At 40.8% G+C, this 261,839-nt stretch overlaps 4 protein-coding genes across 7 annotated transcripts; 1 reads left to right on the top strand and 3 right to left on the bottom strand.

Annotated features, from left to right (window-relative positions):
* Window positions 1–13,678: 13,678 nt before the first annotated feature.
* Window positions 13,679–15,077, top strand: foxb1a (forkhead box B1a). The gene has a single exon (XM_031747302.2). It carries the CDS (start codon window positions 14,064–14,066, stop codon window positions 15,003–15,005), a length of 942 nt encoding a protein of 313 aa, XP_031603162.1. The 5' UTR covers window positions 13,679–14,063; the 3' UTR covers window positions 15,006–15,077.
* Window positions 15,078–45,681: 30,604 nt separating this feature from the next.
* Window positions 45,682–50,195, bottom strand: LOC116326217 (annexin A2-A-like). The gene is made up of 13 exons (XM_031747399.2): window positions 50,069–50,195; window positions 49,436–49,488; window positions 49,064–49,157; window positions 48,446–48,540; window positions 48,224–48,337; window positions 47,980–48,070; window positions 47,687–47,766; window positions 47,150–47,209; window positions 46,866–46,959; window positions 46,653–46,748; window positions 46,447–46,505; window positions 46,087–46,209; window positions 45,682–45,984 (listed from the first exon to the last, which is right to left on the bottom strand). Exons 2-13 carry the CDS (start codon window positions 49,481–49,483, stop codon window positions 45,925–45,927), a joined length of 1,014 nt encoding a protein of 337 aa, XP_031603259.1. The 5' UTR covers window positions 49,484–49,488; window positions 50,069–50,195; the 3' UTR covers window positions 45,682–45,924.
* A 174-nt stretch (window positions 50,196–50,369) lies between these two features.
* ice2 (interactor of little elongator complex ELL subunit 2) lies at window positions 50,370–59,733 on the bottom strand. 3 transcript variants are annotated; one of them, XM_031747288.2, is made up of 15 exons: window positions 59,583–59,733; window positions 58,221–58,322; window positions 57,761–58,112; window positions 57,534–57,653; window positions 57,297–57,431; window positions 56,962–57,078; window positions 56,470–56,629; window positions 55,716–55,897; window positions 54,838–55,618; window positions 54,572–54,741; window positions 54,361–54,490; window positions 53,273–53,357; window positions 53,025–53,075; window positions 51,249–51,492; window positions 50,370–50,691 (listed from the first exon to the last, which is right to left on the bottom strand). In XM_031747288.2, the coding sequence occupies exons 1-15, from the start codon at window positions 59,594–59,596 to the stop codon at window positions 50,596–50,598; spliced, it is 2,739 nt and encodes a 912-aa protein (XP_031603148.2). In that variant the 5' UTR covers window positions 59,597–59,733; the 3' UTR covers window positions 50,370–50,595. The 3 variants fall into 3 exon arrangements, with proteins under 3 accessions (XP_031603148.2, XP_031603149.2, XP_039471717.1); XM_031747289.2 differs by having other exon boundaries at window positions 57,761–58,038; XM_039615783.1 differs by lacking the exons at window positions 50,370–50,691; window positions 51,249–51,492 and adding an exon at window positions 51,518–51,979.
* Window positions 59,734–62,089: 2,356 nt separating this feature from the next.
* On the bottom strand, window positions 62,090–250,374 carry roraa (RAR-related orphan receptor A, paralog a). Of its 2 annotated transcripts, XM_031747290.2 has the most exons (11): window positions 250,079–250,374; window positions 122,743–122,772; window positions 77,113–77,198; window positions 75,312–75,453; window positions 72,971–73,366; window positions 72,208–72,329; window positions 71,970–72,102; window positions 70,882–70,989; window positions 69,776–69,886; window positions 69,465–69,577; window positions 62,090–69,065 (listed from the first exon to the last, which is right to left on the bottom strand). In XM_031747290.2, the coding sequence occupies exons 1-11, from the start codon at window positions 250,230–250,232 to the stop codon at window positions 68,901–68,903; spliced, it is 1,560 nt and encodes a 519-aa protein (XP_031603150.1). In that variant the 5' UTR covers window positions 250,233–250,374; the 3' UTR covers window positions 62,090–68,900. The 2 variants fall into 2 exon arrangements, with proteins under 2 accessions (XP_031603150.1, XP_039471718.1); XM_039615784.1 differs by lacking the exons at window positions 122,743–122,772; window positions 250,079–250,374 and adding an exon at window positions 109,221–109,356.
* Window positions 250,375–261,839: the final 11,465 nt, after the last annotated feature.

The following is a 261,839-nucleotide window of genomic DNA, read 5'->3' as shown; positions in this document are numbered from 1 at the left end:
ATATATTGTCATAAAGCTAATATGTAATGAAGAGCACTGGTGTAGCATTCCCCTCTGGAGTTTTTGAACTGTCGTACATCATAAGCAAATTGGTGCTAAAGAAATTTTCATTTTCTGTCTCAGCATGAATCTGTGGTCTAGGCTAATAAACACATACGAGTTGAATGAAATAGCACCCCACCCCCCCATCCCTTCCCAGCACCACCACCGAGGAGCCCCACTCCCCATTCTCCAACCCCAGGCCAAGGGTACACCTTGATGAGTAAAGAGGGAGGCTAATTCAGTCCTCAGGCTTAATTAATCCTATGTCTTATTTGATGAATGGCTCCCAAATTGTGCTGTAATAGTGGTATTTTTTTTGTGTGGAGGGGGCTACGGAGAGGTGTGTTGACACGAAGCTAGGAGAAAGTCAAAGTCGGGACTTCCGAGAGGCTTCACTTAAGGCTTTGTTTGCAAAGTTGCCGTCCTCTGTAGACAGATAAAGCCCTGTCCTCTGACGTCAGGCCAGCAAGAGAGAGTAATGGCGTGCTATAGGGAACATGTGTTTATGGATCTCTCCAAGCTAAGATCGCTATAGGAGTCCACCGGCTTTGCCGCACGCTGGGTTTGTCACTTTTTGCCAAACATGATTTGTTGTCTGTAAATACGCAGAGTGCCCTGTACTGTTCTTTCTTTTTTTTATTTGAATGTTTGCCTCAGGGGGATAACACATTACATTGACAAATCCCATGTTTGAATTTCTAATGGGAGGTGCCTAAACTATTCTAAACCAACAGTTTTTCTTTATGATGAATCTAAATGTGATGCTAAATTGTTTGGCCAAGGTTATAGTTGAAAGCACGAGATACCTGAAATAGTGTAATTCATAAATCTGTTGAGAAAATAAATATATAAGTTTACTGAATATATATATACAATTATTGTGTTATGTATCTAATTTTCTTTCTGTTGTAAATGTTCCTACAGACCATTTGATATTCAGGACTCCTGCTTTTGCCCCGTTTAATATGAATCCTTTTGTCACAAAGCCTTCTGTTTTAAGTATGTATTGTCCTAACAGAGGTAGCACTTAAAAACTAACGATGTCATAAATTTTTCTGGCTAATGTGGCAGGCGTAAAAGGAGCTTTGGCGGGTGGGGTGAGGGTCTGGTGATTTGAGAGGAACGATGATGAGATTCGGTGGCCCAGCCCAAGCAATGAACTTGATTAAACTAATCTCATCTCTATCAAAGCATCACTCGGATCCCCCCTTGTCCCATTATTCATGGCAATGGGATAATTACACTGAGATGCATGGGGCCAGACAGATAGTACTGTGGCGCGGGCCCTCAGACCCTGGGCTATGGCTCCACTTCTATGCAGCCTGTTCATTTTAAACACAGATTAATTATGGTCAATGGGATGGTTCGCATCTGTCACTCTTAGTAGAAAAAATGGAAATTATTGCCCTCAAGATGATAAAGGATGTATATTAAGTCATCTTCTAGTTGGAGGTTCAATAGGGATGAATACAATCAGCATTTTAATTCTGACATCAGCATTGTGTGCCAGAATAACCTGGAAAAACAGGAGCAGGAGACACATCAATGTCCTAAAACCAAAGTATACAGAGATAATGACAACTGACTCCAGTATTTATCGCCTATCTAAGCATATCTGCATGATATGTATGCATCTGTCAATGCAGTGTGTTGTCATAAGTTTATAGGTCAGTAAATGTCAATTGATAATGCCATCTATATTTATATATTTGCATATTTGGTTGAATTAATATGATAACGAGGAGATTTTAGGATTTACTTAACCTTGCTTGTCCTTGTGTCCAGAACTCACATGAGCTCAGCCACAGCAGCCTTGAAAACTTGAAAAGGTTAAATTAAATTATTATTTTGAGAAATATTGGAATTGCATACAGCTAGTATATATGTTATTTAAAAAAAAATAATTAGACTTTAACAAAGAAAATCTGACTCTTAGGTTAATGGGATGTCAAACTTTGTTTATGAGCATAGATAATTATTAAAAACCATGTTATGCTGTTCCTTTTCAAGTAAATGTGTGTGCAGTTTTTCCCAGTCTACTAAGTGTTTATTTGATGAAGGTAAAAGCCAGAGCAGATGTTTGTGATCTGTGTAATTTCTTTGGTTGTCTTTCTGTCTGTCAGCAAGATTACAAAAAAATATATGAAACAGAATTCTCTTAAATATGTAAACTCTGTAAACTTGCCTAAAGATAAAATGATGATGCATGGGCAAAGAAAAGCTCACTTCCAGATCACTTCCTATAAAACCACACATGCACTCACCAAGTGCCCTTTCTAGTTTATTTATTGAGCGGGAGAATAACAAGCTTTATCCATGATTTTAAAATAATAAATATAACCCTGGGCAGCTTAACTGTTGAGAGTGCATATTCATAGGTTTAGTGTCTTTTTTTACATTTTTTATTTGGATGACTGCGTCAAATGCAGCAAAACAGTAAGAGGCTTGTAGGGACCACCTAACACACACACACAGAGACACACACACACACACACACACACACACACACACACACACCCCAAGGGACTCCTGAGGGACAACAGAGAGTGATGAACAGACACAGGCAATAGACACCCAGCCAGTGTAATTATCTCCTCGAGTGGTGTATGTAGTCACTGAGCTCTGCCCTGCCACGGTCAGAGCTCTGCGACCCTCAGCGCTCATCTGCAGGTTATTTTTTTTTTTACCAACACAGTGATTGGGCTTCTTCCTTCGCAAGCCCTAAGGATGTTTTTCTGCAGTTCAGTCTTTCAACTCTGTCCCCGAGGACTAACATGTAGTCACTGACAACTGGCCATACCACTTGAAACTAACAAGATTATTTGGTTGCACATCGTATTAGCTCCCTCTTTCTTTCCTTTGTGAAGTAATATGTACCTGAGATGACACCGTTATTGTTGTTAGTTTATAAATCAACAGCTCTCAGTAAAATTTCAGTTTATTATAATAAACAGGGTGAGTCCGGATGTGTGCATACATGTTTATTTTTTGTCTTCGGGGGTTTATTTATTGAATTAAAATCACATATTAATTAACACCCCTCTTTTGCGCAGTAATTCTTTATATTTGGATATGGTCCAATGCAGTAAACATGCTCTCAGTTGCAAATGTTTATTGTGGTATTGTTTGTAATGGTCACCTTTCCCTGAACCAGCATTTTATATGCTCTGACTTAACAATCACAGATTGCAAATCAAGAATGTTTTTAAATGGAAATGCAAGTGATAAACCCTAAAAGTATAAAAGAGTTGGTTTTACCTTGTCCATTGTTTCAATTGTTTTACTTACCTGGCATCTACTACAAGTGATGAGTTTTAATTATTATTTTTTTGTAATCCATTGTTTTAAATTCTATTACGGGTTAAAGTTAGCTCTTTTAGGGCCTAGGTTTTTAACCTCAGCTAATTCAAGTCACTGACTGAACTAGACCTATTGACTCTTTGTGGAACCTTTTTAATATAGTTTTCTGTTGTCTGACAAATAATATGGCTTGCTTTGCAGTTAAACACAGGTCCTCCAGTTTTTATTTGTATATGACGTAGCACATTAGCCAAAAACCCATTCAGCCTTGCTAGCCCAGGTTGTTAGTGTTAGCTGATTACTTTGGAGCCATATATTACTTATAATATATGGCTCCAAAAAACAAGATGGTGATCTCTGTAATGCAGCAATTGAAGCTTCAAAACAAGTGTCATGCTGGTGAAGTCCATCTTTAACAGTCTTCTAATTTGACGATGATTTTTGCTTGAGAGGCAGAGATTTAGTTACAGTTCTGTTATGCTAATCTCATAAATGTTGGCTATAGTCCCTTGTCTTATTTATTGTTATCTTCAGTGTACACCATAATCAACCTGCACATACTGGGGGAAACAGCATCACGACTAACAGTCCATTTAGGCCAAAAAATATGAGTCAAAGGTGGCTTGTAAACAAATTCAGTCTTACGTCAGCTGTTCAAGGCAGGAATTTGAATGTGTAACTGGAAGGAAATTAACTTCTGCTCCCGTAGCTTCAAGGGTTCTATACTGATAAATTCTGAGAGTGATTTGCATTACAGAGATATTTCCAAGTTGGACCTGATTATGCATCAATATTTTGTCAGTACAGTTAAATGGAATAGCACTTAACAGTATTAGTGCAATCAAACAAACTGAAAAGCCATTTAGACAAATTGTTGCTGAATATACAACACACCAATATTAAGTTCAATGTCATTGTAATCTATGCGTTTTAATTCAATTCAGTTTTATTTATAAAGTGTCAAATCACAATAGCCTCAAGGTGCTTTATATTGTAAGGTAAAGACCCTACAATACTACAAAGAAAACAGAGAAAACAATCGTATATGACCCTTTCTGAGCAAGCACCTTGGCGACAGTGGTAAGGAAAATCTCCCTTTTAACAGGAAGAAACCTCCAGCAGAGCCAGGCTCAGAGTGGGGTGGTCATCTGCCACGACTGGTTGGGATGAGGGACAAAAGACAAGATGAAGTCACGCTGTGTATAAACACATGTGTGAAAAAGAAACAGCGCATCATGGGAAGCCCTCATCAACCTACACCTATTACAAAGTAAACGGTGGATTCAGAGTAACCTGATCCAGACTCATCTATAAACTTTATCAAAAAGGAAAGTTTAAACCTAATCTTAAAAGTAAAGAGGGTGTCTGTCTCCTGAATCCAAACTGGGAGATTGTAGGTGCATAATATTGCTTTATTCCCCTTAAAGTCCTATACAGATGTGTTTAAAATATGACAGTTTTTCAACCTCTAGAAATACTTGTTAATGGTGCTGTACCAATAATATTTTAACAGGTATATTTGCATATGTATCTTTTTAGTACATGAGTGTATCTTGTGTTCAGAGCTTCGAGCACAGTGAACTCAATGTCATGTTCAGGAAACCAGTTTAAGATAATGTAGGTTTTGTGGCATGGTGTGTTATTCAGATATGCAGATTATGGGTACACTGTGGAACTGACGTAGTCACCAACAATATTCAGGCAGGCTGTAACATTTAAATGATGCTTGTTTTAGCCTGTGTGAACTGTAGCCTCAGTTTACTGACAGGAGTTGCACTCAGTGCGGTCTTCTGCTGCTGTTGCTTATCTGCTTCATGGTTCAACGTGTTGTGCATTCAGAGATATTCACCTGCATACCTTGATTGTAACGAGTACTTGTTTGAGTTACTGTTGCAGCATTTCTGGCCACTCTCCTCTGACCTGTGGGATAAACAAGGCGTTTTTGCCTGGAGGACTGCCACTCACTGGACATTGTCTCTTATTCAGGACTTGAGAGAGCCCTCTCTCCTCAGTAGATCAGCTGTTTCTGAAATACTCAGACCAATCTGTCAGGAACCAATGTGACATTTTATCATTAATTCACGTCCTTCCCATTGTAATGCTTGGTTTCAACTTCAGCAGGTCAATGTTAATGAGTAATATGATAATAGAAGCTGTTGTAGATTAAAATGTAATGTCTTTATTACTTTATTTATTTCATTTTTTAAACTAGGAGTTACTTTGCAGATGGGATTGTAGGTGTAAAACACACGATCAGTGATAAAGTATTTCCTGTTGCTAAAACTGACACTTTGTAATTTTTTACAGCACTGTCCAAATTTGGCTGGTTGAATGCGCTTTACCTGCATCATGTCTTAAGTGAATCAATATGTCTTTCAAGCATGGCTATTAACAGCAGTGTCCTTTCATTCCCTTTTTCTCCATCAAACCACACTAATGCTGATTTACACAGTTTAAAACCTTGGCCATATCCCTTACCTTCCAAGGAGATAGGGTAATTAAATTGGTACTTTTTACAAGTCGTTCTCAATAAATCTGAATAAATTAACAAGGCATTACTAAGACTGCTACATTAAATTTGCATAGTGTGTTTAATGAATATGCAACTGCAAGTGAAAAGGTCTGCTACTGTGAACTCTTGAAATTAGCATAACTACTTCCAGCATGTTTCTTAAATAATGCTCTCATTTGCACATCACTGAGTTGGCTAATTCTAACTTCAGTCAGTGTAGCCTCATAATTAAGACTCTTGCTTTAATTTTTAATGAAGTTTACGTTACATCAATCCTGACAGTAATGAGAGGGACGTGGAAACAAAAAGGCTGCTAATAATTAAATTCAAAAACCAGTTTGAGGCATAGTAATTCCTGAGGAGAAATTACACGACTAATTATTAATTTGATATTCATACCATTCCATGGATAGACTCACATAACTGCTTGTCCTGGTGCCAGTTATGCTGAAATGCAAAATGCCTTTTTCACTGCCCCCATGACTAGGTCTCACATGGATTTTAGTGCACAATTAATCATGTTGACACTCACGATTAAATGCTTTTTATTGGTCCCAGTTTATTAGGCCATATTACCTGAGTTGGTTTAAGGGCCATTCAAGACTGTCAGTGAAATGTGGGCATAAACAAGGTAATGATTGAATGACAGTGCTTCGGTGATGTGGAGGCAGATCGGCCCTGGACCTCACTGATAATAAATGTCTCTCTCTCAGTCGAGGAGGTTTCGCTGTAAGGAATTCAGGACTGTGCTTATTTGTAGAAGAGTGTAAGAATTATAGAAAACAAGAAAAAGTGCAACAGTGCCAAAGTGATGAAACAGACTTTAGACATAAAAAATAAAAATATTAATGCTTTTTTTCCCAGATTTGAATTATTTATTTAAATTAATTTTGGGGGGAATTAAGCACCAGCTAATGACAATCATCTCAGTGACCATTATAAATAGGAACCCAACAGTTAAACATTTGCCTATGAGAAAGCAAATGGTGACAGCTCGGAGAATAGACTCCTTACTGTTAGGTATTAACCATGTTTGCATTTATTTTTAATTGACCATCAAAGGTTTGGATTAATGTGTACCTTGCCAGCTTGTGTCTGAAGATGTAGTTGCAAACAGAGCTTGGTATTTTCATCCAGTTTCCCCCCTTGGACATCTTCCTATCCTAGTTTTTGTGACAACTGGCTATTCTGCTGAAAGTTAATTATTTGGGATTGTAATAGCTTTGGTTTTGGCAGGGGAACTGAACATTTCCCTAGCGGATAAGCCTGTTAACACTCAGTCTGTGCCTACAGTGACCAATAAAGACTTTTCCTGATATGCAGCGGTACTTGACATTTTATAGGATTCTTCTTGTGCTTTTCCGTTAGTGCATTATAATAGCATAAAACTCGACTCCAGATTAAATTTGTTTGATAGAAATGTAATTGCATTCTTTTGTGTGCAGTGCAGCCTCTGTGCATTTCCCATGTATAATTCAGATGCCTTGTCACATCCGAAGCACTTGCTCCTGAATGGGTCAGAGTCAACAACATTATTTTCAAGTGTACACCCTTAAGATTCTAGTAATCAACACGGCAGTTCATCAGGTCCATTACTATCCTTCAAAAATAAATGTTCTCGTATATCGGCTACAGCGCCGCTTCAAGAACTCTTAATCAACAGTGTTTCGGAAACATAAATACATATTTCTCTCTAGACATTTGCCATGCTTTCCTAAAAGTCCTTGGCTGCCAGTTAGGGGCTGCGTCTTCAGCAGCCGGATGGAATAATGATGCAGAGTCTGCACTGTGTCATGTCTTGTGAGCATGCTTTTACAGAAACACATCAAGTCCCGCCTTAAATAACGTGACAAAATCCTTTTGCAGGATTGTTTCCTGTGGCCCTGTGATTAGCTGTGGATTAACAGGACCTTTATGTTTTCCTCATTGCACTCATGTCTTCAGCGTAGGTTAGCTGCCCTGTTACTAAACAAATGAATCAGTGCCTGGAACTGTGTCATGCATATTATCTTTCAGCAGGAGGCACATTGAGCTGGTCAACAATAAAGAGCAGTTCAAAGCACACCATGCAACATTTCTTGTTTCTCTTTAGGGCTCCTTGTGATTTACAGCGATGCTTGTTTATGCTTAGCAATGCAAATTCGAGTCTTACAGCGGCGTATATCACATACCACTTAAAACATATCAGTGGAAGTGGCACTTAATGATTGGTTATTTTGTTAGCCGCTCACTAGTAAATGACTGAATCTTCTGTGATGGCTGCAGAAAGACAGACAGGCAACTCTAAAATAAGAGCAGATTACAGATGTAGGTCAGAATGAGTGTGTTATCTCGTTTTCTTAGGTGTTCACAAACAGAATATGTTTGCAAACTTTTTTTAAATAAAAATTTCTGTGATATGTTTTTAGTCTTTTACCTTCCCCGTGGGTGTCCCGAAGATCAGCCATGTGTTTTTGTTTACGTGTGCTGTAAACACTCCTGTATTGTTATTGCGTATTGTGTTGTTCTGGTCTTTGGCTCTGTTAACCGTCCGTGGAGACCAAGCATTTTCCCTGATGTATAAGATGAAAGACAGAGCAAAATGCCCCTCATTTGGTCCCAGTTGGTTAAGTGTGTTCTGATCACTGCCAAGGTCTGGATGAACATGAGCCACACAAAGGACCGTGCCTTCCAACCACATAAGCTCACAATAAAAAAGGGATTTGCCTCCATTAGACGTCTTTCACATTAACCCCCAAAGGAGAGACATGTTGGTGGTGTTGCGGAGGACATGTCAACTTTCCTTACAACTGATCCCTGAGTTCAAAGCTGGTTTTTTTTTTTAATCCTGCAATTAATTTGTGACAAACAGGCAACGCTTAAAGGGCAGTAATTGTTTTGGACCAATTTTCCTGCAATGAAAAGATAATGGCAGAGCAAAAGACAAACATGAAGGTTAAAGGTTTTAGGTTAAACTTATAACGTTGACCTTAAGAGGTTGTAATTTCCCCTGCCGTGACCCAGTATATTGATCCATTTTCTGCCATTTAGTTTATATGTCACCTGCCATCTGGGTAGGTTGTGCTATTGTACATCAGTGTGTAATGACACTTAAGGGGAGTATGAACGTAAGATTTTAATCATGGTATACCTTCATTAATATTACCTCACCCTCTGATCTCGTCCTCATTGCGCTCTTGCGCTGTGTTTCACGTCAAAGCCTTCCATTTTTATCCCCTGCGTACGGGATTGACCTATGTTAATTCACACCTTTTTGTGCATAAAGGCTCTTTTATCTTGCTTCGTCACAATGAAAGTTCGCTCTTCTGTTGAGTTTGTTGTTAATATATCATGATCTCACACTGATAAATAGTGCAGTATTCTCTCATTTTCAACAGTATATACAGTGACTGAGAATTTCCATGATTATTGTTCAAATGAAACCAGTTCATTATGAGGTAATACATAGTGTATCAGTGAGGGCTTTTGCATTTTCTTCTCAATATTGATATGGATTCTGTCATATTGTTATTCTGTTTTCTCCTCTCATCTTTCACCCATTTCCATTTCTCTCTCATCTTCTTGCTCTTTGCTCCTTTCCCTTTTATATCTGTCAGCTGGCTAAGTATCATGTGTAGTTTAATGGTATGATTTGTTGTTACAGAGTCATCTGTCACTAAAGAAGCTAAATGAAATGGGAGTGAGAGTGGCACTGTCTTGTCTGTAATGAATTATGCGGGGGGTGGGGGGGTGGGGTGGAGGGGTCAGGTGGGGGGCCTCTGTTTTGGTTACACTCCACGGCACAAACAGGGACCTCAGGTAGTACACTCATCAGTCCTGCTGTTTCTCACCATATGGAGTCAATGAACTGGGACACCCTCCTACACACACTCACACTTACCATGCACACTCGTGTGCCTGAAGACAATCTCATAGTAATACAGTAGATAGATGGACAGACAGGTTTAAAAACAGTCCCATGTTGTCATAGTGATTCTTCAATATGACTGTAATTTTTTTTAAAACTCTCTGTGTACATGCACATAGAGAGAGTGATTACTATTTACGCTTGTAAAACTCTTCCTTTAACTATCAATTACACTGTCCCCATCTTATGGCCATTGAGTGAAACTGCTGCCTCTCGGTGTTCATACTGCTAAAGGGGGGAAAACGTTCAAAAACGAAATTAGATTAAAAAAAAATGTGCACGCTCAAATGTTACGACCAGAAAAAACCCTTGGTGTCCTGATTAAATAACCCGATATTTCTACTTTTTTTATGTCCTTGTGTGTTTAATTGGATGAAAATATTCATACACAAATTGAATTAGATTGTTTCCGCCTCTGTACAATTGAGATATCTGTTACACATGATGTGCTGTATAATGAATGCCTAATTTATGTAATTAGACCATTAAGCTTAATCCGAGCATATGTTGCGAATGCCCTGAGGTCTTCTTCCAGGTACTCCCTCTGATGTCACAAAGAAACAACTAGACTAGGACCATAATTTTAGTGTTCCAAAAAGAATATTAACAAATATATTTACTGTATTTGTTAACGTTGGGGTTTTACCTTTAGGCTGATTTTTCTCTGGTCAAAATCCACAGCCATCTCAAGGGGGGGCAGCATGTGAAGTTGGCCTCAAAGTGGTGTGAATATTGCGTTATATAGGCTAAATTTTCCGTTGAGGAGACTCTTGTGAGAGCACTCTGTCTGCTAATTAATTGTCATTCTGCTGAATATTCATACCTTATCATCAGCGCGTCCTTAATTGCACCGTAAAACATCTCTGGGGGGCTGAAATCACCACGGACTTAATTAAAAGCACAGGCCTATTGGACGGCTTGGAGAGCCGTAGTTTGCAGCAGACAACAAAACTATGCACGCTTTCCTTTACGCAGAGCGTGTGTTCAGAGGCCAGCGGATGACAAATCCATTTAAATCTACGGGCTACGCTGATGATAATCTGCGTGAAGAACACTGAGCCAACTCAAAGAGAAAACTGCGGTAATTCACTGGGATTATAAACGATTGTCTTAAAATGTTTCTGCAGCTCTAGCAGCAGTGTGTTTACTTATTGGTGGGTAATGGCCTAAATCATTGCCTGAAGTCTGACATGGAGCTTCTTAGCCGGCAACTGGAGTGCGCCACCTGGAAGTCAAAAAAACAAAAAAACTATTTGAGACACATAAAAAAAATAATAAGCAAGAATGACATTTGTTTATTGACATAATTCAAAATATTTGGACTTTTTTTTTTTTTTGGTCGAGCACCATGAGCCCCCCTCCCCCTAATTATTCCCTGAATAGCAGTTTCTTTCCTTCTCCGTAGGTCTGGGTGGCAGCATATCTCAACTCGATTCACTGTGACAATATTGTTTGGCTATCATTCGCTGCTTTAGGATGAATGGCATCGATCCTCTTTTAACAACATTTGTTTCCTATTGTGTTCGGGGGGCGCAGCAGAGGAGGGCAGACGTGTGAAAGTGGCTGTTTGATTCTCTTTTTCATCCCCATGACCTCAGCTTTTGTGTCTCGTCACCCTGGGAATGTCACGCCTCACTACTCTACTTTAAGATGTTTCAGAAAGTGCCCTTTGTTTTGCCCCCCTTCTTTTTTTTAAGCTCACACAAAATTGTTCTTGGTCTCCCCCTCCCGCTATAAAGGATACTTCAGACTGAGGCACGGTTCACAAGTGCAATGCAATTTGGCTTATCCCAACCTTTGTTCGGGTTTCTACAAATGACCAAACATAGTGCAGACTTGATCTACTGCTGCTTGAACTCGGGAGTTTTGGGAGCAGCTAAAAACCCCATTCAGATTCAGAGTCATGGTGGTATTTTCAGTGTGTGCATTGGACGGGGACAAAAGGCCTACCAATACCCCATAACCCTGAAGCTCAAAAAGCCACTCCGACTATATGAGTGAGAGGAGTCAAAAAGAAGGGGGAAAAATGCCTGTGTGGCACGGCTGGTTAACGCGAGCGTTGCGGGTTAACTTTCAATCCGCAAACCCGCAGCTGGTTTGCGGTGCCAAAAAATAAAAACTGTCAATGTTTATTCAAGTTGATAATGTAAAATAAGCCCGAATAGTGCGTGAAATGCAATCCATTTGCTGCACGCTCAAGCATTTGTAGTGCGATTTCTGCAGCTCGTAATAATCACATTTCACTCTTGTAATTTTTTTAATCAACTGCGAATTCAAACCGATTTATCTGATTTGTGGACAGACATATTAATCTGGGTGAGAACTAATAACATGGCCTAACTTTTCTTTTTCTTCTTCTTTTTCTTTTTTGGACTGAATGGCTGACTGAACAGGCTGGATGTCAGAAGATGTTTGGCATTTGGCAGTGTGTTGTCATTATCCGAGCCGCTGGAGATAGGTTGACAGGGCCACTTCCTTTTGGACAAAACCTTTTCAGCTGAACATTAATGTGAAATGACAGGTGTTAAAAGCCAGTTTGCAGGAAAATAATAATAATGAAAGAGAAAGGTGGGAGTTTTTCAAGGAAAAAAAAAAGAAAGAAAAAAAGAAAAAACCCGCTTATTTTTTCGTGTTTATTTTATCTTATTGCGTGCAACACATTAACAATAATGTTTCTTTTTTTCTCACTTTGTTTCTTTTTTCTGATCTTTAATCTTAATCAGCTAATTAACCGATTTACTTGTACTGACTAATCGATTGTCAAACAATCCTCATACAGCTGGGAGGATGCTCTTCTTCAGCCTGCTTCTGCTTTCTGGGTGAAAGTTGCTCGGTGTCCCCCGCAATGCGATTCTTTTCGTAATCCATCAGACTGGTGATGGGGTGCACTGTGGGTTTATGGGGGGGAAATTAGCATAAATTATGAGTAAATCTGCGTGTGCGTGTGTGTGGTCCCTGGCATTGCAAACCCTCCAAGCGGAAAGGTGGCCCTGGCCAAAAGCTTGAATAGCAATAGCTCAAAATAGGCTTCCCATTTGGTTTTCACATTCATATAATTGACTTATGGATATTTTATACAGTTTTCACCACACCGTCCTCAAGGGTTTATTTGCATTTCTGAAGTACTTTCGAATCTTCTTTACATAAACACAATAGACCTGATTGCCTCATGAAGTTTTAGTTTGAACAGCGCTGTTTGCATTGTGTTGATGTTTTCATATCGTCTACTTCCGTTGTTCAGCTCTGGGCGAAATTAGCTGAGAAAAACTAATAGTGGGCTCATCAACAAACTTGCTCATGGCAAATTATTTTCTATGGCGTGTGCATTTCGCAAACAATGTTAGAGTGTAATTAGGGGAGGAAAGCAAAATGCATTTTCTCAGCATTTTTGCCTATCTGTGAAATCAGCTTTTCATTCAAATCCACATAACAACAATAATAATAATAATGATAATAATAATAATAAGACTGGTCAGCATGCTAAAACACTTTATAGTCATCCTTAAAAAAATAGCTCCTTACGCACATCACTGCGCAAACAGGAATATTATCACGTTTTTAAATCACGCATCTATTTTAGGAAAAACATAAATATTTAAAAGCATTTTATAATGACATAAATTTGCCATGTAGTTCCCTCACATAGCCTACTTGTGAGGTGCAACTGTAAAGCCCGCTGAAGAAGTATTAGCGCATACCTTCACACACTGAGTGCCATCGCAGTTCAATTCCGGTTACCGAGCCTTCTCGCCCCTTTTTCTGTCTTCAAATGGAAATGATTTCCATTGGCCCAAGGTGTCCATGTAAATAGGTGTAAATGAAACCAGATTATGCCTTCCTCCCAGCCCCCTCCTCCCATGGCAATTGTCATGTGATAGCAAAGAGGTGGCACATTAATGGAGCGCCTCTACAGGGGTCTTTTCTGTTCATGTCACTACATAAAACTATCAGATGGTTAGAGGAAGGCCATGGAGGCATACGCTTAGCTAGTCTTATCAAGGACGCCAAATGAAGTCCATTCAGCTCTGCTAGAGGGACAAGCTGACTTACTTTGGAAGAAAGACTCGCAGCAGCCGTCACTCCATAAATGTGCACCGTCCTCGACCGTGTTCGCCTGCACACTGCAGAGGCGCTCAAAGTGGCTGCTTTGCGCACGACCCAACTCCGGCTCTGCCTGCACTGAAACTTTCTGCGGCGGTTGTTTTCATGAAGAGCAGCAGGCTTTCGCCAAGGAATTAAAGGAAGCTACTTTATTATTATTATTATTGTTATAATTGCGTTTGCTGAAAAAATACACCGAGGATGCCTCGTCCGGGGAGAAACACGTACAGCGATCAGAAGCCACCTTACTCCTACATCTCGCTCACTGCCATGGCGATCCAGAGCTGCCCGGAGAAGATGCTGCCACTCAGTGAAATTTACAAGTTCATCATGGATAGATTCCCTTATTACAGAGAAAATACCCAGCGATGGCAGAACTCTCTGCGTCACAACCTGTCATTTAACGACTGTTTCATCAAAATCCCCCGGCGCCCAGATCAACCAGGTAAGGGCAGTTTCTGGGCTCTGCACCCCAACTGCGGGGACATGTTTGAGAATGGAAGTTTTTTGAGGCGCCGCAAAAGGTTCAAAGTGTCGCCCGTGTCTGATCATTTGGCTCCCAGCAAGCAGTCGGATGCTGCCCATTACCTCCAACAGCAAGCCAAGCTGAGACTGAGCGCCCTGGCAGCCACCGGCACACACCTCCCTCAGATGTCAACTTACAACCTCGGAGTGTCTCAGTCATCAACTTTCAAACACCCCTTTGCAATTGAGAACATCATCGCCAGAGAATACAAGGTCCCGGGAAGTCTGGCGTTCTCCACCATGCAGTCCATGTCTGCCGGGTACCCGCTTCACAACCAGCTGACGACAGCCTGGCCCCACATGTACAACACTAGCGTGATTGACACGGCGGCCCCAATATCCATGGCAAGCAGCGACTACAGTGCCTATGGCGTGCCCATAAAATCCCTGTGTCACGGGGGACAGTCCTTACCGGCTATCCCGGTGCCAATCAAGCCCACCCCGACGTCCATGCCCGGTTTCTCGGCGCTACCTCCCCACATCCCCGCGTTTCTATCAAACTCTCCACAGTCTCTGAGCCCGACGTCCCCACAGACAGCGACGAGCCAAAGCAGCCCCGCAACCCCGAGTGAGACTCTGACGAGCCCCTCCACTCTACAGTCTGTGGCTGTGCACTGACCACCTGAACTTTTTCTAGTAAACGAACTGCTGGCTGGCTCCCGGGCCCCTTTACCAAACCCAAAGTTTATATTTTCTGCTGTTGGAATCAAGGCGAGTTGCAGTTTGCATATCGATTTATTTGTGTTCGTGTTGAATGTGTCGCTTTAAATTGTGTCAAGTCCAGCACAGAATCGTACAGCGAAGTATTGCTCTTGAAATCATAAATTATTTGATAGTTCTATTTTTCAGTTTATTTTAAAATGCGAGTGTTGAAAGTGGAGCCACTGAGGGGATCCAATTGGAGGGCTGTGGGGAGGTGGGGGGGAGTTTGTTTTGGCAGCATCAACTCTTATTTGAAGGTGGCTTCCAAATCCCCCCGTTGCAGTTTCTCAGTTCCATCAACTGGCAAAACTTTTGCACCGTTTCTGTGTGACCACTGTAATGTCAATGAAATTGCGAGGCAATGACTTTTTGTTTGCTTTTTTTTATAAAAAGAAAAAAAAATACTGGAATGATGGTTAAGGGTATACCAAATAGGAATAGGGTTTAGATTTCTTCTTACCATCCCTGTAAGAAAAACAAGAAAAAAGAAAGCAAACCGAGTTACGAAATTCTTTTCAATATTGAAAAGTAGAATTTTGAGAAGTCCTCAAAATGCAAGATGTGAATATTGAAAATAACTGATACTAAAAATGTTGTAAAATGCACTTTTTAGTTTTATGTTTTAGATATCTATTTTCCAGAAAATGTTCTGTGAAGCATTTAATTTAAAAGGCTGTGGTGACCATGTGTATCAAATGCTGTAAATTTGTACTTTTTTTTAGGTAAAGCATGCATTTTAAAATTTGTGTTGTTGCTGTTGTTGTTGTTGATGATGACGTGGTTATTGTTGTTGTTTTAATTGTTTTTTTTATTATTATTTTTTTTATTTTTACATTTTTTTTGCAAGCATGCGTGCTTTCGAAAAGTGTGCCAACAGTCTGCAATGAATTGGAAAAAAAATGGTCATCGAAATATTTTCTCATTAAAAGTGAAGTAAACAATCATAATGATTCTGAAGATTTTATCTAAGACGATACGAATTATTATTATTATTATTATTATTATTATTATTATTATTATTATTATTATTATTATTATTATTATTATTATTATTATCACAAATGGCAGCTTTTTTGATAGTGTAAATTTAACTTTTGGGATTTTTTAGATTTCCGCTTAATAATAATAATAATAATAATAATAATCTTTATGCAGAACTGTATGATTTCACGAATTTTATGAATGTGAGAGAGGCAGTGGAGGCTGTGGGCAGAGAAATGAATCGTGCAGCCGATTAGGATGCATGGAGCTGCGATGCCCTGGCCACAGCGCAGACAACCAGGCTCATTCATCAAGCTGAGCTAAACACAATTAGGCCCGACAATAAACATTTAGAAAAGCTGCAAACAGTGTCTAAATTAAGTGTTACATAATTTCGACTTCAGATGTCACAGAGGGTAATTAAATGAACGCCATGTTCATTTTTCCCCCCCTCGTTCCTATAAAAAGAGCATCTGAACGTTTCAACCTTGTGCTGTTTTTTCTATTTCGGGGGACATAATCCAACAGGTTGTGTAAATACAGACGGAGGGAGATACCTACGTAGGCTGCCAAATACGCTTTTTTTTTTTTTTACCTTTTGTGTGTGGGTTTTTTAAAATGTTGAAAAAATAACGTGACGTTTCTGCATCATCTATAGAAAAGCAACAGCCTATTTCGGGGCATTGAGCAAATACATTAGAATTCCGTCACTTTATACAATCCAGTAGATCAAATAAGGGGGCTCGGGCCACTTCATTCTCCCTCATTCACTTGTATTGAAAGTGCAAAGAATAGTAAACTTAGACTGGGCCACCAATGTAGATTTAGCCTTTTTTCAGCAAGACAAAAAGACTGATTTTTCACAAACACATTGCTGACTGGGGAACTAGGAAACGAGCTGCGAGACCCTTTTGGAATTTAAATCCACCCCTCCCCCACGGACTGTTTGTACAACAGTGTTAGCCCCCCACCCATCCACCCATCCACCCACCCACCCCAACTTTGTGCATCTGTGTGTGTGTAACCTTAATTCTGACTCTGGGTGATTAGATATATTTAAACTGGAAGGCCAGATTACAATTTAGAAGCAGATTAATCGGAAAATAATAATTAGGCTTGCATTAAAACCACATTAAGAAATGGAACTTGTTTTTTTTTTTATTAATCAAGTTAAATAAAAAGAAAAAACTCCTAAAACACCTGTTTTACACAAGTGGGGGGTAAAAACAGTACTGTTTTAAGTAGTGCAATATGTATTTATTATATATATATATATATTTATAAATGTTGATTTTTTTATTATTTGAATTTCAGTGTCATTTGTCTTATTTGTACTGCATTGCTAAAAGGTTTATGTAATATAATAATGCAGATAAATGGCTGTAAGGAACTTTTGTGAATAAGAAGTCATTTATTGTTAATACAACCCAAATGGGAAACGCAAACACAACCAGTGTACAAGCAGAAATGCAATATTTTAATGTGCATTTAAATCATGAAACTCTGCCATCCCACAGTTCTGTTTCAGATTCACTGGGTGGTTCAATTTAATTGTATTGGGGGGGTATATAGGTATTTGGTGGGCAGACAATCAGCTCAGTTACAAATATATGAACACTACAAGCTTGAAGAAATGTGCAAATTGATTTAACCTTTCCAAGAGCCAATGGGAGCGTCTAAATCTCCTTGCTTTAAAGTAACAGGTGGGAGGTAAAGAGACACGTCTGACATTTATGACGCTGTAAAAAAAAATCACATTTTTTCATAAACCCATACAAATAGATTATTTTTTCCTTTACTAGCAAACACAAACCCAGCGTTCCCTTCACAAAGCAAATAAATGCCAGTCTTGCTGTTTCGCTCCCTTCAGCAGCACCAGTATGAACTCAGCGGCATAAACCAAGTCTGCATTGTCCTTATTCTCTCAACTATGTTCCACTTATACAAAGAAGAAGGTCATCTTAGGCAGGGGATGAAATATAGACCACATGCAAAACCCCAATGTTGTAGTTTAATTAAAATAATTCATTAAAGTGGAGGCCCAAGGTAATTAGCATGTATAATTTATGATTTGCTTAATGCATGCAGGCAGTGGCCTCTGCAATGAACTCAACTTAACCTCAAGCAGGGAACTGATATGGACAGGGTGCTGTTATTTACTATGTGTTTACTGTTTAGATATTTGTCACGAGGAAGCAAGAAGAAAATCCTGGCTGCTTCCAATGCACACAAACAACTTGTTTCTTCGGTGCTTATCTTGTAGATTTATGCTCAGTCATAAGAGAGGATGTCATATTTGCTGAGGGGAAAATATATTGGGATTTGCTCTCACCTTTACCTGTTTTTTGGGGGGAATATATAATAGCATTTATTCAGCTGGTCACTACTGTTGAAAATAGTTTATGCTGCCTGTTTGAGCTGACAGAATGAGGACATATATGTACACCACAAGGTAACTCTTCCTCGCTCCCACTGCAGACTGCCAGAAGTGGCTTTTAGAAGAAGCAAAATAATCACCGATAGACAAAATTTGCATTAATTATACTCAGCAAAATGTCAGTGCTTGACAAGCGTTTGGCATTTTGTAGCATGGCTAGTGGCTTTATTTTATTATTCCTTGCAAGTATGTGCAATTTTTATTTAAAAAAAACAAACAGTAAAACAAATATTTTCAGATGGAGCTGTGGACCATGGTAAACAGGTTTATTTTAGTGGTAAGCAGGGCAACTTGAAGCTCTCCTGATGGGTAAAAGAGGAGCTGTGGAATAAAAAAAAATCCCTATTTTCAGACATTTTTGACTGAGTCTCTTTTAAACTTGAGAGCTTGAGGCCAGTTAGGGATTTATCCCAAGGTTTAATCCCTGGAAAATAAAGAAGATAAGCTCATATGTTTAGCTTATAATAAGTGCTGGAATTAGATTTTACAACTTTCAAGACGTACTCCCGACTTACACATTATCAACAGTATTTGGTCAAATCCTGAGTCATAATGTGTGTGACTCCCAGGCTAAATACATTACATGGCTGTGTCGCAGGGCAAAGGGCAGGTATAGCGGGCAGCTGGAGCGAGAGAGACGGGGGGAATGCAGCAACATTCAAGGCTGGCTCAGCCAAACACCCATGTGTGCATGAAATTAGAGTGTCAACATCTGATTCATGCTGCTGGGTGGTGACTGTGAAACAAATTATGTCAGCGGGTGGCAGCGGCGAAATTCCACTGAGCTGCAGCAGACGGTGGCTGTGCGGAAGTTATAGGCCATCGAGTCTGTTTTATAAACTGCGGTGAAACTTTTTTACGCCATAAAGTTTATGCGGTTCAGATCATATTCTCACTCACATCACAGCGATGGTGTTTCCAGCATAGAGGCAGATGTTGTAAAGGAGATTCAGTGGTTCTAGGAAATGAGGTGATAATTGATATTCAAGATAAGAAAGCTTATTGTGACAGGCTGTGAGGTGCAAATGGGTCCTTATTGTTACACTGTCAGCACAGTTTTTCTGAATTATATATGTATGTTCATATATATGTGTGTTTATAAGTAGAACCCCTTTTCTGTACAATATATTTTTCTGATTCTGTATAATTCCATATATTTCTTCTGATTCAAGCTAACTTGAATAATAAATTGAATAATATACATATGGATTAGCTGTTACAGTCTATCGTGTAGTCACAGTCACTGACAGATTTCCTATTTTCATTTTACAATATGTAATGTAACGCCATGACACCTCTATATGTAGTTGGATCACTTGTTTTTGCCTGAGTGTGTGCAACTGTTGGGCGGGTTGAGACAAGGTGAGAAACACAACCGACACAGAACTATTCATCAAATTTCAAGCTTCACACTGTCATCCTGAACTTTAAGCAACTGCGTGTGACTCACGACTTAGTTATGTTGCATTTTGGCGCATAAAGGGGTTCAGCAAGTAGCTGAACACATATCTAATCCTATTAAATGAATTACAGATTTTTAAATGCGTTTTTACTCCCCAGTTTTTGGTAATTGGCATGCCTGTGAAGGGCGTGTTTGGGGATTCAAAATATCTGCTCTGTCCCAGCTTGCCTTGTGTATCCTAATGAATCTGTTGGATCGGCGATATTTATCAAATTCTGCTTTCAAAAAAATGGCACTGTGAGAGATTTCACCAAATGCTTGTCATGCAGAGCTTCATTGTGGGAAGCCAGTAAACTCCCTGCAAACAATCTGCTTTAATGAAGTTGCTTAACGGATTTGGCGCTGCAATGTTTTGCTTCTCGAGTGCTTTAGCTGTTAGGTGTCAGAACTGTAACTGATTCTGTGGATTTTAGCAGGCTGCTATTTCCCCTTTTAAATGTGGGATGAAAAGCTAATTTATCACCTTTCCTTGGGATCTTATCGTACTCTCTCCAGCCGTAAACTAACACTTACAGAGGACTTCAAAGGTGCAATAGGTAGCAGAGGTGAGAAACGCACATACATGCACTCAGGGCTGATTTCTTCCACACAAAAAAGAGAAAAAAAAAAGATGGAGCTGATTAGCAGGAGTGCGCAACAAGCCCCGTGGGGCAGCAGCTGGAGGAGAACTCCCAGTGGGAGCAGGGAGAGGTGTAAGTTTTGACAGCTCCTGTCTCTCCCCTCTGGATAGTGCGGGGTCAGGGCACCCTCAGCGGGCCTGGGCTCAGTGCCTGGTAGGAAATCGTCAGTAATTGCCATTCAGCCAGGGGGACAGAAACCGAGACAACAATAACCAGTGAAGAACATACAGCCCATTTCCTCTTTGTCTTAATGTATTTGAGGAGAGGATGCTACCTCCTCTCAACCAGAACAAAGCTGCAATAAAGTTCTCACAATCAAATCCAGTCTTCCAGAAGTTGTTGAGGAAGACGGGAGCTCTGGCGTGGCCAGCTGATGCTGTGCACTTGTAGCCTTTCCTACCCCAGAGAAGGCCCAGATGGGCTGTTTGTTGTTGCATAACAAGACTGCATTGTTTTGTTAATGTAACTTCATCTGTCTTTGATCTAATCTCATGGTGTCATGGCCGGTGTGAAAATCCCCATTAAGTGCATGATCCAGCACTATGCTCTTTGTGATTGTGATAATCTTCTGCATTGAAATTCCACTTTGTTCCTTTGTTTCTTTGTTAGCGAACACAATGCGAGGTTAATTAGCAGCCACTGGTAACCTCTGCGTTCCTGGATACTTCATCACAGCTGAAGTGTACTCTTCACTGGGAAACGGGGGCCCGCTGGCACTAACAAGACCAAACACGAGGGCTTGAGCCAATTGAAAGTAAGCAGAATACAAACGCGGCAGTAAGTTAATCCCTTTCAGACTAACGCACGGGGCCCCAAAAGTATAAACTGTAATTGTCTCTCCTTCACATCATTAATTGCTCTCATCATTGTTTTCCTTTCCCGAAGTGAAAACACACAAAGGAAAAACTGACTAAACCGGCGCCGCATCACAATATATTTACAGACGAGGCTGCAGTGGTCGCATTTGTCAAACATTAAAAGATGTTAATTCGGTTATTATCCAATTCCAAGGTGTCATAGTGCAATTTTCATTCTTCCGTGGTGCAGAAGCTCTAAGCATGGTGCATTTATCTGCAATATTGCCCTTCCGCCACTTCAGATCTCCCCATTCCCTGGTGGTCTAATTTATGTTAAGTCACAAACCTCCCCTATGGCTGTTTTGAAATGTTCAGAATGGAGACTGTGTGCTCCAGGTTTATGCCAGTGCCACAATCCCCTGTGTAATTGTTCTCTATGGGAAAGCACATCTCAGTGAAACCATCTGCAAGTCCATGGGGCAGTTTCCTAAGAATGAGTGGACTTCTTAGGGGGTTCCACAGCAATCCAGTTTCTCTTGTGAAGCAAGTAATTAATTCAAATCTCAGGAAGTCAATAGCTGCCTGGATCAGAGGCATGTAGCACGCAGCTGCTGATACCTCCGAACACACCGCTTGTCCTCTCAGGAAGTCGCCGGACAAAAAGGTCACAATGGGCTCACACACCCATACAAGGCTCACATAACGCCACTTTTTCTTTAAAAAACACAATTTTTGTGTACTCTTATCATATGGTGCACTTCATTAGTCTAATTGTCATGACGATAAGAGTCACAAATACACTTGGGAACTGGGATTCTTTATGAATGATGTAATATCCTGTCAATAAATGAGCTTTCAAGGTTCATTTGATCCTCTAGCTATAATTATTTATCTGCTGCTGATCACTTTGTTCCTGACAATAAAAGAAAAAATAACCTGCCCTATAACTGGCTTGCCATCATTTAAAATACTGGATTGAATGTGACCTCCCAAATAGTCCGAATTGTTTTCGTCTAGAGTTGAGTTTCCAAAGAAGTTTTTGTGTGGCAGCTTTTGTGATGATGCATTCAAAAAGTGGTTGTTCTTCTCATTTTCTGCTTTTTTTTTGGCTCATTAAATTCATTAAGAAAAGTGCAGAATGATGAAATGTGATGAAAGAGCCAGGGAAGCACTTTAAGAACCAAAAATGAACATCGCTTGCTTGCTTGCCGCCTCCATCTTTCTTTTCTGCAAGCTGCAAAGTAGAGCAGACGAGAACAATGAGTTACTTAAAGTTATTTACGCCTGAAGTTGACCGGCTGTGCTTCACGTTACTGGATCGCTCTGGTGAGCAGAAACTGAAGGTGCTGGACTGTCCGCACCGCCTCACACATGAAATCAAAGTTTAGTCTCTTCCACTTGCGTGCATGATCTCCAAGCTGTCAAATCAGAAGTCAGTAGGAGGAGGAGGACGGTTAGGTGTGTGGGGAGTAAAAGCCTCTGATTCACAGGCAGTAAACTTCTCGCTTTCCTTTTTCTCAAGATGGGGCAGGGCCAGGATAAATGCCTTTCTGGGCTGCTCCCCTACAGCTCATTGTTATCCAGCCCATGGAGGAAGCCACTGCTGTGCTTCCAGCCTGTCTCTGACAACAAGTGTAAATAAGGCTCTAAATAACAAACAGAAGGCATGCAAGTCTGTGTGTGTCACAGTGAGCTTCTCAGGGCTCTGCTTTAGCCCCGCACTGGCTACCTTAATGACTCTGTCAAAGGGAGCGTGCAATGGTCTGCTAATTTCTTATCTTTGGCATCATTAGATGGAAGTGTAGTGGACTAATGAAATAAGAAGCCAGTATGTACGTGTGTGTATGTGTGTCACGGATTATCAACTGACTGTAAAAGAACTTGGCAAGACACAAATAAAAATATGATACATGTCATATGGTATTTAAAGGTGATTTGCACTGTAGACAGGGCTACTATGAAAATTACATTTCGCAACATGTCAGCCTTTGGAACAGCTTTCTTTTGCAACTCTAGCTTGTTCTTAGGTAGTTTGATGAGCAAATTGTGGGAAATAACTCAATGCAGAATGATTGGTGCTGTATATGGACCCTGCAGCAGTGAATGAATTATATGCCTTATTTATGATTCACTTTCTGGGCATGTCAAGTAATTATAAAGAGCTACGGTCACACCGGATTCCTAGCTTTGCCTTATGTTTCACTCTTTAAGTTCTTCTTTCCTTGCCAAAAGACTGCTGCCCTCAACACTTGTCAATACTTGTTAACATTTTTGTTTGCATATGATTTTCTAACTAAGTCCTCATGGTGTCACCCAAGTCTCCTTCCACTTGACCTTTGGCAGTCAGGAGCCCTGCTTCTTACTACGTGAAGTGTGTGTTGTGCTGCTTGATTGAGAGCCCTCGAGCATATCAGCAAGTTATCAGTTTGCCTCCTTCCGACGTCCTCCCTGGTTTTGGCGAGAGCATTGTGCAGAGCCCGGGTAAAGGGCTTGTCCTTCTGGCCACAAATCAGTGGAGAAAGCGAGCTCGCATCTTCAAAGGGTGGGCTTCTCACTGTGATTTACAGCCCCCACAGAGACAAAGTTAGGCACGGCCACTGTCTCTGCACCTGGGCCTTTATCAAGCGGCCAGGATGAGCTCTTTGCAGAAGACATTCAAATGTACAAGGAGCAGATTAGGCTGACTCAATCTTCTTTTGCCCGGGGAGAGAGGGAGAGAGAGGGAGAGAGAGGGAGGGAGAGCAGGAGAGAGAAAAGAAAGAGAAGTGACTGACTTCAAAAAGACCTCTTTCCCTCTGCTTCTTGAATGAGTGAAAGAGTTTGGGAGTGAAAACAGCCTTGTGTATTCGAAGTGCTAATTCACAACTTATTCCTCTAATACACTCATGAGCACTTTTAATTGTGTTAGTTCACATTCCAAAGACATGTTTGTAGCTTTTAATTGGAGGTCTCTTTGAAATCATTGAAATGTATGACTTGTGGGGCCAACTTAAACAGTTCTTATGTGCTTGGCTTTGGAGGCTGCATGGCTGCTTTTCATTCCCATGCCTGGGTGGCACCCAAATATTGGCTGTTAGAGTAAAAGTGGTCCTGAGACAACGTAAACATGGGTTTAAATAAGAAGAAATCTTTTGAACTTTTACAAGTTATTAAAACGTCTGGCACAGGTTTTGGTAACCTTTCTTTTTCTCTTTTGAAAGACTAACAAAGATTTTTTTCTAACTTGACATTTTTTTGTTGATTTTCAAGAGCAAATAGCAACACTACAACCTTTAGAGGAAGGTATTTAGGTATAAGTTTGGTATCATATAACTAGATGCAAGTGCAATGCATGCAGAAATTGGGAAAATTGAGAATTTCACTTTTTGTGTTGAAATCTTTTAAGCTAAATAAATGAAAGCGTAAAGATGGCGCTGATGTGTAAGTGTGTGTGTTTGTATGTGTGTATTTTTGCACAGACGGGGTGGGGTGCGGAGGGGCCGCAGCATATCTCTCTGTCAATCTTCACACATGTCCGCCGTGTTCAATGGAATCTGGCAACGTCTGCAAGTCTCAGTTACTTTCTTCCGATAAACTATGGACTCCTTTCTCCTTGAATGATTTTTTTCTTAAGCCATTCTGCCTTCCACTCCTGAATCATCCTTTAATCCAGAGAAAAGACCCGGAGAACTGGCTGTCATTTAATGCTGCCACTGCCAGGACTCTTAGCTTAAATAAAGTCAGTGTAGCATGAATCTAATTCTGTGGATGTATGGGCCTGGGACGGTGAATGTTGCGTCTGGAGAGCCAGTCCCCCCTCCTCAAAACCTCAGTGTGGATGCCTGGCGACTGCACAGTTACCCACAGTGAAAGGACCACCCACTTAGGATTGAGAGGGGATTTGAAGCTTCCCTGCCTGCTCATTCCTTTCCAGGCCTTTCGGATACTGTTTGAGCTCATCCAGTTGTGCCACTCTTACCATTATTGTATGGCTTTCTGCAGGCAAGTGTCAATCATTAATCTTAGGCTTATATCTGTGTGTGTCTTGAAGTACTTGATAACTTTAAGTGTACTTTATTAGGTCAGACTAGTCAAATATGTTGAGTGTAACAATACAACATGTTTCTGTTCAGATATTAGCGGCAGAAATATTTGACAGAAAGAGCTAAACAGAAATTTCCTTTCAAAAAAGCGCTTTCTGAAATTTCAGCGTTTGTTGTGAAGCAGTTTTCCCAAACGTTTGTCTCGTTTGAATTCCACTGTGCCAGACGCAGCGTCCCGGGAGCTTCCCTCTCTGCTTTTGCCAGATTTTCTTTGAGGTCTTGTATATTTGGATTTCCCGCTTCACTGCTCCACCCCAACGTGTTCATTTCCAACTGCCCATCTCCATTTACAACCTGTTTTTATCAACTTTTTTCACAAAGCGCAACAAAACAGAGGGAGGAGAGTCTCGCTGCTTGTAGGGGGGGCTAACACAGCCGGGAACATTGTCCATGAACTTCTCCTCATCTCCATCCCCCAGTGTTATAGACAAACAATCCTTTCCATATGCAGTGGAAGGGGTCATGGCGTTAACAGAAGGAGGAATGCTTTGGGGAGAAAATATTGTTCAGCAATGACACAGAAGTAATTTGGGTCTCACTGAGTGATTTCATCAGGACCCTTTGTTGCCTCAAAGTGTTTGACCCAGAGGTCCCTGTCAGCCCTGTTGTTAATGGGAGCCAATGCAGAGTGACAGCCCCAGAAAGTAAAACATTTTACTACTAATAGTGGGCCTCCAGAGGCTTAGGCATAAATATTTAAGCTCTTCTCTCTTGTCCCAAATACTGGGGGGTCTCCATGGTGTATTTATCTGTAATACAAGGAAAAAAGAGCAAATATATCTGCTTGATGCTTCTATACCAGCTTGTTGGTATTTTAGTTTTGTTTTAGAAAACACAGTATGTTAAGTGCAACTTTTTGTTTATCCAGAAATCGCAACCATGCAGTCATCCTGTTAACGTTCACTAAGCCTCTCACGGCTGCATAAGCGCAAATATAAGCTTTTTAAAAACACTAATCTAATCATTAATAAGGACTGAGGAGATTTCCCTAATATAGCCCCGCATGAAGAAAAGCTACTAGCTTTGGCCTTTTCCTCAAAGTAAACTTCATTAAAAAGGCTATGTGGTTTGTGAAGGTGGTCTGACGTGCCTTGAATGATGGTCTCCACAAACAAAGCTGCTACACAAGCCATCGAATTATCTCTGTCAAACTTTGGCGTAATCTGAGCTGATCCTCTTAAAAATATTTAAATGAAAACATTTGCACATCAATGGGCTCCATGGCAACCCTGTGTGTATTCTTCTTCGGGGTGCCTCTTTAACACCGAGCTTTAGAAAACCACATCTCCTCTGTTGTGTTGACAAACAACAAAACAAACAATATTAAATGGAGGAGCTGGAGTTTTTCACATCATTGATGGATAGAGGGGGTCTAAAAGAGGCTGAAGGAACCCACGCTGAATGAATGCTCAAGTTTGAGACACTGGTAATTATATGATTGGTGCTTTTGGGATGTGTCGTTATACATGGGCTATAAACCAGACCGAGGGCATTTTGAATAAGATGACCAAGGTTGTGAGAGTGAATCTAATTCAGGACTCTTCATAAGTATTCACTGAGCTGCCTCATCAGTACTTTATTGCTGGATATTATTGCTCTCCCTGGTGAGGCCTGCGAGGAGCACCTCTCCCCCTAGTGGCAGAAAATAAATCAGTCTCTTGGACCTAAAATCCATCTCCCTGCTCAGGTCTGTCTCCTCTACCCGAGCAGCTCTCGCTGGCTTCTGAATACATTACAAAACAGTGGGCGCCACTGCTGCAGCAAAATGTGATTATGTTTGTGAAAATAATAGCGCTTCTTCAGTACTTCCTCTGCACGCTGTGTAATGGGCGATGTATTAATATAGCTTGTGGCTTAATTGGGTTTTGGATGGTAGATTAATTAATTTGTGGCTAATAGGCACAAACACGAGAAAACAAACTTCTTTACTCTAAGCTCGGGCTCGCTCATGTATCTAAGTAAGTAATGTAAATTATGCAGATTGTGTTGATTATTCTGACAAAGAGGTTTTTGTAAGAAGTGCTTTAAAAGATTACAGTCTTCCTGGCATTTTATCAATTGTTCACTTCCATAAATAAGCTGCAGTTTTGAATTATTAGTCTGCTTTGCTCTAACAAATATTGGGCGCTGATTAATGACACAGGCTGTTTGTAAGTGAAATAATATCATCAGTTTTACAATACAATAGCATCCGGACTATAAAAAATACCACGAATACACTGCTGTACAACAGAGCACGATATAATACAAATACAGGTCTTTGTAGAGATACTAATACTGTCACTCTTTTGTAAGAATGACAGTATTAGTATCGCTTTTCATACAATGCAGGATTTATTCCAAACACTAATTATACTTTCTTGTCCTTTTAATCTGCACTTTTATCTGCAGCTTTCCCAGAAGAAACTGGATCCATGATGCAATTGGAAAATAAAAAAAGATATGAGGTTCAGCTCAGCCTTGTAACTCTGTTGCAATCCATGCCTGCGAACTGATAGCTTCCAGAAATAGAGCCCTCTGGTCTTCTGCATAAAATGTGCTTTAATCAGCAGAACATCAATTAACAGTTGGAAATAAAATGTCACCTTGGTGTTTCAGGGCGAGAAGGCTTCTCCTTTCAAGCTTTCATTTAGGAAACCTTAAAAATCTTTTTTTTTTTCTTTATGGTAATTTTGTGATTGTGCTGTGTGCTAATGCTCTTCTCATTTGCCGGGGCGTTAATTATGTTTGCAAAGTTTTAAAACTCAACACAGCAATTAAAGCCAAACAGATGTAACCGCAAAATGTCAGTATTCAAATATGTTTTTCCAGAGCTCTTGTTAATCTAAGTTTTGAATTAGGAAATGTCGACAAAGATGTTCTTTTAACACCGGCCGCGGACGGGCTAGGCAGATGATTTGAATGTTAATGCTGCTTTAAAATCAACGTGAATGTGATGCACAGACTTAAACAACTATAAAACATATTTGCAGTGGTAAACAGTTAATTGCCCTTCAAAGCAATTCAAGCAATTGGTTACACTTACAGCTAAATTAGATGACTGATTCTTGTTTTGCACTGTGAAATGAGAGCACACACATGCTAAGACATGACCATTTGTGGGATACCAGATTTTTATGTATCATATTTAAATCTCTTTTGTCAAATAAAGACATCTATGCAAATGTTTCAGTGTGAGGTCAGGCCTCTATCCATTTCCCCCGGACGATATGGCCCAAATAATGTCACTAGATCTTTTAACTTAAAATGCAGGATGTATATGACACTATGCTGAGGTAGGACTGTGCAGCATATATCAGCCAAATCCTGCCCATGTGATAATTCTCCGAAGTTAAACAGCCATAAAAGGCTTGAGAACTCTGACCTTCACAATCTAACTAAGCAAGAGAAGCCAATGATGTGGAACAGACCCATCGCAGCACTCACATGATGATAAACTATTCTCCAGCTTTGCTAAAAAATAACTGTATGTCTTCGATGACATATATAGCGCCAGCATTTCAATACGATCCCAATTTATTTTGCACTAAAATGGTTTATTGTCAGCTATAAAGCATATGCAGCAAGAGGCGGAAGGACGAGGCTGCTTCTGTGCAGTGAGAGTGTCTCAAAGGCACATTGTTCTCTGTGCAGCTCAAGAGCACATCTCAGTGATGTGCCTCAGCTCCACTCGCAGGCCGTAAAAACTATCAAAACTTATAAACCTTATCATTAGTCTGCCTCTTGTCACTCATTCCCGCTACTTTGCTCACAGTTGGCTGTTTTCGTTCGACGACTTTCCGCAAACTCAAGAAAAACTTCTGTCACGAATGGGAATTTTTGGCAAAACAAGAAGGAAAAAAGAGGAAAAAAAGAAATAATAATTTGATCTCATGTGAAGTGTTTTATAACAACCTACCAACACAAGCACAGCATGCAAATTCAATGAGTTTACAGACGTTTAGGCTCCCAAACAGCGTTTGTCACGTCGTGTCAAAAACTTATCACAGAAGAGTCAAATCTAAAAAAAATAAAAATGAATTAAAATTAAAAAAGGGAAGGAGGAGGAGGAGGAGGAGGAGGGGGCGCTTGTTGCGACACTCGTGTCATGATAGCGGGGTCATTTACAATCCTATAACATATTCAGACACTGAGCAGATAAGCGAGCGATGCATCTTTCACTATGCCTGCCCTTCACACTTGTCATAGCAGCACCATAAACAGCATCCATAACAACTGAGTCCACAGAGGGAAAACCTCCAATATGCAGAGGAGCCCGGAGCTAGGGCATTCTTTGCAAAGCGTGGCTTTTTTCAAGTTGTTGTGGAAATATGAAAAACATTGTTCTTTTTTGTCACGCAATATATTCTCAACAACAACTTTATTTTTTGCAGAAAACACACCTGCATTGACGAACGCGGCAGCGTTTAGTGAAAGCATTCTGCCGCTTATATTGTTATCATTGTTGTATTATTTGTACTTAGTAAAGGAAATCATTATGGCCATGCAATTAATCACAATTAAGAAGATTTTGACAAGAGCTTGGGGACAGAGCAGGCAAAGCCCCCTTTCTATATTCCCAAGGAGGGTGCTAGGAGATGATGGGAGAGGTATGCAGGCAGCTAATGAGATATGTTTCTAGTAGGTCTTGTTATGATCTTTGGTTTCTTCTGTGTTAAGGGAGCTCAGTGAGGGTTACAACCGCTGGCTGGAGAAAGGGGGACGCATACCTTCTTGTTTCTCTAAACCTCCTCTTTAGATCTATTACAGAGCATTTCACAAGGCTAAGTACCATTTAATTTAGTTGCCCTCACATATTTATCTTCTGCCTGTGATTTATGAGGTTAGAATCTACGCGCTGAAAATGTAGGGTATGTCTTTACTGTGCCGATCTGCAGAATTTTGCACAATGTTGCACTAACAGTTGATACTTTTGCAGAATAATTTTGAGGTAAAATAGCAGTGCTTATAATAATATTAATAATAATATGCAAATTCTCATTTTTGTATATTTTATGGGGTCTTAAAAATGATCACACACCATAAACAATGTGCAATATTAGAAAATGTGAAAGCTAGTTTTGCAAGGCCACCAGGCTAACACCTCTGACCTGCACAGCAGACCCTTGGCTTTGCCTAGAGCATCATCATCTGCAAATCCTGCCATGTACTTTACATGTTGCACTTTTAAAAAAAAAAAAAAAAAACTATATTTCTTAATTCTTTAACCTTAATCTATAAAGTTTATTACCAAGGTGGAGCTCAGTACATTGCATTTCATACAAGTCAAGCTCTTTCTTGCATTTGACCAAAATGTAACAAAAAAAACCATCTAGACATCTTCTATTGGACAAGTGAAGTGCATGTGTACACACATTTTTACCTTTGGTAACACTGATAAGACAAAGGTCAGTGACCTTAAGACTGAGGAAATTTCCTGGGTGATCACTGCTTGTCAGCACTGGCTATGTTAAAAGTGCAGAGAGACGGCTGTTTGATTAAAATCCTGAAACCCTTTAAAGTCCAAAGCATGTGAGAGATAAAGAGGCGCCTATGTGATGAATGGCCTCTTCCCTCGGTCCACCTCTCTAATTTTCCTTTTGAAAACAAAATGAACTTGTCTGTCTGTGTCTGCGCTGTTAGTTAATTGCTCTTCACAAGCAATGCTGAGAAAGTGGATGACAAAGTGAGCATACCATCTGCAGCAGCTGCTGACTGGAGGCTAATGTCCCGAGAGCTTGCATACTGTCTTGACACTGGCATTTCTCCCACTGCACTGTTCATCCAGTCATGAGAAACTAAAAGTTGAATAATTTAGCCATCGTCTTGTTATAATCCACAAAGACAGCCTGAGGAAATATAGCCTGAAGGTTGCATGGTTTACACATGTTTCACTTGGTTTGGGTGGGGTGGGGAGGCAGTGAAGGTACATGTGACATGGATAAAATGGGAGGTTTTTTTCAGTGCAGGTCAGAGATCAGCATATTGATTAATGCCTTTTCGATGATAACAAGAGTTTGACACTTGTAGTAATCGCCGGGATTGCATTATAAGATCACGAGCAGTAAAGAGTGGAGATTTGTTGAGTGATGTAGAGAGCTGTCCCACATGGCGGAGAGCTGAATTGTGTTTGATTTCATAAATAATTGCAGTCATCAGGGACACACATTGTTTTAGGCTTAACCGTGTTGTTTACCCATGCCACATGTCTGAGGGAGAGACACTGTTGTGGATACACATCGCCCTCAAGGAATCTTACCCAGGGCCCGTGGTTGGCAAGTGTATTAAAGGCTTTTCCAGGCTGTGCATGTGTGTGTGTGTGTGTGTGTTTGCATGTGTGAATAAGAGAGGGTGAGAACTTAAAAGGGGAAAGAAAAACAACATGCATCTAGTACTTGAGGTATTTAGGCGAAGCTGTAAGCAAACACATCCGTAGCTAATGAGGCCTGGCATCTGAAGTGATCGTTGGAATTCATCATAGCTCACAGTTGTTACACTGCAGGAGTGTTGTGCTCCATCACTTAGACAACCACTAAAGAAAAGCAGAAAAGCCTCTCTTTTTTTATATATATCCCCGTGTTAAGAAATTAACCAACACGTACGTGGGCAAAAAGGAAAGTTGAAAAGAAAGGTGATTGATTGTTCCCTTGTTGCCTTCCTGTCAGCTCCCTTTCTGTCAGCAGAGGATACATGAAAGATGGAAACTATCTTACGCCTCTGGCCCAAATCCCACTTTGCTCTCACAATTGTAGAAATTCTTCGAAAATAACAAAAAGCAAGAACTTTTTCCGTCCTCGTGACCCCCAAGAGTTTTCCGATTGAGAAGGGGGGGAAAAAAAGCAAAATTTCTCTCGGAAGAGGTGTGGCGCTTCACTTCTTCTTCTGCAGAAGTCTCTGTGGTGGACTGGGTGTGTGTATATTCCTGTGTGCAAATGTGTACACTCCGATTTGTGTGTGTGCCAAAGAGAGCTGAGAGGTGGAGGAAGTGGAGACGAAGCTGATTAGGAATCAGTGGCTCTGCTTCCTCTGACTGCGTTTTGGTGCAGGAGATGAAAAGGAGCGTAGGTGGAGGTGTGGGTGCAGGTGTTTGAATCTGTATCTGACTGTCTCCCTGCGCAGCGGAGGGACTGCTGCGTCCCTGTTATGGGTGACTGCGGAGAGCTCGATAGTCCCAGTTGCTCCTCAAAAACAGCAGTGCAGTAAGACTGGCGTGGTGCCAGTTAGAACGGAGCGAGCAAACATATGCCTCCCTCAAAAAAAAGAAAAGAAAGAAAGAAATCCTGATGAAAGTGCATATTGATGCCATAAATTAGAGGAGTACAATAGATTGTTGAGCGTTTGTGTGTAAATGTTTAATTAACCTGTTTGCCTACATCACTGCTGTGTTTTGCAGCTAAGGAATCAATCTACTTAGCAACCCATTTAACAATACAAGGCCTGCCTTGTATGACACATTCATTGGGGACAGCCGAGCAGTTGTTAATGTCTTCAAATTAACAAAGCCATTAACCCAAGTGATAATGGTCTGTTTTGTGTGTGTGTGCGCAGGTTGTCCAAGGACGATAACTCTGTATAAAACCCCGGTCTAATTTTCTTTATGGCTTCAGGTGAATTATCTGTATTTTAATGATCGCAGGCATATGTAAATCAGGATGCCGATGATCGAAGGTGTGCTCTTCCTGGCTGAGTTAAATCACGAATGAAAAAGGAAGCATCCAACACAAGTGATAGTGGTAATCAAAAGAGTTTAGTCATTCAGGAGGATGGCGTTAGCACATTCATTGTCCTTTCTCAGCTGCTTAGTATTCACCAGTTCAAATATTTATCCAACATTTGAGTTGTGAGTGAGATTGTTTTGGATGAGAAAAACTGCAGATGAGTCTTAATTTGAACAGTCATTAGGTTCCTTGTGTTTCCTTTAGTACATAATAGTGAACAGTGTGCACTAGCCCCCCCTTTTTGCAAAGATCAGAGAACACAGAGGGGGCCATGATGACCCCATCCCAGAGGAGCCTGCTGTTTTGCCTGCGAGGTAAGGAGCTGGGGTGCAGAGGAGTTTTTTTGATTTAATCACCGTGCTCCACAGTGCACAATGTGCACTAGGAGGAGATGGCAATTATAACGCCCGTGCTGGCCTGCTGTCCTGCCCGTGTGGTGATGTATTCCCCGGGGCGTCACAGGGAGATGGTGGCGGGGCACTCGAACCATGAAAGGGAGGAAAAATCCCCCCACAGACACGCCGGGCTCATCGCCCTGCGCTAAGAGCCAATGACGAGCCGGATCAGCGGGGCGTGCCGCACTTTGTTAGAGCATTCTTGTGAGCAGAATAAACACTTTAAAAGAAGGTGCAGGGTTTTTATTTTTTGCTGTTGTCTTCTATGTGTACTTTTCTGCCAATCCCAAAAATCCCAGCACCGCACTGACCCAGTTTACTTTCCTGCTTCAGATCGATTTGATTACACAGCTTTGTATTCAGTGGTTTCACATTTCCCTTAATCGTCATATTAATGCTATTCTCACAGTCCAGATTTAAAGTACCCCCTTTTGATTGTATTGTTTATACTAAGCGGAGAGGATACGCATTATGATACAATATTGATATTTCCATAAATAAGTACCAGTGCCACCTCTCACACATACTGCATTCGTCAGACTTTTTCACACCGAGAGGAACTAGCTCAACAACTTTTCATATTGGATCAATCCTACAAGGAATATTGTTGTTTATTGGCAAACATCCTGACACATCATCATACACAATGAAGCTGGCATGAATAATTAATACCCTCTCTCATACAAAATATTCACTCGCACTCCAGTGGTGTTTACTCCCCCTGCAGACATCCATACTGAGGATAACCTCTGCTGTTTAAAGCAGCTCTGCGTCTCACTTCTCTGCTGCTGAATGCTGAGAAGTTACAAGAGACACAGTAACAACATGAAAGAGGCAAGAAATAGATCAGTAAATACACAGCAGCACTGTTTAAAGAGTGGCTTGAAAATACTGTGATTGTGTTGTGTGGAACCAGGAAAAAACAGTGCAGCGCAGCCAAGAAGTGACTGCAGAAAGACTCGGTCTAAACCAGGTGGCGTGACAATGAGCCTAATCTGACTTTTTCTAATTAAATAGATACATTCAGGAACAGATGATGCATAGCTTTTTTTATATGTAAAAATGTAGGTTGCTTTTTGTTGTCTACAACATTTTTTGATCAAAATTATTACCATGTTCTGAATTCTTTTACAATCTCCGCCCTGTCTTTGTTTGGTGTTTGCTCCAGTTGTTCACATGTATTTGGACTGGTTGATTCTAGCGTCGCACATTTATGGCATTCATTCTTCAGATTGCAGTGATTCTTCGGTCACATGAATTACGCTCTAGACAAACTGCTGTTATTGTTAATACTATTTTACCGCACTTGTATTAAAGTTGGTACCTCTGGTTTCGACTAAAACCAACAGACTTACAAGTGAATTTTGTATACCTTAGTGAATGTAACCCAGTTGGGTCCTGTAGACAGTGTACAGTTGAATATTAAGCTGGTGACTGACTGACTGATGGAAGATGGTGGAGCCCTGGGGAGACGTCTTTGCGGGAGAAAGTGACACTCCCCTTGTAACTGTCTCGGAAGTCAATGCTATCACACTGTCAAACTCAGAACTTGCTTCCCTCATTTCTTTTATCCCCCACCCCACCCATATCTGCATTCAAAATCATTCCCACAGCCTACAGCTACGAGCGCAGACTTTTAGTGCACGTCCGCTCTAGACGGGAAGTGTGGGGGACGGGGAGCATCCTGGGCCACTCTCACCAGGGAAAGTGACAGCCCGGATAATTGGCACTAATCAAGCGACTGCCTGGATTGAGAGAATGTCGCTATCAGCGCAGAGAGAGACGAACAGGGATGACCCACAGAGGTAGTGCCCAAGGCCGTTGCTCGCCTACAATAGATTCTGTCAATCCTCAGCGTGTGACAATCATCATCTAGCAGCGCAAGTCCGTCTTTGGTCAATATGCAAAAAAACAAGAAAGTGGAAGACAGTAAGAAAGAGGCGGGGGTGGTGGGAGAGGAGAGGGAGCATAAGAGAGACATTTCCTATTTCACATGAAAACTAGGATGTTATGAAGAGCATACTACATTATTCTTTTTTATAATTTCTCTTACAGCTATTGCTTTGAATTACAGAGGATTTTTTTCCATCTTTTTTTTTTCTTTTTTTGTCAAGAGCGAGAAGGAGATGAATCAAAAATTCATCTAAAGAAGTTCTGCATAGGGTGAGGCGAATATACCTCTGGTGGAACCAACATTTGCAAAAGTTCTATCTCCTTAAGCAATTATTAGCGGTGATAGTTTGACATGTACAAGAGTTGTCAACAACTGACTTTAAACAAAGTACAAAGCAGAAGTAAACAGTGCCTTGGGCAAAATTAACTTGGGGGACTAGCCATCTCATGAATTATAAATGGCTATCTATTACTGCAGTGAGTGGTACTACCAGGAGGCTTCATTCACTGGAATAGACTAACCTATTTTCAACACATCTGAAAGTCAAGTGTGACAGTGAGGCGCTAAAGAATGCAGTTCAGGGAAAAACGAGCCCGTTATTTAGTAAACGAGTTGTGTAATTTCTAAATTGTACCAAACTAACCATGGAATACCCTCAGGGGTTTGTGTCATGCGCTGTACACATTTGCCTACTAACTGCCATTCAGTTGCAAATTAATTCCCTTCACAGAGCACATTTTAATCCATCTCATTAGCAAAGTGGCCCATACATAAAAGCCTATGTTTTATCTTTTTAATCCTCACCGCCCTGATGCCAGCTGGAAATAAATAAAATTGTGTCACCTTAGATAATATCGAGCTGGGATGATCTTGACAAATTGGACTTGGACTTTAATTTGTCTGTGGATTAATGCAGGTGGGTTTTTTTTTAAATCCACAAGCTCAGTGTATTTCCTCTTCACATAGCTTATTTCCCTTGTCATAATTCTCAGGGTGGAAATTTAGTACATCTACTGACCTGAGATGACAAAGAAGAGGGATTAGACAAGCTCCCAGATGCAGATGTGCAGGAGCCACGAGGAGTGTGGCTGGTCAACATTGATACAAGAAGCAGCTTGTCCTAACCAGGGACTTCTGCCTTCCCGTGCCTTCTGGGCTCTGTCTCGGATAGGTGGTGAGATGACTGGATTGGCACCTCTCTCGATGCGATAACCACTGGAGAACTGCGAAGCCTGAACCGCATTGACTCCCTGTAGAACAAGCCAGACACCACAGGCTTTTTTTTTTTTTTTTTTTTTTAGACATGCAGAGTAAACAGATGCTGAAAGTCGATTAGACCAGGCACTTTAGGTGTGATTATAGCGAATCCCAGCTGGTAAGATTTAGTCTCTTCCTCCGATTTATTTGCTTGCTAAAAGCTTCACCTTTTGGTTTCAGGTGACAGCGAGAATCTGTTCAAAGGAGCAGTGCTAAGTCAGTTTCCACTCTTGTCAGATAGGGAGACATGATAAAGCTGCAGTGGGAACACAATCACCAGATTTATGAAAGCGAATACTTTGCCAGCTCTGACTTTCAGTACACGCACGCCACACAGTTTGCTTTTCCAGCCCTGCATGTGCAGTTTTCTCCTGATTTTCTTCTTTTTGCAATTTGCAAGTCTTTGCGCAGCGTGTGCAGAAACGCCTCATCTTCAAAACGCCGGTAAATATAATCTTTTCACACCAGTGGAAATAAATACATAGCTGCATACAGTAGGAAAAACAAGACTGTGATCTAGCTCTACAAACATGGTGATTGGCAGGTGTAAGGCACAAAAGATCCAAGCACAGCTTCACACATTAATTGTAGCTGCCTTTAAAGGATGTTAACCAATATATATTCAATGCTCTCTTTTTAGACTCAGTTCTAAGGAGGCACTCTTCAAGCATGGCAGTGTTATGTGAGCAGCATCGCTGCTGCAGATTTCAGGAGACTTGAAATACCTTTTTCGTCAGAGCGTCACTGCAGAGGAACATTCCCTCCAGGTGTTTATTGGCAACAAAATAAACTTAAAATAACTTTAGTTTGTTTTGAATTGAAAGTCTTCCTAAATGAAAATAAACAGCGATGCAGCTATGTGCTGCTGAATATTCTTTTCCTCGCAAATGAAAATATATTTGCTTTGTACGCTGTGGCGCTTCAGAATGTCATTTTATCTTATTTGATCTGATCGTTTCGACAAGGTCCAGAATTATTTATCGCCCTATGGACACTTTGAAGCCATCATGCTTTGTTTTATTTTGTATTTTTTCTGATTAAGGGCCTCGGTTGCAAGTCTATGCTAATCTCAGGAATAAAGAATCTGGTGAAGAACTTTGCAAATGAAAGCAGCTGTGCTCTGATAAAAGGACGGTGAACACAAACACTGCATAACATTAGCAAGGTGCCGTTACTTCTACTGACTCATAATTGTCCAACATGCCTGGGAGATACAGGGATGAGTTCACGGGACTCAAAAAAAAAAAAAAAACCTCACCCCTTGTTTTGCATAATACTCAGCAGAAGCAGGGAGGGGCAGGTGTGAGTGATCTTCCCAGTGTCTCCAAGTCATTTTGTTTATCATTCAAATGCAAACCTTGTTCCATTATCCATGAGGGAGCAGGAGTAATGTGATAATGTCCCCTCATCTTTTGGTCCGAAGTGACAGCACTGTGCCCTGTCATAGATGATGAGAGAGAAAAGACAGGCAGAGGGCCGAGCACAAAAACAGGTAATTACCTCCATACCTACAGTTTTAGAGAGGTGGCTCCTTCAGCATTCACATTTCTGTGTATTCTAATTAGACTAACCGGGCCACAGTCTGAGGACGAGGACACATACACCCGAGGACTTTGATGAAATCTGAGGTGTCAAGTAGACATGAAGGGACCACATCACTTGTGCCCTTCACTTTTTCGGTCTTGCATTTATGCTGAATACTGCAAAAGAGCCTCCTCGTAGGGATCCTCTGCTTTTATGGTGCGTGCTATGTGATTGATTATTTAGAGGAAAGCTCCACAACTCAAATCAGTGTGGAGCCAGCAAATAAAGTCAAATAACGAGGGAGAGTGCAGGTCTGAGGGAGGGAAAGATCTCAAGATGTTTTTGAAGCAAGTCAGAGTAGCCAAAGGCGAGCAGATCTTCACGCTTTCATATCTCCCCCTTTTTAATATTTCTCCCCATTTTAATGATGTGCTTCCTGTCCTTGAGTAAAGTTCTTCATAGCCAGTCTTTTTTGCCAGAAAGGATTTTTTTCTCTTTGAAATAAAATGTAAGTATATATTTAGTCTCCTAGTTTAGAGGCTTACAGGCCGAGGCAGATATTCAAATTTGTGCTTTCATGACTACGCCATCGCCAAAATGTTAACAATATTTTAATAAACAGTGTAAGTTCTGTGCTTAAGCTCTGCTGGAGGAATGTGAACCTTCAGTTTGTAAATTAACAAAAATAATCACATTTGGGAAAAAAAGGATTTTAAGGACTTTTCCAGTCATCTGCACATTACAAAGAGATCCCACTTATAGCATGTGAAAATAAACAGACGGGACTCAGTGTGCGCATGCATAAGGTTGCATAAAGGAACGTGTAGGCTTTGCATGAAGACAAATCAAATATTGATGATGATAGTGGAGAAAAACAATGAAAAACCAAAGCAGCAGACGGCTGTCATTACAACAGCTCTAAGTGTTTGAGGCCGGGGTATCAAAGCCATTCCTTTGATATAAGCAGACTCACAAAGATCAGCTCTCCTTAAAAACCAGCTATAATGAAGGCATCTCATCACACTCTGTCCATGACAAGCCAGAGCCGCCTTGTACTTCCAGTCTCGAACCCTCAGGCCAGCTGAATATACCTGCATCTCTTTTTCTCCTCAACTAAAAAGGGGTAAAAGCTGGAATATGATTTCTTAGTCTGTATTAGGCAGTGGAGGTAACTAGGGCCCATAATGTGGAAATCATAAAATGTGCGAGACTGCACCTTTGAAATACAAAAGACCACGGGTTTAAAAAGGGCACATTATAATAACCTGAGTATACTGAAGGCGTCAACTGTAGAGAAAGGGCGAGGGGTAAAAAAGCCAGGCTTCATATTATTTACAAAAAACAATACAATAAACTAAAATAAATACAATCCAGAGAGGTGTTCATCTTTAGATTTTCTGTTACTAAATACTGCTCTTACACATGGATAGCCTATGCTCAAAACTGAATTTTAAAAAATATCTTTTTCTCTAGTCTTACTGCCAGCATCTTGTTTATGCTCGTTCCAGAAACAACTATATTTACAGTTGTAGTTTGCAGAGTTACAATAAAACGTTTAACAGTCACGTTCAGCCTATTGTTCTGCAACTTTTCCGGCAAAAACGTTAAAAGCAAAATATGTATAGAACAGCCCCCACCCCTCTTCCCCAGTCTTGAGGCAGAGATAGCCACTGAAAAAGTGCTGGTTCAGTCTCCTTCTGTCTCTGGGCATAGCTTTGATCAGTCCCACCTCAAGACTTATCCTGGAGGGAAGCGTGCACTTCTATTCTCCATGGCTAATCATACTTCCTGTCTTTGTCTTTATGTGCTTTAGACAAGCGTCAGATAGAAGCACAGGAACAGATTTGCCCCGAAAACCTGGAGAATAAAGCCTCTGGTTGTGCTGCAGCTCGTCTTTTCCAGCAGATTTCCTCATGAATATTTCCACTGTTTTTGGAGTGGTGGATTTCAACCCATTGCTGCTTTGAAAAAAGGGTTGCTTTTGAGAGACAAGGAAAAAAGTCTTTCAGAGTTAAAGACGCTAGAGTATATGTACTGTATGTCACCTGACTTTAGCGTATTTTTAGCTGTACCTACAGTTGGTTGACAGAAGACATCAAGGCCAGGGGGTTATATCCCGCTTGCTGTACAGTGCAGACACGATTTTCACAGAGCCTTGCCAAACGTAAGAGATGAGACCAAGGAGCGAAATAGTTAACAAAATAATTTCACATGCACAGCATATTCTTTGGGCTCGGGCGATATTGCTCTGCCTGCCACCAGTGGCACTTTTCACCAAGAAACCTGCTTTGTGTGTTTCGTGCAACTACAGAAAAGACCATTTATGCCAGGAGCCAAAAAAGAAGAAAAAGAAATAGACAAAAATCCCCTTTTCTTTTTTTCGGGGGGAAGCTGAAGGCTATGAAAACCATCCTGTGTTCTGTTTTTGAACTGATTTCCATTTGCATGGCCACCTGAGGGAGGTCAGGCTGGTCCAGCCAACTTCCTCACAGGGACAAGGACTAACGGTGACAGGGACACAAACCCAAAGACAAACCATGTTCCATCCGTTCCAACACCCACGCCACTCATTATTCTCACTGGCACCATCAGGACTTTCACATGGATATAGAAATTAATCGCCATGAAGAAACAGAAAACAACAAAAATTCCTTCTCCTTTTACTTCTTTCTTGGTGTTTTTCTTCTGCTTCAAAGCCTGTAACTCTCTGCTGTGCCCTAGGGTTAATTAACATGATCCAAACAGTGAATGATCAGAGAGAATGGGAAATCTCCAAAGGTTAAGTGTCACATGGGAAGCGTGTTGTCAGAAGACGAGGAGGTAGGCAGGTTCTTTTTTTTTTTTTCCTTCTTCTTCTTTTTTTTCCGCTCCACGTTCAAAATCAAATGAGAGAGCAGAGCTGCTGCAGAGGGAAGAAATTTGTAGACACCTTTCCAAAACTTTGCATTTCTCCTGTCAGAAGGGCAGAGCTTCACAGTCTGGCTTCAAACAATATCTGTAAATCCGTGACATTTTGATGAACAAAAGAACTCTGCAGGTTTCACCAACTTGTTCACCTTTCTGTATATCATTATCATTCGCTTTAGAGAAGTACACACAACACAGTTTCATAATGTGATAAGCAACAGATTTTTCTTTTGTGTGGGGGAGGGGGGGGCGCATCCATCACAGAGTTAATCACTCCTTTTTAAAGACCTACTCATTGAGATTGAGTCTCCTCTTAGTATCACCACAGGGGGAAAAAAGAGAAAATGACTTCATGATCCACAGATATCCTGGATAGCATGTCTTGCAGGTGAAACTGTATGATTTCTCTCTGTAATAATTAACATGGGCCCCTCTTCTCTCCCTGTGGCTTGTCGCTGACATTTGGTTCATGCTTGAGTGTCTGCCTAGCTGATTTCAATCTCTTGCATGAAGGTGAGCCTGTGTTTGTGTATGCGCGCATGTGTGTGTGTGTGTAAGTGTGCTTGGGGTCCAGCGGCCAGTCTGACAAGGACATTAAAGACAGGACTTGCCTTCAGCAGATGGGATTAAGCATCATGACAATATGGATTAGAGACCCCCTCGGTCAGTCTCAAACCTCTAGCAGGTTCGAAAGTTGAAAGCCAAACGCTGAAACACAAACGAGTCTCGTCAGTGTGTTTGTGCTCTCGCAAAGCCGCATTATGTAAAGGGTCGTATCTCACTCACCGCTGAATAGATATTTGACAATTCCGAAAATTTATCACACGGATCTTTATACATTTTGACTGCGGTGACACACCGTATTGATTTACGCCACGCTCGCGGGATGAAAACACCTCAGAATGGTCACCTCGCCCACCGCCGCAACAGGCCTTATTTAACATTATTACATTATGTATGCAAGCTTGAGTATGGATAATGGATGAATCTAAAGCAAAGCAGTTTAATTACCCACCATCATTCTGTCTCACCTAACTGCGGAAGCACACATCTTATTAGCCACGGTGTAAATAAACATTAATATGCCACCCTGATAAAGACCGTCCTCCTTGCAGTTCTTGGTATATTATTATCATTGCTGCAAAGTACACACAAACTGATCCAGTGGCATGTGCAAACAACGGAGGAGATGCTGAAGCCGGGGCCAGACTATTACAACCACTTCACAGAAAATTATCATTAGTGCATCTGGCTTGAGGCCACCCAGCCTCATCAAATGATTAAACCGCACGAGGAGTATTTTTACACGGATCTTGCGCAATTGCATGATATAGAACAGGAGCTTGCGCGTGCATTATCTTTGTCAAAGAGGTGATCGAATCAGGCGGTTAACAACACTCTAGGCAAGGAGCGCTCTTTGTCAGAAAATTTCTTGCTGCGTTCTTGGCAGACCAGGGAGTGGCAGGACAGGCAGGGGAATGACGGGCGTCTCCTTGGGCCAACCTGGGACGCGAGGGTATGAATATATAGCATGCAGGTTAACCAGCCACCGGGTATTTTGATCCTTTCAGCACATAGCAACAGAGAGAAAGCTTCAAGCAAAGAGAAAACTCAGCATACAGTCCAGCTCTGAGCATCAAACACTGCTGATCTAATAAACCGCAGTATGTGAAATACCAGTTATCCCTCGGGGCGAGCTTTTTAACAAACTAGATTGTGACTAGTACCACACATAATTGATACAAGATGTAATTATTAAGAAAGAAATGAGTTTTTTTTCTACTTTACAAGTAGTTACTGTATCAAACATGCTGAACTGAAGCAGCAGCATCCCAGTTTGCTTCAAGTTTAACCTTATTAAGATTATTTTTTGGCTTCTCAAAATGACAGAAGCTGAACTCTTCAAAGACATAAAATGCAGTGCATGTACACAAAGCTCTTTTATAAACTTCTCCATATGTCTTTCGTGTCTGTAGATGGTCTGACTGGAGCCAAAACCCGAGAGGAGACAGGCCTTATTCTGCTCTCTTATGTTGTTTCAATCACCAGTCGACTGTACAAAGGAAGCAGCCTGATGGCATGACGAGTGCACAGCGCTCATCTGCCTGTGCTGTTGTCTCAGTTTGAGCCTCATAAAAGGAAGCGGGCCTGACGATGCCAGAGGCAGGGGATCCGGCTCTACGGTCTGAGCCGAGAAACATCAGCAGAGCGCCATTCTTTAGAAGGAGATGTCCTTCAGAGTGGTGCCAACTCTCCCTGGGGCAGCAGCACAAGACACAGCCTCTTATTTACCATATACAGGATCTCTGCGTGCCCTTAATGAGCCAGGATATTCAGCATCACAGAGACAAAGGCCGCGCTTTCACTGAAGAAGCTGTGGTTTTGCTGAATTAAATAATGATAATTACGAAAATATTAATCAAACTCGGGCTCTCACGGCTCTGTGGATGTGTTGAGGGAGCCCGGTCTTCCAGCTTAGCCTGTAGGAGTTCTGATTTAAAGTATGCCCGCGACCAATAGAGCTGCAGGCAAACGTGCAGACACACGCAAACACACACAGATGCACACAATTAAAATCAGACCCTGGTGGCCCCCTACTCTATAATTAAACACCCTTTGGTGCTCTGCACAAAAATACTAAGCCAGGTTCAGATGTGTCAAGGAGAGAGGAGTGAAGGCAAGCGTGAAGAAGCTGTCGGTCCCTTACACTGGAAGTTCTGTTTAATGCAATTAATTAATAAAAAGCACAAACTAATACCTTCCCGGTGTGCAGTTGGTATGTCTGGCGGGGCAGCAGCAGCTATACAGCTGTACTGTGAAACTTTAATGCCGCTGGATGCCTAAAGCGATTGCCCGGGCCTTTTCTCTCAGGTGGGGGTGTGGGATGGATGGGCGGGTGCAGGGCTTTTTCCACATATTCGATCAAACTAACAAAAGTGTTTGAAGGGAGAAGAAGAAACGGATTTTTGTGTGACCTTTAAAGACAGTGAGATACAGGTGCCTGACAGGATCCATATCAGTATCCAACTGAAAAAAAAACGCCCTCCTCACACAGCTTTTTCCTAAATATAAAGTATTCCAAACTCTCTTCTGCTATTCAGATGTTATTAGGTGATTATATGGTATTATTCTTCACCTTTTAAACTTCAGAGTGCTTGTCATTTGGCTCTAGTTGTTATGGTAATGTGAGGTATTCCATCTCCTTCCCAGCATGCTCTGTTTGACATTCATGGGGTTAAAGTCCCCTGAATGATGAAGTGCCAGTGTTTGGGACAGTAAATTGCATCGTTTCAATTGAGAAGAGAGTTCCCCTTGGGTTTGCTGGAGGTCCCTACGGGCTGGCCTTGAACAGAACAGCATGTTGTACATCCATATAAAAAAAGTGAAAAATACGGTGGTACTTTTCCCTTTATGATGCAGAGATTAATCTGTCACTGTATGCGTGCATAAATCTCACTCACTCCTTTGCAAAATACTGTTTTATCTTACTTTACGCTATATTTTATTTTTTTATTGCTCATAAACACAAACCATCACAAAGGGCTAATGTTCTCATCAATATTATTACAAAATGACCATAAATCTGACGCCTTGTTAAAATTTGAAGCCGTTTCTCTTCTCAGCCATTCAACCACTGAAAATATTTGACAGACGCATTATTTTATCAGGCGGTTTCTCCCACAGTAATAGATGGGCTTCTATCATATTTGAGCCACAGCACGCCGCCTTATTTTCGCAAGATTATTGCACTTTCCTTCCGATCCTTTCCTCATCACTGTGTTCAGCAGTACTGAACTTGCCTTTTGGGGCTATTTTTTTTTCCTTATACTTCAGTAGAAATGCCTTGACAACACTGTGGTGGTTATTTCATCCTGAGAGACCACAAACTAAACAGCAGAAACACGTTGTATAGACACTTGTTTAGTGGTATGCAAATCATCTTGGCTGGAGGTAAAATTAACATTTTCAATTAAAATATTAGCACCAAACAAACACAGAAAAACACACTAATGATTAAATCATCTTGATGGAATCTCATAGTGGAAACTGAAGCTTGTTTCTTGTAATTCTTTATCTGAAAACACGCAACACCGCTCAGACTGTACATTAATGTTTTTATGGTCGTGAATCTTTATGTTTGCAAATGAGGTTTGCCATCGAATGTCTGAATTTGAAGAAAATGTATACAGTATATTTTTTTATTCAGAGCTTGGAAATGTATTTTCATTTCTTGTGCAGACAAAATGGTTTGTCATTTTCATTTGCATATTTAAAATGCCTAATAATTAAGAATAAGGATAATAATGGTAGGTAAAAATGTTCCTGTTAAATTTTTTTTTTTAATCATATATTTTTTTTTTTTTTTTTTTTTTTAAACATATCTGCATTCCTTTAGCAGATATAGGCAATGTAAGGCCCCAAGACAGAGGGGCAGAGCTTTCTGCAGCTGCTTTTACCGTTTACATATATCGCCCTCTGGTGGCGATTTATGTAAACATCCACATCCACACAAAACAACACTTTGAGGCAAAAAATGAGCAATGTTCAAACAAAGCAATTTTATTTCCATTTTGGTATAACAAACAAACTGTGACACAGATTCTTCATATATGAAATAAAAAAAACAGACAAAGACATTTCTCCTTAATAAATGTTGCATTCAAATGCACGTCCAGAAAACGTGAGATGAGCTTTGGTCACAGGGGTCGACTCCAGCTGATATTCAAAGCACAGCTTTCCAGCTGTGGATTAAAGAGGCTCTTTTGCATCTGATGACTCTTTTTATTGCTCTGGTCCACAGAGGCCAAGCAGTACCTTCTGGTAGTCTCCCTTGGTATGTTCCTGGAGAAGGGAAAGAAACAGCAAGTCAGACATGCTGCATGACAGAACAAGCTTTACTGTAAATCACTCATAGACCAGAGGCAGGTTAGAATATTCACTTACCATAATAGTTTGTTGCAGAGACTGCCCAAAGCAGGACTTGTATTCAGAGCAGATCTTTTTCAGGTCCACCTCACAGCGTGACACAATAATTCTGGTCACTATCTTCTCTTTGGCTCCTTTACTCTGAGGAAACGAGCACAAGTCAGCACTTAAGTTCCACACGCTCTAAACTTAACTGCAGCAGCTGATGCAACACTGTTGTAAGATAACTTTTGCCAACTTTGGATTCTCTGTGTTCCTGCAGCTAAATTGCACTTTCACAAGCAGATGGATTTCTTACATCTGCTGGATTAAAAAAAAAGTCTAGCCCTCAAAATAGCCACATCTCAAGAAAATGGAAAAGAACAGTACTGTGAGTACCTTCATGGCTTCATTGAGTCTTTTGGCAAAGTACAGCTGTTTGTTTTCAAAGCACTGAACTGGAACAAATAAAAAGAACAACAAATATTAACAGGAGTACATCTTACATTTGGCAAATATGTTTCTTATCACTTTGGAAGGAATTCTTAAAACAAAACTGGGGAGTTGTCGGTCATTCGTAATCTAAATGCACTGTTAAAGTGTACCTAGCACCAGGAAGGATCTTTGCAAGTCTCCTTTAACTTCCTTCACAATGCTCTCCTGCATGTCGTAGGGGCTGTAACTCTTGTACTTCTGAAATACTAAGACACATAAGAAAAAACTCTCTGAGTGGTGTAATGGGTCCATTTCACAACTTACTACAGAGGATCACAAATCCACATGTATTAATAGTGCCCTTAGTAAAAAGGATGGGGCACCTTTTTGGAGGTGGGGTACACTTCTCTCAGACATAATGGAGATCCAGGTCGCCACATCAGTCCCTTTAATTTTGATTCCAGCATCATAGAGAGCCTAGGCATGAAGAAATAGCCTTAAACACTGGCAGTATTTAGTTTGTGGCACAGAAAAAAGGCGTTCAGGGACAACTAAAAAAACTTCATTTGTGTCTAATTATTCTATATTAATTATTCTATTATTCTATACATGACAGGAAGATAAGACCCAAACAAAAATCAGTTTAATTCAAAGGCAAACAACTTACTCTGGCATCTTCATCAATCTTTTCATAGTCTGTAATAGAGGACGGTTCAGCTCTCTTGGTCTGCGCCAAAATAAACAACATTCAGGTCATTTTTACTAGCAACTGCTGAAAAGTCATTTTTACAGGTTATATTTGGCACCATGGATGTAATTATGTGTGAACGAGTGTTTGGATGTACTGTATAATGGAATATGTACACATATACATCCACGCTATGTTTTAAAAATCTCAGGTGTTCAACTTTGTTGCTGTCTGGCAGCTAACACTACTAATCACACTATTAAGTGACCTCTCAGGCTCACTGGATTGGGCACTGTCATTCTGGAAGATACCAGTTCCATCAGGATAGAAATGTTTCATCATAGCAGAAAAATAATTACTCAAAAGAACATTTATTGATTTGCAGTGACCGTTCTTCTCAAGGGGACAACGAGCCAGGACAATGTTCCCCACAGAATAACACTGCCACTAGTGTTTTCTTTTAATTTGTCACCTATATGTATGTAAATCTTAAGGAACAATGCAACAATGTCTCACCTGCACAAGAGCCAATAGTAACTTAGCGAAGTTTCCAGAAGTATCTCCAGCCACGTCTTTTTCCAGTTCCTTCTTGAACACTATAAAAATTATATTTTCACGTTGGGGACTTAGCCATCTCTTTAAACCAGAGTAGTCACATAACTGATTGTTTTATGACTGATTAAGACATGATATGATTCTTCTGGTAGAGCGTGCATAGGTAATACAACAAGAACAATGAAAAGCAAGCAACCTCAACTGTAATATAAACTTTACACAGGATATTACAAAGTATTTCAAAGTGTACTTACATTCCTTGTAGACCTTCTTGATTTCTACCAGCTCGTCATTACTGCGCGAGCACAAAATCTCAATCAGTGTTTCTTCATCAGTTCCTAAGCCCTGAAAAAAGGAGAATTTTAAACGATCACACCTGAAAGCCATCTGAAGACACAAGACTAATGGTCTTTTGTTTCCAGCAGAGGGCAGTGTTGCCCTTCCACAAAATCTCCCTGAGAGAAAAAAAAACAAAAAACAAAAAAAAACACACTTTACCTTGATGGAGTCCCTGATCTCTGAGGCATCAAACTGCGCGGTGCTCTTCATTAGTCCAAGGATTACAGTTCCCAGTGAGCCAGACAAAGCACCCTTCAGGGCTGAGATCATGTCCTATATAAAATATAACAGCATTACCCGATCATGCTTAATGTCTGGAATTTTGTTGAAAAGACACAGAATGGCGCTTTGAAGCCATGAGCGAGTTTAGGCCTGCTGTACCTTCTTTGCTCTCCTTTCATACGCAAAAGCAATCTCTCTCCTTTGGGCGTACGTCCGCTTTGTTAGGACATCAATGATGGTCTGCTCATCCACACCTGATTATACATGATTTGTACACATTAATTACACAAATGCAGCACTACTTTACTAAAGTATATTAGTACTGGAATGAATGAATTTATTAACAATACTAATAAATCTGAGTAGGTTATGATGACTAAAGAAAGACACAATCAGTAAATCCCTACAACAACCTTTTAACAGAAGAAGAGGGGATGAATATACACAAATATCATGTCTGTGAGTAAAGGTTTAAACACAACATGGTCATAAGGTGTAAATTCCTCCTATTCTTATTTGCAGAAAATCATTTTTCCACCCTGAACACATTCTTCACCACAGCACAATGGTGGGCTGTTAGGAGTGCCAGTAGCTCTCAGTCAGCGGCCAGAACACAGCTCTGCCAGCACTGGGGCGTGGACATGGAGGTGTTCCCAATGTGGTCCAAACATTTTAAGCCACGAGGCTGACTCACAAATACCAGTTACTCATCTGTTGCAAGAATCTGCAAAACCAAGCACCATTTCTCTTTCCCTTTTTTGGAGAGAAAGATCTTGCCTTTGGTTTTGATGGCGGTCTCTATCCTGGCAGCATCTTTGTCAGGGTCAAAGTCAACAGCGGGTACCACAGTGGGGAACAAAGGATCCTGACCCTGAGAAGTCAAAGTAAAATAACTGGTTTTTTGTTAACCTCTTAACATCCATTAGGAAACTGGTGACACACAAAAGGTCAGGTTGAGTGCACGAGTTCAGCTAATGTCAGTTTCTCAGAGGACCTCTTTTAGCATGTAACTGAAACAAAGCTCACCCTTAAAGCTTAATGTGGCAGGCTGCCAGTGGAGAAGTTAAACATTAAGTATGCATATACCAAGTAAATGATAAAATAAAGAGTTTCCATCATAAAGAAGAAGAAAAGAAAGCAGAACTTTACCCCAATGTTGAGAGACAGCTGTCCCAGAAACTCTGATATCATAGCCATTTTCACTGTTGTGGGAAAGAAAAATCTCATCATCAAATCTTGCTATAATCCTATCACTGACTTGCACAAGACCATGTTTATTTTGACTGGAGATGTAATCGTTTGAGAAGGTAAAGCAAGGTCTTTCTAACAAAGGCAGAGAAGTTAAATCAAGTTGTTGCTTTTTACACAGCCGAGTCAATGCAGGGGAATTTATTCGTTTTACAACTGGTTATTTCGTTTTGACTGCTCTGCCACATTCAGAGGAGCTTCTAGTAAAAGATGTCAGACGCATTAGAAACACCAAAGTGACACACCCTGGAAAATGTGCTACTGTACTTCAGTGTTGAAAGGCAACAGTTCTTTCACAAGTGGACAAGGAAAAAAAAAAAAACTGGTTTGGGAACCTGAAGAATTAAAACTTAACTGAAACTTAAACAGAAGCGAGACTCTTTTATACAAACTGTGAAAATACAAGTCATATGTCATGATTCGTGAATGCAAAATACCTCCTTAAAACTCCTTAAACCTTTATGCAGTGTAAACTGAACTGTACTTCCTTTTAATTCTATTAACAAACAGTTGACAAAATTTCAGCACACTTACCTGAGCTGTAAAAGCTGAGATGATGCACAGATTTGTCCTGGTGATGTTTAAATGGATTGGGTGTGGAGGCTCAACTTTTCAGAGATATGAAAAAGCTTCCCACTTCACTTCCCCTGACAGATTCCCTCCCCCTTTCTGTGCACTCATGACTCCACCCTAGTCAGCTACGAGTCAGCAGCTCAGAGTTTTAGAGCTAAGTTTTCCCACACACTATTCAAAATGACTGAAGCGTTGTGCCGTTAGGAGACTTTCTAGGTGTGTCTGATCCCAGCTTCCCACAGTCAAAAACATCCGAACATTATAGATGAAACTTTCAGTTTATTAACTCTTTTTCACACAATAAGTAAACAAAATATATACAAACATACCTTTGAACAAAATTACAGATTATACAGAATAAAAGTGCATCAAGATCCACATTGATAATTTAAGGACTTTGCTTTTATTTCTTTATACATACATGCTCCTCCTCCAGCTCTCCTAATCCAAATCGTGAAGTTATATGACAATACATTAACAAAGGGATCTTAAAACGACTTTTGAATTAGCTTTTTCACATACGCGTTACGCTTGGCTTTACGTTTCTTCTGCTTGTACGTCTTCTTGTTGCTTCCATTGGTTTTCTGGTAGGATGGACAATAAGAGAATATGTTTATTTGTCATTTTAAGAAGGACTGAGTGCTCAAAGTTCAAATGCTTGGCTAAAAACTTGTTTTACCAAAAGAAAGGCGTTCAGCTATTTGCTGTTAAATTTCAGACAGACCTCCAATGAATGTCTCAGAATCTAACCCAGAAAAGCCAATAACTCTTCTCAGTATTTGTCCCTGATGTTAGTTTTAGGCTTTGCCAGTAACAAAGGCAGCTTCTGGTTCAACTTGTTAGAAAAATTATATTTGCTTTTATAAATTCTCCCTGGGGTGGTGGTGTTAGTTTTAGGCTACCACTAACAAATATGCAGTAGATTCTGGTTCAACTTGTTAGAAAAGAACCTAAGGTATTTTTGCTTTTACAAATTCTCTGGAGTGGGGGTGGGGACTTCCTAGATATTAATATAAACATAGCAACCTTTCCTCTTGTTGCTCTTTATTAACCTGGGCCACATGTCTGTTGTTGTGGAGATGTTTTTCCCTACAATGTTTTGACTTAACAGGGTAACTGTAGTGAAAACATGAATACAAACCTTCACAATGGGTGTTGGTGGAAAGGTGCAGGGGACCCGGACATGTTGCTGGTGGAAGGGCAAGACTACAGCTGGATCAACAGGTATCCAAGGCACAAAGCCAAAGGCCGGGGGTTGCGGAACAGAGCTGTGGACCTGATGCAGGTCGTATCCCCCCCGATTCCCTTTTCCATGCGCTGCTTTGAGGATGGTCACAAACGGTTCCCCCGATTTATGTGCAATCAGGTATCGTCCTTCCTCTAACCTATAAAACCAAACAAAGTCCTTGAGACTGTGTCACTCACAGAAACGTGTTGTAGCACTGCAATGATTTCTCCATTCTTGGAAGAAATGATGAAGAATGAAGCGCTGACAAAGAAGTTGACACATGTACTGAGTGTCATTGAGTAATTCTCTGATTGAGTAATTCTCCAGCGCAAACATGAAGGCAGGCTTGCGTCACAGTTTTAGCCTGAGGCAGCCAGAGCGAACAGTGTGAACATTTCATCGGCTTAAACAAAGCTTTAAGAATCAATAGCCAACTTTCTGATAACCTGAAGGTGATGAGCAAGTTTGGGAAAAGAAAAGAAAGAAAGAAAGAAAAAAAAAACCTCCTTGGGGTATAGACTTTACATTTAATTCACCAACATTTAAACAAACACTATAGAGTTTATAAAACAGGTTGCCCTCAACAGGAGCCTCGTAATCTTGTTCATCTTCTGTTGTAGCCTGCAGGTCTTGTGAAAGAAGCTCTGAGGGGGTCAATAAAGGAGCACGGAGTCAATGAAGCACTGTTATGTAAATCATGTCATACAGAAATTAAACCAACATATTGAAAATCAATCAACACCAACTTTTGTGTTCTTTAGTGTCAGCGTTGACAGATGAAGATTGGAGGGGGAACAACAAAGGTTTCACCATCCTTGTTCGGGTTTCTCCCCAAAAATAAAGACACACGGTTTAACCAGTGATGTTGGATGAGAGTGAACTGATGGACCAAAGAAACTGTGATAAATTTGTTATGAACCAAATTTGAAATCTTTGGTTTGGATCAATGTGTACAGAGAGCAGGAGAGAGATGCAACAGCAAGTGTCTACGGCATTCTCTAAAGCATGGTGGAGGCTCAGGTTTAAGGCTACATTTAAGTCAGTAGTGTTAAATAATTACAAACATAGAAAAGAGCTGTCAGATTTTACATCCACCATTTAATACCATCAGGAAAGAGTCTGATTAGCAACTGGCTTCCTTTTCCACCATGAAAATTATCCTAAACACACTGTCATTGCAGTAAAAGCTTAACTGGAGAGGAAAAACACACCATGGAACACTATCAGTCATGGATTGGCCTCCCCAGAAGCCGGGCCTCAACATTACTGAAGATGTGGGATCACGATAGCAGAGAATAAAACAAAAGACAGCCGACATTCAAAGAAGAGCTTTGAATGTCCTTCAAGAAGCCTGGAGGACTATTCCTGGAGACTGCTTAAAGAAATGAAAAGAAAGTTTGCCTAAGTGTTCATCCAGTTTGTACTGAATTAGAAAGGCGGTCACACCAAATACTGACTTTCAAGTTTGACAGAATTGTATAAACTCTGTTTTTGCTTTATATAATGTATCTGCATGTATGTTTGTACATTTTAATAAATCCCTGCAAACATCCTAGCATACAATTAAAAAAAAAAAAAAAAACATACAGAATCTTACAATTATTAAATAAAATTTGGGTGGAGTATCTCAATGACAACAATATACAAACAAAAATAGTAATAATATAATTTGTGTCAGCAACAACTTACCCAGTAAGTTTTTTCAGTAGGTGGTGGAGTATATTCAATGACTTGGAAAGCCTGGAAAAGAGACATCAGCAAGTTTCAGCCTATCTGCTTTTCTTGGCATCTAACAAATTCAGAGGTGATGAAAAGGCCTGGATTATCAACACTCTGAAACTCAAGAAGACAAACTCGAAATCTTAAGTAACACAATCATTCTGAGATGATTAGTTTAATCCTTTTTATCGACACACATTTGTTGAAACAACACTCACTTGAACCCACAGGAGATGTTCTGCTTCCAGTCATCAGGCAGCTTTCGCAGCAGAGCTACTTTTGATGTGTGTGCATTGATGTGCGCTACAGAGTCATGGAGACAGGGTGAAAGACAAACTGAGAGAACAACAAGAGCTAGTGTGCACATCAAGAGCTTCACTTCATCATCCGTGCTATGTCTGGTGCTCACAAAGTAATTAGTCTGTGGTGATTTGCCAGCATTGTTAACCAGCTTGAGTGGGTGTTAAGAAATGCTTGTTGGCCCCCTCTCATCTTGATTCTTCCCTGCCTCCCACTCCAGCTGGGAAGGCCTGCGTATTTCAACAGTGTCTTCCTTCATTTGCAGAGTGTTTTAGAGCTGACAACAGCAGCCAAAAATACACAATAGGGGAATGCCACATGACAAACCACATGATAAACCACAAAGAACCAAGTAAATAAGGAAGTCTATTAGCACTGTATAATTTCAATAGCTGGGGGATATTATTTATTTCATATAGCTCAACATTCTTACCACTAGTGGCAAAGCCAAGCATTATTTTGCCACACAGGCTTGTGTGCAAGCCTGTGTGGCAACTGATCCAATAGGCAAAAGGAACAGAGTACATGCATGTCAAGATTAGATGAGTCAGTTCAGTGAACCTGGCACAGACAAAAGGTGGAGTCTTTCCCCGAATCTTGAGTCACAGATAAGCAGTAGGGAGACACTGACAATACAACTAAAGCCCAAAACAACACTTAGCTTAGCTCTGCACACTGCATTCACTGTAATAACACATGATTGCATGTGGCTGTAGCTATGGCAACTAAGTAAACCTAACCATTACAGAGTCAAAGGAGGATGATGAGTCATCTGAAGACTATTTCTCTGGTTTGTGGAAAGATCTGCCCCGTTGATTGTATCGTGGCCTGTTTTAAGCTGTCTAAATGATACATTGGCCATTTCCTTGGCAACGAAGTTGAAAAAAAGAAAGCCAAAGGGTCCCTCCTTTAGCTCAATTTAGAACCATGTGTGGAACATAACCATCATCATTTTAATAATATCTCAAAACAACAAGTTTGAAAGTAACAAGGATAAAAACATTACCTATGTAAGATACTGTGCTGGAGTGAAGCAAAGTCTCTGTCCACAAGTTGCATACCTCGCTCCTGGTTAGGCACTCAACACCATAACACAACTGGTACTCCAGCTTAGGCAAGACATGCACTGGTGTGTGCTATTGGGACAGATCAAATGTCAATATTAAAAACAAAATCTCATCCTGAGGATTGTGCATATACAGAATGAATGTTTATACCTGGTTTTTCCTGCAGCCCACTTTTCTCGTATGGGTCAGAGAGACAGAGCTGCGCACCATGACTAACAAGTCTTGCAGACTGTAGAGTTTATAAAACAGGTTGCCCTCAACAGGAGCCTCGTAATCTTGCTCATCTTCTGTTGTAGCCTGCAGGTCTTGTGAAAGAAGCTCTGAGGGATAAAGGAGCAGAGAGTCGATGAACCACTGTATGGTAATCAAGTCATACAGAAATTAAACCAACATGTTGAAAATCAATCAACACTAACTTTTATGTTCTTTAGTGTCAGCACTGAGGGATGAAGATTGGGGGGGAACCACACAGGTTTCACCATCCTTGCTCTGGTTTCTCTCCAAAAATGAAGACACACACGGTTTAACCAGCGATGTTGGATGAGAGTGAACTGATGGCCCTGCACATCGGGTGGGCGACTTGACAGAGCATTTGGCCATTTCGTTGGCAGACTTGAACATGGCTGTCTGCATGCGCAGGATCTCACCTAGCTGGTCCCCAGAGTCCTTTGCTCTTTTGATTTGCCGTCTGACCCTTGTAACTCTTTGAGGGGAAGACATCTCTGAACTTTCAGGAGTGGACTCGGAAGCAGGAACAACTGGAGGGTCTGCAGAGCACGTTACAGTTTGAGGTTTACTTTGTTTTGGGACAGTATTCACTGGAGACATCGAGTCATCAATGACCAGTTTCTCATCATCCGAGTCTCCAGTAAAAGCTTGGTCTTCATCACTTTGCAGGGCAGGGTCTTGTCTTGCCTGTTCAGTCCCTGGTTGAACATGCTCACTCAAAACCTGCTGAGCTGGCTCTGATACAGAGTCGTTTGTTTTTATCGAGGAGCTGCTCATCTCTTCACTGAACGTTTTAATCTTTTTTGAAAGTGGGGAACCTGTATCTTTTTTACTTTTAATATATCCATCCTGTTCATCTGGGATCTTCTTACACTTTGACGTCTCTCCAAATGTCTCCAGGTCGGTGAGATCCACCTCAAAATCCAGACCACTGTTTTCCAGGGAAACTACGCTTCTCTGGGAAATTTCCTAATTCAGAAACAGAAGAAGAATAATTGCTCTAATAAAATAAGACCAGATAACACCAACACCACCACTACCACAATTAATTTACACATAAACATACCTGTGAGAGGTTCTGCTTATTTACAGGAAGCTCTGTCATCAAATGGAACACATTTTTACTTCCATTCTTCTTGATGGACCGCTTCAAACTCTCTTCATGATAGATATGACTTCTTTCTCTCACTGTCATTTCAGTCTTCAGGAGCGGCGAGTCTATATACACAGTCTTCTTCTGATTACCGACTATGAATAAGAATAAAATGGACCATGTGAAACAGTACCACCGTCAGGCCATATAACATCAATACACACAATAGCTACCTAATGCCTAGTTTATGGTCACCACATTGGCTGTGCTGTGCACCAACTGTGATGTCATCACAGTCTTGTTGCAAGAAGCAAAGACATTTTTGCCAGTTTTTGCCAGGAAGTGTCATCTTTTCAAGCTGTTACAGCAATGCTGTTACAGATTCTTCGAATTTCTGAGCTCCTGTACTGACATTTCATTGAAATGTAAGTAAAGACTGCACGAGCACAAGGCTACAAAACTAAAAAAATGTGCACAGCAAGCTAAAATGACGTTAAAGTGATGAGTGCCAGCAGTTGTGACTCACTTTTGCATTACACCACACTTCATGAAGGTGACAACAGTGAGCATCAATGAGGTATTAGATATTCTATGCGTCTCATAAACATATAATTTATTTCTCACTTTTAAAAAATGTTAACATGTCTACTGCTCTTTTCTTTTTTTGGTAATTCTATGAAGCTCAATTCTGCGGCATGTTTTTGTTAGGTCATAATGTGTGCTGTACCTTTTCCTTGGTTTAATTTGACCCAAACAGGCAGTTCCCATTGCTCCACAAATTCAGGGCCATGGTTGTCCAGCAGCCTGACCAAGGCATCTCGAGTCAAACAAACATGAGGCTCATAACAAGCACAGAGCTTCTCAGCATTCCCATCACCACTGACAGTCTGGATAGGGAGGGAAAAAAACAAAACAAATCACACTACCAGAACATGAGAAAATCTTCTGTATCAGTCAAACAAATACAAGTGGATACACAACTGCCTACAGTTAAACAGGGTTTGACATTAACATGTGTGACCTGGGATCTTTCAGAAAAATGCAATAAGGTCTAATTTTGCTGAGCAAGACATGAACACCCTCTGGTGTCTTTGGTGAAAACTGCAAGAGGGGAAAGAGAATTTCAATAGACCCGAGGTCATGAATCCCATTCTAGCAGTAAAACGTGTCTGCGGCTTACTTTGATGGAGCAATTACAAAAAGTGAGACAATTGCTTACAGCATGCATGTCCTTAGCCTTTTTAGCTGGAGGATTCTCTGATGAAACACTCTGATAATCCCATGCAAGTTGTGCATCAGCAGGCACTATCTTGTGGTCTGTAATATTCACACTGCCCTGGAGAAATAAAGGGAAGAAATATGGTAATAGAGAAACTTAATCAACAGCAAAAAAAACTGATTCTGCAATTCAACACTTGAAGCTGAGAAGGTATCAAAGTGATGATTTAATTTTTTTAAACGAGGAAAAAAAGATTTTAATTTCCGAAAACTAAATTATATAAGGCTGTAGTCTGATACTGCCGAGACAGAAAAGGGGCTGCAGATGTACATTACCATAGTCAGCAGCTGTTTTTCAAAGGTCAGCGCCAGCCCTGGATCAAATGTCCCTCCTGTTAAACTGGTCAGCTCGTGGATCTGGTAGAACTGGGGAAGCGTCTTAATGCATTCCAAACAGCTCCTTAAAAATTCCTTAAAAACAACAAAGAAAAAACAATTAGGGTTTGTGTTTCATTCCTTATCAACTAAACCACATAAAGCTAACAAGAGGTGCAACTGATGGAGTATCAGTACCTCTGAATATTGCATAGCTCCTTGTGATATGAAATTGTAGTCATCAGCACACATTCTAGCCACATCTTGGAGGTAGCTATTGAAGTGCATCACTTCATTGTTCACTCGTGCCTTTAAGACCTGCAAAAAACAAACAAACAAAAAAACAGGGTTTTTCCCCAAGTAATGGAATTACAACTACCAGGACTAAGCTCCCATTAAGAGCATTAAGATGCAAATGCTGATACCTCTGGAGGATCCTTGGTTTTCTTATTCATTAAAAAACCAAGATATGTCTCCTGTTGTTTGCTAGAAATGTTGGACAGGCAGGGATAAGGGAGCCTGGGCTCAGGAAAGGGAGCATCTTTCTTAATCTGCTTCAGCTCTGCTCCTGATTTTTTGGTATCCTCAAAGTCTCCTGTGCTTTCAACGTCTTTGTCTGCACTTAGATCCCCACTATCACAGCTGTCCCAGCAGGATGCTTGGCTGCTGATGCAACTGTTGTCTTTAAACTCTGCAGCTTCATCTGTGGAAGAAGAGCGGGAGACTTTTGCAGCCCCATCATCACACTCCTGTTTGGCTTTGGCATTCTCTACAGGACTTGGAGAAGGAGAATGAAAACTGAAGGTAAAACACGAGTAGAATAAACAGATAGTGTAAATGCACTTGAAATGATAGTTTACTTTAACTGTTAATTTAATGACATACCCTCGGAGAAAGGCCCACAGTTCTCTGATATTAGGTGCAAGGGAATATTTGTCATAAACATCTCTGGAAAAGAAAGGTCCTTCAGGAACTGGGTGGTCTTCCCTTCAATTTAAAATGAGAAAATAAAAGATATTAGAGACCCTACGTAGGGCCCTGTCTATATTATACAATTAGTCTTTTACTCTGCAATTTTCCAAAATATTGATTACTAGATAAACTTGTTTGTGTAAGACAAAAAAAAAAGAAATAAAAAAGCCACCTGACAGATAATTAACATAAGCATAACTATTCAATATTCACTTTTTAAAAAATGTGCTTTATAAATACAATTTACTGACTGTGGGGGGGGGGACACACCTTCTGAAGTTATTTTCTTAAAGGTTTGACTTAGTTTCACAATTTTAAGGTATCTGACTCAAAGTTTTGAAAAAAACACCCCAACTTCATATTTAAGTTATGGATGGATTTTTTTTAATCCCAGTGATAATAATAGCAATATCACAATATATCCAAAAAATGTAATATATACACACATTTTGATTGTTCATTTTTCAATTACCTTAATAAGTGAAATATTAAAATACATTTTAATGCACTATTTGTTTTTGCACAAAATATAATCCTAATTCTGTTATAAGTCTTATTATTATCAAATCAACGTTTCCACCAAACAGAGAGTAAACAAAGTGAAACACGTGCTTCTCTGAGAGAAATGTCGCGCAGCTGTTCTCAGGTGCAACTTCCTGTTTTCCCTTTCAAAATATAAAAGTCGTTTTGTTGTTATAATGAATTCTTGAACAGAACTGATTATAAATGAACAGCATTTAAAAAATATTAAAGCGGTAACGTCAGGTACAAACAATACAAAATCTAGTGTTTAGCTAACGGTATTATCATACTGGAAAAATGAGCGAGAAAAACGAATTAATATAGAAACAACATTTTTTTAACTAGTAAAACAGCATTTATTTAGATTTATTAAAAGATTGGTGGAAGTGTCTAACAGTTGTAAATATTTTCTTAAGTTTTCTCTAACTTCCCGTCTTATTTAAGCAGCTTGACAGACTGCTAGCCAAGGATAAATAACATGGTGCAGCCTGTGATATAAGCACATATTTCGACTCCTGTTCGGAGTTAAACAGTAAAGGTTGTTCTCCAAAGGTAGCCACTAAATGGGATTTGAGTCCATATAAATAACGTTAAGTCAACGCTGTACAAAGCGTAAGTGAACTCTCTCGACTCCTGTTAGCCAACATGTGCTAATTCTTAGTTAATGTAGCGAGCGTAGTTAGCTCAAGCGGACAAATAATATCCACAAGGATTCAAAGGACAGAAACCAGTGGCAGTGAGAATGCTACGTACCATGTCAGCTCCATGGTGGTCTGTGACAGCGGTCCACAGGAAAAACAGCACTGTTGTCTGTTAACTTTAGTGCTATCTGGCTAACAGACGTTTGATGAGCGACATTATTCGTCTTGGTAAAAGTCTGCTGACATTAACCGCTCTGTGTGCATTGCTGCCCCCTAACGGATGGTAACTATTAATCAATTGATTTGTGTGTGTGTGTGTGTGTGTGTGTGTGTGTGTGTGTGTGTGTGTGTGTGTACGGGTTCTTACTATCTTGGTGGGGACCAAAATCTGACATTTACCATACTGGTGGGGACCAACAACCCTCGTGGGGACCAAAATGCAGGTCCCATTGGGGTTGAAGGCATTTTTCACACTCAAAATGTGGTTTTAGTGTCAGGGTTACAATTAGGTTATGGTTAGGTTTAGGGTAAGGGTTAGGGTTAGGCATTCATTTTTGATAGTTAGGGTTAGGGTAAGCGGCTAGGGAAAGCATTATGTCAATGGGATGTTCCCACGAAGATAGCAAACCAGACGTGTGTGTGTGTGTGTGTGTGTGTGGTCCCAAATAAGATGACATTTCTTTGCAGCTTTGCTTTACTGCTCGGTAACAGTTTCCCTGCCCATCTATGAAAGAGAAAAATACCCTTGAATGTGTGTTCACACAAGCAGCCCCTGACTCTACAGGCTAAAACATCTCTGTGTTGTCTATTCAGAAATAACTCTCCTTACTTTCAATTAAGGAAGAAAAGAGCATGCTGTATTCTAATTTTGCAGGCAATTCCCTTAATGTAATAATAATGTCCAAAGAACCTTTGCTGTCCAGTTCTGAGCCCCATCACTGAGTGGTTTCTGAGACTGCTGTTAGTTGCTATCTTGGGGTCTGTAAAATCTTATTATATCTGGAGATACGAGTCCCAGCTCTAGTACAGATAATTATAGGGAGACCTATCTGGATCTCTTGCTCATATCCACAGCGGTCTCAGGCACTAACCTGAGTGCAGCTTACATGCTCCACTATTCTGCTGAGGTGTATAAAAACTAATATCAAAAACACTATTATTTAACATTTGAAAAACTTAAACCCTTCTATTGGTCTTTTCTAAAATCAACAGACTTGCCTTTTCCATTGAACTCTGGCGTCCATATAGATATTTTGATAAGGTGACATAAACTAAGCACACCCCATGATCGAGTTGCCCGAGGAACCACCTTTAGCAGCAATAACTTGAAGAAATCATTTTCTGTATGACTATCAGTCTCGTATCATTGTGGAGGAATTTCTGCTCACTCTTCTTTACAAAATTGCTTCAGTTCATTGATTTGCAGGCAAACCTCTGTTAAAGTCCCATTTGAGGCCATTGCAACGCCTTGATTATTTTATTTTTACAGCCTTTCTGGTGTAGACCTGCTGCTGTTCTTGGGGTCATTGTCTTCTTGCCATCCCCAATTTCAGCAATCAGACAGATTACATCATATTTTAGAATACCACTCAGTACACTATACAGAGGAGTTCATGGTTCCCAGGTCCTGTGGCTGCAGAACAAGCCCTAATTATCAGGACTCCACCACCGTGCATGACTGCTGGTATGAGGTGTTGGTGCTGATATGCTGTGTTTCACCAAAAGTGATGCTGTGCATGGCCAAACATCTCCGCTTTGATCTTGTCTATCCAGAAGACTTTGTTCCAGAAGTCTTGTGGTTTGTTCAGATGCAGCTTTGCAAACTTAAGGCTTTCTGTCATGTTGTTTTTAGGGAGAAAAGTCTTTCTCCTGGCCACCCGTCCAAACAAGCCATAAATATTCAGTGTTTTTGTAATTGTACTGTCAAAAACATTAATATTTAACATACTGAGTCCTGTAGAGACTGAGTACTTCTTGTTTTCTTTTCTCTGAGGTTTGAATTTGTTAGGATGTCTGCACCTGTGAAGATTATGCTGTTGTGTTAACACACACCGAAATGCTGCAGGTCAGAAAACTGCCATCATTTCTTTTATAGGGGTGATCACATTTGCTGATGCTCAGTTAATTAATTGCATTTGATGAGCCTCTAAACTCCTATGGAAGCAACAAGGGTGCATTTAACTTTTCACAGGCCTGCATAGAGTTCACATGACTGTAAGCACATATAGAAAAACTATTTTAACCGTTGCATATTATTCCACAGTTTTGCAGTTAATGATGCTTAATCAAAATCTAAAATGTATTACATGGAAAAAGTATAATGAAAAATATATATTCCTGCAGGGAAACTGACTCATTCGGTAAAAAATTAATACAAAAAATAAATGTCAGTAAAATGTTTATCCAGATTTCCAACAAGCTTTAGATGTTACACTCTTTTAGTCACCACTTATTTATTTAGATCTGGGTATTGTCCACATAATTCAGTCATTAAGAGAAGTTTCTAGTGGAGTGAGGCTCGTCACTCTGATTAAGTAACGGCAGAACGTGCAGTTTAACTTTTCTAGTGTGAGCTGAAAGACAACAGGAGACAGATAAACAGCCAGGGAAAAAACAAAGCCCATTACAAGCGGTAAATTTTATTATGGGATAACAGCACATAAAGCACATCTAAAATCGATGTGTCCAATGCACTTTTAATAAAGGTAATATTAAAGGTACAGTTTCTAAGTACAATATAACAACATTCATATTAGAATGAAAAGTATTTAAAAGACAACATTAAATTTCTTATTTTTCTTTACAGCTGTATTTACAAAATGAATCAAAATACTTATTTTCATATTTAAGAATCAGACAAGAAGGAGCAAAACTACGTTTGTGAATAGACTACCTGCTAAAGAGAGTTCAAAAGAGCTGGATAAAAAGGTACATGATCATCTGTCCCCATTTTACATCAGTAGCAAACATGTGACTTAGAAATTTGTGACAACCACACACTAGTTTCGGCTTTTTCCGTAATTTGTACTGCTTTTGCATGGAAAAAAAAGAAGCTACCCTTGCTCCACCCTCCCCCACCCCATTTTCATGTTAAATTACCCCAACAGACCGAGGGCACATTGAACACAGAACATTAAAGAAATCCAGATGTATCGTATGTCTGTTTTACAAACACATACAAATACTTAATATACAATGCATTAGTAAATCTTCCGTCCTCAGTGAAATAAAAAAGAAAAAGTAGATTTAACACTAACAGAAAATGAAGAAATGTGGACTTTCTGTTAGGTATTTTTTGTTTGTTTAGTTCTTTTTTTTTTGCTTGACCAGAAAAATCAAAACAATGTGCAGGAGAACACTTCTGTAATATCATCCGCGAGCATTTGTCGACCTAACCTCGAGATCAACAAGAGCGACGCTCCCAGTTATGTTTCCGAAACGACGTGAGAGGTGACGTGTACACTCTAAACAGACCATCTACACATCGAAACCCTTCAACAACAACCCACGTGAAAAAGAATTAACAACACATGAAGAGAGAGGGAGTTTGAGAAAAAAAAAAACCCCAAACATTTTAAGCATGAGCGAGCGACAGTTCCCCCTCATGTACAAAATACATTGTCACTTCAGTACACATCTGGAAAAACCACAAAAACAACAAAAAAAAAGGACAATCAAAACCATGTATGCATTTTGTTACACCGAGAGGCACTCAGTGTGATACGTTGTGTATTATTGCAAGCATATTCTTACTGATATTTGCTACAGAGTCGAGAGAAAAGAAAAAGGTCAACTTTGTCTTCAAATGGCAATCCTCTCGTTTACATTTTAACACTTCAGTGTGGTGCAAAAGGCTTGTGCCACTGGTTCTGGAGAAACCGCTGCTTCAGGATCAGGATAGTCTTAAAATGGGGAATAACAAAAGCATACACCGAGGCTCTGTTAAATGAAATCCAAGCACCACTTCCCTGCATCAGGTGAAGAACAATGCAGACACGGGGAGGTAAATAGTATCTTAAAACCTGACAAACTAACTAGCCTCAGTGAGTGTTTTTTTCTTTACAATCAGACAAAGGAAAAAGGACAAAAAAACCCAATACTGTTGTTTCAGTCTGAATATTATAATTCTTCCACAAACCAGAAAAGCGACCTTAATAAGCTTGTTAATTCGCAGATACTAGCTTTGCTATAAGTCAGAAGGAAATAAGTGCCTTATCCCAAGTCTAGCACACTGATACAGGTACTGGCTGGGTAATTTTACCACTATCATTTTCATTATTATCATTATCATTATTATTATCATTATTATTATTATTATTCGTTGAGTCCTAATATCAATAATACATTAATATGCGATGAAATCAATGAACTAATAGGGCGGCCTGGCTTAGGAATCAATACTTGGTTCACAAAATTAACTTACCTAGCACCACACATCAGGGCAACACAAAATAAATGTCAGCACGCCCTATCGCTATCAAACTAATCCTAAAGGAGGGAAGCAAAGTAGAAACAGAGTTATCGTACAATATGATGTCATTGATAAACAGATAAATATTTTTTTTTCACTGGGTAGGCCTTAGTAGCAGTATTTTCCTCTTACCTATACAGACAGAAGTTACAAAGCTACCTTTATACATGTGATCAATAATAATATTAAATATGGTGAATAAACAGCAGAGAATGAGGGAGAGAGAGTGAGAAAATAAGATATACAGCACACAGGCCATGTCAAGTTCTTAGTTCTCCACCTGGGAACAGAACTGGTCAAATATACAGATGAAACATAAAAAAAAAAGAGAAAACATCCACAAAATCAACACAAAAATAAAACCGAACCCAATGGCGATAAATAAGAGGTGTATTTACATGCAGATGTTCAAAGACTTATTATGCACAAAAGAATGAAAAATAATACACAGACATATATTATTGCTTGACATTCGATTATGGCTAAAAGTTGCTTTTCATTGTTTTGTCTCGTTATTTTTAAACTATATTCTTAAACGTAACTTTAATCATAAAGTCTTATCACCTGTGCTTTGGAAAAATGGGTTTCGTTAAAATGCGACGACTGACTCACAATTCTGGGCGACACACCGGCAACCTCAAGCGTGACATAACGCCGGTCTTCACAATTTATGGTCGAAGACGCAATCTACAGTGCACATTTTGGCTCGGTTCATTTCAATTTAGGCTTGGACCAACAAACTGATAGCGAAGAATTTTTCTTTAGAGACCTGTGAATTGTCGAAGGCGTTATGTCATGCTTTTTAAAATCTACAACTATTATGGATGGATCGAGCTCAGCATTCCTCAAAACCTTTGCTTCTTTTTTGTTAGAAAATGTAAAAAAAAAAAAAGATCAAAACCTCTTCATCCACATGACCCTGTTCCTCTGTAATTATTAAAGCCTTGTCTGGGTTTTTTTTTTAATATTCACATACTGTGAGAACAGACAGACACACACACACGCACACACTATTGCTTTTTACAGACAACAGAGCAGAGACAAAAGGACCAGCACATTTTACTGTATACTATACACTGATTGAATAGCACAAGTAGCATTGATCCCTCGCTTAAAGTGGGATATCTCAAATGAGAATATACAGAAAGACATCACTTTTCAGGCCCGTGTAAAGGCGTAGTTTATAGTTATACACAAGCATCCGTGTGTTTGGTGACCGTTTCCTGCAATCTTCCCTCTATCGGAACCTTAAGAAGATTAAAAAATAGAGTGATGGGGCTTTATTACTTCTTTTTGTTCAAAAAAAGAGTAAACAAAAATCAACTGTATGAATAAAGTCAATTGAAAAAGGATGATGACTGCACTGTAGAGACCCGTAATTATAACACAAGGCATATTGCTTGTTATACATTGTAGAACACATTACCAGCTACTCGACTAGAATGAAAAACAAAACTGAGCACATTTTACGAGATAAGAACCCTTATTAGTGGTAGACCTTAGGCTGACCATGTTTGACAGAATATTGTTTACATGATAACATAACGTTTGAAGAAGAAATAATAATCTTCAAGAAACAAACAAACAAAATGAAAAGAATTGACAAAGAATCAGCCAAATCTCAATTTTCTCTTTTTTTTTGACAAAAAGTTCAGTGTGCTACGCCAAAAAACCATAATAATAATTAAAAAAAGTTCAGCCAAGCTCCTCTCATCATTTGAGTGCCTTTGAGAGATTTCAAAAAAATCTCATAAATTCACCAAAAAACCCAAAAAAAAGTTAATGAAATGCTCCGCGACTCCAGAGGAAAGCGAGCCGTTTCTTCGGTCTACCTGTTACCTCCCTGAGCGTTCGCACCTAATCCTTTTCGCTACTCTTGCCGGGCCGCCGGGCCTCTCAACACCGGATTGTCTAGCAGTGTTCCAGACTGGGTTTCTTTTGCTTTGAGACTGAGGTTTTCTAGTCGTACAGGGCTTGTGCATATCCAAAATAGCATTGGATCGTTAACAGATATTATTACTTAGGTACAGCATATTTACTAACAACCCAAAACACAACAGATTTAGTATTGCATAAGAATATTTGGTTTCCTAACAAAGAGGGTTATTATTCATAAAGACCCTGATGACACCGTTTTAAACCAAAACAGATTTTTTTTTTATTATTTTGTGTGCGTGAAAGAAATATGCTGTGTACTGAAAAACTACACTTTGTAAAAGCGATGGGGTTTGATGGGTTTTTCTTTTTACAAAGAAGATTTGTTTTTATTAATCGACTTGGCTGGAGGCCCTTTAAGGACATCATTAATGTGAAATTCTGAACAACTCTGTGATGAATTTTCAAATCGGAATTTCAACCACTTCTCATGGAACGTCCCTGAAAAAAAAAGAAAGAACGATAGAAAGAAAAAGTATCTACTAAACTATAAATCTAATGAATTCAAACAGAAAAGCACAAAAGAAACTCTTCCCTGAGGGGTGACAGCGCAAGGCATTAACGCCTCGCGCAAATTGCACGGTAGAGGAATGATAGTGTGCAAACAAAAGGAAAACAACAACAAACAAACAAACAAAAAAAAGACAAAACAACTGGATTCAATGTTACAGACAGACTGGTGACAGATGTGTTAACATGCTTTGTCGGGTTTCTAAAGGGATATCATTTTTTTCTAGTCTTTTCTTTTTTTTGTTCTTTTTTTTGTTCTTAACGATTTTTCTAAAAGCCGCTACTGAGATTGCTGGAATGTCTTAGGAATCCATTCTACATTATAGACGAGTAGACTGGAAAAGCGGAAGCAACGACTATTGTTTGGCACATCCAGGGTTGTTTCTTTTTTTTCTTTTTTCTACCACTTTACTACCACACTGACAAGAAAGACACACTCAACAAAAACAGAAGCACAACAACAAAGCATTCTGAAAATAGCACTTGTCCTACCAGTTTTATGCTTCTCCCCTAATCATACGAACAACGGCTAGTCTAATTATTGCAGGGATATAGTTAAGTGCTACCTGACATCTTTTTCTCTCCCTCGTTCTCTTTCGTGAGTTTGTTAACCAAAACAAGTTACAAAAATAGAAGCTTTACAACCAGACAAGGCTTTGAATATTCACTTTCCCTTCACTGTTTCTTCTGTGTTCTGTCGTGGCGTTGCCGGGCTGAGGCTGCGGTGAGAAGGCAGATAAAGACGCTGAAAATGTTCTTACAGAGGCTCATAAATGTGCTTTTTAGGTTAGACCCCGGGGTCTCTTGCCATTAGGCTGTTAACTCGCTTGCTGTATCTTTATCTTCCACTAGATGGAACAATTGGATTAGAGACTGCATGTGAGTTTCCCAGTCCAACCACATGGCTATTTGGGTTGATTTACAGCCTTAAAGAAAAATGTACAGATTTTCACAGTACAATGAGAAGCAAATGTTTAGTAAAAAAAAAAAAATCCCAAAAATCTGTCACCCGGGCACACCTCGGTTTTCTTGTATTTTCAAAAACTTGAAACAGATGCCATGAAATCCAGATCTGTTCACAACAAAAACAAAACATCACCGCGAGGTTGTTTTGTTTTGTTTTTTTGTATTATTTTTTTATGTTTGTGCATGCTCCCCTCAGAGGAGTATCACAGCTACATTTTGACAGGCGTCGCACTGGCAGTTGTTGCGAAAACAAGCGACGGAGTGTCTTTAACCTGCCTTCTCATCCACGCCTCTTTTGTTCGCCAACCGGCAGCCACGCCAGCCACCCTAACAGACATCCCGTACACTTCCAGTAGACCAGTAACATCTGCAGCTCCTGGGACTAACCTCTGTATCCATGATTCAACTTGTATTTCTTGTGCACATGCAACACATCACTAGGTAAATATACAAGTCTTAAATTAAAGAACGGTGTAAATAAAAGTGCCTTATCAATTCAACAATTAAGAATGGTCTAACTACTAATATCATACATGTTATTTAAAATAGATTCTATAAACATTACTTTTTTCTGTATAGTAAGTACTTATGACCATATACCCTGTAGTACATTATAAAACAGGTGGAATGGACCCTTTTCATTGTATTGGCGCCCTGTGCTTCTCCAGGGCACCTGTCCAGAGAAGGATTAATAGCAGATGGCCTTACATGGTTTCACTATGCAACAATGGTGGATGGAGTCTTTGACAACTTAAATCATTGCGTTTTCATTAGAATTACCAGAATTCTAGGTTTCTTTTTTTTCTCTCTCTTTTAAACGATTGTCCACAGAGAGGTGCCGATTGCAACGCCATGCCAATGGAACCTCCCTCGAAGTCGCCGTGAGTTTTCATCCCAAGCACCGCGTCCAAACGATACAGCTTGAGCACAAGAGAAAAGTGGCTGAACTTGACCAAAGTGTGCGCGTTTATCTTTTTTTGTTGTTGTTGTTGTTGTTGTCGTCACTTTTTCTGTGTATAAAGGTGACAGGTTTGACTGTGGAAAGAAAGCAGGACTGTTACGGGAGTGTAATCTGGGAAATAATACTGATGTGGTCATCCTCTAAGTGAAGAGGTCTTCAGCTTTTCTTTTCTTTTTCTTCAAAGGTGTCTCATTAATTGTTCATAATGATTAGAAGCCAGGTGTGCAGATAAAACAAAGCGAATGATAGGGGGTGATGCAGTTAATCAAGTGAAAACAATGACGAATGAAGAGAATTGGGTCAGAAAAGCGCATAAGAGGGTCAAGTTCAACCAAACAGAAATGATTTGTTCCTATCTCCTCTTCATGTCCCGTGGGGTGTCGGCTCCCACAATTCTTACAAAGAGAACTAGATTCAATATGGTAAACCTTGACAATCAACTCCCCAAGCCCTACCCTCCAATGTAAAAGAAGAAGTTGAACAGCGTGCCATCTGTCCGCTCTGGTGTGTGCAGGGCACCAGTAAAGTGTCTCAGATTCCTCCTCCACATTCCCCTACGGTGGGCACACTGGCACCTGGCAGGGTTGCTACCCGTCAACGGGCATGGACTGCTCAAAGTCTGATCCAAACAGCTCCTTGTATAACGGGGGGAAGTGGGCACGCACAATGTCTGGGTATATTGCTTTGAAAGCTGTAAGCTTCTCTGTATGCCTACTGCACAGCGCCCGCAGTGTCGACACTTTGCATATCAACTGTGGAGAGAGAGGAGACAGGCTGTTTAGATTCACAGGGAGGCAAGGACATGGAGCAATGGTAGTGAAAAACATTCCTCCCTACAGTGTATTCCGTCTCACACAGGGGCAAACAGACTTGTAAATATTGAGACAAGCGCTCAGGCACAAGGAAAACTTGACACTTTATATTAAGGAGCCGGCGTAGCTGATAACAAAGCATATACTGATAAAAGAGGTATTTCATGTCACATTATGAATGTTTCCTCTGAAATCTGAGTTCATTTAATCTACTGGGGTTAAAAATGTTTCAAGGCCAGTGGATAAAGATCCTAAGCGGTGTAAGATTACATTGCTACAACAGCAGGGAATTCCAGCTTTCGGGGATAACGGATGAAGTGTTTTCTGTATGCACTGTACCTTTGTAAGTATACCGTCCTCTCTGTGGTTCTTCTGCAGGACGTGCTGGAGGGCCAGTTGGATCTTCTGCTGGAGTTTTTCCACCTTCACCTTCTCCTGCAGCCAGGACCGGTCTGGAAGGAAAATAGTCACATCTTCATGTGGCTGTAAAACACATGTGGGGCTCTTCAAAGCCAAACACGATTCATGATTCTTGCAATGCAAGATTTTAATTATCAGAAAAAAACAGGATTGCAACAGTGTGTTCATTATTGTGGTGAACGTATGTTTGCCTTTTTTTTCCCTCTCTTTGCACCGTGAATGACACCTACCAGCAGACATCAACACAAAGGCGGAGAACAGGGCGATCTCATCCTCAGACAGGTGCATAGAACACAAGTTTTTCCCAAACTCGAAGACGGAGCTGATCAAGTCGTCACAGCCTGCCACAGCAAAGGACAGAGAGAGGGGGCTTAGGATAAGGAAGACCAAAGAACAACATTCACTCTTGATCTTTATTGGGAGAGAGGCACACGGGGAGGGGAGAGGAAAGGGGGAGAAATGAAAAAGAGCGGCGTGCTGACAGCACATGGGAGCGTCTTAAGCAGAACAGGCAATGCTTTTACTGAGTTTTGCCTCCCAGACGAGTCACTTTTGGCAGTTGGGTGGCGTTATGCAAGCCAAAATGAGGTCACTATTGAGGCTTTTAGTTAAATCAATTATCGGAGATAGAGAGAGACAGGCGGATGCCACGGCAGCTCGGGAAGCCCATCACTCTGCCTCCCCCACTGTGGACCTCTCTGCACAGAATTCATAGGACACTGGTATACTACACACACACACATGCTCACTCGTATACAAACACAGTGATAGTGAATGCAAACTCACAATGAGAAACAGAATTCTGCACTTTTTCAGCCACTGTGGGATGCATTTACATTTTTTTTTTGTCAAAAGGTAGCTGGAAAAATCCACGGTGGGAAATCTTAGCAGTAATATGGCAGTCTGACACAAATTCTATTTGCTTTCGCCTGAGATGTTTTATGTCAGGCTATCAATGATAGTTTTGATAGCACTCTCCCTAAAGACACTCCGTCTGGCTTTATTTATTCCACAGTTACAGGAGCCATATGCAGCAGAGCCTCACTAACATCTCTGTTCTACCATAAATAACCGCTGAAAAGACAGCAATGCCAGGTGAGGAAGGGATGAGTGCTCAGTGTTTGCTTCGAGGCGTTCAGCATTGTGCAGAACAGAACAGCAGACTCTAATTTTGGCTGTTACAACAAAGAAATGAGTAATACACTGTAAAAAAAAAAAGTACGATAAACACACTCACACAAACACAGCAGCACAAAAATACACACATGCACAGTCATTCAAATGCATGAGTGCACACACACACACACACACACGTGCCTAAACCCACTCCACTTACCTAATGACTTGAACACATCAGGTCCAGCATATTTTCCATCAAAATAGACTGTGTTGTTTTGCGAGTCAAAGGCACGGCACATTCTGACAAACACAACTTCCAAAGAGCCTGTGGAGACAGACAGGAATAAGATGCTGAATCTGAGCTTTGTTATTTCTTTTTTTTTATCCCAACAGTTACACATCAGTCAGGCCTGCAAAACACATGATTTAGCTTTGTGCTAATCTTCTACAATATGACTAACACAACCACTTTGAAATAAAGAAGCCTGCTGTCAGAGTGAAGAAAAAAAAAAATGCCTCTGCAGATGAAAACATCATCGACAGTAGGCTATTCTTCCATAATGACATGCCTGATAAAAAATTGTACTCCATTCATTGGTGACAGTGCTTATTCATTCAACCTTTATTTAGATAGATAGGTGTTTATTGTGTTGTATAATTTGCACCACTCTGTGGGAGTGGATAAGAGGATCAAGAAAATGTAACTGAAGCCATTATTGCCTCCAAGGGAGATGCTACTGTTTTAAAATGTCATGTCTGACAAGGGATCTCGCTCTGTATTTCGTTACTCGTATGGGCTGTGCTAATGTAAAGAAACACCCAGGGACGGACCCGGGAGAGCTGTTTGTTTGCTGGATGTGAGGTATATGTGTGTCTGTATTTGTCTATAAATATAGGTGACTGTGTGCAAAGAGCCGTAGCGGGGTTATATATACACAATTCTGTGAGTGCATCCTCTTAAGAGAAGTTTAAACAGACATCGCCGGTGCTTGAGAAAAGGAGAGTGAAATGGCGGCAGGCACGATAGGTATTATCTGAGCTCGGGAACACATGACTTATCTAATGCCGTGTCTGCCTTTGTTATGTATGTAATGAACGGAGGCAAACGGGGAGAGACAGAGACGGTGAGGGAAAGCAGGCGGGGTGGGGTCTGCTCTCTGTGACACTGTCTGTGCGTGTGAAGAAGAGGGCTTTGTGCAGTCAGGTCAGCTACGCCCTTGTGACAATGCCAGAGGAGGGGGGTGGAGGGGCTGGTAGTGGTGGGTGAGTTTGACGGCAACAGGCCATGTTGACAAGCTGTCATACCTGCTTTCAGCAGCACTATCTGATCGTTCTGACACAGCTCCATGAAGCCGTCGATGCGCTTGGCAAACTCCACCACATACTGAATGGCCTCTGTTATTTTGATAGCGCACAGCTGCCACATGACTTCCCGGGGCTAAGAAAAGATAGGACAGAGAATGGGTTATCTACTTTAAAACAATGGTTCTGATTACTGTAACTGCTGTGGAGACCCAGAAAGGCACAGCGGTGGTAAAGCTACCTTGTTCTGGTAGCTCTCCACCTCCTCTTGCAGGAAAGCCTGCCAGGTCATCTGCTGCAGCTCCTCTCTCAGATACTGACATGTCTCCATGTGTGACTTAGAAATGTTCTGGGCCAGGTGTTCTGAAACACAAGCACAGTCACAAACCCGGAAGATCACAGTTGAGATTCGAATGTTTCTCACAAGGCTATGTGAAAGTGAAGACCTCACTGATGAAATATGCCACAGGAAAAGAAGATTTATTTACTGAGCCTTCATGAAGGAGGAGAGGCGGATACGCGTGGGCTTTTTTTGACTGGGAAAAGGCTTGTTGACATTTCCTTTTACTGCCTGCAGGAAGCTCATAGCTTAAGGTTGAGGGAAAGCCAATCTAGTTATGACACAAATGCATGGAAAGGAGGAGGGGTGCCACGTTACTCACTGAAACAAAGGTCACATTTTCTCTGAGAGAAATATTGAGTATAAGAATTTAAATGGTTTTGAAAACACATCTGTTAAAAGGAGTTCCTAGGCACAGGGGAGCCTAAAAAAATGATTTCCCCAGACGCCTGCCCTGCTGGATCCTGATTGGCCCTAATTAATGGAAACTAATTACAAAAAAGAGGCTCTTTTAATGAGTGTTGGAGATGAGTCTCCAACCTCCTGCTATTTTAAGCAACCTTTGTGTCGTTTGCCCCACGGTTGAGTTGTTCCCCCCCTCTCCTTCATTTTGCTGTCTCCTTTTGCCTTTTGCCTCTCCCTCTCTCTCACTGCTGCTCCTTACCTAGTTCAGCCATGGACACGGTGGGGGAGGTTTCCCCGTTGGTGAAGGAGCAGTAGGGGAAGAAGCCAGAGCCTGGGGCAAAGTCGCAGATGGGCTCCGGCTTGATGCCGTTGATGTCCAGGCCTGACTGGTCAGGAGATGGCTGAATGTCCAGGTAGAAGCTGCTGACAGCCGAGTCTGGTTTGCTGCCATCAGGAGTATGACCATCCATGTAGCCGCTGAGGTCATCGTGAAGCTCCGTGAGGCCATTGGCAGAGAGGCCGTAGCTAGGTGTGAGTGGCTCCGCCTCCCCAGGCTGTTGTTGGTGGTCACGTTGCTGCTGCTGCAGCCGGTGCTTCTGGACCTCAGCGTATAGGCTGTCTCGCTGCTTCTTTGACATCCGACCAAACTTCACTGCTGTAATTAGCAGGACAAGACAAGTGTGAGACTAACAAAACACTTTCTATCTTTGCATCAAGTAAAATAAATTCACTAAATTTAATTTACTAATTGTATTCACAATCAAGTGATTGTGAACCACTACTAGCTTTACTAGTGGGTTGGGCGTACATAGATTATCACTGTTTTTTCAGAATCAGTGTTTTTATCAAAGCACTCTCCCCCAAATGACTTACCATCAACCAAGTAACCAATTAAATAATGAAATAAATAAATATATTGTTAGTTATTTACCTATTCACCAGTTTTGATCTGATTTGTACTGTTTTGATTTGCTGTAATTTACAGTCAAGCCACTTTCTCCCCTCTCCTGTGCTCTCAGTTTCACCATGTGCTTGCTGTGTCAGGCAAAAGCTTGCCTACACTCAAGCTGAAGAAAACTTGGATTCATTTCAACACTTCCCCAAAGCAGTCGATCTAGGGGAAAACACTGAATACTATTATTTTTTTTCAAACCTAGTATAAGATTTTAAATTATATGGCATTCTCTTTTGCCTCATCTTTAAGTATACTGACACTCGTCTCTAGGAAATACAGTGGAATTGCACAGACTGACTTTTCTCACACTTTGGGGAATTTTTAGGGAAGAAATTTCAAGTCCTAGGCAATTTAATTACCCTTCATCTATAAACTGTGCTTTACTATCAGAAAGCAGCACACCACATATTTTAGCCACGGGTTATTCCCGTTAATTTACAACGTATTATATAGGGGGGATCAGCATTAATTATATTAATTTTGAAGCTATTATGAAAAGCTTCACAAATGCAGAGGTAAAGGTGGAAAGGAACCAGAGAAGCTTATCAGACAATCAAACAGCCCAAGTCTCTGCTTCCCACCTTAAGGTTTCCAGACTAAATATTGATGCTGTGAATGAGACTTCTTGGCCGGTGTTCTGGGGGCCTGGCAATAAGTCAGCCGGTCACAGTGTGTGTATGTCTGTGTGTGTGTGTATGCACAGTGGAAAGTGAGTGGAACAGCAGAGGAGAGTGCGGGCAGATGGGCTCTGGTGTGTTCAGTGAAGGTAAGAGTCACCTTCTACTGTCCAGAGTGTGTGTTTATACATGAGTGTGTGTTCATACGTGCATTTAATAATGTATACTGGATAGCTGCGCACACGTTGCTAATGCACTTCTGTGTTAATTTAATATGTGTGCATGTGTGTCTATGAAGTTGTACCAGTCTCTTTGCTTGTACTCCGTTCAAGTTTTCACTTGTCTGTGCACATCCCTCTGTGCCTTTTACAGAAAAATGGCATGGCTCTGCTCTGTTCTGATAGAATCTCTTAAGCCCAGTCTAGTTTGGACCAGCCTGGCACAGCAGGAGCCCCTCTGCACACACCCCCACCTGTGTGATCCCATTACTGCATCTCAGCTGCAGCAGGACTAATGACAACCTCTAACAACCTAGTATTTCATCAAACCTAGTTCCTATCACAGCAACAAATTAGGCCCACAGACATAGCGCTCACCTACTACTGGCAGAGAATGAACACAGACTGACAGCTTAACATGTTCTCGTGCCAAGAATTCCTTTGGAAATGTCTGTTGTACCCCTTTGAGAATAACGACATTATCTCATCTCATTCCTACAGATTTTCTTTGTCTCTCTAGTGAGATTCAAATACACAGCTGCTAAAAGATATAGACTAACTTGATAATGTAAATTAGAGCTGCTTCTCAGTAAATTTGATATTTTCACTGCCACAAGGAAGCTCTTTTTGCTCCCTTCACGGGGAGGTCAGTGTCCAACAGCTTCCCTGAAGCATCGATCCAAAGGCGGTTTAGCAGAGCACACCTTTGCCCACACAGGAGCCTGAACCGGGGCTCTTCACATCTCACCACTCACCATGCCACCCTGCTAAATCCACCCACTTGCTTCTCCTCTTCCATAGAGCACTTACCATCTCGTGACATGCCCACTGCCAGGCACTTCTGCAGCCGGCAGTGCTGGCAGCGGTTGCGGCTTGTGCGGTCGATCAAGCAGTTCTTCTGACGGGGACAGGAGTAAGCTGCATTGCTCTGCTGACTCCTCCTGAAAAAGCCCTGCATTAAACAGAGGACGGACAAAGAAACAGCTCGGGTTACTGGAAAAACTTGTGTGAGTGAAGTCATGTTTTCATCTCGAAGGATCAATTCATGCCCCATATCAATAGCACGGCTGTAGCTCAGGTTGTAGAGAGGTTTGTCTGCTAATCATTTAGGTTCAATCGCTAACGTCCTCGATATGCTGAAGCTTCCTCGCGAAAGTCACTGAACTCCAAGTTGCTTCAGATGTGTGCGCGTGAACAACAAACACTGTAAAATGCTTTATAGAACCAGTAATGTTAAAAGGTGCTCTGTAAAAAGTGAACTGTTTACCACTGTGCTTAACATATTACTCATTGACAGTGACTGTTTCCAAGTGGTGTTTTTAAAAAAAAAATTATTAATATGAAATTGATATATAACAATACTACCGTGACTATATTTTCTACTGTAGTATTTTAGGAGTGATGCATTTCAACAGTGAGTACAGCATGAGGGTGTTGTGTTTGGGTAGGAATGATAACAGTGGATGGTATTTTCTACAGTGGGGTTATTAGTGTTGATTAACGCAGCACTGGCATGCGCGGTGTTAAAGGATTGTGAATGCACACCGACCGGATTCCTCATCCTTTGACTTAATGAATTGATTCCAGCACATCATTAACATGCCCCACTCTACTGCTCCATACACATATGTCTTAATTAGCTGCTCATTGGCTGTTTAATTACAAGAAAACAGCTGACAGCTGCCAAGTTGCTTTATAATAGAAGCCATTATGGAAACCGACTAAAACTGCCAGTGACAAGCAGCACTCTTTAATAATGCTATGATTTATGGTCCAAACTTTTGTACTTGCACATATCATTAAAGGCCTCTCTGCCTGGACTAATTAGCAGTCATTAAAGATAGATTTCAGCAGTTTATTCTTTAGTGTTTTGTCCCTGCAAGCTCCTATGTGAGGGAGAAGAGTGCAGGAAAGGAAACTCTCTATGTCCCTCTCTTGTCTGCCTCTCTCTCCTTCTCACACACACACACACACACACACACACACACACACACACACACACACACACACACACACACACGTGCACATATATAACCAGGAGCAAACAGCAAAGGTGCAGGCTGGCTGAGGAATGCTAATGATGTGCCTGGTGACAAGCATGGGGACAAGAATACACTCTAAGCACAAAATTCCTCTCACTGTGAATGGTTGGTGCATTTGAAACAGTACAAAAGGTGGCTTCAATAGAAGCAACACACTGTAGCAAACAGCCAACAATCTGCTATAATTCAAAGCACTGTGCTTTTGATCATTTTATTTCAAGAAGAGCAGGCTGCAGCAAAAGCAAAAACAGCAAAAGACACGTCCCTGGGAGGGAAAGGCAAAGCAAGGCAGAGGAATGACTTTGTCCTACTAATTGTGGTTTTCTGTGATGTCCTCTGCGGTGCTTGACCACTTTAATGATCACACTCCACGTGTCTTTGCTTTGCAGTCCCTCTCCAAATTGTCGCAAAACTTCAGCAACGTTTTCAAGTGTATTTTTTCCTCGCAAGCAACTTTCGGCACTTCCCCGGCATTCCCAGTCTTTCCTCTTTCAGCTCTTCTGTCCCTCGCGTGCACGCAGTCACACTACCTCCCTTGGCACAAACGGGTTCGGTCTCTTGATGCTTACCTTACAGCCTTCACATGTTATCACGCCGTAATGGATGCCTGATGATTTGTCTCCACAGATCTTGCAGGGAATTATTTCGATTTGAGCTGCGGAGAAGAAAAGGAAACGAAAGAAGAAGAAAAAAATAAATAAAAACGTTGCTGTCACAAGTCACCGTACAACACCCTCACCATGGATCCATGTTGGTACATGAAAGAGCACTGTGCTTCTAAAAACATCTCATCTGATGGCTTTGGAATCTTCACTTCCACAGAGCATTACCTGAATATTTACCGATTTGTAATGTCTGTGTGTGTGTGTGTGTGTGTGTGTAAGTAAGGAGGCCATTTTAACTCCTCACAAGCAGCAATGTAAACAGAGTGTCATTTTGGATCCTAAACACAACCTCTAGAAGAAAAGTTACCCATAATCCTTAATGTACTACAGGAACACTAATATTGGCCTTGTATTACGACAATGACTCATTTAGCCACACGAGGAGATGTTTTCCTCGCTGGAAAACTTGACTTCATGAAGCCTCGTATATATTTCAGAACCATAAAAAACCCAGGAGTAAATCCACCGTGGCCACAAAGAATCATAACATGCCCGCTGTGCTGGAGGGAGCAGCGGCAGTGACTGCATGTGCACCTCTGTATACGCTACAGAAAAAGGGTTCAGTTGCGGTTTGGCTGTGGTGTTGTGCTGTTGACAGGCCTGTGATTCACCCGCCTTAAGAGGGCAAAAGCAACGAGGGGACAGGCCTCATCCATCGTTGGCCTTCTCCTCAGGAGCCGACCACAGGGCAACACAGCAGAACAGACAGAACACACAGACATCAGAGACACAGAACTCCCAGCTCGTCCCACTGCTTTCAGCTTTATCACTGCAGCCACTGATGCTACCATCCCTCTCCACCTCCACCCCCACCCCACTCCAGAGATCTCTATCTCAAAGCCCTCCTCCACATCTCTAGCATCTCAGTCCCGCCATCCCAACAGTGCACTACAGCGCCAGACAAACGCCACTATCTGATCTAAATCGAGGAAAGATCACCGCAGGACATTTTCTCACAATCTAATGGTTTTTGGGATTTTTTTTTTTTTTTAACTAACCAACCTGGAGCCAGCCAATCACGGTGCAACGAGTTGTTGCAGCACAAGTCTATACCAATTAGCGGAGGAATATTATGATTTGTCCTGCAGGGATGAAATAAAAATTATAATATTTTAAAATATAGTGGCACGTTCAGAGTGTCAAAGTGTTACATCAGCCTCACCCCTCTAACAAGGCCTAACTGTCTACTACAATGCCTCAGGTCTCTTCTAAAGACAAGAAGCTTTAAATATCCCCTTCAACACCTTAACAACCAGCCTCTTTAAACTAGTTTGATCACATCAAAAGTACTTTTGTGGGGTTCAATCCAGAGATCCCTGCCCATTTTAATCAGCTGCCTAGGAGCCTATAATGTGTCATGTGGATAATGTCCTTGTCCCGGAGGCATGCCCGGGAGAGGCCCTTAACACACACACTCTAATCCACTAACCCGGGAGCCACACTCTATTCATTCAGGAATCTGTCTGTTCTCCTCGCACTGCTGGAGTCAACAAGACCAGCCATGTTTACTTGGAATTAGCCTACATTTTAGCAAAATGAACAAAAGGGAGTGGTGGAACATGCACAATTAATTCTCCTCCAGACAACACCTCCTGTGATTTGCGATTCTCACATACAATAGAGGGCACTGCACCTCATCGGCCCGGATTAGAGTGAAATCCAGGCAGGAGGCGGGCTTTGACAACCTAACTGAGAGGGTTAATTCATAATTAATCTTCTCCTTACTGTGCACAGTTACTTGTTATTTCATTTAGGTCTATCTCTGTATGAGTGCACTCTATTGTTTGTTTTTGTGTTCTCCCCGCATGAGCATTAGCAGTGCAGTGTGTTTCGACTCCTTTAGCATTTTCAGCCTCATTACTTACATAATTTGTTCTGACATGCACTCACAACAACTGAAGCGTGCTGTAATTATGACTAGCTGCGGTTATGACGAACTAAAGGTTGTAGCGGCAGGCCCCAGCCATTGGGTGGCAGTGCAGGGCTGTAGCTATGGTTGTCTTGCCAAGTTAAGCCAAGCTTCCACCCACCCTATCCAGCCCACAGGCTTTTGGCTCTGAGCTCCAGCCTCTGATAGCTTCAGGCTTAGGCTGCTGCTAGCTTCCCCCACCCCCACAGCATAGCTATGAGATGCCTTCATCTCTCCTGAAGAAGCGGAGCTGGCTGGGCGCTCACTCAGGCCTGACAGAGGCTGTGCCACATCAGGTGAAAGCAGTGGGAGTATAGACACAGGGGTGCCAGGCTAGGCAGGGCATACATTCACACAAGCATGCCTCACATAGCCCTATCTGCAGCATGAAGGCCCTGAGTGCACACAGTCTCACCAGCTAACACTCTTCTCCCTCCACCGCTGCACAGGCCCCTAGATGTTCAGTGCACTCAACAGTAAAAAGGGTTTGTCTCTGGACCAGCTGAGACAGGCTCCATAGCTTCTTGTAGGAGAAAAGACATCACTTCGAACATATAGTTATTTCCACACTAGGCTGAGCTGCTTTCATAAAGAAAGGGGTCAAGGAGAAGAAATGAGCAGTGGCACAATGGAGATCAAATACACCATGAAGTCACCTAAATCATCAGTCAATATTTGCCCCTTTGAGTGACTGGTCATGAGGCCCTAAGCCACACTTCAGACAACTGAGGATGATTTGAACTGAATTCACAGAGGGGACCCAATCAAACAGAAAGGCCTACACTTATAAGCACTCCCAATCTGGCAGTCAATATCTATTGACATGAGCTGCGGTGTTAACTGCCTCTTGGTGTGAAACAGGCAGCTGCTGGCTCGCTTGAGCTTGACCAGTGCAGTGCCACTGATCCCATTCACCGCGCCTGCCTGCCTGCCTGCCTGCCTGCCTCTCTGCCTGCCACTTCCCTGTCAGCCAGCCCTGCCTGCTCTGTTTACGACATCAAAGCCAGGCACAGTTAGACAGGCAGTCATGCTAAAGTCCATCCCAGCAGCCTGCTGCTCCTCACAGCACTGTGAGATGGCCTCTGCACGCAGGACACTTCAGAGACACCTGCTGAGATGCCAAGATTACGTTTGAATCACACCACAGCACAATCTTACCACGGATAAGACCATAAGGGTCGTACAGCGTCTCAGGACTGTATACAGCATTTGCAGCGAGGTGCGGGTGGGCTTGGGTGATAGGCATGGCAAAGAGAGCAGACAGTGAAACAGAATGTTAAAGCTTGTTCTTTGTCTGTCTGTGTCTGAGCAGTTCAAGGACACTGATTCACAACACTAGCAGGCCTTTTGAGAGGATGACGTGTCACTCAGAGCACATGTACAATGGGGCAGTGAGGCCTCCGTATGCTCACCCAGTGCCCTTCACTGTCTTCTTCACAGCCCTGAGATCATCAGCCCCTTTAATAAAACTGCAGCACACATTAACAAGGACCAGGAAACGATCAGTCAACTCTGACCGCTCATAACAATTTACAAAGTCCACGCTAACAGTTTACCGAGGCTGCTTACTCGCTGCCTAACCACCGAGTAAGCAGCTATTAGCAGACAGAACACATTCACCTGGGTGATGCAAATTTAAATCAAAGATGTAAGGAATAATGCGCAAGATTCTATCAAGCTGAAGAATAAAATGACTGATAGGGCTGTGCGATATGACCAAAATCTCATATCCCGATATAAGACATTTATCGTCCTCGCAACGATATAAATCACAAAAATTTAACATTTTCTGTAAATTCTGTGAATCTCGGGCAGCTCGACTTGCGTGAAGTGTTTCACGCTGGGCGTTGTGTAGCTGGAGTCGAGTGTTTTAACCGATGCAAACTATACATTTTTAGACATAGGTTGTAACGGCCGTCGTTTTCTTTGTGAATATTTATTACACGGCGTGTTGTGGGGAAAAGCCTCCTCTAACATTTGAGTCTCAGGTTTATTTTTTAGCACCTGACGGCTCTTTTTTGCTTCTCATCCGTAAACTCTCTGCATACTCATTCACATGATTCAGTTTATTTTGAAAAACCCAACAGGATCTTGAGCTTTATTGTGAAAGGTTTACGTGGAAAACAAACAAGCGGATAGCGGAGCCACGCGATGGTTTTACCATCATTGTTGCTAACGACAACACGTAAATACAGGCGCTTGTCCGTCCGTAGTGTGGTTATATTAAATATAAGAAAGAGAGAACTTTAAGAAATTAATATAGCCACTATAGTGACAATGAAAAACTACGTTTTTATATCGTCATCCGATATATATCGTTATATCGAACAGCCCTAGTATCAGATATAGACTGTATTCTTGGCAGATGTAAACAAACCATTAATTCAGGTAATTCCTTGTTTTTTTCCTCCATATTATTCACCGTAACATGCAGATAAAAAAAAAAAACATAGAGCAACTGAAAATCCTACAGGCTTGTGCCAACATGGAAAATCACTACTAGTCAAAATCTCCTGGCTGTTCCCACTGAACCCTTGGACTACTGACATAACGTTGACGGATTAAGATTATCCCTTACATTACAGACCCATGCCCAGGCCACCATCATAATGCTGAGAGCTTAACCCATTACTCGATTGGACCATTAAATCATTTTCCCATAGCCTTCATGTGATAGATGTGTAGAATAAATTAGGTTTGAAACCAAAGCTTCTACGCTGCTCCGTACAGGAAACATTTTTTTATTTTTTGGGGGCTCATTTACAATGTACATCACTCTGGGAAAAAAACCCAACAAAAAACAAAAAAACCCCAAACATTGGCTTCTCTATGTGTGACAGCCGTGTTGTGCTGACAGCTGTCAATGACAGAGTGACGCAAGCCAGCGGGCTCATGTCAGAGATTATGTAAGGAACTGGACAGGGCACAGCATTATGAGCAGATTAGCAAATTCTCTCCCACACATAACAAACTGTGCTAATATATTATCTTTCTAAAATATTTAGCAACAAAACAAAACAAAAGCTTATGGGGATATCGGCTCCCAAGACATTTATACAAAGCACATTTTCTTACAGAGCCTTCAAACGCGGTCAACACGCAAACACCAGAGGCACTGAACTGTCTGGCAAATGCGCACTAAGCAATGTTCCTCCATCATTATGCGTCTATTTATTTTCCTTACATGAACTTCCCATTTGGAAATGGAGATCAGCTGTCGGTTGATAAACAGAGTCTTCTCTGAACAGATTCCCGTAACAGTCAGATCGAGCTGTAGAGAGACGACAGCCTAACAAGAGATGGAATCAGAATTCTGCCTCTTTTTATCTGCCAGGGCTCGGCTGTCATGTGAAGTCACACAACACAATACTTTTTTATTCCCATTTATGCAGCAGAAGAAAGGTTATTTGAATGTCAGCGGCAAAGGACAGTCATGGCACGGAACACAGGCAGAATAGTATAAATGTGTTATTTGTTTAGGGATCGGAGGCAGTTGGCATATTACCATAGTGCTGTTCTAATGGCATTTACTGGTCGGCAGCACACACACATACACAAAAACAACCCACCAACCTGCAGACCTAAACTCTATATCATCACTGTGAAACAGCTTCTATTCAACCTATAAAAATACAGAAGTCATCAAAAATATTTGGACCAAAGGGATTAGTGTGAGGAAGGACATAATTGACACATTTTGATGTCTTTATGCTGAGTTTTGCTAATTCCCCCCAATCATTTAGCTGCCTAAGCTGTGATCCCACTTCACTAGAGACCAGCTATATCTGAAGACCTATTCCAGTTTCAAAAAAAGAAAAACGAGGGGGCTCTTTAAGCCCTTCCCTATTATTCCTTCATAGGAGTGCAGTGACTTTAGCAAAGCTCAGGTCTGGACCATTGCCCTGGGCTGCTTTTTGGATGAACTCAAGCATACATCTCTGTGTTTGTTTGTGTGTGTGTGTGTGTGTGTGTGTGTGTGTGAGGCCTATTAATATTTAACACTGCCCAACTCCAGATGCCTGTACAACACAGCAGTGCTTCTCTCTTCATGTATCTGCCTGTATTTACTTGACTGTTTTACTGAAGTGCATTCTGACACCCTCTATGAAGGGGGAGCAGGAGAGAGGGGAAGACGTATTCCCAAACCACAGCACAAGACATCTCTCTCCATGTCTCTTTCTCCACCGGCGTAACAGTAATTTGGGCACTAATTTATGTGTTGTTGTGACAAAGATTGAGGAGCTTCCTGACTGGGAGTCTGCTTTCCTGCACTCTAGGGGAAACAACAAAAGCCTTGGTTTACTGAGCAGACGAGCACCATGAAGGGTAGCATGTGTGCGGCGCTCTTTTCCCCTCCCTTGTCTTTCCCACCTGAGCTCAAATCTCCCCCCCACACCCCATCACTCTTTACCCCCTCTATCCATCTTCCCCCCACATATTCCCATTTCGTCTGCAACTGTAGTGACAAGTGAAGTTGTGCCTCGGTGCTGGGGACCAGAGGGCACGCCCCTTGCGTGCGCGCAAGCGTGTGCACATGAGCATACATGTGCGCCTCGGAGAAAGGCTCATGCTGTTTGCTTTAATGACAAAACACAACCGGTACGACAGAACTCACTTATATATAGAGCCACAAAAAAATGCATCACAAAGTTGCAAAGTATTTAGTTCATTAAGATCGCACGTCATCCATCCTCGGTTATTATGACGTATATAAAAAATTAAACTCGAGTAAATGTGGATTGTATGCTTTACTCACACGTTCTGCAGCAAGTCATTGGGATGCATCAAAAGTCAAAATCACTGAGGCTCAAATCACACAGGGCCAACTGATTGACTGGTGCAAGAGCTGCTGGTTGAATGATTTGGTTGAGGATCATGTGATGTTTGGAGCCTGCATTCTGACCACTTCAACTAAAGGGGCAATGGTTAAAGGCTCGACTGTGGTACAGTGCCTTAGTTAAGCACCTCTCAGTCCCAAACCTCCCTGCAGCGATGGCAGCCGAGTAGGCTCTTCCAGAAAAAAACTCAGGAATATATAAATAATGAATCTTTCAAAATATCCACTGCAATTACACGCGGAAACCTTTACATAACAACAAAGAGTCTTGTTCCAGTGCACCAGGGGAATTTGCTGCTGCCACACTGCGACACACCACAACTTCCTTCCTCCTATAATTGCTGTATTAGTATGCATTTCTGTAAGACAACCAGGATTCTGCTGGGGGTTCTGAATCGAATCATTCTGCTGTTTCACACAAAGAAATCAAAACATACACTCACACGTGCGTTTTTCGACATTTAAAAAAAAAAGAAGAATATTTGCCCACTTCAGTTCATTAAACATTGGGGGTGAAGCAAAGATGTAAAGGGGAAAAGAGGAGGGAAGCTGGAGGTCCCATCTCATGCTGCTGCTCAGGGTCAGTGGGTCAGAGGCACACAGCCAGAACACACATGCAGAGCAGGCTGAATAGTTCAGCTGACAGTAATTGTCCCTCTGTGGTCTGCTTAGGAAAACATGTTTCCAGACAACGCGGACTGGCTGCACGAGCCAGATAGTAATCATGATCTTGATTTGCTCCATCGAATGGGGAAGCTCGGCATAAGCCTCCAGATATGGCTCGAGTCAGTATTTCCACTGGAGCTGACATCAGCTGAAGCAACCTCTGGGCAGGAACACAGCACAGCAGTGTCATAATACAATATCGCTTCAAAAATTAAATAAAATAGAATAAAATCTCAAGAGAATCCACACTGCAAGTCATCCTTTCAAAATAAAGTCAAATTTTTACTATTTTATTATGCCATGCAAGAACAAATTAAACCGCAGATAATATTACAATACAAAGATTTTTTTTTATCCCACTACCCACAACCTGAATTTAAAAAAATCCTTTTAATAACATCTGTTGTGACTGCCACATTTGTCAGCTGCTGGTGCTCTTTACCGACTCCAGCAGCGGACAAAGACGAACGCTGTTGAAACGAACCAGATAAAAGCACATGCTTTCGCCGTCTTGTGACAACGTGCTAAAGAAATGTCAAAGTAAATCCCAAAATTAAAAAGTCATGTTGCCAAAACATGTGTAGGGCTGTTTGTCTTTGAAAGCTATTCTAGTCTATTAGTTTAAAAAACGAATGCTCCGCGTGGCATCTCCGTTACTCAACAACTTTCACAGCAGGGCTGATGAGCACTACCTCTGCCATTCTGCTTGAAGGTCTTTGGTTTTCATCAGCTGAAAAAGAGCAGGCAAGGACAGGGAAGATGAATGACATCAATGGCCAGCCGATACTTCCAGGGACGTGTGATTGAGACAAATGAGCCTTGTTACATTAGCTGGGATACTGAATCCTGCTGCTCAAAGATCCAGAGCTTGATAGAGCTGAAACTAGAGGCACCCAACCTTTCTACAGATCACCGGTGTCATGGGGCCCGAGAAGAAGAGCTTTCTCAAAGTGCCTGCTTCGCTGGGCTCACTCACTCCCCCCCGTTTTTTTTCTGCTTTTCTCTTGGACCGCATTTGCTTTGCTCTATTTTATGCCCATGCACCCACACACACAAACACACACAAACATTGTGGCTACATGGCCTTCAAAGATTATTTTGGCCTTTTCTAGGTGCAGATGAAAGTGAAATACAGCCATGATCTAATCTATATACAATACACTTGAGCATTAGTGTCTGTGAACACTTCCTTCATTCATTATGCATTCCCACTGCTACTAAATGCACAAAATGATTGCACTGACATTGCAACAATCCAAAATATATTTGCATTGTTGGCCATGATAAGCAGACTGAGGCAATGAATTTTAAGGGTTCTGCTTAAGTGTGAGCACACTGCTGTGTCCCTTTAGTGGTAATCATGAATGCAAGCGAGCGTCAAGTTACACAGTATTTGACAGGCTTGTAGGAAATTAGGCGTATATACCATTTATATATATATATAATGTAGTGATATCTTCTTATAATTGCTGTGCATCTGAGCCCTACAGTTAGAGACTATACTTCTTCCCTTATGCCCTTTAAATATACATTTTTGAAAATACACTGCCACTGAGATCATAATCAAGTGAATTAAATCAGTTTTCGAAAAGCTTACATTTGTCCCAAAAAAGGGTTTTCAGTCATCTTTGCAGAATATAAAAATAAAATCTGCGATAATCTCTGCGCTGACGGTGGAGGAGCTGCTGAGCAATTTCACTGTCATCCTCCTTTCCTCTAGATGTAACAGACCGTATGAAAGGCATTCCTAGACGACAGGGGTGCACAAGGAGTACCTACTGCCACACAGAGTTCATAGACTGCTTACAGCGTGTGAGGCACATTTCCCCCCCTGCACTGCTGTTTTCATAGTCCTACAAACACTGGCCTGGTTTTGTTTAACATGGCAGGATTAAGCAGCCATGCGCAAAGCATGCTTCCCTCCTTGCACACTTTGCTTACAATGGAAGGCCTGAGCGCTCTTTGCTACCTTTTGGTGAACCAGCTTCCCTGACTGCTGGTGCTTTGGTGCTCTAATCCCAGGCAAATAAACAAGTGCCAAGATTAATGATTGCATAAACGCGTCCCCAAAGCCCTGGAATAACAGTCGGCTCTTCAGCCTGTTCTGCTGCCATGCAAAGGCTCTCAGAGTCAGCTGACAACCTGTATATCCCTCTTCCCTTCCTGCTGCCTCAAAACAGCCAGGAATCGTCTGTGCTTTGTTGCTTCATTAGCGACAGGAAGCTGTCAATATTTTCTACGTGAGAGAGGGTACGCAACGCTGCACTGGGAGGATGCTTCTATGCTAGAGCGTAATAAAGGGTCCTCCACAGTTCTTAAGCTCTTCACTTCTTACTTCTTGTTGCTAATCAAGGCCACTGCACAGCATGTCTGGCCCTCAGCGCCTGACATAACAACCCCGTCTGTCTGAGGCCATAATGAAGGCAACATGATAGGAGGAAAGTGGAGGTTCTGGAAGACTTTTGATTAGTTTGTCACCCTCATCAGAACTTCTAAAACACTTGCATTTATGACTTCTTGTAAAAAAAAATGCAATCTAGTAGATATTTAGGAGGACATTAGAAGTGTGTGTGTACAGAAATAAATCACAACCCCAACAGACCAAAAACGGCCATTAAAATGACATTAGGAGCATGGTTCATCCTCTCATTCCTGTCATTCCAGGTCTGTGACGCTAAGATGAGCGGCTTTATGATGAGGAGGAAGTAGTGGAGACGGGGAGAGCGAGAGGCTGTAAAAGAGAAGTTGGGAGGAGCAGTGCAGTCCACTAGTCCAGGGGCAAGAGAGCGTGGGACGTTCAGATGAAGTGGGAGGTCCCACTCCAGGAGGTTGCTCCTAAACATGAAGGCAGAGGCAGCACCCCGCCTAATGAGGGGTGAAGTGGAGCCCCCTGTGGGATCCCCTCAGGCACATTCATTAGGAGATGAAAAAGCATTTCCTGCGGCAGAGCAAGTGCCTGCCTTAGCTCGGACATGTTTAATTTAGGGCCATATGAAAACAGAAGGCCACACTGCTCAGGTCTGCTGTTGTCAGTCAGGGGGAATCAACACCCCATATGGCCAGTAAGTCAGAGCCAGGATAAATGCTGTGTGTAGAATTGAATTATGATTTTTCAATTCCTGTTTTCTTTTTTTTTCGTCCTTTGGCTTCGTTTCCACCCTTTTAGCTTACAACGTACATATTATTAAAAGGTCAAGTGCACTGACACTTTCAACTCTGGGTAGAAAATTCATTGTAGACAGGCTATTATAAAGAAAATGTGCGTCTTATCACAAGTTTCATTTCCCTCAATGCATTGCATTTGGTTGCATCTTTTTGGCTCCAGGCAAAAATAATAGATTCGTTTAGCCAGTGGTGGTTTGTGGAAGGATTATGGTAATGCAGCACTGAACGCTGCAAGCGAAATACAGTAAAAAAAGAAAGTGCTGCAGTAAGAGACACAGGAAGAATATCTGAGAGGTTAATTTATATGATTGCACAAATCTGCATTCACAAATGCATCCTGAAAATCTCATATCGCGCAAGGTGCACTGTTTGCAGAGACAACAGAAGAGACAACTGCTTCTTTTATTCCACTGTATGAACAAGGGCATTACGGTGTATCAATCCACGGTGATTCGGATACATGTCCGCTTATCACGGCCGCTTATCCTTGTTCCTGATGAATCCTCACATTTATTAAGGCTGTCTTCTTGCCTTGTTAGATATGTATAACCAATCTCCTGTAATTAGCAACTGCTAACCTTTGGGGTGCTAATCCCCCGTGAATTGTGGATTTGTACATCAAAGCCCACACTCTCCCATATAGCTGGTGCTTGAAATTACACTATTTGAAACCTGCAATTATTTGTATAGCATGGATGCATACAGTCTCCTCTTTTATGTCTCTGAGAATCCCGTGGGTTTGCAGTAAAGAATCCTTAATCCACTCCAGTGGAATCCAAATATAGAGTTAACACCAGCTTCCCAAAATTTAGATGCACAGCCAAGTGCCTGCTGAACACGTAAAGTGGAGAAAGCTCTCTCTCTCTCCCCCTCTCCATCTTCCTCTCGCCTTCTCTCTTTTGCATAGTTAAGATTGGATTCCTTTAGTGGCTTAGAAGCATCATATAGGAAACAACGGGGATTGCCCAGCGGTGCAACACAAAGATGCTTCAGTATCAGAGAAAGGCTACAAGAAGAATGGCTGTGTTGTCCTTTTCACGGGCAATACTTTAAAGTTAATGAAATAATCAATAGTCTTGCCTGTTGTTTAATGTAATCACATGTCCAGTCAACACAGTGAATGCTGTTTAGAGTCAGCTGCAATTTGTGCTCTCACCCTCTTCAAGGCTAAGCTAAATCCATTGTGCAAGAAGGGGGAGATTATACGGAGTGAAAATAACTGAGATAGCTTCCCACACATACACACACACAAGCACACACAAGTGTGCACGCAGACGCGCATGCAAACTCGATGCTTTTGCAGGGAGAACGCCTGAAGCATTTACTTTCTTTAATGAGAGACATGAGTCTCATGTGTCAGTGATGCACAGCATGGGAACAATAGGGTGGGCTTTAATTCCATCACTCTACTGTATTTATCCCTCTATCTCATCAATACCTGTCAGTTAAGCAGGATGAAATAAATCATGTCAAGTAGACTCAGTCAAGACCACACTGCGCTCAGCAAACACGTAGAACCTGAACTTAAAACTCGGGGTGAATGCAGTTTTACGCAGTCGGTGACAAATTTAGCGCACGGGTCTTAAGCAAGGGAATACAAGAGATTGTGTTCAGAGACAAAGATCATCCTTCCTGCACCTTCTCTAGCACGTTATTAAATAGCAATGAATTAACAATGATGTTGTTGGGTCTTTAGAGGAAACGAATACCTCGGCTGTCACCTAAGCCTCCCATGGAAATCTCTTTACTTACCCCAGTGAAACACAGATACCTCAGCTACACTTCTTTTAACATCTTAAAAGGCAACTAACGCTCCACCTTCTTACATTGTACAATAAGTGCATTAACAATTGGGCACAGTGCTTTTGAATGATATTGAAAACTTGACTAGTGTTTCTTTAAGTGTACATATGCCTAATACTGCTGTAAATCACGTGTAAATATGGCTTCATGTGCGAGCAGCAAAAATAATAGCCAGTGAGATCTTTCAAAGTCCTCCCCACATATATGCAATAACACCAGATTTATCATCAGATAAAAAAGTAACACATAAAACACTTCAAGGATTGGCTTTGAGCGATAGCAATAATCCTGCAGGCGGCCAAATTATGATTTATCTACTTTGGCTTGAGAGCACATGGGGCAGTACTGTATATATCTGTGGTAGCTGGGCTTCTCACTGTAGCATAGGAGCGACTCAGAGAGAATACATTTGGTGTAAAATTGCTTCATCTGTTTACAATTCCATTTGGAGTTTATGAGAAAGACAGGCAAACACAGGCTGATATATTGCCCCTGTGTCACGGCATGGCAGGAGCATCCACACAAAGATTCATCTCTCACTTAGAAGCCAAATGATACGTCTAATTTGCTGCAAGCACAGTTATTTTTAACCTCTCCAGCTGTCAGATAATGGAGCTTGACTGTCAGTGCTAGTGTGTGCAAGTGTGTTAAAAGGTTGCAAACTCTTTTCAATCTACCATTCCCTTTGAGGGAATTACAAAATGCGCATTCCCATTAGTTCACCTGATTGACATTGCTTCTTCTTTTATCAAAACCCGAAAAAAAGAAGAGAGTTGACTGAATTAAGATGGAGACTTCCAACAGCAATCTAAAAACAGTTTTCACACGGGCTGTCAAAAAATTATGGTGGCTAGAAAAACATCTCATAAAGTTCAGAAAGTGTTTTGTGGTTACTGACTGCACAATAGGAAGTATTATTACAAACCCGAGTGATGGTGTCTATTGTGCAGCTTGCCACAGTAAAATCGTGCACCATCACACGCTTCACCTAACACCTCTACAATTACAAGAAAGCACGTGAGGCTTAATATTCACAGCTTTTATTTCATTTTGTACCGCCACAAGGAGAAGGCCAGCGCCGCTGAACTGAGTGAAAGGGCCAGTTACGTAAGACCACTGGAAACTGTTCTTAATCAATGAACTGGCAGCTGACTGCACACTGGTGTCAGTAGCTTGGCTGATGTAATTTAGATGGACACTAATGGATTCCCAGCCTCGTCAAACATGGGTGTAAATCACAGCACTTTCACTGTTAAGGGACTTTTGACATTTCTAACAAGCGGCACTGGTTACGCTGCACTAACATGATAATGCAACAGGAAATATGTCCTCGAGGATATGCGGGCTTATGTGCAGTAACGTACAATAAAAGAAGTCACGTCAGTCACTTTCGGAGGAGTTGCATTGAGTGTGCCCACTTTTTCAGTGATGCGTTTAAAACCACCACAAACTATGTAAAAAAAACAACCTAAAAAACAATGATTTGCCTCACACAGCCATCTCCATTCCTCTACAGTAAATAATTCCACTGTCCCAATAACCAGCTGACCTCTAATGTCCGCTAACTCCAGCTTAACAGCGCATTATGTAAGAGAAGTGAAGGGGACATGTGGGAACTGAACTCTGTTCACTTCTATTTGACCATGCGAGTGCAGGCAGCTGGATGTGCCTGCTTTTCTGCGTATCGCTGGGCTCTTAGAAAAACGTCTGCGGTGACACTTCGCACTGACCACCTCTGACTTCAGCTTCAGGGTGGCTCAAGATATGAACCTCAGTCATGGCACAAGCTTCCGTCAGCCGCGTGCCTATGTGGCTAGACTAAAGCTCAAGTAAACTGTTACGAAACGGCCCCTTTGTGGAACAATAAGCTGAATTTGCTCTTGCCTTGAAATCTCCCTGCAAGGTTTTTCAAGCCCATCACGACTAAAAACCGCTACCGTGTAGACAATGTAGCTCACCTCAAGAAAATACTTGGCCACAAATGTTGTATCTGGCCTGAAAAGCGCATTATTTGAGATTCGATTCACGCGATCATAAAGGACCTCGTTATTGTAGACGGGAATGCAAAGAAAGTGCTGCGCTTGGAGGAGATCAATAAGTAAATGTGCACCAAAATAAAAAAGGGGGTGGGGGATGGGGGGTCATATTTTTTTTTCCCCTGCAAAATATTCATGCTTATCAACACAGATTTTTTGCAAATAGGCTGATGCGGTACAATGCTGCTCTTGCTCAAAAACCTGCTGAAATAGCTTTTATGTATTCTAACCAAGCGCTCGCACATCATGCTGTAGCAAGTGAGCAGCAAGTGTACTGTGTATACTTCCACACTGGCAGTGTTTCCTGTCTTACTACATAGAAAGCTAAGTTTCATACTCAGGTGCCAACAGCAGTGCTCTTAGTTACACAAGCAGCCGCTAATGGTGCCGGGTCAGTATTTGGGATCTAATCCTCAGAGGTAATATGATCCACCACAACAACTTTCTACATGTCGTTCTGGCCCTACAGGAAACATAACACTCTTTATGAATCGAAACAAACCACAAACACGGGTGCCGAGCAGGAAAAAAGATCTCTCCCCCTTTGCCTCCTTGATGCACAAGATTTATTTCTCTGCCTGTTCATTTGGCACAAACATCACCGCGTTACAAAAGAACACAAGGCTTGGGGAATTTTCTCGAAAACCCATTGCAATTCTCCTCCATGCTAGTTAAATTACAGAAGAAGTCACAGCAGGGAACTTGGGAACACAGCTACCAATCAACTGAAGCAATTCTCCCGGTGTGTTTGTCAACACTGCTGCCTTGTGTAATTGGCATAATTGTCAGGTTAGTGCTCGGAACAAACTGGGCGTCCTCTTGGCGAGTACGGTCCGTGTCATTAAAGGGACATGTTTCTGGAGGCGCTCCCGGGGACACATAACACGCGAGCATGTTGGAGCGACAGCTCGCCTGATAAAATGGCTGCCTCTTATCTCCACTATGCATATGAAAGGCTTATGCCTTCTCCATGACAGATTCTACGCCTCATCACCATGGGATTTGCCCAGATACACCAGAACAGAAGCTGGGAGAAAAACAATGTATCACATGTATAGCCTCATCTTAACACTGTCAACCGTTCATGTGTGTGTAGCCACTGTGCACGAGCACACATATTGAGGCTCGCGTAACGCAGCGCACTGACTCAGTACTGGTTTGCTGTGGATAATGAAATGTGTGTGTTTCGCTCATCAACAGTAATTCCCAGTTTAATGGCTGCATAGTCAACTTGGCAATCCTGGAGCAAGCCTCAATTATCTTGATAATCTGTAATGAATACTTGATATAATAATGATATAGTATCTATAATTACCATGATGATGTGGGGTAGAGTGTGGTGAAAAATAATCGTTTGTATCATCACCGCTGGGTAGCATCATTATTAATCTGACAGCTCTCATAAAGCGCTTTGTTTGTTTTCTCTGATTGCTCTTTTACTACCAAAATAAACAACTTGGCTCCTTTGAGTTACAGCGGTATAATTTGTTGGAACAGCAAACGCATTTATCTATAAATTTATTTTCAATTTGAGGTAAGCTGCAGTCATGAAAGCTAAATCACTACCAGGGAGAAGATTATTCTAATTACTAACCAGCTGTCGCACATGCTGCATGAGCACAGGATGTGTCAGAACACAGAGCAACCAGTAATCAGTTTCACAGAATCGTTTGAGCACACATTTACATCTTGCACACGATGATAAACATGAAATCGTCTTCATTTGTATGGTAATGTTGTAAAACTAAAAGAAGCATATGCTATAACACGGCACGACTGAATTTAGAAACACGAATTTTATGGTCAATTTGTCAATCTCAAAAGCCGAGTGTTTATTTGCAGCTGGAATAAGCCTGATGGTATTTTAGTTTTCATTCAGAGCATCGTCAAAGACATGTCGACTACCTGAAAGCACGGGAATGCAACTCATATGCTCACACTAATGTGGGTAATGTTTAGTTTTCAAATAGAAAGTGGGTCCAAAGGTATACTGTGATTCAGTCACACAGTAAGCTGAGGCAAAGCAGGGGAATTTTGTCATATGAAAGTCTGTCTTTTCCCAGCTACACTATATCTGAATAAGACCATAATGCAAGCATGGCTTGGTCCCTGGGGTTTTCTTTGCCATTTACACTGCTAGCGCTGCAATCCCCCTGACAGGCCTGTTTATGACTGCTCTGCTATCAGAGGGCTGAGCAGAGCCAGGGACGAGCCTTCATTAGAGATTAAAGTGACCGTCACAAAGTCCAAAATCATCACTGCTTCCCACAGCAAGGCGAGGGGAGACACTGAATGGGTTTAAGCTCATGCATCAACAGCAAGTCAGTATCAGACGGATCCTCTGTTTAACACAAGTTCCTTTTAAATTTCAATATGCATTCATGAATGACATTTAAAGACATTTTTTAAATTGGCTACAATCAGACTTGTCATATTCATGGCTTTGCTGCCATGAAACAGACATGCAAGTAAATACCAAGCATGACATTACCTTGCGAAGAGAGCGATATTTGAAGCAGGAACATTTTTGATTCCATAGCAGTCATTTAGCAGACAAACAAGGATGCTCTGCATCATAGGAGGATCAGATGCAATTTCCTGCATATTAGAGCTTTCATACATGATTTCTACTAACTGCAGAGCTGGGAGCCTGGCTGATTTGCCTTTAGTGGTAAAGCTTATACATCAAGTCAACCAGCCGCTGTACATCATGAATTATAATATAAGACAGAATACGTGCAGTTGGGTGGAAGCCTTGGCCTTTTGTTTTGACCGTAACCACTCAAGATGCTATTCCCTTCCAGGCATTATGTGGTCTGCACTCATCTGTCTATTTCCCCAAACTCTGCAAATTCACAAAGAGAGAGATCCTACTCCAGCACTGATAGTTTTTTCTGTGGGGGTAACGCATTGATGTTTTTAAATTCAGACAATCTGTGAGTTCCTTTACACCTACACTGTAGGTAACAAAGAGCAGTGTAACACAGGAAATTATGGGAGCGAGAGAGGTTAAACAAAGCAACAAAGCCGTTATACACATTACGCCATTTCTCCTTCCATCAAAATTCTTGCTGCAACTCCAGAACAAAGCAGCTATTCTCAGAGGAACATGAAAGACAGACACCTGTCAATCACAGCTCCTGCGACTCCATATTTCCTGTGTCAGAGGCTGCAGAATGGAGAAATGTGCAATATTCTGATAATATTTCATGCAAACGAATGCAAGTCAGAACACTTCCCTGCTGGCCAGAAGGAGGGGGAATGAGAACAGGTAATTATCGGATTGCCTCAAGGCAAAAAATGATAGAGATTGCAAAGAACGGGGATATTTAGCCCAGCTAATGAAGCCCCATGTTTTGGGAGCACCGGGAAGAAGGAGCAGAGGGAAGCTAGGCTGTGGCTCAGCAGGAGGTAGAGCCTGATAAGACCATCTTACATAATGGTCACATCCAGAATTTGCTCGCCGTTTGGACCGAAGCTCCCCGTCCCTCACATTCTGTCCTATACAATCAGGGTGGCCGACCGAGGGAGTGTAAGACTGTCTGCATATCCAGTTTCCTTAAACGTGACCTTTTAATATGTTAATTCTCACCAAATAATTTGTGATGTTGAGGAATGGGCATTGAGTCTGTTGCAGAAGCGCAGCTACAATCGAATTATGGTCATTTAAATGTCATTTAAATGCAGTTTCTTTGTGTATATCAATACCAGTTCTAATCACTAAGGAAATACAAAAAAACTTGAGTGACTTGAGTGAAGGCTCATCCCTCTTGGCCCAGTCAATTTAACCCCACTGAAGGGTTTATGTTTGCCCATCTCGACAGCCTTACTTAAAGTGCTGAAAAATAAAAAGAGATTGCTTATTTTGTATATGCAGCACTTCCCCCGGACGGATATGAAAGTTTAATCATGGCATTAGGATTCACAGGCATTCCCTTGCTAGACCTGCTTGCAGACATCAGAATTGCTAATTTGCCGGTTTGCCCGGGAAGGGCTGGCTGGTGGTTGAGGAGGGGATGAATGGAAACAGGAGTCTGATTTGTCCAGATAACCTTGAACCTTAACGCTCAGCTTCCTGTGGTTGTACAGAGCTCAATCAGTCCCTCTTTATCATGTTGATCTGAGCTCCTGTCCAGTGTAGCGGCCGGCACAGCGCTGCACTCGCTTTCACCTGACAACTCCGGGAGTGTGTCATCGGGAAAAATCATTTCCCGCTCTCTTCCACAGTCATTAACTTCCGCTGAAATCCCATGAATAAATACAGCAAAATAATTGCTTTCAAAGACAATCTAGCCTCTGCAGTGTGATTCCGATCAGATATCAACATTAAGCGAAATGTAAGTCTTTGAAAAAAAAGAATGATAGTAATTGTGGCTCAGTTTCTAATCTGAGTAATTAATTTCTATTGCTTGTGATGAAAATCCACCGGAGGCACAGGCATGATAAAGAAGAAAGGTCCTGACAGGGTTATGATTCAGCAGAGATGTGAAATTCAAATTAGCCAGGCTAAGCAGTTTGGAGCTGATGTTGATTTGAGTGGACTTACTGGTCAGCCCTACAGTACAGTACAAGAGCCAAGGGCTGAAAGATGGTGGAGTTACTCATTGGCACAGGTGCTTTATCAGCAAATTATATGTGAGAGACGAAGGACTAACGACTGCAAGCTACACTCGCACTGTAACTGTAAATTTACAGTAAATTAGAAAGACATTATAATGCAAACTAAGATTTCCAGTCCTTTTTTCCCTCTCCCAAACACACCTTTGTGATTACAATAATCCGAGAGAAAATTGGTGCAGAATAGCTGTTTCTAAGTCCACTGAGAGCCAGACTCTCGCTATTAACAAAATTAAAGTGAAGATCTATCATTGGCAGGGAGAGATGGAGCAGCAGGAGCAGAACTCTCACTGTTTTCTGTCACAGCCTCAGCTGTGTGCACACACTCTCCTTACACACTGCCATCTTTCACTCAGCCAGGCACTTGCCTCCTCGCCCACTGTGCCCACCAGGCCCGGGCAGCACATGCCACTGCCAAACATCCATTTACTCCCCGCAGGACTCCCACGTATCTGAAGTGGGCCTGTCACTGAGACCTGTTTAGATTTTAGACAGCACTGAACACCCATTGCACAGGTGAATACCTGTTATTTGGTGAGCAACACGGATAAACACACACAATGCACGTAATTAAACGCCTCATTTGAAATCCGATTCGATAATTTCTCCGGGAACACCTTGTCGGGTGGAATGACTCGACGGAGGGTGGTAATTGCATCCCTGTAGAGAGGCCGGTAGCCTTCGATGGAAAGCATGGAATTATGTCCACTGGATTCGGTAGCGAGAGCTGAAAAACACGCACCGTAGTCCAAATAGGAGGTAATGTGTACTGTATGTGCGTCTGCGAGTCTTTGTGTACACATGTGTTCACAAGTTCAAGCTGCGGGAGCAAACATACAGCACATTAATTGGCTATTATATGAGCAGCATGACCTGATGACCAGAGATGTGTTTTCTCTACAAAGAATCCCACCTCCAACATCTTAGCCCGGAGGCAGCTTTAATGCTAACCTGCAGATGCTGCTTTTGTCTTTGAAGTGGAGCGATGAATGCACCAGAACAGATGGAGATGTTGGATGCTTTCAGGAATTATTAATGGCAAGCTATGATCCCAAATGACCTTCAGCAAATAGTCTCCCAGCACTGGAGTACACAGGCAGCCCCCTCACATCCATATTGTAGTTTTAAACCACACCTGGGTCAATGAAGAAAACACCAAGCTATCATTACTGTACTTCAAACTACACAATAATCCATTTGGGAAGGTTTCCTCCTTTTTTTTTAAAAATTTCCTGCAAAGACAACTCAGAAGCATCCAATCACATCAAACTCAATTGTATGTTTCAGGAATAGATTTGAGGTTTATGCAGCAAACGCACTAATTCTGTAAAGCCCAATTTGTTTCTCCAACAATGTGAACCACACACTGGAATTAATCTGCAGAAAGCCTTTCCTGTTGTTTTAAAAATAAACCCTTCATCACTGCAAGCTTTTGTTGTTGCTTAAGGGATACATTGTGACATCAAATCTATCTTATGAACATACATCAGTAATAGCCACATAATATTGGTTGCCTATGGATAGCATTCAAATTACAAAGCAAGCAATCTTTGAATTGCCTGGGAGAGAAACTGAGCTGCTTTATGTCATAAACTAAAATAAATGTTACCAAAAAAGCTGCTTTCTCTTAACGCATGCAAAAAATAAAGTATACAATGCTTAAATCAATTCAATCTATACATAATGGACAAGTTTTCCACTGGTTTTCTCTTGTAGTATAAATTTGTCCGACTAATAACGGCCACGTTTGGCTTTATACAGTTAATCAGTCTGTGTGGAGAGAAAAAGAAGGATATCACTGGATGACAATTTAGCTATTTATAGATTTTTTTTATACTGTATCTGCATTTGTGAAAAAAAGAAAAAAGTGAACACTTCATGAGGCAGGATGACTTGGTAAAGATTGCGATCTACACTGTAAGCTCAGAAAAACTGGCCCTGTCAGCAGACTAGCTCATGTGTTCCTAGACTAATTTCTAATTACCCGTTTAGAGAAACAAGCATTTTAAAAGTGGAATGATTGCACAGCCCTTCATCATGAAATGAAAAAATAATTTTTCTGCACTATAAACAGGTGTAACAATATGTTTTACAGGAACTATAGTGAAACGTCAGGTTTTTTAAAAGTGTGATTCACACCTCAGAACATGAATGAATTCATTCACGTGATATTGGTTCTTTCTTGAATTAGTTTCATCTTTTAGTTTCATTTCAAGTGCATAATCCTAGCTATGGTGGCTGGTGTAGGACAAAGACTTTAATCAGCCAACAGAAATAAAAAACATTGAATTTAGATTGTATATTTTACATTTGCCCATGGCTATTGTGGGGAAATGCAAAGCAGCTGGCCACTGCGTTTCTTCTGTTTGCGTATAAAAACTAGTGCCGTCAGCATTAATCTCGTTAAAATGACGTTAATGCCATAACCGCATTAACGCGGCAAATCTCCGTTAGCGCTAACGCGTTGACGCCGTGCAGTCCCACGCACGGGCCGATCTGTGCTAACTTGCTAACGGAGATTTGTCTCGTTAATGCAGTTATGGCGTTAACGTCATTTTAACGAGATTAACACTGACAGCACTAATAAAAACATTTTTGTAGGTACTATATTTTAACAAATTTGAATATCATCAACACTTAGCAATAAATCAAAAACAGAAAAAATCTATGTGTCAATTAAATATTTTGTGGTAATTTACAAGTGTAGGCTGCCAGTCCGCTGTTTACCTCAACTGGTGTCCATGTCTCCTTACTCTTGAGGAGGGTGTAAAACTTTGTGAACGGACTCAAATATGAGTCGGTGAGTCACTGTAACTTCTGTGTGACGTCAGCGATACCGAGGTGAATTATTCAGGATATCTCACACTTTTCTGTTGGCAAGCACTGCTATTTTTGCTTTTGCTAGCTGGAGTTAGTTTCTTTTTCTGCTAATCTAAAAAAATGAGTGTACCTTTAAATGGTTAAAAAGAAAAGAAAGAAACCATTTGTATTCATGATTTTGTGAAGTTGTGCCTCAGGTGCCTGAAAACATAAAATCAAAAAAAGATTCGGGTACAAAAAAGAAAATGCACTCAAATTACTCAGGCCAGCAGCAAACACCTACACTATAGCTAATATTTTACATCTGTATGGGTAATTGGGTTCATACAAATCCTTCATTTAATGGGAATTGAGGACTCCTAGATTGAGTCAGGCAGCCAGCGCCCTGTAATATTTGTACAGAATTTGCAAGGTCTTCAACTCTCAGTTTCTAGAGAATAAATACTGGGCTAGTACTCTCCTAAGACACTGCATGCCTTCAAAGAGCTACATCTAAGGGAGAAATTGATCAGACACTTTTTCTCACACTTGGTTAGAGTAGAAAGGAATAAATTATTTGAACAGTGTCTATCTACTTATATACCACGGCCACTGATTAATTATCTTAGGCCTCGCTAATGAGAATTTGTAAACAAATACAATGTTAATCTACTATGTATACTATGTTTACTCAAGTTTGGTGAGGCCAAAAAAATTCCCTTATGTATAAATTATAATAATCCCACATCAAGAGATGGAAAAAAAATCCATCCTGAGATCAAAGCCCAGACGGGCCCAATGTAATCATGTGTCAAAAGATCAAAAAACACCTTCCTCCCTAACTCTACTAGAGAAGGTATGTGAAACATACAGTGGTTTATCAAGGAGGGCTGAAGTTGCATTAATTAAAAATAATTTAAAAAAAAGAGTAAATGAATTAATTAATATGCCAATACCAAAAATAAACAAGTAAATCAATACTGAATTACCTCTGTATTCATTTCTCTATTTAGTTACAATTTTCCACTTAATTTATTTATCTGTGTATGCATTTCTGCATTATTTTCTCTTTGCATTTTTCCCTAAAACTTACTCACTTCTGATTTTTTATACATTTCTTTAAGCATTTTTTGCTTTATTATACAAATAAAAAGGAGCTGTCGTTCAAACTGTGCCATGGGGTCAACATTTTGCTTAACACGTCTTTTTTCCACAAACATTGCCACAACAGAAATGCCCGCCTCCAGTCAGGAGGTCGCTAGAGAACTGAGATGCTTAGATAATCTAACCTAAAATAATACAGACCGTTTGGGCTGTTTAGTTACACACTCGCATGGATGGTGCGTTTCAAATCACCATATATGAACACGTTTCGTTTCAATAAATTGGAAGCAATGACTCATTGTGGGTACCTGTACATGTACATCGAAAATAACTGTGAGGCAGAAGGCGGCACAAAGTTGGTGTGAATGTCATATTTGGGTGGGACTGCGGTAAGAATTAAGACATTTTATCTAGGAGTGTTACATCGACTTTGTGCGTTGCCAGTGTAGCTAAGCTATGTAGCTACATTGACTAGCTAACGTTTTGACAGCACACCCACGAGTGCAGAAGGCAAAATTTTTACTATTTTTATTTAATCAGTAACTAAAATGTAAAATCTGATTTAAATAAAAAGAAAACAGAACAGGGGACTTATTACTAAAGCAAATACATTTATATGTTTATAAATTCCTTGTTTTTTGTGCACTGAATAATTAATATACAATTATTAAATTATTAGCACTGTTGCCTCAAAGCCTGAAGGTCCTGGGTTCAAATCCACCAGCTGGCTCAGGCGGGTTCTCCATGGGTACTCCTGGTTTCCTCCCACAGTCCAAAGATATGCATGCCTTAGATTAATTGGCAATTCTAAATTGGTGTGAATGTGAGCATGAGTGGTTTTCTGTCTGTGTTAGCCCAGCGGTAGACAGCCTAGATTGCTAAATAGGCGTGCCCGACCTATCACAGCTGGGAGATCCTCCAGCCCCCCATCCAAACCTGACTTGGATAGATAGAAGAAAAATATATGAAAATTATTCAGTGTTAGTAATATATAGTTATAAGTCCTCCACAGTTTTATCATCAATCTGAAAATCTGCTTCACCCACGTTTTCATCACTCTTCTAAGGCATAGTTTATGATCATACATGATAAGAAAAAAATCAAGAGAATAAATTGCCTGTGAATTATGTCACATAGCAATGTTACTATGGGAACCTCTAAGCACAAGGTAGATGGGGTTTTTAACAGAGTACCACCTAAACATTTTGTCCATATGAAAATAATGACACTTAAAAAGCATGCAGTTGGGCAAAAAATATAAGTGTAATTGTCCACCCCCCACCTAAGAAACACAGTTTTACAGGAGATTTCCCAAAGATACTTTAGACTGTCACATGAAACACGTTTGGTGTCTTTCACCACCACAGTGTAACATTTTAAGACGTTTCATTTACACAAGAAAGCAGAGCTCAGACAACAGTCATTTGATTACCAGGGCTGATTGTGTCACATGTGGAACTCCATTAGCTTTACTCTAAAAATACCTTGGAAAACAAAGAAATGATTTCTATGTACCCTTCTTTGACTGTGTGCAAAACTACATACACTACTACATGTTACATAAACCAGCCAACACACCACAGTATTTATAGAATAAGCAAGTTTGCATTGTCTTTCCCTAGCTGGGTTTTAAAACAAACAAAAAAAAAATCAATAACATACACAATCTATTTAATATTTAAATATTTAACGAGCATTTCAGCGTTAGGCAGTAACATTGTGGCTGATGTGTTTGACAGTGAAACGTCAATAACGGTGGGCTGTGGAGCTTTTACAGTAATTAAGAATGCTCTATTTGGGCAGATTTGTCCTCTGTTGCTCCAGGTCGCACTTTAAAGGCATTAAAACAACCATTAGCACAGTAGGAACGGCGCTGTCTTCCTCTACCCTCCAACTATTGACAAAAACAAAACTTAAGAGATGACAGCTGCTGATTTGTAACTAAGTGACAGATCCCTGTGAGCAAATAAAGCAGTCATGCAGTCTTTTTGCAAGAAAACTCCCATTTGTTTTCCTGTGACAGAAATTCACTGAATGGCACATAAATCCCCAAAACTTAACATAAGGGTACAGTTTTGAGGAGCTATTTATTTCAATTTATCTGATGCCTGTGTCCCATGTATTGGATTCTAGGAACTCTGAAAATGAGCCAAGAGAGAGCTTTATTACATCAGGGATGAAGATGCTTCTTTTGCCCAAATTAGGCTCTTATAAGAGGGAGATCATAAGCAAATCCTGAGACTTTGAGCGAGGGTCTTTGCTGACGCTGCTGTTGTTAAGGCTGGACTAGGCTGAGCTGAGCAGCCAGGTTGACAAGGACCTGTGCTCAGCACTAGGAAAGCTCTCATCCAGAAACAAGAAGCCCTGGGGGAACAAAGACAACAATATGCCAAAAAAACCCACTTGAAAACAACAAAACAACCCAAAAGCCTGTAAAAAAAAAAGGAAGAAAAAAAGTCAGTGGTGGGTGATTGCCAGCTGCACTCTAGATTACCAGGCTCTCTGAGAGTCTTTCAGCAATTGCTAAGAGCTGTAGCATCATCTCCAGCTCCTTAATCAGTTCTGCTGGGGAGGGATGGATCCTGACATGCAAAAGGCTCAGCACGATGGGGAATAAACTCATAATCAGCAATCAGATATTCCACATTGCTTGAGGGGGCGGTAAGCTCATCTCAGATAGGTCAAGGATCTCTCCACAGCCAGTTAACCCCTTTGCTCCAGCTGGGAAGCATGCACACGCTCATTGTCTAAGATAGACATCGTGTATTTGGCGCTGACGCCTGACTTGCTGAATTAGGATGATGAGACCAACACATGCGAACGGAGTGTATCTTTTTCATCCCGTATATCAACCGTATAAACTCAGTTTTAATTTCAAAACATACTTTACGAGTCCATAAATGGGCCTGGATTTCATTAAAACGTTATGTCCCTGAATAGGATATGCGCTGTGCCTTTAATCAAAGTTCATTGCCTTGCACATTCTTCCCCTTTCATCTTTGCAATTAGCACTGAAGCAGCATTTCTTTTATTCCAAATGAATGCATGTGCATAAAAATCAATCTTAAGCAGTCTGTTCTGGCAAGGCTGTTTTTCTTTGTTATTTATGATTAGGAATTCCTTTTATGCATCTTCGCTGGTGTGAGAGCACCTTATGCTGCAAACCTTGGGAGCAAGTTCTCACTTTGATTCCAGATTCAAACATGCATCGCTCTGCCTGGTGGCAACATGTAACCAGCGCCGGCAATGGTGGTGAACTTAGGAGACGGTAAAAACTTTAAAACCCTGGGGGACAGATATTCTCATTTGTTCCCCTTGAAGAGCACCCCCTAGTGCTCAGGATGATTCGCAATCTTTGTTTGTTCATAAGCGCACACAACAGATCAGATGAGTGTAAATGAAGCCATCCTACAAGTAGAACCTCTAATGGCCTCTGCTGGGACATGCAATCAAACGCCTCACACACTTCTCTCCCTTTTGTAATCAAGTGGCGGAGCACATGTTGCGACGACCTTTGTTATAACGTTGCCTGTTCCCTCATCTCATCAAAATTCTGCACGCCTCTCATTTTTCATCCTTTCTTCCCCACCAGGCTCCCTAGATGCTGCCGTAGCTCTCCATGGAGAAGAAGGGAGTATGTCTCAGTATGCTGTGACCTCTGACCCTTCCTCAGCCTCTTATTCTGCAGCACGCTTTTACTGGCAAAGTCTTCGCATTTCACCGTCATTTTCCTAACTACAAATTCCACGGAATCGCGCATGTGAAGCCTAGGAGATGTCTTTCGACAGAGTTCAAAGAAGACGGCTAAAAGACGCCACGCATCTGTTTAGCATAAGTGCTGAGTAAGGAATATTAGACACAAGCTCTTATCGGTTTCTATCACTGAGAGTTTCTTTCTTAGTCACCTTAGGTCAGATTAACACCAGAAAAGTACTCCTCTCCTGTGTCACCTCTGCTAGGCTGACGCATGCAGGAAGAGGGCGAAGAAGGTGATAAACCACAAAAAACAATACTCCTCTTCTTGCCTGCTGCCAGCATGCTTGCCTAGCAGGGAGATCTGATTACAACTGAGAAGAGAGCAGCTTGGTGTTTCATGGAAAAGCAGGTCAACTGTAGAGCGCTGTCAGACCTCGGGAGTCACCGGTCTGATGGAAAAGCTATCCGACATGGTGGGGAAAGACAGAGGTTTGTCTCAGGCCGTACAGTAATGGGCTTTATTTACTCCACCATTAGGAACAGAAAAGAGAGGAGAAATGATGGAAGTGAAAGGACTGAGCATACGACTCTAGGGAGAGATGCATTAGTGTTGTCTGGTGTTCCTCCTCACCTTCTACCTCTTTCGATATCTCCCCCATCTCCCTCTGGCTCACACACAAGAGACGGAGCTGCCCCACTGCCAACACCTAACTCCTTATGTGTTTTTCTGTCCTCAGTGTTTCAGTCAGACAAAACGCAAAATCAATAATGCTTTTTCTCCCCCATTTCCTCTTTGATGCAACTTCAAAAAGCAAATGGACAGCCCTCCAGAGGCCCACAGAGGAAAAAAGCCAATGGTACGAAACATGCTCAGAATGAAAGTACAGGGGAATAAAACTTCATCCTTCACTCTCTTAAAACACTGCTAACTTTTAAACCACAGGCGGCAAAGCAGACGAGGGCAAGGCGAAGCACGCGAAGCAGAAGAAGTGTACGTTCCTTATTAAATTACATAGTCATACACTAATTTTATTGAGGCACTTTATTGAGTAAAGCTGATTTGCGCTGGGAGGATGCGTGTCAGTATTTCAAATAACTGCAAACAGCAAACTATTAGAACGCAAAGATTGAGGGCAGCAAAAAAAAGAGAGAATCTATATTCTCGCTACATTTTCTGCTTAGAACATTACAGAAGGCAAAAAAAATGAAAGCAAAAATGTTCTCTAACTCTATAGCCTGTGGTATGTGATTATCTAATGAGTGCTGACAGAGGAAGTATTCTATCAGAAGCTAAATGCTGCATGACAGCGAGATACTTCAAAAGGCTCTATAAGTGACTCCTGAAATACAGACTGAAAGTAAAGTAGGAAATTACCTTTAAGTTAAAGGCATTAGGCTAAGCCCAGCTTGGTCTGTTACCTGACTGGGGAGCCAAATAGAGAACCCTCAATGAACCTCAAGTTTTTAAGGATTTAGTCCGATGGTTACCTTGAGCAACTGCTGTTTGTTGTTGCCCGCTGTTTGATTGGACATAGAACAGGGGAGTCGTTTAACCTTGCCTGTGATTGGACTAATCTGTCAAAACCACAAGGTGTGACTGACAAGACAAGATGACTGACAGAGCTGTCTGGCACCCTGGCAATGCTTCGGACGCCGCTGCAGATTAATGTTTGTACAAAAACTATGCGTGGTTACAAAGAAATGGCAATTCTTCTTTGTGTTGTTACTGGAAGCACAAGGGCAAATCATATACTTAACACACTTATATCCAATGCACAAATAACACATTTCTCAAACCCAGAATTTGAAATTTTTCAAATTCAGAATCACCTAAACGGTGCAACACATTCATAAATTAAAATGCAAAATAATCCCCAGTTCAGAAACTGGTGTCTATCCGTAGGCGCCTATCCTCTCTGGAGTGCACATCCTTTTCTCCCCAACTTCTATGGAGCCAAATCAAAAATCCATGCTCTCAATGGGCAGTCAATATCTCATTAACCAGTCCCTCTACACACAGACAGGCAGCCAGGATGTTTGTCTCAGTGTGCACAGCGCAGACTGGCACAGCTCACACACTTTAATAACCTGTGGGGACACCAATCCACTTCCTCGGTGAGCTAAGAGGCAGGAGAGAGGGCTGAAGCACACACTCCACGTCTGGTAGGCTGACTTGTTTGTCCCGCCTTGCATCTGTTCAGATGTTGTGTGCATGCTTTTAATTGTATTGTATTGTATATAACCCTTTAAATTAATAAAGGTTTTTTCATTGCAAATATACAGACATTTGTGGTTCTACTCAAGTAAATGTTGTAGCTGTCTAAAATTACATACTGACAGACTAAAACGTACACCATATTTATTGATTTTTTAAAAAAAAGATCAAAACGTGCATGAATGCCTCGTCCTAAAATAATTGGGTCTTTTATTTTAAATCCTTGCAGGTGACTTGTGCTATATTTGCCTTCACCTTAATCTGTGGCATATTCTTTCCCCTTTGGCTCTTCATGTCCTCAGTCCTTAACTGGATAATAGCCAATCTTGCTAACTTCTGCTTTAATGTGTGAGAGCCTGCAGCACTGGTTAGTGAGCGCCTCAATCGGCCACTGATTGAAAGAGACAAAGAGTACCAAATCCACAGCAAATATTTACAGCCTTGTTAACATAGCCTTAAAGCGCCTATCATAAGATATTTGGCTTTACCTTCTCTAGGGCCCCAAAAGATTTTTCACAGTCTAGTACACACTCATGCTAGATCACATATTTATGTGTTGTCTGCACGCGCTGTAGTAGCTCACTGGGCCCTGTTTTCAACAATTTTGAAACATTGATGCTACCCATCTTGCCACAATAATTCTCCTTTTCAAGGGTTAATTATATGTGCTCTGTATGAAACACTTTTTTTTTTTTACCTTTTCTATCCACACATCAAACAACTTTCTTTAATTATGTAATTGGAATTTTCATCTTAATTGTGCTGAGTAGGCTGGCTAATTTGCATGGGGTAATGAGAGGGATGTTTCCATTACAGGTAATTAGGTACTTGAGAGGCAGTGGTGTGGTAGAGAGGCTGAATTGAGAGGGAGAGGTGGGTAGAGGGTGGTGCAGGGTAGAGACAAAGCCACAGAGGCACAGAGAGATGTTCGTTATAATACATTAGCATTATTTTTTGAAGTGCAGAGGATGAAAAACAGTTTTCAAAAACACCAGATAGGGCACATGCAGTATGCACGGGTAACAATGTAAACTTAAAAAAAAGAAAAGTCTGTGGCAATGCAGCAAGTCATCGTGCACTTCCCTGACCACATTCAGGAGAAATTACTGCTCCTGTTTAAATTAGCTTTCAATTATCCCCCTTGTTGACGTTTTAATTAATTTCTGACATTGTCACAATATCCTTTCATGACACTAGACACCCCTCATCAAACTGAAAGCACCAATGAGGGAACAGACGGCGCTAGAGGAAGACTGGTGAAGAGACTCATTAGAGCACAAAAAATAAGCAGTTTTTTTGCTGTACATATCAGATTTGCTCATTTTTCTGAACGGAATGAGTAACAAAGAAGACGAAATTCTGTGCCAAGTCAAGCGAAGCACAAATAAACACAATAACATTTTGAGCATGTTACACTTTAAAATAAAAAGATTAGAAATGCTACACAGCACAAAACTCTTTTTCTCTCCAAAAATATGAGGTTTCATAAAAACCCTTCACTATGAAATGCATGTAAAAGGACATTAGGTCAAACGGGTCTTTTTTTTTCATGAAAATAAGATTCAGGACTTTGCTCTTTCTCAATTTCACACACGTCAGGCTTATCACAATTGACTGTGAGCGTCACTTTGTAAATGACTTCCCTTACACTGTTAACAAAAAAGAAGAAGAAGAAGAAAAGAATGAAAGGAATTAATACCGTGGTCGTGGCAGCTGGAGTGAAACGAAAGTCAGACAAGCTGTAAGTGTTACTATCAATATTACTAATACTCTAATTACATATAATATCACACATTAATTTCATTTGCTTTTAATAATATGCATGTATGCAGCCACTGTGTTCTGAAGATGCCCGAGTGCTTTTTTCCTCCAAACCTTTCAATCTACTGGGAAGGAAAAAATAAGAAAGCAGCACATATCAAATCAAATTATTTCCAGCTCCATATATTTTTGTCATTTTGCACAGAATGACAGCTGCCTGTGCCTCAGCGGGGTTATCGTTGCCTATTTAATTATATTAGGAGTGCATCTCACCACATATGTCTGCATGGTTGTTCACATCTCTCTGTATGGAAAAACTCATAAGTGTGGAAAAAACGTGATTATGTGCATATATGTGTGTGCGCGCGTGTGTGTATGTTTGTGTGTGCAGGCATGCGTGAGAGAAGTGTGGGGATGCACTGTATGTCTGACTACACTCACTATCTGTCTGCACGGGTGTGTGTGTGTTTGCGTGTGCACATGCTCGCCTGTACAACGGAGGGGGGTGGAAGAGCTGGGATTAAAGCGTACTAGATCAACATCACAGAGACTGGGAGGACCCAGTCCTGCTCTTGTGCCACATGTAAACCCGACTACCCCAAAAATAGGTCAGTGGAACACAACACTGTCACAGACACGCAGAAATAAAATTTAAAAAAATACATATATATATAAATAATTATATACACACACAGAGACAAACACGTGCATCGGTATCAACTCAAAGAATCACAGTCTGCCAGTCGCGCCAGTGCCTCGTCGCTCGTCTGCGACCCGCGTTCAACACTACCACACACATCTTCCTGCAGCACAGACACGTTCCCTGGACTGGAACGACAGGATTAAGAAGAAAAAAAAAAACACCCCTCCAACCCAAGCCCCCTCTCCATCGCATGCCACCTCGCATCTACGCCAATAAAAACTTCTACTCTTGAAGCCCTGGAGCTATTTCGTGTAATAGTCGAACTAGTGGAAAAAAAGCTGCACCGGCTGTGGTTTCTACAGCATCCTGCAAAACTGCAGCGACAAAACGCACACTGTAAATAAAAAAAATGAAAGCAAACCTTTAATTTTTCTTTTTTTGAATCTTTATTTTTGGAAGATGGAGATTGCTCTTATTGCTCCATCTCTTTCTTTCTGAGAGTTAAAAACAGAAATTCTCTAAGTGCACGGACAGACATATTAGAAAAGCTTAACTGACTTGGACACAATCAGAAGCAATGTATTACTGTATCTCTCCCTCCCCTCCTCTCTCCCCCTCACTCTCTCGCTCTCTCTCTCTCTCTCTCTGTCACACTCATGCCTTGCAAATGAAATGCAAAGAGTTGGCAGGCTGTGAATAGCGTACTCGTACTTCCCTACTTGTTACTCTGGGTGCGCGATCGGCATGCATTGTGCTCTTACCTTTCATAGCTGAAATCACAAAATACATCATTGAGCTTCGAGTCCATAAGAGAAGAACTATCACCAGCGCAAAGCCCTCCACTGCTGTCTCAGCAGCAGCTGGCCAGCACAGCTCTGTCTCTCAGCCTCCGAGCATGACCACACCAGAATCCATGTGACTGTGACATCAGTGTTCATGTCTGACTGCTCCCCACCCACTAGCCTTTGATTGGCACAGCATGCAGCCAGTAGGGGCGCTGAGAGCTCAGGCAGGGAAGCTGGCCCTCTTCCCACTGATTGCAGTCGGAGCCGTGTATACCAGCTTTGCTAGACACAGCACACTCTTAACTATCTGCGTCTTATCTTTTTAGTGCAAGGGTAAAGACAAAACCAGCTGTCGCATAAAAAAGAGAGAGAGAGAAAAATCACATTCTTGTTCTGCACCTTGTGCTTTTGTTTTGCCTTTAAAATTGTGCAATGTGAAGGATAAGAAAAGCGAGGAGGGACAGGAAGACAACAGAATGGTGACTCAAAAAAGAAAAGAAGAAAAGAAAAGAGAGCAGTGAGAATGGATGACAGAGGAAGTGTAATTTTTTCTGTGACTTGGTGATACAAGTGCCCCGCTCTTCTCCACCTCCCTGTCTGTAGATATGAGTGATCAGTGTGAGGCCAGATGTCGGCAAGCAGCAGTGGGCCCATCATAGAGAGAAGATGAGTGGAGCCTCAGCATCTTCCTCTGACCTCTCAGAGGACCTGCATGCAGCTCTCTCTCTCTCACACACACACATACACACACACCTCCTCAGACAGGTGAAGGAGGCGATATAGATACTGACGGAAGGTTTTTGGATGATCCCCCCCACCCCACGATGAGTTTCTTGGTATCACTTCTCTGACTCGTCCTCCTTTTTGCCCCTCACTCTCGCCCCCTGCTTTCCATTCCAGTCTCTACCTCTCTCTCGCTCCCTCTCTCTCTCTCTCCGATCCTCTCCTCCCCTCCTCCTCCTCACTCATCCTCTCTCATATGATAATCTGTTCTGACTCCTAACCAGCTGCCTCTCTCTGATACAATATTCTGGTTTTACTGCAATCCAGCCTTGGCCAATAACCATTTGGCATTTCCACGAATAAGCTGGTGCTGGTATCATCTTGTCTGAAGACAAACATCACACAGCTTCGGTTTCAAACACTGCAATATTTCACATCTAAAAATTAAAGTAGTGATTTTTTTTAAACATTTTTTTTTTTTACAAAATCAATATTTCACATGTAGAAATTTGAATTTTACACCCTCGTTTTCTCAACTTCTCTATATTTGTTTCATTTTACTAAACCTTTTATTAACCCCACTGTATCCATGCCACAGAATGATAGAGAATTGCTTCCTGTTACGACTGCTTAACAAAGCAGTTGCAACAGGAAATTGAATTATTTATTCCCACGTTACACTTGAAATATCTATATTCATTTGGTGTCTTCCGCTGTGTTCTGCTCATTGAATAAAGGTACATCTAACCACATATAAAATGGAAATGAGAACTCAGCAGCTTGCAACATAAATCTTCCCATGACAATGTTTCATTAGCACCTCTATGATCCATTAGAGTCTCTAAACACATTAACTCAGGTTGTGTCAACACTGGTCTCTTATTGCACACTGTCTAATGAGCAAAATATCATTCAGAGGCTGATAGAATCAAATGGAGCGTGCCTGGTATACAAACTAGATGCAGACACGCATACACGGCAAACTATTCGAAACAATATGATGTAACAGACGGTACAGTCCTCTCATTTTGATGTAGGCATCTCCCCGCAAGATCTTCAAAGTTCAACAGATGAGTCAGAGGGCGAAGGCCCACGCACAAGCAGGTTTAACTGTCACTATCTGTGGTTGTCTCTCAGAAACTGGCTGCTGCATCAGACTCCCTGGAACAGAGCACGGCGCGACACACTGGGACATAACACTGAGGTACCGTTAAGGGGAAACAAACAAGCACAATATGATAGCAGGGACAGAGAGAAGGACAACACCCATACAGTACTCCAACCTGAGCATCAGGAGAGAGCTGAAAGGAGTGCATGCTTTCTACATTATGTTTCTGCAGCGTGAATGTGATGAATAGCTTCTGACAAGAGAGAGAGGTTCATAAAATAACCATGAAAATGAAATAGCCGTGCTTCTAATAAAACCTATTTGTTTCCTCGTAAAAGAAAAGAAAAGAAAACAAAGTTAAATGCCACAGTAAAATAGAGACGTGTAACTCTCTCTCTCTATATATATATATAATTAATATGAATAAAAAACTACATAAAACCGAAACACAAGATACAGAGCTTTTGTGTAAATTGCAAGGTTGAATAAGGGTCACACTGTGCACTCGGTCCTCCTGTTCAGCATTCTTACAACGCAAAAAAACTTTCAATAAAAGAACAGTTGACAGTGTTTATGTGGATCATACAGAGTGAAACTGGAAAAAGACGCTGCTGCTGCTCTGTCTGTCAGCCATGCAACAAATATAGTGCCTCCAACTGTATATAATTGTGCTTAAAAGCCCAAGCTTCCCTGAGGACAAATGTTTCCAGCAAGGCTGGTTCATTAGCTTTTGATCACACACTTCCTTGACTGCTTCACATTACCAGTGACAGTATGCCAATACGCTGCTGATAGTTGCTCATTAGGGTATTGATTAAGCCACAGAGGGACTGATGGTCAGCTGTCTATGGGTATTAATGCAGCGATGTGGGGCCCTCAATAGAACTGTTTTAGCTGATAATTTCTTTATACCCCTGAGGGGGAAAAAAGTCTTGGTGGTGGATGCCGACACTGAACTGAAGCGGACACAACACAGTAAATTTCTGCATTTAGACTGGCCAAGTCATGTATCTCACACTCCTCGTGGATTAATTCAAGCAAATGTATTTACCGTAAACAAGCCCTGTGGAATGAAATTCAATTGAGATGTGGTACAGAACATCCACCGGTGCCCCGGGAGAAGAGAAGAGGACGAGACCTGATAATGGCCTCATTAGCAGTCTGTCAGTAGCCATTCCCTGCACAGGCTCACCATGCAGCTGATCCACGTTAACTCTTACAACTCTGGACTCGCCTCTTAAGAGCGCGGACCCAGTCGGCCGCGTGGTGTTCCGCTCCGCAGCAGTTAACCCCGCAAGATAAACACTTTTGGACTTACTCATTTTGCGTCCCGATCATGTGAGATATTTTAGAGAGCTGAGGCTTATATTCCACCGCACCACCTGGGTGTTTGGAGCTACACCACCTGCCTGAAGCAGCGGCAGAATTAACAAGCTCCAACAGGCACTCCATGAAAACAATACAGATCAATTTAATATAGATGCCAAGGAGTGGAGGGCATAATATTAGAACCATAACAGCACCGGCCCACACCACACAATCATAAACCAATTTAAGGCCATTCCAGGCAATTTCCTGGGGGCTTCCACTTGTGGGAAGACTTCAATAAATCACACAGACAACAAAGGAAATATCTATTTCAGTGAAAATAGAGGACACTATTGGGTTATGTCCAGAGCACTGCGGAGGGTTGCATTTAAAGACAAGTTTAAATAAGAAAAGTGTGAATTTAAAACCATACATGCCACTGTTGTGCCAGCATTTCATAGCACGTGTAGCTACAGGAAATGCTGTTAACTCATTACCGCTAATGGATTTTCCACAAAGCAGTGCAATATGTCTCCTCTAAGCAAAGTAGCAGCTGCAGGTAAGTAATGTACTTTCGAAATTTTTAAAGTTCCTCTCAGATCAGATGACGATATACACTGCCCTTCCTTTGTACGCACAGCAGCCCCAGGGCCAGATCAGCCCCAGTCTGTCTCTAAATACACATACACACAAACACAATATTTATAGAATAGTAGGGTCAAAAGCAAAAGGCATGAAAGCAATTCATTCCTACATAGGTGAAGTATACACCTGTCAACTGTCATGTAATCAGAATCAACAACACAGCACTTATAGTGAATGGCTGACAGGGCTATAGCCTTTTGTTTTACAGGTAGTTATTTATAGACTTCATTTAAATATTATTTGAAGGAAAAAAAACAAGTCCAGTATTTCCAAATCAACTGAATCATCACGTTTTTGTCAAAAAAATTAAAAGTACTGTGTCACTTTTACAGCTAAGCCGATGTATTCTCCACGGACTGACCAAGTCTCGCTTCGTTTAAGGCGTCCTTACATGCCTGTTCCACATTAAATGATCTCCTCAAGGTACAGATGTGGTGATGGCAAGATGATGGGGACAATAATATAAATTACAATGGAAAAGAACTGCTCTCAGCTGCTTTTTTATTTGCTTGTTATTTAAGATTTAAAGCGAGGTTATTTCTGGTTATTTTGGGTGTTTCTAGAGTAAGAAAAAGTGATTAAAATGGATGTTCAATTGGTCGAAACAGCCTTGAAAAAAATACCAACTTCACAAGCAAAGCTGTTGACTAGAGGCCGTCATTTAAGTAACCAGTATAAACTGGGTTATTTATTTAGTGTATTATATGGAAGTGCGGCGGCAAAGTGAGCCCGTGGAAACTGCTGGAGCGCTACCACACATCTCCCGGAACAATTTTTCAATAGGTCAATAGAAATCAGATTTATCAATGAATTGTAGTGTATGTCTTTTGTGTGAGGCCGCCCTTGGGGACAGAAAGGAAAGGGATAGAAGGCTAGAGAAAGAAGAAGCGAAAGGGAACGAGGAGAGGAGATTATCACAGGCATGGCAGCCTGTGTGAGAGGCTTAGCTTGGCTAGGCAGGGAGGTGGAACCCTGTGAATTCTAATGAACTGGCAAGACTCCCCCAAAACCAGCTCCATCTCCATGGCATGAGGACGATAGGAGGGAAGAAGGAGGTGATTAGGAAGGCGCAGCCCCTCTACGGCAAACCAAACAGAGCAGGTCATTTTCCCTGTGATAATTATGGCTATAACCAGGCATGAGGGATTGGTAATGGAGCTGCTTATTCTTCATGCTCTGCAAAGGCAACCACTGAGTCTGTCAAGGAGAAAAGCATGATGATGTTTTTTTTTCTCACTCTGTTAGTAGGGTGACTCTGGTAAGAGTTGCAATGGCTGCTGAAAAGGGCAGCGGGGGAACTTGGCCTTTGAGGGAGAAGTTAACGAATGAACTTCATTATTGAGGAGCATACCAGGGAGACCCCCTGGTGTGTGTGATGTATTACCTAGCGTCAAACTTACTCACTCCCCCAACATCACCAGTAAAGCCTGACATCAGCTCTAGGGGGAGGCAGGCGTGTAAACTAAAATAGTTTAACCTTCTGGCTCAAAGCTAGAAGAAGACAACAGAGGAGCAACCTGATGTACAAGATTTGCATCCAAAAAGTTGTTTCCAAAGGAAAAAAAACACACACATTTATTCTAACTTCTGAAACAACAAAGTGAATAATGAGGGAGCGCCTTTCTGTTCCTCAGAAGAAAACCCTTTTAGCTTAAACTAACACACATTTAATGTTCTCTCTGTGACTTCTGGTAATGTAGCTGGTCCAGGGAGGCATTGCACATCAACACAATGTAGATTACTCTCATTTATTAAAATACAGCTCTGGTCAAGCATGAAAGTAACTTTTCCTGAGTTCTATGAGCTTTAAAAAAACAAGTGACCCACTCGAGGGACTAATGTTTTTCCTCAAGATTGAGGGAGATCTTCAGGCTATGCGTGATGTGCACCACTTAGCCTTCCCCCTTTCCCTTCTTCCAGCGGACCGGGATCGAGCTGCTCTACGGTGGACAGTGCGAAGGATCTCTTTACTGAGCGCACTCTCAACACTTTTACTCTTGACTTATGAGGATGCCATGGGTGCAGGGGAGTGATTCATCATTGGATGTGTTCCTCTTGCACCCTCACACATTAGTAATGTGGTCCGCTGAGGAGGAGTCCTGTCATCAGTCTGTACCTGGACCCTCTGAACAAGGTAGGTCAACAGGAGGCAGCAGCGGCTGGCCCACTTTTAGTCTTTCACAGCACCTTTAAGTTTCCTCCAGCTCTGCCACAGCTGAGCCTGACGGACACACTAAGACCAGTTTGGTCAAGGGGAGGCACAGCCTTGGCAGCGTAAGCGGTGTACTCGCTATATCTGTTGACTCAGTGAAGCCCGTCCTCTGAGCGGCCAAGTACGGAAAGCCAAACAAAACTTGTTGAGAGGTTAAAGTGAGGCGGAAATCTTATTTTCATTGAATGTTTTTACAAAGAAAACGGCACAAAAACAAACAAGCTCCGAGTCGCAGTTTGGATAAAAAGTTCCCACACTTACCCATCTGAAACTCCCTGCGGGAATTTCATCACAAGACTCCCTAGTATTCCGTAATAAAGCAGCAACAAAATAACAAATGGCTGTCTGTTCCGTCACAAAATATACAGCCACTTTGAGTCAGCGTAAGCCTTTGACCTTAACATTGCAGGTAATGCACATTTAAATACCTACCTCAGTATTCATGTTTGTCATTTTACTTGTGAAGATTAGGTGTAAAAAGGCTATTTGAAACCAAAACACAGGATTAAGGGATAATGCTGCTCTGTGTCTTGTGAGTCGACCTTGATTCTGTAATCCAGCACAATACTGGAGAACAGCGTATTTCTCGCTCTTGTACATTCAATACTCTCACTGTAGAACAGCTCACTCTGATGTAATGGCACATAATGGCACCACGCTGAATGACAAAGTAATCTGAATTAAGGGGAACTTCATTGTTATATCTGTGTAACAGACCTGGAAATACTATTACAAGATTTGTACAGAGAAAAAAAAAATATTCACAGCACTTTTATACTGATTACAAATGAAAGGAGGAGGCATACACAGAAAATAGTGTTGCAGGTAAAAATACAGAGATGGCAAATAATGACCAAAACAACACAAATGAATTGTTTTGAGTCACCTGAACTTTAATGACCACATTGAGGAATGAACTTGATCTTTAAAAGTAAGCCAATTTGAGGTCAACCATGGTGTTATTAAGGGCTGTGCCACTTAATCAGAGTGGATGCCAATTTAGCAAAGGGCTAACTATGCAGGAGAGACCCTCTGAGGCATCAAACAGATTACTGAGCATTGTGTCACCTGACTCTGCATACCTTCGTACAGTATGCACGCGCTCCTTTCCACTCAAATCTGCTTTATTTTCCTGACTCCATATCTCCTTACCTGTTTTTTTCTTCTTTCCTTCACCATGCAGCAGACACAGTAGAATGAAAACCTGCCTTTGATGTCTGGGATCCTATAATGCTGAGCAGTAGAAATCCGCATGCCTGTTATCTCCAGAATCTTAATGATGACGGCTAACTTCACAATGGGTTAACCACATCTCTCTGTTCTCGCGCTGCACACCCACAGAAACACAAATTAATAGCAACGTGGAAAAAAAAACCCAAAACAGCATTCCTCTAATAAAGCAGATTCAACAAAATGGGCACAATGCGATCAGCACAAATGTCAATGTATAACATCACCAAAAGCTTTTGTGAGCACGTCTGCTTTCGTCTCTGTGTAGGAAGTTTATTTTCCCTCCTCTTCTTTACTTTTTGAACAGCTTATTTGTTGTAAAGTTCTGATCCTCACTTGAAATTATTCAGTTTCATAAAAAAATTTGCTCTTTTTTCCTTTCATGATGCAGTCGATGTTTTGATGGTACATATTTGTTTATATTTGTTTTTGTTAATCCACGAAACTGTAGATTTTTATTGCTACAAAATTGAAAAGAATAGAAAATTGATTTTGCTTCACTTTCCTTTTGCATAACTTCTATGAAAAGACCAACAATATTATAAACACACTGATTAATGAAGAGCTCAGTGAAAGCTGAGGAAGGCACGTCAAATTATGGACCCATCATTTAAAATTTCCCCATCAGCATTAGTGAGGATCATATCTTAAAGAGCTCTGTGACCTCTGCGACCGCTGTCGCCCTCCATGAATCAAACCTTTCATTACATGCTGACACTCCTGTCCTATGCCGAATGTGTATACACCATAGGAAAGTGATGAGGCATCGGAAACCCAATGAGAGACGGATAACCTGCGCTTTTGCAAATGCTGGTTGACTGCGTGCCGCAGCGAGCGAGAGGCCAGCCGTGCCCTCCCAGCCATGCCAACTGCTTCGCCTGGCAGAAGCCACCATCCCAGCACAGCCCCTCGCTCCTTGGCCCCTTTCACCTGAGGCGGCAGACAGCCGGCATAAGAGAAATCGCCCGCAGCAGATGGGGCCACTTACTTTGGCTGGCCCATCCAAGCATTGTGTCCTTGTCACATGTCACTTACTCTTGTTTTCCGGTCTGACAACACTTCAAGACAGTGCTTTCGGTTTTGTGTGAGACACAAAAGGAAGAAGAAAAAAAAAAGGTGAGGAAAAGCTGACGAGGTGTCTCTTCACTCAAGCTCAAATTTTCTGAAAGAGCCGGCACCACGAGAAGAACCAGATTATGTGCCAACAAAAGCAGAGCAACCCCCCCCGACAAGAAGCGGTCTTGCACCCCTACGGCTCCCCTCACCACACTTCCCCTTAGAATACACACAGGGCCCCTCGGAGGTGATAAGACGAAGAGACTTTACCTCCAGAAACTTATGCAAAGAAAGTGCACGCACAAAAGGCCATTTGCAATTTTACAAAATGGCAGACGTAATGCTTTTACTGAAAAATGAGGACCTGCCATATTGAGTTGGAGAGGAAAAGACAAGGCAGGAGGGAAAAAATAGAGAAAAATCATGTTGGCCTGGTTTACGACAAATAGATAGCTCTATTGATTTCCCTTTTACAGTGACTGTCCATCCCTCACTGTTGTGATTACACTGACCTATTTCAGAAAAAAAAGCCATCTATTATAGATTAAACCAAAATGTCCAAAAAGAAAATACTCCCTTTGTGGAACAAACAAATAGAGTAAGACGAAACATAACCTACAGTACACAGAGAGAGAAAAAGATTGTGTCAATTTAAGCATTCAATGTTGCTGTGGGAGAAGAGGAAACAACCAGTTCTAGTACCATGCTGAGAATCAAATAACTTTCCAGTGAAATAGAGGCGGTGTGTTGTGAGGCCCTTTTTATTGTCAATTCCACATCCAACAAAAAAAACAAAAAACCCCCCACAACATTAAAATGACTGCGTTATTACTCAACTAATGTTTAAACATCATAATGCCAATTTTACAAATTCAGGAAAATGGCCGGTAAGAAGAACAGATTATAATGGATTTCATAATCTACCTATGCAATACTCTGTACTGCATTGTGTTTTTCAGTGCACCACAGTACAGCGCGGTTGGATGTTGTATGTTTTTGTGCTGATGATTCCTTTGTGTCTGTATGTATTGCTGCGTGCACTCGTCCTGCTCCACTATGTCTGTAGCAGCACGTCTCACTAGACTATCTCTCTCCGCTTAGCTCAGGGGACTCTGGCTGGCTGATCTTCATTATCAGCCCTAGCTTAACAATGTACTGGATGCACTTCCCACATGAGTGCAACTAACAAATCCCCACAGAGCTGAATCAAGGCAACAATGTGATGAAATACCTTCAAACAACCACTGAGCATGGAACACTGAGCTATGCAGAGACAACTCACACTGCCCTGGGCGATTCCACAGGAGTGCGCCTGTTGCCAAGCAAAATTAGACAGCAACTGGGACATATTATTCTCCTAAATTGGCAATGTACAGCACTATTAAGTACCATAAATCTCATGTTTGATTAGCTGAAAATACCTCGACTCACAGAGCCAGTGCATTAACATTCTACAACTCAGACATCCAAGCCGGATCTGCCGTGGCATTTTTTTTTAAATAAAGTAGATTCTTTACAAGGGGAAAGCTGTCATTGTGTTATGTGAACACAGACTGCATTATTGGGATTAATAAGGCTGTTAGCATATTTTTAAAAAACATGTATCAGTCAACTTTTAAGAGTGTTCTGTAAAAAACAAACAAACCCACACACAAAACACAAAGACATGAAGTCTACAGACTCATAACTTTGAGTGTGCATCAATGGGCGATATAATTTCTCTGTAACTCGGAACTGAAAGCAGCGCAGAAGAGTCTGAATCATCGGGTTTCTTTTGGAACAGATTAGCCGTACTATTAGTATGTGAATGCACACCGCTGACGAGAGAAACTCAATACAAGCTGCTAGTAAATAAATGATGATTCACGAGCGAGGCCATGTTTCTCAATCAGTGCGAGAAGTCTACCAACACAATGGAGATAAATATAGGGTGAGGGGGGGAAACACAGGGCTCTCCAAAATGTATCTGTGGACTGATGAAAGGAAATCGTCTGTCTCCTTTTCTCCTTTCCCCGGGTTACATTTGTACTACTGCCTCCCTCTGGTTAGTCTATTCCCAGTCAGATATATTACACATAGACTGCTACACACTGACACTGGTATAATAATGTAAACACTGATAAATATATGACAATACCATGACAGGATTAATTAAGAATAATATATTTTTCAGCTAAATTGAGCTATACAAAGAGTTTTCTACTTTTTAAAAATTTCTGTGCTGGCTGTCTGGTGGTTCTGTTATTTAGATATATTTGGGTGTTATTATATTGTTATGGATGTTCTATTTACGCTTTCACAGATAAAGCTGTGCAACTACAAGTGGATTTGCAGATCTTTGTCTTGCTGCAAATTATGGTCTGAACAGTCATCAAACAATCAGTATACTGTAAATCTATAGCTGCAAGTGAGAAAGAGAGGGAGGATTAGCTCTAAGTAATCAGGAGATCTGCTCTGTTCAAGCAAGAGCATCCTGTCCACACGACCTGCATGTGTATGTGTTAGCTAGTGCTCTGCTATTCGAGCTGTGAGACAGAGACCCAGACTGCTGATGGTAGATTAGAGGTGAGACGCCTAATCTCAGTGTAATCAGCTACTGCATCTGAGCCTCCGCTCCACACCATCTCTCTCAACAGGTCCAAACAGAAAGTCATCTCACAGCAAAACAGCCCCGCTGAGGTAGAAGAAGGTGAAGAGACATATCTGGTGTCCAACATCAACGCAAGAGGGGGAAAAAGTGCAAAATTTAATTATCTTTTACTGTCACCTCTTCTTGGAACAGGCAGTTTGAGACATAAAGATGGAAGGAGAAATGAAAGGGAAAAACCAACAAGAAATGTGCTTGGGGGGTTATAGCAAGGACAAGTGGAGCCAGCAAAATCCCCCAACAGCATACAAAAGCGCTGTTGAATCAGACATTACGCCTTCGGGGTTTTCCTTTAATTTGTCACAAGTGCGTAAATGAACTGCTACTCAAAGAGTCCATATAACAGATGTAAAACTGCCAGGGAAAGGTGCAGGAAAACCACAGCTGACTTCTTGCTCAGAACTGCAGTTATGTTGTAAGAAGAAGTGATGGCGAGGGACAGCCCCTTCTGAGGAAATGAAGAAAGAAAGGGGGAGACAGATAAAGAGGCTCAGACAATAAATCTATGTAAGTCCTGAATGGGGAGAGGACATTACAGTCAATGACACAATGATATAAGTATCTGTTTTCATCTAGAATACTTCACTTTCTGATGGCTCAATGATTAGCGATGAAGGGGGTTCGAGAGGAGAGGAGAGGAGAGGCGAGGAGAGGACAGGAGAGGCGAGGAAAGGAGAGGAGAGGAGTCTGCCAGTGAACAGCTGCCCCTGTAATTTATATTGATGAGGGGACTGGCATGGCGGGGAGCTTCCAGCAGTTTGATCACTCAGGCAGAGTGGGGAGTTAGTCAGAGACACAGCCCATCCCTGTGGTCCGGGTTGGACCGAGAAGACCTCCTAAACACACACACAGAAACTAACATACTTGCACACATATGCACATTAAATCAAGGCTGCCAAGCTCACATTACGAGTGGCAGCGCATACTGGCGTATTGGGGAAGCCAATGTTTTCACTCCGGGAACAGAAATAGATCTACATCTTGGCTATAACCACGCAGGGCAGAGCCATCTCCCTCATTATTACTCCACCAGCCATATAATCACCAGGCTTCTCAGACCGTCCGCCCGCATTCTCAATGACCATTAACTGGCCCTTGAACTTCTTCTTGTGCACGCAGCTCTGACGAGGCTCCACAGCCGCTTCCTGTCTGTAAGGCACAGCAATCAACTACTTGTTAAGGGGCTTTACTTTGATTTCCGCACATGGATAAGATTTGAATATTTCTCAGTGAAATGAGACAGCGTAGTCCAGTCTCTGCCCAGGGCTTTGAACCCAAGACTCCTAAATCATGCTCTTTGATTTGAGCCCCCTTCCAGTGTAGAGGTGCTTAGCGCCGCACTAATTAAGATAGCGGGGTGGTGGATGGCGGGTCAAAGCGTTTCTGTTCTACCTTGAAGATATCCTGACACAAACATGAACACTGACACACGCATCAAAAAATAAATAAATAAAAGAAATACCATAGCCCCTCCGGACAAGCAAATAGCTTAACACACAATCATGCTGCTGTTTTGACGGGGCTGTTTGAGTAAGGTAGAGCTGTCTAGCACTGAAGATCATATCCCTTTGCCCTGCTGTCTGATGTAAGAAAGAGCCGGGGTGTTTAAAAGGGGGAGATGCAGCCTCTCACAATCTGAAACACTCCGACCGCTCTTACAGAAAAGCCCCCTGGCCTTCCCTCTCCACAAGTTTCATCAGAGTGATCAGAGAGAAAGGATAGCCTTCAGGGCTAGTTTCTTCCATTCACACAGTGGGGTATGAACACACATATGGATGTACACGCATGCACAGACACACTGCAGAACACCGCACAAAAGCGTTTTTACATGCTTTCTCGATTGCACTTCACATGTGTCAAAATACAGTACAAATCTCTTGGAAATCATTGATTTCTTCAGGTTTGACTGCTCATCAATTCTTCATAAGCGCACCGAAATTGAAAAGGCAGCGGTGGTAAGAAAAGGCTGTGTACTATTGTTGTAGGAGCCTTGCATCTAGCATGTGATACATGTGTCACATACAGTGTCTGTATCTTTCAATTTTAGTGATAGGATCTGCACTTGAAGAACACAAACTCTGGTAGTTAATGCAGTCTCAGAGGTTAGAAACCACCACGCAACACCACATCCGTGTTTTTCAGCTGCAAGGCCTTGCAGAAAACAAAGAGGTGCTTCACCACACTGTCTGCTTCAAATGTGCATGATTACCAAGCAGTCATAAGACTGCATAGCATTTTAATTTCCTCTCTGGGGTTATCATCATATTCTCTCCAGTATGGAGACGGAGAGATACAAAACAGTGAAAGTGGATGAACAGAAATCTAATTGAAGGCCTTGATTTATGACAGTAGTAGGCAGACAACAGCACATTTATAGGCAATGATGAAAAAGAGTCAACATAGACACAAACATAATGATCTCACCATCTCCACTATATATGAGGCAAGGGGTTGTTTGTTGTTGTTGTTTTTCACATTAAGTATGGGATTCTCCTTTGAATTAAGTATCACTTTTACCGTCTTAAAATTGTAGTAGAATAAAAACCACATTAATAAAAATTGTACTTACAAGTATGTGTCTTCTTTGTTACTGAGATACCTGTGAAGAAAAAAACAAATAAACATGAGAAAATATATTAAAAAAAACAAATAAAATGAACTATTCACATGGGGCTCTTATTAATAACTTATAATATGATAACAGCAGCAAAGAAGGAAACCCTGTGTTGCAACAGATTGCAACAGACCAAGGTCACTCAGGTGGCCCTGGGTAATTATGTGTGTAGGCTGGTGTTTAACTTAGGGCCATTCTATATCAACATCTATGACAAGGTGGATGAAACCCCATTTTCTTCAGGCAGTGAATAAAATTTCAAACTAAAGGGAAAAAAAACCATTTGGAATGCTAATGTGTTGAGTCGCCTCTCCGATTGGGTCCGAGTGCATGACTAAGCCACTGGCCCTGAGGGAGATAAAGGCATTTTGACCTTAATGTTAGCTAATCCTTTATTTAAACGGTTTCAATACAAAGGGGATTTTTGAAGTTATTTTGTAAATAAAATTGTAAGCCCTATCTCGTCTGACTGGCTCAGAAGGCAAAGAGATGGCTCACAAAAACTCCCATCTTAATGTGTGACAGAGTCTCCATTTTAAAAACTGTAACATGATCAAAGAGAGAAACGATTGGATACACTATAGAACAGATATAAGCAGTGCCAATGTGGGTACAAACGGCTTATAACAAGCAGGCAGTCTGACCAGGTTGAGTCAAACCTGGGCTGTACTGCAACTGCAACTTATACTTCCCATCTTCACCCCTTCAGGTGTCAGCTCCTTGAGCCACTTTGGGTTTTTTATTTTTTATTTTATTTTCTGGCTCTGGATCCATCTCCTGTCTGCAACATTGGTCTAATGCCCCAGGAGCCTGACGCGGACAAGCACACAGCCAGCCGAGGTCCCCTGCGGCCCCTCGGATGCTCATGCTTTGCAGGACGAGAGCACACTAATAGATCCCACTTGTCATGCGGAAGCAATGGCTAATTTTTCTACAGCTTGCATTTGAAACTCGGGGGACGGCAAGTTGACATGATTCAATAACTCTCTGTGAAAAAAGGCGTCTGGCCAGAGATAACAATGTTTGAGACACGTTTGAGGGGAAACGAGTCAAAGTGCAACGAGGGGGAAAACAAATAAGCCCTTCGCTCTCCTATAGACATACACAGAGAAACACATAACTGATATCAACTCCACTGAGCAGGAAGAGGGAAAGCCGTCACCTAGGGGCCAGCAGCCTGTGATGGAGCTAGCATTGTTCCATTGCTCAGGGCCAAAAGCTTCTGTTCTCTCCAACTGTGACATTACGCAAGAAGAAAATAAACAGTACTCGAGTCTTAATTCTCCACTAAAATAAGATGACATGGGAGCCAGCAAGACCTGATGGTTCATTAAAAACCAGCAGTGTCAAAGCTTCTGTTCTAAGCTTCAGCTTATGCACAAGGCAGCTGCAAAGGACTGTATCAAGCAGCTAACTGGTTAAGACAACTCGTTAACCTACGTAAGAAACACAGTGGCTGTGCTTAGCAGAAACCGAAAGAGCAAATAGGCTGGCTTTCTGTCAGAGCCTACGCTACTGCATAAAACAGACACTTCACAGCTTTCAAGAGGAGTGTGGTCAATGACACATATGAGATATTATTTGATTTAAGGGCAGTATATATCTACAAAATGCATAAAACATACAGAATATGCAAAAAGTTACAGAGAACTTAAAACAACTGCCTCTAGCTTTCATCCGTCATCTTCTGAAGTGTTAACAAAAGTGTGGTGGCCTGGCTGGAGAACTTAAAGTTGTAAACAAGCCTTTGCTTTGTGAAATGTTTGTCACAGAGGAAGTGAAAGAAACACGAGCTTGTGTGAGGGTGTGTATATACAGTACATGTGGAGGCTTTCGCCCAGCTTTAGCCACACAGACCACACTGATGATGTTGAGTAGATGCTTTGCTGTCACTGACTATTTCACCGTCAAAGTCAAGGAGAAACGGTTCACGTGAGGATGTATGCTTCTAAAGCTCAAGTTTTGCAGTCTGCCTGCCTGATCATTTTTACGTTGCTTCATTGCCTAGCTGATACACTGAAGCCGTCATGAACTCGGTGCAGAGCAGTTCTCACTCTTGTGCCTACCGCACAAATGCTTCATTAAGTCAAGTCCATGCAAAAGGGGAATTTGCCATAAAAGGTTTCGGGGTATTTTCAGAAGTAAACCATTTTGTTTAGCTTATCACCAAAATTTTTGTGTGCTCACTAGGAACAAAAAAAAAATCATATCGGGTGCAATTTCAGCATGTTTGAAAAACTGCATTATTTAAATCATCCTGCAGTTGCCTCGTTTTTTTCCCACACGATAACCTATTATGATGTTTTTACTGATAGCAGCTGATAATATGCAGTCGGTGGAAATGTGTACAACATGCTTTTGGTGTGTGTTCCCACACAAACATTTCCTAGAAACAGTTAAAAACAACAACAACCATTTCACAGCTTACTCACTATCAGGTTTGTTACTGTCAATAAGCCAGATGTGCTGAAAATGACAAAAGCGAAAGACATATTGTGCATGTAAATACAAGTAAAGTGAGAGAAACACAGAAACTGGTAAGACAGCAGAGCTTGTATTATTTGTACTGTAAATAATAAGGGCTCCAACCAACTACTGTGTTACTCCCATCTACTTAATGCAGCACACCTAATGATAACAAAACTACTCCCACGGTAATATTTTCCAGGGTGCTGATATAAAACTATCACCGTACAGACAAAGGCTCATCCTTCCTGTTGCTATGCAGGTTAGAAGAAGTAGGAGGGGAGGTTAGTGGGCCCACTTCCTCCTCTATGTGTCATTCAAAACCCTGTGATTGGAGGTGGCAAGGAGAAGGGGCCACAAAGCCAATGAATGAGTCAGGCGGTGAGAAAGAAGGAGTTAGCTCTGGGCACTGACATTGGCAATGCCTGCCAGCTCCTGTCTTCTCCACTGGATGGCAGGTTCAGAGGTCAGTCTGGAGGTGAAACTCTCCTTGGCTGATAAACAGGCTGCTATAAACAGACGTATAGCTTGTGGATTTTCTTTTCTAAACATCTACTGTGCGTGTTTATGAGCGTTAATAGAAATTCAAGTTAAAAGGCTGTTGCCTGTGTGAACTTGTAGCTGAATTCCAATTTCTAAATTATACATTTGTCACAGTGGAAGGAGGGACCCTCTTCGCTGCCTTTGATCAGTCATACTTTCCCCTGCCTCGGTAAACAATTCGGCATTTGTTCTCATGAGACACCGCCTATGCTATAGAGGAAGAGAGGTACCGTGCAAACGACTGGAGGTTAACCTCCACCACATCTATCTGCAGGGGGGCACACATCCTGTAAACATGCCACTTAGACAGGAGGAGAGTGAGTCGGGGGTTTGGCAGTCACAGCGCTGCAGCCGGCTGTGGAGTACGGTGCCATCGCAGGCGACTCAAAGTGACAGCACTGTAATGAAGTCTGAGGCACACGGCAGGCTGTACGTCATAATTTCAGGTTCCTTAAAGCCTGACAGGGAATGATTATCATGGATGGTTATTGTCACCCTGCCTCCCTGGTAGACGAGGCGTGCTCTGGGGTTGTTGCACCATGACATTCAAAGTTACAGTCTCCTTCATATAATGGAGCTGTCCTCTCAGCGCGCTAATGGGAGCGATCCATTTAACCTGTGCCAGAAACACACAGACGAGGAAGTTCCTAATGCGAGGCCTCTCCCGTGGGGACGTCACACTCCCCCCCCGGCTGCTCCCTTCCTGCTGCTTGATTCATTGACTGGCGCTCCTCACTTATCCTCATTCACTGTTCAGTCTGGGGAGACAGGGAGGCTCGCTTCCCGCTGCCTGCTCCACATGCCGCTGCTGCACGCCCGCCGCACACAAGGACGGCGCCGCCGCTGCAGACCCAATTGCAGGAGGAGCCAGTGAGGGTCCAGTGAGGGACTGGCTAGACACCTACTGGAATTACGGGTCAATACCATAGGCCTTGGGAATGCTAGCAGTATCCACTCTCCACAGTTAATTAGTTAATATGGCCTCGAAGATAGAAAAACACAGATCATAATGGAACGTTTGCTTATTGTCTTAATGATGGCAGCTGTATGGGACTGTTAATTTTAGGCTACTCCTGAGGTTGCTGGTTAATAATGGTGGGTAAGACGAACATCTTAAGAATGATCGATGTGGTCACGTTCAGCGGTCCATCTCTTGACTGCTGCTACCTGCCCAATTAACAAATTGCTGCTACATTCCTGAGAGAAAATAATTAGAAATAATTAATGTGTTGCTCTTCTTAGCCATCACAAAGCTCCAACGAGCGGCTCGAATCGTTTAGGAAACGTGATCTTTGGAGCTGTGCTTTTAAGAAACTCAACAGTGGTACAAATTCAGGCTTGGAGGAAATTAGAATATTCAGTGGGCTAGGTGACTCATTTAGGTAGTCAGCAATCCATGAATGCATTAAAGGGAGAAAAACTAACATAGTGGGTTAGACAGTACAAAGCGCTGTTAAAAGCATAAAGATATAATGCAAGGTCGCTCTTAAATTAATGCTCGTCTCATCAAAAGTCACAAAATGTGGTTTAGCTGATTCAAGAACCTCAGTGCTCCTCTTTGGCACTCTTTCTGAAACTTTCATACACAAAGTCACTTAAACAATCCGCCCCTTTTTCTGTGACACACTTAGACTTATTAGCTATTATACAGCTATAAACTATACATGCAAAAATTTAATGATTAAAAAAGCACAATGATTCTAATCAGCTGCCCCCTAATATACTAAAACACTTAATCCATGGAGAGGCCAACTCTCTGGGGAGGCCCAAAGAAAAATGACTTCTCTGTCTCCAGGCGCTGTTATTTCTGGTCATTTCTAATTGGTTTTAAATAAAAGCAACCACTCTGAGACTCTACAGGTTACTTCATTGCATCACTATGGAATTGTCTGCAAATAGAAGATATACATCCAAATTAGTTTTAGAGGACACCACAACTGTCTTTCAGAAGACGAAAGAAGAAAGGTCAGGAAAAAATAAAAGGATACGTGAAGGTGGTAGATCCCAAAGGAAGAGCGACATTATCAGGATGACCCTGAGATCGGAGAAGCCCTGGCTGACTTGAGGCTTCGTGTCAGGCGCACCTCGACCCTTACAAATGTCCCTCAGGTTCATGTGCAACATCTCCCCCAGAGCAGTTCTGCATTGCTCGGCCTGCAAGTCTCCAGGTGAGTTCTCAGTGCTGTTTGGTGGCTCGTGAATTATACATTGCAGCAGAGGAATTGACGTGGCCCAGGAGGGCCAAAAAAACAGCAGGCATGGCTTGGAGGCAGAATGAAGACTCTGATGGAATTTTAATTGTACCGCAGGGAACGCTGCGATAAGTGCTATTGTTATTGGTAAGACACCGCTGCACAGGTTAAGATGAAAAAAATGACAGAATCCAAAACAGTGTCCACCTTGACACCAACTCTGTATTCTGAAAAGACCGGTACACGGTCTGTGATGGCAGATTCATAAAAATATTTATATAATTCAGATATAATTTAAATTAAAATTGTAGTGTTTGGCTCATGACATTGTTTTTCAACGATTATATTTTTTTCATGATTTGAATCTTTCTTACCGGCCACCTTCCAGAGCTGTTTACCTTCCATCGTGTATTTATGTGTCCTCTTTACTGATTGGTGTTTAGATCTCATCCGTTTCCTTTATGTATAATGTTAGATGACTGTTTTTTTCTTCAAATAGTACCCAACAATAAATATACAGAAGACTGCTTATTACTGAATGACGTTACTGTTTGTTTTTACTGTTTTTTACTAACATGTGTGGCTGCAAAGTCACAGCGCTCTATAGTTATGGACAACATGCACAAAAGCCCAAGAAACGTCGCAATGGAAAAAAAATGGTCGGGAAACATCGACAAATACACAAGAAACGGCTTAATCTGCAACCGCTGAGCCATCCCATTCAGGTAGATTGTTTTGTCACTTAGTACTGTACTGCAGGTAAAAAAACCCAAAATGGTTATGTTTCTGCAGCTCTGATGTTGTTCGTTCTGATCTTGGCTCTAACATACTATTCAGTAATTCTCCTCTGAGTGCGGGCTGGTCCCAGGGGGCCTGATGGATGCAGGAAAGCCCTGGGCAGTGGTCAGAGAGAGGCCAGCAGCACAGGCAGGCCTCTGTGTACTCTGTGCGCTGTCGGTTCCCAGCCCAGCAGTAATCTCCCAATGATCCAGCTTCAACCACACATGAAACCCAATAGCCTTTCAGCCCGCACCATAAATAAAGACAAACCACGTTCAGCAGACCACCCTGACTTACTTTAGGGTTACGGAGCTGCACAGAACAGCACGTTAGACCACCACCGGTTGTGTTTACACTTATATATAAAGGCTCTAACTACATAAAGTTTAAATAGATACCCTACTCTGTCAGAGGGATGCTTATTTCAAATGGTGCTCCTCCATAAAATAACATAATCTAGCCCATTCTTTAATTTTTATTTACACAGTGCATACAGAAAACTCCATAATAACATTATGCTTTTGAGGTTAGCGTTTGCTCTGTCTGCATAGAAGAAAACAGCCCAATTCCCGTTCACGTTACAATATATTACCTTATCTCCACACAGGTGCAAATCTAAAGGGGAGGGGATACAATTACCTCCAGCTCCTGGGGCAAACACACTACTTATGCTCCTTTTTTTCCTCCTTTCTAACAACAATAATGGCTTGTAAGAGTAGTACAGTTGGCCAACAGAGATGAACCCCCTTGGGTTAACCTATTCAGAAGAGTTTAAATATTCATGAAAAGCAGCGTACAGCTGTTAAATAAAGATCATCTCAGATCTACAGTTTACTTGAGATTGCTTGTTTTGTTTTTCTCTGTGTTCGGTTTTCCTTGCAAGGTTGCAAAAGATGATTCACAGGCCACCTGCCAACTTCAGGAAACCACAGTGTTAGACTGCTTTTGCCAGAGGTATATGTCATTCTAACAGATGAAGCGCCGTTCAACATCTGTTTATTCAACTCCCCTGTCCGAGCTTGCATTTTGCATTATCTCAAGAATAGAATAGAAAGATAGGATTAAAGTTTATATGGACTCTGACGGCTCGTGACAAGCTGTTACAGGAGCTGCACGGGCCTGTCAATAGACTGTAGACACAAGGCTGCTGGTATAATCACGGAGGGAGAAAGGAGGCTAGAGCTTTGATGGCAAACTAATGTCAGCTAATATCAGCTCTATAAAGGCTGACTCAGAAACATACAGGAAACCTTTCATTACGATCACTCACTCAGTCTCAATTCTCATCCAGCAAAGTAGAGTACTGCACACTTGTCTAATGAACAAGAGTCTACGGGGAAGGATCACTCTATGCGAGTGTGTTGGAAATCAAGGTCCCACAACAGTGGACTCGTGGCGCTGCTGATAAGGACTTGGCTGTAATTGCTCAAAAGGGAGGGAACTGCAGCCCCATTAGGTCTGGTCTTAGCACTTGCCAATAAGCCAAACTGCCCCTCTGAAGCCTCCCATGTAATGAAAACTTCCTCTGAGATGAATTACAAGTCTGTCAATCCACTAATTAATATCATGGACTTGTCTTTTTTGCTTCTCTGCAGTAACAAACTGAGTGAGACAGACCCGAGTGGAGGTATTGGAGGCACTGGAAGACATAAAGGAAGGAAAGGCAGAGGCAAACCAGCGAGCGCCCTGCTACTGTAATTCACTGCAAGTCACGGTCGGCACTTAGTGAAGCATCTATTTTTCATGTATTTCATAATTAAAACCTGCGAGTTCTGTAAGCCCGCCATGCTCCATGTAGATCAAAGATAGCGCTATTAGCAGGGAGTTCGTCGGTGGCGGCATTACTGAGCCCTAAAAATGACACTGCCATGCAACTAAACCTTGTTCTCATTTACATTTCAGGGAAAATGTATTTTCTTGAGGATTATGTTTGTTTGCTACATTTCAAAAATACATTCACTAATCAACATATATTTGGCATTTATATTTTTTGCTTTCCCACTGTTGAATTTTTTCAGTCAACCAATCATATAAGACGGCCGGGACTCATCACAAAAAAAAAGGAAAGAAAAGCTTCTGATGCCTTTAACAGGTTTGGTACCTAAACCTTACCTAACAAAACAGACACTAAAATGAAACAAAAGTAATAAAATCCAAAATGGATATTTAAATAAATAAACAATAAACACACAAATAAGAGGATGAACGTCTGAGGGATGTCGACACCAACATGACTGCCTTATTTGGGTTTTTAAATTGTGATGCGTTTTGTTGAGAAGAATATACATTTGCCATGAAACAACAACAAAAACAAAAATAAATAAAGGAAATCCACCACAGTTTTTTTTTCAGGAGACTTAGTTTTATTATGAAGTACACAGATACACTCCACACTTGATAACGGGGCAACCGTGGAGGTGGACTACGGTTAACGGAACAGATCACAGCTTCTGGCTCCCTTTTCAAAGCGTTGCAGACAGAAATAACCCATGCACAGCAGATAAAGTGGTTGATGAAAGACTGAATATATATTTCACACATTGCCTCTTGTGGTACAGGTGGAGTGTGCTTCAGTTTGTTGCCTTCTCCCTCCCTGCTGCATTCTCTATGTAAATGTAATCGGAGGATAACACGGGATAAAGCTCTGCAGAGCAGAGACATGATGCCTCCCTTCTGCGGGGATAGAGGGATACAAATCTACCTCACATGGTGTAATGAAGAGAGTGAGCTGCGTAGCGTTATTTATTTGTCCCATTGACTCCTGGGTAAGTTGCCGCCATAGGGTGCACTTGTCTGGATACTCCATTTTCCCACTGACTGTAACTAGACAGATGATAGCAAAAGTGTCCCTTCTTTCACTTTGTATATGAGTGTGTGTGTGTGTGTGTGTGTGTGTAGTTTCCACTTCCTTTTTTGTCACAGGTTGCATTTGTTTAGCATTTGTGATTAGCATGTTTTAGGTTGATTTATTATGACAGAAAAGTGGAAACTAGTGAGAAGTCTTAATTGTTGCCAAATGTAATGAAGTAAAAATACTCTACAATAGATCTAAGTTTGAAATGACATCAAACACTCACTATTTATCTCAGACCACAATTTCAAAACAAAAGAGTAAAAGTACGGCTTGTACGCATCAGCCCTCGAGAACAATGAGCTCATGCAGTGATCAAAAAATGTACACAATTTATATTTTCTACTTGCTGCCTATGGTATCTTGATGCTGCAAAGCTTCCTGCTGTCAATGGTGTTTTTGTTATGCCATTGCGTAACAATGTCAGAGGAAGAACTTGTGGTGAAGTCATATGAAAAGAAACTATAATTAGCCAGCCATACTTGCTTTTTCACACTCACGGGCATAGCTGTCGAGATATTCATTCTTCCTTTCTTACTGAAATTACAACAGCTCCCCGCTCGACGGCCAAGTTAACAGCAGGGAGCGAATGGATGAACTTCCTTTAAGCTCATGAGGTCAGTGACAGTTCACAGCACAAACATCAGAGCACTGTCAATCTATCGAGTGAGAAGATGACAAGCCTAATGCGCCGCCACTTTGTGGAATGCTGACCGCTGGAATACATGTTTATTCATCATTTTTTATGCAGCTGTCAACAATGCGACGCGTTGAGCTAAACACGCCGTCTGACTGTACCTCACAGCGGACATCTGAAACATATGCACAGACAGCCCACTGACTCTCGCTTGAAGTGTGAAGAGAGAGGTCTGAGGTGGAGGCTGGGACGACGTCTATACTGCGGCCACAGCCATACATTCTCAGCAGTATGAAAGCTTGCAGCCGTGCCCAGCAGTAATAATTAATAGCATACTCTATAAGCATTCCATTAGGTGCAAGCAGCTGTCATAAACATCTTAATTAATTTACAAAGCATGCAACTAGGGAATTATGGCGACGTAAAAATCTGCTTCCCTCTGCCGCTCCATAGCACTGGAACAGATCGGGCTTTTAAATTTTTAAACATGCCTTTCATGTTCTCTAGAGCACTAAAAAGCCTTTGAACAGTCAGCTTGTTAGGAGATGCACCTAGCAGCCCAATACCTACGGGTCGTCTTGCTATTCTTTTCATACAGTGACAAGAGGTTTTGGGCTTCTCTTTGCTGCTCTGGCTTGACTCAAGGAATCTCTCTCCCCCTTGTATTTTCTTTGTCACAGTGACATAACTGCACAATGATTTTTTTCCTTCTTTTTTTCATTCACGCACTCCATCTAAGATTTTTCCAGTCTGCTTTTTTTTTTTTTGGTCAAAAGTGGACAAACATTTACAAAAAAATAAAGCCACAGATGAGGGGAGAAAAAAACCTCTCAATTAGAGATTTTATCTGAAATGCAACACTTGAACCACAGAGGCGTAAAACAAACCACAGACTTTTCACTGTGTGCTTCATATAAAAAAGGACATCCTCCTGAGGATAAGAGAGAGAGAGCAGCAGAAGGGTGCTGGCAAAAAGTACGAGGATGGCTCTCTTGCTCTCTTACTGTACCGCGTACAATATTGTGCCAAAGCAAGGGTCAGAGTGCTGTGGTAAAAACGCTCTTCCTTACCAGCTCTCACTCAGAGAGGGCAAGATTAGACTGGCCACTCCATTATAGGAGAAAGGCTTAAGAGCATTTCCACTTTCAGAGCGGGGATATCAGCAGCTTCTGACACTAAGCATGGCTGACCCATCGTTTTGGAGGGAGGTGAGTGGAGGGTATCAGCTGTCTTCCCAGGAATAGTTGAGTCTGGGCAAGAATTTTTTTCCCCCCTGACCACTACAGCTCTTTGAAAGCCAACAACACACACATAAAACCCTAACAAAAGAACTCCCAAACAAAACCCAGCACTCTGAGACACCGACACAAGCTGCTGTTGTTAATGTACAGAATATTTACCGTCTACAAATAAATTTAACCATGCAAAAACATCTACAGGATGCCATTTACCAAAGCGAACACAGAATTTTAATGTGCCCATTACTCCGTGATGATAACCAGGCATCATACATCCCTTTTTTCTCACTCCCATTCTAACCTGTCCCCCCCCCCCAACCCATCTCTCTCCATTTCAACCCATGCCATATTTGCTTAACCCAGCCACTGTGACAGCACTCAATGCTAAAGCACTCCCAAGGCAGATGATCAAAGTCAGCAGTCAATTCACATTACAATGCATTGATTTGATGTTTCCTAACCTCCCAGGCCTTTCTCTAATGCTGCCAAGGACCTTCAGGATATTTCACAGTGTACCGCCTTTCCCAGCTTTTTCTCTGTATCCCCCCTCTCTCTCTTGCTGTGTGTTTGTATACCATATCTGCAAATGAAAATATGGTTGACTGAGATGTTTCCCTGGTTATGTTTGCATATGATTCATGTATATTTTGTCTGCTTCAAAAAAAAAAGGGCCTGACACTCTGTAATTCATACAAGACCAGCCGCTTCTATTTTTTTTTTTTTTAGAATGTAATTATTGCCCCTCATCCACCTCCTCTTTCAAATATTGTTTTAGAGTAAATCACTCCCTTGTTCTCATATACCACACTTCGTTTGTTCCTCATCACTTATTCATTTGCAGTTCTTTACCGAGTTGGCTTCTATGCTTTAGTGCCTGCCATTTCCCTTTGAGGGGATGTTCAGAGCACTTCCATGTTTTATTCAATTATGAAAATCTAATATAGTGGAAAGAAAGGTGTGCATGGTGCTCGCTCATAACCATGCATTATTTCACACATATTTATTCTGCCTCTCTGTTTTTGGGTGACGGAGACTTGAGCAAGCAGCCTAAAAAGACAAATCTAATTTGATTCGTCATTGACCTCTATTTGCTATAGACAGAAAAAGAAAGCGAGTTACTGCATCAGTGTATAACAACCTAATATATTGGCTCTATTGTGATTTTGGAGAGAAGACAGCTATTTTTTTTTCTTGTTTGTTTGTTTGTCTGTTTTGGTTTTTGTGCTCAGAAGTTGTCAAAATGCCTGAGCATCATTGCCACGGCACAGTGACACACTGACCTACAAGCACAAAGGAGAACTTTGTCTGCCTTGATAAACACGCAAACACAGAAAGAGGAAGAGATAGAGGGAAAGCGCGTGTGAAAGAGAGAAAGGATGAGAGAGAAATAAGAACTATTGATTCACGTACGAGAGGCATTCCTTAAACGGCATTAGTCATCGTGGTTGTGTGAAGCAAGCTGGCTCTTTAATTATTCGTCAGAAACCAGACAAAGTCAGCGCCGCGTGAAGAGAGCCTATTGATTTCTGCCTGGCAGATGGGACACACTTATAGCAATTCACAAACCGTGTGGGTGATCAGAAAGACAGAGATGGTGCTTACCTTCCATTCAATCTACAGAGCAACAACACTGAAACTGGTATAACTGGCCATTAGGCACTAGGGTAGGCTCAGGAGGACATCAAGTTAAACCCCTGAAGTAAGAGAACCCGGGTACTGTGAGGGGATTGTATTCAACAGATAAGTGACACCTGTTGTGGCATATCACAGTGAGAGGTCCCTCCAACAGAGAAGTAATATGGCATTACCTACAGGCTATATAGCTACTTATAAATACCTATATAACTCTTTAAAAAGAGGACAATGACAGCTATTTGATTATTTATATTCACGCAGGATCTGCAACTTTTTTCACTGAGTGATTGATTAAGTATAAAAGGGTGATTTTGTGTATGTTAGAGTGTAAGTGTTAGTGGGGTTTTTTTTCATTCTAATAGAAAGCAGTCCAGATTCTGTAGGATCCATGTGAATAAGTGCACATAAAATGTTGAACGGTGTCTTTACCTTATACACCTTGAAAACTGAGCTTTCTGAGGGAAAGAATATTTTAATCCAAACCAAAATCTTTATGCACTTTTGGTTCCTGAATCTACCCTATGTTCATGTTTCAACATGTCGAGGCAGATTACAACCTGCCCTGAACCTTGTTTCTGCATGAGGTTTCTTCCTGTCAAAAGGGAGTTTTTTTTCTCCCCACTGTAACCAACTGCTTGCTCGCAAGTTATCACTGGGTTTCTCACTATGATAATGCAAGGTCTTTGCCTTACAAAGCAATGTATGCGCCCTCAAATGACCTGTGCTTACACAAAATTAGAACTACCTGAGCTATAAAAACAACACTAAAAGTATTATTCTTTAATCATGTGCCTAAACCCAACCGATCCAAAAGGGAAAACAAAAGCAATAATAAAAGGATGAGTGAAAACAAAAGTCAGATCCAAAAGCTCGTGGTCAAATAAGTGTTAACTGCGACTTGTGCCACCGACACCCCTTCAGCCTTGCTGTGCTGGCTTTTGTGGTGGAAACAAAGTCGGAAACATTTTGCCCATAATCTCTGTTCATCAAGGCGGTATGACCACCATTAAATAATGTCTGGCTACCCGGACTGCTAGTTAGTTGAAGGATGACGCCTACTGGTGATATCTATGGGAGTTATATCTACTGATAGGGGCTCCTCGATGGGTAATCAACAACCCAAATTGCTGTTAAATGTTTTATTTTGTGTCAGCAACAGAAAAAAAGCAAAAGAAACTCAAGCAAAATGTTATATACGAATTAGAATTACCACTTGTATGGCTCTACTAACCAGTTAAGCTGCAGTTTCTATCCACATGTGCCCAGACTCTGTTACAATTTTCATTGAAAATGCTGAAGGAAATGAAACAAACATACTAAGTGTGGTTATATGTAGCTGTGATAGAATATAATAAGAGAGAGCTAAGAAGTCATCTCCCTGACCTGGATTTCTTTCATGTTGTCAATGATCTGAATGGCTGATTGCATCATTATTGAATGTAATGTGGAAGAATAGCACACGGAGAACATGACACTGCATTTGCAGAGAGGAGTTAAGAAGGTGATAGGGTACACACAGACATTCACGTACACTACAATCATTTGACTGATTGTTTCATCACTGAAGCTTAGTCTGGATTTAACAGATAATCTGAAGGTGCATATCTAATACAGGATAAGAAAAGAAAACACAGGAACAGCTATAAAAATGATGTGTATGTTACTTGCTGGAGTATTCACAAGTATTATATTAAGTATTATACTAAAAATATTGAAACCAAATCTAAAATCTTTTGGGACAAGTGCAAAATATAAATTCAAAGGCTTTTAGAAGAAAAGTCCCTCTGTCTGTCTAGCACGCCTTTTCGGAGCTGACTGTTCATCTTCTGTGAGGTCTGTGTTCTAAAGTGCGACCCTATTGTTATTTTATGAGAAGGGCTGAGCGCAGAGCCACAGCATCGTCTGAGCTGTGCAGGAAGAATTCCCCCTGCATGGCTACACAATACACAGACAGCACATTTAGAGATGTCAGCTCCTAACTAGAGAACAGTCAGTGAGGTAAACCCTCTAACCCCACGCCTTCGCCACGTCTAGCCGGGCTGTTCTAGAAAACCGAGTTAAAAAATGCATTTGGTGTAGCCGATGGAGCAGGCAGACCATGATACTTAGGCATGCCATGCGGGCCAGTGGGCTCACATGTGTTGCTCGCAACCCTGGTTAGTGAAATGCCACTACTGTATGCCTCATCACCGTTGCTTTCCCTGCACTTACATAATTTACACAAGTAAAGGGAGGGGAGGACAGGAAAGAGATGGGGGTGGGGGTGGCAGGGCAGAGCTACGGGGAGCTCACGTCCAATTGCGCTTGGCCATGTGGAGAGACAAATATGGCAGTATGAGGGGAGCTCATGCCACAGCGGGATTTGATGACTACTTGCTGAGACACCCCTACGACATGCTGATAGACAGTACGAGACCCCACCCCTCCTTTGCATTTACAAAGCCAAGCGGAATATACAGTAGACACTACGGGAACAAGGCAGAGAGTCTGAGCACATTAGAGGTGCACTGATCCAAGACCATGGCATGGTTATTTATTAATCAGCTGAGCTTAGCTAACTGCCTGCTTAGTTGAACAGCACGGGGTTGTGATACACTGCAGTAAGACGGGAAAACTGTTGGCATAACGCAGCTTAAAATACACGATGCATTAGCTTGGGATAAAGCTATGCGACACGGAATATTTTGCATCTGCACATATCTGTATTTTTTACATAGCGTCTATTCCATTAATGCTCAAAGAGATTGTAAAAGGAATACAATAACAGAAAGTGAACAAACAATCTAAAGCTTAGCACTGTAAATCCATTTGTGCTTATTTGGCTGCAAACAAAACATTACTATGTGATCCAAAGTAAATACTGTCACACAGTGTACAGCAAACAAAGAATGTTTGCCCATTTGCACATTATTCATCTCCTAGGGTGAAGTCAGTGATGAGTAACAGCATGGCGATGTTGTCAGTAAATACACTCTAACATACACAAAATCAGCCCTTTCATGTTGTACTTTTGGAGTTCACTGGCACCACAACGCTGCGCGCTGACAATGTTTTTTTGCCAATTTCAACACCTCACAGCTGGGGTGTCAGCACATTGAAATGGTGTTGGGAAACATAACTCTTTTAACTCAGAAGAAACATCTCTTGGAGGTAAAAAAGAAAGGAAAAACAGAATGGGATGCAATTCTCCCGAGTTTATCCCCCTCATGTCTTTTCCACTGTTTTTTTGGCAGGCCAAGTAATACACAGGGAAGCACTGGCACACAACACTCTCTACCTGAGCACAAAGGGAAACATCTCAGCCTGGAGTTGGGCTTCAGAGACTAATATGAGGCTTCGACTTCACCACAGGGAAAACGAATGTTAGGATCTCCACTGGATTATACTGTTGATGCAAGGTTTACAGACTGCAGTGGATTTGCTAAGTTCTTCATTACTTCAGGAGCTTCTTACGCAGGTGCCATGAGGCTTCTGAAAACATCTGGGGCACAGCCAGCGGAACAGGAGAGCCAGGCTGTGGCCATTACAAGACACTTTCTTTCATCATCTGTGAGACTACCTTGCACATGCTCTCATTCTCCCAGAGTACTTGCAACGCTGAGCTGAGAAAGCCAAAGACATTTGGACAGTTCATTTAGGATAATGCAGTGATGAGAAATGGGGACTCTCTCTCGTATGTGTATGTGTTAGCGCGTGTGTGCGCGCGCCAAATCATTTCTGGTAAATATATCTTTTCAAAATGTCCCCTCTGCATTTCAAGCAAGACACAAACCACATCAGCGAAGACAAGAATGATTATTTTCATAACCTGCTGAAACATAAAAAGGCAATCTAAAGTGCAGACATATAATTATTTTATGAATTCAAACGAACAACACAAAAAGGATATTTCAAAGAAATTTCCACATAAAAAAAGATGGAACAGAAATTATCTTGGGGCTTTCCCCCCCCCTTTCTTCAGACTTCAGAAAAGAGAAATTTATTTCTGCCTTCATCTCTAAATTGGATGCAATTTATTGCCTCTCCAAAGCTCATTTTTCACTGGCTTGCAGGATCCATGGGCCATGGCAGGCAATGCGTATCTGCCCGCCTCCCCTGGCCTCGGGTGCTAATATGTGGAAACTGGCCTGGGGATATGGAGTCCAACCAATGGAAGAGGAGGCAGAGGGACAGAGGAGAGAATCAATCCCTAATCGCTGAGGAGTAGGCAGTAGGAGGGGTGAAGAGGAAGTGGAAAAAAAAAAATCTGAGAGAAAAGACAGAAAGCAGTGTGTTTACCAGCAGACATTTGGGTGCTGTCAGCTGACTGGAAGAGCTCTGGGATATCAGAGAAAGAAAACCGAGTTATATAACCAGGCTGTTAAAGCAGGGAGAGAGGGTGTGAGAGACAGGCAGACAGAGACAGAGAACAAGACAGGGACCGGGAAAAAACATTGCCATTTAAAGTGACAGGGACAACATTATCAAAGCAAAAACAAACATGGCACACACACACACACAGCTACCAACGCCAGACTGAGGCAGGTGAGTGTCCAACAAGCAGGAATCTCTGGTGAGTAAAAATACAACCACCACACAGATGTGAACACAGGTCAGAGGTTATCACATTCATCATGCATGCATTATCCTGGCACAGGGTCTTGTGTAAGCAGCGGTTGCATGCCCTTAGAGCAGATTGTTGCCCGAGTACTTCTGCATTCAGAAGGTTTTTTGGGATTCCTCCAGTTCTAAAGAAAAGACTCCCAGATTGTCCAACCAACCAACACCACAAGCCAGTACCCACTAAGGCCACTAACAGCCTCAAAAAGTCCTTTCACCCCCAACCACCGACTACCATTAGCTTCGCACCCCATTTCCATTTATCTGGCTTACCCTAACATAACAAATTAACATTCTCATTTGCACAGGATAGAAAATGAAGGGCTTAATTTGAGAAATCGGTTGTGTTCGACGCCACACATGCTGTGCACCCACACACAGACATTAAGTACAGTTAGCTCAAGGTGCATTCTGTCCTGTGACCTTGCTGTTACACTTCTGCAGAGCAATGAATAACTATCACATTTCTTTGGCTGACAGCTGACACCAAGAGGCCCAGGTGATATACGAGACATGACAAGTGATTCTAATTAAATGTAGAGCTTGTGGATGTAAAGTGGCAGGAAGGGAACAAATCCTGTCCAGGCAGCAAGCGGCAAAGCGGCATGCCTTGCTCCAAACGAGATGAGCCGGGCTGTCAGGGCTGCCTCAGCTGTCCTGTAAACCCGGGCCCAGCTCCCCAGGGGGACTGACAGGTTTCAGCTGGAGGGGAGAAGGCGCACCGCAAGCCTCCTGCCCTTCCACAACAACAAACACATGACACACAAACAGGCAGTTCTGATGCAAAGCAAAAGCCACGTGGACCATGTGCATCTGTCACATAACTATGTACTAACAAGGTACAAAGCATGGTTGTCTGTACCCTAAGCCCAGATGAAGTCTACATGAATGCATCAGCTACGGTGCGATTCGGTGACTCAATAGAAAAACAGGCTACAATCAAAAGGAATCAATAGATACAGGAAGCAAGACACCTCTGTTGATGCTGCATCCCACTTGTATTTTCACCATGACTGTATTCATCCAACTCAGGTTGAGAACAAAGAACTAGACATGGTGAGAGCTTTTTTTTTTCTTTTTCGTGTGTGTGTGTGTGCTTTTCTACAGACAGCAGAGGACCCAATGGTACTCAAAGCAAACACAAGTGTCAGTAAGTGACACAGGACTGCACTTTACAGAGGACACTCACGGGGTCTTCAGCTTCCCAATCGGACCCCTGGAGACGAGCCTCCCCAAATCAGTTAACCTTCGACCCATCTGGAACAACTTGGATCCCAGGAGTCATGGACACTCAGCTAAAAGAAAAATATACATTGCGCTCTTTTCACCTGATGGGATCAGTCATGTTGGCTGGCATCTGTCCTCTCCAGAAAATGGAAGAAACACAGCCTATCATGAGCCTTTATGTTCTGTGATAACACAAAGTCAGGGCAACAGGCTTTCTGCTCTCTCCAGCAGCTTGGGCCTGAATTGAAAGATCTGGTTTACAACTTATTGATTTTCCACTATGGCAATATATTATTTAATGTCTTCAATCTGATACAGAAAATGATTTGAAAACACTGAGCACTTGGTTATTAAAATGTTTCTTTTTTCCATTTGAGTGTTTCAGGCGTGCAATATCCAGGCACTCCACAAGAAAAGCTGTTAACATAATGGTTTGACCAGCTAGGGGAGCAATGTAACAATGTATGGACTTAATCTACATCTATCCATTCCCTAAAAAGATAACTGTTTGGTACAGATGGACCAGTAGAGCATTGTTGCCCTAGGTGCATCAGAAGCAGTGGGAGACAGGAGAGAGAAAGACACAGGGGAGTTTATTTTCCACTTTACAGGCTGCACCTTTACAGAACATAATATAGAAAAACATGCTTGGAGTAATTTTCATATGAAAATCATTTTTTTAAACTATGAAAACAGTTTACCAACAGTTTACCTCTCAAGACAGTCTGCAGTAGTCATATAGTATATACCTTATGAGAAATCATGCTACATGCTACAATTATGGTTCAGGCATCTGACTAGGATGCCTTCTGAACGCCTCCTAGGTGAGGTGTTTTGGGCATGTCCAACTCTGAGGAGACCCTGGGGCCACCCAGGACACACTGGTGAGATTATACCTCCCAGCTGGCTTGGGTACACTAAAGGAAGTAGATGGGGAGAGGGAGGTCTGCCCCCACAATCTAAACCTGGATACAGTAAGTGGGAGAAAATTAATGGATGGTCAGTGCTCAGGACGTTAAAATGTGATGCAAAAGAGCATGACCAAGCATCCGTACAAGTCGAGGTCATACACCCACCGAAAATGGGACAGCTCAGTTTGAAGCATTTGTCAGAATTAAAAAACCACATGCTAATAATATCGCAATATATTTGATGGAAGACAAGAAAGAGTGAAATGTAACCCTAAATAATGCTTCTACAGAATTACATCCCATTCGAATTTGCAGCATCATCTACCTTTTTTCAGATGCATACTCCTGAGCCCCAGTCAGTTTACTTTCTTTCCCCCTTAGCAACCAGATTCTTCAGTTTGCCCCACCCCCTGTCCAGCCCACAGTCCCTCTATTTTGGGTGTCTTACAAAGCTGCTGATGTGATTAGAGAGGATGATGATTACAGTTACATAACAGAATCAAATTAATTTGTGGACTGACTACAACAGCAGCGGTAGGAAATCACTCAACTTCTCAAGTCTCCCCTTTCTCCTGCTTCCTCTCGTGTTTCCTATCTTCATTCACCCTTCCTTTCGTGCACCCACTGCCCCCTCCTAGAACACACAGACACACCCCTCTCTCCTCCCCGCCCCTCCCTCTAGTCAATTAAAGTCACATCGAGGGATTAAAAAGAAGTAGGTCAGTGGAGCATTGCTGGAGGAAAAATGCAACAAACCACGTCAGAAGTCACTATGTCGACCTTGTGAAACACAGACCGAACTAGCGGCGGCTTGTGATCTCCCCGTGCCTCGGCCAACACCGGGGCTCCCTGCAGAACCCAGATCAAATCAAAATCCCACAGACCAAGCTTTGCCCTCACCTTGATTTCTCTGCAGCTCACAGGAAAACCACCTGGAGGGCAGCCTGGGGAGGTAGGCTTTGGTGGCGAACACTTGATACCCTCTACAGAATGCTTTGTCTCCAGTCCCCTGGACAGATCCTCTTCAATTGCAGGATTATAGCAGTGCTACGGGCAATGAGAGCCCCATAGCTCCACTGCAAGAAGACAATGCCAATAGCCACCATGCTAGACAAAAACAGCACTTAACCACGGTGAAACACTTATGTCCCTTTCATACGGGGAGAGTGATGCAGGTCTACAGAACACACATTCTGACTAACTGTGAATAATTCATACTGTGCTACAAGACTGCCTGTTAATTGCATTGCTTTCCTGTTTACTGTCATATCTGCAACACAGTGCATTACTGTAGCTATATACACTGCAAAATACTTCAATTTCATCATATAAAAGTAAATGGTAAATAAAGATTGAGGACCATGATGCACTTTTACTCCTCCTCCCGGCAATTACTGGTCACCATTTATTTCCATGCAGTGTGAAAGTCAATAATCAGACTCCTGCTTGTTCCTGAAATCAGTCACAGTAAATATTAAATTTGTCACATTACTGTTGGGTGAAAATCAAGTTTATCAAATATAATTCAAGCAGGCATTCTCTTCAACCTAAAAGGAAATACATTACAAGCACTAAGTGTCTGGAATTACAGAAAAAGTACATTTTAAAAAACCCCACATACTTACCTGTGATACACAGAGGTGATTTACAGTAGAAATACTAAAACATTTAAACCTCCTGGTGGATTTCTAAGTGATCAATGGCGCCATTTTTCTGCCTATAAATTGTTGTCTGTGTTTCTATGATTTTGAGCTAAATGTTGTTTTAAAACCGTTAACAATTATTTAACCCAGTTCAACTCCTAATATAAAGTAAATGCTCATTCACCAAAGCGAACAACGTCTAAGACTTGTTGAGAACACGGTTCACATTCTGACAAATTACAATTAATCCCGGAAAACAGGTTTCTGTTTATGTGGTCCTTCGTGTGAATAAAGCCAGCATCGAAAGGCCTTGCATGTTCTGTGCCATGGCATCAAGGTGCTGCTGTCAACATAATGCAGTGTATCTGTCCAAATTAATCAGCCTCATGCGCCATGCACACTATAGAGCAGTGAATAATAACAGAAAACAAAATAACAAGCTTGTCATCGCTCCACATTAACAAGTACAATTTTTACCTTATCTGCTTCCATGCTCACCAGCTGTGAATGTCTTTACAAATAATGTAAAACAGCATTTTATATGACACTACCAGAGACGAGATGACAAATCTAATTGTTTAGCAGCACTATGGAGTGAAATGACAAAGGGTTTGAAGTAAAGGGATGCTGCAAGTAATTTGTTTACTTTCTTGATAACAGCCATACTACAGACAAAAATGAGATTAACGGGCTGAAAACAACTGAAAAATGATGGCAGTTTTTATAATGCTTTCCAGCTATTCTGTCAATCCTCAGAATGTGTTTTAATAAAGAGTTGTAATATATAATGTGTTGAAGTTATATATTTTAATTCAATTGGGGGGTCCTCAATCTTACAGTTATAATTTCTTGCATGCTCACTGGCCACTTCATAGGATACACCTGCTCAACTACTCATTAACACTAACATCTAATCAGGTTATCACATGGCAGCAAAGTGCATGTAGATGTGGTCAAGATGACCTGCTGAAGTTCAAAGTGAGCATCTAAGTGAAGAAGAAAGGTTATTTAAGTGACTTTTTCCCTGAAATGGTTGTTAGTGCCAGACGAGCTGCTATGGAGTATATCATAAACTGCTGATCTGATTCCCTCACAACCATCTACTGGGTTTACAGAGAATGAAAAACAAAAACAAATCCAGTGGGAGTGGCAGTTCTCTGAGTTAAAAATGCCTTATTGACGTCAGATGTATCCACCAAGATGCAAATAAACATTGAAGCCTGAAGCAGATGGACTACAGCAGCAGAAGACCACACCAGGCTAAGACTACAGGACCAAAATCTCAGAGCAATGTTTCCAGTACCTTGTTTAATCTATGCCAAGAATAATTAATGTAGTTCTGAAGGCAAAATGGGGTCCCAACCTGGGAGTATACTAAACAATGTCCCCATGTAGTTACCTCATATTATTTTGCATAAATAAAACCCAACTTATGTGGAATCAAACCTATGAGTGCTAAATTCCCACAACAGCTGCTTCTACTCTGAGGACATGACTCACTGCCCATCTGAGGTCTGTGTAGTGGGATGCAGTGGTTGTTTCATTTAAAAAAAAAATCACGTAAGTATTACTTCACTTGCAATAAATGCATTAACTCACTTAAGCATAGCTTTTATCATAATATGAGCTCAACCATCACATCATCACTCTGGTTCTTTGTTTGCAACAAAGACCTGTAATGAGTCTTTGACTGGTGACTACCTGCAGGCATTAAATCAACTGCAATTCAGCCAGGTAACATGATAAAAAGGTCTTACTGGTTCTGAATATAAAACCATGACTTTTTTTTTTCACATTCACGACCTCTCTAATATTAAATATTACTAATGGACTGCACATGACCAGTTTTGCTATGTAAATCGTTTAAATACCAAAGATCCATTTGAAGATTATTCATTTTAGTGTACAGTAATCTTCACTAAGTTACATGATACTGACATACAACAGTAAGCTCAAGATACAACAGTGCTCAAAAAAAAGAAGAAACTGTCGCTGCCAATTGGATTTAGAGAGCCGCGCTGAGATCGACAGAGTTGATTCAAGGTGTGGGCAGAAAAGCAAATCTGCAGCCGCACCAAAGTCAGAGGGATTTGCAGTGGCATGCCTAATGCTCCCCGATGACCACTAAAGGGCCTAGATGGAGGAAATGAAATAATTCTCTTTGACATCAGATAGTTTAAAAAGATTTTTCCAAGCTAAGCTCATAATGCAGTTTTCTTACTCCCCATATAAATCTTTCCAACTTAAGTCAACAGTATGAAACCACCGCTTAAAAATAGTGTCGCTGAGTGTTCCTGGAACAGCTGTAGTCCTTTTAATGCTTAAATGATGTGATTTCTCTTTTTTCATCAATAAAGATATATTTGAATGTGATTCCTGTATTTTATCTAAGAAGAATTAAAGAAAAAAATAGAAAAGTATTGTGAAAATAGCTCCGATGATGACGCATCAGGAGACCAGTTCTTTTTTAATTGGTTTAAGTAAGCAGCAGTGTTTTTGGAGTGAACAAGCAGATTATTTCCAAATAAGGATGGGTGAGGCCAACTATTAAATTTATAGTATGTGTTTTCTTACACAGCTGACAATATACTGAGGTTGAAACAATTCGGTGTAATGTAGTGATATAAAAACACGTAAGAATAGTACACTTTTGCAGAGTACTTAGTACTGGGATGTCAAAGTTATTTTTTTATTCGTGGACCATTTGCAGTACTTTTGGCCATCAAATAAGAACCTATAGAAAACTTCCAAAGATGCTTCCCCTGTTTTTTTCTTCTGTAACTAAGTACAGCCTAAGAAAGGTTAAAATTCATGAGCAATCCATTCGTAAACCAGAGATGTCTAATGAACAAAAATATGTGCAATTTTAAAAGCATGTCCTAGTTTTTATTTTTGGGGGGATTACAAAGAAATGTTTGGGGGTAAATGAAAGAAACATGTCTAAACATCTCCTCGGTTTAATCATCATTAATGTGGCATGGTAGTACATTGGAAATATATTTGTCATTAACTGGTCAGCCACTTTCATGACATGATAGATTCTGAAATACTGGGAACGCTATTCATCCTGGTGACAAAGACAGTGAAAAGTCAAGGTGGCATTAAGCCAAAGGCTGAATTCGCCTCTTTAATGGACTGGCGATGGGCTTTGGGCCATATGTTTGGCACTCCTGCTTTAAAAGCAAATAAGGACATAAAAACTTTTCTCCTTTCCAGGTCTTAAAATTAGGTGCTGTAAATGCAACCTCAGATGAACAACATCACATGCCATATTAAACCATGTCATTATTTATTTAAGTAAGTCTCTATCAGTGTCTAACATCACCGTGGAGGAATTTTGGCCCAGTCTTCTTCAAAATGATGTTTTAGTTGACTGAGGCATTTGTTCTCTTAAGGTCTCCCCACAGCACTTCAGTCACTTTGAGGTTTTTGATTCGGCCGCTGCAACACCTTGATTCTGTTCTTTCTCAGCCATTCTGTTGTAAATTTGTCTGTATCCTGTTGCATGACCCCATTTTCAGCAACGCTTTAGCTGTCAGACAATATTTTGTTATACTGAAAAGTTCATGGTTGACATAGTGACTGCAAGATCCGAGGTTTTGTGGCTGCAGAACAAACCCAAGTCATAACCCCTCCACCACCGTGCCTGACAGTTGATACCAGACGTTTATACTGATATGCTGTGTCTGAATTTCTCCAAATGTGGCGATGTGCTGGGATGTCTACTCCTGGCAATACGGGCAGCAAATGTTTTTCACTTGTGAATAATCTTGTTCCCTGCAGAATGATGAACTTCAAATTGTTTGGAAATGACCTTAAAACTTCCCAGATTGATAAGCATCAGCAATTGCATCTCTAAATCATTATATAATATCATTATGTAATATCATTGCTGATGCCTTGCCTCCTTGGCATTGTGTTAACATGGAGCTAAATGCTCCAGACCAACAAACCGACAAAACATCTGCTTTTAAATAGGCGGTCACATTTGGTGATGACCGATTATTTGAGTACAATCTTTTAATTCCTACTGATGCCTTAAGGGTGTACTGGATTCTTTTCCCCAATACTGCTTCTCATAAATAAATAAATACACTGTCATGTTTTGTAGTTCATCTGAGGTTGCATTTACTTAATTTTAAGATCCGCTGAGGACCAGATGTTTTTTATTATGACCTAATAAGTAAAACCTATAACTGAAAGAGGGTGCACTTTCTTTTTACCGTGTTGAGATGTTCCAGCCCGATGGATGGAAACTAATCGCTTGTGGCATTGCTGTGTTCATAAGGATAAATAAAATAAACCTGAAACTGCAAAGCCCTCCTTTGAGAATCAAACCAGAACGGTTTAACAATCTTTCGGTGGTTTGATCTCTTTTTAGGAATCTAAGACCTCCTGAACAAACCCGAGGTCTGTGGATGTGATCTAATCCACTTGTTAATAGTGCTTAACAGGGCTCTCAGCAGCACAATGCTTTCATTAAGACATCAAAATAAAAAGGAAATCACTCGACTCCTCCATAGCAGTACACCGGGAACGATGTTATTGCTAGTTGATGATAGGCTAATCATCCTCAAATGCAACTAGAGACACTCGCAAATTGACTCAACTTCTCCTCAGCCTAAAAGATTTAAGAAAAATGATAAATCCAGTCGAAATAAATAAATAAACAGTAAACATTAACACCACATCAAGGTAAACCCCTTGTTGCTTGAGTCCATGTCTTCAGGATTCCTCCATAATGAGCATCTTATCGCATCCTAATTTCAATTACAGCAGGACCCATTTCTAGACTTCTGCATTTTAAAGTGTCTGTACCTCAGGATTCCCCACGCTTATCTGATGAGGAGATAACTGAAACAAACCTGATTGGTTTCATGACAAATTGCTAAAGGTCATGGTTTGAAACCGACTTGAGAATCCATTGGTTGCGCCTATCATACAGAGAAATCACGCGATATGTTGATATCAGAATTTTGATTAGATAAGCGTTGTCAGGGATAACAGAAAATTATTTTGAGTTCTCTCATCTTGGCCTGTGTGAGTCTTTATAATGCGCATGCATCTAGTGCTTTAATTCATGGCAATGCAAACACACAAAAGAGATTATTAAATATATATCTTGTGATAAATACACAAATAAAGACTTGGTGTGATCTTAACAAATTGAGAACAAGACTATTTTCTTCCTTATGTAATCAAAGCACCGTCAACAAAGAAGTGCACATATACTTTAAGGGGTACAAATTGAACAAAGACAACAATATTCCTGGCAATTCTGACCCTTTGAAGAAATGGCTGTGACAGTGTGAAATTCCACAGACTCGTCACTGTGAGGATGAAAGTCTAAGAAAAGCAAGGGATGAAATCTGCATTCCCGAAAGAGCCTGCTGCTCTAATCTTTGCATTGTGAAGGCAAAAGACGAGTGAGTCAGATTTACGTCACCATTTGTTTGCTCTTTTTTTCCACCCACAAACGGCTCTTCCTGCTTCCTCTTTCAGACTTGCCTTTAGGAGATGAATCGTTTTACAGTTTAGTTCCTCATTTAAATGAAGTGGGCGGGATGTGGGGAGGGTATTTTAATCACTTATATAAATATTTGCATTCACATGGGCTGACCCTTGGAATAGTCTATTACTTCATCTCGTTCACCCGCTGGCCCCCACCTCTCATCCAGACACGCTTATTTACCTCTTCTGCTCTCCCATTCAATAAGACTTCAACCAGCCTAGAGACATTAGCATAGCCACAGAGCTCCACAGACCAGACGGCTATGAAGCTTTGTTCAACGTTTTGTTCTGAGGGGACAAATAAAGCCTGCTATGTGAGAGTAGTAGCAGACGAGAAGAGGGGGGTTGGACCGCTAGGGAGACTGGCAAGTCCTCTGTTTTTACCCTCTAATGCTTTGACAGCAAGTAATAAATTGATCACGGCATTGGGCATGATGCCGACCTTGAGATTTCCTCTTAAAGTAGTAGCTGGGCAGTAGAGAGAGGTGGTCATCATCCGACTACAATGCCAGTATGATTCACTGGGAAGACTCAACGATAGTGATCTGGGATGGATCTCAGAAGAGACAGGGCTCCTGCATCTTTAATTGTTCAGAGGAACAGAGCCTCATCACAATTATAGAGCATTCAGGAAGCCTCCAAACTCATTTAGCTCTCCTCATCTGGGAACAGGAATCCACTAAACACAAATTCCTCTTCTGCCGCCTGCGGCAAAAAGCCTTCTTTTTTTTTTAAAGATTAATAAGATAAGAGATTTAAGAATATCCAAAAGACAGAGGAAAAGACTCATTGTTGAAAATGAAACATCTCTACGTGTCAGCATGTACAGAAGGGAAGAAAGACGGGGAGGGGGGGACTTGACAATACCCTTATTGTCCATTTCATCATTTTAATTAAACCTCATGTAACCTTTAAACTTACATGTGTTTGTCTCTGTAGAAAAAACGCACGGCTCACTTAGACTGCTTTTTGTCTACGCCTCTGTAGTGATGAGACAAGGACAGTGACAGAAAACATACAGAAAAATGCACTGTGTGTGCAAGTGTCTTTTCAATCTGTGTGCTCGTGATCTACATCCCTTCTAGCGCATGAGGTAAAGCACAACTCAACTGAAACAATGCACATGTTTAGCAGATGTGGGCCCGCAGCTGCCAGAAACATTTGTCTGAGATAAACACATCTTCAGAAAGGTGGTACGTCATGAAGCGAAGATGTGAATGAGGATGATGTTACTGGAATGGGTTTGTACACAAAGAAAAAAGGCAAAAAAGTTATACTTTTTCTTATATATCTATATATGCGTGTTCACGTTTTGGTGGCTATACCAACACTTTTATTCCTTGGATGGCTCTGATGAGATGCAGCAATGCAGAATAAAATCCTTAGTGGTAGAAAGGTGTGACCAGGGATGTCTTTCTTTTTCTCTCTCACACACATACACACACCTAGATACACACACACACTTGCACAACTCAATATTTTTGCCTCTCAAGCAATCTACACTGAAGCTTTCAAGGGCCATGAGAGCAAATAAATATTTGAGGTAAAGTAAGCACACTCTTCCCTGAAAATGTGCATTTTTAATGTTGTCTCACTATGGTCATGCACTCCGGTGGTCTTTTATATCAGGGGGGACAATAACGAAGTCTCTACCTCAGTGGACTTTATATTTATACTCATCTGCATGCACCTATACGTCAAACTCATCATCTCTCATTCACAGGTTATTATTTATCACTATAAATCCCTCCAGGATCTTCTAATCACAAAGAGAGAACTACTATATGAGCACACTGAGCTCACCCACACCTGACTCCACGGGATGTGGAGCAATCAGTTTTAGAACGTCACCAAAATACACCTGTAGAGGGCAGTGTAACGCATGTAGGGAATGGGGGGGCCCGCGTTGTGCCGTAGGAAGCTGATGAAGAAAAAACAGACAAGGCAGAACTGTCACCACGATACTAGTCTCCTTCTGCATAATCACATCACCCTGATCACGGCTCTTTAGCCATCATGGTCACTCGAGAGAGGGGAAAAAGAAGTGACATAATTTCCTCCATTTCAGCACATCTGTTCCACATCTGACAGCCATCCAGACAGATTTAGTGAGGTTTTCTGCCCCTGCTGTGGAGATTGTAAACAGGCCATTCAGCTTGTGTTGTTAACTCAAACAAGATGTGAGGCCCAGGGCCAAGTCTGCACTCAACCTGGGGCCTTGTGATTACACTGGACTCGGGACAGATTTGGCCCCGTGTTGAATGCTTGCCTGAGCCGCAACACCTGGTCTGAGATCAGCGAGGAAGGCACAATATCTGAGAAGAGGGGTTTGTCTGCCATAAGCCAGGGGGCTGAGTGCTGAGCAGACAACTCAGGTTACATAACACTGCCTACTTCAACACTAGCCTTAATGAGGAGCAAGCCTTTCAATTCGCCTCACAATGACGAGCTGTAAAGGAGGGAGTGAGAGAAGAAAAGTGCTCGACTGCAGGAATCCCATTTGTATTTTCAAGACGAGCTCTTTCAGACAAAGGTGTCGTTTGGAAGTATCACTGTGTAATGTGGCTAATCTCACACCGAAGATATTGTAAATGACTGCTTAAGACCTCTCATTCGTCTGCGCCACTGTTAGCACTCATCCATTTGATCAGCATCATTTAGCACGTAAACACGCTGCCAGTGACAGGTATCAGAGCTGCCTTTCTAATCATACACATTTCTCACCACTGTGGCTTGTCCTCATCTATCTCCCTCTCCTCAGAGGCAGCGCAGCCTCCCAATCAGTATGGATAATACCCTGTGGACTGACTACCACCGTCTACACAGGCAGAGGAAGACTGCAGCTAAAAAGAAAAGACAGCTCAGGCCCATTTAGCACTGGTGTGTTGACACTAATGGACACACCGACTACACCCTCATGTTTGAGAATAAGGATATTATGCAAACATCCAGCCATCCCTTCCCTTTCCTCCCTAAAGCATAAGGTGGTGGGGGAACAATTGGTTTCATGGGTGCTGTGGGGTATCATTTGGTAAGGTCTCCCTGTCTCTGCCTCTACTTCCTGAGCTGGAGCTGGTGGAGTTTAAGAGGAAGGGGTATTATCTCAGACTCTTGCCAGCCCAGTGCACTCTTTGGGATAATGTTCTTATTGGGCGTGATCCTCCGACTGCAGAAGTCATGCTGTCTTTACTCAGGAAAGCGCGCAGGGGGGGTGGGGGGGGACAAGAGGTGGGTGGCTGGCTTTGCCCCAACAGATTTAAAAAAAGAAGAAGAAAAAAAAAGTTCCTGTTCCACTTGCTTAAACCCACATATTTGCAGAAAATTAGAGAATTAGTAATAAGAAGAAAAGGGGTCATATTACTATAATTACTTTTAAAATCGCACAAAAAAATATAAGAATAAAACCCCAATTTAATAGCTTTCTGTAGTGAAAAACAACCGATTTTGTAACTTGAATTATTTTTATAGGGAAATTTTTTTCATTTTTTCTAACCTTCTATAGTAAAAATCATATATTTGGTGATTTACTTACTTATAATCTGATAATTACATCACATAATAAATAATATATATAATAATTATAAATAATATAATGAAGGTTTGACCCGGGGGTGAAAACCCAAGCTGCTCATTTTTATATACAGAATAACTGTTAGAGAGTGACAGTGAGTAAGACTGGACCTCAGAATCAGGTTTGAGGAGTAGTCGGTCAGTTAAGGGTGAGATATATGTGGTGTGTGTAGGTAAGCAATAGTATGCATTGGTAGGTAATGATGTGTGTACACTTTATGAAGGGAGATAGATACCAGCATGCAATGGTACTCCGAAAAGTGAAATTAGATTAGATTCAACTTAAGTGTCATTGCACAATTTGCAGTACATGACAACAAGATGCAGTTAACCTTTAAAGTGCATGAGCAGATGGATAAAACAGACAATATGCACAAGACATGAATTACCATACAAATGTGAGAAATAAACAATGTTTATAGCACTATATATGGAATAATTAATAACTAAAGCTAACTAGAGGAAGTTCTGTACATGACTATGTAAATAAGTTGAGTAAATGACAGAAAAGTGATATTCGCCTTTGCCTCTTGAAGTTCCACACAGAATAATTAGTGTTAGTTATAATTAATTCTGTTCAGTGTCAGACCCACAGAAACACACTGGCCTAAAAATCATCCATAACAATGACTGTGTAAAAGTTTCTATAGTCACTGACTGTCCAACCAGAGCACATGCACACACAGTTATTTGGTTATTATATGAAATGTTTATATGGAAATGTAGTTGATACTTGTTGAAATAAAGATTAATATTTTGAATATTCTATATTACATAGATTGTTTATTTATTCTTCAAAATACTCTGTGATGTGAGGCTGGATATATAAAATATAGACATATAGAAAAACATTTTGGTACCCCTACAGCACACTGATATATTTTACAGTGAAAAACTTCTAGAAACAACTACCTGACTGCGCTCTCGCTGAACAAACAATCCACTCAGGAGGCCTTGCAGACCAAAGAGAGAACACTTTATCCTTTTTCTACACAGCAAACCTTGAAGAAACTTTGTCAGTTGTAACTCTAACCTATGTATGTCAATATTTGACTCAAACCCTGGTAGGATGCTCAGAGGGATCAAGAGTAATATACAGTTCCACGAGACATTACAACACGGGAAAACAATAACTCTATGGCACTGTATTGGCATACAATAGAGACAGGTACGACTTCAGCAGACCAAAATAGTTCCTTCGGATGGTGCCATGACTGTCTCAAAGCTCAGAGAATTAAACATGGCATTATGTTAGTGCCTCCCCTCCAGCCTCACATCACAGAGTCTTTTGAAGAATAAATAAACAATCTATGATGCTTCAGGTGACAACACAGCATACTGGCAGCACCTCGGCATCTGATAAGGTCCATCTCCTTGCCTGTGGCTCGCAATCACAGAGATCAATTTCAATCTGGAGACGTGATAAAGAGAGTTGACAATGCGCCCCTCAGCTGTAAATACACAATGTCATGTCTGAAAATAACTGAAGAGAAATGATCTAAGCTCAAAATGTGCATTGATTTCATCGCCTCACTCCCATCCCATTCCAATAATTTCAGTCTTCAGTTCTGTCAACAACAGAGCTCTGGTGTCAAATGCATAAAAAGATCACTCTTCCTGCAAGCATATGAGTAAAAGCTATTTCATTACAGTCATTTTTCATTACAGTGTGGTTTCTCTGTTAGCTAATCTGAATGATACAGTGTCATTTCATAGAGCAAATGCGTTCTTTATTAACCAACGGACATTCTAATGTTGCCTGCCAGACGGAGGTGATTGTGTTATCTGTGAGGCCGGCTGTGCAACTCTCCGCTGGGCTCCTGCAGCTTGCGGATTGTCCCTTACCTCTCCACTACCCCGAGCACTGCGTCTCCCCTGCACTCTAATTGCCTCCATTACTGTATCTGCAGTCAGATAAAATGCTAATTTCACAGCACATTAATTTCTCCAGGCTGAACAATAAGCAACACAAAGCCCAGGCCGCCTGTCTTTGCCTGGGCAAGCACGTCTGCGGCGCTGGGCTCCTTCCCAGTGGTAGAAGGAGTGAGAGCACCATTATGCACAGGTCAATGAAATGAAGGAAAAATCCATCGATTCTACATTTGAAAAGAAAACACAGGAGAAGGGCTGGGGCAAGGTGATTTATCAGTCTCAGACGCAGTCTGGCAGTCGGGCCTGGAAAATGCAGAGGAAAAATGCTCCATCCTCATTGGCCTGCTTCAGCCAATCCATAATACAGTAACATCTGTCTATGAATAGATATAGCCTTTCAACCTCTACGTGTAACATGCAAAACTTTTAGAAAAGGGATCAAACCTGTGGATCAAACTGTAAGGTAACTAAAAATGACATGGTATTGACATTTAGGAGATTTTAAAACAAACATATCTACTTGCATTAGCTAATATCATATTCATAATTTTTTCCTTTAAGAGTTCATCGATCATCCCTACTTCTCTTGCTCTGAAGCACCCGTCTGTATACATCAACCTAATGTTCTCATATTATATGCATGGCTTGATTCCTCCCTCCAGCATCCACAACTGTCTCTGGATTAGCAAGTCCACACCCCACTTCACAAATCAAAATGTAACAGCTCCCATCCTCTAATGACTACACAACACACTTCATTTATTTAACCACAGTTTTTAATAAGTCATTATCAACCTCTTTTTAATTCTATTCAGCCCTCCAGGATAGCAGGAGTAGTGACAGAAGTGCGGTTAACCCTATGCAAAATTTGCATTTGTTTGTAAAAGCATGCGTGCGTGTGCTGTGCCAGGAGCAGAGTGAATCCTGACCCACAGAGTCTCTGTCATCCTGGGAGAGGCAGATTTCCACACTGGAGAGGGGGCTGGCCGTGACTTTTTCCGATAAGCCCATGAAGAGGACCGGAGGGCTTGCTACAGTTTGTACCAACACATCAACTCATAATTCTACTCTTTAATTATGCAGTATATAAATAAATGTCACTAAATAGTAACTGAGAACTGTAAAAAAGTTTGGGACTAATGCCTACAAAAGTAATATCATACACATTTCTTTCCTCCTGTAAAACAGCACCAGTTATACACTGATGGAAATAATTATTTGATCACCTGCTGAATTTTTTAAGTTTGCTCGCTTGAAAAGCAAATGAGCAGTTTGTACCAAAACTAGAGAAAAAAAATAACAAAACACAGAAACATTACATAAAAGGCTGATTTGCATGTCGTTGGGTGAAATAAGCGTTTGATCCGCAGACAACACATGACTCGATAACTGGTGGAGAAACCCTAGTGGCGAGCACAGCGCTAACAAGTTTCTTATAGTTGATCACCAGGTTTACTTGCGCACATCTCAGGTGGGATTTTGGCCCGCTCCTCTTTACAAAAATTCTCTAAATCCTTTAGATTTCTTGTCTGCTGCTTGGCAACTCGAAGCCTTGGGTTCCTCAACATATCTTCCAAAGGATTGAGGTCTGGAGACAATCCATGACTTCATAGCGCTTCTTCTTTAGTGACACTTTTGTTGTCTCAGTGGTATTTTGGGGTTATTATCATGCTGTTGAGACCCATCTTCAGTATTCTGGCTGAAGAAACAAGGTTCTTGTCCAAGATTTCACAGTAAATGGCTTCGTCCATTGGCCCCTCAATGCGATGAAATCATCCTGTACCCTTGACAGAAAAAATGTATTCACCTCCAATCTTTTCTTCCTCCAAATATGTTTGGTTGAATTGATGTCAAAAAGCTTGATTTTGGTTTCATCAGACCACAGCACTTTCTCTCAAACTTCTCTGAATTATTTCAATATTCATATTTAGATATAAGACGAGCCTGTACATATGCGGGCACTGCAAGATTTCAGTCAATTACAGTGTAGTGTTGGTCTTCTTGGTGACTGTGAACCCACTTCTTCATATTACTAATGAGCTCCTCTTGTGTAGTTTTGGGCTGATCCAGCACCTTTCTCATGATCATCCTCATGCCATGAGGCAAGTTCTTACATAGAGATCGAAGCTGAGGGTGACTCATGCTCATTTTCTATTTCTTTCATTTCCCAATAATCACATCAACAGCTGTCGCCTTCTCTCCAAGGTTCTTGCTGATGGTCCTGTAGCCCGTCTGTGTGCAGGTTTACAATCTTCCCAATTGTCCCTGACGTCCTCTGACAGCTCTTTAGTCTTGCCCATGGTGGTGGAGAGGGTGGAATGGAAGAAATTGATTCTGTGGACAGAAGTGCTTAATACATATAATCAGTTGAGATCAGGAGTATCTGTAATTGATTGATTGTAATCTGCGTGCCACACTGATGGGCACACAGCCAATCTGTGGGAGTAAGTGTAAATGATATTATTGTGGACTTTTTTTTCAAGTCAGGTAGAGCTGCTCCCAGCATCTTGGACAACTTGTTAACATCGATTCTTTGTGGGCCCAACTCCAACTGTTGCAGGATCTCTTCTGGTTGACAATAATTCTTCATATTAATGGTTGGGTTGCTGAATGAAACTGGGAAGCATTTGTAGTGATATTTGCAAAAGCAACATCTGAAAACATCTCAATTCACTACAATTTTTGCTTATTACTGTATCTCACAAGGCCTTTGTTAATGAAAAAGTATAAACACCCAGGTGCCCCTTCCTGAGTACTGAGGAGGCTCAACCAAGTACAAGGGGAAAAAAACGATGTGCAATTTATCATGCTCCTGTCTGACCCGGAAAAATAATAAATGTTACATAAAATATTTGTGCATGTCAAAAGTTGATTGACCTTCTTCATTTGTGTGTAAGAAATTTAAAGTGCCAACATGTAAATTTGGTTGAATCCGCATGTCCGTAAGATGTTGTATTGTATGCAAGCTGTCCCAAAACATCCCACCAAACCTGTCTCATCACAGAGCAGAGACAGAAGGCAACACATGCGCACAATTGAAAACAGACTTCTTCCCTACAGCAGATGATGTATTCAGCGGGAGCCAATCTCAGGTCAGTCAGTCAAACCACACTTCACTTCTCAAAGCACTCGAATAGTCTTCGCTCACTCAGTGTCTGGCAGCTTAGGTTTTGCAGCTACACAGGTTGATATCAATAACACGCATAAATGTATTTTGATAGTGAATGTAGGCACAATAAACTAAAACTGCTAAATGAATCTTTTACATATATCAGCCGCAAACTGAAGGACTTCTGCGCACCTCAGAATGAAGCTGCACATTTTTCTCTCCATGTTCATATTTGTCAGTTTGAATAAAAGATTTTCACGTAAACCATTTTTCCTTCTTTAAACTTGCCACTTAGCATTCATAAAGGAAGCTCAAAGGACGGAGGCAGATTTGGAAATAGTACATGAAAGGGGAAAATCTCTAGTCAGGCTGCTCAGTCACTCCTTTCACCACAATCAAACATTTGGCAAAACTCACTGATAAGGTTTGTTTAGTGCAAAGAGCTCTGAGCGCACAGCAAAAACTCCAGGGTAAACAGCCACACCACCAATTTGAAGTATTCTATATAACTTTAATAAAGATATTACATTCCCAGCACTGCTAATTTTTGCAAACAACATGGATGTAGCTTCTGAGTCAGTAAAATGAAGCTGCTACGGAGGCATGCTAAACCTGCAGTCTATCTGAGGGCCACCAGATGGCGAGAGCTGTGGTTGCAAAAAGACTTCTAGTCCTGTAAAAGTCTATGGGAAAATAGCTTTCTGTCTGAAACTCTGTAAACACTTTTCTGTTCCGTTGTCGACTTAGTCATTTAATTCAGGTCACAGTGAACAAAAATTGTAAATCGCGGTCATACCATGTTTCAAAACGGAGGATTATCTGTGGTGTGAAACAGCATGCTCATTGTTAATGAATTGTCATTAGCCAATGAGCATGCGGTTTCACAGTCTGACCTGCCCCTCCTTGTCACATCCATTTTTTGTAACTAAGATGCCAACGGCAGAAATGCTCATCTCAAGGCTTTGAAGCGGGATTTCAGAAAATAGTGGGTGGCGTCGCGGTAGCTACGTCCATCTTTTACACAGTCTATGCACATAGAAAACATAAAAGTTTGATGCTGGGTAAAGATGGCAAGATAAAGGTTACTTTAGAAACCAATATCCTAAAGAAACACCGCAATAATTTGTATAGGAAAACAGATAATTTCTATCGCACTAATAAAATTCATTTAAGACCATTCAACACATAAGGGCTTTTTAAGGAAATTTTAAAATGATATAAAAACCATCTAATAATTCTTCAGTGCACTGTGTGCAGCATATTAATCTAAACAAAGGCCATTTCGTATTTCTTCAAAACACAGTCAGTTAACATGTGCCAGGCCGAGTTACATCACATTCTATCTGGTATTAACCCCCTGTTTCTAAAGGCTGCTCTGCCAGGTTCCTCCTGTTTCAATTCAAACACTCGAGTGCTGCACAAGTGTTGACAGACTGAGCACGCCTGCCCTGACTGGCTGCCTGGCTGACTAGGGACTGGGTGGAGTGAAGAGAGCCTGCTAGAGGAAAGAGAAAGAGGACAGTAGGCTGTGGCTACAAGCTCTGTTAATTCTGCGTCGCAGGATGCATCAAGCAAACACAATGCTGACAGCTTGAAAAGTTATCACTCTCAGTGTTTATCAAAGAGTATTGAGAGGACATACGATAGACTGAGAGGCGTCTTTGGTATCAAAATCACTTGGTGAATGTTTGAAAAGTGATGGCAGGTGGGATGCCGTGATGGCTGCCTCCCCTCCCCTAATTAAACCATTACTGCAGGGCGTGGAGACTTGGAGGGGATTACATAATGCACTCCAATGTGCTAGAATGGGCCAGTCCCAATGGACAGCAGGCACTGAGAAGAGAAAGAGTAGAGGAGAGAGAGAGGCATTCGAGATTAAGTCCCTTTCATCTTCAACCAGACTCATATTTCCTAAAGTTAAGCACTAGATGAAGACTGTGCGATTACTCCCTCCCTCTCCATCTCTCCCTTTCACACACTTTTGCACATATACACACTCTCTCTTGGTCTCTCTCTTTCTTGACTTTAGTGGAGGACTCACAGAATGTGCATTCAAATGCCTGTGGAAGACTCAGGCTCCCAATCCCCAGTGCTAAATACAGGAATTTCTAAGAATCACAGTTGAAAAAGGAGACACTTAGCTAACTGCACTCACATTTCACAAGAGAACCAGAGTCAATGGCTGCTCTAGGACGCTTAAAGCAGATGCTTCACCATGGGGTGAATTATCGCAAATGTTTCACAGAACGCTTCAGTGTTGCCTCACCAGGCAGTAAAGGTCATCTCTAATCTTCTCTCCATAGTTACTTTAGGTGAATACATAGAAAGTTTACAAGCATCATAAGTGAGGTCTAGAATCAACTTTACTACTGCAGAAACAGATAAAAAGGATGCGGTGGAGGAAAGAAGATGTGGTGGTGAGAGGAAACATAGGCATGTGTTTGTGGAAGCATTCTGAAAATGATTTGAACATAGCAGATGTAAAGTGCTCAGTCTTTCAAACCTGCTACACACTGAGAAAACACTTGTGCTACAACCCACACAGGTCATAACTCACACTGAAGGTTACACCTAAAAGACAGTTCTCACAAAAACACCCTCCTCAAACAATTTTATGTGCTGCTTTTCTGTCTCAAATACCACTTGTGCAGAAATTGTCATTCTTTCACATCGCGTTTCCTAACACTCGAGATACGCTCCGATAGGTACTTATAAACACAAACAACAAAGCTCAGATGGGTCACAGGCACATGAGTAGACGGATGCATTATTCTAAATCTCACATGCAATGGATTTGTTTCAGCCAGACGCGGGAGGCGGGAGAGTAAATCACCGCGGTTGCTCACAAACAGCTGGATTCAGCCGAGATGCGCTCAGGTTGGGGAGCTATCACTCAAGCCCTCAGAGACAGAGCACTCAAATCCGTTCTCTCTGAGCCCTCTCCATGTCAAGTGGATGGGGGATATCATGACATGAAAAATGTCTATTCTTTGGATGCGATCACACAGACCTTCACATGATTAAAGCATTGAAGCAATCAAGCAAATTCCTGGTTGTGTGTGTGTTTTCATGAGAAAAGGAGCGATCACCACCAGGGCAGGGCTTCTCCACTCAGCGGTGTTTGCTGAAATAAATCCTGCATCTCCAGTGGTGCCAGACAGCATACGCTGTCTTTGCCAGCTGTCTGCCATGCCGCTCTGCTCCGTTCTACCCGCCACTTGCTGCCGTGACTGCTGTCCGACTCTCAGCGCTCAGCCTCTTGTTTTTATAACAGTTCCGGCACGGACGGCTGGCACAGCTGTTTTGTTGGTCCCCACGGCCTTTTAAAAAAGGCAATAAATCAATCTAGGCACTCAATACAGGCAGGAAATTGACCAATTAGAGTGGCCCAAGATGCTTATGTTCAGGCGGACGATTTTACAAATTGGCTATCTATTTATACCAACACACAGGCACTCCACAAGAAAAATTCACTGGCTGCAGTCAGTGTATTAATGTTTTGGGGGTGTTTTTGTTCAGGCAATAGACACCACACGTAGTACTCTGAGACCCTGCCGCCTAATCACACATCACTCATTCAACACAGTGTTTGTATAGCGACTATGTTCTTTGTGAGCTTCAGTGTTTCTACTGGCAACACAAAGAAAAGACGAGCATCAATTGCACAATTTCATGTTTGTTTTTATACTTTATAAAAAAAGAATGACCTTGTTTTTTTTTTTTTAGAATTAGGGCTTCTTAGTGTGTTGATTAGCTTGCTTAGATAAAAGTCTAATGGGAACATGCTCCCAAAGATTTTATTTTTAAGCCCTAGTGAGTACTTGTTTGAATAGCATCCCAAAGTTTAAACCTAATAATAATGTTTTGCCTTGTGTGTGACTGAAGTGCGGACTTTCAGCTTTAATTCTAATTTACAAAAATGTTGCATTACCTAGAATTACTGCCGTTTTTATACACTGCCCTCATTTTCATGAGGTTGAGGCTCAAATTTAACTGGACAATTGATTGACAAGTAGTTTCATGGCCAGGTGAGGCCTGTTCCCTCATTATTTCATGGCAAATTAAACAGGTATTTGATCTAAAGCTGGTTCAAAGTGTCGAGCTGGTATTTGGTTGCTGTTCACTGGAACTGTCAATATGAGGTCAGCGCATCTGAGGGAAGCCATTGTTAGTCTGAAAAACCCAAATAAATGTAGTAGCGGCTAGATCGACCAGCTGGTACATTCTTAAAACCAAGGAACGCACTGGCCAACTCGGCAAAACCCCGAGGCCCGAACGACCACAGAAAACAACTAAACTGATTTTTTTTGTTCACCACCAAGTCAAGAACTCTCTTGAGGAGGTGGGCATCATTGTCATTCAGTCTACTATCAAGAGACGCCTTCGTGAATGGAAATACCGAGGATTTACAATAAGGTGTTTAGAATGAAGACCAATAAGGCTCTGCCAAAAAAATATTTAAAGAGCCTGCACAGTTCTTCAAAATACAAATAAATAAATAAATACATCTTTAAAAAACTAAGTCAAAGTTCACTTTCACCAAAATGATGGAAAGACTAAAGTAAGGAGAAGGAGAACTCAGGATTGGAAAGTTCATGATCCAAAGCACACCACAACATTTATCAAACACAGTGGAGCCAATGTTTTGACATGGCTGACAATAAAAAGGGTCTTTATTGTTTATTGATAATGTGACTGCTGATAGAAGCAGCAGGATAAATGGCTGTTACCCTCTTAAAGTTAATAAAAGTGCATATATAAATGTAAAAGTATTATGTGGTTTTACACAATAAGTAGATCCAAGCACATTTACATTTTAATATAATACTATATTTGTACTTTTGTTAAAACAGTGTTTGAATATTACACCTCAGCCTGATTTGTTTATGTTATAAATAGTTCACTCAGGTAGCTACAGTTACTGTTTATCAGTAACTACATCTATCAGCTACAATAACATTATAGCATATCAAATAATAAATGTTTCTGTTTTGCTTTTACAACAAAAATGACCTTCAGCAACTGTATTGACGCCATGTGCTTTGAACTACAGGCCTCTTGACCATCCAAAACCTTTTCTTCCCCCGAAACAGACAATTAACCCGATCAGGAGCTACAGGTACAACGGCATCTGCTAGCAATCTGTCTGTGTGTTTGCACTGTTTTTTTCACTCCAAATAAAAGGCGTTGTATTGGGCGCCTTTTCATTAACTGCTTTTGTTGTATGATTATCAATCTCCAGGTAACAATCAAATAACAGGCTGCGTGCACCTGCCCGTCTGTATCTCCATATGCTGCTCTCATAATAACAGCAATACAAGTTAGCATTCATTCCCAGAACTGGCTGATGCAATGCTGAGGCTAAATCATGCACAAGTTCCAGAAACAAGCCACAATGGTGGTTTTGTAGAGCCGCTGGCTAAACGTGGTAAAGCCTAATTAGTGCTAGTCTGTAACAAAGTCCACTGACTGCGTTCTGAGGAATGCCATGAGCACAAGCAGCAGTCCCTTATGTTATGCTAAGTAGAACTCCAGAGCATCATTATCATTCACAGTCTACTTGCCTGCAGACTCATTTATGCTTACATGTCACTTTCCTTCCATACAGTCTAATCAGCTGATTAACACACACACAAGCAGACACACACGCACGCACGCAAACGCCCACACAGAAGACTTTAAAGGTTACTGTCCTTTCCATTGCTACTTAAAGTAAATGAAACCCCTGCTACACAGGGTTATCTAGATTAAAATAAACAGGAAATGAAAACAAATATGACTGTATTGTTTTCCTCCCCCATTGTTGTTCCAAAACATGATGGTCTGTGGCTCTTCAGCTGCAGCAAGGGAGGAAAAAAAAAAACCCACACTACTTATGCTATGACTCAATCCCCTCTGCCGGGCACGACTCATCAGCCAGTCATTTGTGTCTTCCATTCTTGTCTGCGACCGTGCATGCCATTCACAACTAAGTTCAAGGGTGCTCAACAATTGTTATCACTTAAAAAGAGGGATGCTCGCTGCATTTTTAGCGCGTATTGTGGCAGCGCTATTAGAAATATTTAAATAATATAACAGGGTTCAAACACTTCCATTTTGATGCTATCAATTACCCTCTTTATTCCTCAATTCCAACCCCTTAAATATTAATATGATTCCATAATGAGGCTGAGTGGTCGGAATCACTCACTGTCCCTCAAGGCAGCTTCGCAGTGGACGAGTGCACAGACCTCGCTTGATGAATAAAACCATGCCATTAAGCTACACTTCACCACTCACACAAATGCCTCTGTGGAAATTTAGTCTTCCTCTTTGTTACCGGGACTAAATAAAAGGCTCCACGTTCGGTCTGCAGGTGCCTCCTCTAATAACTACATTCCTCACCTGGCGCACGCTGCCAAGTTCGATTTAATAAATTATAATAGGTCTATGTGTGCTCTTGCAAAAGTGAGTGTGGGTTTCCTTCTGTGTGTTCACGTGGTCTTCTGTAACAGTACTCACCTGTACGACACAAAGAGAAAATGAGAAAAGTCAACATACGAGCCACTTAAACAATTAGCCACAAATATATTTTTCTCCTTTCTTCTTTGATGAGCTCGAAAAACAGTTTTTCATGCTCCCAAAATGAACAGCATGATAAATTCTACAGGGTCAGTGGTTTACAGGCGAAGGAGGACCTTTCAATTACTGCCTGATGAGGCCTGAAAAGAGACAGTCCTCAGCAGAGCGCACAGAATGAGAAATGAGAACGCTTAAGATCACTGAAATTGTTACATTTCAAAAAGCAATTTTCTTAAATTGCTGAACAAGTTACTAAAATCAGACATGCAATTAGGATCTGATTTTTGAGAGTGGAATTAAAGGAGTGGCTCTACTATCAGCACTGTCTGGGGTACAGGCAACCGTTGCTCATCTCCGCAGCAGGGCTTTTATGTGTAGGACCCCATATCATGCAACTCACACAATCTAATTAGCTCCCCTCGAATGGGAGAACACTCATTTTGAAATGCAGCTAAAAAAAAAAAGAAAAAAAAAAACGGCACCAGATAACTCGGGCCACTGTTATTGTCGCATTTATCGACAGATCCTCCCTTTCATGTGTCATGTGAAAATGAGTAGCCATGGTACTGAATCATCACTATTTAGACAGTCGGCTAATACACTGTGAAATGAGCACCACTTCACCATCACAGAGAAAAATAAATCACGCTGTGAACAGAGCTTCTGACAAGAGCGTGCATTATTTCTATAATACTAGCAGCTTGATACGTGTTGTAATAGTGTATTAGGAAATGATCCCCTCTTGGAACCGCGCTGACCTTTCACTGAGCAAGTTTTCATAATATCCTTCACAGAAATTAAGTGACGGCAAAATCTGCTGCTCACTTAAAAATTCAATATAAAAAGACTTTCTCATGCAAATGTGGTACATGCACACGCTGTATAAATCTGCAGAATATGTACACTAAGTCATGCAGACAAAGTGAGGCATGTGCAGATTCACCCAGACACACACACACACACACACACACACACACACACGCACACAAGCAGAGACAAGGCAGCCAGTGAACCATGAAACATCTTCATCCATCTCTGTTCCCATGGCAACAAGTAAAATCATATTCCTTTTACAACTTTGTTCTCCTCTCAAAAATGTAACCATCTGCTAAAAACATATAGTCACACAGAAAAAGTTATGTGATGAATATTTTAGAGGGCTTTGCTAGCGGCTGCAGGCATTATGGTCCCTGGCCAGCGTCTTCCTTTGAGGCAGAAAACAGCCACATCCTCCCCCACTGTGGATGATGCTGAGGGGGACGTCCATCTACAGGAGAGTCCTGGCTGCTCACACTCCTGTATGGCTATAATTCTTATAGCAGGACCCATCATTGCTTTTGTGTGTGTGTGTGTGTGTGTGTGTGTGTGTGTGTGTGTGTGTGTGTGCGCGCGCGCGTTTTTTTAAGTATTTACTTCAACTGGCAGGGTTTTTACAACAGTATATAATTTCAGGTTTTTAATCACTGAAATGTAAAAAAAAAAAAATAATAATAAAACACTTGAAATTACATTTTTGAACTTCAGTTATAATATAAGTGAATTTCAAATAATCATTTAAGACAAAAAAAATGCTCTTGTGATTTAACATGGCAACTCCAAACCTTTAATAACCACGATTTACTTTCAAATTTTAAGAACGAGGCACATTTTGGTCTCTCTCGCTCTCTTTGTGGGTGTGTGTTTGTGTGTGTGTGTGTGTGTGTTTGTAAGAGAGAGTTCTATTTTGAGTTTTATTTTGTTTGTGTTGTTTTTTCCCGCTACTGTGTCTATCAAAAATACAGACTTACTGATAGGTTAAAAAAAAGACTGAGAATATTTTTCACAGATACTATTGGAATATTTTTTTTTCTGTGTATCTATTCAATATAACCATGACTTTCAGTTTTAAATAAACTTAAGCCTAACAGCATTTTTATATTTATTTCACAAAATAATTTCAAAGGAAAGAAAAACATTTTTAACCAATGGTATCGTCACTGTTGTTCATTATTTTCAGTCATCTTTAAATTTAAATACAAGAGTGTTAAATGTATATTGATACAGTTTGTTAAATCTTTAGAGCATATGTTATAAGCACTAACTACACAACATAGATCTATCTACAGTAAGCTTATATTTGATTTCTGTTGATTTCATTTATTAATAAACTTACTGACGGTTGAATTCAATCAAGTTAACCGATTATGATCTCAAGGACTGAAGAGTGAGTGTATTTTCTGTTTACATTATTAAAGGGAAATATAACATTAACATGCTATCATTTGGCATGAACATAAAATGCATCATATCACAGAAAATTAAGCTGTAGTACGCAGGAAACGTAATTAACAGATTGCTGTTTTTGCAGCAATAGTTAACAAATAGTTTGGTTAGAAGATGAAACAAAGGTTATTGTTCCTTGTTTTTTTCTTTTCCACATGACTCTTCCTCTGTAGTGGCTAAGTTGCTATAATGTAGTTGTAGGGGAAATATAAAAATATGGAATAAAAACAAAAACTTAATAATCATATCATATCATAAAGAGTTTGCCATGAAAAATAATTTTCCTGCAGTTTTAGGAAAATTCGTTAAGACAAACTGGAATGGGACAGTTTGGTGGATGGAGCATGAACCTTTTTTCAGCTGTTGAAGTGAGGCATGCCAGAGAAATCTGAGACCCTCTGCTCTGTGTTCATCAGCTATAGCCACTAACTTTGTTATATGTGCTGGTAGTACACAGTGGCCTTTTCAGAGCCTTTTTTCCTTTCTTCCCCCTCTTTCTTTCTTTTGGTTTTTGCAGATATAAACAGATATCAAGGACATTAGGATCTAGATCTATCTGGGATCTATCTATAATATATTCATGCAGATCCTTCATTATTTTGTAAAAGGCATTTTTTTGGATAACAAAGGATTCAAAAAATACTGAATAATGAATATGAGCTAGCACTCCAATCAATGCACTCAATAGATGTTTGATGATATTTTGGGGTTTTTTCCCAAAGTGGAGCTTTAAATGTACTTCTAAATGTACTGAGGTGCTACTAATGGAGATGCTATAGAGAAGAAAATACACTTCAGACAACACTTTCAGCCTGGAGCAGAGCCAAGGAGCTTCACATGGGTTGAAACCCCATTGTGCACCAGTTGGTTCACTCCTGGCGCAATACATTACGGGTGGACAGAACTCTGCTGAGGAATAAAAAGGAGAACTCAACTGGTATATTAAGCACAACAGCATCCAATCCATAAAAGTCAGCATTAATAGCCAGCTTGGCCATTTAATATTTCATCTACAATAAGGCCAATTTTAAAGAGGTGAAATGAGCTGTTGGAAAGGTGCCCAATTTTTTAGCACTGTGTCACACGACACAGACACATTTATTTATTTCCTCCTCTGCCCCTTCACCTGCCAGAATTAATGGCTTCCAAAAAGCTAATTATCCTGTTTATAACGGATGTTTTCTCAAGCAACAGTTTGTGAAGCACATCCTGCAAGTCTGTGGTGCGCTGCTGACCTCAAGTCAAACAAGCAGGACCAGGCTTACTGTTAACACATCTGCCTCATCCTGTTGCTATATAAATTCCACTCATTTTTATCTTGCTGCTGTTTGCTCGTCTGGAAGAAATTTTCAATATGACTGTTCAGAAATGACCGCAGGTTCTGTGTGTGTATGTGCGTGTGTGTGTGGGGGTAATGACAAGTTCAACTTCAACCACAATCTTGTAATAAACACTACTGTGAGTGTCTTTTTTCCTCTATTTGTATTTTATTTAGATGGAATTTGAATTCTTGCCTTGAGATTTTTAAAAAAGAACCAGTAATGTAACATTCACATCCTTACTAAAGAAATAAAATCTAGCTAACTAAAATTTGAAAAAGGATGTAATAAGTAATAAGTTTTCATTTACTGAAAACCTGCCAGTGTTGTGAAACCAGCTGCAAGTCTCAGACACGTCTTTTGAGCGCAAAATCAGAGCCACCTGTTGCGTAACTATGACGTGAGCTACTGTCCAAAACAATACGGATTACATTTTAGGACATGAAAGGGCTCAAGATAGTTGTAAATTTGTATTAGTGACATCTGTCTGCAGCTGTAACACTGACACCTGCTGGGAGACGAGTTACTCTTGGCTAAACTGGGATAGTCAGAGACACCTACACCCGAGAGGAGGAGTTCTTTACCTTACCTGCTCTTACACTGTGAGAGGAAGAGATCCTAAATGTGTGGCACAGATCACTCACTTTGTTTAAGTGTACAAATTACAGGCATCATAAACGCATGCAAACCGCCTCGGAAAGGGGGTTGGGTTAGGGAGTGGGCACGGGATTTTAGCTTAAATACAAATACTGTATCTATCCTTTCCTTGTTGACTACATCCCCAGGCTTAGACACAACTTAAAGTAAATCTTACCCCCTTCTCTCCACCCAGCTCTGGATGGTGGAGGTGGTAGTGGGGGCAGGAATAAATCATTTGGCACTTGAGGCCCCATGAGGAGACCAACTTTGCCTGTAAAATAATCACAAATACAAGTGAAAATGTTCCATTTTGAACAGCATGCTTCCTAATGTAAAAGTGGCAGGTGGCATATTTCAAGTGGGCTTTGATTGATCCCCAGCTGTTTGTAAAATTGTCTGTCGTCACAGAATTCAGGTCAGAGCGATAAGCATTGTGGGCACTCCCTCTGGGAGTGCTGTTCACATGTTCTCGTTCAGACATCTGTGTGGCACACTGTACCACCATGCTGGTAGCAGGCCAGCGCTCTGCTACTGAACAGAAGATGGAGAAAAAGATTTTCAGAAATATACATCACTTTTACATCTGTCCAGTGATCCTTTGAAAAAAAAGAAAAAGAAATGATGCGGGAACTTGAAAAAGTTTGCTCCAGAAAAACTGGTATGAAGATTTTTTTTTTTCCTTCCACTGAATTCTGAACAAAAATATTATTTCTATTGAAACAACCTGAAAGAAAAAAAAACCAGTCACTGCCGCGAAGAAACAAACACATAAAAAAAAATATCAGAAAAGATGGCAGCTATAATTTTTTTTTCAAGGTTACTTTTTTTTTTCTCCTGCCAACCTGGCAAATAATCAAAGCCTTCAACAAAGGAAGGGGGGGCGGAAAAAAATGAAATAAAAACTACATGAGCAGTCATACATTTCTAATGGGACTCTTTTAATCTTGCAAAGGAGACTTTCAATAGTGAATTAGTCTTTTTTTGTATTCCTTTAATGCGTCCAAGAGAAATATATGCAAATCTCTAGCTAATGCTAACAGCAGTAACAAAGGAGCCAGTTCCTTCCCTCTACACTGTGTTACCCAGCCGGCAGTGCAGCAGTGGCCGGCATAAAGCCTGCAGATTCTAACAAGGCCTCCTGGATCAAAACCAATAATGAATATATGTGGATGTTCCCTAAAAGAAATATTTCTAGCTTCTACCAGCCAGCCCTTTAGTCATTGCTTCCTCTGTGTTTTTTAAAGCCTCAATCAGGCTGTGATTTTATTCAATATCAGAGCACTGAATGCTTTTGGATGGGATCGACATCGGCATTTTCTATTACCCTAAAAAAAAGAAAGAAAAAAAAAATATTTTGAGTGATTTCAAGTGCTTCAAGAAAATGTAAATTAAGTGGCTCGACTTCACCTTGAAACAAATGTGCATTTTAGACAATTTATATATAAAAGAATGCATATAAAACTAAAGCAAATCTGTAGAAATTCATGACAATTAAACAAATCAAAAGTAACATTCACCTGAAAAATGTAGAGTAAACTTGCCTCTATTTTGTATTGCTTTATTAATTTTGATAAACTGATAAAACACATTGCCACATTATACTTAAGACACACACTCAGAACACACTGATGTAGGCATTAGAAATCCATCTATTTTCATTTTGAGGGCCTGCCTGGCAAAGTCTAAACGTGGTTAACTAGTAGAGGCAGAGTTAATCCTTTTATCTAGATCCCTGCTGCAGGGGATCCCAAACACACACTGATTAAAAAAGGAAACGTGGGCAATGAACAGTTTAAGAATCGTGGGCCCTAAACAGATAAAGGCGGAACATCTTGTTGCTATGGCAGTGCATATGGAATGACTGGCGACAGTTCTCTCTCTCTCGTCTAATATATTCACATTATTTATGAAATATTTTATAAGTAGCATAGCAAATGCTAAATATAAATCCCAAGGAGACGCTCTGTGCCTTTCCAGCTGGAGTTGTGGAATGCCAGTGCTTGTGTTACACAGTGTCTCCTTTGGAAAGGCTCGGTGTTTGTTCATAAGACACACTCCTTTTGATTCCTCCAGCCTCCTGTTCTTCAATATAAAAAAAAAGGAAATGAAAAAAAACCCCTCAATCTCTTATTATACTGGCAGATCGAAACCATGAACAAAAGAGACAATTTGATCTGCTCATGTGGGAAATCTGAATCCTCTCTGAGATTTATGCAATGCACTCCAGGATACGAGTTAAGCCAAAAAAGTAGAGTAAAATAAATAAAGCAAATTAGAAAATAACTTACATTTATAATAACAGCGTCCACAAGAAACAACAATTTCGAAATGTAAAAATTTCATGCAATTATTAATCAGCAGCAAATGAAAAACATTCAGAAAGTCGCACGGCACATGCAAAAGGCAGACAGCTGTGAACTAGGCATCTGGAGTATAGGACATGTCCCCACCCTCATAAGTGATATGACAGAGCAGGACAACTGCACTGCTATTTCTCCTGTCAATACTCTCCCAGCATCCATTTTCACCTGGCTGACACCTTTTACTGGTCAAGGGATGAATAAATCACACTTAGTGTACTCCCCTGGTAGTTTGACTAAAAAAAGGATATCAACATGAAGGAGGACTGCAGTGTTTCCCTGTCATCGCTGCCCCTGAGGTACGGTGAAAAATTACCGTTGATAAAATATCATTTTTCAAAGAGCCTTATTGCTCTTTTAATCTATCCGCCACAATGGATGGCTTCTGGGATGTGTTTCATTTCATCTGAACACAAACAATCTTTCAAAGGGCTTAATAACAGTTACACAAATGAGAGTCATTAATTACCTGCTAATGGAATAATAGATGTGCCATCTAGTGCAGCTCTACTACAGAAAAGGTGTGGCTTAAAAAATAATTATGTAGGACTCCACTTGTCTTTGAGCTTCATTAGCGCTCCAGCGCGAGCGCCATAATGCAAATACGGGCACAAAAATATGCTGATCATATTCTCTCTCATTCCGGTTATCTGTTTACATAATGACAGAAAAAAACATCACAAGTGTGAATCATTCCAGCTGCACAGAAAGGGCAAGGTAAAGAAATAATGCAAATTGTGCTGTGCTCCGAATATCACAGTGTAGATGCTTGAGAAAGGCTTGTTTTTGTTTTTCCTCCATATTAATGTATTTTCTGGAAATCCTGACATATGTAATTGAGGCTTAAACACATTCCCAGCATTAATCTAAATAAATTACTCGAGCCTGAAAACAAAAAAAAAAAAAGACAAGTCGTCTTGTAAATGATGGCAAGTGTGTGCCACTTTGGCTATAGACGACAACAAACTCTAAGACCGGGGAAAGAAAGGAAGAAAAAAAATCACTTTGATTATCAAATCAGATCTGACTGATGTGACACACTTGCAGTCAGAAATCACATTCATCTTCCTGCAGAATCAAAAACTAACACACAGGTATTTTTCATCCTAACCTTACGGATAAAACTAACAAATAGAGATGGATTTAGGGGGAGAAGAGAGTAGTTAATGAATGATGAATTAGAGACGAGGGGAAACATCATAAATTCTGACACAGTGCTGTTGTCTGCAGGATGATAAACAGCACTGTTGGATGGAATCTGCCTCTCTGTGTATCTCTTAGACACTGGCTGCCACTTTATCTCTTCCATCCTGCTAGATTACACCTCCAGGGTTCAGGTGGGAATCAATCATTGCTATTATTACCTGAAGTCGCACGATGCATCTATCACCACTAAGGTTACCATAACCTCAATATTAACAGAGGAAAAGCCCCTCTAATAAACAGCAGAAAGGATGGGCTGGCTGGTGGGATTTCATCTTCCTTTCACTTTTAATAAGGCACTCAGAGGAATAAAGATTACAGGCCATATTTAGCATGCAGAACAAATCAGGCTCTTCCAGGCTCTTCCTCTCCTCCACTTCTCATTCTGGTTAGTCATTAAGACTGAGGAGAAGGGAGGGTGGGGTGGGGGTTCTAGCGTGGAGAGGCGTTCCCTGGTTCAACAGTCACGCCGCCGCTCTCTGTGCTCTCCTACTGCCTGCAGCTGCTGTTAATAAGACTCTTCTAAGGCCCGATATGTGTAAACTTGGTAGTGAGTCTCCACATGCCTCCGCAAGCCTGGTTAGACCACTGGCTCTCACAAGCCTATATAGTGCACCACCAGACAGATCAAGTGAAGAAAGAGTGGTTAAAGTCCTCAGGACACGACCCTGTTAATGTTCATCCTCTTTTATAAGCCACCATTACACAATGGTGTCTCTGTAAAACAAGATGCAGAAAGAAAGTGAGCATCAGGGCAAAATGGCTAAGCTTCTTTGAGGATTAATGGAATTTAGTCAAGTAGCAGTCTGCGAGTGCATTAGAGCAGCTAACATGGGGTCATGGCACTGCCAAGTGTTTTCACACACCACCCCTGACATGAATCATTCATCGCCATTCAAATGAATATCATCAGCTGAACGAAATATCATTAGCCACCGCTAAAGTCATTCCATAATAATATACCTCCAATTAAACTATGATCAGAGCATCGGGCCTGATAATAGATTCATACCAATTAAGTTAGAAATATATTCAAAGGACTTTTCACTTTGAAACCAGTCTTGTTATTCCCCTCGACATCCAACAACAGCACTCATTACAGTGGCTCCAAAACTAGAAATGGGGAGACCATGTAAATATTTAAAACCCTCACAAATATATAAATATTCATTCCAGAATGATTTGATGCGCTAAATAAATAATCCCTTGTTAAATAAATGACACCCTAAATAAAACTTTAAAAACAGGATCTGGGGAAATGAAGATGAGATGAATCAGAGGGGAGGATTCTGGCAAGAGGGGAGGCGAGGGGAAAATGTCAGCTATCACTCCACCCTATCTGAATTCCTAATGGCAGCCATGCAAACGAGCCAGGCTAATTAAAGCCCAGCAACCAGTTTTGGGGGAGGTACAGAGGCTGAGCCACCTAGAAGGCGATGTCTGTTTGGAAGGTCTCTCTCGCAGACTTTCAGATCGATATACTGCAGGTCTTCTTTTTGTTTGCTTATATGTAAAGTTGGGCATCGTGCAAAAAGGCTCATGGAAACAGGGAATAATAAATAGTAAAATGTAACAAAGCTCAGCTGTTTTACATTTTAATAAAGGAATCAGTATTAATGGCCCCTAATTCCTTCAGAAATGACCATACGCACCCTTTGTACAATATCAGACAACTGTTATCGCTTAACTTTTCTTGCACCTGTCGTCTGATGTGAAATTACGACTGTTCTATTACTTCGGCCCAGACGGTGACCTCCTCTGATAGATGTCTGGTCCTACAGGTCTGCGTTCTCCCCACATGGTGGACGAGACATAATCTTAGGAGTCGCCTGGCCTATTCTGCTTCCCATTTGACTGCCTCTTCCAGCCTCCTGGCTCTCTGGAGGGCCAGGCCTTTATGCTGCCGGAGCCTGTCCTATCACACACTGGGCTGCAGGAACGGTGCTTTTGTGATGGCTGTGATTAGTCTTTTGTGTTCCCAGGTAGAATTAAGATGAAATTCTACAGGCAGTCATTGTGTTCCTATCTTCAGGACACTCAAAGAAATATGTTGGGTTTTGAAGGGGTGAAATGAAGCCCGTGGGGCCTTGGCAGACCTTGCTCTGTGGGGAAATACACAGCGAAAACACAATGGGAACAATCTTGTCCTTCAGTTTCCTTTTGTGCTCTGCTGAACCTTAGTCAGTGCTGCCCATTTACTGTAGCTTCTTTTTAACAGAGCAGTATTGTCTCACTCCAGTCTGCCTTTCCCTTTTAGCTTGCTTTGGAGAAAGACCCAAAAGCTGATGATATGACAGTTACGACTTTGCCAGAGTCTGGAAGACCCTCAGGGTTTATTATCCACATTCCTCCAAGTGTCGGGTATGCAAATAAAGTTTGGGGATGGCGGCTTTCAGATGTGATAATTATGGATTTATTTGTAAGCTGTCACTTCCCTTAATGCTCAGGGACATCAAAATAAGTTCAAATGCAACCATCAGAGAGGATCACATTTTGCTAGTGTACCAGAGATTCAAAGAACATGTGATTCTCACGACGCCAAAGGTCTGTCAATAACCACTCATTTAGACAGCAGTGCGCTTTGGAGACCGTGACTGCATGCAGTCCCGCTCAAAACGTCTGGTAGAAAATATTTACATTTTCCCATTCGTTTAGATATTCAAACATCAAGGCGCTTTTATCAGCGGAGTAACACAAACAAAGGCAGAGAGCAAATTTTTTTATTGCCACCTCTTCCTCCTGAAACAGACGAAAGCTCCGAACAACTGTTTAATATCGCTTCAATCCGCAGATTCAAAACAGAACAGATTCATATTAGGGCTGCCACGATTAGTCGACTAGTCACGATTACGTCGACTATCAAAAACGTCGACGACTAATTTAATAGTCGACGTGTCGTTTGAAGCTTTGTAAGATCCCAAAAGACGCAGGAATAAGTAGTAGGATTTAAGAGTGTAATAACGGACTGAAACAGAAGATGGCAGCACTGCATGTACAAGGCTGCCAGCTGCCGTTAAACCCCGAAGAAGAAGCTGTGTCCCAGAATTCATAGCGCGACCCTGCTCAGTTTTCAACAATGGCGGTAGCTAGTTAGTTTTAATATTACTCTTATTATTCTTTCTGGGTCACAAAATAAACGTTTAACATATTTTCAGGCGAGAATGTACCCGTGTAAACCTCAAATATCTGCTCAGTTTATCAAGACACCACATATGTTCAAAAGCGCTCCGACTTTTTCAGAGACGTCTGTTACCCACTAGCTTGATAGCGAGCCGGGGTGCTAGGCTACCTAGAGCCCGTGAGAACACCGGACTCCCGGCAAATCGTTTTCAAACCCACCGCCGTCTTTTGCTACTCATGTTAAACATGATATATAAGTCATTTAGATAACTTAAAAATGTTATTGTTTGGCTTTTTTTTAGTATTTTATTTGTTCCTGAGTAAATCGGTTTGGCTGAGATTAAAGTTATAGTTTTTACACAGCTGAATAAACGTCAAGCAGACAGCTGATTATCAGAAGTGTGAGATGCTTGAGAATATACTCCGGTGTCCTGTTATATTTTAGATAGCAAGGAGTTTATTAAACTTCACCGAAACAAACTATCATCTTGTCTTTATTTTTAGTTAGCACATATCTTAAACACTTAAAGCTGTAAGCTAATGATAGTTATTTAAGAGCAGATGCTGCTGGTGCAATAAGCTGTGCGTTTTACGTCCAGTGGATGCATGATCTGATTAGTCGACTAATCGCAAAAATAATCGGTGACTAGTCGACTATCAAAATAATCGTTTGTGGCAGCCCTAATTCATATGCTGCAAATGAAGTCGGCCCTCAGCCTTACCCTTTAAGATCTGCAGTTTGTACCGGCCAGTTTCTTGACAGGAAAATATTAATTAATAATGCTAATAACAAAAAAACGAAAAGAAAAACAAAGTGCTTCACAAACCAGCTCCACATTTGCTGTCATATCTGAAGTGGGGCCTAATAGGAGCGTAGAGTAGGTGAGGTTTTCCACTTGCTGGTTCAGCAGGAGTGGAAAGGCAGGGCAGAGCACTGAATGTGATGCCTACCTGAGAAACAGCCTTCCTGCCAGGGCTGCCTCTCATCACAGGCTCTCTGATGGAAGAAAATGGCTGGGCCTGGAGAGTGCTATCTCCTTCTAGCTCAATTCTCAAACACCACTCTGTCCGCCTCTAGGAGAGTTCTCTGTCATTGTATAAGTGCACATTAAGGTCTGATAAAAACTATGGAATCCAGCCATCCATCTTGATTTGCCGGTGCAAGTGAGCGGGGAGTATACCTGCCACTCAGTGGAAGAATACTGTAACTGTAGGTGGTTTTCTTAAGGCAAAGACCAACATCCATTTACAAGTACTACACTTATATTAAAATGATATATAGTGTGGCTTTTAATAATTAATAATGTCAAGAAATACAAGTATCGGAAAGCAAACATGCATCTATGTAATCTATGTGTGAATGTCTACACTGTAAGTAAGGCCAAAACTTTTGCAGTACATGTATGCACGCTTGTGTTTGTCTTTGCATATAGAAATACATTTTTAGAAAGACAATGTGATTGAAAATGTATCATGCAATGCTGCTGTTGCTGCTGCTGTGTATAAAACATTGTGGGCATGATGATAGATAACATGGCTTACCTTGAAAATAAGTTGATTGAATGAAGAGCGAGCACAAGGAAGGACACAGTACCGGAAAGAAAGAAAACACAAAGACAGATCATTTCTATATGTGTTCCCAGGACACAGTTGAGACAGCTCACATGGACATTACATGTGAAATAAATAAACAAAAGGAAATCTGTATTGTAAATAATACTGGCAATGGCAATATTATTATTACGGCTCACTCATTGCAATAAATCACATAAAAGCTCGTGAAGCACAAGTGGCTGTCTTGTAGACAAAGACCTTAAAACATCTGTATTAGCCCTCTGCTGGTTACTATCTGGAATTCAGATGATAAACGATGCACGAAATTCATCCTCTTATTACAGCGCAGTCTGTTCATTGCAAACTAAATGAAATGTAATGATAAGAATCACCGCAATGACAAACTGAGGTTAAATACTGTACCCTACTGGCAAATACGTCTGTTATACTGATAAATAGAGCTCCTTCCCAGACTCTGTCTCTCTGTCGATCTGTTGGTCTCTCTCTGTTTCTCCAGCTCACTCTGTCTCTCTTACACACACACACACACAGACACGCAAATGCACATGAACACACACGCACAGACAAACACAGATAGACGGAACTCACACACACACACACACGCACACACGCTGAGACTTTGGCTCTCTAGGGGCTGTTTCACAGTGGCGCTGGGCTGCCTCAGAGCACATTCTATCACCAGCGCAAGATAGCATCTGATGACTTGTGCGATGTAATTGAAGTGTAGATTACTATCTCTCATGTGCTTGCCAGATCAAAATAATAAAAATGCAGGGAGGGAGTGATAGAGAGCGAATATGAGCGGGCTACTCCACTGTGGCACAGTTGTACATGCCATTCCACTGCCAGAGACAGAGAGAAGCCTCACAATCCTTCTCAGGAGGACGTTATGCCACTTAGAAAATTGAATCCCCCTCCCCTCCCTCCACCCCCCCTCACTCCACCACCTCTCTTCTAAACTGCACTCTGGATGAGTGTATGACAGGCCAGGACATGTTCCCCTCATAGAGAGTGAGGCGGAAGCCCGGGTGTTGAAAGATGGAGAAGTGTTGGCGGACATGGGCGTGACTGAGAGGTGACTGACAGCTGTGACAGCACTGAGGATGTCAGAAACAGGCTTCAGTGGACTCAAACCCGGTCTAGCAGTTCAAGGACACCAAAAAGCCTGGCGACTTCCAGACGATCGCTGCTTTAGTGTATGCTGACAGAACAAACAACATTAATGTTAAAGGGGTAAATAATGGCTGTAGATAATCAGGAGCTGGAATAAAAATGTAGTGCACAGCAGAGAAAGAATCTTAAATCTCAACTCAGCTGAAAATGAAGGTGGCGGTGGTGGTGGAGGGGAATCAATGAATGGAAATCTAAGGGGAGAGATGGAAAAGGCAGAAGGAGATGAGAGACGGAGAGGGGAAAAAAAGTGGGGAAAAGATCGCAAGAGGAAGGCAGGAGAAACTGAGTGGCATAGAGCAGGAGACAGAAAAGAGCAAGCGCGCACAAAATGAGAAAATGATCAGGTTCACATGAAGCGAGGCCACCAAATTTGTCGTTGTGGAGAAGAACCCCTCATTACTGCACCTCATGGGCACTCGGCGTGGCCTTTGAAGTGCTTTGAGGTACATCATCCCATGAAACGAGCATAGTTAATCCACTTGTTAATCAAGTGTGCTCATGAGCTTATGTCTGAAGTGGCTCTTTCTCCTTGGAAGACTTAAAGCGTTCAAAGGAAATTGTGTTGGGGTGAAAAAGACGAAGTATTGTAAACTTCAGACAAAATCTGAGCGCAGCTGTGACCAATACATACGCTGCAGATCAAGATTTTTTTTTTTTTTTTGGCTCGGCAACAAACACTGACTCCTAAATGGCTAAGGCGAGAACATTTCGCAAGACCATTTATAATTTGAAGCATCCCAGAGCTGTTCTAAATGTAAACCGACAATTTTCTTTGTATTTACTATTTCAGATACGCATCTTTAATTTATCACATCTAACCGGGGTTGCTGCACCTTAGGTTCGTGTGTGCAAACTGAAATATTAAGGGGCCGCCTGGAACAGGTGGAGGCTGTTCTCTTGCATGTCCTCCTCTTTCACTCCCTATTCATTCCTAGAAAACAGGTTTCCCCCCTTTCTATCGACGGCAAACGCGAAACTGACAAACGTGAGAGAGGGATGGCTGCCTCACCCTCACTACCTTCCTTACTTGCTCTACCCCCCGAAGCCTGTGGGCCGCTCTGAGGCACAGCCACGGAGGCCTGGCGCTGCCTCCCCCCGCTGCGCCAACAAGTCTCCTTTTCACTTCAATTAATGAGCCATAAATAACCCAATGAAGGTGTCAACAAAGAGCACCATTTATCATGGCTTTCACCAACTCCACTTCACGTGAAGAGGAAAGCTCATTCGCTGCCTACAGCTCACCCAAACAAAGACAATGGGAAAAAAAAAGAGAGATTTATTCCTGGACAAACACTCCAACCTCGAATTTATCTTGCACAGGGACTCTCACAGGTGCAGTGATTTGACAAATATACCAGGAACTGTGGGCCCGTGCCTTTGTTAGATTTCCACAGTCAGGGTAGCTATAAATTTGGTTAAGAGTGGGGGGACAACACTCTCACTAAGCTCCCGAGAGGCTGCCAGGGAGCCCACGTTAAAGACACTTCTTCCTGTCTCAGTCTACTTTGGGGCTGTGGATCACAAAAGGCAGCCAGGGTCTCCCTGAAAAAAAAAGAGGTGAATACAAATGAATGAGAAAATCTGTTGAAAATACCGGGCTGGTCTGAGCAGCAGGAAGAATTGCTTTATCAGGGTGTCCCACAAATGTCACTTTGAGTCAACAATGAGGGAAGAAAAAAAATATACAGCACTGAATCATAGACCCTCCTCTAAACAGAACGGCTCCAAGAATCAGCAGCGGCAAAGCTGAGGTACAGTACTATAGTGAAGTGCTTCGGAGAGAAGACGCAAACTCCCTGAATAATATATGATAGCTTGGGTTTTGAATCCAACATTAAAAGTGATGATGTGAGTACAAACTCAGCTCTGCTTCATCTTGGATCCACAAATCAAAACCTAAGGCAAAAAAAAAGGAGGAAAAAAAAGCGAACGGTAAATAGTCCATCTTCACAGTGAGAGGGTTTATAGTGTGAAAAAACATAACAACAAGCAGAAGCTTTTGAATACGTCTGAACACGAGCGTTTTCTTCCTTGGAGCTAAGCCGGAACTAGAGTGTATATGATCCTGCTAAACCAATTAATGGTTCCTGTTAACCCACTCATCTTTGGGGAGGATTGTCTTTCTAAATAATACAGCAAGATGTCCTCTATCTACCACGCAGCCCACACACACACACACACACACTCCGACAAAGACTAGCAGCAGATTGTCACTTAAATCTGGGGCTCCACTCGTACCACAAACATTTCAACTCATAGCTTCTACACAACACAGAGAATGGTGGAAGTCTTTGTCTGGCTGTGGAGTGAATCCCTGATCTAAACGCCTCCACACGCCAGACACTTTGATGGTGTCTGATACACGCTTCATAAAATAAACTAGCAAGTGCAGCATCTAATGTTGCGTCAATTCAGACAAGGGAAGGAGAGGTAAGGGAACAAAATCAAATCCATTACAGCAAAAGGGATATTAAGTGTGTTATCACAGAAAAACATAGCATTTGTACAATTTTCCAAGCCACCCCCAGTGATATAAATGTCCAGCAACCATAATCAGTCTGGGTTACAGACACGGCCAGAAAGCCGCGATAAATGACATTTCCCAAAATCATGCTGACATTTTCTCTTATCAAGCAGCAGGCACTGGCATGGTGAGAGCAGGCTTGTCAGTCAGAGGCAGACAGGCCTCACACCTTATCACAAGGGCACTCAGCCTCTCTGGAGCTAATGCTGGGACTGGGGATGAAGTTTAAAGATGGGGCTATGGGGCAAAGACAGATACTGAAGCCGAATCTGGAGCTCGCCTCCAAAAAATTGGCCAGCGTGGTTACAGCGAGTCTGGAATCTTAGGTTGTTTAGAAACGGAGGCTTCGAACTATACTTCAGATGGAGTCGATGTGGAAAAACACTGCTGTGCTTCTGCTTTGGTTGGAGCCGACTTTAAAGCAGCGGATGCAGATATGGCTGATGCTACGGCAGGCTCTTTCCATCCCCCCCCCCCCTCTTTCCTCGCCACTCTGCTGCTGCTGCTGCTCTTCCACTCAGCCTCCCTCGGAAGCAGACACAGAGCGGAAAATTAAATATTTAAGGTTGATAATGACGCTCTTCATTAACATGTGATTCCGAATAAAAAGTGGAATACATAAATAAAGAAAAAATTGAATGCCTATGAGCGGACATGTTGAATGAGTTTCGGTGATGATAAAACGGAACAAGTGAGAGGGATTTCGTGGTTGGGGAGAAAATGATAGAGGCAAACGGGAAGACTTCAGACAGAAATGTCAGTCCGAGGGAAAAAATGACATATAGTGTGCATTACTAATTGTCCTGTTTTTTTTTTTTTTCCTTTTTTCTGACAGCCCTATATAAATCAAATACCATTTTCATTTTACCCAACTTGTTGTGCCGTGCTACTTCCTATTTTCTCTCAGTGCCAAATATGTGTAATGAGTTTATTTTAGAAAATACTGACCAGAGTGATGCACATGAAGCAGTTTTTTTTTTTTTTTACTTGAATTTCAGAGTCCAGATGGTGCATTTCTTACTGTCAAAGCTAACACTGGACTTCCAGCTCTGTTAAAGCAGCTGGCTCAGCTTCAGAACGTTAACAAACGTCACAGAGACACCTCTCGCCTGACAGCCACCCAACGCAATGCGAAAACCTGAGATATTCCCCTGGAAATTTCACTGAAGTGCTCCGATTGCAGTCAGCGGTTTGATTGGCCTGTGTTCATGAGGTAACAGACTCTAGGGACAAGTTATGTTTTCTGTGGGATGATGATTTGGTTGGAGATGGCTGTCTGAGGCAGCATTGTGGCAGTGAGACAATAAAAGTGGGGGAGAAAGCCTTTATCCCTGGCAGCACATGTCTGAGTCAGAGCAGTAGATCCTGCTAAGCCTCAGTGACTCACAGCACAGCTCGCAGTGCGGATCATCAGCTGTGTTTCTCTGATGTGTAGGAGCTTTTCAAAGTCAAAAGCATTACTTCAGGAATTCAGGGTTAAAATCTGCATGAAATGAAAGGATACGCAAATAAACACTAATGTTTATGAGAGGAGTGCATACAAAATACTTAATGTTATAAGGAACATTTCTGGTATGCGGCGCGTATGAGTTGCCATTTGGTGATTTGTTCTTTCCTGTAGCGAATCCGCACTGGGATCTCAGCTTGTAGTTAACTGTATGCACGGAGGTGATGGATGGGTTAACAGGGCATAAATTATATAACAGCACGTAAATGTAATACACTCATTAGATTCCAATGCTTTTATTTTCCCCAGGAGTAGCTACAGTAATTGATGTCTCGCTCTTCTATTTGTTTTACGCTGACAGAAACAGTGAGATAATTCACACCAGGCTGTCACGCTGGCACTAAACACAAAGCAACAGTGTTTTTTTTCCCCCCGACTGTATGGAATAAAAGGTGAATACAGAGAAAGGTAATTTGGAATACGGCGATGAGCACTCACAGCAAATAGCGGTCAAACTGGGAGACGGTTAGCTGTAAGGCTTAACAAATCAAACCTTTTAGAGAGCCAGTGTGGCACAGAAAAAAAACGAAAGGCCAAAAGAAAAAGGAAATTAAAAATAAATAAAGCCCCTGACTTCCTATCTGCAATCCTCAAGTGAACAGGTCACACAAGAGTCATTCAAATTCAAGTAGATTCATTTCTCCTGTACTGCAGCGAAACCCCCATTTATGGTGTGATATATACACAAGAACATAATTGTTTGTTTACTCCCGTCTGTCTGTGGAGTCTGTGAGTGACTCAAGGTGTTTATGCTCCCTTTGGGCAACGGTGACTTCACTGCTGTTGTTATCTCATACACAAAGACACACACACACACACCTATTCACTGTGCGGTGTGTCCACAGGCCACTGCGCAGAAAATAAATTCAAAAACTGATTATATGTCTAATTTTATTTAGTAACGTCTTCTAAAGCTGTTTATGACAACATGACCATAAGAGTCTAAAATACAGAGGTATTCAGTCTGGATGAATCAGTCAAAAACACTTGAGCAACCTCATGCTGGTACTACTTTGCATCAGTCTGGATTCAGAAGGCAGTGTAGTTGCTCTGCCATCTACTCACCACTGTTCTCTCAAACACATCTGGAACATATGGGCAGGTATGGGAAACAAAGCATTTTGCCAATGTTTTCTGCTCCAGCCATGTGGAATAGATTAAATAGGCAACGTAAATTAAATAACTTGGCATCTCAAAGATTCTGGAAACTTTATGGTAATTGATTCCTTTACTAAGTGTCTCCGTTTTAAGCTAGACTTTGCTCTACCTTCTTAGAAGAGTTTTTACGTGATTATTATTTGTGTGTCTGATGACTTGTCTTTGAGGCTAAAAACTAGCCGAGTGTTGTTTTGAATGAAATTGATATTAATAAACAAACAACACTTTTATTGTTCTCCTTACTTCCGCCAAGTAGGTTAGGGTTCTGGTAGTGTTTGCGTGCAAATCATTATTCTGTCTTTAAACACTATAAGTCAAACATTTTTTATGAATTCTGCTAAAACTTTGTAGTGATATAGAGTAGGGTAATGTGAACAAGATGGCATGTTAGAATTTGGCTTACATCCACCAAAGTCTTCAAGGTCAACTGAATGGTTACTTTGGTGCAAAATTGACAAAAAGCTTTTATGTTATAAAACTTATAAGGAAAGTGTATAAGGATATAAAATAACTTGTCACATATGAACTCTGACCTTTCCTTCAAGGTTAATAGACTGCTCTAAAGGCCACAGTGACAATTATGGAGCTACTTCTTATTGCCATTGTTTGTATCTACAACATATAGACATATAGGCAATGTTATTTTATTATGACTTTGTTATTCACAGTAACAGGTTATAACCATTCAAATACATAACACGGTATAACAATAACTTTGAATATGTTTTTTTATTTTTTTATTTTAATGAAATTTTTTGAACATGATATTTATAACCAAACATTTAAGCAAACTTGAAACATGAAATAATGCCACACATGCACTCGGCCACATAAACAGTATAAGTTGAAAACAAAAGCCTCCACTTGTGTTTACTTCAATACAAAAAGTACATTTAATAAGAACAAAGAAAAAACTATTATATAGAAAATACTATACTATTTCCATAAAAGTAATTACTACCCAGAGAGTGAGCTCCCTTGTTTTCAGTATGTATCAATGACTATAAAAATCTTCATTATTTGTATTCTTTTTATGTTTTTAATTCTCTCTTTTCAGCATAGCCATCATCTGAGATAGACCAGTAAGGTTTTTTGCATTATTGGGAGTTTATGAGCGTCCGTTAATCTTAATCTTAATCGCAGAAGTTTGTTTTAAAGTCATATTAATCCTGTTGGAGAGACAGGGTTGCTCCAAACCTACAGCCTGTATACAGGGAATCTGCTTGGGATCTTCGTCCAATTTATTTCCCACTGACATTCTTTCTTGATTATGTACTGCGCTATGCCTCTGGCCACAGTCAAGAGGCCCCAAAATGGGACAAAACTATTGAGGAAAAAAAACATTACTGAGACAAGACACAAACAGTGACGATCATAAATTATCATGTCAGAGATACTAAATTATATCTTGAGACTGACTAACAGTGAGGAGACAAATCCTTTTAAGACTGCAGAAATCTCATTTTTTTTGTATTGTGTGTGTGTGTCTGCGAGGACCACTGTTTAATAAAAATATAGGGGAGAGAATAAAAAGTTGTGATGCTTAATATTTGACGTTCATTTTTTCGGAAGAGATATCCGATCCCCAGCACACCATCTGTGATCAATATCTAATCTGGAGAAATAAATTGCTGCTGTTTGTCTTTCATCTTTGAGGAAATGTATAAGCATTCTGTCAACACTGTGGAAGCATTAATCAAATGATAAAATAATGATTTAGGGAAGGGGGGAGGGCTGCTCTGATATTCACTGTGACCCAGCACTGCTGACATCCTTGCATCTTGTATCCTGTTAGTTCAGTGTAGTCGGGGGAAACTTCAGCAGAGATCATCTCTTCTCTTTGTCAGAACCAAAGCAGTGAAGTGGATATCTAAGAAAAGGTATCAGTCCCTTGCGTGCGTTGTGAATAACACACTGTAACATGCATGGATGTCATACACTTGTGCTTTTGACCTTCCTCTGTCTGACAGTAAAGAATTCTTTTCCCCCATTTATTCTCAGCCCTTGTCTTTGCAATTACCATGTTCCAATCTCGCCTTGTCCCCACAGTCACCCGCAATACCCAGAAGAATCGGCAGTCTTTCTTCTGGTGCAGCAATTACCACCTCTATCTCTTTGAAACAAAAAGTTTGGTGTAGGATATTAGAAAATGTCAAATTCAGGTTATATTTCACTTAAGTCCAAAGGCGGTGCTGTGTGCTCTCAGGAAACACTATTTTCACAGCCTTTGCATTATGCATGAACTGCGAGGTCCATCATTATTTTCAAGAAAAGGCAAAGGCGGACTGTTTGCTATCAGCAATGTGTAGAATACTATCTTTTTAAAAAAAATAAATAAATCACCAGGTATTGGCATTCGTAGCAGAGGAAAATCCTCTTTAGGTACATGTACTACCCAATCAAATTTAGCAGCTCAATTAGCAAATGAAAGGTGACTGCCTCGAACATATATTTGACTTTTTTAGCAAGTCTTTATTAAGTATCACTTTTTCAGAGTTGAGTCAAATAGTTTCCCCTTCACTGATATGCATGAACTGTGGCCTCTTATCACAATCCTGCAGGACAGACTAATCACATTCCAGTCTTTCACCTGCATGCCTGACATGCTTTGCTAGAGCTCATGATGAACCTTCTCAGGCAGGCATGACACAACTGTCACTGAAGGTGCCAGTCTCATCTGCAGAATATACTACTTCCACTGCTAGTTCTACTACTACCACCCCTACTTTGCCATCACTAACAATATTAATAATTCATAGAATTATTTTACAAAAAGCCTACCTAATTCATATAAACATGCTGGCTGTCACATCATCTTCCTAAATTAACTATCATCACTATGACGATACCTAACAAATAAAATGTTAGGTACAACAGGACCAACTGTTTCTACAAGGTGCCCATAAAAGAAACAGCACGAGACTTTTGAACTCATGGCTGAACCCACTTGCAGTCCTACAAATATAACTGAAAAACATGTTCAGACGATGTGGAAACAAAAACAGCATGTTGTTGTCCAAGCTTGTGCAGATTTTACAAATTATAAAATTGATGTACATGTTTTCTTTTACACATTTTTTTTGCCATGTAACTTAAATAGCCTATACCAGTTTTATTTTGGATTTCTTTTATACCACAGTGTTAACATTTTTAATTTTGTTGTCAAAATGGCAACAAAAATGGAGTTTGCGACATGCATTAAGACACTGAAACTGCAACAAGTGTTACTTTTTCCTTCAAATGGTTGTCTGATTATGCAGTATTTTATGCCAATAAAGATTTTCATGGGAGAAAAAGGGGTCATGTGAAGCAGTAGCTGATTCATCTATAGAATCAACTACTGCTCATCAGAAAAGATATGCATGTGTGTATTTAACCTATTTAACCCCTATTAGTCTGAATACTAGTGTTGTTAGGCTCTAAATCACTAGAGCTGCTAAACTAAAATAATAACATAATGAGAAAGTTATATTTTAATATATAAGCGATAGACTTTTAGATGACATTTTTACTACTGAAGTCTCAAATTTATAATGTTACATTTGTAGACACAGGTTTTTATCCATTGTTATGCAAAGTCATTTGCACTGTCCCGTGAAGGTTTTGGAGTTCAGTCAGTTTGTGGATAGATCAATTCAGCTCAGTTTTCATCCAGTATATACAGGCAATATAACCATCAGAACCAAGCATTATCCATGGCGCTTGACAAATTCACTAAACCGCCTGTCATAAAAACAAAAAACCCCACAAATGTTTTTGAAATCTGTTGAAAAACTAGTTTAAAAACAAAAATTATATTGTTATTTATCAGGCAAATAAACTAAATTAATGTTTATATACTGAATTTTGAGCCAGCACACTGGACTTCTCTGAATTAATCAAGTATAACATTCAACCACTAAAAGAAATTTTTCTGTAATGCAAATAAATAACTATAATTTGGTATCTTAATAAAAACAAAATAATGTACTTTACTACTGACATTAGGACTGCAACAGTTGTAGCCACTTTCTTGCACTCTCAGTCTGTTCCCTGTGAAGCTCGTCCAGGTTCTTGAATTAACTTTTCTTGACAGTCTTCTCAAGACTGCAGTGATCCATGTTGCTTGTGCAACTTTTCCTACCACACTTCTCTTCCAGTCAACTTTCCATTAATATACTTCAATGCAGGCATCCTTTTCAGCAATGACATTCTGTGGCTTACACTCCTTGTGTTAACGAACATCTCCTGGACAACTGTCAAGTCTTTATTGACTGCGGTTCCATGTATAGAATAGCCCAGGAGATACAAGGTATTTATACAGTTAAATAGTAACTTACTCAAACATCAGATAATAACTCTGGGATAACAGTTTTCTGACTTCCATTAGTTGTAAGTTATAATTAATCAAATAAAACTATGTTTAAAATATTTCACTTCACCCGCGATGAATATAGAATATATAAATAAAATTACACAAATATATTTTTATTATATTTATGTTTTATTATTTTTATTTGTCTTTTATTTTTGTTCACATTGGAATGGGATGATGTTCATAACCAAACTTCTGCAAAATATTTCAGACTAAAGTCCTGTGAATCCTGTTTTTTTATTCTCTTCACTGTGATGATGTATGTGTGGCCTGATGGAAAAGGGGAAAAGTCTGGTGATGTAACACCCTCTGAGGCTGAATGCTCCACACCCTCTTCCTGTCTCTACTACCACTGAAACGTTCTGTGTGCCTTCTTTTCCACCTTGTTTTATTGTGGTGTTTGCATTTTATTCTTGTGTCTATGGACAAAGTAGAAACAGAACATTACAGATTTCTAACTAAATGTTTTTTTTTTATGGTTGGCTATGCAATGACTGCTTGATTAGAAAGCCTCCTTTATGAGGTCAAGCCTCACAGTAAAATTAAATTTAAACCTTTCTTGTTTCCTGCTTAAAGGGGAATTGTTGATGAAGTGTTATGAAAAGGAAGAAAGCTATGTAACAAAAAATTACTTTGGAGTGGATCTGGCACACAGACTACTGACATCTGTTTTCTACTAGTTTAGCAACTCTATACTATGTTCAGGCTAGGTAAGGCCAAGTTAACAGTTGCAGTTGCTATAGAAACAAAACAGGATGGACAGTATTGTCAGCACTGTAGCTGAAGGTCTTGGATGAATAGGCCTTCATTGTGTTCTCTTGTTGGTGATTTCAGCAAGATTTTACAAAACGAAAAAAAAAAGAAAAAGAAAAGAGTAATATCCTGTTTTGGCGGTAGCAGAGCTCGTTTAACCTTTAACCCATCGTGTAATTTGTCAAGAGGAAAGTGAACAATACCCCACCAGTGGACTCCCAGTCTGGGATAGTGCAGATGAACCTGAAAACAGAAAGTACCCTCGCCCAGAAAAGTGCACTTCAAAGTCAAGGTGGACAGATGGTGGTGCTCTGGTTTGAGCCTCATCATTTTAAGTGAAATCATGCAAAAGAAACAACTGCGTTCCCTCAAAGGAATGCCATAAAAAAACAAAACAGAAGCAGGTTGCTCAGTTTCTCCAGTCGAGTTCAAGAAGGGCTCCCACACAACAATAAGAATGCCGACAAAGTCACTTTCAATCCAGAGGTAGCGACTCATCTGAACAAAGAACAAAGCTTTCTTATTACCTGACCTCAGAGATGAGTCGTATTCTCTGCCATTAGTGAATGCACATTCAATTACACAGGCTGGAAACAGCTCCAGGCTGCTGAATGGGTGAAGAGAGCCAGACAAGATAGAAATTAAGCTTGTTACAGACTGATTTTCAACTTCACTTAATTCAGTCTCCCTTTACAGAGCCCTTCCATACCCTAGCATTTCTCCTTTTTTCCCCCTCCTCAACATGGAAGCGGGATTTACATACTGCAGGTAAACTGGGGAATAAAGAATGTAGATCCAATTAAACCTCTAGGGAGCTAATTAGTTACAATTAAGTTTCTGCTTCACTTGTTGTGTGGGATTATTTGGTAAACACCTACAGAATGTTGAAAGAATCTTGGCCTTTTCCCTGAACTTGAGAAGAGCTATATTCATCTAGTGGAAATTTACCCCTCGTTATTTTTTTTTAATCATATTAATTAATCTGTGTGGATCCTGTGGTGAGTTATTGACATCAAAGTTGATAGAGACGTGGCAAAGGAGCAGAACAGAAGGAGTCTAAGAGGCAAACAAGGCGCAGCGTTAGTATCAAAGAGGGTGAGCAAGTCATTGTGCAACCAAGGTCTGCTTTCAGTTAATTGCACATTGACTTCATTAACCTTGATGCTCGGTATTAAGCACCACTTTCACACTCCCTCATTACACCTAAACCACACCTTGGACCAACGCAAAAAAGCCAACACAGAGGTAGTAAGAGATTTTGTGATTGGCTTGTTGCTCGGTTGAGTCATTGAACAACAATCAACGAGGAATGCCACGAAACATTAAACGACTATTGCTAAGGCATTTCACCTGCCTCTGTAGAGTAGGTTAGAGCCAGTTAAAAGGTGTGTTTGGTGGCTTTTGCCTGTCATCACACATCGCAGTTCATTTTTGTATTACTATGTTCCACATGACGTGTCCCTTTTTTTTTGCAGTGCCCACTAAGTGACAGACAGTGTTTCAGCTGGGCTGCCAGCAAGTGCCATATGCATCTGAGATAAACAACAGTAGGGACCGAACATGATTCCCTGTAGCTCAGAACAATAAAGCACTGGTCCAAAAGCACAATTTCTCACTTACCTCTTGGGGTTTTCTGGCCACTTAGACAATTTGAGTTTGATCTGGTGTACATGTTTGGAGATCTTTTTCTTTTCTTATATTAATGAAATAACCTGAACTCCTTGATCCCTAGAGTTAGGGGTTCTGTTGGGTCTGTGATGCTGTGGGTGTGTTTTCATCCCATGGATTGGGTCCATTTCTCCCCTTAGATGGCAGGGTCACTGCAACATTTTTATGAGTTATCATCTTAAAACTACTGTGAAACGTTTCAACCTGACTGGAGTGGTCTCTTCCAGAATAACAATGCCTCAATCCATAAGGCATGACGGGTCACTGAATGATTTAATGAGTGTGAAAATGATGGGAATCATATGCTCTGGCCTACACAGTCATCAGATTACAATCCCGTTGAGCAAGTGTAAGAGCGTTACACAGCACATCAAAACACTGAATGACAGGATATTGTTTGGAAGAATATTGTTTCCTCCCTCGGGTAGAGTTTCAATGTCTTGTACAATCGGCACGTTGTTTGTTCCTTTAATTTCTCATCTGCCTGTATACAAATAACCATCAACTTTATTTATTTGAGTTTAACAGAATTTCATTGTTAGACTACCAAACATTTATATACAGTGGGGGAAATGAGTATTTGATCCACTGCTGAATTTGTAAAATTGCTCACTTGCAAAGAAATAGACAGTCAATTTTTATGGTTGTTTCATTTCAATGGAGAGAGACAGCAGATCCAACAAAAATCCAGGAAAAAAATAATCACATAAAAATGTATTTGATCCCATACAACCCAGCCAGAATTATGGCTCCTACACACTTGCACAGATTACACCTAATCAATCAATGATACTCCTGATCTCATCTCATTATGTATACAAAGCAAGCCTGTCCACAGAATCCGTTTCTTTCGTTCCAACCTCTCCACCACCTGGGGTTACACCAAAGAGTTGTCAAAGGATGTCAGGGACAAGATTGTAGACCTGCACAAGGCTGGAATTGGCTTTAAGACTATCAGCAACAATCTTGATGAGAAGGTAACAGCTGTTGATGTGATTAATCAGAAATGTGAGAGATATATAATGACCACTAATCTCTCTTGGTCTGGAGCTCTCGAGCTTTGGCATGAACTTGACCCAACATGTTGAGAGGAAGAGAAATGCTGAGTATAAGCCAAAAAAACACCATCCCCACAGTCAAGCATGGTGGTAGAGACATTATGCCTTGTGGCTATTTTTTCTTTTTCTACCAAGGGTACAAAATTATTTCACTGCAATGAGGGGCCAATGGTAAGGCCAATGTACTGAAAATGGGTCTTCCAGCATGATAATAACTCAAAACATACCACCAAGGCAACAAAGGAGTGGCTAATGAAGAAGCACATTAAGGTCACAGAGTGGCCTAGCCAGTCTCCACACCTCAGTCCTACAGAAAATCTGTGGAGGGAGCTGACGCTTCGAGTTGCCAGGTAGCAGCCAAGAAACCTGAAGGATGCACAGAGTTTCTGTAAAGAGGAGTAGGCCAAAATCCCTCCTGAGACATGTTCTAACCTCATGACCAACTACAACAGAGAATTATCCACCAAGTACTAAATCGTATCATCCTTATACTTATTTCACTCAATGACATGCAAATCAATCTATAACTTTTATGTAATGCAGTTTTTGTCTGGAGTTTTGGTTGATATTCTACCTCTCTCCAGTAAAATATCACTGCTTCTTTTTCCCAGGTGGTGCAGGAAGTGTTTAAAGAAGAGGTCTGTGAGTTACATGCTTAAGCTGACATTGGCATTCAGCGCAGCTGAAATGCAAAGCGATTCATATTATGGCAGAGAGGGAAATGGCACCTGCTGGGCAAACACGCCATATATTGTAATGTAGCTTAGCACTTGCCCAGCTCCTTGCACTACAAAGCAGTCCATCAAAGTGAGATCTGAGAGGGAGAGAGAAGAAGATCATGACTCTTTTCACACCTTGTCAGACTGACTCGCCTCCGCCAGTTCCTGACCGGTCAGTGGTTTCTCCTCTGCACTAGAGGAACATCACCAAGCTGTGCTGTGGCCCAATAATATAAGCGACAGATAACGATAACGTCAGTTATAATCAAAGTAGTTTTGGTAAAGGTGTGTGAGTGGTATGGGTAAGGGAGGTGTATCCCAAGCTCCTCAACTAAAATCCAAACTCTAACATACTTTCTCTCTTTTTTAAAGAGAAAATATACAACATATAACACCTTTCTCTGTTCTGTTTATGAGCTGATTTCAGCTGTACAGTGATTCTTCATTACGGTATTGGCATTAGTCTTTTTGTGTGAAACCTAGGGTGAAGTTAGTTAAAATCTTCTTTTCTTTTAAAGTTGAAGTCACATACTGTAGTGCCTACTGAATACCTTCTCTATACAATGGTAAAGCAAATATTAGAAATACTTTCTGTGCTAAGCAGTATAATAATCTCTCTAAGAAAATATTTGCAAGTAACACAGAAACTAAAAAGTCACCATAAACCTACAATAATGTTTAGCCTTTCGCTGGATTGAAAAAGGGATTCCAATAAAGCTAAAGGAAGGTAATTTCCATATTAATGACCTATTTGATGAAGCTCATTTAAATGATAAAAATGTTGCAGAAAACCCTCTCATTTCATCTTAATGAACAAAGGAGGTGGGGTTGTTCTTGGTTTGGAAACAGCTACAGTCTGTCACCACACTCCATGTTATAGTTGAAATTCTAAACTTAGACTATGTTGCATTATACTGCTGATGGAAGATAGTGATTCCATTGGAAGCACAGTGCAAAAAGAACAAGTACAGCACAGTACAGGCCACAAAACACACAGTTCTGCAGTTACTATTAACTCATCAGCTAGTGATAATTGTTGATGCCTTACATTTTAAAATAGTTGTTGGACTGTATTAAAGATATTCCTGTTTTTCTGTGTAAAGTGGAAATAGTTGAGATACTGTCTCAACTATTTCTGCTATGATTTTAAAAGTAGTTCAAAAAAAGAGAACTACTTTTTCATTAGTTAAAAGATTAAACTTTGCAACTGGAGAAAATTTACATACATGTTAACTATACTTAACAACAGCCACACTACAAGCAATACTGACGACCCCTGCTGTGCAGGGGCCTCCGTAATGTCAAAGTAAATGCTTTGCCACATGCCAAAGGCACTTGTTTCCATTAACACTGCACCAGGGGAGACTTACTTAGACTGACAAGCGGCAACAATACTGAAAACTCTCCCAACTGTGAGAATAGAGACACAAAATGAAAAGAAGTGAGAAAAATGAGTTTGGAACTTTCATTGTCCAAAGCTTTGCCTCCACACAGATGCGCAGCTGAGCCAGTGCAGCTGGCCAACTGACAAATGGGAAAAAATAGTCCAATTTGAGCTGGTCGTTAGCAGTCGGAGCGCAGCATTCCAGATAAATGAGCGGCTGCCTCAGGTATGGCAGGAGATCTTCCTGAAGCATTCCTGGGAGACCGGACTGTACCACAGCAACCCCTTAGCCATGCCTTCGATCCGACAGGCCAGACACTACAGCAGAGGTGACCTTGCAGTGCCGCTCCTGCCGGGCTTCTTATTTTTACCCTCCTCATCACAGCCCCCCTCTACTCCCTTGGCCTCCACTCCTCTTTTTTCTAATCCCCACTTAAAGAGACAGTGCGATGGTTTTTATATCATTAACTTGGCTTCTATACTATTTTGTGTCTAAAGACAGAGGAAATGATTAAGACGGAGTGAGTGAGAGTGAGATGGGTGCGTTCCATCTGGGCTGGATCCAGGGTGAAGGGTGGAGGCAGAGCCAACTACATTAGAAGTGTCTATGAGGGGTTGAGCTGAGTCAAACACTTACTACAAATGTCTGGACTTAGGACTATCCCCTTGTTGATGCTATCCAATTCTGACTCTCTTACTCCATGTGTTTGGGCATGCGTGTGGGTCTCTGTGTCTGTGTATGCAGCTGTGCGCCAGCGTGTGCCACTGTGCCTAAGTATATATGTTTCAGTGCCAGCTGCCAGAGTAAGGCCACTTTTTTTTCTGCACACCCACTGTGGCCTGTGGGACCGTAATCTTTGTCAATGCCACGCTGGTTACATTTTGCAAGAGCCCTGAACGGAGTAGGCCAAACAAACACAGACATGGTTGATTCTGCTTGTTTTTCACTCTATTTTCAGGACATAGCTCGTGAAACCCTGATCCAAAGGCATTATTTAGACATTGCCAGATTAGAAATGAATCAAAAGCCAATTTAGAAAGTGGCTGGGTGCCCTCAGTGAACCGTCCTCAGAAGCAACCACATCCAGTGAAACAATGAGGAATGTGCTAAAACATTAACTGTCCAGGAAATTTGCTTTTTCACATCTGGCACAGGATCTTCAAAATATTTTCTATGACAACTTAAGTCCATATTGGCTATTCAAATTCACTACAGCTGCTGATACCTACTTTTATTTTAGCTGAGACAAAACTGCTCCTTCTCTGTGGACACTAATACAAACCACTGTCTGCCTCTCATCAGCCTCTTAACACTTAGCACAACCACTTCCTGACAACTGCTTCATTGAATAAATCATGACTATTGATTAACATGCACACAAACGCCTGCACAGGCACATTCTGAGGTTTGTTTCTTGAGTGCCAAGCTCATTTAACAAGAGCTCTTTCATGTGAGTAATTGTACATGCTTCCAGCCATCTACCCCCCCAACCCCCACCCATATAAAATAGAAAATCCCACAGCTATTCCTCTCACAGAAATTAGTGAAACGTGATGAGGTGAATTGAATCAATTATAGCCTTAAGGTCAGAACCTATTAAAAACATTTTCCCCCTGTTGTCATCAATTATCTGTCCTGATGTATGCAATCTCATTTTGTGTGCTAAAACAATGTGCAACACACCTTGAAATTGTAATATCTACTATTATTCATTGTTGTTCGTCTGCAAATTAGATGTGCCAGGCTAGACCGAGAAGGCATCTCAATGCATGCTTTGGTAAGAATTCCAGTCAAGTTTTTCTCGCTGTCATTTTATTATTTTTTATTTTTGCCAAGACGTATAACGGCTCATGTTTTCAGATAATAATAATAAAAACAATCATAAGCAGAATAATACTTTTTTAACTTAAAGAAAGGATCCTAGAAACATGGTGCAATCTTGCAATCTTGAGGCTTGTTCAGTCATCTCAGTGCTGCAATGAATATCTAGGTCCCATCTAGGAGTCCCTGTTGAGTTTCTTTCACAACCAAGAAATGAGCCAGTATTCTGCTAGACAGGCTTGCTCATTATAAATGAGGATGTACAACTGTGAAAAAGAGGAGGTGCTAGGCAGAAACATCACAATGTTCCTCCCACTCTGTACATCACTCTTCCTCTTTTCTGCTTGTGCAAATCTGAAGACCATCAGAGGAGCGTAAGAAGCATCTGGATCATGACCTTACCTCGGGCGCACCGAGACAAATTAAAGCCAGACATCTGAAGAGAAGAGACTAAGGAGACCATCCAAGCTGCTCCAAGAACAGCCCCGACGCTTCCACACTTTCAAGTCACTGCACATATAACAGGTTACATTGCCCAGCTATTTCAACAACAAGCTGAGGGCCTGCTTAGTGGATTATTTTCATTCATTTTTGTTGTTGTGGGAGGAAAAAAAGCAGATCTATAAGCTTTAAATTCACAATTTCTAAAATGCAAGAAACAAACATTTAACTCCAAGGACCTACATCCTCTCTGCTAGCTCCAAATGACACAGCAAAAATGCTTTTCAGCCTGCAAGGAAGAATCCATCCACACAACAGGCTACCTCAGCTATGGAACTAATTGTTTCCATTTCAAAGCCGATTAACAGCCTCAGGGAAACTCAGACAGTTGGACTTCACAGAACCAAACATCCAGGAAGAAGAGCTGTGGCTGAGGCTCAAGCTTTTCACCAAGTACATCTACATCCCTGCACATTGGCAGAACAGAGACTTACTTACATGTAGCATTATAGTCCATCTCAGTCAAGACCAGCAGAGGACACACATTACAGACAGCCTAGACTAAATAAGGTGTTCTCCCGGAGGTCTAAATTGAATAAAAGACTTCTGGAAAATCCTTTTTTACACCTTCTTAATTGCAGAGGAAAACCGAGAAACAGAGAGAATACTGCTTAATACATCAGACAGAAGTGCTGAGATTGGCTTGATGTACATGTAATTAACCGTGGATCCAGAGCCAGCGAGAGGACTTGCTTTAGCAGTAACAGAGCATGCAGATTTCGATTTAATGTTCAATTTTCAGTGGAATATAACTGAAATAATTGAGCTTAGCACAAAATGAATTAGGCTGATGAAACATCCAGGGAAAGTTTTGAAAATGCTTTAATGTTATTGTGACGGGTTTGAATTAAAATGAATGCTCTATGCAATCCTTCCTTTAATTATGGATGATTTTCGATGATGTGGTCTTCCAGGGAACTGCATGTTTCAATTATTTTGTAGGAAAGACTTACAACACACCTTCTATGCATTTGTCAGTGGAAACATAGCTATAAAGTCACCGCTTTACTGATTATTAGTGGGAAAAAAAATAAAACTGAGATAACTTTAGCTGAACAATTTTACAGTAAATCAGCTCAACCAAAAAACTGTACTTTTGACAAAGTTATGAGGTAGCTTTGACAAAGATGCCTCATAATTCAGAGCAAGCTAATGGCTCTTTCACACAAGTGAAAATAGGGCAGCAATCTCCTTGCATTTACAAAAAAAACATACATATTTTTTGACATTCTGCGACTGATTGCAACTTGTGGTGATTGCAAAGCGATTGAACAGGTTGCCTTTTAGGAGGCTTTCTGCAAACAGTTGCAGTCTGACTTGGACTAACTGCAATCACTCACAGAGAGATTGTGAAGTCATGGCAAAAATCATGTTACCATCAATTTGAATGAGTCTGAATGAGCACAACTCACAGAGACTCGACTCAACTGGCTGCCAGCTGGTTGTATTTTGGTTATATTCCTATAGATCAAGATGGCTGCTGAGCGCTAATGTGACAGTTAAATGTGGATTTCTGTTAAATGTGGATTTGTGTCTATGCAGACAGCAAAAGACATGGGATTTTTGATGATTTATCACAGTTAATTAACAGAAACAGCTTGCATGTAATTGCCAACTTGACCCCATTCAGTCGCAGACTGAAATCAGACTGATATCAGATTGATTCGATCTTATGGGGTGGCTGTAGCTCAGGTGGTAGAGCAGGTCCGCCACCAATCAGAAGGTCGATGGTTCGATCCCAGGCTGCCTCCTGGCTGCCTGGGCAAGATACTAACCCCATGTTTGCTTACTGGTGGTGGTCAGAGGGCCCGGTGGCGCCAGTGTCCGGCAGCTGCGCCTCTGTCAGTGCTCCCCAGGGCAGCTGTGGCTACAATGTAGTTTGCCATCGCCAGTGTGTGAATGACTGAATGTAGTGTAACGTGCTTTGGGGTCCTTAGGGACTGACTAAAGCGCTATACAAATGCAGGCCATTTACCATTTCTGGCAAGTTTATCTTATTGAGAATAAAAACTCCTATGTCAGATGATCTTTGTTGACAGTTCTGCCTTTAACACAGTCATATTTTGCATATGTTATATTTCTACTGTATTTCTTTTATACTTAGTGTAAAAGATTGTTATTGCTATTGTTTTTTAAATGATCCTTAATTCTATCGATCTATTCTGTTTGGCATCTGTGGACAGCAAAGAAAGAACTTCACTGTACACTGAAACATATTTTTTTACTGTAAATATAACAATAAACTTAGAAACGGAAACTTACTGGATAAGACAATTTCTGACATAGTTAAACTTAGAGGTTTGAAGTTAAAGTTGAAAAAGTAATATATCGCAATATGTGATATTACAATAGTCAGCATACTGCAAAATGTTGAAAATCAAATTAATATCGTATCGTGAGTAAGGTGTTCAACTGAACAACTACTACTGTTATAACTTGCACATTACTTTTCTTAGTTTATGTACACTAACTTATTGGAAGTTACATGTCTACTTTTTAATGCACAGGTACAATACACAATCTGTACTTTTCTAATTATTCTAAATATTCTTAACTATTTAAACATCTTTCAGTATCCTGCTCTGTTTGCACACTACAATCTGGGTTTGCCACTTATCTGTACTTTAATTTTAATAACTGTACAGTACTGTTTTGGTGTTTTGGTGACTATTGTCCATGATGTAAATATGTAAAAATTTTGTGTGTTTCTGTTCTATGTCCTGTGTCTTGTTCTGTTTGTATATGTGTTGTTTTATTTTACTGCTGTTACAACCAAATTTCCCCCTGTGGGACAATTAAAGGATTATTCTATGTCTATGTATTTTGATAATATATCATTGGGTGTCTGGTGAGTCCCACATTTAATATGCATATCTATACCATATCTATAACACTGGAATAAATATTGGAAAAGTGATGCTTGCTCAGCTTGCCAGCAAAGAATAGAAAACGTAATATTTGATTATGTTTCATTAGTTTGTGAATAAACAAAGAATAAAAATGAAAATAAAAAAACGTTCTTACCTGAGATGGAGATAGGAGAGGCCACAGGATGAGAAATGGAAGCAACAACATGAGAAAAGAAAAGAAAGAATTCTTAGTTAGACGAGCATTAGTCTCTATTTTTTCAAGTTTTTAAAAATTGCATTGAAATTGCATTAAAAACAATCACTGAACAATATTTAACAAACAATGTGCTGAGAAACAAAATAAGATGCCACTTTCAAATGAAACCTTTCTAATAAACTGAGATTTTCATATGGCTGCCTTGTGCAGTATAGCATACCAAGTATTGACTTTCAAGGTTCTTGGAATGGTACAAAGTCCATTTTTGTCTGTTTTTCCATATTTATATTTGGATGTTTCAATAAAAAGCTGCAAAATGAGGGGCGGCTCAAGACTTCTGCACTCTACTGTATACTCCTGGAAATCCAACTCTCTTCATCTCCAAGTTTCACATCCATAAATCTATACAGACAATCACAGTGACTCATCAACACATTAGAGTAAAATTCAATACGGGGAAAAACACCACTGTTTGAAGTGCAGATTATGCAGCGAGGGCAGTTGTTACACTAAAGTAAGGTTTGTAAAGCTGTAATGGAGGGGACGTCTCTGCAGGAGAGCCTTCAGCCAGGGCTGAATACTGATGTGTCTGACTGATTGCCACGTCTGTAGAATCTAATTTGAAAGGTGGACAGTGATGAATGTCTTTCCTCCACTTACTGGCCGTCTGATGTATTATGCATCCCCATCTGATCAGAGAGGCTGATGAGGCGCGGGGAGATGAGGGGTGTCCATGTCCGACGCACCCTGACATTGGTTATATAAATGAATGCACCTCCATGCCTTTCATTTCCCAGCTCACAGGTCACGGGAGGAGCTAATAGGGCCATCGTTAATAGGGGATGACTGACTTCAGCTGGGGCCGCCCATGCATTTTGATGGGCTGCACATTTGACAAAGTCTCTTAACACAGTGGCTGAACCATGCTCGCTTGTCAGCCTGGAGTCTAATTGTCAGAGACACGAACGTGGGCAGCAGCCGGAGGATAGTGCTATCGGCTGCCCAAACACCACTGTGATCATCTGTCTCTGTACATCTTGGCTCTGCGTGAGAAAAGGTGTGCTTATTTCAGTTGTTTGGCAGACAGACATGCTGGGAAAAGGACACTTATTGTTACAGCCTTTCAGTGACAAAAACCCCATGATTTAGGACTGCTGCTTTGATCCGTGGCTACTGGATAGCATATTTCACAGCTGTATATCTGAAGGAGCGAAAGCCTTCTATTAGCTTGAAGGAGCCGCACCATGTTTTGTTCTATCCCTAGGAAAAACAACATTGATAATTGAGCCTCTGCAGAGGGAGTGCAGCAGTAGGCTCATTCTTTGTATAAGTGTCCATCAGGAGAGCACTTTCTGACACCACCAGTGCTCCCAAGTGCCCATCAAATGCACATTTTAATGCGTTGAAGCAATAATATCTGCAGCGGCAAATAAAAAAGCCCCAGTCCTGCCAGGCACGACGTGGGCCTTAACGAGTTTATGGCTGGCCTAATTGAGCCATTTTCACATCAGCTGCTGTTTTTTTGTCAGATCAGGAATTACTCTCCCACTCCCAGCTGTGATCCTCTCTCCCTCTCTCTCTCTCCAACAGTCAGCTCATGGCCCCAGTATCAACCCTGCACAATGGAAGGTCAGCACTGGTAAAACTGTAATATAAACTCATGCACAGCATGAGCATGCGCAGCGGGCACAGTGAAACAACCTGGCAAGGATTAGCAGTTGAGAAAACATCTCCAGGTAATACGAACATTTTTCACGAACGATAAGACGGAGTAAAAGAGCAAAAGTTGACAGCGATTATGAGTTACGATTGTGCTACTGCATCTGATTCCACATCCACTGTTTTTAATGTCTTTCACTTTCAACTATTATCTGAATTTTTGAATATAACCATGGCATTCATTTGTATAAATCCGCATGCTGATTATGCAGCAAACGGCAGTGTTTACCAGCCAGAGAGCAAGGAAGCCATCTTTAATTCATTAGAAAAACACACTTTGTGGGAAGATTTTCAGTGGAGGCTTTACATTACTCTCGCTGCTTTAATACATGATCAGTATTCAGAAGAGCATTATGTTAAAGTAGTGGATAATGGGTGAAAAAGGCCAGGGTGAACTACCGTCCTCCACCAATGAGCCATTAATTAGAGCTGAAGGAGGTGAAAGATGTGTTTGAAAGCTGAAGATTTTTCATTAGTCATCCTGTGGCTGCAAACCAGTCAACGAGAAGCACAATTAGCCCCCACACCCCAACAAGAGCAGCCTCTCCTCTATGCAGTCAGCTGGGGGCATTGTCACGGTTTGACAGGACATGGGGAAAATAATGTCCGAGCTGCCCGTACACAGCCTCAGCGTTCCCTCTCGATCGCCACTCTGTCACACAACCGCTTTGATTTAAAATACACGTGTCCCATTATGGCATATCTGGCTGTTATAATTAGACGATGGGAGCAGATTTCATGAGGAGACACTGCATGTGATCTAATTAGCATTGTATTAAACCACTAAATCAAAGTTGTAGCACATGTGCTTTTGTTTGAGAGTTCTTTCATCTTTAGGGGATGGTTGTAAAGATAGTACATGTCATTAATCTCTCTTCCAGATGCTAAATGAGCCAGATTATTAAATACATGATTGGCATATTCTAGCACGACTGGATTTTGATTTATTGGAATCTTTTAGGGGAACATTTTGTATTTGGGGTGAGTATTTTGCTTTTTTATTTTAAAACCCCCCCCACAAATATAAAAACACTCACAAATGGGATGAAAACCTTAAAGAAGCTCCCTTGAACAACCATTTACTTAACCACTCTGTGTGTACAGTTTAGCATCTGTGGACCATACTGTTTACAGGCAGCTACAGGAACAATTGTACTTCTATTTCATCACGGGTGTTTTCCTGTTACTACTGTTAGATCACAATTAAAGCGTGATAAAGTGGCAGCAATAGTGCCTATATAATCTTTTTTCAGTATGTGCAACTGTTATGTTCCTTTATGAGCAACTCTATAGGAAGTTGCTCGTAAGGTTTCAGGCCTTGATGGTGAACTTCAGAAGGTCGCTCTCTGGACACGTGTGACAGCAGACAGGAGCAGGGAGTGAGGGAGGGGAATAAAAAGAGGCTTAAAGCAGACATGCTTTTCTATCCTGTGCCTATTTTTTATAATACATTTGCGTGCACACAGGTGCACAAGCACATTCACTCATAGGCAGTTTCCCTTCACTGATAGTCCAACTTTTTTTTTTATTATCTGCTTCCTGTCGTGATACGCTGATAAGTGGCAAAGAGACCAAACAGTGAAAAGTAAGAAAACAACAGCAATATAGTCATTTAAAGGAAGTCTATTTTGAGTCAGGGACAGCTTCTCTCTCCGTTACTGAATTAATCAAATCCAAAGGACATCATCTTCAAACTCGACATCCCCCTAAAGGCGAGCATCTCATTCTGTATGCAGCTGAGGAAGCTTCACAACATCCTAAAAATACAGCGCTCCTGGAAGAGAGGTGCTCTACCAGTCTGAAGGGGAGCATGAAGAACTAGCAGGCCCATGGGAATAGACATTGTGATTAGATGCGAAAACTCTGCTTTCATAAACAGCATTAGTTCTTGTTAGACATCCCACCCCTCCCACAGATGCAAGACCTCTCTGTTTTGCAAAGCAGGGAGAAGGCATTATTGTTTTATTTGCATTTTCGTTTCTCAAGCTGTTTACCCCACATGTTAAACACTAGTGGGCAAAAAGTGTTTTCTCCCAGACATGTGTTTGGACTGAAAGCTTTATCTATCATCATGATATGTTGGTTCCCATGTTAGGTAATCTGATTGTTTGGGTTTTTTCCACCTGCTGATTCATTGTGTTAATCAATTTGCTTAAGGCTACTGTTGCAAACCTGTGATGTTGTGAGTCCCCCAAAAAATTGCCTGTTGCAAAAAAAAGGCATAATTTGTTCCCATTTCTTTAGTTGAATCTATTTTAAAAATTGCCAAAGACAACACAATCTGACGTGTGGAAAAGTACTTTTGCTCCAAAAATTTGATTCTCGAAGAGCTATGAGCTGGAAACTGTGCATATCTCAGCACGGTTTGTAGTCTCACTATCAGTTAATCAATAAACTGTTCAGTGATGCTTCATCAGAAATGGTCTCAGCTGAAGGTTAAATGGTAAATCTAAAGGACTGATTCTTACATGCACTTTTCTACTCTACCTGAGCACTGAGAGCAACTTGGGGATAGTGTCTTGCCCAAGGATACTCTGGCATGCAGACTAAAGCAGCCAGGGATCGAATCCCCAACCTCCCTGTTGCTGTAGTAGATGTCCAAATGTATCTAAATTTAAAAATTTTACTTTAAATTCTCAAAATGCACAGAGGAGGTTGAGGAGAAGTACAACAGTGAGTGGCTACAGCCGTCTGTAACTGCTCTCTGTCATGGTTTCAGCCAGTGGTGTTGGGGATCTTGTGAAAATTGATGGAATTATGAACACAGAATAGTACTGTCAGATTCTGATCCACCATGCAATACCATTTGAAAAGAGTCTGAATAGCAATGCCTTTTTTCTTCAGCATGGCACAATAAACACAATACTAGTGCAGTAAAAGCATACGTGGATAGAAAAGCATATAATAGAAAACCATCAGTCATGGATTGGCCTCCCCAGAGCATTACTGAGGCAGTGTGGGACCGTCATGACAGAGAACAGAGCAAAAGGCTTCAAGAAGCCTGAAGAATATTTCCTGAAGACCAGTTAAAGAAATAACAAGAAAACCTGCCTAAGAGAGCTTCAAGCTTCAAGCTAACGCTCAAGCTTCTTAGAAACTGTTTTTGTCTCATACTCTGTTTGCACATGCTTCATTAAACCGCTGTACCTATTTCCCATTTTCCTGGCAAAATAATAAAAATGAGGGGTGGCTCAAGAGTTTGGCACAGTTCTGGAATATAGTAGCTATTTGTCTTCGGATGCATTCGGGTATATCAAAAGCTGCGTCCTATATTTTTCTACTCTAGTAGTTTTACTATTTACTTTTCAATATATTGATGTCAGGTGATGTAAAAGCTGTCTTTAATGTTAAGTCAGGACTGCAGGTGCCATGAATACAAATGACATGACACCACAAGTATTTCAACTCCAAAACATAATGGGAGCAGACAATTTTGCTGGCCATCACTCAGTGTCAGTGCCAGTTATCAACAAATTTGTCTTTCTGCCAGGTTGTCATTCTATGGACACCCCTTTCGCGTTTGATTTCAGAAGAAAAACACACTCTGAAACTTAAAAGAGAAAGATACTGACTGCTGTGCCATGATTACTAAATTACCGCTTTTTAATGCCTTTATTCTAAGGGCACGGTCATGTTCAACCTAAAAAAATATAAAGTTTAACGGTTAAACAGCTATCATGGAAACAAAGTCACTCTAATAGGAATCTTCCACTTATGATGGTCACCAACAGCAATTTTCTCCTGAGGGTAAGAGTGGGATATTCCACTAGTGGTTTTCTACCAGGATACATCTTTAAACTCCGACAAAGTGTAAAGGTCCAATAAGGGTGTCAAATCTGTTTAACTGCTATTTTTTAAGTTGAACATTAATTTTACTGTCTGAAGTGAAGCTTAATCTTGTACCGAGCTTAAAATCACATGCCACAGGTCTGTTGCGAGCACATATACTTACCGCTTTACTGATTGATGCACAAACCTAATTTTAGCATTTTCTGTGTTTCAACTCAAGTTCATTTTTCCACATTTTCCCAGAATATGGAAATGAGCATTTCTGTGTCATAGAGGGGATACTTCCCAACATCAAATTTGAAAGCAGAGTGGAGACTTGAACTCTAAATAATTTTACTTTTCCACTACTGCTGTAACCATCTCCCTTTCGCTTTGCTCTGGTGAAGTTACTGTACAGCAACAATTTGTAATTGCATTTAAATATCTTTCATTTATGCTCACAGGCTAGACCCTTTGGGCTTTAACTATTGTGTTTCAAGAGACAGTTTATAGCTAGACTAAGAGAAATCCTTAATACTACAGCAGTTTGAAAACAGCCAGAAGGAAGACACATTAAATTCCCTAATAGATTTTGATTACAATGTCTTTTCATCTAACTTTAACAACCATCTAAACAAATACTGCTCTGTGCTTTCACATTGAAGCAGCTATTTTGGTGTAATGCATTTTGAAACAGGGCAAAAACTTTTCCCTGTAGCCTCCAGTCGAGATATGTCTCTTGCATTAAAGCATTTTGTGTACATTGCAAGTGGAAATCTATAATAAAATACAGGAAAGTGAAAGCACTAAATCAGATTTTTTATTCTTATTCAGGACAGACGCATTAGCTAAGTAGGTTGTTTAATTTTCTTTACTGTTTTCTGAGCACATTAACATATCTCTATTTTAAATAAGTTAATCCAATGCACACAAATCTGCCTGCACGTTTCTAATGTTGCTGCTGCATGATTGTCTCAAATGGACAAATTTACCATTGCAGATGTTCCTAAATATAAACATACTTGGTTGCATGCCACATCCCTGCCAGTGACTATAAAATCCTTTTGTCTGTCATTATTGTGAGGCTTCTGTGGGATATAGATGAAGCCATTTTGTGAACATAGTTCTTGTAAAATAAAGTGTACATAAAGTAATAACATGCAGGAGGGTCTCCTCTCTGCACCATGAATGAGTCGCTCCTGCCGTGGGGAGCCGGTGACATGATTGTGATTGGACGAGACACAGAGAATCCAGATCAAAGCAATCTCTAGTGTTTTGGCCCCCAGCGCAGTGTAGAGCAGGCCCACACACACACACACACATGCACACACATCATCCAGCACACAGACAACTATGCACTTGCACTAACGCTGAAACACATGCATCCTCTCTACCTTTTCACTCTCACACATGTACACTCACACTTGGTGTCACACGTTTATGCACTCTGCCTCACAAATTCAGGCTCCATCTCTCCTGACACATTCACACATGTACAGCCGACACTCTAATGCACTCAGTGTCTGTGGAGTGTTGATTTGGATGAGTAAGCTGCAAGAGCTGAAGGACACCACCATGTCTTTCCAAAGGCCGAGATATTTGAGCTTTTAGAATTAAAATAATTGCTATTAAAATAACCATCAGTTAAAGCTTTATTTAATGCTTTAGGGAAAAATCCTCAAATCAAATCATGACAAAATATTTATTTATTATAGTTTTCCTTTTTAGATCATTTTCCCCCTTTTTGTGTAATATTAACAGCTTACTTTCTCATATACATTAATTTCATCCCACAGCAAATGAATATATTTGTCATATGTTATCTTATGTTTTCTGTTTTTTTTAACATGTTAGGGATAAAGTCACTCTTAAAAATTAGTCGTTTTTCATGCAAATTGCATGCATGTTCTTGACATATTATAGCATTTATTGTATGTTATGATTTGTGCCTTTTTTCCTCCTATATAATATATCCTTCACAGATTCTTAGTCTCATCAACTGTGAATCGGATCCCCAAAAGAAAATGGATGGATGGATATTAATATCACAAAAAATATTAACATAATCCATGTAAAAGCAAAAGCAAACAGTCCCCAATTATTTTAGGAAATCATTTATTTTTTATCAAAACTATATAAAAGGTTCTCCATGCTTTTCACTTGTTTTCAGTCTAATCCTTGTACCTGAGACTTTTTTTCTATGTTATTTCTGTTCACTGAAGATCTGTCATAAATGGCCTGAATGGAAGGGTGGCAGTCAAGAAGAGAAAAGGCTGAGGTATGCTTCAGAAAAATCTGTGGCAACAGCACTTATGGAGGGATGAATCCAAATTTGAAACTTTTGCTTCAAACTGTTGACAATATGCACAGAGGTCAGAAGAGAGGTACAATAGCTAGTGCCTACAGCTACCTATAAAACAAGGTGGAGGCGCTGTCATGGCTTGGATCTAGTGGTGCTGGGGATATTGCTGAAATTGCTGAAATTATAAACACATTTTGATTCGCCGTGCAATATCATCGGTAAAGTATCTGATCAGCAACAGTTTCATTGCCCTTATTTACTAACAGTGTGTAAACACAAATGTTTGTGTAAATCATGCACATTTCATGCACAAATCAGTGACTTATCGATATTTTTTTTACCTGAAATTGTTTGTATTTTAAGACCAAATGTCTCTGACAATACAAACAAATGATAAAGACCTGGCTGTCTGTCTTAGAAAGTTTAAACACAAGTCTTTAAAGTAAAAACTACTAGTAGTAGTACTAGTACTACTAATCATAAGACTAACTTTTAGGTAAAAATCAAAAACAATTAATTTATTAAAACAAATCATTAATAGTTTATTTTTTATCATCTTAAATTATCTTCTCTTTCATTCTCGGGGTGACCGATCACATGCACCCTGTCTTCCATCGGCGTTTTTGTAAGCTGTTAGTCTTTTTCATACCAACTTTGACACTCGAGCCACAGTGAGTGTCTCAGGGTAAACAATATTCAGAACCTCCATTATTTCAGCCAGAGCCTTTCTTTGTTTTCTTTCCTTCTTTTAACCGTCATCACTCCCATGGAAAATATTTGGAAGCTGCACCTTTTCTGGTTTCCTCTTTATACACAATTGTTTCAGTTTCTTACATCGAACTGCCAGCGCAGTAAAAACATGCCCGGGTAGAAAAAAGTACAATGGAAACCATCAGTCATGGATTGGCCTCCCCAGAGCCCAGACATCCAACGTTATTGAAGTAGTGTGGGATCGTCTTTACAGAGACCAGAACAAAAGGCAGTTAACATCCAGAGAAGATCTTTGAATGTTCTTCAGCCAGGCAGGAGAACTATTCCTGAACACATCTTTAGTAATTCCAGGTTTTTCCAGTAATTATTTAATTCCAACACTACAATAAATATATGGAAAGATTAAAATACTTCTAGATCTACAAGAACCATATGGTGTAAAAATGCCATCGTTTAGTCCCAAAGTAATCTATTTGTTACAGTTGTGCCTCTGTATAGCCACTATGCTTGAATAATTGTAATACACATTTAATTACAGTAGACTGAATGTAGAGAACCATATTTTTGAAACTGCACTGACTTTTCTTAAACCCAGGCTTTTCATCAGCTGCATCTGTGAATTGATTTTAGTATGTACTTGTACTTATTTACAATAAAAGAATGGTAGAAGTTAATTTATTATTAAGCCACTTAAAATTTGTCCAGACATGTGCATCATTTTTGTTTCCTATGACTGTTACTGTTGCTACGACTTTTTGCGAGATCCCAGAATTTCCCAGTCATTAAAACATCCATTTATAATTGATAGCATTGTAAATAATGGTGCTACACTAACTAATCAACTCTTTACACAAAATAACCCATTTACTGTAATTAATTAAAATGCTTTGAGTCCCCTCAAAAGTGACTCTTTACTCTTTGCATTATTAATTCATTAAAACAAAATTTGAAATAAATGATGTCGTACCTTCTCACCCCTGTTTACTAGTTGATTATTTTTCATGTTTTGCTACCTGCAGTTTTGTCACTACAAGCAGGTGTCATGTCATTGCTTCTCAGATGTCTGAAGAGCTGAAGTAACTCTGAGGTGATGATGAGGAAATGTGCTGTCTGTGTCACATGATAAAAGCACATACTTGCTGCAGTTTTAGGTCTCCCGACCGTTTACGTTTTACATTACAAATACAATTATTGTAGAAATAAATTTAGCACAATTTGTCATGATTTCACTGTGGTGAACTGCAATTGTTTTGAGTCTGAGGTCATGAGTAATATTCCATGTAAGTGACATCTTGCCTGCTACACTCTGCGTATGACTGGGACACATTCGTGGCATGCAAATGCAGGTCCTCTCCTCCAAATACTTTGTTTATTTCAAAGAGAAACAACAATTTATTGAGGGTTAAAACTTGAATCTAAATGGAAAGATGCAATGTCTTCGATGTGACCTGGCTGGTGACACCAGAGGAGAGCCTGTGCAGTGTGAAGGCAGGTACAGACAGCTTCAGACAGACACACACACACACACTGCTGAAATAGGAGCAGAGCGTGGTTACAAGCCTCTCAGTCTTATTTCATACTTTCCAGTGGTAACAGTTAAATTGACATTTTCTGTTCCCGACATCCCCGTAAATGGAAGCCTCGGTTAAATTGCTTTCATATGGTTAATCCAAATTAAGCATGGCCACAAAATAAGATATTCCATTTCATTTGGATAGCTGATGATTCCAACAAATCTTTCTTTTCCTTCTCCGTGTGCTCGCAATATGACGGCACTTCTGAATGAATAACTTCAAATCTTGGGCGAGACCCAATTTTAGGCAAAAGTGTTTGTAAAAGAAAATCCTCTATATTTGCCATGGCATGAATGCTGATTATAGCAGTATTCAAGTGTTTTAGTGGCTTAGAGAAAGTACATTTCAGTTGGAGAAAGTTGCTTAATTGAACCAGATACTCTATTGTGCAACGTGCACGTTCTTTCTCTAAAACCAACAGAGTAGAAAAGAATGTGTTAAACAGCTGAAATAATGACAGAATTATCTTCATGTCGTAATTCACGCTGCTCTTTATGGCTGCTGATTTATCTCAGCAGTGGTCGGATACATTTCCTCCTTCATAATCAGTGACGAAGAGGGAATTAGAGCTGCATTCATTAAAACAATTTCTTTATTCCAGCCTACTGCTGTGTGCTCTGTTTGAGATTGTAAAAAATGTATAGATATTGCAGACAAAAATGTATAGATATTGTGTAAAATGCTGTAACTGCACTTCCATTCAGCTATTTAAACTTTCCAGTACTGACAGGCTTGCTGGGCTTTATTGGGTGGGAATTTAAATTGTTTAGGTTTCTCTGTAGTGACACACTTTGATCATTTTGCTGAATACTTTATGTCACTAAAGTAAATTCACTGCTGGAAAACTGGAAAACCAGATGCTGAAAAACCAAAGACAAGACAGATTATAGTTCACAGATATTTGGAGTTCCTGTCTTTAGTCCCATGCAAGTATTAGTTGTGTTGACGGTTCTGTCTTCAGTCGTACAAGGAAGAAGGGGGACCTTTTTTTCTCCCCATTATAGAGGGCTTGCACTGTCACATAGGGAGTTCTACCACTACTTAAAAAAAGGGACATGATCTTCAAATTTAAAAGTACTCTCATCCATTTCTCACAGCTTCACTCTTGATTCTCACAGACTTCCACTGATTCATGTGCAATAGTCTTAACAGAGAGCAAGTATATATTTCCTTTTTACCCCATCTGCTGATCTAATTTCCTCATTTTGTACCCCAGGTATATTTACTGATAAAATAGAGAGGCATTCCTCATAGTACACACAAAACTGTCTCATTTCAGCCATAGAATATGCCCTGTATGCCCTAACCTTTAGTCAGGTGAAGTGTAGGGTTGAATGAGAATAAGGCAGCAGGGGTAGAGAAGTTTGCTCCTTTGTACAGTGGACAAAGCATGCGTCTTTATTGAACAACCTTGTATTGTTGAGTTGAGGCATTACACATCACTTTACTGTCCCACTGTCAAAGGGATTTTGTGCAGACAAGTCAAAGAGAAAACCACCGAGGCGGTCTCAGGGTGACTCAGTTTGCAAGTTCAAGTCGGGACACACTTCAGCAGCTGGCTCTACAGGAGCTCTTGTGCAATTATCAACAGCACCAGCAGGGAAAGGGAAGAATGGGCCAGACTTTATATCATCCAATGGGAGCGCACCATAGCCATTTGCAATGTCTGAAACTTATAATGAAGTGTACTTGGTGTTGAACATTGCAGTTGACCAAAAGTCAGATGCAGTAGCATCAGGTGTAGATGAAAATGAGATGTCTGATGAGTGAAAATAAGTGAGTTCCATATATGACACGGTACTTTGACAAATGGCCTCAACTATCTTGATGTTGTCAGTCACACCAATAAAACTGATAAGTGTATTTGCCTATATTAACTCATTTCGGATCCAGACAATGCAGCACAAACTTTGGAGGATTCTCTCTTATCTAGAGGGTCTGCATTGTAGAGTAACAGCAGCTGAAAGCCATCTGCTGTGGAGGAAGAACTGGCTGCCTTAACAAGTAGGCAAACTGTCAGAGAGGATTAATGCTCTACCTTAAACCTGAGTTAATAATAAATGGGCTGTTTACTTGTTCAAGGGGGAGGCCATAGATAACAGCACTCAAAACCCCTCCTTTTACTGCCAAAAAGATAAATTCTGGTTAAGTGGGGACCTGCCTGCATTGTGGCCTCCAGTTCCCCAATCATTATGAGCAAAACAAGAGTTTTACTCTCACTTACTAATGGAAAAGGTCAGATTGTGCGCATGTGTACACGACATATTAAAGAACCTTTGGGTTATTTTTTTTTTCATTCTCAGTAATTCTCGGAGCCAAACTTCAAAGCGAGCAACTTCATTAAAAGAATTTTTGTTTTAATGATTGTATTATTCATTGTAGTAAACATGATATAATAGCACAATCATGATAGAATTGTTACATCTGACCACCAGCACAAAACCCAGAATCGTAAAACCCCCAATGAAGGGCTTCAAAAGAACACTGAAGGCGGCTTTAAAACCGGCGACGTGCATCACCTTCTTAACTGCTGATGCATGCAAGAAAATGTGGGAAAGAAACCCCTGAGAAGGAGTCAAAGAAATGTCTTCTTTTCCCCCTCTCTCCTTCACTCCTAGAGGGCTGCATTAGCCCACGGTGGGGATTTAACTAATGAGCCTAGCTGCTCTCCAATGAGGGCATCCCAAGACAGCCTTTCTCCTACAATTGGTTCCAATGGGTTTTAATGTGCTGGTCGCTGCAAAGCTTCACTCTGTCCAGGACATTATAAGGTAATAAAATAGACACAAAATATATAGCAGATGGGGTTCCTTTTTACATTATTTGCTCTTACGATGATTGCTGACCGTAAGATGGATATCACGATGTCAGTCAGGCAATCCTCACTCACACACCATAAAGTACTGTATACGTTACATTAAGCGATCTTTAAAATACAAAAAGTGCACTGTGAGAAAGTAAATGTTAAATTAATATTACAAGTACAGTCCTCGTTCTTGGACCGAAAAGTCCCATACTGCTTTGTGTGGTCACTTCTTGGAGCTGCTAGATTCAATGGTGCATAAAGCAAGATTTTATTTCCTGGCCACTAATAATCATACTACACTGAAGCCAAATGAAAAAAAATCTTTCAGCATCTACTTAAAAACGATGAATAGATATTTTTCCAGATGTAATTTTCTGCTACCGTGCATGTTGTTGGCAATCTGGGGTTATTGCTGCACTGAGAAGATATTGCAAGTGCAATAATAGATTCTTTTGTCACTCGGGAGCAGAAAAATAGGTTGTAAATGTATCATTGCTGTATAATTATGTTTTAAAAGTAGATATGGAAAGCATGCAATTTCTTATTTATATATCCAGCATAGCAACATTAATCCCGATAAGTGATTCTGTCCAATTGATTCCAATATTCAGTTCACCCTTAAGCTCTGTTTTAAACCCACTTACAATAATATCTGGCCCTTTAGGTACTAAATCCTCACATAGCTTCACAAAATTTTTGCTACATGTGCTGCTTGACAGGTCATCTTTTGCTGAAAAGAGCTGCCTACAGTAATTGGAAACAAGATGAGTTCATCAAAACAAATGCAAAAGCCTCAAACAAAACCTAAACGATTGTAAAAGACTCCAGAGCGCAGGGAAGTGCAATCAGGTAATAATTTTATTGCTTACATGAATAAAGTGCTTTGAAATTAAACAGAAGCATGTTTGGGGTCTGTTGGGGTTGTCGCTATCTGACCGTGGCACTGTCAGGTGTGTTACAGATGGTTGCTTCTTGGCTATTGCACCTGAGCTCAATAAAGGCTTTTGCTCTTTTGTACAAATTAGAAACGTGCTGGTTCTGCTAACAAATAGACAAGTCTGTCCTCCACTTTCATTCAATGGGAAATAGGAAAATGGGATCAACAGATGTAGTAATTTATTGAAACATACATGGAAATATCTTAATGCATGTTCAGTCATCCAGGTAAAGAAATGATGAACAGAATCAAGAGTTTGTACAGTTTTAACGATTTGGTATTACCAACTTTAATGTTCAACATAGCCTCGTTGTGAAACTTTACTTTAATTCCTGAAGTGGTCTTCAGGAATAGTTCTCCCAGTTTCTCGGCGGACATTCAAAGCTCTTCTTTGGTTGTTGGCTGCCTTTTGTTTTGCTGTCTGTCAAGATGATCCCACACTAGTTTAATAGTCTTGAGGTCCACACTCTGGGGATGGCAATCCATTGTGTGCAAGTATGGTTCCATACCTGTGTTTGAGATCATTGTCACCTTTTCTATTTTCATAATTACATCAATTCTGATAAGATCACCACTGTCTGAAATGCAGCTAACAACCAGGACACAGCCTCCTGTTTACAGATGGCTGTGGAGACTTACTGTTGTGCCTCATTCTTTACCTCATCCATACACATTGAGAATTTGAAGTAGAATTTCCAAATTTGCATTAATCACGGTACAAGACCTGTTGCCACTTATTTTCAGTCCAGTTCTTGGATAATTTGGCATACCTCAGCTTTTTTCCCCCTGTTTTCCCTTCCTTAAGAATGGCTTCTTAACAGCCATTCTTCCCCTGAGACCATTTCTGATGAGGCTTCAGCCATCAGTAGATGGATCCACTGAGTTTTCAGCCAATAACTCTCTGGGAATCACCTTGTCGGTGAAAATACTATTTTATGCCTGTCAGACTGTGTTATCTTTGACATTTTTCACAGATTCACTGAAAGAAATTGGAACAAATTAGGTGTTTTTGTGCCAAAAGATGCGATTTATAGGTTCTACTGGTTCTTTGCTAAGTTGTCTGTTATGACACAACACTGGTTCATCCCTTACGTAAGGGGACTTTTTTATGCTTGAATGATTCAAAGGTCAGTGTTAAGTGACTTAACAAGGCATAAGGACTGGATTGAAAATGAGTGAAAAAAAAACAGCCAAAGCCAAATGTCAAAAAAAAAAAAAATTGTAATGGTTTTCAGAAACCCTGGAGAACTATTGCTCAATGTGAAGAAAGTCAAGCTCAAAATGAGAGGTGGCTCAAAACTTTTGCACAGCACTGTAAGTTCAGCCTGGATCGAGCAATAAAACCAACCAAGCACTGTTTATCAAAAAGGGATTGGGGATTATCAAATAGTTTCAAAGGCTGGGACAGAAGAGAAGCAATAATGACAGTTGGCATATAACAAATGAGCAAGTGTCATATTATTGCTGGTGTCACATGTCTCCTAATAAACAGCTACGGCAAGTTGTGAATTCGGTTAGGTTGTGAGATTAGTGCCTGAAAGCTATTTGTTGTGATATGATTTTTCTGTCATTGTTAATATCCACATGCTTAAATCCTGAGTGGCATCAGTGCACTCAGCATGCTAGTGGTGACCAGCATATATGGGAGATGTTCTGAATATCTGAACAGGAATACTGACAACAGAACTAAAAATATTTCAGAAACATTATGTTTGACTGCAAATTGAAATGTATGACATCAAACCAAGATGCACTCGTGTTAGGACTGCAGCTGTACACAAAATTCATTGTTTGATATGCAGCTTGGTTTTGGAGTTGATCGCTTACTGACACAGAATATAGGAGAAAAACAAAAACACTTACCATCAATGTAATCCAGGTATGAGGAAAGGTTAGCAGGACCTCTGGTTGTTTCTTACAAGCTTATGTAGGGAAATAGTGACTACCTCTAGCTTCAGACTTGCTTCTAGCAGCAAGATCAACATGTTACCATCAAAGCAAGAGAGTTATGAGCATTTATGCATTAGTTATTCTTCACGCAAAGAGCCGTTAGGACCTTTGTGTTTTGGGGCTTAATCATAATCTGTCCTTTAGAAACTAAGTGATAGTAACTGTAGACTCAGACTCAGACTTTAGTTTCTAAAAGGCTTCTTTTCACCCAAAAAAGGGTAGAAAAGTGTGTTGTCTTAAAAATTTTAGTTGTGTGCGTGTCTGTGTGCACGCACATGCAGTTCAACCGAGTCATCACCAAATTCTTATCTAGCCTGTTGCCCTTAAAAAGCCACAAAACTGCAATCCAGCCTTTGTGTCTTTAAGAAAAACTCTGAATTTTCTTTGGATATAAAGACTGGAGTCTTGGTGTTTACTTTCAGCACTGCCAAAATATTCCAGGTGAAATCAGTAATTTTGTATTATCATATTTGTACATCCACATACTTAGACTGAGGGAATTTGACATGAAACTAAATGTTTATGGTACCAGGGATGAATATACACCTAAACCCATAATGTTCTATAATTTTCACAAACTACCGCTGAACATGAAATTCCTAGAAAGTTATTTTCACCCAGACATCTTGATAGGACCCATTCATTCACAAGGATCTATTTCAATCTCCTGTCAAATGTGCCAACAAAATCTAATCCTGACTGTGGTGTGCGCAACGATAGGATTCTCTTGCTGGTTCCTGTAAAGTGAACAGCTGACAAAGAGCTTATCATAGAGGATTAACTGGTGCTTTTTCAAGGTGGTTTTTCCACATCTAAATTGTACTTTTTTCCCCCCACATACCCTCAAAGAGCATGGGTGTGGCATGCTACAAATCTCTTTCTGTTTCAAAATTTCCCATGTGATGGGAGTCTTTAGACGACCCTGGTGTGATAACTTGTCTCGAAGCAAGCTAAATAAGCATTTATAAGAGTAGTGGGTAGAAGAAAAGTAAGTAATCCATTAAATCTAAGTGAATATGGATCGATCTACTGTATAGTCATCATCGCCAGCGTATAGTCATCACAGATGACTTTATCTTAGCTGAACAGTTGTGCGGGTGTGTCTCCATGCAAAGATCTCTATTCAGTAGCCCCTGCTTTGTTTGCATGACAACCAATGATAAATAAACCTTGAACACTGACTCACAAACTCAGTCTTACAGCCTGAGTCACTCAGACTTATTTTTTTGGAGGCGAAAGCTCAGATAAACCAAACTGAGATGTTTAAGCCACATCTGCAGTAAACTGGAAACAAGGGAATATGATCCCTTTTCCCAAAACTGATGATTTTCCCAGTGAAGCCAGCAAAGGGGCATCTCCTCACTTTTTTCAACTCCTCTCCTATTAGGCATCCGAGGGACACTAATTTGCAACACTGAAACAACGTCGTGAATATCACCCCCAACTGCTAATTCTCAGAGGTCTTTGTGGTGAAATAAATCATTAAGACAGATACTCCTCGGAGATAGTGGTTATATACCTCCGTTGCCAAAATGAATTTGATTTCATTTGCTCTATGCTCTGTCTTTGGCAAATGCAACATAACACGCTGAGTGATGGTAAACTTAACCCCTTGTTGGGATCATTTGCATAATTCCAAGCTCATTTAAACACCTATGGAAGAGCTGCAAAATGGCTGCTGCAGGGTTGGGAATCGGAATATCATAATAAATGATTCATAAGGTGTCATTTGTGTCATTTAAACCCACCAATATCATGAAGAAGCGGTAAATTTAGTCTCATTCGCATGCTTATAGGTGAGCCTTCCATCTGCAGCAGATACAATGATGTGCTATATGGAGGATGCTCATTGTGAGGAAACCATTGTTCTACCGCTAATCCTGGCTCAGCTTCTCAACCAACCAGCACTGGAGGCTTAAATGCAGCAGCCCTTTTAATTCTCCACTTTGTTCTGCCGTTGTTGTGCTCCTCTCGTAAATAATACCAACAGGCTCAAGAAACAGGCCCGCAATTGAATATGAACCATGTCTGTAGAAATGAATTGTGACTGGCAAATTAAGTTTTTTTTTTTTTCTTCCTTCCCTTGGACTGGCTCTTGTTGTCTGCCAAGAGATGTGCAGTGGCAGAGATATGACTCTAGTGTCGAAGAGCACATCAAAGACGGGGCCTATGAGAGGTCTGCTTTACCTTTGAACATAGAATAGGATTGGAGGCTGTGCCAGCTCTCTGCAGGCAAGGCTCAGGCTGATCAGAAGCTGCCCAGCGCAGCAAATGCAGCAGCAGTGGGCACAAACACTCGTACTATAGTCAGTTTCAAAGGAGCCCTCTACCCACCACTGATAGCCTACACACAGAGTGAGCGCAAGCTTCGCCACTGAGGGAAACTGAGACTGTATTCCAAAGCACAACACCCTGCAGAGCTTAGGCAGCGTCGCATGGAACAAAGTTACTGATTCAACAGTTTCTTGCATAGTTCCTCCTAAATACTGCATTTCCCACTACACCGAGCCAGCATGAGGAGAAAAAGATAAGTGTACGCTTGAATACGGCCTCTCAGAGGAAGAATGCGAACGCGATTATTCGGAGCAACAAATCACACACACGCGCGCACACACCTTTATGTCTACAACGGCCAGTGGGATTTCGATAGCGCAGATAAATTGAGCATGCTCGTCTGACCTGTTCCCAGGGATAGATTCAATTAAAATTAGCTTTATGTTTTCTTTTTTTTCCAATCCTTCTGCCACTTCTTTTTGTACAAAATATTAATTACATGAATCGTTTTCACAGTCTCTCAGTTAATTGTTCAGCTTTAGAGCATTTCACAGGGCCACAGCTGAAGCCTGGGAGATGAAAACAGGATGGAGATGGCGGGGCGGGGGGTATTTGTGCTCAGGAAAGGGGGAGGGGCATTAATGCTTTTCCACTGTCACTGGACTGTAAAACACAGATGGGACCCTTATCATGTGTTGACGCTCAGCAGAGACAAAACCCTTTACAATAAAAAAAAAAAAAGACATTTATTCTTTATCATTGAGAACTAAAATCACCTATCTTCATTTAACTGCATTTAGCAGTAGAGCAAACTTTACCAGACTCTGTCCCCCTCCTGAAAAAAAGATTTTATTTTCGGCAGCATGATAAAGCCTGCAATCATAGCGGATACTCTTGTCACGTCAGAGCAACATGATTGTTTTAAAATCACTTGGCAAATTATCTCCTGCAAATGTGCGTGGGCAGAAAAGTGTTTATGAGCGCAAACGATTATCAGGTTAAGCAGAAGAAACCCATGAGCTGGCAGTTTGCTTGCTTTGTAATCTCTTCCCCCGTATCTTTGTAATAAATTTAGTGTGGATGCTACTGCTTACCCAAAAAAGGTCCGTTTTCTGGCAGTGGCCCACCAATTAAACAGATAATTATGCAAATGTAGCCTTTACTTAGTCAGCGAGTGGGCAGCAGCAGCATCTAGCGCTTTCTACGGGGCAAAGGCTATCGATGCGCCTGCTCGTTAAGTAGTCTATAGTTAGGCAACATGCTCATGATCTAGCCTCCCTTTCTTTACACACACACACATACTTACACACACGTGCTTCACCTTTAATTATCGGAAACAGGAAGCTTACAAGCTGAAGTCAATGACCACAGGGAGAAAAAGAAACAGCCCCGCTGACTGTGCATGAATAACACTCGAATGTCACAACACTCTGTGCACTGATGTTTATTCTTACTCAGGTCAGTTTGTCAGCTGCCAACCTCGTCTCATTATTCATTTAAGTCGGGTTAGAAAAATTAAGCGGACTTGCAAAGTGACAAAAGCACCAAAGTTTCCGTATGAAAGAGACCTTATTAGTATTTGGATGGATCTCCTTTTTTTGCAAGATGCTTGCAAGATGGAGCAATTCGAGAAGCATAGCGAGCAATTCAAGATGCACACTACAACAAAATGCAAATGGAAGACACAAAGCAGTGTGCTGACAGGATTTCAATACAGGGATTGTTAGCAGTCAGAGAGAGAGAGAGAAAAAGCTGGATGCCCCAGTGCTCTAATCCCACCTGCCTTTCTATGCACTGGGGGGAAGAAACGAAAGCAGCCCCCAGGAAGTTCAATATCTGCTTCTGCTTGACCACATCTCGGCCCCCTCGATGAGAAGCCGCGTCTCCATGGCAAGGTGAAGCAGCATGGCTCGAAGAGTGCCGGATTAGGCCAGGCTCTTCAGGCAGACCTCACAGCACTTCACTGAAACATTCATGAGGTTGCCAGCATGGAGTCACAAAGACAGAATCCAGCGTCTGATCCGTGGGCAGAGCCCCCTGCCTGAACTGGACCCCCAGCTGTTTCTTAACCAGGGTGTGTGTAACAAGCCCTCTCACATAGCCCATCAGCCACTGGCTGCACAGCTCTGCTGGGACTCTGGGTGGACTCAGGTTCTGGCCACTAACCAGGCCCCTCCTGGAAGGGTCTGGTAGCCATGCTGAGTAGCTCTTTAAACTGAGAGGACTCACACTCCAGAGGCTGAGGTTAGGGCTTTCCTTTACTACGCATGTGTTTGTTCCTTAGTGACAAACAGAGGGTGGCTTGTGCCTGCAGAAAAGACATGGTGAGGCTGACATGTTTGGATTGGAGAGCAGTCAGGCCTGTCTACATGGTTGCGCTGAAGCAACAAGGAGCTGCTATAGAGCTAATACTGACAGGAAAAACTGTTGTGACGGCAAAGAGCAGGATGTTTTCATGCTGTAACTAGGTGCTCATGGATACAGTCAGAATAACAGAAAGGTCACAAACTTTCAGTAACTTGGCAGTCACACTAATTATTACTGGACTTAAAACCAAAATATTTTCCCAGCTCTTAGAGCATCTGTTATTGCCTCTATTAAACTTTCTTTCCCCCAAAAGCACTCCGTCAGTGTTGGTCACTGGAGAACACTTGTTAGACAATTTGTGTGTTCTAAAAGCACTTCCTCAAGTTTCCAGTGTTTACCTGAGCTTGGTGAAAAATGTAGCCAGATACTTGTCACTTACAGTAAAATGAGTCAGCGTTGCCTTGATTTTGGCTTGATTTTGCATCCATTTGATAAAGGATGCATAAGCATGAGCGCCACGGCTGGTTTCTATAATACCACTTAAAGAAGTGACAAAGGAAACAGCATTGCAGCAGATTAACCTAATTGTGCAATCTAATGATATGAGCCAGTTCACAGCCATGGATCCTCACGTGCAGGCCTCCTGGCTGTTTCAAAGTCAAGGCTTAAATCTAAAGATGGCCTTTCTTTTACCATCAGGCCCCCTCAACTTTGCAATGAGATGAGGGTAGCGAAATCATGAACCTTCATTTGACGCATTTTTATAGACTTGCTTTTATTTTTATATTGCATTACATGTGATGCCTTTTATCACCGTTTGTCTTATTTATTATCTTTGTTGCTTTGTGTGACCTTAAATTGTGGCTCTCTGTCATCTGTCAGGGAGGTTCATGGCCCATCTGTCAAAAAGACATTAAAAAATAAAACTCTTGCTTATAAAATGTGAATACATGGATTGTAATTGCAGGTTTGTATAAACTAAACAATTCAAGTTTCTCTGAAAAACTGCTAGAAGGCCTGATGATGAAAAATACTGCTAAAGCTGTAATACACATTGATAAATCTAAATCTCCAAAATATGTTTTTTATTAAAACGTTTTAAAAGTAGCCAACCCACAAATCTTTAACCTTTAGAAGTATGTTGCTTTATATAAAAACAGGATGATCAATAATTGGTATATTTCAGCATGTGGGTTTGCAAGTTCCCGTGGTGTTGTCTTGTCTCTCATGTCGTTTCAACTGTATAATTCACATACGTAGTGCAGTTACATGAGCATTCCTGACTAGGGCAACATCAGTTTGGGAAGCCAATGGCTTTCATCCGATGACTCAACCAGGGGCAACAATAATGTTTTGGGACATTGGGTTAGCAGACAACTGAGACGAGGGTCATGACTCCCAGTTGCATTTGCTGGTCATTGTCATTGAGTCTGACAGTGAATGCAGATACATTTTTACAAGCTATGGTTGAGATTTCATTTCAGCAAACATGTTTCTGTGTGGCTCTGCACAATGACTGTGCTTGCAAGGAGCCAATAGCCACTCAGCCGTGGCTGGTGAACGCAATGCACCACGATTCGTGCATGAAGTTTGAATCACTTGCATTTGTTGAAGTTGTATGATGAAAAATACTCGTTTTGAGGATATTTCCTATTTTCATTCAGCTACTTGTGGTAATGTGAAGCTACACTACCATGTGAGAATTCACTCTTCGATAGCACCAGACCCAGTTTGCCTTTAATGTAGAAGTTGCGTCTTTTGAAATGTGTTGGCTTAAGTGGTAAAATTCACAAAGGTTTGAACCACTTGAATGAAAACACATGAAAAAAACCACAATTACCGGTTTTTAACATACCTATGTATAAAGTCATACATTTGGAATAACAGGGATTCCAAGTCAGCCAAACATCTCTTGTGGTGTTTAAACAAGACAGAGTCTATTCCCAGTGTCATAGAGCAAGAGGCAGGGTACACCCTGGAAATCAGGACAGCAGTCTATCATGGGGCTAACATGGATGGCCTGTTGCAGGAAGGCAGAGTATCTTGACAGAACTCAGGCAGGCACAGGGAGAACATACAAAGCCCTCACAGAAGGATTTAAACCAGCCTGGAAACTGAACCCGGGACCCTAGATCTGCTGGTCCTCTGATTTTAGTGTTTTCCCAAATGCAGATGCTCTGTACTTTGTATCCAGTGAAAACATTTGACAAAGCTTTAATTTCTTTGTAATGTGACTTATACAGTCCCTCCGTGGATAGACTTTCATTCTGTAACACAGTAAGCCGAACAGTCCCCAGTTAAGTCATTTGAGCAGTGATTAAAAATAATAAAAAAAATAATTATTATTCTGTTGTTAATAATCAGATCAGAGTTTCAACAGTTTATTCAGCAAACTACTCCACTTAAACATTAAAGTAACCTAAAGGTAGTTTGGAAAATCATTTCACAAAAATGCCCTCAATGGACTGAAGGACATGATGGATTGCATGGCTGAAGGCTGGTGCCTCTAACCAGTATCTGCCAAAACTGTGCAATCCCATAATGTGATTTTAATGTAATTATTTTATTTATAAGATACTGAAACTCAGAAAACACATAATGGTTAGACGCGTCTAAAATGAAATGTGATTAATCTTTTAGCTTGGTGTAGTTTAATTTTTCCCTTTTTTAAAATACACACTCAAAAACATGATTAGGTTTTTTTTTCCATGGTCAGAAGGTGCAGCTTTTACTTTGGAGGCAAATCTGTCTTGTCCATTGCTGCCAGATTCTCAAAATTCATAAACACATAGAGTACCATGTACTGGGCCTCAGTGATGCCACTGAAATACAAAAATGACAGCACCTCCACTGCCTTGCCACCACACTGCATGACAATCACAGCACCACAGACATAAAGTTAGGCTGTGTTAATTTGAGCATTACATATCCACAGGCAATCTGCAGAAATACGCCAATTACACAGAGTTTTAAAGTGTCTAATTGAGGCCCTTCAGTCTGAATATGTTATTGCCAGCTCTGATTCAAGAATGAAGACAACATGCTCAGCTGCAGCCTGCTGCTTACTCTTCAAGGGATATGTGGTGTTAATAGGATGGATGCTCAGCCTTTGGTTCAGCGTCCTCCTACTGAACCAGCTTGCCGCAGGGTGATAATCCTTATTTTGTTGCACTGGCTTATTACAATGCTAGCAGTAAATTTTGCATTTAACCACAGGCCTTAGCCGCTTGATGTGAGAGGAACCCTCCGGAGGGAGTGTCAAGTCTACAGCATATCATAAAACGGCCTATTGTGCTGTTAAGAAAACTTTTTTAAGTTAAAAAATTATGCTTGGAAAAACTAAGCATCGTGTTTGAGGAAATACTGCAGAATGTTCTCCTTTTTGACATTAATTATTATACCCGTACTTGTGCTACAGTTACAAAAAATGACTCGTGAGTGTTAAAACTGTAGGACAGGCAAACACGAAAAGACATGACGCTGTGATGAATGCGAATGATTTCAAGGACTTGGATCAAAACTCTTTTAAATTGGAGTGCTGATGAACTTGGTTGGCCTTTAATTCCACTTTCACCACAAAATGCACAGCTTTGTCCACAGACTCGTGTACGGGTCACACAGACTTCCACGATTTCCAACTCCAAAAAAACAGACACCAGACTCTCATTAGGGACCCCATGTTGGAGAACATGAATAATGCAGCACACTTAGAACACTGGCCAGCGTCTGTACATTCACCAGTGTGTTTGATCTTGTCAAGTTTAGCTCACATTTCTGCATTTATTCTGTGGCGTTTAACTAAGCAAGTTCCCCGAATGCACACAAGGGTGTCGCAGGCAGTCACTGGTATTTGATGGGTATAAATATGGGAACGTTTGAAGATTAACCCAAAAGACTAATGCCGCTGTAACACTTGCAACGGGTAGATCAGCTAATGAGAAGCCAGCCCTGGTCTTTGGCATCATAAACATTTTACCAAATGTATTCCAAAGCCCCCTGGAAAAGCAGCTTGAGAGTTCTTCCCCTTATGTACTGTACTTCATCTCATTACTAGAAGGAGTCAAAAACATCAACAGGAACTTTGAAGCTCTGAGCTCTCCTGCGAATCAGAAGGCGCAGAGGTGAGAGTGGGCATATGGAAAAAAAAAAGCATTAAAAATAAAAACTCAAAATAGTCCATGTAGTCCACCCACTGAGGTGTTACAAAATAAACAGCAAGTAAATACACACAACAGCTGTTACGAAAAAGGTAACTTTTAAATGATCCTGCTCTGTGTGACTTAGAGTTTAAAGTGCTTAAACGGGTGACTTATATCTTAGCAGCTGCGAGAGCATTAAGGGCAAACATCACTGTAAGCCACCGACAGAAAACAAGCAAAAGAAGAGACAGCCAAAGAAAAAAAAAACTTAACAGCAGGCAAAACCTAAATTTCTAGTGCTGTTTCTAATACATAACCAGTTATTTAAATGTTGATCAAAGTTCAATATGTCAAGCCAAAGTAAGAAACCAAAACTGTGATTGAGGAATTATTAAAGTACAAAAAAAACAACAAAAAAAAACCAAAACACACACACAATTTCGAGTATATTTCCTGTAGGACAGCTCACTGCATTGTAAAAAAAAAAAAGGACCCTGGAGAAAGCAGGAAATTGATGGCAGTTAATACCAAACCATCATGTTACAAGCCCACTGATTTGAAAAGAACCGAGCAAAAAAAGAGGGGAAATAGGCATGTCAAGCTTAGCTTTATTGAAGGTCAGAGTAGCCTACTTGCAGTGTGGGCAATCTTCCCCTTAAGTCATTTAGCTTTAATTTCCACATCTGATATCACAAAACGTGCTCCCTGTAAGAGGGATAAGCTTAGCATTGGCCAGAGCTAAAAATAATAAGTCTTCGATGTTAAGAGACCAAGGTTTGTTCTCCCAAGTCATTAGCTGAGATAGCCGTTATACTGACTTTTATTCCCTAAGAGGAGCGCAGGAGGAATGGTGCACTGCCCGTTCTTGCCTTCAATGTCATTCCAAAGAGTTTGGTCCATTCTAAATAAAGCAAGATTTTCCAAGAAATGTTATTCAAAAAAGAAAAAAATTACAGGCGTGATCAAGGTCCATTCCCCCCCTTCATTTGGAGCATGTAGCTGAAATAATGCAGTTACAAGTGGCTTACTTAGCCACCGAGTCACAACGTATCAAGTCAATTTAATGATGATTATCCAAGTACACTCTCCCCAATGGATGACAAGCTGTATCATCTGCATAAAGATAAGAGCATCTAGGGAGATACCATCAATTCCCCTGCGAAAGCAAAGATGAGAAACTTCAGGAGAATTACCAAGTGCTCATCGAAGAACTCAATTATAGTAAACAAGAATAGTTAATTTGTTGCCAGCAGATAATCAAACTGGATTAAGCTGATAAAAAGTGATTTTAAGGTGCTGTGGCAGGGAATGTAGTGCATGAGCTGAAATGTTTCTAGTTTGATAAGTCAGCTCCTCCTTAAAGCACATTGGGATATTTGATACACAGTCACTCATCCTGCCCCTTTGACAGCAATGAAGGTAAAAAGTTAGGGGCTATAAAAATGATATACGTGACAACGGCATTTCATCATGTGTTGTACCAGCTCCCAGATACTCGCTGTTAGCTCAGGACCCAGAGGAGCTTCTGTATCTCCATGATAAACTCATCTGGCATGATTTATTAACTAGTGAATCACACTCTGCTCGCTCTCCGTAACGCAGACACACACACGCACGCACACACACGACTCTACAACTTCTCTGGAACAGTAAGCCTTTCCACAGGGACAGTCAAAGTCATTAGCACCTCCAAACTTTCTCCATGCTAATTTTTGCTTTGATTTACTGGGTAGCTCATTTAAAACATAGTTCAGAAACAGACTGCTAATGTTTAAAACTTTCACACCCAATGCAACTTCCTTCCGCAGTCACTTACATGAGAGAGCTCGGTTTAAATTGCGCAAACGTTAATAATGGTTCTTGGAAATGCATCTTTCAAGTTCCATAGTTAAAAAAAAAGCAAAAAAGAAATCACGACTTGTTTCACTTTCAACTCAGCTGTCGTTCTCAGGATTCAGGGTGTCTCCCCTCATCAGCACGACACTCTGCTCTGGCCAAAATGACCTTGTGGAGGTTAGGCTAAGGCAGCTGTCTTATCACATCGGCCCTACCCCAGTCTCAAGCGGTCCATCGAGTGCTCTGCTGGCACCAGACTGCACAAAGAATGCTGGCATCATTTCATTCTTTGAGCCTCCATCTGCCACGACTCTGACCAAGGGGCTACTTCTTATTTTAGACCTTCTATTCGCATCCCCGCATCCGTGTCCGCTCATACAGACCCCCACCGGCCCATCACCCCTGTCCCATTTACCCCTCACATCCACTCTTCAAACGTAAAACTTGGGTTCCCAAGGCGGAGCTATGCTGAACTCTATGAAGTAGACTGGAAACATCCGTGTCCTTTCCCAAACTTTGTCAGGTGAAGGATAGTGGTTCTGCTCTAATGGGCAGAGGAGCAGCTTTGCCCTCTCAGTTGCAGCACTTTAAAAGGAAACCCCAGACAGCCAGTACAAAACCAACAATCAGACACACTTATCTCTTTGTAATAAGCACAGTTTATTAACAAAGTCATTTCAGCAACTCATCTATGGGAGAGTCCAGAACAACTTGTCTAAAGCTCCCAGTGAAAATCTCCTTAAAAAAACCTTTTTCCTTTGTAGCTATGAATGTTTAAAGTTTACTCCTCTGAGTGAAATTTCATTATTTTTGTGATGAATTTTTTAAAATTGCATTTCATTTGCCAGTTGCTCATTTTTCACTAGTCTGGGTTGAAATTTGAACAGGAATTAACCCCCAAAACTTCAAGGATAATCAATTAGTAAACAGTTTTTTATCCTAACAAAGAATTTTTTTTACACAGCTAGCACTTACTTCTTCATATATTGAAGTTAACAGGTTAACAGGATGCTCTTTTCCCAAGTAATCTGTATAAACTAGTAACATGACACATGTTGCTTATTAGATTATTATCGAATAATTTCTAAAACTGAGACAAAGGAGCGGACTGCATGTACAATTTTCTAGTGATTTATTGCCTGTGTACTACACACACTACCATATGGTGTTGGCTGTGTCATAAAATACATCATATTTTCATGATTGCTGCAACTACTTGACACACCAGGCTAGAGACCAGAACATTTGTAATGATGGATGGCCATCATGTTAAAGATATCAAAGTAACCCAAGAAGAAGTACATTCGAAGTGACACCCGTGTATTACCGAGGGGGAATGGTTGCACATAATGGACTTCACATGCAGCTAGAGTGAAATCTGGTGTGCAGCTGACAGCTCTGCGGAGATAGTGAAATTTTACACTACACAGAATGTGCTGTGGCGGATGATGGACTGCAAAGGCGAAATATTTGGTAAATGGCCTCGGTGTGTTTTAAATTCACAGTGCACCTTATTTTACAAGCTTAGCACGCATTCCTCCAAAGCAACACTAACATGAGCTTATGTGAAAAAAAAAAAGCTGTAACGATGATCTGACACCTTCTGACATGTGCATGCTTCAACATTGTTGCTTCTTTAACCACCTTGTTGGCTGGGGTGATACACCCAAATACAGAGCCAAGTCAAGTAGTGAAAGATTGCCAAAGAAATGTCTGGCAGTTTAAAAAAAAAATAAGGAAAAAAAATATCTCTCCTGCTGGATAAATCTCCACGGTAGATAAGTACACCTGAGGCCACTACTGTACCAGAACAGTTGACTTTGACTTCTTTGTGTTTAGAGTCTCACAGGTGGGACCAAATTAACTGTAATCATACCCAACTTCTAAATTACTGCACCTCTTAAAGCACGAGTGACGGGAAAAAACTTGATAGGAGAAGGTGTTCTTCATGTGAGATTAATCCAAAATTATACCCAACAGACCTGCGGGATATCCACAGCTTGCTGCTTGAGTACTAAAATATAGTCCACAAGATGAAAAGTGAAGCCACATTTTTCTTTGCCTGTGACCTCCATTTCTTGAACTTTTGGCTTTAAAGCTTTTGTTCCCCGTGTCTCTCAGCCGCACTCTGCTACCGCATTGTCTATTCTCCATCAGCTGGAGAAGACGGTAATTCAGTGAATCTGAATTGTTCTGTGTTTCAAGATTACTCCCCAGAGTATGCATGGCAGCCCCACACCGTTAGTTTGGAATTTAAAGGAGTGCAGATTAATAAATCATAAACCCGAACTCAGCACACCTCAGTCACCTTTTTTGTTGTATCTAACACCCCAATTCCCAGCAGGCTGGGCACAGAAAGGCATGTAAGATCTGCGCCGCTCAGGAGAAGGGAAACAAACAGGTGGTGTAAACCTCGGCGGGCCCGGCATCTCCGCACGAAGCCTCCCTGACTCTGTCCTATCAAAGCAGGATGTGAGACCTTGCTGCAGTTCCCTAGTAGTCCCTTGCTATGCACACTTAGTGGCCTCTGGGAAAAGCGCTCCAGGTGCTCATTGACTTGCATGAAGGCTGACTCTAGTTCTCACGCTGGTACATTCAAAAGACTGATGAGCTGCTATTGATCGCTTGCAGAAGATGCTTTTCTCATGGACAAAGAAGTAATAGCAAGAAAATTATTTTCCAATTATCTTCACTTTTATTCTAGAAAGCATGAAAAAAATTACAGCAGGAGAAAGATTTTTTTTTCCCACTCCCCCCCATCAACTCTTATAAAGTGGAGAAAGCAAACAAATCAGACTGATACAAAGTGCACAGAGTTTGGAAAGTAGACTGCTATTACCCATGAGTGCTGAAAGATGCCCAGCACAAGTCAGATGCCGTTTGCTTTCAAGGACACTTACGATCCCAAGGTACTTGTTGAAGAGGAGGAATATTATTAACCCCAGTGGCACGGCCTTCCATTTCTTCATATTTCACAGGCAGAACCGTCAAACCATTATATTACAACATTTCTTTGAATGGTGAAAGCTAATTTGACTTGGGGAAAATTGTTCTGCGTAAGGTCAAAACAATGCCACAACAATGGCGGAAATGGGGCATTTTAAAAATAACTAGACAGGAGAGGAAACTTCAGAAACACAAGCTGTTCTTTTTTTCTAGGCCAGTGTGCACCAGCTTGCCATGACTAGACATTGTCTAACTAAAAAAGGGGAAGTAACACACTTTTACTTTAGAGGAAAGCATTGATAGATGAATAACTTGCTTTTAGATTTGCGACTCCAGACTTAGTTCGGGGAAACTTGATAAAAGACCGTGAAAATGTGAAGATGACTCATTTTTAATTCTTATAAACCAATTTAAGCTACATTATTAAGTGCTTTAGGGGGAGACAGAACTGTTGGATTAACAGTCAAAATTAGAGTCAACAGCAGCAACACCTTTTCATCTGATTAATAAACTAGACAAGTGCGAAGTGGGCTGCCAATCTTCATTATCCCACAGTGCCAAAATTTAATGCACGTATGTCCTTAGAGTGCTGCTGCCAAGAGGTTAAAATGTAAAGATTGAACTCATAATGGAACTACATTTCTATCTTGAATGTATATGAAAATCATGAATATTGTAAATGAATATTCAAGTGGCATATAATTGGAATGACCCGTTGACAACTGAATTTTTTTTATAATTTGTGGAAAGTGTGGCATCAAAGAAAAGGTCAGTTACCAGTTGTACAAAAGTCAGGCTGTGTCCAGTAAACTTCACGAGAGATGTTATGTATAGATATTTTCCCCTGAGGGTGATGGTAATAGAAAGGTTAGTGGGTCACAGAGCTCCTTGAAGAAGAGAAGAAGCACACACAAGCTTTATATGATAACTATCAGGACAACAGAATTGACTACTTGAATTAATCTTATATTATTGGTGGTAAAACGGGTTTTGATATTTTTGTTCCACAAGTGAAAACACTAGTTTTCTGGTAGCAACACTGGCTTTAGGATTGAAAGCTCAAAGACTAAAGCCTTAGTCAAGAAGAAATATCTGACATTACAGTCGCAATAATGGTCAGGGCTTCACAAATTTCATTAGGAGTGATTCTTAGCAGACATTTAATATACACCAAATTAGCTGCAGTAATATCAGTGGAGGTCAAGATCTTTTGCTTGGCCAATTATCTGAATGAACCAATAGACAAACATACATTAGCAGAAGTACCTTTTAAGAAAATTATTTCCCAGACACTTTGCTAGATACATCTATTCAACTGCTCATTTATGCAATTATCTAATTAGCTAATCATTACAATGCATTCAGACAGATACTGATGGTCAAAAAAACTTTTTGGAGTTCAAACCGAGCATCAGAAGTCGACAAAAAGGTGATCTTAGTAACTTTGAATGTGGAGTGGGTGTTGGTGCCCGATGGGACGCTGTCTGAGTATTTCAGAAACTGCTGAGGATATTGAGATTATCCCACACAATCATCTCTAGGGTTTACAGAGAATGGTCTGAAAAACTGAAAATTTCCAGAGAGTGGTACTAAGAGGAGAACTGCTGCTTCGAGCTGACAGGCAAGAAACAGTAACTCAAAGCACCACTTATTACAACTAGGTTGTGTTGTAAGTGCACAAAACGTCAAAAGTTGAAGCAGATGTTGCACCAGAAGCCAGGTGCAGCTAAGAACAGGATCAATTCACATGGACTCGCCAAAATTGAACAACAGAAGTTTGGAAAAGCGTTGCCTGGTCTGATGAGTCTTGATTTCTGCTGCAACATTCAGATAGTGAGGTTGAAAACAAAACGAAAGCATGGATCCATATTGCCGTGTATCAATAGTTCAGGTGCTGGTGGTATAATGGTATGAGGGAGGGTTTCTCAGGACGCTTTGGGTCCTTTAGTACCAACTGAGCATAATTTAAACAGCACAGCCTACCTGAGTATCATTGCTGACCATGTCCATACCTTTAAGACCGCAGTGTACCCATCTTCTAATGACTGTTATCAGGAGGTTACCACATCATGTCACAAAGCTCAGATCTTAAACTGGTTTCTTGAACATTATGGTGGGTTCATTGTACTCAAATGGCCTCCACGGTCAACAGATCTCAATTCAATACAGCACGCTTGAGATGTGGTGGAACAGGAGATAAGCATGTGCAACTGTGCAGAAACTGTGTGATGCTATCACGTCAATATGGACCAAAATCTCTGTTTCCACACAGTTAAAGCAGTTCTGAAGGCAAAGGGGATCCAACCTTTTGCTAACATGGTATAACTAATATACCACTGTATACTGTCAGCCATAAGAAAAACTCAGAGAAACAGGTCTCGGAGAATATTGCACCCATCATAAAAGTTGCATAAAGTCTAACATATTGTTTGAACTGATGTCATCTGAGGCTATGTTCATTGACTGCAAGTTTGAACATTAATAAAAATCCAAGGGTGTAGTGTTAAAAAAAAGAAAAGAAGAAGAAGTGATCTGCCCAGACTTCTGTAACCTCTTCCTCATCCTCCCCCATCTACTGTATGCTTAAGGCTAGGAGTTCAAGGCTGGTAATGTAGACACCAGTTTTTGATGAGAAAGAAGAAAGCAGAGAATTAAAAATGCAGCATCCCGAGCTCTGCTGCTATGGTGTACTCTTAATTTCCCCATCTTTCAGAGGGCTGTGCCACGGCAGGAATACTCAGTTAAAATGTTGAGACAAAAAAAATAAATACTGCAAGCAATTCAATAAAATGTCACCATCTGACAAAAGTTACCACTCATTTTATTGGAGCACTATTACTAATTTACTCACCAAACACACATTTTTACCAGCCATTTGGCTCTTTGCCACTGTTCATTTCAGCCCAACAGTGAAACGACTGTGCAAGACAGAAACGCCACAGAGCAGGTGTGCTTTTACTCGTGTCTTTTCTGTATAGGACATGGCAGTATGACAATATTCTGTCTAGAATCCTTAGTGACACAAGACTCTGGAGCTCCCCTATAATTAACCCTGGCTGAGCACCAGCCCAGGTAGTGCACGAGTGAAGGCCCACTGAATGCCAGCATGTCTGGCAGACACCATCCATTTCCCAAACCTGGAGATGATCCTGCACAGGAGACACTTTGACACTCTCTACCGCATACACGGTGGACTCAGCAGAGCTTCGGCCAACAAACCCATCTGTGGAACTCATTATTAGATCACTGCTAAAGAGTCAAACAAGACCCTCCACACTGAATCTCAATTCTGCATGTAGTTTTTAAGCTGTTTATACAATATCACTATTCCATCAGCTCAACAGGGCTACGATTTTTTCCTCATTATTTTCCCTCATTCCTTTGTTTATATTGGAGAGACTTGATGCTACAGCGGGTTTGCCAAACTGATCAGGTTAGCAAACCTGGAAGGCTGTTAATTTTGTTCATATGGTAATGAGAAAGCATAAATAGGCTCACTGCAGATAGAGCAACATTAATATGTTAATATCTATAGCTATCTGCGCCCCTACTACACATGCTATATGAAACTTATGGTATACGAAGTCTTTCCACAGCATCCAGAAGAGCTGAGCTTTATTGTGCATCAGCATTTCTTAAAAGGGCCCATAAGAGTTCTAACGTTCTCTGTATCGTCTCCGTCGCTGGATAAAGCGAATCCATAAGCTCCTCATTGTTTGCAGTTTGACCAGGTGCTTGGCACATAAAACCCCTACATTCATCTGCCAAAAACTGCTGGCTTGCACACTAGACTTCAAACATCCCTCTTGGTCACAGCTCCGAAAATAATTTTTCAAGAAACTCCGCTCCACTTAGAAACACAAACAGTTTTTTTGAGGTACTTAAACAAATATTTATATCAACGGCAAATAGGGTGTAATCTTTTTTTAAAACAATGAAAGAAAGGCAGTCCCAGTCCAGCAGTTTTATTTGCCGCCTTGCAGTTAACCACAAACTGGGGTTTAACAGGTTTCTTACATAGAAAAGAAATCAATTGGCTGCAAATTAAGTATTAAAGAAACAGGAGTTGTTCTATTAGATTAACTAGAGTGCATTTTAGTTTAACCACACATTCCCTTACCTTTTTGATTTTTGACTGTTCTTCTGGTTCCAAATGACTGAAGTGTTTATTTTATGCAACTCTTAATCATCTTAACTCGCTTCTCATTTTACATGTCCAGAAGTGACGAGGTTACTTATACAGGGTGTACCGCATGGCTATTTTTCATAACCACAAAAGCTTGTTATCCACCAAATTGACTAAGAAGTTCGGTTTCTTGTTACTAGACTTATCCAAAGCACACTTAAAGTAATTAAACATCAGTAAATTTTAAATTTCAAAGCATTTTCTTAATAATGGGCAAGGAATCAAAGGACCTTATGACATCTAAAAGCCTTGATGGATTACAGTCACCTTGACATGTTTAGCCAACTTGTTCTGCTTTCTTCATTTGAAACAATCATATAGTCATAGAAAACAACCTAAGATATAGCAAGCCTGCTGAAGATCCCAGACTCACAATGTTTCATTTAAACTCTAAATGCCTAAAAGACTCCACAAATAATTTAACATCACTTGATACCAGGAACCAAAAAAGTCGTTTTGACCTCCCGCCTTCATTGTAATTTCATGACAGTTTCATTTTAAATTCTTTCTTCCCGACTTTCTACCAAATTGCTGTTCACAGGCGGACAAAAAAGGGATTCTCCGAGTTGTTACTAAACATTCAAACGCCAGCAATGCTGCTTGTTAAGCTTCAACATGTTCAGCAAATCCAGCTGGCAGACCATCATTACACAAAATCAGACTCACTCCCTCTCCAAAAGTGTTCCTGATATCAAAGTAACAATGAAGAAATAGCTGAAACGTGAAATGTATGCCATTAGGAAAAATAAGATATATGAGAGATTGCATCTGATTTTCTTTAAAGTTCGAATGTAATTTCACTTTCCATTAAATTCAGGGTGGTGGGAATTATTTTGCGGAATAGATGATTGAACCTGGGCTGTCGTTAGGGTTCAAACGATATCCAAGAGTGTGACACGGGTTGAAACCGCCCAGTGCTCCGCAAATCAGCTGGGCACAAAATACCCTTCTGTTCCCACTGTCACCTCCTGGTACCTTCACGCTTTGTGGATATTTCAGGGAGGGAGGGGCGAGGAGAAGAGAGCCAGAAACCAGGGGCTGAGGGCCGAGGAGCCTGGATAAATTAGCCAAACCACTTAGGTGATTTCAACTAAAATTAGCAGTGCTGCCTGTGGGCTCCATCAATTCTGAACTTGCTCAAACTCTGACAAGCATGGGGGAACTTTTTCCCCCTGGCCCTCTATCTAGGAGCCCCCTCTGTCTGGCTCTCTCTCTCTCTCTTTCCTCCTTCCACCCCATCCTCTCCTTTCTTGCCACATTTTACAACACATAGCTCCAATTAAGGCTCTCATCCTCTTTCTTTAGTTCTTACCTCATTCATATCACAGGCATCGCTGCTGCTTCAATTTTGGAAAATATTCCAGGGCGATAAAAAACCCCAAAACATAATAATAATAACTGCGACTTCCAAGGTTGATGAGAAACTATAAACCTTTTTTTTGTCTCTCCACCCAGTTTTCAAAGCACAAACAAGTGGTATTTACACAAATGCACAAACATGTGCTGTGATTCATCTTCAAGGTTTACAATCAGGATCTAGCTCCATAGACCGATGAATAATAATGTGGTAGCTGAGAAACCACGGGATTGATCTGAATACAGGGGAAACACAATGAGATGAAATTTCAAAGGGCTCCTTTGGAAAAGTTGTATGCTGGCAACACGGCTACAGAGACTTCTACTTTTGAAACATGCAGCACATGTCCTAAGTATATCATTTGACAGAGTAGGGTAATAAAATGAAAGAATAATGTAACAACCTCTCCGCTGTAAATCTACACCTGATTCATTATAACGCTCACTATTTTCTATTTATTTCTTCATCTTGGCTAAAGTGTGATCTTTGACACACCACATCACCCATTATTATTCTTATGTGCACATATGTATACCTAATGAGAATGTAGGTAGGCTGTATAAACTTTATTATGCATTTTTTTGTTCTTTCTTTACATACGGCACAGGTCCTTATAAGTGTTTCCGACTTAAAGCCTTTATGAGTTTGTCTATGTCTGATACCAACCTCCCTTATTTTATTTACTTGTTTAAAATAAGCCATCTTTCTACGCAAAATGAAAAACACTGAAATAAAAAATCTGCAAAACATTTTTGATTCAAAACCTGTGAAAAGCAGCGGAGTAAATCGTGCCACATTCCAAACAACTTAATGTGAAGAAACATGTTGCTTTTCTGAAAGCAACAGTGAATGATGACTAATTTTCATCAACAACAGGGGTGAAATCCTCTATCCATGTGTTTACAAAATTAACTACACATTTTAAGGTGCCTTTTATTAACACAATTAATTGCTCACTGTAGTCGAAGCTGCAGGGTTCAACTGCCTTTCACTGCTAATCAGACAGCAAGTCGTCAGCACCCGGACAGCTTGCATGCTAAAACCGGAGCACGGGAGCATGAAAAACCCAAACGTGTATGTGCACAAAAATTAAACAAAATGACAATATTTAAAATGATACTGCTATGACTCACTCAGACGTTCAGTCAAACATGTAAACATGAATAAAATCGGGGACTGCCCGAGCCCACAGAGGAGAGGCTGGTGGAGACAAAGACATTTACTAGGAAAAAAAAAAATGCTTGGCTTAAGCAGCCAAGCAGACTAAATTGACCTATTCCTTAATCGCTTTTAATGAAGACAATGTGAGCCCTGAGTGCCGCTGGGACCCCAAACACTGGCGCTGCCTGCGTGCACTGCCGCAAACTGGCTGCCATACAAACAAAGCTGAGCAGCTGATTTTTAATTTTAAATTGTGAATTCCAAATCATTTCTCCCAGAGATTACCTTTCCCCCAGCAGACTTTCTCTAATTTGTTCAATTAATGGGAATAGTGTTCCAATTAAAATGTCATGTCCAAATGAATTTAATTTGAGATGAAACTGCCTGCGACAACTGGTTGGTGAGAGATCTCTGACAAAGGAAACGAATGAAGCTGTTATAATAACATCAATCCGTCCTTTTTAGATGTTATCATTTTCATAATCAGACTTCTTTTGTGTGTGTGTATATATATATATATGCTATATTTTAAGCTGTAAAAATGCCCAACCCTGTTTCATTAATGATAAAAAAGCAAATGCACAATTTACTTTTTTCACAGTATGTTTGAACTTGACTGGTTCTTGTCACCACATTCATCCTGTTTCTTTATACTCTGTTGTTTAAGCTGCAACTAAGAGGCAGCTCAGCGATACCACTGAGACAAAGAGGTCAGATCAAATTAAAACTATTTGATCACGCCACTGTACAACATCCCAACCAGCTGCCCTTTTTTTTTTGCCATTATGCAACTACTAACATCTGTTACTTCTTCATAGATAATATGTGTGGCCTGATGTAGCTGCATCATTATATGCAGGGTTACAACAAGAAGCTTAAATTTATTTAAAGCAAACCCGGAGCGAGACCGCAGAGAGCAGGCCACTACACGAGGATAAAAGCAAAGTGGTCGACTTTTCTTTTCTTTTTTTTAGCTTCCCCTGTGAAATAACTTATTTGCTCACATGTTCATTTTGCCTCAACCTCCATTTTCTACTGGGCCAGGACTGGTAAAAATGTATGCAGACAAATGTTCACATCTCTTTTGGGAATGTCTAGCGGAGGACATTTCAGTGGGAATATGCGAACATTCTTTATTCGGCATAACAGCTCCTGCAAACCTATTGTTTTGAGTTGACAAGGTGCTCCACGAAAGCATGTCAGCTCTTATATCAAATTCACCATTCTGACCTTCGCCCTAGTTTCAAGTGGGGGGAAAAAAAGAGTCCACGTGAAAACAGAGTGGGAGAGGGCTGGAGAGAGTAAAGACAAGAGAAGTTAAAGAAAGGAGATTTCCAAGGACGACTCTAACTTTCTAATGGAGTCTCCAGAAGCTGAGACTGGTACAGCAGTGTAGACGAGGGCAACAGGAACAACAGCTCCCTCTGGGGTGAGAAGACTGGTCAAGGGTATCAGCAGGATACGTAACCAACTAACTGGCAGATTGACTGAGCCATCAACGATGCAAGCGAAGCATCAAAACAACATATCCAGGTAATCAGCTTCTTTGTTAATACAAGGATGGACCACTATACATGAGCAGACTATTGGCAAAAAATATGGCATTTACCACTAGTGGATGGTGTTTATCTGCTTTGTTACATTAATTTTGGCAACTTGTTGTATATAATAAAGAGCAGAAACAAAAAAAAAGAAATCGCACACAAATTAGTCTCGGCCAAGAAATCACAGTCAGTGCATCGACTATTACAGTCCTTTTTCAGAGACTGAGCAGTAGCAATATCTTTTCTTAAATAAAGCACAAACAAGTGGGGTTTTGTTGAGAGCAAGAATGTATTTTGGCAATTCAGTGCATAAACTGATACACAGCGAGCGATATATTAAAAGAAGCTTTAGAGCATTAATGAAGTGCAACTTTCAGCAGGGGCTCCGAACCATGTTTTAATGTCTACGACACTTTCTATACTCAATCGTTTAATTTGCATGTAACGATTCTAACAGAAGGGACACAGACAAAAAAAAGTAAACAGACAAATCTCCTTTGTCTTTTGTTATTTCTAGCCCAACAAAGTGCTGTAATGTCACTACTGCAACACTTTCTCCATATGCCTCCAGACATCATCAAAAGACTATTTTTACTTTTTATTGGTAAATCGTCAACTTTTATTTGAAAGTAAAACAAATGACAGACGTTTCAGCCCCTTGGCGCACCATCATGTGGGCAGGACAGCAAAGCCAGGCTGCCTGACGAATGCCCGGCCAAGGCAAGCTGGAGGGAAGTAAAAGACACTCCTCCTCAAACGGGCCCGTCAGCTTTCAAAGAAGCAGCCATTAGCGAGTGCTCATCAAGCGGGAGCAGGGGCCCGTCCATTCCCCCGGAGAAGCGGAGCAAACGGCAGGCCACAATGCCACTATGCGAGGAGGGAGGCGGAGGACTGCGGAGATGAGCCCTGGACCCAGTGGTGTTTCCGAGCGGAGTCAAGCCGCACGTCCCCGGAACGCTCAATTCCCAGCCCAACTGTCACGGCTGGCACTCGATTCAGCCCCTTCAAGCACATAATCTGTGCTCGTATGGCTGTTAAACACCACACTCTCCGGTCCTTCACTCATTTTGTGCCATGGTATTGTTGTGTCTGCCGTCTTTCTATTATTGAGCCATTAAAGGATTTGGATGGAGAGTCATTTCTCAGCATATGGTATCTTGATCAGCGACAAGGCAATAAGATAGCAAGAGACAACAAATTCCTTGTATATTTAGTTACTTATACTGGGATGATTTAGGAAATGTTATATATATGAACGTACACGTGTATGTCTGTGTGTATATGCTTTGTAGCACAAACGTATACAGTCACTGGGTCCTTGCTTCATGCAGTGAGAAGCAGTGTGCGGTGCTATCACCGGGAACAGATGAGAGAGCCGACTGATTCGTGCAAGTTGGGGGGAGAATCACTGCATTAATCTCAGCGAACACTGTGGGGTCTAAGGTGGCACGGTGCCATGCCGGAGATTCCCACTTACAGCTATCTCCCCCGATGACAGAGCGATAATGTCACCTGGGTCCAGGTGAGCGAAAAATGGCAGCCTGCTTGATGCTCAGCCGGCTGCTTTAATTGGCTAAAACAAAGTAATTTGAGAGCGGTATGGGGGGGCACGAGAGGGTAAACGATGGGACAGAAGGTCATTGCTTCTCTTTCACTCTGCTGTGTGCCATCCACCAACACTCCCAGCATGTGCTACAGTTAATATTGAGATCTATTATACAGAAGGCTTTCACCATCTGCTTTATACACCGAGAACCTGTGCAACACACCTTGTTATTGATTTTTTTTTTATGGGATTTTGTTTTCCTACACTGTATGTCTTCTTGAAGATGTAGCTTACTTTGATTCAAAGGGACGATAAGACACTCAAATATTACAGATGTTTGGTAAATTACAACAAATGATGTAACAACATCAAAAAAAGCTGTCAGTAAGGCATCCATCACTATTATCCCCGAGCCTATGGCGGTGTCTTTGAGTTGCTTGTTTAGTCTGGCAAGCTCTATACAGCTTCTAGGTTATCTTTATTGCAAATAATGATACCTTGCAACAGGAGTTCACTTAGTATTGGAATACAAAATCACAACATCAACAATAAATCACAAAAAAAACTGATGCGCGAAATGGAAAATTCACACCAAAATAAGCAAACTTCTCTGGGTAGTGTGACAAGTGCAGCCAGAGTGCTCTTTGCTGTTAAGTCAATAGCACATGAGAAAGAGACAAGGAGTTTTTTAGTTTTATAACCAGGTGTCCTAAAGCAACAATGTGAGGGTAACAGCTCAAGCACCCTATGATGTGGATTCTTCACACAAACCAATTTGGCACTAACCCTTGTAAGGTGCTGCCTGTTACACCTGGCCAGACTTCTTTCTGATCTGGCAAACAGATGAAATCTTCCATTAAAGAGAGTTGGCATTTCAGTAGACATGTTTTACAAGTACATTTTCCTCAGGAAAATACATATTTGCTGGCATCAAGACCAACACCCAATTTGTAGTGCTCGCCTTTAGCAATATCAACACCCGGAGATGGTTTTCCAAAAATCGTTATCACGTTTTTAACATGTTTCTATGAAAGAAAGAGGCACCACACCATCCAACACAATCACATGATCTCATCACCTTCAAGGCTGACAATTATAGTACTGTTTCCTCAACTACTAATTATTTCACAGTATTTTGATTTGTTGAGGCGAGTTCCTGCATAAAAAGTACAAATGTTTCAAAACTGAGCAGACAAAGCAACAGCGAAACAATAGATTATTTAAAAAGCTGATGTGCTGCAGACATAGATAACCACGTGTGTACAGAGCATTTCATTAACACCTGTGTATCTATGCGCATGTGTGCATTTGGCCATGTGTGTCTCCGAGCGTGCATTCAAGCATGTGGGTTGTTTGACTGCATCGGGATACGTGATGCACCTGTGTTGAACAAATGACCTCCCGTGCCTGTGTGGGTTTCTCCCAGGTGTGGCTGATGCATGGATCATGTGGTGCAGAGTGCTCTGGGCCACATTGGCTCAATTGTCATGGGATCATCTCTGAATGTGGCCATGAATTTGCATTGAGTGAAGGAACGGTTCACCTCCTCGGCGCAGCCTTCGATGCATCTGAGGCGCAGGGGAGGAGCGCGCTAGACCAGCCCCCTGCAGGCAGAATCAGGTGTTATCTGTCTGACTGGGGACACCACCATCAATCTCGCCTGTCCACTTTCCTTTGCGCCGAATCAAGTCAGCACAGTGTAGTGCATCTGCGTTGACGACATGCAGACAAGATAAGCGATCGAGCGTGTCAAAACTTTGCCGTGTTTGTGTGATTTGTTAAAGGAGCAGAGATAATCGTTTAATCATTACACCAGTTTAGCTTTTAAACCTTCAAAAGATATTGGGATAAAAATGTGATGCATGAGTACAAACGCCAACAAGGTTTAAATTTAAAAAGGCAAATTCAGCGCTCCTTTCATCCTTTCATGTACTGCGAGCTTTCGCAATGAATGTGGCTTAAAGTGACCACTTCACATGCTTGGGAAAATATAAAAAATCACACTTAGTGTAATTGGTTCAGCTTCTATGAAACCTTTCAGACACTTGTTTCAAAATCCATCCTCTATTTATTCTCCTCCAGTGCATGCTCCCACTTTTCAAATCAACACAAAACAAAATATTTCCTCTTACTGCTGCATAGAGATGCAAAGGGCACCTAAAAGACTCAAAACACTCGATCTGCCGTCTTGTACCTTGAACTGTCTAACTATCGAAAAAATTAACCCAACACATGTCTGATACTTGTATCTTGACAGCCTCTTTTTTCACATTAGTCACAAGCCAGCTTCACTGGTGCTCAATCAAAATACAGTTACACCTTTAAATGACACATACTGACAAAATGGCATCGCCCTACATGTTGCTCTTTTCTCTTATCACCTAGGAGATGAAGAATTCATCTGAAGATTTGACCCATTACTTTTAAAAGCACAGTTAAGTTTGGCCCCGAGCTTTACTAAAGATCTTAAAGCTCCCTGGTAGCTAAAACCACAGCCTCAAATTCTCCTTGTATCTGGTGGAAATATTTGCTTATATCTGCTTGAGGACCTTGCACTGGAGAAAAAAAAAATGTTTCTTGACAGCAAATAATGAAAGCTTTAAAGTCAAAATAGCAAGCGCAATTTCTTGTAATTAATTCCTATGACGAGCCTGAGCGTGCCGGGGGCCACTAAGCAGTAGGGAGTTTGAAAAGCCCAGGGAGAATCATAAAATCAACCAAAAGACGGCGGAGAGAGCAGAAGAGGAAAAGGGAGGTGAAAAACCTCTGTTGACACCTGGTCTGTATGATAATTTGATCTGTGTATGATGGCTCAGAGTTTGAAAGGCACTTTGTCCAATTAGAAGTGTGCAGAAAATTTCCACCTGCCCCTGACAGAGATGAAGTGGCTCTTTCAGAAGACACTGTGGCACTGAGCCAGCAAAGAGAGCCCAAACACCGCAAGTGGAGCAAGCAGAAATTAATGAGCATCACAAGCCACACTTGTTTAATGCAAGATGACATTGAATGAATATTCCCTCGGACTATTTCACAGTATATTTTCAATTTCACAAACAAACTCGCAACCTCCAAAAAAAAGCTGAACTTATTATTGTTCCTGAATAGACGGTAAGCTAAACAAAAAGTTTTGTGTCAACAATAGCTCAAAAAATCTTTTAAAGATTTAGATTTGGACATTTTTATACCTGGAACTTTCTCGAAGCACTGTCTCCAATATAGCTCTAATCCAAATAGCTCTTTGAAATAAGCATTCAACTAAAAAAAAAGAAGAAAGTTCAAAGTTAAGAAGAAAAAAAACGGTTTTGTACATTAACATAACTTGAAAGCAACTGAAATAGTTATGCCATAGGACAATCTCAAGTTCTCGATAAGTTCACTGCGCGCAGCGAACATCTGCAGGGTCTGCCACTACCAACCTCAACCCAAAGTTTTCATCTTCCTATTTCGGTACGTCTATTTCGGTCTGTCACATAAAAATAGGCTTTTAACAACCCAGCACGGCGTTAATTATTGCCTCTTAAGCACTGCATTACTAAAATAAAGCTGCAAATATTGATTGATCAGACAGATGATATTTGTCAGTGAATAAGTGATTGGAGAATCATACATAGTGAAGTCTGTCTTTCAATCACTGTCAGAAAGCAGCACTCCAGTATTGCTGCACTGATTGAGCCCCATCGTGCCACAGTCTGTCTTAGCACGCCTCCTAAAGCAATCAATTCACAGACGCGCGCACACACAAGAACCAAATATTCATTAGTAAGTTATTCATATTCAAAAGCTGCCTTTCAAAAGTAACAAAAGAGCAGAATTGTGTTTGACAGGCGCGTTACAGTGTTTCTGTGACATACTGTGTGAGGCAAGAACAATTGTGATCATCTCCTATTATTTTATGAGTAGCGAATTGTGTTCATTACTGTTGTCTGTCAGGTGAAGAAGTTTTTTTCCTTTCACTATAAGAAACATATACAAAAGACATCTTTTATATTCCACATATTCTACAATTAGTGACTTAATGTTTGGACAACACAACAACTAATATGAGCTGTTTTAATAAGACCAAGCTAATAGTTTCACACTACTGCTTGATTTGATATGATTAACACTTGTGGGTATTGTTTAACTACTCCAGCCCCATTGGCCCCGAGTAGCGGGCATGAAAAAAAAAAGAGAGAAAAAGACAGAGATGGGCCGCGATGTTAATAATTAGTTAGTTCTGCGTTCAAAAAAATTCTGTCCAACCTCACCAGATTATAATCAAAGGCTGAAAATAGTAGCTGATTGTAATCGGCACTCAGAAGTCACCAGGGGTGTTTGAAGAGCCCGTCAAGCCTGCAAGTGGAGCTAATTCGATTAAGTGGTGGCAGTACCTGGAGGGGACGGATCTGTATCTCTCCCTTTTTTATTTATGAGATTAAGTTGGGCTTGTTATTCCAATATAAATAATCAAGCCAACAGAAATGACACTGATTTTCAAGTTGTTTTATCTCCCACGTCTCCAAAAGTTTTCTGTTTATTTCAGGTGACAAATAAACTTTGTGAAGTAATGACACGGCACTACTAATGTAACGAAATTAGCAGTGGAGGATGTTATATGTGTGCTTTACCTCCTGCAGCACTGTGATTTTGTGTGACAGAACCACAGAAAAGCAGTGTTGTTACTATAACAAAATATTTTGGTCTTCTTTTTCTTTAAAAATTTAATCTGTAAAAATGGAAAAAGCACTTTGCATGTAGTGCAATAACAGTGCACAGACTTGTAAAAACACATATTGTTCTGAGTGAAGGTTCAACAATTCCTGAGACCACCTTCTCTCGTTTACACTGTTCTGTTATATGTAATACATGGTGAGAATGCGTAAGTGCAGACATTGTTAAATCACATTATTACTCTAAGCATAGGAGAAAGCAAATGGATTATTCAGCCTTGTTATTGTTCGTAGCTGCTACTCTTCATCTGTGCTAGAAAGGCAGCAATATGCAACAGATATTTCCATTTTTATCTTAGTCAGACATCATACGCGACAGAATCCTTAAAGCAAGGCTGCAGTGAATTTAGCCTTCAGAAAGAAAGATAAATAACAGCCAAGAAGCTCTTGGAATAAAATGCTTTAGATTTCTTCTCGTTTTAAAGCAGACACGTGCACATAATGTCCATAGCTGGATGATCAGAGTGCACACAGGTAAAGGCTTTGTGATTTGAATTAAATAACAAAAGACTTCTCTGAATGTCACGCAGGACATGGTGCAGTCTGGCAGGTGTTTTGCAGGAGTTTTGTTCAGAAGGGAAAAGAATGATGGTTTGAAAGATAATACGGTCAAAGTTTCTGTAAAAATTTTACATGCAAGGGGCTTACCTACCTGCTTGGGAGCTTTTCACCATCCACAATGATGGAGATGTGAAAGCCTTGGCCATAGATGTGACATAAGAATCCCCCCAGAGTGAGTTTTTAGACCCCTCTCACCACATCTTTCCCTCTAGTCCTCTTCTAAGGGGGCCCTTTTCATATCACAGAGCCACAGAGAGGCATGGCGCCAAGCAGCACAAGTACTTAGGTCACAGTGTACCACATTAAAATTAGACTCCTTTAACACCCTCCAATAATGCATCTGGAGTATTTCCGGTCATAACTATTCAAAATTTTCTATCTAAGATACAAACTTCAGTAAATGGGCCATAGATCTGAGCTATCATTCACCACTGGAGATTTCACATCAAATCTGGTGTCTGTCACCAGTTGAAATTTCCTCGCCAGCCCCAGTTAAGTCACTAGTGATTCAAACTCAAAAATAAGCTGTCCCACAAGAATAAAACTTTCATAGATGGTCTAGGTTAAGTTTTTAAACTTATTTTAATTAATATTGCCTGTTAAGAGCTGGCACTAAATTACCTATAGTGTAAGCCTAAAATAAATATAAGTTCTAACTTAAATTACGCAAAAAATGCAAATTAAATATACATATGAAATGCATTTATGTCAACAAAAGTTGACATAAATGCATTTTCAAGCTAAATGCACTCAAGTTTATATGGACAATTGTGAGTGAAATGCACAGGTCAAGCAAAAATCTGCTAATTTGCAAATGGCACATACTATGGTGCATGCTTCAGTTCATTTAACAATGACGTAATATGTGTTTTGCATAAAATTTTAAAGTCTTAAATGAACAGAGAATCTTGGATTTTCATTTGTGACAAACAGAACTAAACAATGAAAAGCAAGCAAATTTCTTCAAAGTCTACAGTCTTTTCACAATACAAGTTTAATTTCTTTTTAATTAATACTGCCTACTGCCTTTAATGTATCTGTAACTATGCATCTCTGAGACTTGAGAGACTTTTTTATGTCATATTTACAGGTCAGACCCCATAGAGTATTTGCTGAAATAGAATTAAACTCTAGAGCTGTTTCACATGTCTTGTTACATAAAGAAATCAAAGGTCCCTGCCAAATCCAATAGTTTAGCAAATGGAGTGGTGTTACCAAACACCATATCATGAACAGCTGTGTCTGTGTTTCACTTTTTTCCTGGAATTGCACAAGATGTTAAAAGAAAATCAGTCATGCTTCCACTTGGAGCAGCATTTTTTTTTTTACCTCACAGTATTTGTATACAGCTTCTCTCTGTTCTGTATGATGCTTTTTTATACCAGCTCTTCCATGTCTGCACGAAAGAGTGCTTGTCCTTCTTCAACACTGAGACGATATTTGCTGTCCCTCTTGTACAGTACCTTACATCTGCCCTTTCATTTTGCATACGCTACAGCTGTATGCAAAGCAAACTGACAATAAAGTTTGGTTTGATTTGATGTGTATTACTGGGATTTCCCTTCTGAAGGCACAAAATATAGAGAGGAGAATATTTAAACCACCTGTGCAAACTGATTAACTGTTTGTGACATGCAGTTTACTGCTAATTGTGTTGATATTTAATGCAGAAAAAAGCATGTTTTTTGTGCTTGATATTGAAATGAACTGACTGTGCCTGTGTTTAGAAACCAAACTTTTGTTAATGACCCATAAAACTAACCACACCTATGAGTACCATTTGGGGATTGTACTACTAACGAAAGTAGGCTACTGTCAAGTTGTGAAAATGTATAAACATACATTGTCCAAACACACAGTATTATGATTCGATTTGCTTTTGAACGTATGTGCTTTTTAGGTATCACATTTAGTTACAGGTAACTTAAGCCAGCTCTAGGTTAGGCTGGCCGTCCCTGTGAAAGAATGAATTCATCAAACACAGGGGCTGGAGGAAAATTTGGTTTGCTGTGAAGCAGTGTTGCTTCAACAGGGCAAGCAAGGTAAGCAGAGCTTGTCCAGTGAACTAACACCAACTAAAATATACCAGTCTGAAAGCGATTTGTCTCCTTGCATTTGACAGTATTATGTCATAAAACTGCTCACTTGTTTGCATCCATCCTCTAATTTCCTACCATCTTGCAGCCACAGTTGGATATTGTCTCTGGAAGCAGGCTTTATTCTGCTTGACTCTACTGGAATCTATATGGGGCCAGCATTATGATGGAAATGCCCTGTCATAAAGCTTAGCTGGCAAGCTGCAAGACATCAGTTTTTCTGGTACTTTGCATGTCCACATTGTGGATAAACCGCTGGTTTTTGGTGGGAAACTCACCGGTATGCTAGAAAAGCTGACTCTGCTTTTACTACTCTGAGATCAGTTACAAACTACATGTTGTGTGGAGACAGAGCTAACATTAGTACATAAACAAGCACTCCATGATTTATCATCTCAACAACAAGGTTTTCTCTAGCTAATCACCTTGGCCAACCTGTGTGATATAGCGGAGTTAGAGTATAGTGTGGAAAAGTTTTTAATAATTCCTTCAGCACAACAGCAAAGAAAGCATCAATGATGGAGAGGGGACGTCAAATCCTGCCATGTCTGGTTTAATAAAGCAGACAAGTTGCACAGGTGCAGGCTCAGCCAGCACTTTCAGATTATCATCTATGAGAATTCACTTGGTTGATTGAACGTACTAAATTTAACCCCAGTGTTTTGCTAAAATATCAACTTCATTTTTATTAATATTTTTAATCCCACTGAGCTCATTAAAATTTTTTTAAGAAATGGCATCCTCACAGGACAGCGACTATAAACACAATTTTACAGAATATGATAAATTACAGGAGATTAGACAGAATATAAAATATTTAAAGCTCAAGCTCAAACGGGCAGTAGTAATACTGATTCATATAACACTGAAAGAAAATGTTTTTATGCAGTATAATTGCTATTTGTTTTAATACTTTAAGTTAAATGCTCCAATAATTCACGATTTACGAGGAGTTGGGTATTTTCATAGTGCAGTATAATATTACTAAAAGATTCCTCCAGTACTTGTAATTGTCAGCTAATGCTAAATATTCTGATGGCAAATACTAAAGTACATTTTTTAAATAGTTCTTCATCCAGGAACGGGTGCAGAAAGGTTAACACGTGTCCGTGCAGAGTACAGAAAGCTGCAGGAGGTTGTCAGTTTATATGAAAGAATAAAAGGCAGGCAGTACAAAATCATAAAAAGATGTGATTTAATCTCATCTAATGTGTCTTGTTAAGCATGTTTCTTCCTGTCATCATCTATACTTGCCTTTCTGTGAAAGTCACCACACACGTCACTGCTGTGAAGTAACAGTAGTAACCACTGAGCCACTGTGCTGCTAATTTCATATTTTGAAATGACAGCAAGAAAAAAAAAGAGCTTCACATCTTGCCTGGCAATATTTCAATCAATGCTCATCAACTACTAACTCTAACATTATGCTGACATTCACAGGTCCACTGCCTAGATAAGCATGATGCAACTGAAATAATGTTTGACCTTTGAAGCTCATAAGAACAGAAGGTCGTTTTTTTTCCAACAGCTCTAGTGCCAAAGTCGAAACGAGAAACAGTTGTCACCATCTATGCAACAGCTCGGTGTATGGTTGAAGAAAGACTGAGGAAACAGGCTGACTGTTAACATTTAACGATGTTAAGTGTCTGATGGGTAGCAATAAAACAGTTCATGATATCATTACCTCACCCACATTTCAGAATTGAAAACGCAAGAGGACTGAGATTTGATATTATGTTATAGCCAGCCAGCCAGAAAAAAAGGACACATAATGGAGTTCCACTCCTGGATCTGTCCAAGCTGAAGTCTCAGTTATAAGCCTATACCTGTACCTTCATGCTCTCCAGCGGGCAGAGTGCCCTCATTCACTGAATCTGAGAATGCCACGGCCACAGTAATGCTGCTGTCCATTCGAGAGGCGTGCTAACCCCAGCCAACTGCCAGCTTTCTGAGATTTAGTGGAAAAAGTTAAAACTCTATGCCGCTGTACCTCATCCATCCTCTTTCAGCAACAACTAAATAAATGCTGGCTGTCTAGCTGAGAGCTCTCGTTTCACTCCCCAAAAATAAAACCTCTGAGTGAATTGTGGCTATGTGTTCATTAAGAGATGAGTGACAATCTTTAAACTCTCCTCCATTAGACTGGATCACGCAGTATACTGCACTGTATGTTAAGACTTCTCTACACTGAAACATGAAGTACAGGTTACTTTTTTTTATTTTATGGAAACAAAAATGTGTGGTGGGAAAAAACTACAATAACACTAGATGTAGTGACACAATAGGAAGAAAGCTGTTATTCAGGCTAAAAAAAAATCATATCAGAATTAATCGAGATATGAGACGGAGGCAAACTAATAAGCAGGAGGCTCTGTAATATTCTCCACCGCAGGGAAGCACATCACACTTCACCTAGTGACAGATTACGCTTTTCTAAACCAACATAATGTTATTTGTACTTTATGAGTAACCTCTTACTCCCTAACGAAGGAAAATGATTTTCAGATGACTCACAGTCTGCATACATGACAATGATAGCGCAGTACAAGAAGACAAGCATATCAATCAGCATCATTTGGTGGAGTCTAATTCCACACTTCTAGGAAGCACACACATTTTCAACAGTCAAACTAATGTTAAATGCGGCTGCAAACACCAGGTCTCTCATCACACGCGCGGCTTCGGTGCTTCCCTGTGCAACTTTGAGATTTCAAACCTCTGCAGAGACCATCACCTTACATAACTAAGCCATTAATATTGATTGTTTCCAAATTTGTGAACGGAGAGATCTTGCAATATGAAAATAACACCCTTTCTTCTTTCCAGTAATGATATACCAAAAGCCCTTCAAGGCCTGTTCTCTGACCCACTCAAGTCTTACAGCAGAGCTTCTGCTGAAGTAAGCCGTTTCTACTTATAAGGTATTAGCACTCAGGGTTAAAACAGTAAACGCTCTGCATGCAGGATAAGAAATGTGCATCCTCAGAAAGTCTAATACAGCTGGTGTAAAGAGGGAAACTGCGCTTAAGCGAGTGTCTGCCGCCTTTCAGATGTTGGTTTCTGTGGCTGGCCTAAAAAGCCAGAGTCTGAGCGTGGAAGCGTAATCCTAAAAAATGTTTCAGAAGTCTGTAACACTGCTGTGAACTATAAATATTTTTTACTGTTTCTTTTTTTTTCTCCTTTTTTATTGTTTTATTTTTTTAAGCAACCCTACAATCAACTCTGCCTACGCAATAACCCGGCTGCAGCTTCTCCTTAATAGAACATGTGTACTTTCAATTGAATAAAGCAATTATGGCATAATATCTTTATGAAAGCAAGCTTTTCTTCTGCTCTCCTGCATGATGAATGCTGTAAATATTTCTAGATTATTACATTTATAAGACATCTCCATCGTGACCTCAGTTCGGGGTCTTTTAAAACAACCAGTGGCCTTCTTTTGTAGCATTACAATACTCTGTAATCTCACTGTAATATTTATTAATGTTCTAAAGGTTAGACGACTGACCGTAACAGAGTGGAGTTAAAGTTTCTAATGCTAAATCAGCACTGCACATGACAACTTAATGAGGCTAAAACATGAATTACACTTTTTCCACGTGTATGAAAGGCTATAATACACAACAGGATTTGAACTACACGGTTAAACATGACAAAATAATTCCAGAAATGTAACCATAAGCGATGTCAGACAAATGTTTACTTGCAATAAGTTTTTGAAAAGTTCTCAAAAGTTTTCTTTAAGCCCTCCTATGCTAAATAATATCCAACGATAATCTGTTTTCTTTGTATAAAGGCCAAAATAAAGTTTCCGTGCAGAGAACCTCCTTTTAAAGTGCAGAGATTGCCCCAGTGAAGACATTTTTTTCACCCATTCAGCATTACATAACAGACCAAAGGCGTTCTTTTTCCTGTCTTTCTCTTTCCCAGACGCACTTTAATCCTGTGCATAAAAGGGTGGGGTGAATATGGGTCAGCAGGTTAGGAGTGTCTCAAAGTCAGACTTGTGAAAAAAGAAATCAATCCACGAAGCGTCCCAACTACCTGTCTTTGCCCCGCTATTACATAAGCGCGCAGGCTGTGCCAGCCCACAAAGTCACACAGTTTCGCTTGAGCGGTAAATACATATAAATAGTCGCTGAACTGGGCTGTTTTTTCTATATAAAACAAGCGCGGCGATAACGAGGAGTAAGGGGGGGTAACCACTTTATAAAGTGAAAAGATCTAAGATGATGATTTCTGCTCTCAGTTGCGCGCCTCTGTTTATGGCTAAACCTGTTACATAACCAGCTTACATTCCACATTCACCATATCACACTCTAAATATACCCTTGCGCACAGGAAGAGTGCGCTCACAGAAAAGAAAAAAAACAAAAAAAACATCGTTCAATGAATGAATGTCACATCTACACCGGTCGCTTCACTGCCATGTATCCACACCAACTCTGCTCGTCAGGAATCAGCAGAGAAAGCACTATTTCTTTGAACTTGGGTGAGCCCGGTTAGCCTGTGCTCGAGACAGCCGAGAGGGGGTGTGGTTAAATACTGTCTTGTACTGTACAACATGGACGGGACGTGATGGATAAATCGTGTAAAAAAGAAACAGTCCTCATGCAGCAATGCAGACGTTTTGACGGGCTAATTGCAATGTAGGGCTCGTTGTCTTTCATTGTCTGTTCATATTGAAGGGAGGGGGGTTAATCGCAAAAGGCGTGCAGAAGCCTCCAATGCTTGCAACAGTGTTTGCTGGCATTAAACAAATTCCAGCTGCTGGGGCGTCTTTTTCCACACAGGAATAGCGCAAATCTGTTAGCTGGAAATGTAAAAGAGGGGGGAAAAATCCATCCAGACGGTACTGTGTGTTGTATAAGGCACTGTGGAGGACACGTCTGTGCGAAGGCGAATAGCACTAATCGATAAACTAACCCACAGTTTCCCAAAGTTCACTTTCGACTCTGTGACAATATCGCGTTAGAGCGAGCACGTTAGCCCGTTTTGGCACGAGGAGAAGGTCCCGTTGGTCAACTCCGGGTTCCTGGATAATTGATTAATCTTGCAGTCAGAGTAAATGTGACATCTGTGACCGTATCACCCCCTATGATTTGAGCTGTCAGCAGAGCCTAAACACCAGGATCCCACACCGAAGCACTCATTACGACCAAGTGGGTAATCGCCGCTGTGGTACTAAATAAAAAAAAATAAAAAGCTGTGTACCTGTGGTTGGGTGATTTTTAGACAGTGTGCAGTTATTCAAGGGGGACGCGATTTAATTCATTTTTGAAGTTTGATGAAAATGTCCCCGATCGCTCCGTATTTCTCATCAAGTGAAAAGGGGGAAATCGGTTCGCTTACCTCTGTTGGTGCTTGAACAGGTCTGCCTTCGAACCGGGGCTGGATGGTCCGCTTTCCGGAGCGTCTCCAGGTTTACCGGGGTTTCCCTGACCGGGGTAGCCGGCTCCGAGGCGCTGTTGCCCGGGTCGCTCGCTGGATCTGGAGGGGACTCCATGTTGAATTTCAGATTTATTGTTTAACTACCGCTGGTACTTCAAACTAATTCTATGCGATCTGTGAGCTCCGACACCACGTCTCGCTATCTAATTTAGAAGTAAGAAATGAGAAATGCGAGTGTGTCTGGAGGTGGGTGTGTAGGTTTGATTGTCCACTAGCAGCGCTAGTGAGAGCTCCAGTCATGCAAACTGGAAAGGGAGAGGTTGTCAATAGTCGAAGAATAGATGTAGGCCTGAAAGTAATCCACGCTGATCGACCCCGCGCAGTTTTGCATGGTAATATCGATTTTCTATTACTGTCTAACCATTTCCAAAGATTTTTTATATCTCTGCATTTGCTAATATGCAAAATAAGAAAACCGGGATAGCATACTATGAATTATAAACTGCAAAACTGCACAGTGTGGCCAAAAAAAATGCATCCTTGTGCACGCAACTGCGCCTGTAGCTACATAATCTATTTCTTTTAGGCTGTCTATCTAAAAAATAATCAATATAATTTAAAGAAAACACTTGATTCTTGGGGTTGTTATTTTATTTTTGCTTTAATTTCAAAAATCCCTGTTAAATATGGCCACTTTTATAATTATCGCTATACTACCGATCTCTCTTCTCTCTAACGTCAGCCAAAAGCTGTAGGGGTGCAGGGAATATTCACTTCAAATTCCTTCACTGGGAATGCCAGCCATAAGCATATAGGAGTCTGCCGGCTGCTCTCAGCCAAGTATTCAACTTTAACGTCCAAGCATTCCAGCGGGGATAATCAGAACACTCTTCATTATTTTCATCAACATCATCACAATTAACATAATCATCATCATCATCTCCACCATCCTGTGGGAGGAGCGTGCTTCGCCTATTATGACTACTGCTTGAGGTCTTCCCGTCACTGGCAGAATAAGCTGCGTGTCTTCGCCGTGCGTGATAAAAGAGCGGATTGACAGAATGTGCGTGAAGATGCAGCGCCGTGCATGGCTGCCATCAAACGCCACTCAGCCGACCGGCGTGCATATCCCGCTTTTTTGTTTTTTTTTGCGCACAAATTACAAACTCCATGCTTCCTGCATGTGATCAGCGGGCAAGCTGCGAGACTGAACTCCGCCCCTTAAAAGCGGCGCACGTGGACTTTGACATGGTCTCGCTGTCTCAGCAGAGTTAGGCTGCTTGTTGCCAAATACCCAACGACATTACACATATTTCTGTAATACATATATTTGTACTATCCTGCACATTTACCTTCATGCAGATGAGCTTCAGTGCATACTGGTTTACTAGGCTTCTGACAACACACGGTATGGTAACTAAGTAGCTGTTGCTTTGTAGTAGTGTAGTTTTATTCTAATTTATACTCTTGCGGTTAACATTTTCTCTAAATAGCTCAAATGAAGTATGATGTGGCTCTCATTGATTTTTGATTACAGTGCACTCTGGTTTCTGGTAAAGGAAAGCTGGCAGAGCTGTTTCTTATGTATTATTATTCTATTAATACAATAACAGTGGCAACGCTGATAATATGATGCAGGGCAATAAAAAAGGCTATGATGTGTCTCTGTTGAGTTCTTTATTTAGCTTCAGCGGGCTAAATGCGTCTTCCTTCTGTCATGGTGTCAGAGTTGCCGTTTGGCTGCAGTGACTTAGGGAAAACGTAGCACTAAGTGCAGCTTTTGAGAGCATCGCAAAAACTTTATTAATGTGAAGGTGAATAGTGACAAACATACCCTTGAAAAAAAATAGTGAAAGAATCAGCATATGTAAATATGATTTATGTTGTTTCTAATTTGTAATTAAGCTGTATCTAATTTTAGAACACATAATAAAGAAAGGTGTTTAATCCATGCAAAACTACAGATCAATGCTATGAGACATACTAAAATATGCAGCATTTTAAGTCTGGACTAATAACATGGGGTACTTTGTCAAAAAGAGTCAGTTTTCATGTTTTCATTACAACACTCCTGCACGTAACTCAGCAACAAGAGCGTGATATAACTTTTGGAGTTATGCTTTGCTGAATGCCGACTTTTTGACAGAAAGCCAGAAGGAATCTCTCACTGCCAAGCAAAGAGGCCAAGTTCCATTCCTTCTGCTCAGCTTTAGCTTCTCCAAATTTTCCCAACCTTCTGACCCGGTGCAATTTGACCGCGTGAACCCCGCACTCGCATTCCACGCCTGTTGAATGCTCAGCGCTGTAGCAAAGAAACTTGAGCTTGAGACGTAAACACACTCAAAATGTTACATCTGAAAAACATACAAATATCACATCTGCGAAATACATCCTGGCATGTGCACGCAAAGGCAACCCCGGTAAACCGCACACTGTACACAAGTACATGCAAACACTCCTCCGATAAGCACGTGTGCAAAGGAAAGCATCGACTTTGCTACACAAACAAAAGCAGCAAAAGCGCACACCAAGACCAGCACCGCCGTGTGTTTAGACCAAACAGATGCAAGGACAAGCTTGATGTTGCTGCTTTAATTTTTGAGTTAAAATGAATTATGCTGCTGTCACATCGTTGAACAGGGGGAAGGATGTGGCGGATGTGAAGCGAGTAGAGTAAGCATGCCTGCCGTGATCAGATGATTGATTAAGCTGACATTGGCTCAGGGGTGCAACACCGCTCTATTTTTCTCCCTCATTATGTAAGGCTATATTTCAAATCAGGAGTGCACTGGAGGAAGACACCAGAGACATGAGACAGGACACCCTTCAAATAAAAAGTTTATCAGACAACAGCCAAGGAGACTGATGAGTTTCCCCTCTAATCTTGTCTTGGGAGTGGCGATAGAAAGGAAGAAAAAATGTGTTTGTCAAACCACAGGGTGATCTGTAGACAAAAAGGTGGGAAGAAAAGGAGAAAAAATGGGAAAGAAAATCTGAGCACAAACATGCTCTTCACAACGCTGTAAAGTTTGTTTAACACTAATGTTGAAGGTGACATGTTAGTCTATGAATTGATCACAATTTATTCATTTTTTCTCCAGAAAAAAATAATTTAGTCTATGTTTCCAAGATAGTAATTCACTAAAAGTCATGCAGATAATTTCTCATGATTTAAACCAGAGCACATTTTGTTTACTATGCGAAAGCGACTCCTTTTCTTGCTCTCGTTTATTTAAACAGGAACAAAATATGAATTCTCGGAAAGACACTTCTCCCCATCCAGATATGGTGACATATCTTTGTTGCCTTACAAATCGGACATCAGAACCAGAGCCCAGTGAACACGCAGTTCAGTGCATGCTCATGCAGTGCAGTGCCAGAGTGTAATGAAAGAGACATATTAATGGCCTCTCACTTATTCATGTGTCGGAAATGAAGAGGCACAGTCACATTTTGAAACGGTTGACAGAATAAAGAGCCAACATTGGGGAAATGATTGTATTTATGATTTCAGTCTGACAGATGAAGGTATCAAGAGAGAGACTGAGTGACACATTTCTGACAGTTCAAAGTGTTAAATGATCTGATGTGTGGCAATATACTCGAGTACGGGGGCACCCGCTCTCATATATTCTCACTTTAAGAATCAGTGCCTCATAAGTGCAAGCCTGGGAGGCAGAAAAAAAGTCATTGCTGTTATTTCAGCAAACACGGGAAGTACAGTATTTTCTACAGTATATACACATAGTGCGCCCTTGGAATATAAAATCCGATGGGCGATATAGCTCCGTCCGAGATGGCTTCACACTTTTAGGGTTTTGGGAAATGCAGGTGAATCTAACAGTGTTGCTTCCTCGGAGTGTAATCTCTCCCTCAGAAGCAGCGCCACTAGCACCACCTAGCAGCATGTTGACCACAGTAAATCACATCACGGTATCCACACTCAGCTTAAGGTTTCTAACGCGTTCTTTGTAAAGGAAAAACTTTCCACCTACTGAATAACCGCTTTAATTGTGAGCTCCCATCTACCATTTCTTCTATTTTTTTCAGGGTTGACAATAAAATGTAATTCATAACCCAGGCTCTGCTTTTCTCCAAATTAAGACTTCAGTGACATTGAGATTTCCAATAATTCTTGATAGGATTTGTACATGTGACATTTGATATTTATTTTTCATAAACAGCCTTACACCATGCTCCTTGGTCACAAAGGCATAAAATCAAGACAGTCAGACTTGTCACACTGCACTTTTTCATGCCCAGTCAGTTACACGATAATACATTCATGCCGTCTAGATGGGTGCATTATGCCAAGTACCCTAAAACACTGAACTGCGCAAGAAATAAAGATTGGCAGGTTAGATGAACTCCTTTCTATCAGAGCTAGAATTGACTCATGGCATGTGCATAGAGTTCATATGACTGGGGACCGGAATCATTTTCTCAGTTAAAAATCACAGGGTGAAAAATGGCGTGGTTATTTGTGCCTGACAGAAGTTAAGAGCTTTTCCCTGAGGCCCGCTGCCTCCCTACTGACCGCAAGGCAGCTTTCTCCTCCAGCTTCCGCTCACCTTGTGAGATCACACCCCTACACCGGCTGCTGGGATGGCACACCCCACAACTCGGCAGCAGCTATGCCGTCTGTGCATAAAGACTCTTCGGTGTTTTTCATTTGTGCTTACAGTCTGTTTCTATTTTTGTTTGTGTGCAAGTTGTCGGTAGAAGTGGAATTCAGCGACACAGCACAGAGGCAGGTATATTAAGTGCAAGGTCAGGGTTTTATACTTGTGTAATTAGTAGTGTAATTGCTGCCTGGTTGTAAGGCTTATCAGAGAATCCTTAGTGGCACAAACAGGTCCCACAGGAAGAGATCAAAGCTGTGTCTGGGGAAGGAGGATCTCGATTAGAGATTGTGCTTTAAAGGTTCAGAGGAACGAAAACAACCCCACACTCTGGATGGAATACTTTATATTGTACTCATAAATGTAGAGTACACAAGCAGTAGCCAAAAAAGTAAAGTTACCTACTATTAAACAGTGGTAGTCCATGCTTGCTTTCCACTCGCCTCATTATATACACAAACAATGGTAATGCTATAATATTGGATGCTGTTCTCATTTGTATTGTCTTTAAATAATTCCCAGTTTTTGACAAATTATAAAGTTTATACATCAGTAACACTGTAATTAAGAGATAATGGTCATATAAATGTGTTTAATCCACAACTGTCTTGCAAAAGTATAACATTCTATATGTGATATACACTTAGGCCCCTGTCAACATCTGTGCAACCTTCCTGAAAGAATCTTAACTGGGTGGACAAAATATTAGGAACACATAAGATAATTCAGATATGGCATCACCTTCCCTTATAACCTCAGTAAGGCACAGGAAGCAGAATTATCTGCTTTTGGAGAATCTCAGTTGAACTGGAACTCTGTAAGCGTCATAAAAGTGGAATTTATGGCACAGTTGTTGTACTGGAGTCTATTTGCATGGGCATTTCTAATAAGTCCTAAATGTTATGCTTTATCCCCGATTTGCTGTTGATTAACATGCTGTTTCAGTAAAATGCTAATGAATTGAATTTGCAAATCCTAAATTACAGCAAGCATTGTTTTGACTCATCTATCAACAAAGCACCAGGGTCGCCAACCCGTTCTATTGCACGCGACGATGAAAACAAGACAACAGCACACTGCATGCTTGATCCTATCTGACAATCCTCACCCATCCAATATTACTGTGGGGTCTCTGATGTTGGGCGGCTGCTAATTTAGCCTTTAGCTCCATGGTACCGTAAATCACAACACTCAGGAAGACAAATGTCAGAACACATGTTGCCAGACTGTGTCTTTGAGCAGAAGATTCCTTTAATTGGGTGTGTAGGGACTGGGTCCAATCCCCAGCAACCTCCTCTTCTTCTTCTTCCTTCCTCACTCTCCCTCTCTCTTTGCCTCTCTCAACATACTAACAAAAGGCAGTGAGATGAAAAAGACAGCGACAACCCATCCCTACTTTGTGCCATTATAGAACAGACACACTAGGGGTAAAGAGGTACGATGCTGAACATCAAGGAGAGCTTTATATAACTCTCTTTTTATTTGCCTTGTTTCATGTTTATTTTACTTCTTCAAGCTATCATGTCTGATTGACACTGCTCCCTGTCATAACAACCATTATTCATCGAACCAGCTTATGGAATACAGTGATAGCTTCTGGATATATTTGTCTGAGTTTAGGAAAATGTGTAAAGAATCAAAAATGCTCTCCAAAGTATGTTCGGTGTCATCTCATCATCAGTGTTATGATTCCACCCTTCCCCTTCCTCTGTTCACGCACACTCTGAACTTCAGCAGAGGGAATAGAGATCATAAAGAATAGATATTCAAAGGCTTTAACACAAAAAGACTTTCCTCAAAGCCTGCCTCTCTCTAGATCCATGGGACTGGAGGGGGGTGAAATGTCCACACAGTGAAATCACAGAGTTCAAGTGAAAACAAGTCATTTTAATTCTGTTAAAGTGTATTGTACAATTAAGGAATCACACGATTTTGAGCAGTAAATATTTCATCACTTGCAACCAGATCTGAACATGTGTACAAATTGAAAATTCGCAATTATGCCAACACTCACGTTCAAATGATTAAACCTCATTTCCATGTTGATCATGTTGGAAACAGTATTTCCCAACATGATCTCCTGGCATACCCTGAGTCATTACTCTTGGTAAGCTACCACATTAGTCAGGAGGGAATTAATAACATGTGACTTATTATCATTAATCATCACATACATGAAGACACATGTCACTGCCCCTAAACAGTTATGAATGAAATATTTTTCAGCATTCATTACTTGATGTTTTTAATTTCCCTCTCCTGTTTCTTTTACTGCTTCCAGTATTTGTCTTTTTCAGTTTTATTCTGTGCTTTATTTTGGCTTATGTCTAGTTTCTATGATATATTGGGCTATACTTCAGACTTGTTGTGTAATGCTTTGTTTCTTTTACCTTTTTTCGGGGTGTATTAGACAAAAGAGCACATTAAAATAATTTATTTCAAAAATACAAAGATTACTTTCTTTTTCAAAGTTGATGCCAGTCCTCCTTCGGCATCCAATGCTCATTTCAGGTATTATATTTAGTACAAATTACCTTCTTGCTCTACTGGGGTAAAAGCCTTACAACCTTACATTTACCATGGTTTTTATTAGTTTTCTTTTAGAAATAAATATGCAGTTATCTGTTATTATTAAATCCAGCTTATCCTAATTTAACTCTCAAATCATCAGTCATTTGTTACTATTGGTGATGACCCCAAACTTTACCCTAACTCTAACTCTAGAACACGTCATTTCTGTTTTTATCAAATTGTTCTCTCAAGTCTTGGTCATCAGGAAATAAACATATTCGTTATACCTGATACACATCAAAACAGGGTCATATTTTTCCAAAAATATTGATTTAGTGTAGGTTTAGGTTTAAGGTTAATACCTATGACGACTTAGACCTCAGAGGATTAGGGAAATCATCCAGCCGGATGGGTGTAACCAGGACCAACGCATTCTGATTCACTCGGTTAATCTTTTAAGTGACGTATGGACACGCCCCGTGTCTGTCATGTAATGAAAACAATTGATGTATTATGACGTGACAAAATTATGTTAACAATCCTGTATCAAGCTAAGAAGAAGTCACTGTCAAAACAGCAGTGGGTCACCTCAGTTCCCAAACGGTTACTGAGTGTTGCTGAAAGAAGAGATGATGCAACCCTGTGGAAAACAAGCCCCTGTCCTAACTTTTTTTAGAACGGTGTTGCTGGCATCAAATTTCAAACAAACATATGTATCAAAAAAAAAGAAAATGTATTATTTGTAACATTTAATATTTGATGTGTAGCTTCATAACATCTTTATTTAAAAACAAGATAAACATATATGAAGCTCTTCTAGAAAAAACATCTCATATCACTTTCTACAAGAAAAAGCTGGAACTGGAAGAATTTTAAATAATCCAGTGATAAACTAGGGCCTGAAATGATGCATACTTTATATGGACCCATGTGTGCTCACATTTGATAATCTGATAGTAGTACAGAATTCCTTACGTAAAATTACCTTTTATACATTGGATTGTGTATAATTTGCCTATATAAGAAAAGATAAGTATGACTACCTATTTAAGCTAATTTTGTTGTTGTTAAATTGTTCTGGGTGCGAGAGCTGACCCCAGCTATCATGAGGAAAAAGACCATCAAAATCATTATAAGGGTACAGTACTGTTTTCTAACCATCCTGCCCAAAATTACCTCCTCCTTCGTGTCAGATTTGAATCAGCAACTAATGGATTTCAACTGCTACCACTACAGTCCTCCATGCTACTGCCTGAGCTATTGAAGGCATGCTGTAACATGCCTTACAGTGATCAGTATCGTAATGCTACACCACTGTACCAAAACTTTTATATTGTTTATGTTTTTTGCATTAGTATGAGGAAAATCTGAGATCCCATCCATACTTTGCAAGTAACATTGGCAATAATAAGTCAATAGACAATGTATAATTACCAATCCCATTAAAAGTAACCTGTAAATATGTGTTATTTTTGATCATAGCTATGAAATGGATTATCTCAAAAATGGTTCAATCAGTTATTTATCGCACCACATTTACAGATCCATATCTGTACAGGTTACTGATGATATATTTTTGTTTATTTTATGGAATATAATATTTGTTGTAATATGTACTATTTAATTAGTGGTAGGTGGTCTTTTCATTGTATGTAAAGTGCTTTATAACTCTTCAAAGATATTGTCTAGCTAAAGTTGTTATTATTATTATCATCATTATTATTAGTAGTAGTAGTAGTGGCAAAAAAACAGGCCTGCAGCACTTTTTCAAATTCTTCATTTTCTATTTAGTGGTGAATAGGATGAAATTTCGGTGACCTTTAAGTTGCATGGGAGGCATATTTTGAATGTGATATGTGAAACAAGTGCAAAGACAAAACATAAAATTACATCACATTTCCAGGAGATGAAGGGGAAAATCCAAAGAACTGGAATGTATCATAAACATTTTTTTAAAAATATACATGTGTTAATAATAGTTCTATGTGTTACAAAGTCCATGCAAAGTTTTGTTGAGATTGGCCCAACCAGTAAGGAGATATGGTACCTACAGATATATGTATACACATAGTCTAAGCTCATTGTAGTAAGATTATTTTTATTATTATTATTACCCCAATATAGTTTTGTTCATAACTCTTGCTCTAACAGTATTACTACAGACGACTTATATAAATATTTACCATCCCTAACAATCTTTATTCAAATTTTTACTAGTCATTCAAATGAATAATTCATACAACTGAATCATTACAATAAAAAAGGGCAAATTTTTTAATTGACACTAACTGAAAAACTTATTTAATACGGGCCATGTATAGGTCAGGTTCATGTCTAACAATTGTTTAATCCATTTTATACAGTTACCATTAGTGCTGATTGAGATTAACTGCATTTAATTGGTGAGCATCAGTTATTATTTTTATACTGAACTGAGGAAAGAATCCAAATTCTTACATTCTCTAAGTACTATCATAATGGCATTATAGTATCAGTTTTGAACATGCAACAGGGTAATTTAAGATTTACTTCACTGTTGCACATTATATTTTTAAAGTAACGTAAACTGTGTATATTGTGTTGTAAACCACCACCACTGCAGAAACTCATATTTTCTGCAATCATCTGACATGTGATGCACATCATTTCTGTTTGTTTAGGCAAGGCCTCTCATAACAGTGGGAAGCGATGGGCCATGAGCTGCACAGCACCACTCTAATGAGCAGAGCTGGACACAGACAAAGAGAGTCTGGACTCTGTTCAGCATCTCTTCCCGTTATCTGGCTCTGGTCCAATACACAGAAATTAATTCCTGTTCTTTTCAGTGATTATTTTTTCATGGGTACTACTCTTCCCACAAAAGCTGCCCAAATTTGAATTAATATGCTTAAATAAATGACATTTTCTGCGTGAGACTGCTGTAATCTGGAAAGAGCATCAGTTCACTTTAATATGATAATTTTGCAATAGACTAACACTTCATCATAGATTAAAAAAAAACTTTAAATATAAATGCAAAAACACTTGGAATGTTTAAAAAAAGGACAGTGATTTTTAAGTTGTTATCAATAAAATAAATAAAGATCAAAATATTTTCCACTTCCTTGATGAGCACAATCAGACCATAATATGATTACAGTGCAATCGTGAGAACAAAGTCGCCGTGGGACAAACATACCATTGTCTTGCTGGCTTTGAAACCTGTTTCTTTAGAATAAAGTGTGACCAAACTTGAAGTTTTTGAAACTATTTTTTGAAAACAGTGTGGGTTGCTAAACAAGAGTCTAAAATCCACCAAGACTAAAATAGACAGCCTGTAAAGAAAATTACATAGAGACAACAGCCAAAGCTGTTGTTTTCCCCAAGGTTTTCTAAAGCCTGAATTGTTGACAGTAATGTTTGTCTTCAACAACAAAACAAGTCTCTTCTCTTTTTCTTGGTTTTTCCCCAACCAGACCCCATAGTGAGCAGCAGGCACCTTTTATTGATCAACGCAAAGTCCCAAATAAATGAGTGCAGAATGAGAGCTATGCTCCAGGGAGTTCAGGGGAGCAGGAGCTCCATAGGTTCCCATCAATTTTAATCATTCCACTAATGAAGAGGCTCCTCTCTGTTGGATGTCCATAACTCACTGTGCCAGAGCTACCTCCACTACCTCAATCAAATCATTTTTACACAGCTCGCTTCTCTTCATAACTCTAATGACCTTTTCAAAATAAACAATGCCTGCATTAACATAGCTGAAAAATTGCTAGATATGAATAGAAAAGTTAAGTGTTTTACAAAAAAGTGCGCAGAGGAAAGAGCAGGTTAATCAAGCTTCTTTTAACTTGTGTGCATTTTTGTAATAAATTCACAATGAGTAAATCATGACATTACAATATATTAGATTGGCAATTTTCTCATGTAGAATATAATGTTTGATTCTGAAAACCAAGAACTAATTAAATTCATTATTATTCCCTGTTAAACATTTATTATCATTAAAAGAAAAAAATTATTTGATGTGGAAATTTGCTAAAGCCTGAAAAAATTCACATACGACACAAACAAGGAACAAAAGTGTTTCTCGAAGGGCATGCACATAGAAATTTGATCATGTGTTTAAAATACTATACTTCACTGGCAATATTGTACACTGCTGCTTTAAATATAATATACTGTGTCTTATTTTATTTGGTACGCAGCTGCTTTTGTCAGTAAATACAACCTCAAACCCTCAAATATAGCTAGAGAGATCTGGGCCTTCCTGGAGAGAAGCTCCTCGTGCCACGATGGTGTGTAATCTCTTCCTCTCATCCTTTTTTACCCTCTAAGTATTTCAGAAGTTATTGAAACTCCAGAACTCAGTGAGCTAATGTTTCATGTACACACATACACACACCCCCGCAATCATATTTTACTTCTCGTGACGTCCAGAATCTTTCTCCAGCATCTGCTCCGCTCACTGTAGGTAAGGGAAAAAATCCATCACCTTCCCCCTGGGTTTGCATAAGCCTCTCAAAGAGGTGAGTCACTGCCATTGGGATATTTGTTGCCACGTCCTGGGATTTGCCCTGTCTTTCCAAATTTGAGATCTGAACTCTGTG

The sequence above is a fragment of the Oreochromis aureus genome, linkage group 7 (genome assembly GCF_013358895.1).
Source record: "Oreochromis aureus strain Israel breed Guangdong linkage group 7, ZZ_aureus, whole genome shotgun sequence".
Taxonomy (NCBI): Eukaryota; Metazoa; Chordata; class Actinopteri; order Cichliformes; family Cichlidae; genus Oreochromis; species Oreochromis aureus.
Note: the sequence above shows the minus strand (reverse complement) of the source record. Positions and strands in the feature narration are given on the sequence as shown.

Coding starts and splice junctions, on each gene's coding strand:
- foxb1a (XM_031747302.2), top strand. CDS start 14,064: ATGCCTCGTCCGGGGAGAAACACGTACAGCGATCAGAAGCCACCTTAC.
- LOC116326217 (XM_031747399.2), bottom strand. CDS start 49,483: ATGGCTATGATATCAGAGTTTCTGGGACAGCTGTCTCTCAACATTGGG. Junction 46,506..46,652: donor AAGATCCTTCCTGGTGCTAG/GTACACTTTAAC, acceptor TATTTGTTCCAG/TTCAGTGCTTTGAAAACAAA. Junction 46,210..46,446: donor GACTCAATGAAGCCATGAAG/GTACTCACAGTA, acceptor TCGTTTCCTCAG/AGTAAAGGAGCCAAAGAGAA.
- ice2 (XM_031747288.2), bottom strand. Junction 57,654..57,760: donor AAACCAAGGATCCTCCAGAG/GTATCAGCATTT, acceptor TGTTTTTTGCAG/GTCTTAAAGGCACGAGTGAA. Junction 53,358..54,360: donor CAGCACAGTATCTTACATAG/GTAATGTTTTTA, acceptor ATGACTCTGTAG/CGCACATCAATGCACACACA.
- roraa (XM_031747290.2), bottom strand. CDS start 250,232: ATGGAGTCCCCTCCAGATCCAGCGAGCGACCCGGGCAACAGCGCCTCG. Junction 75,454..77,112: donor TAACATGTGAAGGCTGTAAG/GTAAGCATCAAG, acceptor TGTTTAATGCAG/GGCTTTTTCAGGAGGAGTCA. Junction 69,066..69,464: donor AGGACGGTATACTTACAAAG/GTACAGTGCATA, acceptor CTCTCTCCACAG/TTGATATGCAAAGTGTCGAC.